The sequence below is a fragment of the Crocodylus siamensis genome, chromosome 4 (genome assembly GCF_052110815.1).
Source record: "Crocodylus siamensis isolate JL-2025a chromosome 4, ASM5211081v1, whole genome shotgun sequence".
Lineage (NCBI taxonomy): Eukaryota > Metazoa > Chordata > Crocodylia > Crocodylidae > Crocodylus > Crocodylus siamensis.
In genome coordinates, this window is record NC_143398.1 from 216,927,696 (window position 1) to 217,198,390 (window position 270,695).

A 270,695-nucleotide genomic window follows, 5' to 3' on the forward strand; every position below is an offset into this window, starting at 1 on the left:
CTGGCTGCAGTGATGCAGGCAAGGGCTGCTGGGAAATAGAGTCCAGCTGCCAGCCAGATCTGCCATTTTTCCCAACTCCGTTCTAAGCAGTCTTGAGAAGGTTGGGCCTATGGTGAGATTAATCTCTCCCTTTTCTCTGGCGCTGAAAAAAGTGCTTGAGGGGCTTCCACAGGAAAGAAATATCCCCTCTTCTCTGCAATGACAGGTTTAGGTAGGGGAGACCACAACAGGCTTCATTGCTACTGCATCAGGTTTGAAGATGTGGATACTGGCCATTGAAATGGAAGTATCCCAGTGCCTTGTGGGGACCTGCATGTATCATTGTTAGAGAGGAATAGCTACAGCTACTTCACCCTCCTCTTCTTTCTGTGTCTACTTAGACAGATCTAGAGAACTTAGGCAAGGGAAGTTGCTAAGCAACCAGATAACTCTGCTGCTTCTCCCTGTATCATACACCACAAAGAGCTGTCTAACCTTGAGGGAAGATTTTGAAACATTTTTTTTTGTATTCCTTGTCAGCAAATCTCTGTACAGCTCAGAATTTTACCACACGTAACATAAATCACATATCAAAATTTGAGGTGGGAGGTCCTGCATATGATTTTATAGCTGATTTCAGCTGACTGTTGAGTTGGATACAATGTAAAGCGACCCTGAGAACATTTTGACATAACACTTCACCTTTGGGCTGGGTGGGAAAGGGGACTAATTAGTTGGTCATGAATCAAAAAAGACCAGCCTTAGAGATTTTTTAAATATATCTAATATTGGCTACCTATACCAGCAAGCTTTTAGAGGCACTTAAGACCCACACTTTCCAATGGCACAGGCTGGGGCTATGAATACCTGAGCTTGGTTTACTTAGTCTGGAACAAATTTGTCTGAAATGAAACTATAAGACATGAGTTTTCATTGATTTAAAAATATGGAAATCATCTTTCAAGCTTATTGGTGGGGAAAAAAAATAGTCCTATGGTTTCTCCATACAGAAGGCTTTCTGGTGACTTCTGTCATGAGTATGTTCTCTTTCTTTCATTGAATTTTGCCTCTTTAATGTTGTATAGCAGGGATCTCCAACCTTTTTTAATGTGAGGCCAGATCATTAATATTTTATCACCCAGTGGGCCAGCAGCAGCGGGTGCTCATGCAGCCTGTCCAGTCCAGCTGTGGCCTGGGGGTGCAGGGGTCAAGGGACACTGCCTGACCCCACCATGTCCTCCCTGCCACCTGGGCAGCCTTGAGGATGCTCCCACACCTGTACGTCTGGGCTCAGCAGCCAGGGGGACATGCAGGGAACCTACAGGGGGGTGCGGGGATCCCCCTGCTCCCTCTCCCCAGGGCAACCCAAGCCAGAGCCTAACCGGCAGGGCTCCCTTCCTCCCCATTGGCCTGAGACTCACCACCCTCAGCGCAATGTCTGCGGATGCAGGGGGATGCAGGGAGGTGGGAGTAATGCCAGCTTTCTGCCCTGACAGCCCCAGCCACAGCAGCAGCAGCATCTCTGACGGGCCCAGCCACAGCATCCCTCTGAGCCGGCATCCGTGCCCCCTGCACCTGCCCATCCACTGCACCGTGACCTGCTCCAGCTCACACGGCTGGCAGGGACCGGCACGGGTGGGGCCAGCATGCAAATGGAGAATGGAGGGGCTGGGCTATGAAGGGACACCATGAAATGAGGGAGGAGGGGAGGAGCCATATTGTGTCGACAATGTCAAGCTGATGTGGTGCATGTGGGAACCTTGTCCCTTCCCCAGCACTTCAGTAGCCATTAGGAAGCTGCTGAGGGGCTGGGGGAGGGACAAGGGGTGGGGATGAAAGTAAACAGTGTTTACTTTCATTTCCCATCACAGCACCTGAGGCCTCAGAAAATGGCTTGGCGGGCTGCATGTTGGACAAGCCTGGTGTATAGCAATTCACTCAGACCTAGAAATAATTACACATGAAAATATTACACAGCAAAATAAACAAAAATGAAAATATGGTATATCCATTATGGCTCACATATTACTCCAAGTCTGAGCTGCAGAAAGACCCACGGAAGAGTATGAAGTTCTCTACAACAGGTCAGGATATAAAGGGAGCGTAATGGGATTTCTTTGTCTTGTCTTGTCTTGTTGCTGTTGACCCAAGTTATTTGGTGACTCCTTGCACCCAGATTGGGATTCGATTGGGCCACAGGAAGTGGAGTAAATTGAGGACTACATAGGTGTATCGGAAACATGAGCATTGTAGACCCAAGGTAGCAATAGTAACCATGGAGAAATTTCACTGCTACTCATTAATCAGAAGTTTATCTGGGCTATGTGCCGGAAGAATCCACCTTTATTTCTGTATTTTCAACCTGTTCCAAAATGTTTTATTAGAGAAAATCAAATCTCATTAAGCATTATAGATCTGGGAAATAGATTAAATGAGAAGCTTTAAATATTTAATCATTCTTGTATATAAGATAAATAACTAATGAATAGAAAATGCATGGTAAACATCCTCTTTTCATTCGTAATTTAGAAATGAAAAATAACCTCATTATCTAGTCTGACTTGATTACTTGCTGAGATTTCATATTTGAATTGAAAATAAAATAACCAACTTATAAAAGTGAAATTGTTCTATTTAAGCTATAGGAGATTCTATCTTTTAGCTAAGCATATTTTTAATCTCCATCTGACACACTAAATAGCTATCTGCAATGCAGATAGGGCTGTATTTGCATGCAAAACCTGAATGTTGTCATCTTCTTTCTGTAATGGTTTTGATACATTCCCCTTGTACAGACTCATTAACTGCAGAGCATATCTCAGAAAAGTCTAAGTGAAGTATCTCTGGGTGTGATGCTCCAGATCTTCCAAGGGCCTTTGATCATTTTGTTTTACACAGTGTTTTCCCACTTGGCACAGGGTATTGCCTTGGTCACATTGAGTTAATCCCTCAGTAAATGCAGTCAGTGCAACTTAATTTGAAAAAAAAGGATGATGATAATAAGCTTAACTTCCAGGCAGTGCAGCTTCATTTAAAGAAATACATTTGGGAATCTGAATTAGTTTCCAGGTTTCAAAACTTAGGTCTCTATGGAAAAGCATAAACATTTTGTGGGGTTCTTGGGATATTTATTTTTCTGAGTTTAAAAACCCATAAAATAAACATTCTGACAGTAGAAAGTTTGAATTATTAGTCAGCACAATGTTTTTGAATAATCATGCATTAGCAAAACAGATGTCTTGCATGGATGGAGTGTTTTTGAAATGTCAGTGTTCCTGTGCTCCGAAAAAAGATTTTGTGTGTGCTTAAATTAGGATTATTGAAACAATAGGAAATATTTAGTTGTTACTTAAATAAAGAGAGATGTTTCTCAATTTGTTATGATAGCTGTTATGGCCAGATCAGTCTAATGGCTGTCATGCACCTGTTCTTGATTTAGAGAATGAAAATGATTCATTTATAAACATTCATATGGTACTCATATTAAATACGTAATACAGTAAAAGCTGTGTTATCCAGCACCTCACAAGATGGCATGCTGTATTAACCAGCATGCTGGCTTGTAAGGTAAAGTGAAACCAGATGTGCTCACCGTGGCACTTACAGTTTCTCTGATCCCCCACGGTCCAGGGTAAAGCAGCCTGCGCTGCTGAGCCCCTATGGCCTGGTGGCGTAACAGGCTGTGCGGGGCCCACCTCCCTATCCTGTGGAGTCTGCAGGGCTCGCGGGAGGGTCGGCAATGCTGAGGGAGGGGCGGTGATACTATGGGAGGGGCATCCCGAACAGGCAAGGACACCTGTTCGGGCCACTCAATTAACCGGCATATTTTGTTATCCCGTATCCCCCATTCCCGGGGGATGCCAGATAACAGAGCTTTTACTGTATATATTTTTCACAACGATCATCATTTTCTGATTCATTTTATTTTTAGTTGATCATGCTTGAAGAGTTTGGAGCACACATGCTAATTAATTCTAGATTTAAATCTGTTTAACTTTTTTTAAATAGTTTGTGGGCCTTAACGATATAACTGCAGATGTAAAAGATGTAAATATTTGTTTATCATTCTTGTAAAATGGAGAGGATAATCATGTTTTATTTTTAAATACAGTACCATATTTAACTGATTGTAGCATTATATTCAAATAATTGTTAATTTATAATACGAGTATAGTAGGTTTTGTTTGCTTAATAAATAAACCTTAAGCTGCAGTCCTCCAAGATGTTTACACACCTAACTCCCAGTTCTGAGGATCTAGTCCTTAGCGCATTTTTTTTAAGTATAGTGAAGGAAAAATCATTATTCATTCTCAAAATGTCTAGATGACAAAATTCCAACATAGGAAACTAAAATAAATTGCCCTGGGATCAGTGATTTGGTTTAGATCTTGCTTTTATATACAATCCACTACATTGTGAAGCCTTTCTAAATATTTTTAAATAAGTAGGTTAACGTATGTACAGGGAAAACTTTTATTATTTAGAAGACCATCACCAAAGTCCTCATTAGAGGACTGTCACTTCTGACTGAGGAGGAACCAAACCCCATGTCTCTTCTCTTTCTGTTGATTTGACATATGCATTTTGTAGCCCATGTATGGACACTTAGTTTCTTCTGGGAGAGCTGCTGCTGTCCCAAGAAAACCATGACTGTACAGATTTTTCTCCTCAAGCAAAAATGGTCATTCCAGGAGAAAAATAACCCAGGAACAAACAGGCCTAAATCACTCCCAGGAGAGTTTCTCCTGGAAGAGTGTATGTCTGTACACATTGTCTTCTGAGAGAAGCTGCAGCACAGTCCTCCAGCATTCCCAGGGTGCTTTGCTTTTTCCCCCTTCTTTCATGGAGACAGTGTATTGCTCATTGGATTCTGCTGCTCCAGCTCAGCAGAGAGAAGAACACCTCTGCCTTCATAATCCCATATTGTGCTGCAGGGAGACAGTATTCCTGAACATTTTGGTTCAGCTAATTGGGACAGTGTGCCCTGCTGTCATCTGTCTCCAGGCTGAATGAGAGAATCTGAAGAGCATGATGTGATGATGTGATGTGTGCACAGGAGCCCGCTGCTTGTGCAGCATTAGCAATTCAAGATCTCTGTTCTTCAGAAGTTCAGTGTTTGAATGTCTCTTTAGGTATGTCTGAATGCATCTACACATACTATTAATACACCTTAGGGTTACTGTGCAGTACAATAAGGCACAGTAAGCTTTCCATACGACTACATCTACACATGGGCCTGTTGGGAGCAAATTTGCTACTGATGGGAGGAGTTTAGTGAAAGACTGCACCTGCCCTGCTTTGCCCCTCTACAGTAGCCAGAGGAAGCTCCTGGGTCCCAGCTCCAGGCTGGCAGGGTGCACTGGGGTCAGACCTGGGATCCCAGGTGTGGGGGATGCTGTCCAGGCAGCTGCCTGCCAGCCCTCTGCTATGATCTGCAGGGGGTGGGGGCAGTGAGCTGCCTGGACTGTTCAAGATATTGTCAACATCTTCATTAATGATGTGGACATCGGAGTCAGGAGTGGACTGCCCAAGTTCGCCAATGACACCAAACTTTGGGGCAAAGCATCCATGCCAGAAGACAGATGAGTGATCCAGGCTGACCTGGAAAGGCTCAGTAAATGGGTGGATGAGAACCTGATGGTGTTTAACAAATGCAAGGTTCTCCACCTTGGGAAGAAAAACCTGCACCATCCTTATAGGCTCAGCAGTGCTACGCTGGCTAGCGCTACGGAAGAAAGATACTTGGGGGTCATCATTGACCACAAAATGAATATGAGCCTACAGTGCGATGCTACGGCTACTAAAGCGACAAAAACGCTGGCTTGCATCCATAGATGCTTCTCAAGCAAATCCTGGGACATCATTCTCCCCTTGTACTCAGCCTTGGTGAGGCTGCAGCTGGACTACTGCATCCAGTTTTGGGCTCCACAATTCAAAAAGGATGTGGAGAAGCTTGAGAGAGTCCACATCCAGGAGGTAGTGCATGGAGAGCACGGTGTGCCCAATCATGTCATAAAGGGTGCTGTACACTTCCAGGATGGCCTCCCCAGCAGTGGCCTCGCCCATGTTGAAGAGTGTCCCATGGAGTGGAGGCTGGAGGACATGGCCAGCTTTAGCAGGGTGATGGCCAGCTGGGTGTCTGCAGAGAGGGGCTGCTGCATGGTGGTGTTCTATCACTCCAGGTGTGGGTAAAGCTGGACTGCCCCTGCTCCCCCGAAGCCCCCCAGACACCTCCTCAGCAGCCACAGAGCCCCCTGCCGACCCCCAGCACAGCCGGAGGTAGGTGGGCTCGTGGTGGGAAGGGGTTAACTCCTCGCTCCCTGGGAGGAGGCAGCTGTATGAAGCCGGCCCGGGTCAAGCCCCCGCCCAGGCCCCTACTTGGCCCAGCCCCCCAGGGAGCCACACAACCGACTGCGTGAACAGGCGCTTGAGTTAGCGCAGAGTTCGTGCAGGAGAGGGCGTGGGAGGGCACGAGACCCTGCCTGCGAACCCCCCAGAGTAGTCAGTCCCAGCCACAGCCAGCCTATCAGAGGCATGACATGGATGGCCATGCGCCACACCCTGAGGGTCCCCTTGGGCTCTGCGGCCCCCCCATTGGGCACCTCAGAGACAGCCACCCAGACGGAGCCCAGGGTTCCGGGCTTCAGGCAGACGGAGCCCCTGGCTCTTGGCTGCGGGGTCTGCCTGTCCCTTTTTCAGGCTCTGGGGCCCGAGAGCATAGCCACCTCCCCTTGCGGGGTCTGCTCCCTACTGGGGTCTCTGGCACGCCAACTGGAGGAGCTCCAGGCCACAGTCCAGAGACTGCGTGCCATCAGGGACTGCGAGCAGGAGATAGACTCCTACTGCCAGGCCCTTCTCCCCTGGGAGATGCAGGGTAGAGCACCGTCTCCATCCAGGACTAAAGAGGACTCTGGGACCTCCCACTCTGCCCAGTGAGGGACATGGACCAAGGTGGTCAAGGGCCCGAAGGCCCGCCGCACCAAGGCCCCTCCCTCGCCGGAGCTTAGCAACAGGTTCACACCTCTTGCAGCCCCAGCAGAGCCTGCTCAGTTGCCAGCTCCCGCAGGCAACCCAGGCTCAACCACAGCTACTGCCCCCGCTCTCCCCAAGACAAAACGAAAGGTGTTTGTTGTGGAAGACTCCATCCTGCGGGGGACTGAGGGGCAATCTGCCGCCACGACCCCTTAGCCCGGGCAGTCTGCTGCTTCCCGGGGGCCCGCATCCGAGACATTGCGGAGAGGATCCCAGAGCTCCTCCGGCTCACAGACTACTATCCCATGCCCCTTATTCACGTGGGCACCAATGACACGGCTTGGAGCACCCCCAGCCAGGTCATGAGGTGCTACAGGGATTTGGGAGTGGGGCTTAGGGGTCTGGGAGCTCAGGTGGTGTTTTCATCGATCCTCCCAGTCTCGGTCTATGGGCGGAGGAGGGAGAGGAGGATCCACGTAGTGAACCAAAGACTGCGGAGCTGCTGTCGTTGGGAAGGCTTTGGCTTCCATGACCACAGCCCGCTCTTTGGCAAGAGAGGCAGCGAGCTGCTGGGAAGAGATGGCCTCCACCTCTCCCCCCTGGGGAGGAGGCTCTTCTCAGCCAGGCTGGCTGACCTGCTCCACCGGGCTTTAAACTAAGCCTGCTGGGGGATGGGGGAACTACTGCCACTGCTGGCCTGCTGAGCAACCCTTGAAAGGCAGCAGACCAAGGCACTTAAGGGATCTGGGATAACGGAGACCTGGTGGGACTCCACCCATGACTGGACCATGGGTATAGAGGGCTATACCCTGTACAGGAGGGATCGTGTTGACAAAAGGGGAGGGGGTGTAGCTCTCTATGTGAAGGAAAGCTACATGTCCCTGCAAGCTGATGTTGGCAACCAGCATGGACAGCTAGAGACCCTCTGGGTAAAAATGCATGGGGAATATGGCACAGGGGACACAACGGTGGGAGTCTACTACAGACCTCCCACTCAAAGTCCTGAGCTTGACCAGGAGTTCGCCCGGGAACTGACTGAGGCTGCTTGCTCCAGGACCTTGGTTGTCATGGGTGACTTCAATTACCCGGACATCTCGTGGGAAGATCACTCAGCAAAATCCGAGTGGTCGCAAAGCTTTCTCTCGTGCGTGGATGACCTCTACCTGACTCAAGAAGTCTATGGGCCAACGAGAGGCAAAGCACTGCTCGACCTGGTACTGGCTATGGGGGACGACCTAATCGGCAACCTAGTGATCGATGGGAAGTTGGGTGACAGCGACCACGAGCTGATCACCTTCACCATCCGCCGTAAAGCTGGCAAGTCAGTCAGCAACACAGAAGTCCTTGACTTCAGAAAAGCCGACTTTGACAAGCTCAAGAGGCTTGTCAGTCAGGCCCTCAGGGACCATGACCCCAGGGAGATGGGAGTTCAAGAAGAGTGGTTGCTTCTCAAGGAAGTGATCCTCAATGCACAAGCTAAATCTATTCCAACATGGAGGAAAGGCAGCAAGAAGGCACAGCAGCCCCCTGGCTCTCCAGGGACCTAGCGGACCTCCTGCGGCTAAAAAGGAAAGCCTACAAAGGATGGAGGACGGGATTCACCTCCAAGGAGGATTATTCTGCGCTGGTCCGGTCCTGCAGGGAGCAAACCAGGAAAGCCAAGGCTGCAACTGAACTCCAACTAGCTTCAGGCATCAAGGACAACAAAAAGTCCTTTTTCAGATATGTGGGGAGCCAGAGGAAAAGCAAGGGCAACGTTGGACCCCTGCTAAACCAGATGGGGCAACTGACAACTGACGCCCAGGAAAAAGCCAACCTATTAAATAGGTACTTTGCGTCAGTCTTTCATCAGTCCCCTGGGACGCCCATGCCTGCTATGGGACAGGGAGATCCGGGTGATGGGGATCCCCTACCCTCCATAAATGCTGACCTCGTGAAGGAACACCTTGAGAAGCTGGATACCTTCAAGTCAGCCGGCCCTGACAATCTGCACCCCAGGGTACTCAAGGAGCTGGCGAGCGTCATAGCCCAGCCCCTGGCACGGATCTTTGAAAACTCCTGGCGCTCTGGTGTAGTGCCCGAAGACTGGAAGAAGGCCAATGTGGTGCCGATCTTCAAGAAAGGGAGGAGAGTGGATCCGGCTAACTACAGGCCCATTAGCCTGACTTCTATCCTGGGGAAGATCTTAGAAAAGTTTATTAAGGAGGCCATCCTTGAGGGACTGGCCCAGGCTAACATCCTAAGGGATAGCCAGCAGGGGTTTGTTGCGGGTAGGTCTTGTTTGACCAATCTCATTTCCTTCTATGACCAGGTGACCTATCACCTGGACAAGGGAGAAGAGATTGATGTCATATATCTTGACTTCAAAAAAGCTTTTGATCTGGTATCCCATGATCACCTCTTGGCCAAACTGGCCAGTTGTGGCCTTGGCTCCACCATGATCCGCTGGCTGGGAAATTGGCTCCGTGGTCGGACCCAGAGGGTTGTAATTGATGGCAGTCATTCATCGTGGTGCCCTGTGACCAGTGGGATCCCTCAAGGCTGTGTCCTTGGACCCATACTGTTCAACATCTTCATTAATGATGTGGACATTGGAGTCAGGAGTGGACTGGCCAAGTTCGCCAATGACACCAAACTTTGGGGCAAAGCATCCACGCCAGAAGATAGGCGGGTGATCCAGGCTGACCTGGACAAGCTCAGCAAATGGGCAGACGAGAACCTCATGGTGTTTAACACCGAAAAATGCAAGGTTCTCCACCTTGGGAGGAAAAACCTGCAGCATCCTTATAGGCTCGGCAGTGCTATGTTGGATAGCACTACAGAAGAAAGAGACTTGGGGGTCATCATTGACCACAAGATGAACATGAGCCTGCAATGTGATGCTGCGGCTAATAAAGCGACCAAAACGCTGGCTTGCATCCATAGATGCTTCTCGAGCAAATCCCGGGACGTCATTCTCCCCTTGTACTCGGCCTTGGTGAGGCCGCAGCTGGAGTACTGCGTCCAGTTTTGGGCTCCACAATTCAAAAAGGATGTGGAGAAGCTTGAGAGAGTCCAGAGGAGAGCCACGCGCATGATCAGAGGTCAGGAAAACAGATCTTACGATGAGAGGCTGAGAGACATGGGACTCTTTAGCCTGGAAAAGCGTAGGCTCAGGGGTGATCTGATGGCCACCTATAAGTTTATCAGGGGTGACCACCAGGATCTGGGGGAACGTTTGTTCACCAGAGCGCCCCAAGGGATGACGAGGTCGAACGGTCACAAACTCCTGCAAGACCGTTTCAGGCTGGACATAAGGAAGAATTTCTTTACTGTCCGAGCCCCCAAGGTCTGGAACAGTCTGCCAGCGGAGGTGGTTCAAGCACCTACATTGAACACCTTCAAGAGTAAATTGGATGCTTATCTTGCTGGGATCCTATGACCCCAGCTGACTTCCTGCCCTTTGGGCAGGGGGCTGGACTCTATGATCTCCCGAGGTCCCTTCCAGCCCTAATGTCTATGAAATCTATGAAATCACTCAATGTGCAGCCACTGGTCCTGGCTGGTCCGACGGGCCTAGAGGTGGCAGGGATGGAGGCCCAGGAGGTTGTGGATGGCCCCAGTGATGGGATTCAGGATCCCATCATTAGTGTCCCTGCTGGGGTCTGGCTAGCACGCTGGGGTCCAGGTGGCACTGCTCAGCAGCAGCAGCCCTGGGATAGTGTGGTGCAGCCGGGCAGGTGGTTGCTGCATGTGGGGAAGCTATAAGGACCCATATGGCTATGGACCAGCTGGTGGTTAGCGTGGTGAGCCAGTGTAGTGGCCATCAGGAGCCCAGGGAGCTGGGCATTGCTGCTAGGGGCAGGGGATAGAGCAACTATAGTGTGGGGAGGCAGAGACTGCAGTGAGACAGCTGCCATGTTCTGCTCCCATGTTCTGCACACTGCTCCTAGCCAGAAATGCAGCTGGGAGTAGGGAGTGGGTCTGCCTTTTCAAGATGGTCTCTGGCTGCAGGCACCTGCAGCTCCCTCGGGTGGCAGTAGGGTGCCCATTGCAGGGCCCCTGGAAGAAGGAGCAGTTTGCTGCCATGAGCAGCAAATCTGGTTCCGCTTCCCTGCATGTGTAGATGCCTGCTCAAGAGTGTTTACTGATGAGTAGTTTACTTGCAGTTAAATTGGTCCTACATCAAATGTATGTGTAGACACATCCTCTGGGTCCTTAACTTGGACTAATATATGAAACACTATGAAACAGTTTTTTTCCCTAAAATTATGAGGTTGATCATTTCATAGATAAGTCAAGAACTCCAGTACAAATCAACGCAACTCCATTTTAAACTACCAGAGGATCTGGACTGTTAACTTTTCCTAAAAGCCTGACACAATTTCATTGTAGAAGTGGAGAGAACAAAATGTAGGAATACAGAGGATCAAATTTTGTGAGCACTTGAGACAATTTGAATATGATGCTATCAGGAAGATAGGCTGACGGTTGAAAGGGAGGAAAGTAAAAGTAGCAGTGATAAGAACAAACTCTCCTTTTCAGAATTTTCAAAACAGACTTTGTTATTAATATCTTCAAGAAATTATATATATATATATATATATATATGATCTGTCTTATATTTATAAAAATATATATAATTTTGCACGGTATGTGTGTCCTTAAAGCATGCAGTGAAGACAAATCATAATCTTAAGAACTATGCACATCTCTCATGCACAATTAATATAAACAAAAGAGTGGCAGAGAAATGCTGATTTAGATTTGTTGTTTTAATTCAATACTAAACAGGAAAAACTGTGAATCATTTCATTAACCTGTTTGATTATTTGTGTGGTCTAGATCTTCCTGTTATATTATTTCAACTATAATGTTCTGCTCATTAATTTGGCCAATGTAAAGGTTTCCTAGCAACACACTCTGGATAAACTGTACTACTTCATCTCTTGGGGGCTTTAAAATAATCTGCAAAGCTGTATATATGTACACATACAAAGGTTTGACTTTTTAAAACTCTGTTATGTCTACAACTGTTAAAGTATTTTCAGTTTTTGTAATAATATTTTTAGATTAAAATATTCAGATGGCATGTGAATTACTTTGTAGGTCTTTACAATTTTATTTATTTTTCTCTAAACAACCAAGAGATGAACTTGACCTGATTATTTACCCTTAAAACTGCTTGGGTCTTAAAACTGAACGTTACCCATTTCTCTTGAGCATTAGAAAAAATAATATACAGTAGTCTCCCTGTTCGGTAGAATTCATATTTCTAAAAATTATTCTCTAGGTTTCTATGTAAATTGCAAACACTTTATATTTTATTACTTCTGAGGTAAAAGAATCAAAGTTTGCATCCAAATAAGCATGGATATATGTATTCCTGGGAAACACCCACGCTACATGCCCTCTGGCATACAGCAGTTTACCCTAGGTGGGACAATGGAGCCTGGGGCCAGCACCCGTGCCTGGGTGCCTCAGAGAGCTGCAGCCATGGCAGGAAGTCTGGGCAGAAGCTGGAGCATGGTTCTGGCCAGCCAGGCTCTGTTTTTGGGTGGCACGTACTGCTGCCATATGTGCTGTCCAGCTTTTTTTTTTTTTTTGGAATTTTTTTTTTACCCTGGGAGATTCTAGTTCTTATCTGCTGATCTCTGGTAGAAGCTGCAACCAGAAGACGGAAGGCCAGGGCTAACAGGGCTAAGTCCCCACCCCACAATTGTAGGGCAGCAGTGGCAGTGCAGAGGGCTTCAGGGCAGCCCAGGTGCAGGCTCCGGGCAGCTGCAGCAGGGGACATTCACAGACACTGACACACAACTGCAGTCTATATGCAGCCAGGATCGCAGCCTGTGACAACAGGCGAGTCTGTAAAGGGGAATCGGCATTGGGGATTGCAGATCGAGGCCCCACAGTGGGGAGGCAGTTAGGCAGGGGCTGGGATGAATGAGGCCCCAGAGTGGGGCATGGGATGGTCAGAGTTTGGGCAGTTTGTCCAGGGCTACAGGGAGGTTCCCGCCACTGCGCTTACCCCAGGAGAGGCATGTGCCCCCCAGATTTGTGCATGGGGCAGAGGTGGGCTGCCCGCTGCATGCTGAGCTCTATGCCCCACTTCTTCTGCCTCAGGAGCCATGCTACACCATGTGCCTGTCACTGCTGGGCAAACAGGAGAAGTGGTACAGCCTGGTGGTGGCTGGAACATGCATTACACAGCTCCCAAGAAAGCAGCAGTGGGGTGTAGAGCCCTAGCCCACAGCTGCAGCCCACCTTCACCCTGTGCACAAATCTGGGGAGCACGTGCCCCCCCGTGCCTCCCCCGGGGTGTGTGCAGGGGTGGGAGCCCCCCTATACTCCTGGATGAGCCACCTGGGCTCTGACCATCCCACAACATGCCTCAGGGCCCCTTTTACTGTAGGTCTTGCCCCTGCCCCACTCCCTTCCTCACTGTGGGGGCCTCAGTCTGTCCCCCTGCTTCCCCTCCATAGACTTACCTGCTGGGCAGTGTGTGTATGTGTGTATATACACTCAGCCCCCCGAAATAATATTTTCTTCCTCTGCCTATGGTTGCAACATTTGAGGCACTAAATATGTGGACTTGGTCTGGCCTTTGGATTCTGTCTCCGTGGTCTAACATGTGGATGGTAGGTCTTGGTCAGTTGACAGTTCCTCCATGCTCTCGTCTAGGTGTATGCTTCAAAGGTCTTGGTGTGATGGTCACAAAACTACACAAAATCCATCAGGCTCCTAATTAGACCTCTTTCACATATACCATGATCCAGAGGATCAATGGTTGCCTGCTGGTTCTGGATATATTTGTATGGCAATGAAGTATAACTCATTTACATTTTGTTGTAGATTTATGCTGTCCACACTGTGAACTCTCCAGTCTTCAGGGCCTCAGAACATGAGGCTCTGGATCAGTTTCTTTATCACGAGAATAAACCTGGGAGAATTCTCCCAGATTATTTGAATGTGTGTACATGGCCATAGGGTGTCTGTAGCTTAGCCTGGATAGCCATTTGCTCAAGGCAAAGAGATTTTTATGTGCTCTCTCCCCATCTAATTGTAAAATGTTGTCATATGTACCCTATGCAGTTACCACAGAATGGTTGGTCATCTGTTCACTTTAGAATCTGGTGCAGAAAACTGATGTAAATGTACTGTGTGTCCAGGCCCTAGGTCACATACATGCACCAATGCTGCAGTTTTCTATGGGAGTTGGACCCTAGAGAACCCCCATAGCAAACAGCACCCAACAGGCTCAGAGGTAGAAAGGTTACATCAAATAAATAAACAAGACTGTTCTCCTCTATTACTTGTGTTAAAGATGAACAATAGCTAGGAAGTAGGAAGCTGATCAGTTATTGGGTCACTCACTAGTGGAATCATGGTCATTTTTACAAGACCTGCATATTATAAAATGTGTTGGGTTCTGTTTGTGTTATTCTTAAAGCTCCAGGTAACTGTTGTAATGTCTGGCTCTTAATACATGGTTAAAATACAACTTCATTTAAACTCCCCTTTGCTTAGGAAAATAGTAGCTTTCAATTTGCTTGACTAGACTTGTTTCCTACATTTAGGTTACTGTTTTGTTGAAATGCTCCCAAATCCAGACTATTGGCTGAATTTTAATCTACTTGACCTTATAACTGATCCTTATTGTTAGTTGTACTTGTAACAAAGGACTCCAATAAACATTGTGCTCAGCAGAAGTCTTATCTGTACCATCAAGACATGAAAACAGTACTGAAGCCAGTGAAAAACTGTGGGGCTGAGGCAGCCACCAGCCAGTCCCAGAGTCTTTTGTACTGTAGATGAGGCAAAATGAGAGACATATGGAAACACCAATGAAAAAAGTAGATGGAGCCATAGCTAGAATAGTTGTATGCCTGTCTCCCACTCAGGCAGTGCTTGCTACAGTACATCAGAATGCTGCTTAGAAATGTGTATTTATACAGGAAGAGCAGACTGCTAGAGAACTCTAGACAGAGAAATGCTTATTGGAGTCAGAGCTTATTGGACCCTAGGTAAGTCTGCTGGGGCCATCCCAATGCTGGTCTACTGCTCCCAAGGTAATTTGTTGCACATCAAAGCATGTGTGTCATGGGTGTTATTTGGGGACAAGTAGCTGTGGTGCAAGGTGCACAACTGCTACTTGTCCCTGGGGAACCAAATGTCCACACTTATCTGGATGTGCCCGTAATGGGCATCCTGGAAATTCAAGGGTAGGAGGTACAGTCTGGCTGGGAATTGGAGAAGTGTGGAGCACCTTGCAGGAAGGCAGGCAGGCACTGATACCTGCCTGCCATGCAGCCTCTTCCCCACTCACTTTTGTTGGGGAGCAGTGTCAGATTTCCTGGATGGTGTCCTGTATGGTCAGCCTATATAGAGTGCAATGCAATACCAAGAAACCTGAAAATTAGGTGCTATGCATCTCAAACAGGACACTCAAAATCAGTGGGATTTTTTCCTTAATGCTTGTGCCTCTGTTTCTCAGTGATATAATGGGAATAATAGCACTCTCTAAAGTCACAAAGGTGTTTAATGTTTATGTAGCAATAAATTAATTTAATGTTTATGGAGCATTCAAATACTACAGTGATGAGTGTCAAAAAACAGCTAACAAAGTAATCAGTAATTTTTTTTTTCTAGACAGGGTCTGTGTAATACTTGGTAAACAAGACATAGGATTACCCATTGGTCAAAAGTGCATGAAAATATAGAATAGCTGTTTATTAAATGATCCTCATCCTTCCTGTGTGCAGAATGATTTGGAGGTCCTAAGAGTAAACAAGTAGTATATGATTATCAAGGATCTGAGTTTTCTGTTTGCTGTAGAAAAACATGGAAAAACATGCATTTTCTCTTTTAACAGAGAAAAACACAGATTTTCTCCTTTAAAGGAGAAAAACGTGGGAAACCATGGGTTTCCCTTTGCAGGGTGGCAGAGTTTCAGTCTACCAGGGGCTGTTTGGGGCAGGGGGGAGTTGGACATAGTTCACCCAAGTACGTATGTGGTAGCCAGGCAGCAGTGAAGAGCAGCTCCTACAGCTCCCTCCAGGTAAGTCTATGGGGATGGGGAGGGAAGGAGACACAGATGATGTGGGGTGAACAGGCCATATGTTGGGGGGTTGGAGTACAGGTGATGCAGTGGGGGGGGCACTTGCCCCCTAACAGTGAGGTGCGGGGTATGGGTCATAAGGATGCATTCAGACTGGACCAACTCTGAGCAGGAGCCACCTGCTCCCAGTGGCCGAGAAAGGTGAGGCACCTCCTGCCCACCTGGCAGCAGTGGGGCGGGGGGAGGCACAGCTCTGCACTGCCATTGCTGCTGCATCTAACCTTGGCAACCATGACAGTACAGCACTCCCTTTCACACTGGGTCCTGCCTGCTGGGCCACACCCACTCCCTTCCTCATACACTGGGGGCTAGGGGCTAGGGGCAGGGCAGGAGGAAGTGGTTCAGGAGGGGCACTGAGAGGGCCAGGGGACTGTGGGTTGGGAGTGAGGGGCACTAGCAGGGCTAGGTAGCTGTGGGTCAGGAGCGAGGGGCTGTGGGTTGGGAGTGAGAGGCATCAGTAGGGGTAGGGCACCAGCAGGGGTAGAGCACCAGCATATTAGTGCTGCTTAGTATCGCAAAAGGCAGGGGCACAGCGACAGCTGGACCCACATCTTGGTGAGCAAGGGAGGCAAGGGGAGCTCTGATTTTCCATGAAAAAACAAACAAAATCAAATGCCAAAATATATAGGTAGCTGGAATGTATTCTATTATAATGGTACTGGTAGGCTTCCAAATTGCTTTAAATTGTAAATATATCAATAAAAGATTGTGTTCAACCTATATAAATAGTGGTGTTTCATTTTAATCACAGCAAAAGGTGGGTTTTGTTTTTCTAAAATCGGAGAATTTGGGACCTTTAAACAGAGAAAACCAGGATCCCTGGCAATCATGCAATTAAAACTGGTATTATATGCACAGAGAGGCAGCCTTATTATAATCTTTCTTATCTTTTGAAAGTTTGGTTTTGTATGTTGAGGAAATGTTCTTGTAATTATATTTATGGGTAAGCTATATAAACATTAAATCTTTTGAATACCGCCTAAAACCTTAGACTTAATAGAATCTTCTGGTAACTTGTTCCTTTGTACACTGTGTGGAAAACGATTTTCTTTTATCACTTTTAATAATGACTAACTTTGAGTTCCACGGAATGTCCCTTTGTTGTAGTCTCAGAGGGCATGAAGTTATAAAATTACTTTTAGATTCTTGAAAACACTAAAAAAGAGAAAAAGAATATGCCTGCCTTTACCATAATTTTAGGGGGGGAAATTTCAAACAAAGTAATCAAAAGTGGTCAGTTCTTTCTTTGATGAGAACTCCTACCATTTGATGATATATATTTTACAAATGTTAGGGTGTTGGACTACCATATTTACCCAAGACAGCTTTGAATTTAAGATGCCCCCACCCAATAATTTGATTCTGTATATGAACAAATTATAATTTTGTTTTAATTTTCTGTGTTTGGAAACTAATTATTGGGGGTCATGTTCAATCTGTCACTCCACTGCTGCAGCCCCCTTTCTCATGAAATATACATCTATTTCTTTTTAGGGGTGGGGGCAAGATGCAACCTGCTCTGACTGAAATTAATTTTAAAACCCAGTTCCCATTGATCCTTCTATAATAAATATAATGAATTTGACTATTACAAAGATTAATTGTTCCTTTTCTTTTTCTGTCCAGGAGTATTTCTTGCTGTGTTTCATTTCTCTAATAGCCTTACAGTAATTTTTCCATCAGTTTATGCTAGAAATATTTTTTTGCTTCTCTTTAAAAGGTAACACTACTGTTATAATAGATTGTCCCTTATGAAGTGTGTTTTTAGTTGCTGCAGAAGGCAATTTGTCCTTTGAAAACAACAATCAAAATGCTTGACACCATTACTGACCTAATATATTGGTGAAGAAGGTAATTTAGACTCAAAATGAATGCAAGAATTAGCGTAATGAAAAAATGACTATTAAATATTGTTTTTTGAATAATCTGGAAACACAGGTCTTTTTAATAATTCTGGACTTAGCTGGAGCATATATTTCAAATTGTTCACAAAGGCATGATGTATGTGTACTGAAGCGTCTTCATATATCATTACTCAATTAGATTAGCTAAAAGGATATAGAAAGAGACAGTTTTCATTAGTATACAACTGAAGTCTAACTGTGTAGTGAAGGTCAGAGTTTGTTAGACTCTTTCCTTATCCTAAGAGTCAAGAGGTTTTGAAATACTAAAAATAGAAACAACGTGAGAGCAAACAAGAGATCTTAATAGTATAAAAAAGATTAAAACATGTTTTAGCAGTAGTGACACATAGGGGGTGCACAGGGGTGCATGTGCACCCCCTGACAGCCAGCATTCCTTCAGCGGGGGAGCAAGCGAGAGCACTGGTGCCCCCCCGAGAGCGCTGGCCAGAGAGTGGGGGCGCCAGGAGAAGTGATCCCCATGGTTCCCCTACGGCCAATTGCACTCACCTGGAAGTGTCAGCAGCATGCCCACAAGTGCCAGTGGTGTGCCGCTGCCACTTGTGGGTTAGTGGGATCGCCTGCATGGGGACACGCCTCCCCCCCAGTTGGTGGGATTGGCTGCGGGGCACCCTGTCCCTCCCCAGTTGGTGGGATCAGCCACGAGGGGACCTCCCTTGGTCATTGACTGGCCACTGGGGGGGCAAGTGCCCCCCCAACCCAGAAGGCACCGGTGAACCAGTCACCCATGTGTTTTAAGTTTGATTGCAGTGTAATTTTTAAAGTGCTCTTCTCTAACAAAATCCCAATGGACTCCACAGTAACTCAGTGAGATTTTGGATTTATTTTATAAGGGAGTTTGCTACTCCAGTTTAAAGCTGAAAAGAAAGACCTACTATAGGTATTTATAGATTACAAAGTCACCTTCTCTAATCTAGTCATTCATTCCTTTTTTCTCCCTCAGATACATACGTTACATCAAAATTCAGAATAATCACTGCTTTGTGATGGTTTGAGGCAAAGGCCAAGTGGGAATTGTATGACTACTTTTCCTTTGACCTAGTTATAGGTTTGAACCTAAGACATCATTTGTTGATACTCAAAGAATCCAAGGGTTAGAAGGGACCTCAAAGAGCATCCAGTTCAACCCTCTACACTGTGGGTGTGTCTACACAAGATGTTTATTGCAGAGTAGACTAACTTCGCAGTAAAAGTCTTGAGTCTACATGTGCAGCCCTATTAGGCTACAGAAAACTAATTCACTCTGCAGCACTGCACATATAGATGCTGATGCAGTGGGCTGGGGCCTGAGGGTGCTTTAAATGCAAGGACTGCCTGCAGGCTAGCCCCACACTGCAGCACACTTGTTCCCCAGGCAGCCCCTCCAAAACACGTTGAGCTGGGTTGGAACATCCCCAGGCTGGAAGGCTGACTCCCCATCCCCCCTGCCAGCTGGGGCTGCTTTGACCTGGCTCAACATGCTACAGTCCCAGGTATATGTAAATACAGTGCCTGGGAGCAATAAACTCCAGTGCTAATAGCACGTGTAGATGTGCCCAGTTGCAGCATGTTTTATGCTCAAACCATCCTAGACAGATGCTTATCTGGCCTCTTATTGAAAGTCTCCAGTGAAGGAGATTCCAGATCTCTTGTAGGTGTTTGGTCCAATGTTATATGGTACTTATCTTTAGAAAGGTTTTGTTTTTGGGGGGATTTTTCCTTTTGAGATATAATAGGAATTTGCTTTGCTACAGTGTAAACCTACTGCCTTGTAGCAAAAGAAAACCTCCCCACTTTGAACTCATAGAAACCATCACTGCATTTTCTCACCCCAATTTCTCTTCATGGCTGAGGATAAGGATAGGATTTGCAGCTCCTTTCTTCTTACTCAACTATCTAAATGTCCTAGGGCCACCCAAAAAAACTTAGCAAGTGACTAGCAAGCTGATCTCATATACAAACTTCAAAAGCTGGGTTTACCAGTTATGAAGGTGGCTGACATCTCCAAAACTGACCTGCACAACAAAGATGTACCCTAATTTCTCCACTGCTTGGGTGGGTTTCTCACAGTCATGAAGAAGAGAAAGAGTGAGTATAAAATTAGATAATTGTTGTGGAATATATAAGAGCAGGTGTAATCTTTCCAATTCCTTTTCACTCTTTTAGTAAAAGACTACATTTCCATTTGATATATATTGTTTAAAGACTTTGATATAATGACAGCTGCAGTCACTAAGAGTTGCCTAGGCCACCAAATTAAATATACAGATTATGAAAAAATGTTCCTACATGTGCACTTTTCAAATGTTGACATCACAATGAAGTCATGACACTGATTTTATGTCACGAAATGTATTTGGAAAGGACCCTAAAAAGGAGGAAGGGGATTTTCTCTTCCTCTTCACCTCATGGGGCTAAAATGCATGAGGGCCTTCCTCCTCCTGAGTCTAGCATGAGGGTGCGAAGTCTGGCTCATGAGCAGACTCCATTTCACAGCGGCCCCTGCACACATCACTGTGGCTAGTTTCCATGGAGACCCCAGGAGCAGCGGTGCTGTGATAGTGTGGGACCGGGGTTTTCATAGAGACCAGCCCAGGCACTGCTAGCTGAGTGCATGGCAGGGCAGGGATCTTGTGACAGTGACACCATGGTCTGGAGCTGGGGCAGAGCTGTGATCTGCTGCCCACACATGCCAGACAGGGGCATGCAAGCAGCGGATCGCAGCTCTGCCCCAGCTCTGGACCGTGCTGTTACCACTGCAAGATCTGTCTCAGCTGCAAAGCAGCTCCTTGCCCTGATGCTGCACACCCTGGCAGTGCTTCTGGGGCCAGTCTCCATGGAAACCCTGGCCCCAAGCTGTTGCAGTGCCACCGCTCCTGGGGTCTTCATGGAAATTGGCTACAGTAACGCAGGCAGGGGCTGCTGGGAAATGCAGTCCAGCCACCAGCTGGATCTACCATTTTGCCCACACCGGTCTAACAACTGCTAGAATTTTAGTTCAAAATTTCTGATGGAAGGAAAATAGAATGATCATAAGGAAAGCTGAAAGGAGAGAAGGTAAACAATCAAACAAGAATCTTACAGAGAAAATGGAGACATAAGAACACAAATTTTGTATATGGAAAAACAATGACCTACTTAATAACAACTTCCCCTCCCCCTAAATTAGACTCTTTTACTCACATATTTTAACTAGTGCCAAGGTATGTTTAGAAAAGAATCTTCAAAATAGATTATTTATAGATTTTTAAAAACATATTTGTATTTATCTATTCATTTTTCTGAGAGCACACAGCATTTGGAAGAGAAAATATCACAAATGCTAATCTCATCAACATAATTTCCAGATTTAAATGAATAATGTTTCAAGAAATAGACTATAGGTAACCTTGACTAGATTCAACTCATGCATAACTCCATGCATGTCCATATATGTGTACAAGGAATGAAACAAGCCCACTGATTTCTCTTGCCTTTCTAGATATTAAGAGGACTTTTTCATGACATTTCTCTTCTTCTCTCAGGAAAGCTCCACAGCAGTAGGATGTGGCCTCCAATTGCCAGAATATGCAGTACTAGAAATAAAGGGATAAACTCTGATACATGATTTGGTAACAATGGTCATATTAATGAGGGCCTGAGGGCACAAATTGATCCAATGCTTTCCTGTAGTTAAATAGTTACCAGTGCTCATGCACATTGGCTTGTTAATACATAATTAAATTCTACTGTCCTTTTTTCTCTCCTCTCCTTTTAGTGTAGTTAAAAGTGCTTCTTTATGCTTAAACATGATGACATAAAATGGTATTAAATGCATCAAATAGGCTTCCTATGTGTACAAGGCCCTGTCTACATGTTAGACTTAAGGCATGATTGACCAGGTAATCACACCTTAAATTGTCACCCAGCTACATGTTAAACCAATTAATGGTGTGTTAAAACAAGCAATAAGCTACAAAGTTATTCCACGCAATGTAATAAACTTTGTAGTTTGTTCTGATCATACTATTAATTGAATGCGTGGTCATCAACTGGAGGGCTCCGAACCACAGAGGTGCACCACTCACTGCCAGCGCCAGCAGAGGTGGCAGCACTGTCAGCTGTGGGGCTTGCAGCAGAGGCAGAGTGCTACCCCTGCCAACAAGCCTCCTTGGCTGTGGGGCTCACAACACAGGCAGTGCCCACGGAAAGCCTTCTAAGGTCTGGGGCTCACAGCAGTGGCAGCATTCCCCTGCGCTACCTCTGCTGCGAGCACCACAGCTGACATCACTGCAGGGCTTGCAGCGGGATCAGCAGGGAGAACATTGCCCCAGTTGTGAACCTCTTAATGTGTGGGGCTCACAGAAGCGGCATTGTTCCCCCACGCTGCCACTGCTGTGAGCCCCACACCTGATGAAGCTTGCAGCGGGGGCAATGTTTTCCTTGCTGCTGCCACTGCAAGTTTCGCAATGATACGTGGTGTGGGGCTCGCAGCAGGGGTAGCACTGGGAAACACTGCTATTGCTTTGAGCTCCATAACCCATAAGGGCATTCTTGCTGCTGAGGCTGTGAGCCCCAAGCAATGTGGGCTGCTGGGGGCTCTATGCAAGGGAATGAATGCTGCTACCGCTGTGAGTCTCCTGCTGAGAGCCTCGCAGCCAACAATACTCACAGTGGAGGCAGGGCAGCATTCCCAGCGCTTCCCTCACTGTGAATCCCATGGAACCCCTTCACCTGTGGGTCTCACAGCCATAGGAGCTGGTGCCAAGGGAGCTGGGGATCATGATCTCCAGCTTCCCCTGCACTTGTGGTAAAGTGCAATGAGATCTAAAGCAGAATCCATGCATACGCACCTCCTGCCGTGCACACATTATGGCAGGAGGCACAATTGTGTGAATCGTGCATTGTATCTGATTGTGCCTGTACATGAGCATGTAGAGGGGCTTCTAGGTAATAACCTCTAACCCCAGAATAAGTTTTTGGAACTTTTGCTATTTTTCTTTGGAATACAAAAGAGTAACAAGGACAGGAAACTGAACTGGGATTTATTTATTTGAAGAAGAAGGATTGCAAGGAAGCGGTGGGGTCTGCCTTATCAAGAGAGGGTAAAAGATCTTTGCAGACAGGCTCATTAACCAAGTGAGGAAGGCTTTAAATGAGGTTCATCAAAGGATGGAGACCAAAGCCCTGAGATAAGTGGAGAATCAGCTGACCTGGAGGAAGCACAAGCAGAAGGAGGCAACAGGGGAGGCCTTCTAATTCTTCCTGAGAAAGTAAGGCAATAGGCTAGTTACCTCAGGGCAATTGGCTAGTTACATGAATGCATGGAGCCTGGGAAAAAAGCAGAACGAATCAGAAGTCCTTGTAGTCACGGAACTGTGATATGATTAGAATAACAGAGACTTGGTGGGATAGCTCTCATGACTCACCAAGGGCAAGTCATGCCTGACCAACCTGATTGCCTTCTATGATGAGGTGACTGGCGTTGTGTATGTGGGGAGAGCAGTGGATGTGATATACTTGACTTCAGCAAGGTTTTTGATATGGCCTCCCACAGCATTCTTTCAAGCAAGCTAAAGAAGTATGGTTTGGATAAATGGACTGCAAATTGGATAGAAAACTGGCTGGATCATCAGGCTGAAAGGGTAGTAATCGATGGCATGATGTCTAGTTGGCAGCTGGTTTCAAGTAGAACACCCCAGGGGTTGGTCCTGATGTTGGGTTTATTCAATATCTTCATAAGTGACTTGGAAGATGAGATAGAGTGCGTCCTCAGCAAGTTTGCAGATAACACCAAGCTGGGAGAAGTATCAGATATGCTGGAGTGTAGGGCTAGGATTCAGATAGACCTCAAGACATTGGAGTATTGGACCAAAATAAATATCATGAGGTTCATTAAGGCCAAGCACAAAGTCCCACACTTAGGACAGAACAATTCTATGTGCTGGTACAGGCTGGGGACTGACTGGCTAAGCAGCAGCTCTGTAGAAAAGACTGATGGCTGACAGTGAACAATAAGCTGATTATGAGCCAATGGTGTTCTCTTGTTGCCAAGAAGGCTAATGACATACTGGCTAATGGCATACACTAATAGGAGTGTTATCAGCAGATTGAGGGAAGTGATTCTTCCCCTCTCTTTGGCACTAGTGAGGCCACATCTGAAGTACTACATCCAGTTTTGTGACCCCCACTACAGGAAGGATGTGGACAAATTGGAGAGAATGCAGCAGAGAACAAGGAAGATGGTTAGAGGGGTGAGGCACATGACTTCTGAGGAAAGGCTGAGGGAACAGGGCTTATGTAGTCTGGAGAAGAGAAGACTGAGAGGATATTTAATAACAGCCTTCAAGTACCTGAAGGATGGTCATAAAAAGAATGGATCTAGACCAGGGTTGGCAACATTTTTGGGCAGAGTGCCAAAAACACCCACAACCTTGACTTGTAAGATGTTGGAGTGCCAGGGGTGGACAGCGGGGGAGCTGTGGGGATTGTTCCTTGTTGTGGCAGTGCAGCCCCAGCCTAGTCCCCACATCCATCCTAAGGTGCACATGCCAAGCAAAATGCCTTTGCATGCCACACCCTGGCACTCATACTGGGGATTACCTACCTCAGATCTTGACTGTTCTCAGTGGTGGCAGATGACAGAACAAGGAGCAGTGGTCTCAAACTGCAGCAAGGGAAGTTTAAGGTTAGATATTAGGAAAAACTTTCTCATGAGGAGGGTAGTAAAGAACTGGGATAAGTTCCCCAGGGACGTGGTGGAATTTTTATCCTTGGAGGTTTATAAGACCTAGCTAGACAAAATTTTGGCTGGGATGATCTAGCTGAGGATGGTCCTGCTTTGAGCAGGGTGTTGGACTAGATGACCTGCTGAGGTCCATTCTAACCCTAATTTTCAAAGATATTAAGGTTATTTCTTCTTTATTGCCAAAACAGTTGTTTCATACAGGCCAGTATTTCAGAAGTGCTCAGCATCCATAACTGTATCCCAATTTGGAAACATGCAAAGCAGCCAGCAAAACACATTTTTATCACAAGAAACTGCTGATTGCTCAAAGCTTCTGAAATTCTGACCACTTATTTAGATTCATAAAAGGAACCACTCTGAGGTACTGTTATACCTATGCAATACTGAGGGTAACAAAGTAATTGCAGTGTCAGTGAGAACAAGTTTTGCAGATAATATCAGTAGTGTAACTAGGAAAGGGTGAGCAGGGCACCTGCCCCAGGTGCCATCTAGGATGGAAACCCCACACTGCCCATGCCCTGCCACTGGAGCTGTACAACACCATACCAAGGAGTGCATCTGGGGGCCTCGTGGACAAGCAAAATTGTTCTCCTCTTGCCCTGGAGAAACTGCTTGGTGCAGCACTCAACTGCACAACTCCAGTGGCCCAGTATGGGCTTCCCATGCCACAAGAAAGACCCCCTGATGATTTTCCCCTGCAAGCCTTTGCAGCACAAGGGAAGCCCTGTTCTGCTGCTTTCCAGCCACAGGAGCTGGGCAATGCAGCATCATGCCATATAGTATATCTTAGGGGAAGGGAGGCAAGGGGGCAAGTGGAATGTTGCTTCTCCTATTTCCAGGGTGCTCTTTCCCACCCTGGGTGCTGAATTTCCTTGCTATGCCTCTGGGCAATATGGTTGTGTAAGAATAAGTGAAGAGGTCATTTGGCATGCAGAATGCTTATTGATAGGGGACTTCAGAGTTCACATTGAATGTGCATTGCTAACAGTCAGGAAAAATCATTGGTCTGTAAGGTAAGCATGTATGTTATGAAAATTGGAGAAATACAAATCCTATGACAACATTTGCATGGTCACCTTTTTATAATGAAAACTCCCTTAATGTTATACTATTTGTAACCCACAGCATTTTCAGACTATAATCACTTACTCTTTATAGAAGAGATCTATAAGTACTATGTAGTTGTAATCATAGAGAATCATAGAGAAGTAGGGCTGTCAGGAACCTCCAGAGATCATCTAGTCCAACCCCCTGCCTGAGGAAGGATCATCCCTATCCAAACTATTTTATACAATCCATAGTCTAAATTCTACATAAGACTACCACACAGACATAACACCCTAACCCACTACAGTTAAAGCATGTGAACCAAGGCAGCCAGTATCTTGCTTCTATACAAGGTTGTTACTATATGCTCAAGAAATACCAGGTAGAAGGCCACTGCCCCATCTACAGAGGAAGGCTAATACCTCTACTGTCCATACCAATCTGACCATGGGGTAAAATTCTTTCCTGACCCCATATATGGTTATGAGTCCCCAGATATGTTGACCCTGAGAGGAGGGGCAAAACCCTGTAGCCAGGAACTCCCAGCTTTGGTCCCAGCAGGAGCATTGGCACACCCCAGCCAAAATACCTAGCCTTGGCTGTACCAAATACCCAATGCCTCTGAGGGAGACTTAAAAATATCTTGACATGTAGCAAAAAGAAGGGGCAAAAGCAACCATCAAGTCAAGGTTGTGAGTATTTTTGGCACTCTGCCCAAAAATGTTGCCAACCCCTGGTCCAGATCCATTCTTTTTATAACCTTTGGGAAATACTCATAGTAGAACACAGGCATAGCTACGCCTAGATCATTCCTAAACAATGTCTGTCCAGCTTCTTGAACACCTCCAGTGATGGGGGGTCCTCAGCTTCTCTACTCAGTCTCTTCCACTGTTTCACTCTTCTAACACTGAAGTTTTTCCAAATATCCAATCTAAACATACATTGCTGCAACTTCAAGCCATTGGTCCATGTCCTCCTCTTTGCAGCAAGAGAGAAAAGGTACTTCACCTCTTCACTGTGGCAACCCTTCAAGTATTTGAAGACTGCTATTGCATCCCCTCTTAAACAACTTTTCTGCAACCTAAACAAGACTAGGTCCTTCAGCCTCTCCTCATATGACTTGCTTTCCAAGCCTTTATCACCTTTGTTGCCAGCCTCCAGACCCTCTCTAACTCCTCTACTTGCTTTTTAAAATGTGAAGCCCAGAACTGCACACATTATTCCAGATGAGACTGAGCCAGTGTCGAGTAGAGTGGCATGATCACCTCCCATGTCTTGCACCTAAAGCTTCTATTGATGGGTCCCAAAACTGCATTTTTCTTTTGCATGGCTGCATCAGACTGCAGACTCATATTTAATCTGATCTGTCAAGACTCCCAGATCTTTTTCCATAGTGCTGCCATCCAGCTAGTTGCCATCCAGCTGGACAGTATTTCTTACCAGATGTGAAGGGCTATTATTATCTTTTAGATTTCACAAGCCCTTATACCTAAAGAATAATTTCCTTTTTTATAAAGTGAACTTTCAACAAGCCTTGTGTAGAATGTTTTGATTTTGCTAATCTTCAAATAAATGATTAATAATCACCATCATGAGTAAAATTATTTTAATAGACTAAAAATATGTGCCTATTACTTTGTATGAAGCAGCCTTTTAAATATAGAGCTATCCTAAGCTGGTGTAAATCAGTCTAGTTTTATTGGCTTAACTTCTCTGGCTCATATTTTATAGGTCTCTTAAAATACTGGCATATTTTCCCCAAACTTCCAGCACTTATAAGAAACTTGGCAAAAGTGACGTCCCTTCAGGAAATGCATCTGTACATTATATCATATCACACTTATCAATCTCAAGTGCTGTAAAGTCTTGAGAAACTCACAAAACAAAACACTATGAATCAGATAAAGTTTCCATTGAAGTGAAAAGGAATGGAGTTGTCTGTGGCAAAAGGCAAGGGGATTGGGGAAGAGATCTAGACAGTATTAGAGTAAACAAAATAAATTAAAATATTGAGTCTCACAGGTAACACTCTAGAAGGGAATTAAATTATGGAAAATCCATTGTGAACTGCAGCATGAATGATGTATCTAGGCATGATGCATTGTAAGTGACACCTCAGAAAAGGTGATCTGAAAAAAATGCTGTAAAAAAAAAATCTCTCAAGTTGAACTGGAGGGGAGGGGGGGATATAAATTGGCTTGTCTACGTTCAGAAAAAGACCTGACTACTGTCACCTTTTTAAACCTAATCAGCAGGCTGAGCATGCTTAGCAAAGCTACCTGCAATATTTTAGAGGCAGACAGAGGTAGGCAGACATGTTAAGAGGTTCTTAAATTTTGCCAACTTCAGGACAAAATATATTTTAAAGAGTCACAATAACAATCACAAAGATTAATTTCAGTTGTGCTGTTGTAAAATGGATGGGTTTTAAAGTTCTCTTCTCACAAATCATATAACTGTTCATGTATGGCTGTTGATTTTATCGATTCTCCGAGCAGTAATAGCAGCTTTTCTATAAAGATAGTTCTAAATCAGGCCAACCTTTACCATGGCAATTTGGTTGGGCTCATTCTAGATATACAAACTGAAAAAAAAAATTGCAAATCTGCAAGATTTGGGGAGTATTTAGATCCTGAGTCTTGGGTCATTTCTAGATGCAATGCTACTGCACTATGTGGGAAGAAAATAGCAGAATACTGCTTACAAAGTGACAAAACAGAGGGAGATATTTTTTTTAATGAGGGAAAATTATTTGTTTGAATTTACTGACTGAAAGATGCAGAAATACTGAAATTCTCCAGCCATTTATGGCCCACATAATAATGTCAGTGCTAGTTCCCAGGACCGTACCTAGACTCCTGGCAGCCCCAGGCAAACTTTTAGTATCAGGCTCCAGAGGTAATAATAATAATAATAATAATAATAATTAAAATACCATTTTCAGGCCCCCTTCGTGTCCAGATCCATGGCAGCTGCCCAGTTTGCTCATGCCTGTGTCCGGCCCTGCTAGTTCCTTTCACGTCCTAGTCAACATGAATTGACCTCAGAGGAGCAAGACTAGTTCAATCAAAAGCATTATAGCTTAGATAGCAAAACAAAGTTCACCCTTCCTATTTTGTATATATATCATTTGGCTGAAAGAAGCGTTATGCAACTATGATGACTTCAATGCAGTAATATTCAATTAATGCTGGTGCAACTGCAAAAAAAATGTCCTTTTAATTTTAATTTTATTTACAAGCAAGCATGAATGAAGCAGTTTTGCTTGTGAATCTTGAAGATGACTATCATGATATTTAAATGCTTTCATTCCATCTCTTTTAGACAAGATGCAATCAACCTTATTCACATGGAGTAGCACCTTACTTAGTGGGATGTGTAACAGGGAGCCTGTTACTGTAAGAGGAAAGTACAGCAAGTTAGTCTTGCTGTATAGGCAGGCAACTGAGAAAAAGCTATCTGTACTTCACCAACCTTACTGTGTGGGGCAGATTCCCAGGCAGTCTGGGAGTAAAGGCTGCAAGTAGCTGGGTCAAGCTGCAGGAGGATGGTGTAGGCATGAGGAGGAACCACTGTGCTTGATTCAGGAATCACCTGACCAAAAGGAACAGTAGTCTAGGGCATGTAAACCAAGCACCTGAAGCAAGGCAGGCAGTCTGGTCTTACATGTTGCAAGGAGTGGAGCTCTGGGGAGAGAGGGTCTGAAAGAGATGGCCTGGCAAGTACCCAAGCCACCCATGAGAGTTGGGAGGTGAGAGTTCAAGGGAGGTAGGGCTTATTGGATGACATATATCCAGAGTGGGGGAGGCTTTGTATAGAAGTGATGACTGTGAAAGCTTGGACAATGCCTCTTACACAAGAATGCAAGACCATCCTAAATTTAACACTAGAGGGCCATATGTGGTTAAAAGAGGTGGATAGGATGCCACAGAGGTGTCTGAGGGGCACCCAGTATAGAGTCCCTATAGGGTCTAGGACCTGGTGGGCTGTGTGAGACTGAAGCCCAAACTATTTAGAGACTCTGGGATAACAGCAGAGACTCATGGAGCGGAGCCTGGGTAAAAGGCCGGGAGCTCATGAAGTGTGAGCTATGGATGCCAGGGGGTTCCGTTAGCCTGGGAATAGTCTTGCCTGGGCCTGGGGCACTGGGGAGGGTGCTGGGTCAGGTGAGAAGCAACCTAGCCTGGGTCAGGGAAACCAGAGGTCTGGAACAGAAACTCAAGATAGGGGCAAGGGTCCTGGAGACTGAAACTAAGACAAGGGTTGGGGCCCAGAGACCAGGACTAAAAAAGAGACAGGGGGTCAGGGGCCTGGAGACCAAGGTACAGGGATGGCTAAAGCTGAGAATGCTAGATCAGAATAAATGAGCCAGGGCTGGGGGCCTGCAACCAGAATATCAGTGGGCTAAAGCAAAGAAGGCAGAACCCCCTACAGAAAAAGTCCAAAACATTGTCAGAATAATATCTGTGGGGCATGGATGTGGCTATAGAAAAGAATGGAGACCCCAAATACTGCCCATAAGGTGGCTGCTGCCTCAGGACACTGACAGGGCCAAGAGGGTCACAGTTTAGTGCCCTGGGGACAAGGCTAAGACTAGCTGGTTGAAGACTTGGGGTTCACTTTTGTAGGCTGGGTTAGCTTCCCTATACTTCAGAAGAAACATCAGGACATGGTACATGAGGTTAAAAATGAAGGGTACCCTAAAGAGCCAGAGTGAGGAATGGGCTGTGTAGCTTCCAGGGGATGTTGCAGCCAGGGGCAGGTCCTGTCACATATCACATTGATTTCACTGGGAATACTTGCCAACTAAGGCACTATAAAAAACACCTAAGCCATACTGAATCAGGTCTTCTATTTTTGCTTCCCTACAGCAGTAACGTCCCCCCCGCCCCAACCTCGCCATTGGAACAGAATTCTAATAGAGACTCAGCTGAGATGCCAATATGACCACTGTGCGAGCACACCCTCAGAGTGAATGCTTCACTTGAGAATTCAGAAAGCTCACGTTGATGGCAATGTAACAGTGACAAAAACATTGTCAGCTTATATAGGGCCAACTTCTAATAACTTTATGCATTTGCAGCAAGTGTTCATCTATTGTAAACTGCCACAGCTCATTTGAAATCAGTAGACTGACCCCACTGATGAATCATAAAATAAGGTACAGCTAAACTTCAAATCTGACTCATAATCAGGGATCTGGGTTTTCTGTTCACCATCATAAAATGCAGATTTTCTCATTTTAAAAAGAAAAAAAACCCCAATTTTCTCCTTTAAAGAAGAAAAATGCAGGAAATGGTGAGTTTCCCCTTGCAGGCAGGCAGAGTTCCAGCCTGCAAGGGGCTGGGGGGAGCAGGAGAAGGGCAGTCAGGTAGGGGGCACCATGTACTTGTGTGCATGTACATATGTATGTGGCTACCAGGCAGCAGGGAGAGCAGCTCCCACAGGTAAGTCTGCCATGGGGACGTGGAATTGAGGCCCTCATATTGATGGAGGGAGGAAAGGAGTTGGACAGGGCTCGGGCTGGGGCTGTTGCACAACCTGGGTGGTGTGTGGGGCCTGGGACTTGGGGCCTGGGGCTGGAATGTGTGGCCACAGGGCCCAGGTGGAGCCGCAAGTGGCTTATCCAGTGGGGGCCTGCTCCATGTCACTGTGCATATGCCTGGGAAGGCAGCATGGGGCTCAGTGGTGGGGGGTGGGCTGCCTGCTGCCGGCTCGGGCTCCCCGCCCTGCTGCCTTCCCCTGGTGCCTCTGTAGTCTAGAAGGTGGGACCTAGTATGGCAGGGAAGAGCAGGTTGGGGAAGCTCAATGCCTCCCCTGCTGGGAGCCCCATGCTGCCATGGCAAGACACCCCCTGCCTGCCCAGCAGCAGCAGGGGTGGCAGTGCAGAGGGCACCTTATCATAGTGGCATGGGGCTAGCAGTGGCAGTACCCATACCTGCTCTACCCTGCTGCATCAGGTCTTGCCTGCTGGGCTGCAGAGGCCCTAAGGGGAGGACAGCAGGGTGGGAAGCCCGAGCCTGCAGCAGGCAGCCCAAAAAATGCCTCCCTCCGACACAGGCTCCACTTTGGCCATACAGTATACAGGGGAGGGGGAGACCGGCTCCATGCTCTGCTCCACTGCAGTGGTCTCCACCTCTCACAGGTAGCAGCCAGGGCTTGGGCACTGATGCATAGGGCAGGGGGCTTTGGACCTGCATCCCTGGCCCCATAGCCCTGGCAGCTGGGGGCCCCCTGCAGCAGGGCTGCGGGGTAGGGGACTGTAGGTAAGGAGCGAGGGGCACCAACAGCGGTGGAGTCTGTGCGTGGGGAATGAGGGGCACCAGCAAGGCCAGGGGGCTGCATGTGGGGAGTGAATGGCACCAGCAGGGCTGGTTGGGGGGCTGTAGGTTGGGAGTGAAGGACAATGGCATGGCAAGGCACCACCATATCAGGGCTGCTCAGTCCCACAAAGCGGTGGGGGGAGGGAGGGAAGAACAGCCACAGTTGGACCCACATACTAGTGAGCAGAGGGGGCAGGGGGAGCGCTGATTTTCCGTGATAAAGTACCCAAAATAAAATCTCAATATGTATAGGTATTTAGAATTATTTTTATTATAATAATTCAGGCACTGGCAAGGTTCTAAATTGCTTTAAAATTGTAACTGTATCAATAAAGTGTTGTGTTTAACTGGTACCTATATTTATATAGTGACATTTCATTTAATCATGGAAAAACATGGATTTTGGGGGGGTTAATTCGAGAATTTTGGGGGGGGGTTAAATCAGAGAATTTGCATTTTTCAAACAGAAAACCAGATTCCCTGCTTATAATTAATAGCTATTTCTGTCAGCAAGGACATTTGTGTCCCTTTTAGTGTATCTTTATTAAGTGCTTTATAACCAGTCTCACTTTTAGTAAGGACTCTTTCATTTTCCCTCTCCTGTCAATGCTTTTTTCAGAGATCTTTTAAACTTCAAACTGTTCTCAGTTGGTTTTAAAATCCTCTCATGTCCAGAAGGTGCCAAAAATTTGCATCTCTTTATAAGCTGTAACTTTATCTAGTTTGGCCTAATTGGGTTTTTGTTTTATGTTAGGCAGCTGCTGGGTTTACACTTATTAAAATTTACATTTTTTTATAAATTAGTAATTAGTTTCTAATAATAACCACTTTCTCCATTAATTAAGGTCTCTTCATTTTAATGACTGCTGAGTGTTTCTATGTTTACTGGTTTGCACTTTCAATGCTTACCTTGTGTTTATGGTTTTAGAAATGAGGTATTAATCATAAGTGAATGAATGGATATCTGTGGGCTGCTGCTGAAGTTAAAGGAGAGCTGCTGAAGCAAAGGTAGCCAGGGGTATGGGCTGCAGAATCCAGTAGTATTAATATCACTGAGTGCGTCTACACAGATGCTTCATGGTGAATTAACATAGTTTACTGTGAAGTAAGCACGCGCGTCTACACATACACATGCTTACTTCACAGTAAATCTCCCTAATCTCAAGTAAATTTGCTACCTGCAAATGCAAATACTAAATTTACTTGGCATTAGTAATGACACTGTAGCGCTTGTGTAGATGCCTGATTGGGAGCCAAATCTGCTCCCAGCCAGCCCTCCACCAGGGGGCAGGAGATAGCTCTCTGCCCCTGGGAGATGCCTGATGCCAGCAGGCTCTGTCACAGGAGCCTGGGTGGGGACTTTGTCCCCCTGCCTCAGCAGCAGGGAGCTCCAAGCCCCCTACTGCCAGATCATGACTGGGGAGCAGGATTTATCTTAAATCAGATTTTTTGCAGGTATAAATTGCATCCTAAACAAGTAAACTGAATAACTAACTGATCCAAGCAGATTATGCAGATTGACTCACAGTGAAAGTGCTGAAGTAAAATGAACTTTTCCTTCCAGTTGTGAGGATTTCCCTTTTAAGGACACTAATGATATTTTCCCATGGAAATATAAAATTTATGTTGGGAATGTGACTTTTTAGCTTCAAAACCCTATACATTTCTATCAAGGCAGAAGACCATGGGGTTGATAATAGGGTGCTTTTACAGTTGTTTTTTAACAGAAGTCAATACAAAAATCTAATCTGGGCTAAACCAAATTTTGTACAACTTGACAGTGGCATATCAGGCTTTTAAATGGCTGTCAAGAATTGGTGGTTAAAGCTCTGCCTATTAGTCATGGCTGTGGTATGAATTCATAGAAATCCAGAGGGTTCTATATTGGTGTCATCCAATTTAGTTGAGAATTTTAGAGAATTAAGTTTTGTCAGCTGGAACTTAAGCAACAATTCTGTCACTGATATGAGATCCACAATACAGTTCACAATTGTGATAAGAAGGAATAGAAAAAAAACAGAAGTTAAGTTGACGGCCTCAATATTTGCCATAACCATGCCTCAGAGTTTCTTCTCTTTTGAAGCCAGACAGGAAAGATGACCTTTTTCATGCTTGCCAACTATACTTCTGTCCCACACTTCCTTCTCAGCTGGCAATTCTCAATATATTACTATACATGAGATCTTCTGCATCACAATTTCTAAGGAAGGAAGCTAGATTAAGGAAATATAAAAGAACTTGATAACAACTTGGACAAATGGTGTGAAATCCCTGAAGAAGCCATATTGAAGATTCTCATTTTGAGTTATTTCACTACATGATGCCTGGGATGCTTTAATCAGGGATGAAACTGCCTTGAGAAGAGGGCTGAATTAAATGACTACATAAGGCCCCTTCCAGCTTTACTATTAGTCATCTATTTAGAACGATTTTGGCTTAGACCTAAGAAAGGAATTGAGTATATAAAGGAAAATGTAAATAGAGTTGCCTAAATCTAAATTTGCAATCCAAAAGTTCCTGTCTTGTACTCCTAAATTTTAGGTGCTTGGCACCCAGGGTGGAATCCAGAGTTAAGTGTCTAGGTTCTGCTCAACTGATGGGAAATCTTCAGCACAGGGTTATGTCTTAACTTCCTTCTGTCCTTGGGACTTAGACTTCACTATTTACTTGGGATCCAGAGTCTTTCACTGAGAAAGGGCACCTACATCCATTCTCCAAAGGAAGGATTCTTCAAAATATTACTTCTGGGCTGCCAATTACTCTCTTCTAAAATATCAGATAGCTTTACCGGTTATGGCATTTGGCAAGAAAATGGAAGATCCCGGTTTAAATCTCTCATCAGTCTAAGGAATTCCAGCTACACTTCCAAAGAGTGCCCTATACACCATCCTTTCAGATATTCTGGGTCGGAGTATTCTCCACTCATTTTGTTTGAAGCTATGCCAGTGTGTAGAAAAGTATTCAAAGTACATGAAACTACAGAGAGGGAATGAGTGTGATCATGACTAAACCCAACATTAAACAGTTATTGGATAACACACAGCAACCATCCTGGCAAGAGAGATCTGAACCCAAGATTCCCCCTCCTCATTACTTGCTCTTGTTCCTTCTGTCTGGCCCTGTGAATCTTGAATTATTTTTGGGGGTGTTGGTTGTGGTCATACAGGTCTAGGGACATAGGCAGACAAGGTTCTTTGGGTAAATGTGATACATTTTATTAGGCCAACTAAATAGTTGAAAAAATTGTTCTTTTTTTCCACTGTGGTGCACAGCTTCAACAAGACAGCTGGAGAGTATCATCTTCATCCAGCCCAAACTATTGTTTGCTGGTTAGGGGCACTTCTGAGAAGTTGGAGATGCAAGTTTGAATGCCCTCAGGGTGGGGACGAAATTGAATATAAATCACCTGCTTCCCAGGTGTGTACACTAACCACTACTAGACTATTACTGCCATAAATGTGGGTGCTTATATAATCACCACCACTCCCATGGTGTTTAAGATTTTATCCTTCATCATCCTTTCAAAGAATGGATGTAAGTGTATACTCTTAGAGGATACTGGACTGTGAAACCTGAGGAGCAGCATGTGCAACCCTGACTCGGGTTGCTATGCTCTGAAGAGCCTTGGTGTGTCAGACATGTCTTTTGTTAGTGTTTCCTATTAGCTAGCTGTAGACAGCTTTCTGAATGCTGTGGGGGTCTACACTGAACTTGTGGGGCCATACTTTAAGTTACTCGAGAGTAACTTAAATTAAGTCAGTGGAGCTAGTTTGGATATACACTACTGAAAGTAAGAGGGCATGTTAGTTTGTGGGAGTGAGCAAGACTCACATCAGGTTTTTGGAGAGTAGAGTAAAAGAGTAAAAGGGGAACCTGAACTGACCTTTCCCAAACAAAGCAAAGAAATTAAAATGACCCTTTGATGTTAAGTTGGTAGAACTACAGATTACCAATTAAATGTATGGTTTTGATGCTTGAAACCTACTCTTCACTTTTCATCATGACCTCAATCTGCTAACATGCCTACATTTATTCAGCTAATTAGCTAATAGGATAGTGTTTAAGCATATGAACTCCCCATTGTGTTTAATAAACCCCTATAAATTTACTGTACCGTTAAGATAACTTACACAACCAGAATAATCACCATATAAAGATTAAAGCCAAAATGTATAATTAGTGATAAAACATAATGATCAAGTAAAACATAAAGATACAGTAAGTGCTACTGTAGTTGTAAAAAAGCAAACTAAAAGCATTTCAATTTAATGAATTTTCCAGGAGATGCAAGCTTAACAGGACTAATTCAGTGCAAGAAGTTTGATGACAAAACACAGAAACTCTTGCCAAAAAGACAAAAACTTTAATCAGAGTGAATCTTAAACCAGATGTCACAAATATTTCATCCTTTCCCTCTCTTTTACTATGCACATGTTGATAATTTTAAATTTTACAATTTATGCCGAATGTGAACATATCTTAAATGTGCCAGGACATGGGGTAAAGTTTGCAAGAGCTAAAAACTCCAGTTCTCATTTGATTACTTTGTCTAAGATCATCAAAGGTATTTAATGTATGTGATATCTTCATGGACCTGGATACAGAAGTAGAAGTACCACTGATATTTCTCCCCCTCCCTTTCCAATGAAACTTAAGCTCTGTCTAAACACTGAATTTACTTTGCAGAGGAAGCTTACTTTTCTCTATGCTGGTTTCCCCCACAGCTAAAGCAGGATAATTTAATCTGCATAGTGTGTTGGGCTAGCTATTAGCTATGCTAGGTAACAGAGACATTAGCCCAATCTCAAGTCTAATTAGCCGGCATACAGGCTGAGACATATGTGACTACATTGCTAGTACTTTAGGAGGCAGCCTTCTCAAGGCAGCAAAGCCTACTGGGTGGGAATACTGCTGGGCACTGCAAATTTACTACCTGGATGTGGCCTTCAGATTTTTGGGGGCAGATTTTTAAAGGTATTTAAGCCCCTTAAGATGAGAAGAGATATTTAGTGCTTTTAAAAATCCAATTAGAAAATAATTCTACTTAGGTATACATCAAATAAAGGTCTCAGACACTTGGCCCCTGGCATCCAAAACCCAGTACGTGGCACCTAGAGCTAGCCAATTAAAATTCTAAACTTAGGGTTGTCTTTGCATGCTTGTCCCTCTCCCAACTTTAGATACAGTCTCCTGAGTTGAGGATGCAGGTAGGTGCCTCCATCCATTCATAATCCGTAGTCCAAAGTCCCATTCTCAGGGTAGATGCCTGTATCTGTTCTTTCCATGAACTAGGTAGTGGGTCACTTTTTGGTGGTGTTACCTTTTCTTCCCATCTTATTATATACTATCATAGTTATTAAGGCATTGTCCATGAAGTAGAAGAAGGCTCCCTCCTTACCCTATCAAGATTCAAGCCCAAGTCCCCCACCTTGCATGAGTGCTCTACCACTAGGATACAGATTTTTCTGGGATGGAGGCAGTATCCAACTCTCCTGTAGATTCTGTGCCATAGAATAGAACAGCTGGTGAGATTCATGGAATAAGAACAAGGACATGCAAGAGTGAACATGCTTCTACAGCTTAGTGGTTATTACACTCACTTGTTCCAAGGGTTATTTTATCTAATATTTTAAAAGTAAAATATATGGCTGGGAGCAGTGAATGAAACCCAAGACCCCCAATCTCTCTTGCAAGTTTAATCCATGAACTTTTTATGTAATGTGAGACATCAAAGTCTGGTGTCTAGCATGTAGGAGACTTGGAGTCTGGGATGGTGGGCTCAGTTCCTGGTTTTGTCCTTTGTATCTGACTCACATAGCTGATTCTGAAATGGCATCCTCATTTTCCGGGGTCATTTTGTACACCCCTTTAATTTCAGGCATATAACAACATGATAACCTTTCAATTTTGAATTCCCTCATTCTTTTTGAACATCTGGTGGATAATGGTGATGTACATTAGGCCTAAATTTTTCACTTGCAACTACTTATCTGTGCAATTACACCCAAGCATGAAATTAGCCTTGCAGAAGTAGACTGTTTGGTTTTTTTTTTAAAAATTCTGACCCTCTTGTACTCATTGACAAGTCACTTATTTTTCTCATTCCACTTCATAGGGGAGTGTAGGCTGAAATAATTAAATGACTTTTGAAAATCTCAGAGCATTTTAAAATACAATGTGCAGTACTATTAATATATAAAGCAACTGTGATATAGGAACTATATAAATATTAAGTACTCTCCCTACAGTCAGATAAATACAATTTTGAGTGAATATTCACCTCGTTGTTAAGATTAGATACAACAGATGGGTAGAAAAGCCAAAGAACACAGGATTGGAAGGGACCTGTGGCTATTGAAGGCAAGTGTACCACATTTAGCTCCCTACCACATATACCTTATTGCCAAAATATTAACCATCCAAAATTTGGGGGGCAGGGCAGGGGGGGTTAAACAAGGAAGTTGATTTACACATTGAAATGGAGGTACCGGAGGGCTGGAATGGGCAGGTGTGGTGGGTGTGAAGGAAGTGGGGTTCCTTCCTGGGCCCAAACTGGAGAGGTGGAACTCGTTCTTCAGCATCATTCACCCTCTTCTTGAAGTTCCAGAGTAAAGGTTTAACCCTGTCAAAGTTGCTGCTGAGCTGCCAGCATCTTTGAGATAAAATTCTTTTCCTCAGTTCTACTTATCACCGGTGTTCATTAGGCTTCTCCATTGGATATGTGTTTTGTATCCTGCTTCTCTGTTACTGCTTTATTTGCCAGCTAGTGGACTTGTTATATATGTATTTCTCCAAATGTAATTAGAGCACTTGGAGAGAGATGGTACACAAGGATAAACAAACTCCCATTCTTTTCACAGTCAAAACTGACTTAGTATAAATAATTTCTTTGCTAGCAAATTGCCCATTATGCTTTAACGAAGTTTAAAGTAGCACAGAATAACCAATAAAAAAATTACCTCTAAGTATTCAGAGCATTCTTTAATCAGAATATAATCTTATATCTGATCAGTTATTAGGAAAGCTACAGAAAAAATATTACTACTCAATTATTAATATTCCTGAAAAGTCTCAAGATCCACTGCATCCAGATTTCAAAATATTAACTGTATGTTTATAATAGCCTCTTCAGGCTCTGTAAAAATGAATTCATTCTATATCATTGATGCATTTTCATTAAATAAGACATTAAGGGACATGCTTCTTCTGCTCCCTTGATTTCTTGATGTGTGTGAGAGGGGCAGTGAAAGCCTCTCTAGGGTGCCCTGGACCCCCACCCCATGTGTCCCGATACCCCAGAGATCCAAATGAGCGGCAGCTGGGAAGAATCACAGACGCAAGCTCCGCAATTCCAGAGCTGCCTGTAGCTGCGGATCAGTGAGGGACGGGGGCAGAGCCTCAAAGAGACACGGGATGCTCAAATAGCAGCTGGAAGAACAGCTGAGTGCCCGTCAGAGGGGGAACAGGACACCAGCCAGGAGACAGCTGCTGCAGGGAGGAGGATTGTCAGGCTGAAGAATGGAGAAGGGGAGCGGAGCAGCGACCGGAGAGCTCTGGCAGGGCAGGGAGGAAGCCCAAGCCTGAGGAGCCAAGGGACATCCAGGAGCAGCAGTGCAGCCCCACCAGGGAGCTCAGGTACACTGGTGGGAAGTGGCAGCAGGAAGCTGCCAGCCCACACAAGCAGCTTGGTGGGGACGCAAGAGCAGTCCGGCATGGGAACCTCATGCCTCACCAGGCCGGAAGCAGTGACTGGACAGCTGAGGTGGTTGAACTGGGGAGATGGATCAGGGTGGGGCATGGGGCGGCTGCCCACATCCACAATCACTAGGAGCGAAGGGACAAGTGAGTCCCCTTCTTTTTCTTTTATTTCCTTTATTGAAGCAACCAAGGGACAGTGGGAGATGGGATCCCAGGGGTCAGTCAATGGAGGCTGGATGTTTGTTTCTGTTGGGTTCATTGGAAGCTCTAGTTAGCCTTAAGTCAGGATGGATTTACATGTCCCAGCTAACCTGAAGCCAAGGAACCAGCTGTGGGGAAGGTTCAGCTGGGTTGGAAGGCCCGATCCATTCCAAGGCAGGTGACCTGGGCGAGAGGAGAGATTGTCCAGGAGAAGACCTGTGGAGTGCAGTGTTTGTCCAGGCCATGGATGTGGTAAGGGTGGGGTAAAGGAGAGGTTTGGAGCCCCACAAAGAAAGGACCAGGATCAAGACCTCTTCACTTGTGGGGGCCACCTGAAAGGGACTGCCTCCCTAACAAAGAACATCGAAGACAATGTGTTATAGAATTGTACTTATTCTATCTTCCCTTTTCCTAGATTAAAAAAATACACTGTTAGGTCAATTGGTCAAATCCTCCTCATTCTGATATAGGACCACCCACAAATGTAACAGAATTATTTAATAGCTTTAAGAAACTGCTTTCTTTTCACTATTGTTGTCATACAGCAATGTTGTTTACTGATAAGTAGAACACGTTTTCTTAAGCTGTATATACAGCAATTTTCCTTAGCACTGAAATTAACCCAAAAAGGTCTCTGCTAAGCATAGCAATGTGCAGCTCCAAATTATGCTGTTTCACTGACATAAATGTAGAATAACTCCCGAATACAGAGAATTTCCCATGAATACAGGAATGCCCATGTTTACAAAACATATGCCAATGGATCACATAAATGGGAATTAGCAACATAATGCAGTAACAAACAGATCTATTTCAGCCACCAGGGTGCCACTGAAGTCACCAGGAGCTAGGAGTGTCAATCACTTTTCAGTAGATGTTTGGGATGTCACAAAATGGTATCATATGGATTTCACTTAGGATGAGGAACAAGGCAAGACTAGCCAACTTTACCTTTTCCATTCACTATTTCAGTGGAAATGCTTGCACAGACCATTAGAAAATCAAGGATACAATAGATAACTACAAGCTGCAATATAGCTCCTTCTGTTATATAAGGTAGCTTCTTGTGCTGACAATATTACTGCACTTAAACTTGCAAGCAATTACCACTGAATTAGATAATAGTTATGCAAGAGGTAAGGATTTTTTTGGACCAACAGCATGGTTGAATAAAGTTATACGAGTTTCCAAATACAAAACACTCTTCATATGTTCTGAGAAGGAAAGTTAATAAAATTATGTAACAGTTTTGGGAAAATGCTCTGAACCCAGTCTAATTTTTGAGTAAGAAGAATTAAATCATATTTTTTTTCACTGATAGTTAAAATGACTTGCAAAAATGTTTTCTTTCAGTAGGCTAAACTGTCTATAAAATACCACATGTGCACACTATATGTCAGATTTTTTAAACTTCTGTTAACTAACTTTAGTTTCTTTTATTAGAAGAATATTTCAGAGGACATAGTCTTAGCCACCAGAAATGCTATTCCTTTGAAAGATTTCAGAGAAACTGGTCAGTATCACTTATTAGCCACTATGGGTGGAAGTCTAGTTCCCTTTTGGCGTCTATTTAGTTGTGTAAATGCCACTTATACTTAGGTAGTGGCTATTTTATTTTATTTTATCCTTTCCTTGTAGATGCATGGGTGGGTTTGTGGAGAGTGATCACACCCAGTAGATTATGCTCCAGCCATATGCATATGTGGCTATGTACATGCACCAGTTGTGGAAGTGTACTTGTCTATGAATCTTGAAAATGTGGGCAGCAAGAAACCCTTGACTAGTGGGTGTTAGTCTGCAGAGCTGCATACTTCCCTGGTTTACCTTAATAACCATAAGTTAGTTATGGCTATCTGTACGTATCCATAACTAGGCTTGGATACTTGGCCAGGAAATGGGAGACCTATGTTCCAGCTTCCCCCTTTGGAACATGTATCTCTGTCTTCCTACCACATTGCTCTAACCAATATGCTACAAGTCAGGCATTATTTAGGGCTCTCCCTCTCCTTATTCTTCCTCTTCCTCATTGCTCTAACCACTGCAGTCTCCTTCTCCCTCCTTCTGCAGTCTCCTTCTCCCCACTCTGTCTGTCTCTGTCTCTGTCTCTCTCTCCTCCCACCCCTTGAAGTTAGACTTTTGAGTAGCAGAAAGGGAGGTAAGTAGAACCATAACTCCTAATAGATGAAAATCTACAACTGATTGTGCCTCATTACTTCCAGTGAATTTAGGAAATAAACAATTCTGAAAATATATTTCTAGAATTGTGCATTTTTCTATACTTGATGTGTATATCTGCAATGTAGTTTGATTCGATATTTGTTCAAACCAATTTTATGTAATATTTAGAGCTGGTGGATTTTTTTTCTGACAGAGAGTTTTTGATAAAAGAGATTTTTGAAACCAAGAAAATATTCAGTTAACATTTATGTCTCAATCAATACATTTTTGTTTCAATCAAAGTCTAGTTTGTTGATAACTGGAAACTAGACTTTTTTGGGCTTGTCGTTGTCACTAAGTACAAGAAAAGAACACATTTTTCAGTGGGGAGAAGCAATTTTGGAAAGAACAAAAAATTTATTTAAAATAATGTTCATGACAAAATGAATTTTTTACCACTTTTTAAAGAAAGAAATACACAGCGCACACACAGCACATGGTGTCCTCTCTCACCACGCTTATTTAATTTTGTGGCAGGCTTGCCGGTAGCAGCTTAGCTCATCGGCTTGAGCCAGAAGGCTCAGAGTGATTGGTGGGGGCATTTCGCTTCCCCCTCAATTAGGAAAGGGAAGGAGGGAGACTTGCCCCACCCCAATCTAGGGGTAAGGTGAAGATAAGGACCTGAGAGGGAACTTACCCCTCAGGCTTTCCTATTGGTCTGCTCCCAAGCTGGAGGGTGGAGCCTTGTGAAGGAAGAAAAAGGCAGCATGCCCAGCACACAGGTACTTCGACAAGGGATGATGAAGAAGGGCTATGAGCAGCTGGTTGAGCTGAACTTCAGGGCACAGAAGATGCCCCAGAAGTACCTTGAAGATACCTTCATCAAACAGGGAGTGGGAAGCAGCTGCTTCCCTGCCCTGCCCTGCCCTGCCCTGCCCTGCCGTGGAGGGAGCCCCGGCAATGGTGCATGAGGTGGTTTATGGAAGGTGTGCGAGTGGATGGGACCTTAGCAGCTGCACGAGGCAGCATGGGTCTCCAAGCCTACATGAGGCAGGAGCCGAGCCCCATTTGGTGCAGGGACTGGTGTACAGGGGCTGGAGAGCCCGTTGCACAGGACAGTGCATGGGAGGTCTGGAAGCTGACAAAACCATGGCAGCTGCACAAGGCAGCATGGGTCTCCAACTCTTCACGAACAGGGCCATCAGTGCATGGAGCAGTGCACAAGGCCATAGAGCAAATGAGATACCAAGGGCTGCGCTAGGTAGCTCAGGTCCCTTTCTCCCTCCTGTCACCTGCACAAGATAGGTGCCCCTTCGGTGCACAGGGCAGTGCATGGGGCGGAGAGCAGGATGACAGGCCAAGGGAGTCACACAAGGCAGCGTGGGCCCTCCTGCAGCAGCAACATAGGTCGACCACCCTAGTGAGGTGGGGGACATCTTGCCCCTACAATACACCACTGGAGATGAGCCAACCCGTCAAGCACAGGATTTGTGAGTCACCTGGGGAAGGGGATTCCCACAGGGGAGGAGGGCCCCTTCACACTATGAGCAGCTGAAGGGAAGCCCCTGACAGGAGGGGACAATTCACCCTGTGGTGAATTTTAAGGGACCCATGTCTCCTGTTTCTTAAGGGGGTTCCCGGGTTAGAGCCCCCCCAGCTGATTATCCCCAGTGGGGATAAGGGTGTCCTGTTTGGTGTCGGGGTCCTCTGCCTGGGTTGTCATTTCTTCCTTGGGCATAGCTGCTGTGCCACTGTTGGGTTCTGTTTGTTTTCCTATGTTGCTGGGATTTTGTTGTAGCCCTGTGCCTTTATTATTGTATTAGAAGAGGGTTTTAAGCTGTCTTGGATATGTATTCATTGTACTGATTGTTCAATGAGCAAGCATCTTATATGAAGTAACATCATTGTATATATATTAGGCCTGTGCGAAGCCGCAAGTATTCACTTAGGATTTGGATCTGGACAATTTGGAGAGACAGTGATGCGATTCAGTGATTTAAATCACTGTCCTGTTTCAATTTGGCTGATTTGGATCCAAAGATTCAGTGTTGATTTAGAGATTCAGCCATAGAATAAACAGCCAGCAGTCCTCACCATGCTGGATACGGCTGCCTCCAGCTGGTAAGTCTGTTGTGGTGGGCCCACCACCCTAAAATTCCCCGTAGCCTCTAGCACTGGCCCCTCCTTGATCTGGGTGCACATGCCTGCTGCCATGCCCTGCCGCTGCTTGCCCAGCCAGGGTGAAACTGCGGTTTGCCCAGGAGGTGCAGGGAAGCTGGGTGAGTGGCAGAAGGGCATAGCCCCCTCTCCCAGCACCTTCCACCTGGAGCTAGCCATGCCTGAATCACTCCCCCCCTCCATCCCAGCTGGGCAAGTGGCAGCAGGGCATAGCCCCACTCCCCGTGCTTCTGCAGCTACACCCCATGCCAACCCCCCCAGCCCCAGCTGGACAAATGGCAGGGCATGGGGGTGGGTGTGTGCGCCCAGATTGGGGCTGAGTGGTGACAGAAGCAATGGTGAATTTTAGGGTGCTGGCAGCTCCCCCTAGCCCCCGCTCCACTGTGCCCTGTAGGGCAGGTGGAGCCAGGGCTGTGCTCCAAGCTGTGGCTGGAGCTAGCTGCCTGGAGCACAGCCCTGACTCCACCTGCCCAATGGAGCATGGCCCAGCAGTGAGCGGCTGGGGCTAGCCTCCCAGAGTACAGCTCAGCCCATCCTGCCCCATGCAGATCTGGGGGCACATGCCAGCTCCCATGCCCTCCCAAGCCAGTAGTGCAGGGTGGTGTGCAGTGGCAGGAGCCCCCCTCCCTGAGTTCCATACCCTCCTGCCCTAGCTAGGAAACTTGGCTCAGCCCCATCCCCAATCCCTCCCTCGCTGTGGGGGCGTTTATCTTCCCCCCCACACCCCTTCCCTCCCCCCTCCTCCCACCACAACTGACTTACCAGCTGGAGGCAGCTGTGTCCAGTGTGGTAAGGACTGCTGCCTATATAGTCTAGGACCGAATCTTTTCTGAATCAATTCAGCAGCTTCTGATTCAATTCAGACCTTTTAATTGGTTTCCCGATTTGATTCAGATTTGAAGATTCAGCCACCAAATCGAGCCGAATCTCCTCTGAATTGAATCGGTACCAAAGCTTTGCGCAGCCCTAATATATATACCTTGTCCTATCATTGTAAAGTATTTGTGTCATTCATTATATCGGTTATCATTGCCTATATATATATATTGTATTTGATGTAATCTTTTTGTAGATGTTTAATTACTGACCCATCACTGCCAGATATTTTTTGTTATTGGTCTGTCAGCTAACCTTTGTTCAATCATTGAGTGCCCTTCCCCCCATTTCCCCCCTCAGGCCCGGAGAGCTCTGAACGAGGGGCAGGGGCTGTAGCCTAACCCAAAGGCCACAGGGAGCTAGGCCTATGCTTGAGTTCAGGGTTAATTAGAGTTTTGTTTGGGAAAATTCATATCTGTAAATTATTTATATGTGTGTGTATATATATATGTAAGTTTGTGATTATAAGTTTTGTATTATTTTATAATATTAAACCTGTATATAGTTAAGATTCACTGGATGTCCTGCCTCTTTGCTCCTGTAGCAAAAGGAGGTGAGCTGCATACAGCTAGGCAGCCTCATCTCCTACAGCATACCTGCTCCTGCTGACATCCCTTTGATTGGAGAAGGGATACTTTTCTGTGTACTACCTGGGTTACAGTTTATACCTGGAACAAATCACACCAGATGCCTTAGAGAACTTCACTAGAACAATGTCAACTGGAGGATGAGAAATTAACAAAATTTGTTTTGCTGATATACTTGATTTAATAGCTGAAATTACAGAAGAGCTTGAGGAAATAACAAATAACAGAAAGGCTGCATATGGCTGCAAAGAGATATGGAATGGAAATTAGTCCAGAGAAGAGAAAAGTAATGATAACATCAGCCAGTAGCAATGATGATACATCAGTAAAAATTGGTAATGAGAAGCAGCTATATGCTGTTGTCATTTCAACAGTTCTCTATGGCTGCAAGACCTGGATACTCACAAGGGTGCTGGAAAAGATAATTGAAATGCAGTGCTTCAAAAGACTTCCATGCATACCCTGTGCTGCACACAGACCAAATGACTTTCTGAAAGATCAAATCAAATACAAACCCTTACTTGAAACTGTAAGAAGGATGCAGTGGTTTGGACACGTAACAAGAAGGTTCAGCATCCTTACCAATACCATCCTGCAGGGTGCTGTGGAAAGACAAAGAAGAAAAGGAAGACCTAGGACAAGCTGGGCCACCAACATCAAAGAATGAACAGGATTGAAACTGACTGAACGTACAAGGATTGCAAAAGACCAGGAAGAATGGAGGAAAATTATTGCTTCATCAGAGGTGCCCCAAAAGTTGGTGCAGCCTCGGAACTAACTTGACTTGACCCGACACAGCACACAATGTAGTTTAAGGAAGTAAAATGCTTAGTAAGATTGAAAAAGACTTGCCCTTTCTTTGGCCACATCTGTACAAGGCATTGACTGCATTCTAGTTACTGAGTTGTCATTTAGCACTTGCATACCTACGTACTAAATGACTGCTCCATAACTGGCATTCTGCAAAGTAGTGTCCCTGTATGCCTTCATAGTGATGCTGACTGCACAGTAGCTCATTACTACTGCACAGTAGCATTGCATCACAGTTCATGTCACACAACACTACTGCACAGTACTAACAAGCTACTGCGCAGTAAGCACAGATGCAGCCTCTGTGTAGCACTGTTATATCACATGTGATATAACATGAATACTGTGATATTCATTCATGGTAAAGCCGCACATTTCTGCAATTCATAATGTAGAATTATAGGCTGAGAAAATATTGTAAGGTGAGCGTAATGTGTGTAACAGCAGGAGGAACCAGAGGGTAGTCTGCAGAGCTTGCTGACTGTTCACTTGGACTACAACTGCCAGAAACTTCCAGGGGCTGGGGGGCAAGGGAAAAAGGAAGAGAAAGCTTAAAGCTGGAGTAAAAGGAAGAGAAAGCAGCACGCATTTGGAATCTGGCCAGCCCAGCACAGAGGAGTATGCAGTGAAGCTGGAGATCTCATTGGCTTGGCCAGCCAGGGCTGTGGACTGAAGGAGCTGGACTCAGGGTTGGGGAAAGCTGCAGGCTGCTGTTTCAATGCTCTAGGGACAAAACACTTTTTTGGGAGCACCTCTTGAGCTGTGTGTGTGTAAATTAAGGTGCTAGATGTATGTTACCAGTGCTGATGTTTCTTTACCTTTTACTTATTCCCTCCCTTTGGCCCATTGGCTTGTAGGGCTGTGCAAAATTTTGACTGACATTTCATTTCGGCAGTTTTTCAAGCATTTTGACATTCAAAACTCCGAATCGAAAATGAAATGGGAGACGTGTTGAAATGTTCAAAATGAAACAAAAGTCAAAAATTTTCTAAGATGTTTCGAAGGTGTTTTAAAGCTGAGCTTGCAGGGAAAGAGAAAGTAAGAAGAGGGAGGGGGAAAAGGGAGGAACAGACTGACATCTGTAGCTGTCTCCTTGAAACCTAGAACCTATCTCCTTGAAACTTGGCAGGCTTCATGGCCTCAGTAGGGGCTACCAGGCCTGCTGTTTTCACCCTGTTCTGCCTTAATACACACGACACGAGTTTTGGTCTCAGCACCTTGAGGTGCAGTTTCTCAGAAACCCCTGTACCTATCCCCTTTAACCTTGCCAAGCTTCATGCCCTCAGAAGGGGCTACCATCTCTGCAATTTGCATCAGAATCAGGCTAGAAATGACAAAGTTATAGTCATTTTAGTCATTACCCATTATAGCCTATGGCTCAAACACCAAAACAGCACTGAAACTCGAAACAGGTTTGGCCGAAATGAAACAGTGATTCGAAACACCAAAATGAATCACTGTCCCATTGAAATGCTGGATCTGAAACCAAACCAAAACACAAGTGTTTCACACAGCCCTATTGGTTTGTGACTCTAACCCACCCGGGCCCAGGCAAAATACAGCCCAGGGGCCAGGTCCAGCCCACCAAAGGATTTTATCTGGCCCATGGCAGGTCCTTAGCTCCACCTATCCCCGGCACAGGGGGCAGCCCAGGCTGTGGCACATGCAACCTGTCCCACTGCCCCAAGGCACACAGCAGCATTGGGACAGTGATGGCCAGTCTCAGTTTCTCAGCAGCCCTACTAGCATCAGCTCCTTTTAGCTGTCCAGGCACCCCAGCCTGTCCACCTCGCACCTACCACTGGGGGCGCTGGATAGAGCTGGAGGGTGGGCAGGGTCTCCATGGCGACTAGCCCAGGATCCCTGCAGGCAGGGTGCACTTGACCGAACAGATGGAATGGGGCAGTGCGTGGGCAGAGAGTAGTATCTGGAAGCAGGATGTGCAGTCAGGATTGGGGCCAGGGCCAGGATTGCAGGATGCTGACAGTGTGGGGCCATGTAGGGAGTGAATTGCAGCTCTGCCCCTAGGCCCTGGTCCTACCCACCTCTCCTGCTCCTGGACACTGTTCTGTGCTTGTCCACGGCTTCATCCCATCCACCTGGCTGAGGGCATCCTGCCTGTGGGGGTCCCAGTCTTCATGGAGATGCTGTCTGCCCGCTCGCCTGCCCTGTCCAATGACCCTGAACAGCACTCCCCCCCCCCACCTGCACTGGCCCCTGCAGTATACTGCCCTGGTGAGCAGCTAAGGGTCACTTGCCCTCAGGAGCTTCTGAAGTCCAGCCAGTTGGTATCTGAGGACACTAGCCTCTTCTGACAGCTGAACTGCTGAAAGAGCCCTAACCTAGAGTGTTCCCTGTACCCGTTACCCACTGCATGAGTCTGACATGAGATGGCCTCCACCTCTCTCCCCTGGGGAGGAGGCTCTTCTCAGCTAGACTGGCTGAACTGCTCCACTAGGCTCCGCTGGGGGATAGAGGGACTACCGCCACTGCTGGCCTGCTGAGCAACCCTTGCAAACCCAGCAGGCCAAGGCACTTAAGGGAGCCCACTCCTGACCCATCCCTGGTACAATCTGTGGGCAAGGCAAGAGCCCCCAATGGGACACTTGCCTGCCTGTACACAAATGCCAGGAGCTTGGGGAATAAGCAGGAGGAGCTCGTCCTCCTGCTTAATGCAAATGATTATAACGTCATAGGGATAACAGAGACCTGGTGGGACTCCATCCATGACTGGACCACAGGTATAGATGGCTATACCCTGTACAGGTGGGATCGTGTAGATAAAAGGGGCGGGGGTGTAGCTCTCTATGTTAAGGAAAGCTACACGTCCCTACAATCTGATGCTGGTGACCAGGGTGGATGACTGGAGACCCTCTGGCTTAAAATCCATGGGTAACATGGCACAGGGGACACAATGGTGGGAGTCTACTACAGACCTCCCACCCAAAGTCCTGAGCTTGACCAGGAGTTCGCCTAGGAACTAGCTGAGACTAAATGCTCCAGGACCCTGGTTGTCATGGGTGACTTCAATTACCTGGACATCTCGTTGGAGGATCACTCAGCAAAAACTGAGCAGTCACAAAGCTTCCTCTTGTGTGTGGATGACCTCTACCTGACTCAAGAAGTCTATGGGTCAGCAAAAGGTAAAGCAGTGACCTAGAGATCGATGGGAAGCTGCGTGACAGCAACCACAAGCTGATCACCTTCACCATCCACTGGAAAGCTGGAAAGTCAGTCAGCAAAATGGAAGTCCTTGACTTCAGGAAAACTGACTTTGACAAGCTCAGAAGGCTTGTCAGTGAGACCCTAAGGAACCATGACCCAGGCAGAGGGGAGTTAAAGAAAAGTGGTTGCTCGTCAAGGAAGCGATCCTCAATGCACAAGCTAAGTCTATTCCATCTCGGAGGAAAGGCAGCAAGAGGGCATAGCAGCCTCTCTGGCTCTCCAGGGTTCTAGCAGACCTCCTGAGGCTAAAAAGAAAGGCCTACAAAGGATGGAGAATGGGATTCACCTCCAAGGAGGATTATTCTGCACTGGTTTGGTCCTGCAGGGAAAAAACCAGGAAAGCCAAGGCTGCAACTGAACTCCAACTAGCTTCGAGCATCAAGGACAATAAAAAGTCCTTTTTCAGATATGTGGGAAGCTGGGGGAAAAGCAAGGGCAACATTGGACCCAGATGGGGCAACTGACAACTGATGTCCAGGAAAAAGCCAACCTATTGAATGCAAATACTTTGCATCAGTCTTTCATCAGTCTCATGGGACACCCATGCCCACTATGGGACAGGACAGTCCAGGTGAGGGAGAACCCCTGCCCTCCTTTAAAGCTGACCTCATAAAGGAACACCTTGAGAAGCTGGATACCTTAAAGTCAGCCATCCCTGACAATCTATAACCCAGGATACTCAAGAAGCTGGTAAGCATCATAGCCCAGCCTCTGGCATGGATCTTGGAAAACTCCTGGTGCTCTGGTATAGTGCCCGAAGACTGGAAGAAGACCAATGTGGTGCCTGTCTTCAAGGAAGGGAAGAAAGTGGATCCAGCTAACTCTAGGCCCATCAGCCTGACTTCTATCCCAGGGATGATCTTAGAAAAGTTTATTAAGAGGACATCCTTAATGGACTGGCCCACACCAACATCCTGAGGGACAGCCAGGGGTTGTTGCGGGTAGGTCTTGCTTGACCTCATTTCCTTCTACAACCAGGTGACCTATGACCTGCACAAGGGAGAAGAGATTAATGTCATATATCTTGACTTCAAAAAAGCTTTTGATCTGGTATCCCATGATCACCTCTTGGCAAAACTGGCCAACTGTGGCCTTGGGTCCACCATGATCCACTGGCTGGAAAATTGGCTCCATGGTGGGACCCAGAGGGTAGTAATTGATGGAATTCAATCATCTTGGTGTCCTGTGACCAGTGGGGTCCCCCAAGGCTCTGTTCTTGGACCCATATTGTTCAACATATTCATTAATGATGTGGACATTGGAGTCAGAAGTGGACTGGCCAAGTTCACCGATGACACCAAATTTTGGGACAAAGCATCCACACCAGAAGACAGGCGGGTGATCCAGGCTGACCTGGACAGGCTCAGCAAATGGACGGATGAGGACCTGATGGTGTTTAACACCGAAAAATGCAAGGTTCTCCACCTTGGGAGGAAAAATTTGCAGCATCCTTATAGGATCGGCAGTGCTACACTGGCTAGTACTATGGAAAAAAGAGACTTGGGGGTCACGATTGACCACAGGATGAACATGAGCCTGCAATGCGATGCTGTGGCTAGTAAAGTGAGCAAAACGCTGGCTTGCATCCATAGATGCTTCTCAAGCAAATTCCAGGACGTCTTTCTCCCCTTGTACTCGGCCTTGATGAGGCTGCAGCTTGAGTACTGCGTCCAATTTTGGGCTCCACAATTCAAAAAGGATGTGGAGAAGATTGAGAGAGTCCAGAGAAGAACCAGGTGCATGACCAGAGGTCAGGAAAACAAACCTTACAATGACTGGCTGAGAGCCACGGGACTCTTTAGCCTGGAAAAGCACAGGTTCGGGGTGATCTGATGGCCACCTATAAGTTTATCAGGGGTGACTACCAGTATCTGGGTGAGGGCCTGTTCACCAGAGCCCCGCAAGGGATGATGAGGTCGAACGGTCACAAACTCCTGCAAGACCGTTTCAGGCTGGACATAAGGAAGAATGTCTTTACTGTCCGAGCCCCCAAGGTCTGGAACAGCCTGCCATTGGAGCTGGTTCAAGCAGCTACATTGAACACCTTAAAGAGTAAATTGGATGCTTATCTTGCTGGGATCCTATGACCCCAGATGACTTCCCTCCCTTTGTGTGGGGGGCTGGACTCGAAGATCTCCCGAGGTCCCTTCCAGCACTAATGTCTATGAAATGTATGAAATCTATGACAGTGGGGATTGCTGCCTGGCTGTGTCCTGCTGCCACCTGCAACAGCATCCACCACCTTGGGCCTGCATCTCCATGGCTGCATGATTGTCAGACCCAAACAGGGACTGCACAGCCACCTGGGTTGTGGTATGAATAGTGCAGCAGAGCCTCCTGCACCTCTGGGCCAGCTTCCAGTGGGCTGTGGCTGCACAGTTGGCCTTCATGCAGCACTGCTGTCATGTCTTTTGATGTCCCTGCTTTATCATCTGGACAGCTATCTCCTGGAAGATGTGTTCATTGTGATGGCCTGCTTTGACCTGTCAAAGCACGTCCTCATGACCCCAAATGGTCAGGAGGTCAGCCACCTCATTTGCCCTCCAGCTGGATCCCCAGTGCTAGCCTGGGGCAGATTTTTCAGCCCAGGTCCCACCTCTTGCCTTGCCAGCAGGGATCCTGGTGTTTCATGTTTAAAAATTGCAAATTTTCTGATTTAAAAAAAAAGTTATCTCATTAAAATACCCCAAACCTTTGTTGTTCCATAATTAAACTGAAATAGCACTATAGAGAGAGAGATAAGTTGGGCAATGTTTTATCAACATATTTACAATTTTAAAGCAATTTGGAAGCCTACCAGTGCCTTTATTATCATAATACAATGAATTCTAAACATCTCTACACTTCGGCACTTGCTTTTGGATTTTTTAGTCATAGAAAAATTAGAACTGCCCCTGCCCCTTTGCTCATCAGGATGTGGGGTGTTCAGCAGCACTGCAATGCCAGTGCTCTGCCTCTGCCTGTGCCCCTCGCTCTCAACCCACAGCTCTACCAGTGCCCCTCACTCCTGATCTGCAGGCCCTGCCTGGCCCTCACTAGCTTCATCCCGACAGCAACTCCATCCCAGTGCCAGGACATGAGTCCACCTACAGCTGTCCCAATCACTGCTTTGTGGCTCTAAGCAATGCCACCCTTGCTTTTCTGCTCCCTGCACCTGTGCCCAGGCCCCAGTGATCCCCCACTGTTCCTGGAAAGCCCTCTACTGGGGCTCAGGGACTGAGCTGGGCAAGTCCCTCCCTTCCAGGCTGGTCTCCCCTGCACAGGCTGCTCAAGGGGGGCAAGGAGGCTCTAAGCCCAGGTCTGGTGACCTCTCCTACCCAGAGCACTTCCCCATCCCCCACCCCCATCTGTCTCTCTCACACACACCCTTGCTGCCATCTCCACCCCTCTCCTCAGCCCATCACACCCCTTGAGTGGTTCCTGGGGCCAGGAACTGCCCCCCGCCAGGCTGGGACTGCATGGGCCAGCACCAGGGTTGGCATGGGGCAGGGCTGCAGTGTGACAGTTGCCCCTGTAGCCATGGCTGCTGCCAGTAGATCCTGTCCTGTCTGGTGGCTGGGCACACAGGGTGTGAAATTTGGGGGGGTGGAATGTGGGGTTTGAGGGAGTGAAGTTTTTGGGGCAGTGTGGGGCTTGTAGGGGTTTGGGGATGGATTGTGGGTGTGGGGTTTGTGGGTGAATTGTGGGGGGTTTGTGGGTGTAAGGGGACTGTGTGGGAGGGGTGGACCCCTGCCTGCCCCCATGCCTCACAGCCTCCACCACCCTTGGTGGCAGCAGCCAGCAGTGGACCTTTTGGGAACTCATGGCCTGCTGCTAGCAGAGACATCCAACAGTGCATGGTACTGCCTGAGACCTGGGGGCTTTATGTGGCACATGAAGCTGGCCCAGCCTGCTGCCACATGCCTTCAGACAGGACTGGGCCTCCTCTTGCCACCACCCAGGGCTCCCAGCACTGCATACAGGAGCTGCACACCATCAGACTGGGCCGGTTCCTACCTCCATGTACCCTGCATGCCATCAGGCTGGGGTGGCTCCATAGAGGCAGGAACCAGCTTGGCCCGATAGTGTGCAACTCCTGCCTACAGTACTAGGAGCCCTGGGTGGTGGCAAGAGCTGGCCTAGTCTTGTTTGAAGGCTCACATCAGTGGGCTAGGCCAGCTGTGTGCACCACATAGAGCCCCTGGGTTTCAGGTGGTGGTACACACTGCCAGGGATCTCTGTCAGTGGTAGGCCACAAGTGCCCCAGTGGCCCATTACTGGCTGCTGCCACTGGGGGCAGTGAAGGACCCACCCCTTCCATACAGTCCCCCCACCCACAAACAGTCCCCTCATCCATACACAGTCACCCCCATCTCCATGTCCCTGCTTACTGGGGACAGAGCCTGGGTCTGAGCCACCTCTGCAGGCCTTGTCCCGCTTTATTTCGTCCAGCACACAGTGTGCTAGAGCAGCAGGGGTATGCAGTTGTCAGAGACGCTCTGGCCAGATGCTAGAACATCTCTCTGGAGAACCCAGGCTCCAGTTGCTTCAGGGCATGCTCCAGGAATGCACACTGCACCACTTTTTTCAGCGTGGGTCTTTTTTTTTTTATATTGGGATTTTCCGGTATTAAACTTGGAGTCCACACTGCAAATGTGCAATGTACAGAACATTTTTTTCATTCCTAGCGTGGCTCCTGTGGCATCTCAAACTGCTTTGAGATGCTGCCAGACATACGTGCTTGCTCCTCTGGACACAGCCAATGATTTTCTATATAAAAGTGGGCACTTCCCCTTGCTTCTTGTGCCAGGTTCTGGGGCAGCAGGTTTGGCACAATATTTTCCCTGAGGAGAGAGAAAATATTAGTAGATGTTTATCAATAACCTTTCTAAAAACAAATCTGCCTGTAGAAGGAAAAGAAAGAATATGTTCAAAAAGCATTGCTCTGTGCTTTTCAAATGCTGAGTTAATAAGTTAATAAAAATTCAAGCTAGAATAATCTGGATACAGAATTTACTGTGAAGGTTTTACACCCAGGGGCAGTTCATGCTGGTTCTTCTAAATTCTGAACATACTCAATAGTGACAGTATTTGTTAGATTTTGACCTAAACGTTCTTTCTGTTAAATTATCCTGTAATGTTTATGTAAAGTATAAGCGACATTCAGTCTTAAACCATTTTTCCTAGGCCACCTCCTATTCCCACTAAAGTCAATGTGATTTATTTCATTGACTTCGCTTGGAACAGATTAGGACCTTAAGTAGGAATGCATTTCTTTTTTAAGAAGAAAAGTCATTTTAAAACTCAGTACTTTTAAGTCAGATACTTTCATATATTTTGAGTAACTGTTTCCATCTTCTTAAAGCATCTGGTGAAACACACTACAAAAATACTGTGAAAGATAATAGAAAGGTAATGGAGATCAATGAAGCTCTGTGTGAGGCTATAAATGATTTTGGCTTCTGAAACAGATTTCGTGCATATAAATGATAAAATAAGATGCAAGCTGTGTACAAAATTGTTGTGTCTTTATCTATGAGTTATATGACTGAATAAAAATCTGACTCTTTCCAGGAGGTTCAAGGGTCATGCTCACCTTCTCTTTTCCAACAGCTGCTGACAGTTGTGGAAAAAAATCACATTCTTTTCTGTAGAGAAAATGCTAATCAGGGATTTATAACTGCAACATCAAAGCAACTGTGATTATGAAAATAGGTTGCTTTCCTGTTTGAAAATACTGAAAAGAAAGAAATCCACCACTAAAAAGTGATGATTTAGTAACGTGAGACTAGTTCTCAGCTATTTTTGTCATGATGTTTTCCATAGATGAACCTGACATTTAATTATTGTTTGCCTACATTGTTGTAATTAGTTCAAAATAAGAACGTTAGCAATTCCAAGGTTAACTGCTTCAGTAAATATAAATCTCTGAAAAGTACCAAAAAGGCGAAAACCTTGAAAAAGTTCCCTAGGCTTTGAATAGGGACAGCATGTTACCCATTTCTAACTCCATTCTTTTAGGATATTAAAACACCCCTACTTCATGCTACAATTAGCTACATACTAATTAACATAAATTACAATATTTGCCAAGTACTCTAGTTATTATCCTAAATGTAATATAGCTACTATCCTAAATACATTAGCAGAAGTGTTAGAATCGCCCTAGCCCCAGGCTGGATCTGGATTATGAGGGCTCCTCCCAGGTCAGATCCACGGGGCCATCAGCAACTGCCGTAGGGCCGCGTTCAGGCAGCAGCTCATTGCTTTGTTTGGGCAGTAGCACAAGTCTGGAGGCGGGCAGCAGTGTGGTTGTCGGGCCTGTTGTTGATGGTGATGTTCACTGGGGGCCAGGAACTGTGAATTCTGTGTTAGGCCATGCCCCCGAACTTCGGATAGCCCACTGGCCTAACAGTGGGCTGGGTGGAAAAGTCCATGGGCCGAATATGGCCTGTAGGCCTTATGTTTGATAACTTTACTACAGGGAGTAGTACTGTAAATAACGGGGGGAGGGGGGAGGGAGGGGAGCTATGACCAAGTTAAATGTAATTTAGCACTCTCATTTGCTCCATAGAGACTTGACAGGTATGAAAGAATTATGCAGCATTTGTTACATAAATAATGCATATAAACACACAGATTTAGTTTTCTATATCTGACCCAGGGAACTGCAACAAAATCTGGCAATCTTCCAAAATTTTCTCTCTCGGCCAAAAACGAGCATGCACAGCTGAGCATGCTCTTCCTGCTTTGTTTTTTAAAACTTTTATCTGTTTCACAGTGTGTAATTTTGCTAAAAAAAGCCCTTTAATTATACATTGCTGGAAGTGTCATATACTGTTAAGTGATTCCAGTGCTACAGACAAGACAGGGGGGACTACTGAGTTCTTAAGTTTCCATTACACTGACAGACCCTAAGAACAGATGTTAGCAAATCTGTTCCTGGTTAGCCAGACTGTTTTTCTTTCTGTATTTCTGGTCACAGGAAACAACCTACATGTTTTAAAGCTCATATTAATTGTTTGCAAGATGTGCAAGTAAAATGACACAAAGAAAAATGTAATGTAGGTGGTCCTTGTTAAATTCTTCTTTTTGTTGTTGCTACTCTTGTGAATTTTGGCTTCTCACCAACATCAGTGGAAATGTTGTTCTAGTCAGCCTTAGCACAAATTGAGGGCCTAACATTAGACATCAAAATGTGATGCTTTTTTCAACTGGTTTTATTTGAGTAAATTGTTAATTTTGCATCTTAATCTGTTTCTGCTTTTAGGATCCAAAGCCGATTACAATGGCAACGGTTTCCCTGGCCCAAGGCAGTTTCCTCAACAACTCTTCTGGGAGTTCCTAATGTGGGTAAGTTTATTAAGAAGAGCTAGGGGAAGCCGAGGCTTGCTTTGAGGCTGCTTTCTCTCTGCATTCGTAGTGGTAATGTCCATTGTCTTTGATGCACCCGCAACACAGCCCTTGCTGTTTAGAAAGTAGCAGTTCTGTCTGTGCTGCCTTGGTTCATTGTCAGTAAGCAAGTGAACAGTTTGGCCCTCAGCACTATGTCGTTCTCTCTGGCTTTCCCTACCAATGAAGTGTCACTGTCTATTTTAAAATTCCTTATTCTTTTATACTATTGTGGGAAAACATGGTATGGTGTTTAACCTGTTTGAAGATGTAGAGTAAGACCTGGCGTTTTTTAGCCTGATGTACAGAACCACAGTTATGAGGTCTGAGAATAGGGTATATACAATATCTGAATAAAAATATGAATAAAGAAAACAGCCCACAAGCTTAAACATACATGGTCATTGTAGAAAGATGTGATCTCTATCAGAAATGGATGTAAATTCAAGACAGAATAGACTGCTGCCTAGAACACTAATATATCTAGTAAACTGTTGACATGTGTGATTATAGGCTGCTTAAGGCAGATATTTGCTGGTTCACCTATGGCAACAGAACCCCTAGAGTGAGCCCTGATATTTTCAGACTGAAACAGTGTGGTAATAAGAGATGGTTTTTTTGTGGCTTATATATCCATTAAAACATTTGTGTGAGACACTTTTTAAAGTTTGTGAACATTGTGTGTGCAACAGTGTCAAAATAAAGCAAGTTGTCAAATAACACAACAAATCAGATGCTTGGGCAATAATGTGCCCTCCTGGACATTTGCGTACATTTACACATTCAGACATGCATTCATGTGTGGGTGATGGATCTAATATAAATGACTAGTAGTTTGCATAATAACTGTGTACATAAATTTAGCATAAAATTGTCTGTGGATGCTTTTCAGTTTTGAAAAATCAGGTCTTCAGCACATTTAATATTAATGTGCTGTAAAGCACTATTCTGCAATTATAGCAATGTTGTATGTTGGGAGATGGGAAGGATTCTGCCCTGAGATAATAAAGTAGTGTTCTCTTTTGTTTGGCATCACACCTGTGGCTCAATAAATTAAGAAAGTCACGATGGAAGAACGAAGGTTAAGTATGTTACTAGATTATCAGAAACTGCTATTCACTGCTTCAGTGCAAGTCTTTCTACCTATCGTTTCTCTTCATAATATCTTCTTGTAGAAAAGAATTAAACTCATTTAAATTAAACAAGGCATTCTGAAATGCCAAAAGAGATTCTAAACTCTCTGCAGAGCACATATGATAGATATGAAATGAGAAGTAAATAATAAGGCACCTGGATGGAAAACTATTTTTGTTACTGCACAGATCTGATTTATATTCTAATATTTACCCATTATTTATGAAATGTGTTCTTTGATACAATATATCTGGCTATTAAATATAAAATACAAGCTATCCATTCAGGGAGAAGACATAAAAGGAACCTGGAAGTTTTCTTCCCCATTACTTGATGGATATGCTGGAGCAGGAGTCTGTCCCAATATAGAAATTGTGTCCTCTCAAGCATTAGGTTCCATATGATGTTCAATGATGTTCTGCATTTGGACTGAAGACAGATCCAGGCTGCTGACATCCATAAATACCTGCTAGTATCTTGTAACACATGATGGTGTAGGCTACAGTGCTTCTTTAAAATAATGCGTAAGTAGCGCAAGATAGCAAGCTCTTGCCAAGTGTTCCAGGAGGCATTTTTTCCTGCAGCTGTCCAGCTCTGTCCCCCTGCACAAAAAGGAAAGCCAAAACTTCTGCTTACTTGAAGCTGCCTGTGCTGTATTGCCAGTGATGCAGTTAAACTGCTGTAATGGAGATTTCTGTCCCCCTTGTAACATTAAATATAGCACAGCAGGTCATTCAAACACCTTTCTTGGTAGGTGCGATGCTTTTGCAGGGTATGATTCTTTACTTGTAATTCAAGCAACTTTCTTATTCGCAATTTGCTTTTAAAAGTCCAAAATATTTAATTCTGAAAAACATGGTCATTAATACTGTTAGAAAATCGCAGATAAATGCATAATGTCACTCACCATAGTTTATATTAAAATGGAAAATTACACTTGCTTTATTTGAATCAGGAGCAGTATATTAAAAACAGTAAACCTTTCGCAGGTGTCACAAGTTTAAATGTCCCTAGTAAAAGTGGATACATGCTTTAATTTCTCAAGAAAGCTTCTTTGCTGATGATATTTAGGTGTAGCAGAGAGGGCAAGCAAAAAAAAAAGGTTCTTGCAATGGGTTCTAGGTGGATGCTGGTAGGAAGTATGATCCTTACCCTGGAGGCAGGGCAGGGAGCAGCAGTGCTGCTTAGTTGCTGCCATACCACACTTCTGCCTGAGCATTTGGGTTTCTATAAAAGACAGTTTGGATAAGCCTAAGTAGTAAAAACATTTGATTTCATTGTTTAATATTTTTTCATGTCTCTAAACTTCTAGGTAGTAGAGGTAGAAAAACTGAAATGATATAATCAACAAACAATCACAGCCCAGCAGGATTAATGTGGTTATTCAATTAGAAGCTAGACCTGCTACCTCAAAACTGAAATCAATAATAGATAATAGACATTATTCCAAAAGGAGACCAAGGTAGATTTGAGGTTTTATTTGACATTATTAGACATCTCCTAAAGGTAAATCCAGAAGACTGGACAGGTAAAATTATGCAGAGGAAATATACTACAACATGTAAAACATATTTTTCCTCGGAGAGTATAGGACTTTTTTAAAAAAAGATTAGACCCCTTGTCTATGGGGTGAGCAAATATATGCATGTTGCATTATCCCTGTGTTTTAAAAGACTTATAGTTTGATCCAAAGGACTTAGAAGTCAAAGGGAATCTCCCTGCTGACCCATATTGGGTCTGGATCATGCATTTGGTTATTGTCACAAAATGCCTTAAAAAATAACACTATTTCATTCCGTTAGTTTATGCTCTGAGTCCAATTCTGTTCTGATGTAGCCGCAATTGATATAATTGCTGTTGCTGCAGTGTAACTATGCAGAGTTTGACACTACTTATATTATTAGTTATATCTGCTTACAAATACCCAACGGCTGTAATCTGACATGGTGAGAACATACTGCTGCATCCATGATCTGCCAGTGGTTAGCAAAAAATGATGCCTATCATGGCTCATTACTATTAGCACTACAGAGCTAACACAGCTGAATAGAAGAATTTGGATTCCATTGTAGGTCATAGCATCAGATCATATAAAGATATGTGGTTTGAGCTGTTTGCAACAAAATGGAAAGACTTCTTGAATTTCTGATGCCAGGATTAGCTTGCAAAAGCTTACAAATTAAAGCTGCAGTATTTAACTAATAATATATGCTAACTTGAAATCAAAACAGGGATAAATCATCAATTTCTGAACCCATTTGTGTTAAACCATGCTTGATGTAAGTATCTTATAACTTCTATTAGTTACTTTACTAATTTCCCAGCAGTGCTGTAAACCAGAGTAAGTTTAATTAGTGAATATCTGCAAAGTGCTCTGAAAATGAAAAGCAGGAGGAGTACTAAGAGCATAATAAACACTTGATAACACTTACAGAATTGATTTTGACCTCATGCTAACTGCTTCTAAAAGGTACATTAATATCTATTGATTCCAGTTTAAAAAAAAAATCAAAAGCCAATACACAAGAACTGTCAAGTATTAAAGAAAAACTCTCTTTCTTTTTAATCCCTAATCTAGGATTGGGTAGAAAAATCGTCAGGTTAATTTGTCTAAAGCAACCCTCATATTATAATTCAAATGAACAAATCAATCAAGAGAAAACTACATTTTTCTTTTTAAATTTAATGAATAAGCTCTTCTGGTGGGCTAACAAAGCTAATAGTACATAACAGAGTCCTTGAAAACTGGGTTATGTAGCAGGTAACTAATTTAATAGTTTCATAGTTTCATAGTTAGTAGGGTCAGAAGGGACCTCAGCAAATCATCAAATCCGACCCCCTGCCATGGCAGGAAAGAGTACTGGGGTCAAACGACCCCAGCAAGGTGATTGTCTAGCCTTATCTGAAAGACCCCCAGGGTAGGAGCCAGCACCACTTTGCTTGGAAGTTGGTTCCAGATCCTAGCTGCCCTGACTGTGAAGTAGTGCCTACTGATGTCTAATCTGAATTTACCCTCTGCCAGCTTGTGACCGTTATTTCTAGTCACTCCTGGTAGTGCTCATGGGAACAGGGACTCCCCCAATGCCTGCTGGTCCCCTCTGACTAGTTTGTAACAGCCCACTAGATCCCCCTCAGCCTTCTCTTGTGGAGGCTGAACAGGTTCAGGTCCCGTAGCCTGTCCTCGTAGAATCTGCCCTGCTGCCCCCGATCATGCGAGTGGCCCTCCCCTGGACCCTCTCCATGTTGTCCACATCCCTCTTGAAGTGCGGCGCCCAGAACTCGACGCAGTACTCCAGCTGAGGCCTGACCAGTGCCGCATAGAGGGGGAGGATCACCTCCTTGGACCTGCTTGAGATGCATCTGTGGATGCATGACAAGGTGCGGTTGGCCTTCCTGACTGCATGTCCACACTACCAGACCATATTCATCTTGGCATCAATGATGACTCCAAGATCCTTTTCTGCCTCTGTACTGATGAGAAGGGAGTTCCCCAGCCTGTAGGTATGGTGCTGATTTGTCCTCCCCAGGTGCATCACTTTGCACTTGTCAGTATTGAATCCCATCCTATTCTCATCCACCCACCCCTGTAACCTGTCTAGGTCTGATTGTAGCCTATTCCTCCCTTCTAGCATGCCTACATTCCCCCACATCTTAGTGTCATCAGCAAATTTGAACAGGATGCTTTTTACCCCCTCGTCCAATTCACTGCTGAAGATATTAAACTGTGCGGGCCCGAGGACCAAGACCTGAGGAACCCCACTGCCCACATCCCTCCAGGTCAAAAATGACCCATCTACTACCACTCTCTGGGTGTGGCCCTCCAGCCAGCTGACAACTCATTTGACTGTGTAGGTGTTGACACCACAGTCCCCAATTTTTTTAATGAGAAAGGTCTGAGAGACAGTGTCGAAGGCCCTCTGAAAGTCCAGAAAGACTATGTCCACTGCTACCTCTGCATCTAAGGATTTGGTGAACTGGTCGTAGAAGGCCACCAGGGTGGTCTGACAGGACCTGCCTCTAATGAACCCGCGTTGGTTGCCCTTAAGCATAATCTGCACTGCTGGCCCCTCGTGGACATGTGCCAGAATAATTCTCACAAAAAGCTTACCCAGCTTAACTGGCCTATAGATTCATAGATTCATAGATGCTAGGGTCGGAAGGGACTTCAATAGATCATTGAGTCCGACTCCCTGCATAAGCAGGAAAGAGTGCTGGGCCTACATTACCCCAGCTAGATACACATCTAGCCTTCGCTTGAAGACCCCCAGGGTAGGGGAGAGCACCACCTCCCTTGGGAGCCTGTTCCAGACCCTGGCCACTCGAACTGTGAAGAAGTTCCTCCTAATATCCAATCTAAATCTGCTCTCTTCTAGCTTGTGGCCATTATTTCTTGTAACCCCCGGGGGGGCCTTGGTGAATAAATACTCACCAATTCCCTTCTGTGCCCCCCTGATGAACTTATAGGCAGCCACCAGGTCGCCTCTCAACCTTCTCTTGCGGAGGCTGAAAAGGTCCAGTTTCTCTAGTCTCTCCTCGTAGGGCTTGGCCTGCAGGCCCTTAACCATACGAGTGGCCCTTCTCTGGACCCTCTCCAGATTATCCGCATCCTTCGTGAAGTGTGGCACCCAGAATTGCATGCAGTACTCCAGCTGCGGTCTGACCAGCGCCCGATAGAGGGGAAGTATCACCTCCTTGGACCTATTTGTCATGCATCTGCTGATGCACGATAAAGTGCCATTGGCTTTTCTGATGGTTTCGTCACACTGCCGACTCATGTTCATCTTGGAGTCCACTAGGACTCCAAGATCCCTTTCCACTTCCGTGCCACCCAGCAGGTCATTTCCTAGGCTGTAGGTGTGCTGGACATTTTTCCTCCCTAGATGCAGCACTTTGCATTTCTCCTTGTTGAACTGCATTCTGTTGTTTTCTGCCCACTTGTCTAACCTGTCCAGGTCTGCTTGCAGCTGTTCCCTGCCCTCCGGCATGTCCACTTCGCCCCATAGCTTAGTGTCATTTGCAAACTTGGACAGAGTACATTTCACTCCCTCATCCAAGTCGCTGATGAAGACATTAAAGAGTATCGGTCCAAGGACCGAGCCCTGCGGGACCCCACTGCCCACACCCTTCCAGGTCAAAACCGACCCATCCACCACGACTCTCTGGGTGCGACCCTCCAGCCAATTCTCCACCCACCGGACTGTGCAGTCATCCAAGTCACAGCCCCTTAACTTGTTCACCAGTATGGGGTGGGATACCGTATCAAAGGCCTTCCTGAAGTCCAAGTATACGACATCCACCCCTCCTCCTGCGTCGAGGCGTTTTGTAACCTGGTCATAAAAAGAGACTAGATTGGTCAGGCACGATCTGCCTGCCATGAACCCATGCTGGTTTCCCCTCAGCATAACTTGCCCTGCCGGGCTCTCACAAATGTGAGCCTTGATAATTTTTTCAAAAACTTTGCCAAGGATGGAGGTGAGACTAACTGGCCTATAGTTGCCCGGGTCCTCCTTCCTCCCCTTCTTGAAAATGGGAACCACATTGGCCCTTTTCCAGTCCTCCGGGACTTGACCCGTGCGCCACGAGCGTTCAAATATTCCCGCCAGTGGCTCTGCAATGATGTCGGCCAGTGCCTTCAGTACCCTCGGATGGAGCTTATCCGGGCCTGCCGACTTAAAGGCATCCAGTTCTTCCAAGTGACCCTGCACCACCTCAGGGTCCACGCATGGAAGTCTGGTGCCTTGCTGCTGCCTCCCTACACTCCCAGTGAGAGACTTGTCATGCCTCTCGCTTAGGAACACTGAGGCGAAGAACTCGTTGAGGAGTTCAGCCTTGTCCCCTCTGTCCATCACCAATTGTTTCTGCCCATTTAGCAGAGGTCCTATTCCTCCCTGGGCCTTCCTTTTACTCCCTATATATCTAAAAAACAATTTCTTATTGTCTTTTACTTGGGTTGCCATTCTCAGCTCCATGGTAGCTTTGGCCTGTCTAACTGCCTCCCTACAAGCACGAGCAGAAGAGGTATATTCCTCTTTGGTGATCTCTCCCTGTTTCCACTTTTTATGTGCTCCCCTTTTGGCCCTTAGTCTGCCCTGGATTTCTCTGGTCAGCCAGGGAAGCCTCCTGGCCCCTTTCCCTCTTTTACCTCTTAAGGGGATCGTCTCGCTTTGTGCTCGAAGGATAGTTTCCTTAAGGCACAGCCACCCTTCTTGGGCTCCCATCATTTCAAAACTACTACTCTGTAGTGCGTCCTTCACTAATCACCTGAGTTCACTGAAATCAGCTTTCCTAAAGTCCAGCACGTTCACCCTACTAGTTACCTTACCCACTCGACGCCTTATGTTGAATTGTATTTTTAGGTGATCACTGTCCCCCAGATGGCTACCGATCTGTAGGTCCCCTACTATGTCATCCCCCGTTGCCAATACCAGATCCAGTAAGGCATTCCCCCTAGTGGGACCATGTACCTCCTGCGTCAGGTGGAGGTCCTGTACACAGGTTAGAAACCTGCGTGAGCGGTGGGACTTTGCTGTCTGTGTCTCCCAACAGATGTCCGGGTAGTTTAGGTCCCCCATGACCACCGCCTCTTTAGCTTTTATGGTCTCCGAGAGTTGCCTCAGGAGCCCCAAATCTATTTCTTCCCCTTGATGTGGGGGTCTGTAGCAGACCCCTACCACCAAATCCTTTTCTCCTTGCCCCCCATTTAGCCTAACCCACAGTCCTTCTACTTCCTCATCCTTTGATTCTGTCTTGATGAGGGTTGATGTATATTGCTCCTTAACATAGAGCGCAACCCCTCCCCCCTTTTTCCCCACCCTGTCCTTTCTGTACAATCTATAGCCCTCGATATGTACCGCCCAGTTCCCTGGGTCCTCCTTCCTCCCTTTTTTGAAGATGGGTACCACATTGGCCCTCTTCCAGTCCTCTGGCACCACACCAGAGCACCACGAGTGACATCCAAATTTCCTAGTGTATCTTGCAGGGGGCCCATGTTACCCGGTACCTACTTTTTGCCCCCTATGTATTTATAAAAGGATTTCTTGTTGTCCTTGATCTAGGTCACTAGTCCCAGTCCCATCTCCACCTTGGCCTTCCTGACTGGCCTCCTACATCCTCGAGCAACTGCAGTATAGTCCTCCCTGGTGATGGCCCCTCCCTTCCATTGGGTGTTCCCTTTTAGCTAGAATTGCCTTTGTAGTACCAGTGCAAAAGTTCAACTAAACATGTTTTACATCTATGTTGGGATTTTTTTTTAAAGTAAAATAAATAGGCCTTTCAAAATGCCTTTACATGGACCAATATTGTTCAACATCTTCATTAATGATGTGGACATTGGAGTCAGGAGATGACTGGCCAAGTTTGCCGATGACACCAACCATCCAAGCATCCATGCCAGAAGACAGGCGGGTGATCCAGGCTGACCTGGACAGGCTCAGCAAATGGGTGACAAGAACCTGGTGGTGTTTAACACTGAAAAATACAAGGTTCACCACTTTGGGAAAAAAAACCCTGCAGCATCCTTAGAGGCTCAGCAGTCCTATGCTAGCTAGTACTACAGAAGAAAGAGACGTGGGGGTCATCATTGACCACAAGATGAACATGAGGCTGCAATGTGATATTGGAGCTAGTAAAGAGACCAAAACGCTGGCTTGCATCCATAGATGCTTCTCAAGCAAATCCCAGGATGTCCTTCTCCCCTTGTACTTGGCCTTAGTGAGGCCGCAGCTGGAGTATTGCGTCCAGTTTTGGGCCCCACAATTCAAAAAGGATGTGGGGAAGCTTGAGAGAGTCCAGAGAAGAGTCACGTGCATGGTTAGAAGTCAGGAAAGCAGATTTTATGTTGTGAGGCTGAGAGCCATGGGGCTCTTTATCCAAAAAAGCGCAGGCTCCGGGGTGATCTGATGGCCACCTACAAGTTTATCAGGGGTGATCACCAGGTTCTGGGGGAACATTTGTTCACCAGAGTGCCCCAAGGGATGATGAGGTTGAACGGTTATAAAGTACTGCAAGACCATTTCAGGCTGGACATAAGGAAGAATTTCTTTACTGTCCGAGCCCCCAAGGTCTGGAACAGCCTGCCATCAGAGGTGGTTCAAGCACCTATATTGAACACCTTCAAGAGTAAATTGGATGCTTATCTTGCTGGAATCCTATGACCCCAGCTGACTTCCTGCCCATTGGGCGGGGGGGCTGGACTCGATGATCTCCCGAGGTCCCTTCCAGCCCTAATGTCTATGAAATCTATGAAATCTTGTTCTGTAAAGATTAGAGTTCTGAGGGTGAAGAAAAATATCTGGAAATGTTTCTGTTTAGCACAAATAATTTGTTTCCTCATGAGTGGAAGAAGTCACTAGGAGTGAAGATTTTGAACCAGAAGTTCAAAAGAAAGCTGAGAGTTTTTTTCAATGCTTAACATACTGACAATATTGTAATTCTTTGATCAAGTTCAGGCAATGGTGGTTTATGCTGCCAAAACTCTTGAATGAAAGCTTCCTCAATCACTGGGGAAATGGTGTGCATGTTGCATAGAAATGAGCACCATAGAATAGTAAGAAGGCAGTCTAATTGATTAAAAGGTGTGCGTTTTAAAGTCTGTACTATAAACCTCCTAATTGATGAATCCCAGCACATTTTTAAGATTATTGCTCATGTGGCTTATATAAATTCTAATCCACAGTACAAAAGTAGCAGTGCTCACCTTCAGAAACTAATGTTTTCTTTCATTCAACTGAATATGTACATGATTTAGCATATTATTCTTTCAGATCAGATTTACTTCATTTGGGAAGCATACTCCTATTCCTTCTTGGTACTCCAGTCCCCTTTAAGAATTTCCAAATATGAGTAGAAAATAATTTAACTCTATTATAATTTTCAGCTTCTGAAGCGCTGGCTCACAGAAAAGAGGAACACAAAGCTGACAAAGCTGGATGTCCTGTTCAGATAAAAAAGACAGGCAGAAGTTAACCTCCTTAATGTCACAGTATCACTGTTGCATACTAATTCTGTTTTTTTCCCATAAGTAGCAAGATTTTAGCTAAGGTTTGAACTAGTGTCATAACGATGCAGGAGGTTCCAGCCCTCCAGTAAATTTAGTTGTGCCTGGGGAAGGGGAGTGAACATCATTATGATTGGTTGCATGCCATCCCTGCCAGTGCCTGCTTCCTGAGTAGAGCAATGAGTCAAACCTGCTGCAAGAGACAAGCAGAGCTCTCTTCTTCTCCCATTCAGCAAGTCTTCACCATTTTTGCAAAAAGGGTTCAGAAAAACACAGACAGCAATAGCTTAAAGTAGCTCTTCCTGCTCATCCCTGCCCATCCTACCACCTCTCCTATAAGGAAGATGAACAACTCTTTCTACTGTCCCCCTCTATAGCCATCCCAGGAAGGCAGTGACAAGGTGAAAAACTCTTGGAGTCTGCTCTCCAAAGCATCTCTGCCAAGGCCTGGGAGGGGGACGTAAAGAATCTAAGGAGGTGCAGAGGTGAGGCAGGGAGACAAGATTGATGCAAGAATTGATGAGAACAGCGTTAAATGGGCATGAGGACAGAACTGAAGAGGCCAAATGGGAACTGGTGATAAGCTAGGGCACATAACTGTTAAGGGTCTGGGATGAGATTGAGAGGCAGAACTGGTAGGCATGAGCAGACAGAGGTCAGAGACAGAACTGCCTGGGTCATCATGAGGCGTATAAGATAGAGTCGGGGGTCGGAGGCAGAATGTTGGGTAAGGGACTGTCCGATGCAGAGGTGAACTGTCTGTAACAGGTTCTATAGTCACCTGATTCAGTAACATTGGGAGGATGGGCACTATTTCCCTTTCTCACTTATGTGAGATGCATACACATAGACTTGGCAGGTAGGCAAGAGCAGCTCAAAGTATTGGAAGAGGCCCCATACATTTTCTAAGTTTCTCCTGCATGGACTGCTCAGTTGCATGCTAATATGAAAGCTTAACTGTAATTACTTACATAAAAGCTAACACTGTTTTCTGTTTCACTGATGATTACTTCAGAAATGTGTCATTTAATAGAACTATTCTGTATGGCTTGAGGCTTACTTTTTGTTCTGAAAAATAGGGCAACTGGTTTTGAATATGCAAAAGTGGTAGAGTAGTCCCTTGATTATTGAGGACCTTGCTTGCATTGGATTAACAGTGTTTATATTTCTTAGGATACTGTTGTGTCCTGTGAGTTAGGTTCAAAGGCTTTGGTCCAAACAGTTCATTTTAATAAGACAAAACCAACATATTTTAATAATCTTCTGTTATAAAGTGATATCAGAGCTTTGTGTGAGAAAAAGAAACCAGTAGCAGAGATCACAAACAATAAAACTCACACAAGTTTCTGAAATCTTGAAGTAATCTTTTTTTAAATCCCTGCTGATTTCTGCTTCTCCATTCATCAGCTATAAATGACTAAACTTAATTTTACAGTTTAACTTACTGTAGTTGAAATGTGTGAACTTTCCAGTAACAGTTGAGATGTGTCTTCCTATTACTTGCTGCATAAATTAGCCCATCAAAAACTGAAGGGTTTTTTTGGCCACATCCTTTGCTGAACAAGTATCTTTTCATATCCCTCATTAAGCAACCTTGTATTGGCCCCCTCCAAGTATGGGTTTGGGAAAGAGGCGTTTTAGTTTGTTTTCAAATGGATATTTTTGAAACATAGATCTGATTTCCTATTCCTTATTCTTCAAAACATACCATAGTCTTTGGCATCTTTCTCAAGTGGTTCTCAGCTCATGTCACTTTGCTTGATGAGTGAGTTGTTGCTGGTGAAGGACTCCTAGATCTTCTGGCTTCCAACATGTCTTGTGACTATTGCTATATTTTCTTTGAAGGATTCTCCCTTTTCTGCACTCCTTTACAGATTACAGAGTTGAGATAGAGAAATGGCAAGGATGTGTCAGGGAAAGTATGAGATCAGTAATTTATCAAATGCTAGTGTGATCAAATGAAATCTGATACAAATAAATGCAAAGTTCTGCACCTGGAAGAGAGCAGTCAAATGCACAAATACAAACTGGGGAATGACTTAGTCACAGTACCACAGAAAAAGACCTGGGGGTTACTGTGGACTTCAGGTGGAACATGAGCTAACAGTGAATAACAGCTTGATTCTATTGGCTTTTTTTATATACTAGAGTCTATTTGGCACTGATGAAGCCTCGCCTGGAGTTCTGGGTCTCCAAACTTAAAAAAAATATGGAAATGTTGAAAGGCTCCAGCAGAGAGCAACAATAATTATTTAAGGTCTGGAAAACCTGACTTATGAGAAAAGAATGGACAAAAATGGGAATTATTTATTCTGAAAGACAAAAGGACAGGTGGGGGCAGGATTTAATAACAGTACTCAAAAACATGAATACTGGCTATAATTAAGTTGGAGATTGACTATTCTGTATGTTCAGAGGGAACAGGACAAGAAGTAACTCTTAAATTACAACAAAGGAAATTTAGGTTGGATATTAAGAAGAACTTTCTCATTAGCATTAGAACAGATTATCTAGAGAGGTTGTGGAATCTCCATCCTGAGAAGTTTTTAGGAGCAGGATAGCCTAACATGTAGATGAGATTTCTTAGACAGGGATGATCTTGTCTGGAGCAGGGGATTTGACTAGATAACTTATCATGTCTTTTCCAACCCTGTTTTTCTATGATTTTATGAAACGTGGCTGCCAATTTGTCAGACCCAATCCACCAAGACTTCATTGCCCTGCATAGCTTCTGTAGAAGCTTGAGTTTGGAGGATCTGGGACCATCACTTAGCCCTTCTGGTAGCCCTCAAGCAGCTGGTAAGAAATCCAGAGATAAGACATCTGGTTCTTCAAATTAGAGGAGCTCTTTGGTTTTTATCTGAACCCTAATTCCAGCATCTCTGGTGAGATGCATATTGCATATGCATAACCCAGGTCTCTACACAATTGTCACAAAATTATCTCTTCTGTAGCACGAACTGACTGCTAGTTTACCAGGACAAGTCTTTTTTGTCCCTCCTGAGCAAAATGGGTATTGTGGCAGGGCAGAGTTAGTGCCTGCCACTTTAAGACCTAGGCCAAACAGCTGGCAGGTGCCTGATTGCGGCAGCCATTTTAGATCTCTCACCACCCATATAAGTAGGGCAGGTCTCTGCTGGCAGAGCAGGTAGCAATATTACCTGGCTGTAAGGCTGCTGGAACATGATGGGGGGGGGGGGTAAGGGGTAAGGGGTAAGGGAGGAGCTGTAGAGGATGGTCTGGAGGCTCCTGGTCTTGGGCATGACCTAAAACTGCACTCTGCTGGGAGTGGGTGGCCTGGTGGGGCTCTCAGTGGTGGGGGAGCCCCCAGGAAATGCCAGGCCAGTTACCACCCTGGTGAAAGGTGGGTAGGGGTGCCTTAACCCTAGCCCTCACCTCTGGGTGGATCACATAACACTGGAAGCAGTTGGGGCCAGGCATGGCTGTGGGCACCTGAGCCCACTGGGGAGTGAAGCCCCATGGCCCTGAGGGGGGCAGAAATGAGAGCCCTGAGTGAGGGGGGAGGGTGGAAATGAGTAGCACAATGACATGATGCTCTGGGGGGAAGGGGAGTGAGAAGCCCCATGAGATCCTGGAACACCAGGCATGGTGTTGGAGAAGAACACCCTGGTGGGGGGTAACCCCAGAAAGGGGGCAGAGATGAGGATCCCCAGTGAAGAGGGGGAAAACATATAGGCTGAGAGCCCTATATGTTTATGTATATAGAGTTGCCCCTGGAAGGGGCCAGAGTAAGTTTAGACCTGGCTGGGTAATTGGCTGGCCACTATCCCAGTGAGGGTTGCAGGAAAGGGCCAAAACGCAGTACATCTGTCACCCAAGGGCCCACTCCAAGAGGGAGCAAGGCAGGATGAGTCATTGAGGTATAACAGACCCTGTAGGAGAGGGTGGAGTGTGTGAGGCCTGAGTGAGAGGCGGGCAGTATGAATAGGCATATGACTAAGGCCCGATGGTGCGGCCTAGGCTTGCTTCGGTGGTAGGCTGGGAGCACTATTGGCATCTGGATGCCATCTGAGAGGCATGGGCTGGGGTGTAGAGGCAGCAGATAGCAGGAGCCGCAGATAGCACGCCCTGGCATCAGGGCAGTAAATGGGCAGCCTTCTGCCTAATTAAGATTGTTAATCAATTAATAAAAAGGCATGGCAGGCAGGTGAGATGAACAGATGGGGAGCATGCCCAAAGGCAAGTGGGGAACCTAGCACTGTGGCTAGGCAGGGAACCCCACTTTGCCACAGGTATCTTTCTCAGATTAGACCCACTCCTGTCATCATGTTCTCCATTACCAGGTTCCAACAGTGCTGCTGACTGAGGTGAGCACCTTGGAGTGCTAGTTCTGCAGTGTCTCTGACCACAGCTCTGCCTTATCTGTGGTATCATCTCATTATTTTGAAAGCAGTTCTAAACATGGGGTGCTTTGGAATCACGCATAGTAAGAATATGCATGTGTACAACCACCGGAATAATAAAGATTTACTTAAGAGTAAAGGGATTCTAAATAGAAAGCAGTGATTAGAATACAAAATGCAGGAAAGGGGGAGAGAGGAAAAAAGGGTGGGGTACTGGCTGGGAGGGGCAAGGTGGGTAGTAGAGGAAAAAAACAAAACATTTAACCAATTGAGGGACCTAAGTGTTATAAAGGCTAATCCAGGTAATGGGATAAGAATTCATAGTCTTGGTTTAGACCATATTTGACATAATACAGTTTATGGATGATTTCTCATTCTACAATTTCCTGTTCAAGTTCATTGTTAAAGTTCAGTTTCATGTTTACCCTGCCTTCTGCCTGGCTTCAGGCTAACACAGTTAACTATCACTTTCATTTATTAACTTGGCATAGAAGCACAAAGAGGGATGGGGCTACAGTGCATCCTATAAGTCAGCTTAAAGCAAATAGTCCAAAATGATAGGCTGAAGGCATGTGTGCATTCCTAATGTGAATACACATACTGATGACACATCTTTTAACTCCAGTTGTTGACAAATTACTGACTTGCCCAAAATCAGAGCAAGGAATTGAGACACTCAGGAACACAACCCAGAGCCCTCTCTAACCACTAGTCCTTGATACCAGTCCTAAATACACTTCTGTATGCTTCCCATCTGAAAAATCATGGACCAGCTCCCCCACCTCTCCCTGTTCCCTTCTCTCTTCTGAAGGAAGTTCCATATCTACAGCCTCTCAATATATTCCCACACAAACACTATGCTAAACTGGAGTTACAGTTAAAATTACATATGGATTATTTCTCTTTTGCGTATGTAATGAGGCTTATTGTTTTATAAGGTTGATTCAGTCAGCTATTAGATAAAAGTGCCAAAACAGCCCTGCTGAAGCACCTGATCTATACAGATGCTGGGCTTGGTGCAGGGGCACGTGGAGTATAAAGCGCCATTTTTGAGGGGGCGGGGTTGGGGGGGGTTACATGTCAGCAGCCACAATGTTCAGTAGCAGTACAACTGCATATACAGAGTATAAAAGATTTTCAAAACTCTGTGTGAATAGCTATAAAAATGATTATCCATACAGAACAGCTTGTTGGGTTAGGCAATGAGATGACCAAGGATTGTGTAACTGCCTTGAATTGTAATTGGGTTAGAACTATCCATTTGTCTGATTTATTCTTTCTGCCAATGAGAGAGAAATTGTTGGTTCCTTGTAGTTGCTGAGGCAGTCCTGAGGTGCCCCAGACATCTTTAAATCTACATGCTGGTAGAAAAAAAGTCTTCAGGAACATAACTCGATAGTGTTCATAGACTACAACCCCCTGCAGAGAGTCTTCTGCTCATTGGAACCACATCAGCTCCACAACAGGATGCCTGCACAACTGCACAGGAATTTCTCTTGTACTGAAAGTGATATGTAAAATCTTCCTTTTAAATTGATATGGCGAACTCTGTGGTTTATGTTGCTTGTTGCATATTTCCCCATTGCAAGACACAAGTACTGTAAATCCCAAGGAACTGAAAAGGTAAAATACACTCTAAATAATTAATGAAAGCCATAATACAACACTGTCGTTACCTATGCATTACAAAATAGATAATGATATTTTAAGTAAGAAATGTTAGTATTGCTAAAAAGTTATGCCTATTACAATAAAGAAGAACCATAATTATACTTCACTGCTCTCCCTAAAACAAGATATCATGGTTGACCACATTTTAAAATCAAAGAATGATTAATTTTCTAAGCAAAAATTAATCTAGAGATGCTCTGTAATTGCACTGTGGGCCTGCAAGATACTAAAGAAGTTCATATGCAAACCTAGTGCTTTCTTTTTTTTAAAAATGCTAGCTTCCCTGTTAATAACTGTGCAGTTTGCTGAACTGAATATTTAATGACCTGAAGCCTTTCTCAGTTCAGGTAAACATGAGCTTGCTTCAACACCCACAGTTTTAGTCTGTCAATAAATACATTCTTTAGCATCAATTTCTTACTTATTTTTAGGAGCATATTATAGATGACAGTACAATATCAACCAGGGCTTCTGGCCCTCACAAAAGAATGGTTGGAGATTATTAAAAGAATCTAAATGGAGGAAATGTAGTTTATATAACTAGCTTATACAGTGTGATTTTTTTGCAAGAATTTAGAATGATCTGCTTGTGATCAAACTGTAGAATAAATTGTTCCTTGGAGAAGTGTGTATCTAATACAGTACAATGGATCCAAGTATATCACAATTTTGTTCATAAACAAATCATTAACATATAAAGAGAATTTGTTAAATTAAGTATTCATTGTGAATTATCCCCATAGCTGAGATTAGGATTCACTGTAGTGACTACATATTTCTTTCTTGTTAATTAAAACTAACTTTAAAGTATTTGGTTTCTTGCTGTACTTTGAATTCATTTATTTAAATAAGGCTTTCCTGCAAATATGAATTGCTTATACAAGGATAATAACTCTCATGTTATATTATTAGCCTTTTTAAAACACACCTATGAGGCCAGTAATGCTGCAGGCTCTTAAACAGCCTAGGATGTATCATTTTCATATACCTGCATTATAAGAATGTATCTTGTTTTTTACTAAATATTCTATAGTTTTCTTATTTCACTCTAAAATAGCACAACAAAGATGCTTTTGAATGTCAAATGTATAATGTCAGGAACTAATATAGCAATACAATATCATTTTTGCACATAACCCATTTGCAGAATTTTAAGTTCTGTTCGTTTTAGTGAGATTTTATGATTGAATCATTATACTAAGAAGTTTACCTTAATATCTAGTGTATCATAGAAGAAATATTTTATTACTGTATATTTGGTAAGCTATTTAACACATGTACAATGTATTTGGTGTGAAGGTATCTATTCTATGTAATATTCTCATAAAAACAAGGCTAGGAGGAGTAAAGGCAGGAAAATAAGACTCCGAATTTTTGAAATCACAGTGTTAAAGATTGCTTATGCCATATTAGATGTGTCCTCCTCCTTTGTACGTGCATTTGTAATCTATATTTTTACATGGTTGTATACTGGTACTCAAGTGGTGGAATTAAGAGTTGAATGATACTATTTTTAATCTACCAAAGCTACACATGTAGCACTTCATGCATAATGTAAAATATGTACCCTTCCTGAAATTTAGAGAAATCATCTCATGTTTAATATCTAGGATATAATTTCTTATATTCCACTACTTTAGAGAACTTTTTCTTTAGGAGGTTAGGGCCTGGTCCGGTAAAAGTGCATAACAAACAAATGAAGTTGAAAAATTACATATTAATGTCTGCATTCTGTAAGGTTTTACACAAAAGCAGAGATTCTCAAACTTTCAGAAGTGTATCTCCCTATACACAAAGTTGTAGAAAACCTCAAATATTTATATGATGTACTACTGTGATTCTCTTTTAGAAAGAAGACACACAAATGTATTTCATGGGTCTGTGATCCTGTTAGAATGCTGTTGCCGTGCAAGAGTTACTGTAAGCATAAAATACAAAGAAAGGCTCTCAACTTTGCAATATACTGTGCATGAATAACTCCTTGAAGTCCATTGGTCTTCAGGCCCGGGTGAAACTGTGCCCATGAAGGGCTCCTGGAAGAATCAGGATTACATGCTGGCAGAGGGATAGCTAGCAATTTCTGAGGCAAAGGGCACATCTACATGTGCATTAATGTGCCGTGGTTACTGCCTATTTAATTTAGTACAGACAGTCCTCGGACTTAGGACATGGTTTCTGAAAACTGTGTCTTAAGCCAAAACGTTGTAACTCAGAACCAATTTTCTCATAAGAAACAATGTTATAAATGGGGGATTGGTTCCTGAACCAAGGTCTGGTACCTATTTTCACCAAAAATACCCCAGAATTTTGTACTCTATCAATTATAGATGACTAATATAGCTATGTTAATATATTTGTATTGTAAATAGCAATCATATTGATTTGGAAGGACTTCTTTGAGGTGACTTTGCTGGACTTTTTGATGGGCTCTTGGTTGGACTTCTTGAAGGGTTCTTGGCTGGAGTCTTCTCAGGAGTCTTGGCTGCAGGTTTTTCTGGATTCTTGTCTGCTTTCTTAAAGAAAGTGTCCAAACTTGTTTGGACAAATGTTCTCCGTGGAGATGAGCAACACAGCGAACTTGTTCGCTGGTGTGGAGTCGCATCAGATCAAGTGTTGTAAGTCGAGACTGATGTCATAAAGTTGAAACAGGGTGTCAATTTATAAACATTGTAAGTGCGAAACATTGTAACATGAAACGTTGCAAGTGGAGGACTGCCTGTACCTGTAACAATAGGTACTAACTAAATGTTCAGTAACTGGGGCTACTGTGCAGTAGCACCGGTGCACACCTTTAAGTGATGCTAATGTTCAGTAGACTAATTCTACTACACATTAGCACAACTTTTGCCTTGATGCACTAATGTGCAGTAGAATTAGTCTACTGGTCATTTAGCATCTTGTGTAGCTGGGCCCAGAGTGAAGTAAAGGGTAGTAAAGAGGGGGAGGGGGTTGTCCTGAGCACAGGACAGGGGTGCAGAAGGGTGGCCTAGGATCATCCAGGAGCTGGAGGTTCCCTCCACAGTGAGTGGGGCAGCATCCTTTCATCAGCCTCACTTCTTCTGTCAGTGCTGCTGCTGCAGCAACTATTGTGTTAACCTTCCCACAGCTGCCAGTGATTTCAGTGTGGAATATGACTGTAAAAGTCTTAATTTGGTGATTGCTATGAGGGGATTAAGACCATAGCTGTTGGCCTCACAGCAGGAAGAGAAAGAGTGAGGCTGGTGAGGGGATTCCTGCCTCCAGGTCACACAACCACGAGATAAAAGCCCCTGGGTGACCCGTGGTAAGGACAGCCTCTTCTGCCACTCCAGCTATTCCCTACGTAATCAGTGTCTAGGTTTTATGTCCCATTTGCCCACCTTTAGTTAGGTTACTACATGGTACAGTGTCTAAATACTAGCAAAAATGTTTTTAAAGATCTTATTCTGTTTCAGTAAGTTTACCCTAACACTGGAAAAAGGAAAAAGGAAAAGTTTTTGGCCTAATAGAAATAATCATGTGATGCCATACATTTTGGGGGGAAAAAATCAATAAATGGTTAAACACGTACTTAAAATCACTATAAATACATTTCCCATGGCTTTTAATATTGAAATATGAGTGCGGTTTTTAAATTTAAAAACAGTTCTGTTAACATGCTTACTGATAATCCTGCAAAGATGTAGGTGTGTGCACCACCTAACACATACAATTTAACTTTCTACAGGGCACATCTACATGTTCATTCATTCACCTTTGCTACTGCACATTAAGTTTACTACCTCTAATATGAGGTACTAGATAAAGGTGCAGTAGCCATGCTAATGCATAGTAGCAAAGGCAACCATTTTTTTTTCTAATGCTTAATGTACAGTAGACTAATTCTAACTTATTAGCACAGTTTTTGCCGGGATGCATTAATGTGCAGTAGAACAATCCACTGCACATGAAGGCATCTCAGGTAGATGTGCCCACAGTGTAGGAACAAAAGGTTGAAAGGGACAAGTCCAGTTCCCTCCTAATGCTTGTAACTCTGTCAGATAATCCCCTTCATAAATATATTAAGCACCATCTTAAACCTAATTTAGCTTTTTTGCCCCTATCAGTAATCCAGGCTGTTCCACAATATGAGGAGTAAGTGGCCTGTTCAGAATGCATCTGAAGTTACTCATAAGCACAGTCGATTAGACTTCTTCATTCACTTCGTAGATGAAAAATAACCCATTCTCAGAGTGAGGTGAAAACTTTCTCTCCCTGTGCAATTATGTAGCAGGAGCCTGCAATGACTTCCTTTCCCTTCCCAGCAGCTGCCTTTTTTTTTCTCTCCCCAGCTTCTCTCTTCCTCTCCCCACTATCCCGAACTGTTTCTTTTCCCTGCTTACCCTGGGACTTTCCTGAGGTGTGGCACAGATACTTCTCTGTGCTTCTGAGGGTGCCTGATAGACCCTGGTGGAAGGGGGTATGTTTTATTTCCTCTGCTGCCCTAAAATGCTAAGCAGGTCTGATTCTGCTAAGAGAGGTCTTTTGGTCTTATGAAGGCAGAATAGAAAACTAAACATGAGTGCCAGCAAACAAGACCACAAAACTGCACATGCTGAAGAATTGGCTGGGTTAAACCTACAGAGCTCCAGGCAAACCATGAGTGTCTGCTTTACAATCATACTATTCCAACTTTTTCTTTTGCAGTGGCAGCACTGGTGACTCTCATAATGTCCTATCATCAAGTGGGTCCTAAAACCCACTTTTAGTCTCTGGCAGTAATCCAATATACATTAATGTTGCTCAGAAAATCATTGTCTTTTATAACCCGTTGGGGGGGGCGGGAAGGAGTTGGGAGTCTGGGGTCTTTCTCTACACAGCTGCCCCAGCTGGGCTGCAGCATGCTGCTGCTTGGCTGGGGGGCTGGGGGGGAAGGGCTTTGGAGTCTGTGTCCCTGCAGCAGCTCCGGCCAGGCAGCAGCGCACCACTGTCTGGCCAGGGCTGCTGCAAGGGAAGGGCTCTGGGTCTTTCTTCCTGCAGCAGCCCTGGCCAGGCATAGGATGACCACCTTCCAAAAAGTTAAGGCAAGATAAATGCCTGCCTTGCTCCTCTGTCTCCACCATCACCTCTGCCTCTGCTGCCAGAGCAGAGCTGAGCAGAGCGGAAGCGGATGCAGGCTGCCCACTGCAGGCTCAGTTTACCACCCTGCTGCCCTTCCTCCAGGAGCCCTGCCCCCAGCTGTATGCCTTCTGCCCACCTGACAGCACTAGGAGGCACAACTCCATGCTGCCACCACCCTCACTACCCCACACAAATCTGGGCGGGGGCATATGCAGACCATGGTTCCCCTGCAGGTTTGTGCACATCAGCAAGGAGCCACACCCCCATGCCCTGTTCTCCCCTCTATCAGCTGCCTGTAACTCGGTCACACTCCACAACCCTGCCCCATGCACCATCCTGGCTGAGCAGTGCCCCTAGCCCCTGCCCCACTCCCTCCCTCACTGTAGGGGCCTTGATCTGTGCCCTCGCCCCATGGATTTACCTGCAGGGAGATACTCTCTATGCTGTTTGACTGAATTCCTAGCCACATGCATGTTTGTGGGCATGCCCCTGTGTCCCCCTCTCAACAGCCCCTCACAGACTGGAACGCTGCCAGCCTGCAAAGGGAAACCCACCATTTCCTGGGGATCCCTGCATGATGCTGTCAATCTGGTACAAATGCTGTCCCCAGAGTCATACAGCCTGGGGCCAGGACTTGAGGTTCCCGTTCCGAGACTGTCCTGCCCAGTTAGGGATGGATGGTCATCCTAGTGTACCACTAGCTGGCCAGCGCTGCTGCAGGGCCAGGGCTCTATGGTCTGTGTCCCTGCAGCAGCCCTGCCACAGAAGCACCACGCTGCTAGCTGAAGTTGTCAAGAGGCTTGGTTGGGTGAGAAAGGACCCCGCCCCCGCCCCGTGCAAACTGGGTCCACTCCCACATGACCGCAGCAGCAAAGCCACCCAGCCCTATGGGGGTGTGGCTTGCAGCAGGGTGATTCTGTTCCCCCCTCTTCTCCCCTAGCCACTGCTGACAGTTGTCAACTGGCAGAGGCGGGTGGGACTGTACACAGGGTCTGCTTTGGCAGCCTCCCGAGAGGTGTGTAGGCACACACCTGGTGGCCAGTGTGGACAAGCTGTGAGCCCCCCCCGCTCCAAACAGAAAATGTCCATTTGGTTGGCTCATGCTCTGTCTTGTAGCATTCTGAGTGAAGTGCAACAAGTTGGAGTGCTTCCACCAAAGGTGTTTTGAATGTCTGTATTTACCCTTAAAGTAATTGTTTCCTGATTTTTCCTCTTTCACATCCCCTTGTTCAGCAGGCTCTGTACAGTTTCTAGCAGCCTTCAAATGGTCTAGGGAAGAGTAGCACATGCAGCTGGGTCCAGGGCAGAGAGGGGTGGGACTGCCTTTCCTGAATCACTTCTACCACTGTTTTCAGGTGCATGGAGGCATCTCAGCCTTAAATCAAACTCATTCTATTTTTCTGACACACTCCCTCCTTGTGCTGAGCACTCTATTAGAGCACATGCAAAGTTTTCTAGACCCCCATACTGCTGACCCTGAAAACCTGAGCTTCCCAGCAGCAGACCAGACTCCAGGAAGTGGGAGGGCAACCAGGGAAGACCTGGACCTGAACAGGGAACAAGGCCCAAACAGGGATCAAGGGAGGTAGTAAGGGAGGTGGAAGCAGGGAAGGCAGAAGTATGGAAGAGAACTCAAGTGTCAGGTAGTCACCTGACTTGAAGGCACCAGTATTATCTTCCCTTTTTTTGCGGCGGGGTGGGGGTTTGATTGGTACATTATTGGTGCCATTCTCCTTTACTGAAGTTAACAGTGCTTAGGTATTGCACAGTAATTATAGTAAGCAATCAAAATAGAATTGAAATTTCACCTTGTTCACAACAGGAATATGAGCAGAATCTGTATTTTTATGCAGACAATGGAATTCAATTAATATTTTTTAAATCTAACAATTTGTTTATATATGAATTATGAAAAGCAGTGCAGATAATGCAGTCAAAATATGCACAAATGTAAATGAGAATAATTCACTGTACTATATCATTTTAGAAGCAAATTAAGAAGTCTTTTTTATATGAGGTTGTTTCTATAGCAACTGGAAATGATTGTTTGGATCAGCCATATATCTTTTGCTTTATGTGCCAAAAGTTGCACAAATATGTTTAAATTGTCCATTTTCCTTTTTCATCAAGCATCCTTTTCTATTAATAGGTGATGGTAATCAAGGGACATGAAAAACTTTATTTTGTTGCCCACACCTCTGCCCTTGTTTACACGCATGCAAAATAGATCCATTATCTGGTAGGGAAAGTTCACTGTTAGCAAGTGTTTGTTCTTAGCCCTCTGCACCTCTCCTGCTCCCCAAAAGCCATGGTTTGAAGTCCTTTTGGAACTTTCTTGGGATTGAAATTTCCAGTGGCACAAAGCTCAAGTTTCTAGCTCTGGATGATCCCTAGATATCTTAAAACTCCCCCTGGTATAAGACTTAATATTGCCTGTTCAGCACCTCAAGCAAAGGTAACATTTTCTGATGGGGATGGGAGATTGGGCCCCATTTGAAGGAAGATATTTTTGGGGCATCTGCTTGAGTCTGCTCAGAGGTGTTGGCTGCTAGAATAGGCTCTGGAGAAACAGAATAGTAAACAGAGTGTGGGTAGGCAACAGTTAACATCCAGTGAGTGCCTGTTTGCAGGCCATAAATAGATATGCCAGAATATACGTTAGATTATATTAAAGGGTATATAAAGGTTTTAATGACAGAGATTTCTAGAAGTTTTCCAAGGATTATTCTTGTATAAATTTTTGGTAAGTTCTGTGTGTATGTGTGTGTGTTGGTGCATGCATGTGTCTCTGTTAAGCAATTATCTGACTGAAATATCAGCTTGGGAAAGGCCTCTTTCAATACTTTTCTTCACCATGTCATTTGCTTATCAGAAAATGTAAGAGAGGGTGAGCAAACTTGCTTTGATTTTCAAAATTAATAATAAAATATCCTCACTGATTTGTTTTTATTTTCTATCATCCATAAAGCAAATACTATTTATATATACATATGAATTGTAAATGTCTCTAGCTGTATATAATTAATTTTCTTTTTCCAAAGCATCATTGAGCCTGGGTATTTTATAACTTTAACTGATTTAGTTCAAAGTTGATGTATAACCTTCCATATGAAAAATACATTAAGCTTATAAAGGGATATGTTTGATCTTTGTCACTTCTGCCACTCCTAGCCAGTGTCCTTGTCACATTCTAAAATGGTTAGTGAAACGGTAATAACATCCCTGTGATTCTTTCCTTAGTTTAAATCAGTATTGATCTCCTATTGTTAACTTTTTCTCTGCTCTTCCACCACCAGCTTTCATGTCTTTTCCTCCTTTCTATGAAAAGAATGACTCCTCTAAGACAGATATCTCACTAGTCATCTGAAATATCTGACATTATGACAAAAACAACAGCATAGAAAAGGTGTGTGTGTGGGGGGGGGTGATAAAATGCACGTTATTTGGAAATTGTTTTCTACTTTTTTTGCCCATTAAGAGCCAAGGCATCCAACCACTTTGGTTCAAATAAGAGCTGTCCCAAACACCTGCACTTTCCTTCATCTGACTTCAGACTTGTTTACTTTGATCTCATTATACCACAAAAATGGTCCTGAAATCTGATCTCCACCGTTCCCCTTGTTCACAGCTCTGTTACTTCAGGATGCAAGGACAAGCAAGCCACCTCTTTGCTAAGTCATGTTTCTTCCTTTCAAACTTGTCTGCCTGAAGTTGCATCTCTTTGGCCAAAACACCTCTATGTTCTTCCAAAATTCATAGGCTGTTTCAAGAGTGAAGGCTCTCATGTTCTGGAGCATGTTTAAAGATGCATCATTGAAAACAAAGCAGCAGCCAACTAGATAAAGAGGCTGCTGCACTCTGCATCCTACATCTTTGCTTAGATATGCTTACCAAAAGGGCAGGTGAAAGTATAATCCCTATTCTGAGGACCTCACTGCCCACAGAAAAGCAGGGATCAAGTAGAAGGGCACGAAGTCTCCTCAAGGGAGTTTTGTTACCGTTCCAGTGGAAAGAAGGTCACGCGCTACCTGACTGTCCTGCTGCTTATTGAGTAATGGAGCATCAAGAGTGAAGACCTTCTGGTCTGCTGCGGGAACACAGATGGTAAAGAGGATTTCTCATGATTGAAACAAACAACTAGCCAACAAAAGGTAATTTATTTCTGTTATTGTTATTACTTGTGCTTAGAACAATTGTTAATTAAGAGACTCAGTAACATAACGCTCTGTTTCTAGTGACTTCACGGTATCTAGCACTTCAGACTCAGTGCGTAAGATTCAGTTTGTCTATAGCCTCTGGGCCATATTTTTCAAGGGACCTAAAGATTTACATAAACCCCTACTGGGATTTTCAAGATTGCTTAGGCAGGTTATTAAATACCTATCTGTCATTTAAGGTACCTAAAATTCAACTTGAAAATCCAACTTTAGGCCTTCACTACCACATTGGAGAGACCAGATTGTGTTCTCACTTTCTCAACACTGTCATCCCACATTTTATCAGTGCAAGTGTAAGCAGAATTTAACCCATAGTTGGGAAACTTTTTCATTCAAAATAAAATGAGTGTCACTTTCTTTTATTCTACCTGAAGGGAAATTCTGAATTATTGATACACATCAACTGGTATTATTCATTTTACTTATTAGGTGTGTTAAATTTAAATTTTCCACAACAATGTAATTTTTGGAAGCATCTAAGAAAGTGTATGCTCTGGATGCTGTCAACCAGTTTCAAGCTAAAGGTTCAGGTGTTCAATAAAAATCTTTTATGACTTTTTGAGACCCTGTATTAGCTTTGTAAAATGATGTTAAGAACTACATTTTGAATGGAGGTATTATGCTGATGGTTCAATGGAACCTATTCTTTATGTTTGAGGTGGTGCAAAGGGGACTTCAACAGAAAATCATTTTTTAATGTGTTTAATGATCTTTGGGATGTTTCCTGACAAAGGAAAGGAGCGTTCTCTAAAAGTGGGAAGAGAGAGAGAGAATTTATATTTCATTCTGCTTCTGAGTGAGCAAAGGTGGTAAGTTACTCAATTTGTCAATGCTTTGTTTTGCCAATACGTTAAATACCATGTTGTGAGGCACAATTAAAGCCTACAATTCTTGTCTGACTTTGCTGTGCTTACTGGGGCAAAGGCAGCTTTCTGACATCCTTTTTAACTGCCTAATTATGGTGCTTGCCAGGAGGTGGTTTGTCCAGTTTGTCTAACTTTTGTTAGAGTAGTATTACGGCTGAACTAGCCTGTACCTTGCTAGGTGTACTGCAGGGAGCCATTCAAAGTAGTTAGTAACAGCCAGAGTGGAGGGACCCTTCCTTCACCAGCTGTTGCTGACATGTTCGGGACTGTGATTTGAATAGAGTCACTTTGTTAGCTACATTTTGCTTGTTTTTAACTTCTACTCAGCTGGTTAAAACAGCTTCACAGTCCTGCTGTGACAATGAACGGGTGCAAAGGGAACATTTTGTATCAGAAATCATGTCTCATGTTCAAAATGATCTTTGATCTATGATCTGTTACTAGTACTAATAAATGGTTGCAGTGCCTAACATTTTCAAAAATGTCATGACTAAATCATTGGATAGACCAGGAAGCTTATTGCAAGGTATATTGGAGAGGTACAAAAATACCTCTGAATTCATCTCTGCCTTTACATTGTTGAATTATAACCTGAATTATCTGCTACAGTTAGTATGGATGGAGTACTTAACGGGCAAAGGTAGAGCTCTTTGTGAGAGATGTGTTTTAATTTTATTTGAAAAGTTCTTTGTAAAAATGTAATTTAATTAGTGATCACAGCCAGTGTATCTCTTTGAGTTAAAATTAGGCATATAAAATTGCTTGGATTTTAATTGAGAAGCCAAGATTTTGTCTAAGAGTTTAACTCACTGTTGCAGTGCATGACAAAAAGAAACAGCAGGATGCCACAATGATTAAGTACCCTGCTCTTTTCTGAAAAATGTAGTTTAACTTTTTCAGGTGGAAAAGCTCTTAGGTTATGTAATTTTAAAAAAAAACCACGCTCCTAATTAGGATGTGCTCAGTACAAAAACTTAGTGAAGTAAAAATGTCTAGCATTTCTAATACTGTTTTTTGTCCTGCTGAGTTGTCCTTTATTTTTTCTTGAATATAGGCTATGCTATCTGACAGCAGCCTGAAAACAGGCTTTTGCATCTGGCAGTCATGAAGGTGATATTTAATTTTCTGTCAAGTCATTTATTAAATTGGTCCATTACTAACAATTCTAAAATAAAGACTAGTTATTCTTTTAAAGCAGCCCTTGAGGAATCCATGTTTAAAGAAATGACTCTCAAAGTGATAAGTGGAAACTAGAGTTGGTCAAAATATTCTGAATTTTAGTATGTTTTTATAAAAATAGTTCATTAACACTTGGAATATATATAAGACAAGATCCTTTTTGTTAAACCCTCATTATGTTCAATAAATCTACATCTAATTAGCATATCTAAAAACTTGAATATGAATTGTTTTTAGTATTTCAGGGTTATGTTATCTGTAAAAAATATTTAGGTTTGTGAGCATTAACAAAAATGTGTGACAGTAAAACTAGTCTTTCAAGATATTTGTGTAACATCCATTTCAATTTTAGTCTGAGCTACATGTCAACATTTGTTTCAACAGATGGCTTAACAACAAAAATGATCTTATTTCCTATACGGTGTTAGTTCTGAAGTTTTGAGAGGCATGGGTGGAATCTGTTGCTTCTAGAGAAAGCCTAGTAAATATGCATCACCTTCCCTGCTCCTTTATGATACGAAAGGAATTTGAGCTCTTAACACTAAAATGGAAATAAAAACATATGAAGACAGTTGGCCAGAAACTCAGCTGTCCTTTATAAATAGCTGCATACAAACAACAATAGGTGGGAAACTCTTTGACTTGAAAGCTGCAGTTTTCTGCTATATCATTCCTTTTGCACCTCAAAATTTGGCAGTTCACTGGGCACATTTACATGAGATGCTTTACAGGGCAGTAGGTTAGTTTACTGCACAGTAATGGTCACCATCTACACATGTAGACATTTACTATGTCTACACGTGTGCATTTACTGCGCAGTAACCAAAATTACTGTGCAATACGGGCATAGGTCTACACATGCACACCCATACTGCACAGTAAATATGGCATTATGCAGGTATCAAATTTATGCCTGATTAGTTACTATGCAGTAATGGATGTGTAGATGCGTTACTGCACAGCAACCCAGGGGTCTCCCTGCTGGGTCTGCCAAGCCACAGGGCTTCTGGCTGGCTGCCTCTCCTGGCTTCAGTTTGGGACTAAAGTTAGTCCCAAGGGCTGGCAGCCTTGTGGCCAGAGGCTGGAGCTCCCCGGGTGGCCACAGGGACATATGACAGGCTGCTGTGACCTAGGACTAAATTTAGTTCCAGATCACCTGATTATGTAGATGCCAGCCTATTCCCACTTACTGAGCAGTAATTTACTGTGGAGTAAATTTAAGCCTGTGTAAATGCATGTGTAGACACACCAACTGTGCAGTGAATTGGTTTACTCTGCAGTTAATTTGCTATCTGCAAATTATAGAATCATAGAATCAAATGCAGGTAGCAAATTAAATGTGGAGCAGTTACTGCACAGTAAGGAACATATAGATGGATAACCAGGAGCAAATTTGCTCTCAGTCAGCCAGGCATTGGGGGCAAGAGATTTCTCCCTGCCCCTGGGAGCTGCCTGCTGCTGGGGCAGGCTCTGAGGGTTGAAGCAAAGAGCTCCTGGCCCTGGCTTCGTGATCAGAGTCGGGGTTGGGAAAAGGCTTCCTGATGCTGGAAGCTGCCTGCTTTTGGGGCAGGCTGTGATGGTGGAGCCCAGGTCAGGATAATGTCCCTCTGCCCCGGCAGCAGGGAGCTCCTGGCCCCAACTCTGTAATTGTAACTGCACAACCAAGGCCAGGAGCTCCCTGTTGCCAAGGCAGGGGAATATTGTCATGGCCTAGGCTCCACCATCAGAGCCTACCCCAGCAGAAGGCAGCTCTTGGGGGCAGGGAGTCATCTAGGGGTCCCATACTGCCTGCTAGCTCCTGGGCTATCACCCAGGGGAAGCCTGGATCTCCCCCTGGCTGCTGCTGGACAGACAGAGCAGTGTGGGAGCAACCCTCTCTGGACTGCTCCCGTTGGAAACAAAACTATTCCCAAATGCCTGCACATGTAGACAGCTGCCCAGGGTAGGTTTACTCCTCAATAAATTACTGTAGAGTAAACCCATCCAGTAGCATTTGCACTTGTAGACACACCCACTGAGGATGAGATATATGCCTCTTGAAAGGGCCAGACTAAAGTCATTTTACTCATCTGGTATTTTATGCCCATGGTACAGCTGATTGCCTGCAGCCTTTACTGCTCACTCCAGACTTACACTATATGTCCAGAAAGACAGTAGGCACAGCAAGAATGTAGGGTGTAATGGTATGATCAGGGCTGAGTTATTATGCCACTTTGAATTAATACTTCTTTCTTTAATAGACTTCTCATCAATTAGGTAGGGTTTTTGTTTATTCTTCCTTCTCCATGGCAAAATTGGACAGGCTGATCTGAACCATTGTTTCCATATAGCAACTGTAATTTCATGAAAGCCTTTTGCTAGCTTGACAGTAGCTGATAGTAATCTACTATGATATTTTTAAGAGCTTTATGATAAGATGACTTAAGAATATCTACTTTTTCTGTCTGAATCACTAGAAAATTATTTGAAAGACCAAATCAGCAAAATTTAGGGTTTTTTTTAATCATTTCAGTACATGCCTTTATACGTGCAAAAAATATACTATTTCTTATTAATACTTGTAGTGTATAACATTTTCAGAGTGGCATGACTAAATAATTTGATGCATCCCGCTAGTTATTAAAAATGGCAGCTGTTGTGTGGGCAGTTGGTTTAAAAAAGGAGGAGCAGTCACAGTAACAGCATGGTAAGAAGTAAAATTAAAAATAAGTCATTTTTATTACTGCAAATAGATAACTAACTTTAAATGATAAATGTATGTCTCTCTTCAATGTATTATAATCATTTCAGCAGAAAAAGTGATCTGAATTTTTCATCTATATTAAAAATTTGTCAATGATGACATAGAAAGAAAAGGAATAACATGGTAAATATTTGTTTGATATACACAGGTCATTTTACACCTTGGAATTATTTTTCATCTTTGAGTTGTTCTGTGTATATTCTGTTTTAATTGGAATAAATACAAGCTATTGGTGTTGCTTGCTACTATGTCAGAAACACAAAATAATAGGGCCAAGATTCAAGTCAGTGAAGACCTTTCAATTAAACTTCTGCTGCAAAGTCACTTTCTATATCATGTCTGAAAAAAAGACTTGACAGTTTTAGTAAAATGTAGAACACTTTTTTCATAGAATCATAGAAAATTAGGGTTGGAAGGGATCTCAGGAGGTCTAGTCCAACCCCCTGCTCAGAGCAGGACCATCCCCAACTAGATCATCCCAGCCAAGGCTTTGTGTAGCCAGATTTTGAAAACCTCCAAGGATGGAGCTTCCACTGCCTCTCTAGGTAGCCTGTTTCAGTGTTTTACCACCCTCCTAGTGAGGAAATTCTTCCTAATTTCTAACCTGAGCTTTCTGTGCTGCAACTTGAGAACTTTGCTCCTTGTTCTGTCATCTGTCACCACTGAGAACAGTCCAGCTCCATTCTCTTTCAAACCCCGCTTCAGGTAGTTGAAGGCTGCTATTAAGTCCTCTCTCAGTCTTCTCTTCTCTAGACTAAATAAGCCCAATTGCCTCAACCTTTCCTCATAAATCATGTCCCTCAGTCCTCTCATCATTTTTGTTGCCCTCCACTGGACTCTCTGCTATTTGTCCACATCCTTTCTGTAGTGGGAGACCCAAAACCAAACACAGTACTTCAGATGCAGCCTCACCAGTGCTGAATAGAAGGGAATAATTACTTCCCTTGACCTATATACTACATTTATTTATACCATTATATATTCAAGATATAGAAACAATATCTTTCTGTTATACAGTGAGTCAGATTTGAAAAGTAGCTATCTAAGATTTTCAAAGGTTACTGGTAATTCTGAGCACTATTAAGGTTCAAAATTAAGTACAAAATTGATGGACTTTTGAGGTGCCTATATTTCAGAAAGAACTCCTATCCCATTTCTAATAATTAAGCTACTTTAGGTTTATGAAATCAAATAAGTCTTCCATGGGTTTATTGCAAGTGTAGTTTCCTAGGTAGCATTACAGTTAATTATAATATTAATGTAGTTTGAAAAGTGCTATTACCAGGTATACCTTTAGGAGATGCTATAAGTTGCACATGGACCTGATCTCAGTTTACCAAGGAATTGTGGGAGCAGCTCCTAGAATGAATGTAGTTGGGTAGCAGTGCTGTGGGAAAAAGGTAAAGACATTAAAAGTACTTACTTTTTCTTCAGCAAATATAAAATTATAGAGGATTGTGGCATAACCATAGCAAGGGCAATGCCAGTGATGCACCAGTAGCAGGTGCCCTCACCAGTTCACACACATACAGCCTACCCACACATACACACAGGTAAGTTCCTACCTTACCTTGGATGGTACAGCATGTATGTGTGTGCTTGGGGTACCTGGGATACTTGGGGGAAGGTTCAGGTGAGAGAGAGTTAAAGTGTAGGGAGTGAAAGTTGCCAGAACCAGGATTAGAACCAGTGGACTACAGAGAAGCTGGCTGAGGAACTAAAGCTTGGGTTTACTTAAGGTAGACTAGGGCTAGAAACTAAGGCACACAGCTGAGATATGTGGGGGGGGGGCAGATATGTGGTGGCAAGGAGGAGACAGCCAGGAAAGAAGCTGAGGCAGAAACCTGGTTTATCAGGGGAAAAGGAAAAGGTAATGGGGATAAGACAGTGGCAAAGAAACAGGGTGTTGGGGGAAGAAAGGAGCTCAGCACAGGTGTTGGAGGTGGCAGTGAGCTAGAAGCAGGTGAGAGAGAAATGAGACAGAAGTTAGAGGGGTAAGGAGCAGAGATCGGAGCAGGGCCAAACCATAGTAAAGCAAAACCCAACTTAGAAGTCCAAATCACAGTTTTATTACACAGACAACACACTACACAGCCCCATGAAGTTATTGGTTCACACACACACACACACACACACACACACACAAGCCCTCACCATGGCAGCAGGAGAAAGAGACTCAGTGGAAGGAGAAGAAAGAGTCCAAGTCCTTGGTTGAAGAGGGGGTGGGAGGTGATAGCTATGTATCCAGGCTGGAAAGGAGTCCTTGTCCAGTAGGTGTTGTCCAGAGGGGGGTCGTCAGCAGGGCCTCTGGGTGGATAGGTGGTGCGGCATGGTGCTTGTCCAGATGGAGAGGGCATCCCACAGGGTCTGTCTTCACTGCCTCTTTTTATAGGGGCAGACCTTGTGTGACCCTAGTGACAGGAGGCATGCCCAGGCAAGGGTCAGCCCATGGCGTACTAAGCATGTGTGCTCCATGCAGGGATGTGCAGTTTCGGGTGCCTGTAATGGTGGGGTACAATGGTAGAGTTGCTGGTTCTGCAGGGTCTTTTGTCTTTCAAATGCTGGGTTCTTGTCTCTGTTCCTGGGTGAGGTCTGTGGTTCCTGGATGAATCAATGCGAGGTGATGGCCCAGTCATTGCAGGCCATTCAGTAGAGGCCTGCTACCATTGTATTTCAATCATTCCCAATCATTCTCATTCATCCAGGAACCAATTTACATGGGAGAGGTACATGACTCATACAGTTGCAACATGGGATGCCAAGGTAGAGGACACAAGGTGAAGGCTTGACACATAAAATGGAAACTTGACATGACTTTGCTTCACTTACAAACACAGGCCTAAACCATACAATATCCATATGAAACAATACAAATCAATACGAAAATGATAATAATACAATATACAACAGCAAGAATCAATACAAACCTAATAATAACACAATATAAAACAGCGGATATCCAAAACCAAAAACTTGTACCAAAATAAAAATGTTAAAGCTTGTCCTAAGTCTGAGCTCACTTACGCTTTTTTCATTCACTTACCATATAAAAGTACAAAGATGCACAATATATGATGTAAATTTATTGATGATAATGAATATATTTGAACTATAGATTCAGACTTAGAATTTTATTTAACAAGTCTGAAATTCCCAGTAAATCCTACATTTTGACAATTCTTCTTTAAAAGATACCATGTAGAGAAAGTTTTACAGTTTTATATTTAACTGCTTAAAGGGACTTAACAGTGGGGGTCAACTACAGACCATCCAACCAAGGGGAAGAGCTAGACTGGGAATTCTTAAGTCAGCTCATGGAGGTAATCAGGTCAAAGGACGTGGTCATCATGGGTGACCTGAACTTTCCAGACATCTGTTGGGAAGAGCAGTCAGACAGATCTGACCTCTCACATAGGTACCTAGCCGAAATACAGGACCTCCATCTAACCCAAGAGGTGCATAGCCCCACCAGGGACAATGCCTTGTTGGACCTGGTACTGGCCACGGGTGATGACCTGGCTGTGGGTGCTTGACCACCTGGGCAACAGTGATCATCACCTGCTGGAATTCACCATCCAGCGCAAGGTGCCAAAGGCCTGCAGCACGGCAGCAGCCCTGGACTTCAGGAGAGTGGACTTCAATGAGGTAAAGAGAATAGTCAAGGAGGCACTGAGGTCCTGGAGGGGAGGGGAGTCGGGTGTCCAAGAAGAGTGGTCACTCCTTAAGGAGATAATCCTCCAAGCCCAAAGGGAGGTAATCCCAACACGGATCGAAGGGGGCAAGAGGGCACAAAAGCCCGCATGGCTCACCAAAAGCATCTGGGAATATCTCCTAGCTAAAAGGAATACACCCAATGGAAGGGAGGGGCCATCACCAGGGCGGACTATACCTTGGGTGCTCAGGGCTGCAGGGGGCAGTCAGGAAGGCCAAGGTGGAGATGGAACTGGGACTAGGTGCCCAGATCAAGGACAACAAGAAATCCTTTTTTTAATACATAGGGGGCAAAAAGAAAGTACCGGGTAATGTCGGACCCCTGCGAGGCATGCTAGGAAATCTGGTCATCACACCAGATGACAAAGCTAACCTTTTTAACAATTTCTTTGCATCCATTTTCCTGAACAGGGACTGGATCAGCCCCCCCCACTGGGTCCCCCTCCAGCCCCAGGGTGAGGCACACCCAGGTCAAGGGTCAGGGAGGATCTAGTCAGGGAACTTCTGGAGGGACTGAACATATTTAAATCAGCTGGTCCTGATGATCTCCACCCCAGAGTGCTGAGGGAATTAGCTAAGGTCATTGCAGGACCCCTGGAATGGCTGTACAAGAACTCGTGGTGCTCTGGTGTGGTGCCAGAGGACTGGAAGAGGGGCAACTTCGTTCCCATTTTCAAAAAAGGGAGGAAGGAGGACCCAGGAAACTATAGGCCAGTTAGTGTTTGTCACAGTGCACTGAAGTGCCTGTTCCTATAGAAGGACAGGTGTTGGTTGCTAGGTCAACCACAGGGGTCAGCTGACCAGGAGGGGGCAGGGCCTGGCATATATAAACCAGCCAGGCTGAGACCAGAGTCAGTTCTCCTCTGGTAGCCGAGAGAGTAGGAGTTCTGTGGAAGCAAGTATTTCCCCAGTTAACATCGAAGGGTGAAGGAGCACTGTTGAAACCTTGCAGCCTATAGAAGCTGAGGGCCTGAATCAGCTCCCGTGTGAGGATACCGGGTGGAAGAAGCTATGGTAGGGATTCAGGAGGATGAACTACTTGATGGTTTAGGGTCGTGTTTTAGCTAGGAGGCTTCATTTTGAGTTATAGCCGGTTGGCTCGTGTTATTCTGTTTGTTTGTTGTTAGTTGTTACACCGGAGGACCAGGAGAGGCTATAAAGGGGTTGAAGGAGGCCTCAGAGGAGCACCCCAGTAGTGTTGTGGTTCCTGCTGCCAGAGAGGGCACAGTAGTCAAGGAGTGCACTGCCCCAACCCTGAGAAGGGAGCTCAGGGGATTGAGGGCCAGCTAAGGCCGAGGCCGCCTGAGCCGTACAGGAATTGTAACCCCAGCAGTGGGGAGATTCCTGGTGCCAGACAGGGCACAGTAGTCTGGTGCCAAAGAGGGCACAGTAGTTGGGATTAAGGGCCAGGTAAGGCCAAGGCCTCCTGAGCCCAATTGTGAGGAGTCCCAGCGCGGGCACCGGCACAAAGCCCAAAGTGTGTGGGTGTTAAGCCCCAGGGAGGGCGCGCAAGGATAGAAGCCCCAGGGAGGGCACACGAGGATAGAAGCCCCGGAGAGGACAAGAGCAGGCCAAGAGAAGCCCTGGAGACGGTGAGGGTGTGGAGAAAGGCCCCGGTGGGGGCTGCCAAGAGAAGACTAGCCCAGAGGACGTCCGCAAGGGTGTGGGCTATAGTAACTGACTCAAAAATGTCCGATACATCTGAGAGGCTTGGGGCGTGGTATAAGGGGTGGTAGGAGCCACGCATAGCCCATAAGGCTGGGTGCACCAAAATCTATCTATACAGAACAGGGGCCAGGATAAATAAGAGCACCGTGTCCAAGGGGACAAATAAAGGCAGCCTCCCTTATAATACTTTGATCATCAAAGACGTGGCAGGAGAGAATGAGGGTGCTTGATCACAGCCACTCCTGGGTCCCCGCCCTCTGACACTGTTACCTCAATCCTGGGTAAGCTTTTTGAAAGACTTATCCTGGTGCATGTCCATGAAGGGCGCGCGGGGGAGATTATGCTTAGGGACAACCAACATGGGTTCATTAGAGGCAGTTCATTGGTGGCCTTCTATGACCAGGTCACAAAATCCTTAGATGCAGGGATAGCAGTGAATGTAGTCTTTCTGGACTTTAGGAAGGCCTTCAACAATGTCTCTCACACCATTCTCATTAAAAAACTAGGGGACTGTGATGTCGACACCTACACAGTCAAATGGGTCACCAACTGGCTGGAGGGCCGCGCCCAGAGAGTGGTAATGGATGGGTCATTTTTGACCTGGAGGGATGTGGGCAGTGGGGTTCCACAGGGCTCGGTCCTCGGGCCCACACTGTTCAACATCTTCTTCAGTGACTTGGACGAGGGGGTAAAAAGCACCCTGTTCAAATTCGCAGGCGACATTAAGATGTGGGGGGATGTGGGGGTTAGAAGGGAGTAATAGGCTGCAATCAGACCCAGACAGGTTACAGGGGTGGGCGGATGAGAACAGGATTGGTTTTAACACTGACAAGTGCAAGGTGATGCACCTGCGGAGGAAGATACCTACAGGCTGGGGAACTCCCTTCTCCTCAGTGGAGAGGCAGAAAAGGATCTTGGAATCACTACTGATGGCAAGATGAACATGGGTCGGCAGTGTGGGGATGCAGTCAGGAAGGCCAACCGTACCTTGTCATGCATCCACAGATGCATCTCTAGCAGGTCCAAGGAGGTGATCCTCCCCTTCTATGCGACATTGGTCAGGTCACAGTTGGAGTACTGCATCCAGTTCTGGGCGCTGCACTTCAAGAGGGATGTGGACAACATGGAGAGGGTCCAGAGGAGGGCCACTCGTATGATCAAGGGGCAGCAGGACAGGCCCTACGAGGAGAGTCTAAGAGAACTGAACCTGTTCAGCCTCCATAAGAGGTGGCTGAGGGAGGATCTAGTGGCCATTTACAAACTAGCCAGGGGGGACCAGCAGGCATTGGGGGAGTCCCTGTTCCCATGAGCACTACTAGGAGTGCTCACACCTTCACACACCTAAGCTCCTCCATTCCAACTTACCTTACATTGGGTGGCCATTTTAAATTCAATCTAACATCCTCTAACCTTTATCTATGCCTGTATGTACTCACTGGGTACATCTACATGAGATGTTTACTGTGGAGTTGCCTAATTAGCTCTGCAGTAAAGTTTCAGCATGTACACATGCAGTGCTATTAGGCTGTAGTAAATTAATTAACTCTGCCATAGGGTAGTACCTGTAAACACAAGTACTGTTCTATGGCAGCATTATTTAGTGCACTGCAATGCACATGTAGATGCTGATGAAGTGGGCTGGTACCCAAGGCTGCTTCAGTGCAGAGGCTGCCTGCAGGCTGGCGCTGCATTGGAGCATCCTCTTGCCTGTCCCAGCCAGCCTCTCCACAGCACATTGAGCCAGGTTTGAGCAGCTCCAGGCTGGCAGGCTGCCTCCCCTCCCCCACCCCGTACTATGCTACGGTCCCAGGTGACTGTGTAAATGGGGCTCCCAGGAGAAATAAACTTCTGTGCGAACTGTGCTGGACTTTATTCATTTACATGAGTAGCACATGTCAATGTGCCCAGTAAGTATTTTCATAATTTCATAGTTGGTAGGGTCGGAAGAGACCTGAGCAGATCATCAAGTCTGACCCCCTGCCATGGAAGGAAAAAGTACTGGGGTCAAATGACCCCAGCAAGGAGTTCATCTAGCCTCCTCTTAAAGACTCTCAGGGTAGGAGCCAGCACCACTTCTCTTGGAAGTTGGTTCCAGATCCTAGCCACACTGACTGTGAAGTAGTGCCTCCTGATGCGTAGTCTGAATCTCCCCTGTGCCAGCTTGTGACTGTTATTTCTAGTCACTCCTAGTAGTGCTCATGGGAACAGGGACTCCCCCAATGCCTGCTGGTCCCCCCTGGCTAGTTTGTAAATGGCCACTAGATCCTCCCTCAGCCACCTCTTATGGAGGCTGAACAGGTTCAGTTCCCTTAGACTCTCCTCGTAGGGCCTGTCCTGCTGCCCCTTGATCATGCGAATGGCCCTCCTCTGGACCCTCTCCATGTTGTCCACATCCCTCTTGAAGTGCAGCACCCAGAACTGGATGCAGTACTCCAACTGTGACCTGACCAATGTCGCATAGAAGGGGAATGTAGAAGGTAAGTTGGAATGGAGGAGCTTAGGTGTGTGAAGTGCTGTTGGCAGTGTCTCTGGGGGCAACTGGGGGACAAGCAGGGTCTGTGGGGAGGATTGGGAAGCAAACAGTGTCCACGGGGGGGTCACAAGGTTTGGGTGGGCAAGCTGGTCCATGGGGCAGATTGGGAGGATCTGGGGGCAAGCATGGTCAGCAGGGGGAATTGGGAGAATTGGAGGGGCAGGTGGGGTCTGTGGAGGGATTTGTAGGATCCAGGAGAATTTGGCAGGATCATAGGGGCTGGTGGCTCTGCAGGGGATTTGGGACAGTGGGGGGCTCTCTTCCTCCCTGGACCAGGACCAGGACCAGGACCAGGACCAGGACCAGGACCAGGACCAGGGGCTATTTTTAGCCCCCTGACCCTGCCCACCCCCGAATAAGCACTCTCTTCCAAGTGAACCTACCCCTTCTGATCCTGTCCATTTCTTCCCCCACCCCAACTTACTTTCATCAGTTCCTGGCACTGGCAAATGCTGGCAAAACTGGCAGTGGGAAAGGCTTGCAGGATGAGGGACTGGGGAAGGGCTCATTGATCCCCTGGGGGGATGTCCATCTGGAGAAGGGGTGAAGGGCTTGGGGAGGCTTAAAATAGCCCAGTACCAGAGGGATGGGTAGGAAAATGGGCTGGGGTTGGGCTTTCCCAGCCCTGGGGCTGAGCTGGTACCTGTACAGAAGTTCTATTAGATCCATCTCACCTGACCCAATCTAAGTTGGGTTCCAAGGGAGTGTTAATTTAGATTGAATTCACTATATTTAGACTGATCTAAACTTCCTGAATTTCTGTACAGTTCTCACTTAGATCCCTGAGTAGTTCAATCTAAATATAAGGTCTATGCCTGAGCCAACTCAGGCTGTATACAGATATTCTGTGTATACAGAGATTCAGGGAGGTAAGATTATATTAAAATGGCCACCTGATCTAACCTAGTTCACTAGTTAGGTGTATCATAGAATCAATGAGTCGAAAGGGACCTAGGCAGATCATTGAGTCCAACCCCCTGCCATGGGCAGGAATGAGCACTGGGGGTGGGAGGAGTCATAAGACCCCAGCCAGGTGCCTATCCAGTCTCCTCTTGAAGATTTCCAGGGAACGTGAGAGCACCACCTCTCTGGGAAGCCCATTCCAGGCTCTGGCCACCCTTACAGTGAAGTAGTTCTTCCTAATATCTAACCTAAACCTATCCTCCCTCAGCTTGTGGCCATTGTTCCTGGTGACTCCAAGGCGGACCCTGGTGAACAGACTTTCCCCGAGTCCCTGATGCTGGCCCCTGATAAGGTTGTAGCAGCCACAAGATCCCCCCTCAGTCTCCTCTTGCGGAGACTGAAGAGATTCAGGTCCCTTAGCCTCTTCTCGTAGGGCTGGCCACGGAGGCCCCCAACAATATGAGTGGCCTCCTCTGGACCCTCTGCAGGTACTCCATGTCCTTCTTGAAGTGCAGCACCCAGAACTGGACATAGTACTCCAGCTGTGGCCTGACCAGTGCCACATAGAGGGGGAGCAAGACCTCTCTGGACCTGTTAGTGATGCCCCTGTTGATGCATGACAGGGTGCAGTTGGCTCTGCCTGTTGCTTCATCGCATTGGTGACTCATACTCATCCTGGAGTCAATCATGACTCCAAGATCTCTCTCTGTCTCTGTGCTGCCGAGAGGGTCAGCCCCTAACCTATAACCATAATGCTGGTTCCTGCTCCCCAGGTGCTGCACTCTGCACTTGTCCTTGTTGAACCGCATCCTGTTCAGAACTGCCCACTTCTCTAACCTATCCAGGTCTGCCTGGATGCGGTCTCTGCCTGCCGGTGTATTCACTTTACCCCACGGCTTGGTGTCATCAGTGAACTTGAACAGGGTGCTCTCTACACCCTCGTCCAGGCTGCTAATGAAGATGTTGAACAGCACTGGCCGAAGGACTGAGCCCTGGGGAACTCCACTGCCCACACCCTTCCAGGTCGACATCGACCCTTCCACCACCACCCTGTGGGTGCACCCCTGAAGCCAGTTTGCCACCCTTGTGTATGTACATGAAAACTGTACATTTCATAGATTTCATGGATTTCATAGACATTAGGGCTGGAAGGGACCTTGGAAGATCAAGTCCAGCCCCCTGCCCCCATGTTCATCTTGGAGTCAATAATGACTCCAAGTTCCCTTTCTGCCTCCGTGCTCTCAAGAAGGGAGTTTCCCATTCTATAAGTGTGCTGCTGGTTTTTACTGCCTAGATGCAGCACCCTGCACTTGTCAGTATTGAAACGCATTCTGTATGTCAGCCCACTCCTGTAACCTATCCAGGAGTCTTGTTGCAGTCTTTCCCTCTCTACTAGCGTGCTCACCTCACCCCAAATGTTGGTATCATCAGCGAATTTAAACAGGTTGCATTTCACCCTGTCGTCCAAATCACTGATGAAGAAATTGAACAGCTCAGGCCCCAGGACTGAGCCCTGGGGGACTCTGCTGCCCACTTCCCCCCAGGTTGAATATGGCCCGTCCACCACCACCCTCTGAGTATGACCCTTGAGCCAATCTGCAATCCATCTGACTGTGTAGGCATCAATGCCACAGTCACCTAGTTTTTTAATGAGGATGGGGTGGGAGATGGTGTCAAAGGCCTTGCTGAAGTCTAGAAAGACTATGTCCACCACAACACCTGCATCCATTGCCTTTGTGACCTGATCATAAAAGGCAATCAGGTTGGTCTGACATGACCTGCCCCAATGAAACTGTGCTGGTTGCCCTTGAGCATCATCCCTGAAGCCGGCCCATCACAGATGTGCTCCTTGAGGATCTTCTCAAAGAATTTCCCAAGGATAGAGGTAAGACTGATGGGCCTATAGTTGCCCGGGTCCCCTCTCTTCCCTTTTTTGAAGATGGGGAACACGTTAGCTATCTTCCAGTCATCCGGCACCTGGCCCAAGCACCATGAGCACTCGTAAAGCCGTGCCAAGGGCCCTGCAATAACCCCAGCTAGCTTCCTCAACACCCTGGGGTGGAGAGCACCTGGACCCACTGACCTGAACACGTCCAGCCCCTCCAGAAGCTCTCTAACCCGGTCCTTCCCAACCTGAAGTCTGGAGGTGTTCCCCTCAAGTCCATCTGACACCACAGCGGGGAAGTCCCAGTCCCTGCACAAGAAAACGGACATGAAGAATCGGTTAAAGAGTTCCGCTTTCTCCTCTGGTGCAACCACCAGATTGCCCAGCATACTTTGCAGGGACCCCACATTACCTGGTGCCTTCTTCATCCTCCCTATGTATTTGAAAAAGGACTTTTTATTATCCTTGATCTTGGACACTAGTCCTAGTTCTGTGTCCGCCTTAGCTTTCCTGACAGCCCCCCTACAGGCCTGAGCAGAGGAGGTATCTTTGGAGATAGCACCCCCCCCTTCCACCGGGTGTACGCCACCTTTTTGGCAAGCAGGCATTCCCGGACACCCTTGGTGAGCCAGGAGGGCTTTTGGGCACTCTTGCCCCCCTTGCATCTTGTTGGGATGGACTCCCCTTGGGCCCTGAGTATCATTTCCTTAAGGAATGACCACTCGTCCTGGACACTGAGTTCCCCTGCCCTCAAGGACCCCAGCGCCTCACCCACTAATCTCCTCAACTTGTTGAAGTTGGCCCTCCTAAAATCTAGGGCTACTGTCTTGCTGCAGGCCCTTGACACCCTGTGCTGGATGGTGAATTCCAGCAAGTGATGTTCCCTATCGCCCAGGTGGTCAAGAACCTGGAAGCTCCTTACCAGGTCATTACCTGTGGCCAGGACCGGGTCCAACAGGGCATTTCCTCTGGTGGGACTGTGCACCTCCTGGATTAAGTGGAGGTCCTGTGTCTCAGCTAGGAACCTCCTGGAATGGTCTGTCCTGGCTGACTGTTCCTCCCAGCAGATGTCTGGGTAATTAAAATCACCCGGCACAGTCAAGATATATATATTGACTTCAAGATATATGACATCAATCTCATCTCCCTTGTACAGAAGTTCAGGACAGATAGATCTGTCTAAAATGGCTGATCCAACTTAAATTATGTGTACCTCTGAGGTAGTTTAACTTAGCTCAGGTCCAGCAACATAAATCTAACTGAACTTGTGGACAGTTCCCAGCACAGCCATGGGCCTGTGAAAGCCCAGGTGCTGGCTTTGGCCCCAGGGTTGCACTTTTCCTGTGCCTTCCCTGGCACCAGGCTATTTTTAGCTCCCCAGCCCCAGATGAACAACCCCCCCTACAGAGCAGCTACCCCCCAGCCCATGGAACCCCCCTCCCATACCACAAGCTACCTTTATCAATGTTTGTTGATGCCAGGAGCTAAGGAAGTAAGTTGCAATGACAGGAGGAGTGAGAGGGATGGGGAGAAAGTTCACCAGGGTGGGGATGTTTTTTATCTGGGGATTTCATAGATTTCATAGACATTAGGGTTGGAAGGGACCTCATAAGATCATTGGTCCAGCCCCCTGTCTAGGGTAGACAGTGGCCCTAGGCTTTGAAGTATCATTTGAAGGAAGCCTAGGTCAGGAATCTTTCTTCTCTTAGACGGCTAGGCTTGGGACTGCTGCAGGATGAGGGAAGAAGCATTTAGAATTTGAGCTTCTCATAATGCTGACAGGATCCTGTGTGTAGAGTTACTAAAGATTTAGTTGGGTCAGTTTGAGCACACTTATGAAGTGATGAAGGTAGCACAAACCATAAAGAACTAGAGGAAATGTTAACAGATCAGAAGAATGGTACAATGATATGCCTCTCTTCTCTCTCCCTAGTCCATATTTCCCATCAGCTATACAGTTAATTGAGGAGCTGTATTGTCATGGCTCACTGCCTGCATTTCATTAACAATATGGATGTGGTGCAGAAAGGGAGTTAATTCTGCAATAGTCTTCCTGGGAAATTTACCAGTTCAGCAGCAGTAGTACCATGAATGTGGGCTGCCCATTTGTTATCTGGCATTGCAGACCTATAAGTACTCTGCTGAACCACAAAGATACGTACAATATTTATTTATAAGGGATTCAACAGAACTAGAAATGAGAGCACTGCATCTTCTCTGAGATTTTCTCTCCTCTCTCAGTCAACTCCTACTCTACAAAGGAGAAAGAATAATACGTGAGAACACCGAATAATATGTCAGGAGGAAATATTCCGTGTTCTGAGTGTTTTATTATAATGTCACTTCACTTAACATAGGATTTTTCAAAGCAAAAGAAAGCTGTCTAAAGTTCTCACTAGATTCTGTGGAAACTTGGATTTTTCCTGCCCTTACATTTTCTAGGGCAGTGGTTTTCAACCTGCAGATCCCTAAAAAAATTCAAATGGAGATGCAGCCCCTTTTGGATTGTAAGTGTGGGTGTTCACATACTTTTGATTCATTGTAATCATAGTTTGCATACTTCTTAGACATAGTCTGTGGACCACAAAGGATCCACAGACCACAGTATTTTCAAGCAATAATGTATCAGAGAAATATTTACATATAACTAGAAAGTTAAATCTTTATTTTTATGACAGTTATACCTTTCTGTATTTCAAACCATTGACATTCTTCCTTTTAGGTGGAATGAAAAAAAGACAATAATTTCTGTGCCCCTGAAGCACTCAGTGCTGCTAAAAAAAGTCTAATTCATCTGCTCAAAATGGGCAGTTCCCTTATTAAAGAAGGGTACTTTGCAGTAGCTTCATTTATATCTCTAAGGATATTTTCTAGGAAATAAGATTGACAAGAATTGGTGAAAAGATCAAAACACAAGAGACTTAGTGGGACACACAGAGGAGTCTATTGTCCAGAACTTCTCTTTAATAATGTAATGGTAAAATTGTGTATATATTAAAATTGTCTGTATGTGCCATATGTTAAGTGAAAGGTTCCTCTCTGTGCACAGAAGAGCAAAGGAACCAGGAAAAGATTCTCAACAGATGGTCACACAGTGTGTTTCTTTATAAATATGAGATACATTTGTGCCTGTTTTGTTTAAGGGGTGAGTGTGGGCAGGGCTACAAAGGTCAGGAGCAACCAACCTGTCATGGTTGTTTTGCAAAACACCAGATACCTACATCCAGAAATTCTTGCTGTTTCAGGCAACATTAACTCCTATTCTCTCTTGGAGAATAGAATAAAGTGTGCTTGCACTGCATGGAAACAATAATGTTACTTCCCTAGAATGAGCCAAAAATGGGAGTGTAGCTTGGAGAGGCAAGGACATTCTGCCAATGCCCTGGGATCAATACATTTTATTTCATGGCTTTCCTCATCTTTCCTAGGCACAAATCTCAGGAAAGCATAAATTGTATTTGTTGTGAGTAAACAACATAAAGATTTTAGAGAACTTCTCCCTATCTATACACAGTTTTCTACAAAGGGGAACAATTGTTTTATAACCCAGTTAAATAAAACTTACTTCCTAATAATTGATTATCCCGATATTGGGACCCAAACCAAACTTTCTGTTTTACCAGGCTGTTGTTATCCCTACCCTGTATAACACAGGACCCCTACTCCTATTACTAGGAAAAAGGAGAGCAGAGCAGGCTAGAGCCAGCAAAGCAAGTGCTGCTGGCAGGGAACCTAAGCTACAAGATATGAGCAGCACAGTTAAATGGGCTGCAGGAGCCAGACTGCAGGCAGCAGGGTGCTGGGCTGCTGATTAGAGATTTAGCAGCACATGGGCCCTGTTAACAGGGCAGAGTCAGATGACCAGAACAAAGAGGAGCGAAGGGCCCTGTAAGACTGAGCCTGAGACCAGAGACTTAGGCTAACCCAGATCCTCCAAAGCGGAAGTTGCTGCTGGGAGCTTGACAAAAATAATTCAAAATGTAAAGCATGTATGCATTCAAAATGTGCATACAGCAGAGAGAGGTGTTATGGGCAGAGTTAACTACCCAGAAAGGAAGTAAGGTACCCAGGAGGCTGGGGAACAAAGGAGAGAAGTCCTATAGTAGTTGGAGACCCAAGGAGTGGTTCATATTTGAGGTATAACCGAGTGGTTTGTGTTTTCTGCTCTGTTCCAACTGGAGGATTGAGTTGCAGCTCTGAGGGTGGTTTGGGGGCTATGGCACAGGGTACCAGTGGATGCTCTGTGTGTTGAGACCTGCTCTGGGCAGGGACAAAAGGGGCTGATCCCAGGGTGCTGAGGTCTGAGGCAATGGGCCTGGGCTGAGGGTCTCAGCTAGAGGAAAAGGGAAAAGGCTGGAAAGGCTGAGGCCTGAACAAGAGTTTGAGGCCCAAGGAGCCTAATTTTTTAGTTAGGCCAGGGGGCACCATGGAAATCATAACTGAGTGACACCTGCAAGACATAGATGTGGCTATAGGGACAGCTGAAGGCCATGATCACAGCCCCTAATGCACATTTAGGGCCAAATGAACACATTTAGGGTCTGTAAGACCACAACTGGGATTAGTAAGGCATAGATGCCTTGGGATCTGCCTTAAGGGAAAAGTGCCACTAGAGAACAACAGAGAGACAAGACTGAGTTTGTGGAAAAAGAAGTATCATGGACTGAATTTGGGGCAGGGAAACCCTGGAGATGGTCCCAAGTAGGAGGGTACTGAAAAGCTGCTATTGCCTCTAGAGGTAGCCTCCCTAGTGTATCATTGTTTATGCCAAAAGTATAACAAGTGAGAGATGAGAGGTGAGGGAGGCTGGAGAATGAAGCAGGTGACTCTGACCACCAGTGGGCATCAAATGCCAGGTTTTGACCTGAGCCTGCTACACTTGCTGTATGTGTACAAAACCTGGACAACTTACAGAAACATCTAAAAGGTTTAGAACATTACCATCAGCTACATCTTTGGGAAATCCCCTATATCAATTGGAAGGACAGAAAAATGAATGCCAGCATCCTGGCTCAAGCAAATACCATCAGCATTGAAGCCATATTTATGCAGCACTGGCTCCACTGGACAGCACATGCCATGAGGATGCCTGATAACTAGCTTCCAAAACAGGTCCTACATTTAACAGATCCTACATTCTCAATTCACTAATGGTCACAACACCAGAGATGAGCAAAAAAAAGAGATTCAAAGACACCTTTGGCACATCTACACATGCTATTAATTTGAAGTAGGCTTACTATGCAGTAAAAATACTGTGCAGTAAACCTACAGGGGAGCACATCTATACATGCCCCCTCTTGGGAACAGCTTTGCTTTTGCCCTGCTCTGCCCCCCTGTAGCAGCCAAAGGGAGCTCCAGGGCCCCCCTTACCCTATCTCAGGGGCTGGCATGGGGTGGTCCCAGTGGGCATGGGGCCAGGAGAGCTCTGCCAGCTGCAGGAGAAGCTGTCTGCTGGCTCCACGCACATTGGGAGGGGACCTGATATGCTCAGGGCCAGGAGAGAGCTACCCTTGCAGCAGGCAGAGCTCTCTTCACCCCATGCACATCCAGACACATAGCTGCCAGCAAGTTCCCTGCCGGGCAAGGGGTTTGCTGCGAGTGGACTGGGGTGTAGGGCAGCTGCAGGTGAGCCTCCTGCTAGGTGGAGGGGCATAGGGCTTGCTGGCAGCTGCTCTGCTTGGCACAGAGTCAGTTGCTCCGGGGAGGCAGTGGGGGTTAGGAATCCAGCCCTCACGTGTCCCCTAGAGCAGCCAGCTCCATGCTGCACAGAGCTGGCTGCTCTGGGGAGCGAGCAGGGGCTGGGAATCCAGCCCTCATTGTCCCCTAGAGCAGTCCACTCCATACTATACTTATACCTGCATTTATATGTAGTAGCTAACTGCACAGAGACTAATTTACTGCACAGCAATGTAAACACGTGTAGATGGTAATGCTTTACTCCACAGTAGACTAATCTACTGTGCAGTAAAGCATCTCATGTAGATATCCCTTTAAGGCCAATTTGAAGAAATGTGAAATTAACATCCGTACCTGAAGATGCTCAAGCACTGAGTCATCCCCAGGGATGCTGTGATGTATGACAAGGCATTGATCATTTCAAGGAAAACTCACCTCACTATAGAGGCAGGTAGATGAGAGAGACAAAGGGAAAACTGATCTGACATCACCAGGATATACTCCTTCCTCCCAGAACTATTTGCCATGTCTACAGTCGAACATGCAGATCTCACACTGGCCTCCTTAGTCGCCTACAGACTCATCAGTGACTTCCCTATTTACTAGAAGACTGTCATTCTCATATCAAGCGACCACAAAACAAAACTTACTTTCTGTAATTTCATATATTGCTGATTTCTATCACATCTTTTTAGTCAACAGTTGTGCTCTTGCAACCTGAGGGCTCTTCATTAACCATGTGAAGTTTATCAGATACAGAGTATTTATGGTACACGTAGCCAGACTGATATGCTAAGATTGTGACAAATGATTGCTAACCAAAAGGAAATTGGCAGACGGCTTGGTGACAACTTAAAATAAGAGGCATCCACAGAATTTAGTAAAGGAGTTGATATTAGTATCCCATCTGCACATTTATTATAGGTAAATGATGAAGCAAACAAAAACAACCTTCAATTTCACAGGTGGCTTTTCATGGAAAATGTCTTTTCATGAAAGCAGACTAAAAAGAGTATCTCAAACAACCAAATCATCTGGACACCCCTGAACAGCCAAAATAGGGCTTGTTCAGTACTGAGCTTTCACATCTACTTCTAAAATTGACAACAACTATTTCACAATTAAAAAACACAAACTGTGAATTCATACTTTAGAACCAAAATAATAATAAAGTTGAACATATCAGTCTGGGCACATCTACATGAGACGCTATGTCACTGTAGCATCAGCGGGCACAGGCTGTGATGCTGATGCTACTGCACAGTGAGGTCAAAAATGACCCATGCACTGCCGGAACTGCACAGTAACAGCAGTTATTTCACAGTCATTTGATACTTGCTAAAGCACTGTGGCTAAATGACTGTGTAGTAACAACTGTGCTGTTGGACCCACATGTAAATGTGCCCACTGTGTATACGATTAATTCTAGGTATAACCACATTAAATTCAGAGAGATTTTTGCAAGGATTACTTCATATCAAATTGGTCTAGTCTCAAAGACTGCTAGAATTTAACAGGTCAATAATAATGCAGTGAACCATTCCTACTCTAGCATGCCGGCATCCAGCTAATAACATAATTAATTTTACATCACTCATTTAGTATAGTAGTCATTGCATTGTCACACTTTTCTATAAATGCCTGAGCATTTATGTAGCAGCAGCAGGTCATGATCTTGTGCTACTGTTTTATACTTGTGACAATTTCAGTTCATATCAATTATATATAATAAGAGATGTTTAAAAAGATCATGGCCAAGATCACACCCTCTCCCAAAAATTCCTAAGAGGTTCCTCAGAGGAAGAAACTTAATAATGTTCCCTTCTGCAAGTTTACTCCAGCTTCTTCCATTTCCCTCCTGTCCTACCTTCCCCTTCCCCACACTCCTATGGAAGAATTGAGGGTCATGTAATATTGGCATGGATCTTAAGTTTCCGGTCAAAAAAGAGTGACATCATCATTATGCAGATGGTGCACCTCTCTCCTAGGAAGCTGCCCACATGATTCATAAAAGGTTGAGACTAACTGGTTCAGAGAGACATGACCTTTTGTAGGTAACAACGTTCTTCATCAGATGCTAGTAGTACAGAAACTGACACAATACAAGCATTCTCTCTTGGCTAGTACCTTTTGTGCAAATGTTTTCCATTGTGTTTTGGAGCAGTGACCTTACAGCCCTGTCCCTTGTTATGATTCCTGAAGTGTTGAAAGCCTCTTCCACAACACTGAGAAAAACTGCTTAGCCTGCCTCCTTCATTCTTCTGGTTATTTAGACACACCTATGGAGCTTTTGAGATATTGAGCAGCTGCAACAGAGATTGGAATTTGTGTCATGTATTAAGGGCCCAATCCTGCACCATTGAAATCAGTTGACGTTTCCAGTTCTCCATTTCAATAGATGTAGGGTTGAATCTTATAGGTTTAGATGTTAATTCAGATGCCTAAGGTTAGCTATCCTTCTCCTAAATCTTTTTCTAACTTGCATCCTGAATGATAGATAAGATATTGGCTCTGAAACAAAAAGAACTATAGATTTCGTGTCCTCCCAGGTCTCAGTGGGAGTGTCTACACGTGTGCTTTAATGCACATTAGCCTATTTAATATGCATTCAAGTGTCACTAAAAATCTTTGCTATTTAATTAATGCACATTAAAATTGTTGAACAAGCACCAGCACTGCCATTTTTAGGTGCAGGGATGCTGATACAGGAGATGCAATGGTGCTGTAATTAAAGCAGCTCTTGGAGCCAATCTGATTAAAGCACCACCCCACCCACCCCTGGAGCACATGTAAAAGTATCCAGAGGTACTAGATTTAATGTGCATTAACTAAAGCATGTTAATGCATGTGTAGACACTCCCAGTATGTTTTAGTAAGGTTGGAACTGGTAAAACATGATCTTTAAGGAAAAGTACTGAGTGCTTATTAGAAATATTGGGTTATTCAAGTAACTTATCTTTCACATTCATTTGGTTATGAATGGCTTTTTCGGGTGCTTTATTAGCTCTTTTATTAACACTATATTGCTCAATAGTGTTTTTTGTCTTTTTAACTGTCTTCTTCCTCTTCTTGATTCTTACAGGTTAATAGTCACCATAGTGATAAAAGGATACAATGTGAGGAAGGGGATAGTGGGCACATACACATGACACATCACCATAACAATATGCTATGGTGGTGCAGCATCCACGTGCAAAAACCATGACACCACAGCAATGCATTCCCGCAGTATAGCGTATTGCTATGGCAATGTAGCAGCTACAAATAACTATGCACTGCACACACAGCGCAGTATGAGCTGTTACTGCGCCATCACTTAGTACTTTCAAAAGGTCTGAGGTTGAAAAGGAAGTACTAAATGACAGCACAGTAACAACAGCACCATAGGGGCATTTGTACTACCCACTGAGTACTAAAGCACTTTGCCATACACTTGCCTATACAATGTATAAGCTAGATAATATTTTTAGACACTCTTCAAAAAGCCAAGTTATGGACATGTTATTCAGGTCTCCATATGTATGCAAACATAATACATGAAGAACCGAGCACAACTTTGTTTGGCTAAGACATGTTTTAAACAAAAGCATCAGGTCTTGATTTGAACACATCAAGAAATGGGGGAGCCATAAATCTGTAGCTTGCTCAAACAGTTAATCTTTCTAAATGTAAAATATTTGTGCCTTATTTCTTCTTTTAATTTGAACAAATTTTAAATTTTTAGCTATTGGATTTTGTTATGTCTTACTGTGCTAGAATAATAATAATACCTAGTATTTTTCTGTTTGTAAACATAATTACTAGACTGCAATCACATCATCTTTCAGTTTTCTCCATGAAAAATTAAATATAATGAACTCTTTAAATCTCTCACCATAAGGCATTTTCTTCATATTTTTTGGCTGTTTTATGGCCCTTCTCAAATTTTTCAGTATTCTTATTAGAATATGTTCAGCCTCCACAAGAGAAGGCTGAGATGGGATCTGGTGGCCATCTATAAACTTACCAGTGGGGACCAGTGGGGAATGGGAGAAGCCCTGTTCCCCTGAGCAGTACTTGGAGTGACTAGGAATAACAGCCACAAGTTGATTGAGAGTAGGTTCAGGCTAGACATCAGAAGGCACTACTTCACAGTCAGGGTGGCTAGGATCTGGAACCAACTTCCAAGGGAAGTGGTGCTCACTCCTACCTTGGAAGTCTTCAAAAGGAGGCTAGCTAATCACCTAGACAGGGTCATTTGACCCCAGCATTCTTTCCTGCCCAGAGCAGGGGGTTGGACTTGATGATCTGCTCAGGTCCCTTCCGACCCTATCAACTATAAAACTATGAAACTATTAAAATATGTACACCAGAATGGTACAGAGTATTCTAGTATCAATCTCTCCAATGTTATACAAAGAGGTAAAAATCACCTCCCTACTCCTACTCACTACTATTGCATTCTGCTTGCTTTCTGTTAATATTGGCATGATATTAGAACTCTTCCAGGTTCCTGGGATTTCCATAGGCCTTTAAGATTTTTTTTAAATGCATTTCAATTAATCAGATAATCCTTCAGTTACCTTTTTTAAGACTCTTGGGTGAAAATCATTTGAGTATGCTGATTTTTAAAAGGTTTGTCCTAATATATAGTGCTTAACATCCTCAGTAGCTATTTATTCCTTGGAAATACTTAATTATGTACATTTTATAAAAATATATACACAGACTATATAGACCATATAAGCTATCTTCTTAGTCATAAATGTGTTTCTTTGAAAGCATATTTCATGTTCATTAAAGTAAGGAGCTAGAAATATTGACTACAGCAGGCAAAGTGCAGTAAATGCTGTAAGTGCCCAAACTTTTGGCCCTGAAGACTGGGTGCTTGGTGCAGGGTGAGTATATGGGTGGAATATAATGTGGGCCTAAACCTAAGCACACAGATGTAGGGCCTAATCTAGAGTGCTCCAAATATGGCATACAGGACTGGGACCCAATCACAGTTGTGATCCTGCCCTAGATTGGGCCTCCTAGCCTAACCCCAGTCCTCTGTATGCCAGAGTGGGCTCACCACTCCACCCCAACCCATTAATTGTCACCACTCCCCCCACCCCTTCCCAATTCTTGGACCCTGAGAAGACACATTGCTCTGCAGATTGGATCTGGCCCATAAGCTGGGAGTTGAAACCTGTTACTATACAGGACACCCAAAAAAAGTGCTTGCATCTTAGGGACCTCTGCACATGCAGGTAAAGGCACAACGGGGTCTAATTTGTGATCTACACAATCAAGAATGTGTGGTTGTGGGATCCAGCATCATATCCTATCACGCCTCATTTCCAGTACAAGGGGAACCTGGGATGACAATCCTGAGCTCCCCCTGCACCAGAGCTCCAGAGCTCCCCCAGCACCCGAGCTCCCCCTTCACCAGCAAAAGAGAATTTCCCACATCTGGGAGAGCCACAACTGGTGGGATTCTCAGTTCTGGCAGCACCCCACAGCTGCCAGTGCTGAGAGTCCCACACCTGATGGGACTCTCTGTCCCCAGTCCCAGCACAGCTCAGCTCCCAACTCTCCCCAGACTTCCACAAGCTTAGGAGTTTGGTTGGCAAAGCCCTGAGGGATCATGGTCTGTTGTGGGGGGGGTTCAAGATGAGTGGTCATTCCTCAGGGATGCAATCCTTGGAGCAAAAAGGAAGTCTATTCTGGCTCGCAGGAAAGATAGCAAAAGAGATAGGAGACACCATTGGCTCAATAGGAAAGTCATGGACCTCCTGAAATTGAAAAGAGAAATTTACAAAGGATGGAAGTCAGGAAATACCACCAAGGAAGAGTATAAGCAATAGCCCACATCTGTAGGGAGAATATTAGAAAAGCAAAGGTGAAAACCAAATTCAAATTGGCAATAGAACTCAAGAACGTTGGACCCCTGCTGAACAAAATGGGAGAGTTGACAACTGACACCTAGGTGAAATCCAAACTCCTAAAATATTATTTTGCATCAGTATTCCACCAGTCCAAGTGTGCTACCCTGCTTGACAGAATACAGGACGATCATGGTGAGGGTGATCACCTACCAAAGGTTGGTGAAGATCTCATGAGGGAACATTTAGAAAGATTGGCTATCTACAAGTCAGCAGGACTGAATGAACTGCACCCAAGAATGCTGAAAAAATTGGCTGACATCATTGCACAACAAGTGGCAAAACTATTTGAGAACCCATGTTGCTCAGGAGAGGTTCCAGAAGACTGGAAGAGGGCCAGTTTGGTGCCTATCTACAAGAAAGGAAGGAAGGAGGATCCAGGGAATTACAGGCCAATCAGTTTGACCTCGATCCCTGGCAAAATCCTGGAAAAAATTATCAAAAATCCATTACCAATAGGTTAATGGAAGGCAACATTCTAATAGATAGACAACATGGTTTTGTTGCAGGGCAGGTCATGCCTGACCAACCTCATTTTCTTCTATGATCAGGTAACATGCCACCTGGATAAGGGAGATGAGGTTGACATCATATACTTGGATTTCAAAAAAACCTTTGACTTGGTGTCCCACGACGTGCTCATGGTAAAATTGGGGAACTGTGACTTTGATAACTCAACAGTCCAGTGGCTAGTAAACTGACTCCAAGGCAGAACCCAGAGAGTAATATTAGATGGAACTGAGTAAACATGGTGCTTGGTTACCTGTGGGCTAGCCTTAGGGCTCAGTACTCAGACCAGCACTTTTTAACATATTCATTAATTATTTGGATTCAGATGTTAAAAATGGACTGGCAAAGTTTGCAGATGTCACCGAATTATGGGGGACTGTGATCATACTGGAGGATAGGCTGGGGATACAGGCTGACCCGGACAGACTTGCAAGGTGGGTGGATCAAAACCTGATAATGTTCAACACTGAGAAGCATAAGGTGCTCCACCTGGGGAGAAACATCCCACAACATACTTATAGGCTTAGCAGTGCTACACTTACTAGTACAACTGAAAGAGATCTGAGGGTCTTGATAGAGCGTAGTACGAACATGAGCAAACAAAACACTGGCATGGATCTCAAACAAGACTAAAGATGTCATCCTCCTGCTTTACTGAACCTTAGTGAAGCCACATCTGGAGTACTGCATCCAGCTCTGGGCACCACACTTCAGGAAGGATGTGGAGAAGCTTGAGAGAGCCCAAAGGAGGGCTACATGCATGATTAAAGGTATAGAGAGCAGGCTATATGATGTGATGCTGAGAGACATGGTTCTGTTCAGCCTGGAGAAGAGAAGACTCAGAAGAGACCTGCTGGCAGCCTATAAGTATAGAAGGGGCACCTATCAGGGACAAGAAGAACATCTGTTTACCAAGCTCCTCAGGGGAAGACTAGGACTAGTGGTCATAAATTGCTAGAAGACTGCTTTAGCTTAGACATAAGGATATGTCATGGTAGACATAAAACGTCTTTACAACTGAAGTGTCCAGGGTCTGGAATAGACTTCCCCCACAGGTGGTACAATCACTTACTCTGAACATCTTCAAAAAAATGTTTTGATGCTCACCGTGCTGGGGTCATCTGATCCTAGCAGTCTGTCTCAGGGAAAGAAAAGCAGAGGCTCTGGAGCACCCTCCTGCAGTGGGACCTGAGGCAATGCCAACCAGCCCAGAAAAGAAAGAGAAAAGCCCTGAAGGCAGATGATACCTTTTTTAGGAAAAATGGAGCCAGATGAGCTGCACTGAGATGAACCGCCCATGGCTGATGACGTCAGAAAAAGTTGCCACCCAGGTGATTTAAAAGCCAGCAGCAGGGAAATGAAACAGGCAGCACCACCAGGACCAGGAGTGGAGGCTGCTTTCCGGGCTGCACACGGGTTGTGTCTGCAGCCCAAGAAGGAGACAAGGAGGGAGCTAACGGAGGGCAGCCAGGCAAGGAGGACAGCATCAAGTGGCTTTGGGAGCCACAGACACCGGACCTACGAGTGGGGTGGGCCAAGGCCCTGCACCCCAGCTGTTCCTTTTTTTTTTCTCTCTTAAATTGTTTTAAGTTTTGTAGAGCCCCAGAACAGGAAGAGCGCAGCTTTCTTACACCAGGAAGAGCCTGAGCATCACAACAGGCAGCAGCTTAGGGAAGGAAGACCTGGTGCTGTGACCAGGGTTGGTCTGATGTCCTGTGGACATCTTGCACAAGAAGAGGCCAGGCGATGAGAAAGGTGGAGAAGAGTCAAACAGAGACAGCTGAAGAATAAGCTGACAATCCAACATCAGGTTGTCTTGAGGGTTGGCGCATGGCTGGGGTGTAGGGGAGGTGGAGTCCCGAGAATGTCCTTTAAGGGCAGCGTCCAACCTGTGAGAAGTGATGAGAAGGAACCCCAACACTGAAGGAAAAAATCAAGTCATGGCATGTGAGTACCAGGGCTTCCTTTGGGGTAACCGGGATCCAGCACCAAGACCGCCAGAACACACCCTGCAGCCGGCACCAGGTGCATGTTCCAAAGTGGCAAGAGAGCACCTCCAAGAGGCCAGACAGGTGGCACAAGCTTTTCTGCCCAAGCACGGCGGGGGGGGGGGGGGGGCTGGACCCGATGTTCTTGAGAGACCCCTTCCAGCCCCTAACTTCTATGAATCTGTATAGGCAGTGGCAGGGCTGAGGGGACAGGAAAACTCTCTGATGTTGGCCTGGTGCTTCAGGGACAGAGAGCTCCTCCATCCTGGCACTGCTCAGCTGTCAGCCTAGACATCCATGAGACTCCCAGTCCCAGCTATGCATGATGCACCCTATGATTGGGAGCCCCATCAGCTGACAGGGCTCCCAACTGCAGGATACTCTGTTACCTGTGCAAAGTAAAGCTGGATAGAAACTAGCTATAAATTTATTACACATTTTCCAGCTCTAACTTATAGCTGGATGGACTGTTTTATGGTGTTATGGTTAATTTGCACAGGTAGTCAGTCTAAATTAATTGCTCAATTAACTAGGTAACTACATAATACACATAATGTTAAGAGTGAGCCTTAATGTTGTCCTTCAAAGCCCAGCTATTTAGTTCTCAGAGATTCCTGGGTAAAGACTGTCAACCTGATAGCAGCAGAGAGGAAACAAACAATGTATTTTATTTGATTTTGGTCAAGTTGCTCCTTGTTTATGCTTTTTTGCTTTGTAGAACATTGGTGATATCCTCATAAAATACATGAATGCCAATCATGGTCTGTTTTATATAAAAGGCAACTAAACACAGGCTTGAACATGTGAAAATAAATAAACTTTAATCTTGAAAATAGGCTCCCTAATATAATTTTTTCAAAGTAGATTCAAACTGTGCTTGCTCAAATATGATATGTTATTTAATTGTCAACTATCTATGTATTACTGAATTATTGTATTCCATATCTGATCTTCATAAATCTGTTTTATTTAACTGTATTTTTACTAGCATCTATTTAATTTATGGTGTTCCCTGCAGTTTTTCTCTACTGTTCCCCATTATATGGCGAGTACTTCAGCAGAGACTTCCATGACTGTAGTCAAGGTTATAAGAATACAAGGGGTGCATCTACATGAGATGCTAACTGTGCAGTAGCCTAATAATACTACACAGTAGCATGCTGGGCAAAAACTATGCTAATATACTACTTTTCAGTAGTATTAGGCTACTGCACAGCTAGTGTTTGTAAAATCCCATGCTCTGGCACTACTGTGTAGTACTGAACATTGATTTAGTACTTGGTTATGCAAGCACTAAACTTGATGTGCTGTAACTACAGTGCATTAATGAACATGTAGACCCACTAAAGAAGTACCATACTGGGTCATATTTTAGGTCCATCTTGCCCAGCATCCTTTGTCCACCAGGGAGTGACACCCCTTCCCACTGGTGCTGTTTGGAGAAGGAGCAGCAGCAGCTCTTCTGAGCTGCATCAGGCTCCTGCTCTCCCTCACCCACTTCCTCAGGGCCCCTTTCAGTGACCACCATCTAGTGTACTCTGGGGTATGCCTCTCCCACCCCCAAGCATCTGGGTTTGGCCTATTGGGACTTCAAAAACAGCCCACTGGAGGATGTGAGGTTTGTGTCCACCTTCCAGGAGTTCTAACTGGCCTGGCAAAGTAAAAGCAGTCTTCTCCTTTCACTTGGAAATAGTGGGATGTGGAGAAGATGCACATAAGGCAGTACTGTTGCCAGTACACTTGGGGGAACACCCAACAGTGGGAGACAACTAGAGAGTAGCTCAAGAGGGAAGTGTTGGTGTTGGAGAGGCACCAGGCCACCAACCCAGACAACTCATCCCTCTGTGTTGGGAGAGGTGCGCAGAGCTCCAAGCTCTGGTGCATTCATCTGCTCCTGCATCCTGCTTCTGCAGATGAACCATGGCTCCCACTTCTATTATGCCCTGGAGAAGACAAGGGGTGCCAAGAAGTACATCACTTGCTTCCTTGTAAAGGACAACACCCAACTTATGGAAGGTAGCAAGCTGTGAGAAAGGGTGAGGGCTTACTATGGAGTGCTCTTCTTACAGGATCCAGCCAATGCTGGTGCTTGCCAGGTGCCATGGGAGAGATTGCCACAGTACTGGCTGGAAGGTTGTCTCACACTCGCTGAACTCTTGGACTCCCTCCACCTGATGCCAACCAACAAAGCTCTGGGCATCAATGGGCTAACTGTGGAGTTCTGCTGTGCCTCCTGGGACATCCTTGGCCTGGACCTTACTGCCATCTAGGCCAAGTCTGTGCAGAAGGGCCATCCTAACCCTACCACCCAAGAAGGGGGATCCCTGCAACCTGAGGAACTGGTACCCTGTCATGCTCCTCTGTACAGCCTATAAGGTCCTAGTGAAAGCCATATAACTGTGCCTGTGGTCCATGCAGGCGAACATGATTTACCCCAACCAGATTTCATAGATTTATAGATTTCATAGACATTAGGGCTGGAAGGGACCTCGGGAGATCATCGAGTCCAGCCCCCTGCCCAAAGGGCAGGAAGTCAGCTGGGGTCATAGGATCCCAGCAAGATAAGCATCCGATTTACTCTTTAAGGTGTTCAATGTAGGCGCTTGAACCACCACCGCTGGCAGACTGTTCCAGACCTTGGGGGCTCGGACAGTAAAGAAATTCTTCCCTATGTCCAGCCTGAAATGGTCTTGCAGGAGTTTGTGACCGTTCGACCTCGTCATCCCTTGGGGCGCTCTGGTGAACAAACGTTCCCCCAGATCCTGGTGGTCACCCTTGAGAAACTTATAGGTGGCCATCAGATCACCCCTGAGCCTACACTTTTCCAGGCTAAAGAGTCCCATGTCTCTCAGCCTATCATCGTAAGATCTGTTTTCCTGACCTCTGATCATGCACGTGGCTCTCCTCTGGACTCTCTCAAGCTTCTCCACATGCTTTTTGAATTGTGGAGCCCAAGACTGGACGCAGTACTCCAGCTGCGGCCTCACCAAGGCCGAGTACAAGGGGAGAATGACGTCCCGGGATTTGCTCGAGAAGCATCTATGGATGCAAGCCAGCGTTTTGGTTGCTTTACTAGCCGCAGCATTGCATTGCAGGCTCATGTTCATCTTGTGGTCAATGATGACCCCCAAGTCTCTTTCTTCTGTAGTGCTATCCAATGTAGCACTGCCGAGCCTATAAGGATGCTGCAGGTTTTTCCTCCCAAGGTGGAGAACCTTGCATTTTTCGGTGTTAAACACCATCAGGTTCTCATCTGCCCATTTGCTGAGCTTGTCCAGGTCAGCCTGGATCACCCGCCTATCTTCTGGCGTGGATGCTTTGCCCCAAAGTTTGGTGTCATTGGCGAACTTGGCCAGTCCACTCCTGACTCCAATGTCCACAGCATTAATGAAGATGTTGAACAGGATAGGTCCCAGGACAGAGCCTTGAGGGACCCCACTGGTCACAGGGCACCACGATGAGTGACTGTCATCAATTACAACCCTCTGGGTCTGACCACGGAGCCAGTTTCCCAGCCAGTGGATCGTGGTGGAGCCAAGGCCGCAACTGGCCAGTTTGGCCAAGAGGTGATCATGGGATACCAGATCAAAAGCTTTTTTGAAGTCAAGATATATGACATCAATCTCTTCTCCCTCGTCCAGGTGATAGGTCGTCCGGTCATAGAAGGAAATGAGATTGGTCAAACAAGACCTACCCACAACAAACCCGTGCTGGCTGTCCCTTAGAATTTTAGCCTGGGCCAGTCCATCAAGGATGGCCTCCTTAATAAACTTTTCTAGGATCTTCCCCAGGATAGAAGTCAGGCTAATGGGCCTGTAGTTAGCCGGATCCACTCTCCTCCCTTTCTAGAAGATCGGCACCACATTGGCCTTCTTCCAGTCTTCGGGCACTACACCAGAGCGCCAGGAGTTTTCAAAGATCCGTGCCACGGGATGGGCTATGACGCTCGCCAGCTCCTTGAGTACCCTGGGGTGCAGATTGTGAGGGCCGGCTGACTTGAAGGTATCCAGCTTCTCAAGGTGTTCCTTCACGAGGTCAGCATTTATGGAGGGTAGGGGATCCCCATCACTCGGATCTCCCTGTCCTATAGCAGGCATGAGCGTCCCATGGGACTGATGAAAGACTGACGCAAAGTACCTATTTAATAGGTTGGCTTTTTCCTGGGTGTCAGTTGTCAGTTGCCCCATCTGGTTTAGCAGGGGTCCAACGTTGCCCTTGCTTTTCCTTCAGCTCCCTACATATCTGAAAAAGGACTTTTTGTTGTCCTTGATGCTTGAAGCTAGTTGGAGTTCAGTTGCAGCCTTGGCTTTCCTGGTTTGCTCCCTGCAGGACCGGACCAGCGCAGAATAATTCTCCTTGGAAGTGAATCCCATCCTCCATGGGCTTTCCTTTTTAGCTGCAGGAGGTCCATTAGATCCCTGGAGAGCCAGGAGGGCTGCTGTGCCTTCTTGCTGCCTTTCCTCTGTGTTGGAATAGATTTAGCTTATGAATTGAGAACCAACCACTCTTCTTGAACTCCCATCTCCCTGGAGTCATGGTCCCTAAGGGCCTGACCAACAAGCCTCTTCAGCTTCTCAAAGTTGGCTTTTCTGAAGTCAAGGACTTCTGTGTTGCTGACTGACTTGCCAGCTTTACAGCAGATGGTGAAGGTGATCAACTCGTGGTCACTGGCACCCAGCTTCCCATCGATCACTAGGTCGCTGATTAGGTCGTCTCCCCGTAGCCAGTACCAGGTTGAGCAGTGCTTTGCCTCTCGTTGGCCCATAGACTTCTTGAGTCAGGTAGAGGTCATCCACGCATGAGAGAAAGCTTTGCGAGTGCTCGGATTTTGCTGAGTGATCTTCCCATGAGATGTCCGGGTAATTGAAGTCACCCATGACAACCAAGGTCCTGGAGCAAGCGGCCTCAGTCAGTTCCCAGGTGAACTCCTGGTCAAGCTTAGGACTTTGAGTGGGAGGTCTGTAGTAGACTCCCACCATTGTGTCCCCGTGCCGTATTCCCCACGAATTTTTACCCAGAGGGTCTCTAGCTGTCCATGCTGGTCACCAACATCAGCTTGCAGGGACATGTAGCTTTCCTTCACATAGAGAGCTACACCCCCGCCCCTTTTGTCAACCCAATCCCTCCTGTACAGGGTATAGCCCTCTATACCCATGGTCCAGTCATGGGTGGAGTCCCACCAGGTCTCCGTTATCCCAATGACATCATAATTCTTTGCACTGAGCAGGAGGACGAGCTCCTCCTGCTTGTTGCCCAGGCTCCTGGCATTAGTGTACAGGCAGGCAAGTGTCCCCTTGGGGGCTCTTGCCTTGCCCACAGATTGTGCCAGGGCTGGGGCAGGGGTGGGGTCCCTTAAGTGTCTTGGTCTGCTGGCTTTGCAAGGGTTGCTCAGTGGGCCAGCAGTGGCAGTAGTCCCCCCATCCCCCAGTGGGCTTAGTTTAAAGCCCGGTGGAGCAGGTCAGCCAGCCTGGCTGAGAAGAGCCTCCTCCCCAGGGGGGAGAGGTGGAGGCCATCTCTTCCCAGCAGCTCGCTGCCTCTCTCGCCAAAGAGCGGGCTGTGGTCATGGAAGCCAATGCCTTCCCAATGACACCAGCTCCACAGTCTTTGGTTCACTGCGTGGATCCTCCTCTCCCTCCTCAGCCCATAGCCCAAGACTGGGAGGATCGACGAAAACACCACCTGAGCTCCCAGACCCCTAAGCTCCGCTCCCAAATCCCTGTAGCGCCTCATGACCTGGCTGGGGGTGCTCTGAGCCATGTCATTGGTGCCCACGTGAATAAGGAGCCTACAGTAGTGGTCTGTAGGCCGGAGGAGTTCTGGGATCCTCTCCACAATGTCTTGATGTGGGCCCCTGGGAAGCAGCAGACTTCCTGGGCTAAGGGGTCGGGGCAGCAGATTGCCCCCTCAGTTTGCAGCTGATATCAAGCTGGGGGAAGTAGTAGCTATGCTGGAGGGTAGAGCTAGGATCCAGAGAGACCTTCACTAATTGGAGGATTGAACCCAAAGAAATCTCGTGAGGTTCTAAAAAGATAACTACTAAGTCCTGGACCTAAGACAGAACAATCTCATGCACTGATACAGGCCAGGGACTGACTAGCTAAGGAGCAGCTCTGTAGAAAAGGACCTGGAATGTCACAACAGTGTGCCTTGTTGTGAAGAAGGCTAATGGCATACTAAGCTGTATTAGTAGGAACATTTCCAGCAGATTGAGGGAAGTGATTCTTCCCCTCTATTTGGCACTGGTGAGAACTTATCTGGAGTACTGTGTCCAGTTTTGGGTCCCCCACTACAGAAAGGATGTAAACAAATTGAAAGAGTCCAGCAAGGTGTGGGGCACATAACTTCTTAGGAGAGGCAGAAGAAGGAACTGGGGTAATTTATTCTGGACAAGAGAAGACTAAAGGGTGGGATTTAATAACAGCCTTCAACTACCTGAAGAGTGGTTCCAAAGAGAATGGAATTGGACTGTTCTCAGTGGTTGCAGATAACAGACCAAAAAGCAATGGTCTCACGTTGCAGTAAGGGAAGTTGAGGTTAGATAGTAGGAAAAACTCTCTCACTATGGGGGTAGTAAAACACTGGAAAAGGTTACCCTGAGAGGTTGTGTTCTCTCTATCCTTGCAGGTTCTTAAGTCCCAGGTAGACAAAGCCTTGGCTGGGGTGATCTAGTTTCAGTTTCATAGTTTCTACAGTTGGAAGGGACATGAGTAGATCATCTAGTCCGACCCCCTGCCATGGCAGGAAAGAGTACTGGGGTCAATCTAGTTGGGGATGGTCCTGATTTGTAGGGCAGGGGTTCTCAAACTCTATGCTATTGAAACCCTGAGTACTGGATGGTGAAAGCAGGGGATGGGGAGCTCACACACGGCAGCCGTCGTTGCCATCCACCATCCACACCACCACCTTGCGCCAATTCCCCACGCCAGTGTGGTACATCCTAGGAAGTTTGTGGCTCCCTTTTAAGTTGCTCACAACCCCTTGGGGGGTCATGACCCACAGTTTGAGGACCTCTGGAGTAGGGGGCTGGACTAAATGACCTCTTGAGATCCCTTCCAACTCCAATTTTCTATTATTCTATAACAAGAGAGGGTCATTAACACCTGTGAAATGAAGAGTTTAGAAGGGATCAGATAAATTACAGTGAGCCGTGAAGTCAGTTAACTTCTTCAGTACTTCCTGACTAGAAATGCTGTTGCCACTGCCAGGAAGTTGATTTAAAACTTCGGGTGAAACAGGAATGAAAGCATGGGGTACAGATGCACCAGTGTGGCTCCCTCCACCCCCCAATCCACCCCTGCCTAAATCAAAGTTTGGATGCAGAAATGAGTTGTGGGTTTTTCAGTGTGGATCATTGGAGACGTTGAATATTTTTTCCAAGAAGTTGAGTTCTTTTAAGCTACATTCACTCAAAATGTGAGCCTGCACTTCTAGGCTAGGGACAGAAGTTACATGCAAACTGGTTTAAGCCATCAGCAACTGGTTAAAGCCTGCAACAGAATAGAAGCTCAGGTCACATAAACCAGTTTCAAAATGGCTGAAATGAGTTTAAGATAAACCTGGTTGAATGGTGTATCAGACTTAACTGATTTGGGTCAAACCAGTTTATGAAACTTTTGTCCCAGACCTCTTCCTTGTTCAAGTTAAATCAGTTCCCCAGTGTGCCCACCTGGCTTCAAACAGTCAGTCACACACAGCCTAGTTCTGGATTGCCAGTAGTGGATGTCCTGAAGACTTCTGTAAGCCTTCTGGTAGGTGTTTATCACATGGGTGGCCTCCCCCAGGATCTCCTGCCATGACTTTGAATGCTATTCCAGTGGTGGGGCAAACCACCCAGGGGTCTTTTTCAGTGGGGAGTCTGCCACGTGGTCATCCATGGGGCTTCACCTCCCCTACACCCCAACCTTGGGCCAACCTTTTGTCGGGTCACCAGATCTTCTTGGCCACACCTGGTGATGTTGTGTTTCTTGACTTTAATGATCTTTGTAGCCTTATTATGCCTTAAGCACTTCCTCTTGAGATAAATCACTTAGCCATTTGGCTTCAGCAGGGCCCCGACCTGCCCCAAAGCAGTATCAGACCCGGGACTCTAAATTTAACCCTCAATTAAAGAACAGGAAAGGAGAGGCAATGTAGTACTGTCTTGCCTGCGCCGCTTCACCCTATCTCTCAGCCCCTCCAAAAAGGGGGAAAACAAAAAGGAGCCAAAGCAAACTAAAAGTCAGGAAGGACCCTTCTGGTTTCCTCCCCCAGCCCTATTGCTAGGACAACTAGGCATCATTTCACCCCTAGGATCTCACCAGGGCTGACCCGTCATCTGGCCAGGGTTGACTGCAGTCCCTCATCCCAGGTTGTTTCTCCCTTAACCCTGCTGAGCACAGCATGCGGTACTCCTCAGATGCTGTATGAGGCATTCCACTACCGCTGTCCTGTGGTACCTCCTCAAGTGGCTGGCTACCTTCTACTCTAGGTGCCTGTTCCCAGATTCCTGCCATTCTGCTCCTCAACCTCTTTTGCTGCTCATGGCTGTTCCAGCCAGGAGGGAGAGTCTCCTGTGGCTCTTTCCTCTCCCTGACATGCCAACCTTTGTTGGTGTAGAGAGCCTCCTCTGGTTCTCCCATTCCTCCAACATTCCCACCTCTGCCAGTGCAGAAAGCCTCCTCTTTCTCTTCTGCCTCCTTGATACTCCAGTCTCTGCTGACAGAGAGAGCCCCTGCCGGCTCCCTCTCTCCAGGAGTATCTCTCCCATCACCCAGCTTGAGAGTCCTCTCTGACTTTCCTCCTCTCCTTCTGCTGTCTTCCCTTGTGGTCCTTTTTATCTCTGGTGGCCTGTGATTGCTGATGATGTCACCGGCCACTTTCAGCTAGATAAAGGTGCAGGTTATGACCTGCATGGATTTTCTACCATGCTCCAGCTGCACCTCAGACCCTGCTGCAGGTAAGTGTTTCTCTTTGATTATTTTTGTTTTTTCTTATTTTGTAAATGATCCGTATCCTAGGGGATCCCCATTTGTTGCTTGGGGCTCTTCCAGCCACTCTCCCCTATGACACCCAGAATCCCAGCATGCTTTCCAGCCCTGGGCTAGGCTGTGCTGTCTGTTCCAGCAGAGAAGGGTGAAGGGTGAAGGGGAGGCAGGGACTGCCCCTATCCCCTCCAAAGGAAACCTTGGCTGGGGGCTAGGGCCAGGGAGTCAGTGGGGATTAAAACCTGAGTACAGAGCTGCCCTGCCTTGCTAAACTTACTGAAAGGTACTGATGGCTGCAACTGTGGACTACAAATCCTGGAGGCACCTGGAAGCAGGAAGAGGAAATGATGAGCAACCCTACAGAAGCCTCTTGCTGTGATTCTGGACTGCAAATCCCAGAGACCTCAGGGGAATCAGGAAGAGGAAGCAAGTACAGCCCATGTTGTACTCTGGCACCCCCTGGTTCTTGGCCTGAGTCACCGCAGGCATGTGGCTGTAAAAAGTAAATGTCTATTCACTTGTTAGTCAGTTTAATCTCTGCAGCTTAGCCTAACCTGCAAAGACTGAATCAATTCAGCCTTGGACTTTTTGACTGCCTGTACTTAGGCCTAAGGTCAGTAGAAGTATGGTTACTAATTTTGGTTCTTGTTCTTGCCCACAGTTAAGGATGCTCTTTTTCTGAATGAAGTTCTTAACTGAAAGGCCTTTACTGGAGTGTGCAGCTGATGGCACTCAGTACTGCATAGTTGTTTGCTTGGACTATGTAGAGTTGAGTCTGCCATATTTTAGCTGTTGAAGTTTTTGTTGGTATCAAGCAACTAAACGAGCAAAAATATTTTAAATAAGCACTCAATAGGCATGCCTACATGTACTATTAGCAATCAGCAATAAACTCTGGTGCATTTTGCACCGGAGTGTATTGCTCCCAGGTGTGCTATTTGAACGTCTGCCTGAGACCACAGCATGAAGCAGTCTTCGAACAGGTCTGACTGGCAGGGGATAGAGTGGGGGAGGGAGGTCAGCCTGCCAGACTGTGGCTACTCTGACCTGGCTGAGGTGGGGCTCACTAGGGCATGGGGGTGCTCCAGTACAGGGCTGGCCAGCAGGCAGCCTCTGTGCTGAAGCACCCACATGCCCCAGCCAGCTGTGTCAATGTCTACATCTGCACAGCTGCAGAGTAAACAAAATGCCACAGTAGGATATATTTTTTTTACAACTACTGCCTTGCTATAGAGTTAATTAGTTTTCTGTGGCCTATTAGGACCACACATGTAAATGCAAAACATTTAATGCATAGCTAATTAATCTACTGCACAATAAAAGCCTTGTGTATATATGCCCAGTCAGTACTTTTCACTTGTTAGTAAACTAGTCCTTTAAATTTCATTGCTCATAGTTTTTGTTATGCACTAGAGGTGATCATTTTGAACCATTATGAATTATGATAAGAAGCTTTGAGATGTCTGCATTACTTAGGGGTATATATCTTTACAGAGAGAACTGCCATAATATCAGCCCATACACTGTAGTGATGCAAGTATGATATCTCCTTACTAATGTGTATGTGTGTGTGTGTGTGTGTGTTACACTTTATATGAATCCTATATAAGTGGCATATGAGTCTTTTAAAAGCTTTTCTTCTGTGTGATACTGAAAGGTTGCAGGTTGAGAGCGCTGGAAATAGAATACCCACCACTGCCCACAGAAAGTTGCAGGGTCAGCTAGTGAGAATGCTAATATCTTAAACCATAAAAGAAAAGTAGGTAGAGGAATACCATTTTATTTATCTATTTAATTTGAATTTGAACCACAGTGATATACTCCATCTATGAAAGTAAACATTTCCAGAGTTTGAGGTATTCTGACAGGATTTTTGATTGGTTATCAATAAATAGATACCAGTGCTAATTTAGGATCTGGATCCATCTTGGAATCCAAAATTCCTCAGGCCCTAGGGTACTGTATTCAGGGTATTTATTTGCTGATTAACTATTATTTTCAGAGCTTCTCTTCAGCCTTATTTAAAAAAAAAAGTGTCAACAAGCTTAAGAAAAATCAGCTTATCAAGGTAGCCTTCCTTTATGCATTTGGAAATAAAAAAACTAGCATGGACATTAATGCTATTTCCATAACGTATGAATTTGTGATAAAGTGAAGCAGAGATACCTTAAAATATTACATAACTAACATCTGGCAGTATTGAAATAAAAGGCAAATCTGAACTATAGCTTTCTGGTTCCATTGACCATGTTCAGGTACCATGTTAATACCTTTGGAGCAGAAGTTGATATGGCTTGATATCCTCATGAAGTTTTAACTTGTCACCAGGGCCATCCCTGGGGGGAGGGAGAGAAAATCGGGGTGACCGCCCCAGGCCCTGCGCTTTGGGGGGGCCCATGGTCAGTGCTGTATAGGCCCCATCACAGCCACCATGTGCCACTGCTGCCAAGATCTGCCAGTTCTGCTGCTGCTGGCTCTGGCCACTCGCCACCCCCCCAGGGCTCCCTCACTGAGCCCCACACACCCATATGGATGGCTCTGTTTGTCACAGCTTCAAATAATAATTTTCTTTTTTGAGTTACACTTAAAAATTTTTATAGAGAAATATGGTGTTCTTATATGTTCTATTACATAAACTGATACTAATATTTTTTTTATCAATTAGATAGAAGTAAACTGTTACAGATCCTGTCCACAGAGGGAGCATACTATAGCCAGTCTCTGAGCCTATCTAATACATAAATAGTTGCAAAACTCAGACAAGTCTTAGTGTAATTAATTCATAAATTGTGTAAGATATATCGGGTCTCATCCTGCTCTCCTTGTAGACAATAGCCAAACTCTTGACTTCACTGGAAACAGATTTGGGGAGAGGGAGATATTTTTTTAATTGTGAGTTTGGCACAACATATAATCCAATTAAGGAGCACAATACTTTTATCAACCAGCTCAGATCAAAGACATGCAACTGCAAAGAATCCAATTAAACTTCAGTGCGTACTTCACCCATTGTTTGAGCTCAAAATTGTGATCTTGTTTAAAATTGAGTCCCATATTTCACCTTGGCTCTTGCTGTCCTTGAAGCATATGGTGTTTCTTGTGAAATCATTTTCTATTGTATCTTTCCCAGGCATATCTTCTTTCAGAATTAGGAGCCATGATGGAAGCAGATCATGAAAAGTAGTAAAAAAATGTAATTTGGGCTGAATCATAGTGTTTAGTGATGTTAGTTGTATTGTAGAAATAGCATTCTGGGATCCAGGCCTGCCTGTTGCTGAGAGCCATTAACTCTTTGTTAACAACTTGGATTCCCTATCTTCACACTGGTACAGAATATTCAGGTCTTGCTCTATGCTTGCCTACAACCCATTATGCTCTAGGGCAGGCTCTTAAATGGTGTGAATTTTTAACACCCACTTGAAATCTCTCACTCCCTGTGTACACAGCAAATGTCTGATTGGCAGAGGGCAGGGTAGAGATGTACCTTAAAGACTAACTGAATCAGAGATGCATAAGACAGATTGCAGTGGATAATCAAGCCCTTCAGCTTCCAGCCTGAAATGTTGAACTAATAAGATCAATAATGAGCAAGGCATACTGAAACCTGTAGTCTTCAAAAGTTAAATGTTCATGTTCATGAAGAAAGAAGATAATCTTATCCTATGGTAGACAAATTACTTGCATTTTTTGGATTTCTAGTGAATTGCCCATGCAACATTTTCTTCATCACTGTATGAGACCTTCTTGGTTGTAGGCTCCTGCCTCAACGAAAATTTTCTTAATTTTGTATGAGAAAAAGCTCATTCACAAACAAATGCCAATAACAAGATCTGGGATCTGATCTTGTGCATCCTTTCCCATGCAAGTAGGCCCTCTTCCTATAAGTTTTGCTGAATCAAATCCAATAAAAAATCATTTTCAATGATCATTAAAGTTTTAATATCTTGGAGGAGAAATAATTCAGTTAGGGATTTTTCAACTCTTTCTGTCACTTGCTTGTTGGGTGTGAAAACTGTGCATTTAAACATGGAAGGCAGTGATATGCATCACTAATACAAACAAAATGTATGCACACTGGACTAAATTTTGTTCCTGTTTGCATTGGCATAAAATTCCACTTTTGTTAGTAGAGTTACTGTAGCTTCACATTAATGTGAGATCAAGATTTGGTCTTTAGTTCCTCTCTGTTTGGTTAATATGTTTTTAAAATATTTTATTAGTTTCATTTCTTATGTGCTAGTACAAATTAAGTGTTTTATAAAACCAATTTTATCATGTTCATATTTATTCCAGTATCTCTTCAGACTGTGTAAAACTTCTCAAAGATCACATGACTAAATATAATGAGCAATTAGTAATTTTCTGTGGTTCCTGGTCTGTTGTTATATTTTTTTCAATGGTAACTGGCAGCTTAATGGTGATGTCATTTTTAATATTCTGTTCTGTTAATAGATTCCACTGAGAGGACAGCTTCATACTGTGTGTCAATCCATGTTCCTTTATTTGTGATTTTTTTTGTGCAGTCATTTTAACTGGTTTGAACAGGAAGCATTTTTTATACGAGAAAGAAATTACAAAAGAAAGAAAGATTTTTAAAAAATTTTATTGAAATTATATAGTCTAAAAGCTAGCTTAGTTCTGGCCAGCCTTCTATTTCAATAACTTTAAAAAGGAGCAAATTATGGACACATTGAATCCTTTATTCATTGTTTCAAAAAAGCCATGAATTTTATTGTATACCAAAACAATCTTAAAAATAGAACATTTAAAATCATATAACCCCAAAATGACAATAAGTTACATAGAAAGAGGTTCATGGAACCAGTGTAATCACAATAATATATTCTTCAAGTATAAGGACTGCAACTTATTCTAGGGACATTTTATGGCAAAACACTGAATGAGGCCTACAGTGACTGTGGTGGGCAGTAGGTTCTTCCTCAATGGCAAATGGCTCCCCCTGTGCCTGCCTGAGTCCCTGGCCAGCACCCCTCCCCCCATGGTGCCATGCCTGGCACCTCTGTGTTTTTGGCCACATGGCCTTGGGTTGAGTGGTGGGGCTGGTCCCAGGTAGGGGGTGGGGGACCCATGGTGGGTGGCAGGGGACCTGGTACAGGGGCCAGGCCACGGGCTACAGCATCAATGAGGCACTAGAGATTCTCCTCCCAGAGCCAGGTAGAGGACTGCTGTGGGTGGTAGGCAGGATCCAGGCACCCCAACTGTCAGCACCAGTAGTAGGGTTACCATATTTCCAGTACCAAGAAAGGAGACATCTGTTGCACACATGTGCACAACGTAGCAGATGATTGTGAGAGGCAATGATATGCCAGTGCCCTGGCCCTGCCCATTGTGTTGCCTCTCACTCAGAAGCCACAGCCCCCCCAGCCCTGCAGCTGCCCCTTACTCCTGACCCAGGGACCCCTGAACCTACCAATGCCCCTCACTCCCAACCCACAGCCCCCTGCCCCACATTCTGGACCTACAGTTCCCCTGCCCCTCACCTCCAAGCCACAGTCCCCTGCTTCCTCCCTCTCCTGGCTGTCCTGCCCCTGCAATCTTTTTCCTACAGTGGGCTGCTGCCTACAACCAAGCCCCTTCCACAAGTTGCAGTCCCACACTCCAGGGCAATCAGATGCTGCTGCAAGAGGGGTAAGAAAAGGCAGGTGCAAGGACCCTGAGGTTGCCTTGTCTGCTGTGACAGAGAAATTAAACTGAACTTAGTAGGTCCTAGGACCATGTGGACAACTCCTCTTTCACAGCCATACAGTTCCAAAGTCAAAAGCTTGACCAGGAGTTTGCCTGGGAACTGGCTGAGGCTGCATGCTCCAGGACCATGGTTGTCATGGGTGACTTCAATTACCCACACATCTCATGGGAGGATCACTCAGCAAAATCCGAGTGGTCACAAAGCTTCCTATCATGCATGGATGACCTCTACCTGACTCAAGAAGTCTATGGGCTAAAGCGCTGCTTGACCTGGTACTGGCTACTGGCAATGACCTAATCAGTGACCTAGTGATGCGATGGGAAGCTGGGTGACAGCGACCACGCGTTGATCACCTTCACCATCCACCGTAAAGCTGGCAAGTCAGTCAGCAACACTGAAGTTCTTCACTTCAGGAAAGCTGACTTTGACAAGCTCAGGAGGCTTGTCAGTCAGGCCCTAAGGGACCATGACCCCAGGGGGAGGGGAGCTCAGGAAGAGTGGTTGCTCCTCAAGGGAGCGATCTTCAATGCACAAACTAGATTTCATAGATTTCATAGACATTAGGGCTGGAAGGGACCTCGGGAGATCATCGAGTCCAGCCCCCTGCCCAAAGGGCAGGAAGTCAGCTGGGATCACAGGATCCCAGCAAGATAAGCATCCAATTTACTCTTTAAGGTGTTCAATGTAGGCGCTTGAACCACCTCCGCTGGCAGACTGTTCCAGACCTTGGGGGCTCGGACAGTAAAGACATTCTTCCTTATGTCCAGCCTGAAACGGTCTTGCAGGAGTTTGTGAACGTTCGACCTCGTCATCCCTTGGGGCGCTCTGGTGAACAAACGTTCCCCCAGATCCTGGTGGTCACCCTTGATAAATTTATAGGTGGCCATCAGCTCACCCCTGAGCCTACACTTTTCCAGGCTAAAGAGTCCCATGTCTCTCAGCCTGTCATCGTAAGATCTGTTTTCCTGACCTCTGATCATGCACGTGGCTCTCCTCTGGACTCTCTCAAGCTTCTCCACATGCTTTTTGAATTGTGGAGCCCAAGACTGGACACAGTACTCCAGCTGCGGCCTCACCAAGGCCGAGTACAAGGGGAGAATGACGTCCCGGGATTTGCTCGAGAAGCATCTATGGATGCAAGCCAGCATTTTGGTCGCTTTACTAGCCGCAGCATCGCATTGCAGGCTCATGTTCATCTTGTGGTCAATGATGACCCCCAAGTCTCTTTCTTCTGTAGTGCTAACCAACGTAGCACTGCCGAGCCTATAAGGGTGCTGCAGGTTTTTCCTCCCAAGGTGGAGAACCTTGCATTTTTCGGAGTTAAACACCATGAGGTTCTCGTGTGCCCATTTGCTGAGCTTGTCCAGGTCAGCCTGGATCACCCGCCTGTCCTCTGGCGTGGATGCTTTGCCCCAAAGTTTGGTGTCATCGGCGAACTTGGCCAGTCCACTCCTAACTCCAATGTCCACATCATTAATGAAGATGTTGAACAGGATAGGTCCCAGGACAGAGCCTTGAGGGACCCCACTGGTCACAGGGCACCACGATGAGTGACTGCCATCAATCACAACCCTCTGGGTCCGACCATGGAGCCAGTTTCCCAGCCAGCGGATCATCGTGGAGCCAAGACCAGAACTGGCCAGTTTGGCCAAGAGGTGATCATGGGATACCAGATCAAAAGCTTTTTTGAAGTCAAGATATATGACATCAACCTCTTCTCCCTTGTCCGGCTGATAGGTCACCTGGTCATAGAAGGAAATGAGATTGGTCAAGCAAGACCTACCCACAACAAACCCATGCTGGCTATCCCTTAGAATGTTAGCCTGGGCCAGTCCATCAAGGATGGCCTCCTTAATAAACTTTTCTAGGATCTTCCCCAGGATAGAAGTCAGGCTAATGGGCCTGTAGTTAGCCGGATCCACTCTCCTCCGTTTCTTGAAGATTGGCACCACATTGGCCTTCTTCCAGTCTTCGGGCACTACACCAGAGTGCCAGGAGTTTTCAAGGATCCGTGCCAGGGGCTGGGCTATGACACTTGCCAGCTCCTTGAGTACCCTGGGGTGCAGATCGTGAGGGCCGGCTGACTTGAAGGTATCCAGCTTCTCAAGGTGTTCCTTCACGAGGTCAGCATTTATGGAGGGTAGGGGATCCCCCTCACCCAGATTTCCCTGTTCCGTAGCAGGCATGGGCATCCCATGTGACTGATGAAAGACTGATGCAAAGTACCTATTAAATAGGTTGGCTTTTTCCTAGGCATCAGTTGTCAGTTGCCCCATCTGGTTTAGCACGGGTCCAACATTGCCCTTGCTTTTCCTCCAGCTCCCCACATATCTGAAAAAGGACTTTTTGTTGTCCTTGATGCCTGAAGCTAGTTGGAGTTCAGTTGCAGCCTTGCCTTTCCTGGTTTGCTCCCTGCAGGACCGGACCAGCGCGGAGTAATCCTCCTCGGAGGTTAATCCCGTCTTCCATCCTTTGTAGGCTTTCCTTTTTAGCCAAGGAGGTCCGCTAGGTCCCTGGAGAGCCAGGAGGGCTGCTGTGCCTTCTTGCTGCCTTTCCTCTGTGTTGGGATAGATTTAGCTTGTGCATTGAGGATCGCTTCCTTGAGAAGCAACCACTCTTCTTGAACTCCCATCTCCCTGTGGTCATGGTCCCTGAGGGCCTGACTGACTAGCCTCTTGAGCTTGTCAAAGTCGGCTTTTCTGAACTAATTCTATTCCTTCTCAGAGGAAAGGCAGCAAGAGGGCACAGCAGCCACTCTGGCTCTCCAGGCCTCCTGAGGCTAAAAAGAAAGGCCTACAAAGGATGGAGGATGGGATTCACCTCCAAGGAGGAATATTCTGCACTGGTCTGGTCCTGCAGGAGCAAACCAGGAAAGCCAAGGCTGCAACTGAACTCCAACTAGCCTCAACCATCAAGGACAATAAAAAGTCCTTTTTCAGATATGTGGGGAGATGGAGGAAAAGTAAGGGCAACATTGAACCCCTGCTGAACCAGATGGGGCAACTGACAACTGACGTCCAGGAAAACGCCAAGCTATTAAATGTTTTGGGCTCCACAATTCACAAAGGATGTGGAGAAGCTTGAGAGAGTCCAGAGGAGAGCCACGTGCATGATCAGAGGTCAGGAAAACAGACCTTACGACTACAGGCTGAGAGCCATGGGGCTCTTTAGCCTGGAAAAACGCAGGCTCAGGGGTGATCTAATGGCCACCTACAAGTTTATCAGGGGTGACCACCAGTTTCTGGGGGAACGTTTGTTCACCAGAGTGCCCCAAGGGATGACGCGGTCAAACAGTTATAAAATACTGCAAGACCATTTCATGCTGTATGTAAGGAAGAATTTCTTTACTGTCTGAGCCCTCAAGGTCTGGAACAGCCTACCATTGGAGGTGGTTCAAGCACCTACATTGAACACCTTCAAGAGTAAATTGGATACTTATCTTGCTGGGATCCTATGACCGCAGCTGACTTCCTGCCCTTTGGGCGGGGGGCTGGACTCAATGATCTTCTGAGTTTCCTTCCAGCCCTAATGTCTATGAAATCTATGAAATCTTCCCCGCTGCAGCCTAAGTGCCTGGACAGCCAGCATTGGCAAAATCCCGAACATTTGATCAGATTTAAAAAAAACACCAGGACAGAGGTCAGAGGATCAAAAAACAGCACATGTCCAGGAAAACCCTAACCAGGAGGGTGTCCAAGGCCTAGTGGTCAGCATCCATGGCCTCCACTGCCCAGGCCTGGAGCCCCACCAGCTTCTGGAACCACTGTATGCACTGCCATGTTGGGACCTCCAGCCATGCGCAGTGCTCCTGCTGGGTCTGGGCCCATGCCTCCTACTGGGCAATCTCCACAGGCAGTGTCCAGACACTCCTTGTCTCATGGTCAGTCACTTCTTGTGGAAGGGTCTGGGGTTCAGAGCTGGTGAGGGAGTCACTGGCCAGGCCTCCCTGAGCTTCTAGTGGGTGCAGCAGATGGGGAGGTGGGCAGGGCAGGATACTGAATACCTGAGGGCCCGTCCTTCAGGAAGTTGTCACCACCAGAGGGAACAAAGTGGGGCAGGAGCTTGGCAAGGCCACCCCTGCTGGTGAATACTGTAGGGTTGCTGCCTGGGTCCCGGGGTGCCAAAATCTGGGTCAGTTCCCACATAAAGGGCATGGTCTTTGAGTCACAACTAAAACAAAGATAATGGTTGGTCACCGTCACCCACAGTGCTCTCAAGGTCTTGATTTTCATGCAGCACTGCGATACTGACTAGCAGTGCCCTCAGTCATGCACTCCAATAGGGCCTCATAAATATGGGTGTTTGAGTGTCCACCCTGTGTGAACTGCCTCTGGACCTCTGCATCCCTCCAGAGGGTCACGAGGTTGCCAACCTCCTCCTGGCTCCAACTGGGGCCCTAGGTGGCTGGCCCTGCACAGTGGCCAGCAGTGTTAAACAGAGGAGCATGGCTAGGGACTGGGAGCCACATGGCAGAGGCAAATGTGCCACCTGCAAACACAGGAGAGAATGCTAGGGGTGAGCAGCAGTGAGCAGCAGCCTTGATGCCAGAGACAGCTAGACAGCAGCCTTGGGGAGATGTCAGAGCTGGGCAGAGGGAGCAGCAGGTTGCAGTCCTTTGCAAGATTCACCTGTGGCCAAGCAGGAGTTCTGGCTAGGGTACAGGACAGGCAAAGGCAGCCTGGGTCCTGTCCAGCGGGTACACAGCACCTGCAGTGATCCAAGGTCCTGGTGTGTGTGCCCCAAGGTACAAAATAGCTGGAGGCTTTTATACCTGCAGGTAAGGGCTGCCACAGTCCAGCCCAGGGCAGGAGAGGCGGCCAGCCAGGAGCCCTGGGGCTGGGTTCAGGGCAGTTCCCTAATGGCTAGGCAGACCCAGCACTAAAGTTAGTAATGGGTCATGTCTATACATGTGTTAATGTGCTTTAGCTAATCACACCTAAATTTGATACCTGCATTTGCATTTGCAGGTATCAAATTTAGGCATGGTTAGCCTAAGTTACTGCACAGTAAGGGCACGCATGAGTAGATGCATGCCTGTACTGGGCAGTAACTTAGGCCAAAGCCCATTACATGTAGACACACTCCATATTCCATGGTAAAAGAACCAGAATGAAGGAAAGGGTATATAAAAAGTTGCTGTATATATGCAGAGGAACATATATCACTTTTTTAGTGAATACAGACAAACAAAATACTGCTGAAATCTGATAGGTTACCTATAAATTATGTTATTCCAATTCTAGTGATATCATGGTAAAATGTTGATGTCAAGGTAGAATCATAATCATACACTGATATTCATTGCACCCAGCATTGCCATTGCTAAAATTTTGGAGTGGAAATATAATATCAGCAAAGAGGACCTACTCTGGACATTAGTTAAACCCCGACAAATGTCTCATTATGAGGCCTAGGAGGAACTTAATTAATACAAGCAGTGAACCCCATGTATTAAGTCCTGTATGACTGGACATGTCTACAAGAGATGCTTAACACACACAAGCCTAATTCTACTATGCATTAGCATGGTGGGCAAAGTCTCTTTTAATGCACTAATGTGCAGTAGATTTAGTCTAATACCCAGTAGCATCACAAAAAAAGTTCATTAGTACTAATGCACAGTAGCGCCGATTATGGCTCATTGTCAATTTTAAATTTAATGCACTGTATTTAAGGGGGAATTAATGAACGTGTAGATGTGCCCACTGTTTCACCGTTTGCAGCCAATGGAGGCAAAAGTATGTTCCTGCAGATCCACAGAAGCAGTGTACTTTTTCACCTTTGTAGTTACTGTGGCTACTTCTTACTCTGGCATAACAATCTTATGTAATTGCTCCTTGCTTTCTCTACCTTGAACCCAATCCCCACACTGGAGGCAGTTGTGTGTCATTCAGGCTAAGGTCCAAGTGATCATAAACCAGTTAAAACCTGTAACACAATAGAAGTTGAGTGCACAGAAACTGCTTTCAAAATGTTCAAAACCAGTTTAAGATAAATCTGAAAGGATGTAGTATCAGACTTAACTGATTTAGGTTAAATCAGTTTATTGAACTTCTGCCCCAGATCCTCTCCAGTTTCAAGTGAACTCACAGTCTCCCAAGATCCCAGGATGCTTTGCACTGCCCCCCCAAACCCCACTTCAGGATGGGCAGGCTAGCCTCGGCCTAAGCTGTCTGCTCCAGCCAAGCACGGAGGCATGCTTTAGCACCCCCTGGCTTCTGGCCTGAGTCAGTGCAGGCATGTGGCTGCATTCCTGAAATTAAAAGTTAATGTCTATTCCCTTGCTTATTGGTTCACTCTGTACAGCTTAGACTAACCTGCAAAGTTTGAATCAATTTATCCTTGGGCTGATTGACTGTCTGTATTTAGCCCGAACGTCTCCATGAAATGTTGGGTTCTCACTTTCTAGATAAAGTCACTCAGGGGAGAAATTAAAGGGTCACAGGGCCTGAGGTAGATTCCTAGAGACCTAAACCACTCCAAGACTGAGACCTTTTGCCAAAAAAATAATTACCTGGAGAAGTAGGAGAAAAAAAATATTACACAGCCCATATGGAAATCTTGATCTCAACCCTAACCCCAAACCATTCCTTCACTCAGCCATTCCAGACCCAAGAGTGATTCACAGATGTGTGATATATTCTCCTTGTGAATCAATAGAAGACATGTAGGTATGGTATGTAAAGGTGCACCCCCACATCAAGAAACTGATAGATAATCAGAAGGAATAAGTCCTTTCTGTAATCCTATGTAAAAGGATTTGATTTCTCTCTCATACTACACACTTTTTTAACAGCATTCATACAGTTGGCCAGACACCTTGCTACAAGTCCTCCAATAGTGCAACAACTTGCAGCTCCAATAAGCATAGAGAAACTGAATTGGTGGGCTCTTGAGGTGAAAGTCTCTAAAAATCAATTGCCAATCACTGAGCCACTTAGTGTCCTCAAAGAATGTCTAGGTATAGTAAAAAAAAAAAAGTAAAACTGTGTGCTTCTACTGACATATACACAAACCCTAGGTATTACTAAGATGAATTCCTATTTAAAATGTGCTTTATCCTTTTGATCAAGAGACAGTAATTTTTTCAAACTGTCAGTCACCCACGTCAAGAGAACATCACACAAAACAAGAACAGAAAACAGCAATTTGCTTTACTGATAGATCAATGTTACATTTGGTCTCCTGCTATGTCAGCAGTAAAGGAAACATTTCTGAACATTGTGAGCAGCTTAGATTTTCTGTGTGTTCAATAAAGCACAGATCCTGAGAGCTGCTGAGAGATGACAACTAGGAGCTGATGTGGCTCTGCAGTTCACGATCATTCCTTTAGAATTTAAGGTATGGGCATTATTTAATGGAGAGGATAACAGACAATTGATCCTAACAGGATATAAGCAAATGACATGGAATATGTTTCACCTTTAAAAGTAACCTTAAAAAATAACAGGATTCAGTAATATTGTTGTTAATTCTTGGTTTCTTCACCTCTTTGCTTGGTACAGAAATGAATTGGGGAATTAGTAAGATGCTGGTGTGTGTTATGAACAGCCTCAGGCTTGATATACTTTATGCTTTAGTAAATGTGGCACCAACTGGCCATCTACCAGCTGAGAATTCAGTGCAGTACCCAGAATAGGCAGTACTGGCTCACTCTCCCTGTAATGCCTCCTTTGCTAAGGATGGTAAGAGAGCCTAGTGGAAGGGTTCTCAAACTGTGGTGCACGGGAGAAATTGTGTAATGGTGGATTTAATTTTCAGTATAATAATAATCAGCATTTAAAGGGTTAAAATATTAAATGTGTGCCAGTAGAGGAAACGCGGGCAGTTGGTAAATCTGGAAGGGGATACATGATAAGAAAAAATTTGGGAACCTCTCATCTAGTGCATAGCTACAGCAGCATTTATATCCTGGCTGGGAAACTCCGTGCAACAGATCATTTCTCAGCTAGAACATTTATGCTGAGAAGCAGCATGAAGAAGCCATAAGGAAATCATATTAAAGGTAAAATTCTAAATATGCAGAACAGCAGAGCTAATCAATTTATCATGGCTCATGGCAAAATAGATCTAATTGTGCTGAGATTTCTTTTTGACTGACAGATTAGTTAGGTTGTAGATCTCCATCACTGGAAGCTTTTAAGAGTACTTTGACAGACACTTGACTGTGATGCTTTAGATAGGGCTGGCCCTTCCCTTAGCATGGGGTTGGACTAGATGACAGTCCATTCCAGTCCCACTTTACTATGATTCTATAAGTATGAAGCATTAATATGCACAGATAGTAGGGCTGTGCAAAATTTTGATGAGTGTTTTGTTTCAAAGCTGTTTTGATGCATTTTGAGATTGAAACAGTGAAATTGAAACAAAATGAAAGGCTTTGAAACAGCTTCAAAATGAAACAAGGGCACTTAAAATGTTTCAAAAGTTACAAAGCTGGGCTTACTTTCAGCTAACCAGAAAGTAAGGAGAGGGAGGGGGACGAGGGGGGAAGGACTGCTCTGATACTGACATCTGTAGCTGGCCAGTGACTGTGATCCTTCCCTGAGGTCCCTTTCAATCCCAGTGCTCTGGGGGAAGGATGGGAAAACAGCATAAAAAACACTGTTTGAACTGAGCTTTCTCTGTGCCTTGGGGTCAGCTTACTGAGCTGTGTCTTCCAGCAACTCAGCAGCATCAGAAAGGCAATCATTTAACACACACGACACAAGTTTTGCTTGTCAGCACCTTGAGATGCAGTTTCCCAGAAACCCCTGCATCTATCTCTTTGAAACTTGGTGAGCTTTGTGGACTCATCAGGGGCTACCTTCTCTGCTGTTTTAATTTGAATCAGGAAAGAAATGCCTATTGAATAGGCATTTCTGTGATTCTCCATTATAGCCTATGGGCAAAACGTCAAAACTTGTCAAAACAGCATTGAAACAGCAAAACAGTTTTGACTAAACAAAATGGGACAGTGCTTCAAAACAGCAAAATGAAACACGGTCCCTTCAAAATGGTGAAACAGAAGTTGAAATGAAATGGTGCTGTTTCGCACAGCCATAACAGATAGCTCCAGTGATGGGACTGGTGAACTATATGACAGGAAGGAAGGAAGGAAGTTATTCAGAACAAAAAAGATTTATAAAGAAAACAAAATTGTAGCTGTGGGTGATTTTAACTTCTCTGGTCCTCAGATGAAAGGGACAGAAGTAAACAGTATCCATCAAATGATTTAATAAATCCTGGAAATTAAGTCAAGCAGTGCTGGAATAGAGGCTTATCACTCAGGCCAAATTAAATTTAAAAGCACTAGAGAACAGGGATCACAGCTTGAAATTCCATATGTTAAAACTACTGATGAGAGATGGAAATCAACATCCCATAATATATAAGGGCATGTGCAAAAGTTATACTTAGATCAACCTAACTGCTGAACTGTATACAGGTTTGGGTTAGATCAGGCAAAAAATGGCCAGCCAATCTAACTTAGTTAGCTCATGAGGCGCCTTTACACTGAGACTGACCTAACTAGTATTAAAGCAATCCAAGTACTGATCTGTACGAATGTTCAGGGAGGTTTAATTGGTCAAAAAATGACAGTCCTGATCTAAATTTAGTTCACCTAGGGAGTGATCAATCAGACTAATTTTTGCTTGATCTCTATCTGAAATGTATGTACCAGCATGGCACCAGATGGACAACCATCCCATGGACCTGGTAGCACACCCCTTAGACTCACTATCCCCCTCTCTCCACCCAGCTTACTCAGATCATGTTGTGGGTGATGCTTCCAGGACCAGAAAGTGGTTGCACACACAGGACCTGATCTACAATCAGGGGTTGTGCTTCTCCTACCCCACCCTTATTGGTCTATCTTTAGATCCCCTCCCAACTCCCAGATGGATAATTCCCCCCACGAACCCACCAGCTCTCCCTCTACCACAGCCTGCTACCCCCACGATCACACCATCAACCACCTCCTCCCTGCTGCACACCTGTTAGCCTCCCCAATTCTGCCAACCCCCCAGTAGTCCCCCTGATCCTGCTCATCCCTCCCTCCAGCCCATATTACTTGGATGGGTCTGCTGGCACCAGTGAACACCTGCCCAGTCAGCACTCAATCTATGATCATGCCACTTAAAGTAAGTGGTGTGTATATAGACCAGATCCTGGGAATGTCTGCACATGGCTTAAGTATGTCTAGCTTTAATTATTTTTACTTCTGTTCTTCTTTTAATTCTACTTGAATGGAAGATAATTTATAAGAAGGAGCTATATCCTCATAGATTCACAGAGACCACAGGGTTCTATTAGACTGTCTAATCTGATCTCCTGTATATCACAGGCAATTAAGTTTCCCTGTATTGAGCCCCATAACTTATATTTTACTCAAACATATCTTTCAGAAAGGCATCCTGTCCAGAACTGAAGACAACAAAATATAGATCACCTACTCCTTCCCCTAATAGTTTGATCCAGTTTTAATTACTCACTTCATTAAAATTGTTACCTGATTTGTAATTTGAATTTGTCTGGCTTCAGTTTCTAGCTAATGGTTCATGTTGAGCTGTTCTCTGCTGGATTGAAATGTACAGTAGCATGCAGGATTTTCTCCCAATAAAGGAATGTATGTGCTCTTATCATGTCTTCTCTCAGTTCTGCTTTTGATAATCTAAAGACTGAGCTCTTTAAGTATCCAGCTGTAAGATATTTTTTCCAATGCTTAAGTCATCTTTGTTTCATTTCTCTGCACCTTCTCCAATTTTTAACACCCTCCTTAAAATGTGTATACCAGAACTGTGCATACTATTCTAGTACTACCTTGTAAATGCTATATACAAAGGTAAAATCATCAACCTTCTCCTATTGACCACTCCATTGGTTATGCAAGCCTGGTTCATATTAGCTCCCTTTGCCACATCATTGTACTGGGAGCTCATATTGAGCTGCCTGACTGAGACAGCAGGAGGTGCGAGTGACCCCAGCTGGGCTGACTCTCTGCCCTCCTCTCCCAATTGCAGTGCAGGGGGTGGAAGTGAGGGCAGTTGGTCTGACTCTCTGCCCCCCACCCAATTGCAGCATGGAAGCTGTGAGTGAGCCCAGCTGGGGTGACTCTCTGCCCCTGCACCCGATTGCAACATGGGTTTGGAAGTAAGCCCAGCTGGGCTGACTCTCCGCCGCCCAGCCTGATTCACCGCAGGGGGTGGAAGTGAGCCCAGCTGAGCTGACTGTCAGCTCCCGCACCTGATTGCAGTGCAGGGTCGGAGTGAGCCCAGCTGGGCTGACTTTCTATTTCCCCTCCCTATTGCAGTGTAGGGGGTGGGAGTGATCCCATCTGGACTTACTCTCTGCCCCCCCCACCCAATCTAGCACCAGGGATGGGGAATCAGCACCCCAATGAAAGTCAAAACAGCCTTTCCATTTTGATGGAACAGAATGGAACAGCTGTTTTGAATCAAAATGAAATTTGAAATGGAACATTGTTCCGTTGAACTGTTGAAACTGAAGGCAAGACAGAACGGTGCCATTTTGCACAGCCCTACTAGGCAGCACTATTTGGGGAGGAGGCCAGCAACCCTTAGTGGTGAAAGAACCAGTAAGGGAGCATTTAGAAAAGCTGGACGTGTACAAGTCCATGGGGCCAGATGCAATGCATCTGAGGGTTCTGAAGGAGTTGGCTGTTATCATTGCACAGCTGCTGGCCATTATCTTTGAAAAATCGTGGCAATTGGGTGAAGTCCTGAATGACTAGAAAAGAGCAAATATAGTACCCATATTTAAAAAAGGAAAGAAGGAGGATCCAGGGAACTATAAATCAATCAACCTCACCTCAGTCTCTGGAAAAATCATGGAGCAGGTCCTCAAAGAATCAATTTCTAAGCACTTGGAGGAGAAGAATGTGATTAGAAACAGTCAGCATGGATTCACCAAGGGCAAGTCATGCCTGAACAACCTGATTGCCTTCTATGATGAGATGACTGGCTCTGTGGATGCAAGGAAAGCAATGGACATAATATACTTTGACTTTAACAAGGCTTTTGATACCATCTCCCACAGCGTTCTTACAAGCAAGCTGTGGAAGTATGGGTTGAATGAACAGACTGTAAGGTGGACAAAAAGCTGGCTTGATTGTCAGGCCCAACAGGTAGTAATCAATGGCTCAGTGTCTAGCTAGCAGCCAGTATCAAGTGGAGTACTCCAGGGGTTAGTCCTGATTTTGTTCAATATCTTCCTTAAAAATCTGGAAGGTGGGATGAATCGCACCCTCAGCAAGTTTGCAGTTGACATACACCAAGCTGGTGGTATAGTAGATATACTGGAAGATAGGGCCAGGATTCAGAATGACCTAGACAAATTGGAGGATTGGGCCAAAAGAAATATCATGAGGTTCAACAAGGACAAGGGCAAGTGCAAAGTCCTGCACTTAAGATGGAACAATCCCATGCACTTCCATATCTCATATCTGCAGAGCCTGGAGATATGAATTTATTCTTCCTTGGTGGCTGAGCCCATCCTCCATTGCATATACACTTCTTTTTTCATTTTTCAATAGTTCCCTAATATCACTGGTGAGCCAAGCAGGTCTCCTGGCTCCCTTCCAGCTTTCTGCCTGTATGGGGATAGCCTGTTTTTGAGCCATGAGAACTGTCTCCTTAAGGAAGCACCATTGTTCCTGCACACCCAGATTATCCAAATGCCAGTTGCAGAGGATTTGCCATCTTGAAATTCAGGACTTCTGTTCTGGTGACTAACTTCCCAGTCTTGCAGTGGATGGTAAACATTTTCATGTCATGGTCATTGTCTCCCAGAGTACCACCAATCCTCAGGTCACCTATGATGTCCTCCCCTTTGGCCAACACTAAGTCCAGAATAGCCTTGCCCCTGGTAGGCCCTTCCACAACCTATGTCATAAACATATTGTCACCAGGGTATTGGGTGACCTACTGGAGGTGGCAGAATGGTCTTCCCAAAAGATGTCTGGGTAGTTTAAGTCATCCATGATGATCATAGTCACCTGACTTGGAGGGAGGAGAGGGGAAGCAGCGGGGGATAGGGGGTAGGTGAGGTGTTTACACTAATGTACAGCCTGGAGTGGTGACATGTTAGTGTAAAATGAGGAGGGTAACACAGATTGGAGATAAACCTAGCATAGAGTGGCATAACTTTGAGGCAGCTAAAGGGTGCTTAAAACTAGATTCATGTGTTAATGTGCAGCCAATCCAGAGGTTAAGAGCTCCAAGAGTTGCCTAAAGTTAACACGTAACAAGGCTCTACTTTTCAAGAGCCTTGTTTGTCATGTGATTCCAATGTCTGTAGTGCAACTTATGAAATGCCATAGGTAGTCCTGAAACTACATGAAATAGATACAAGCAATACTTTTACAATGTTGTTATATTTTAATGAGATTGGATTGGACTGTTCATGACATGCTGATGAACTTAAATACATTTTTGATTTTTAAGTATGAACTCACACACTAAGGTACTGAAAGTCATCTAAGTCAGTGGTTCTAAAGCTTTTTTTATATCAGAACCCATTTGTAAACATTGATGGCCAGTCCTGGCCCACTGCCTATCACTCCTGACACACTGCCCCATGTCCCCAGACCCCCAGCATGTGGGGCAGTGGGGGTGTGTGTGGAGTGGGGGGATGTGCAGAGCAAACAATACTCTAGCATGCATCAATCGATGCATCTCCAGCAAAACCAAGGAGGTGATTCTTCCACTGTACTCAGTACTGGTGAGACCACAGCTGGAGTACTGCATCCTGTTCTGGGCATCACACTTTAACAAGTACATGGACAAGCTTGAAAGGGTCCAAAGAAGAGCCATCCCAGTATGATCAGAGTCTTAAAAGGCAGGCCATATGAGGAAGGGCTGAGGGATCTGGGACTCTTCAGCCTGAGGAAAAGAAGGCTGATAAGGGACCTGGTAGCAGCTTACAGCTACACTAGGGGTGTACATCAAGGGCTCAGTGAGCAACTGTTCACCAGGGCACCCAAGGGAAAAACCAGGAGTAATGGCCACAAACTCCTGGAAGATCAATTCAGACTCAACATTAGGACAAACTTCACAGTCAGGGTGTCCAGACTGTGAAATAAGCTCCCTCCAGTGGTGGTGCAATACCCTAGAAATCATCAAGGGAAGACTAGACAGCCACCTTGCTGGGGTCACTTGACCCCCAGTTATCTTTCCTGCTTGGTGCAGGAGGCTGAACCCAATGATCTTCCAAGGTCCCTTCCAGCCTGACAATGTATGACTCTTATGTGGGGCATGGGAGACCCCAAGCCTCCCCAAGTACCCCTTGCAGGCTAGAATGCTGACAGCCTATGAGGGGAAAGCTGTGTTTTCCCACATTTTTCTCCATTAGAGAAGAATCCATTTTTATCATTTGTTCACGATCTTTTCATATATTCTTGTGAACCATTTTTGGGCTGCGACCCACTGGTTGAGAAACACAGATCTAAGTAACTGGATAGACAGACAGGGAAATCAGTCCAATCTGCACTCCAGTACCCTGTTTAACTTCCACAGTCCATTACTTAGGTTCAGTGTGGATGAGAGTGAAGGAGACATAATTACAGTAGGGTCAACACCCACAAAGCTAGGGGATCTATAAATTGTCCAGCTCTTTAAGCCAGCAAACCCATGCATGTGAACAGTAAGGACTCCTGACTAACCCCCAGAGTAATGCTGTGCTAGTTACAGTGAGCCTTCCATTCCCCAGCTCTGCTAGCACAATCCTTTTGCTTTGGATGTGCACTGATTTCCAAAACAGCTTTCCAAATTCTTCCTCCAGAGAATGGGACTAGCTCTAAAATTCAGGTCATGTGTTACCTGAATCACTCAGATAAAATGAACTAAATGATCCTAGTTTAACTAGGAGGGTCAGGTAAGGGGTCATTTGCCTACAGGCAGGAAATATTCTGCTTCCAGCAGTGCTTTCTAAGCATGTAGGAGACCTGCTTTCCTGTGAGCTGCCTGTGTAACATGTAAATCAGAAATATAGAGAAACTGCTGCTTTCTCCTGACTGTAGGAGAAGGACAGGTAATAGAAAGCAGCTGTGAAGTTTGCTTAACTACCCATTGTGTAAGGCTTAATCTTTTGACATGTGAAGTGCCTTCACCTCCCATTCTCCTCCCATCAACTTAAGAAGGAGCTGAGAGCACCCAGAACCTCACACAATCAGGACTTGTTGTACAGTAGCTTGAGATAATAGTGCTTTAACACCCACAGGCCTTTTATTTTGCTTGACCTGAGTGGTTTGTTTTTAAATGTAAATCTGTGTATTAAATGCCCTGAAAGGCTAACTCACAAGGGAAAGTCTTTGAGAGCAAGATGCAGGCACCAGTGGGAGATGTGGGGGATGCAAGCTCATCTTTCAGTGACTCCCCCCGTGAGACCAGGGTCAAAATGATTTGGAGAAAGGGGCTAAATGTAGAATTCCCTTCCACAGCAGGAGTGAACCTGGCCCTGTGACTAATGTCTACAATGTGTATCAGATGAGTAATAATGTACAGAAAGGACAATAGAAAACAATTTCTCTGTGTGTGTGGGATGTCAGACTTTATAGATGATTGTGTTGATTACAATCCATCTTGATGCACAGCATTATCCAGAAAACAGAGGTTGGCATTATGCTCTCCAACAGAATATTATATGTTCAACAAACCCAATAAAAGTTTATTTAAAATATCGCAATGCTGCTTCTGTCCAAGTGGATCCATTTAATGACTATTTAGTAGGAATAAATTCAATCTGGCAGTACTGAAACAGCAGCAGGAGAATCCAAATATAGCAACAGCAGTAGACCCTAGTGTATAATTTTTTTCTAAAAGCTATATTGTTTTTTAATGCTGTCAGGGAGGCAGAAAGTGATGGTAAAGATTTGAGGAGGTTATATTATTTTTTATTCTTAGAGGATTTTTGGTAACATCTCACCCAAGTACTTACTGTACTTGTTTGCACTAAGTAAATTAAAAAACAAAACAAGAAGCCTGATATCCTTTTAAAATGTGGTCTTTTATATTATATTATAACTTATATTTATGTTAGGGTGGCACCTGAGCGCTCTAGTCAAGGCCTAGGATGCCAGCGGGCTAGGCAGTGACACAACTAGGTTAGGGCAAATGGGGCAACTTCCACAGGGGCCAAAGAGGAGGGGGTGGGGAGGAATAAAAAAAAGTGGCTGCTTCTGGTGGCAACCAGGACTTGTCACTACCTCTGTGCCCAGGTGCCAGGCTGCATTTTTACACTACTGGTGCCAGCTCCAGATAAACATGTACATAAAATACTTTGTGCCCCAAGATGCAAACTTCTAGCCACAAAATTATTCATACAGTGTTCAAATTATGATTATGCTGGTGTTTTGGGATTGGATATTTTCAGTAAGTTATGATACATGATGTGTTCCTCAAAATTAGGACTTCTGCAGGAAATATAAGAGTAAAAGTAAGAGGTGGGAGGAAAAGTAATGCGAAATAAAGACTCCAAACCAAAAATAAACCTCCCCAAGCAACAATAACAATGATAAACAACAGGAACATAAAGAACAGTGAGTGATGAGACACCAGCCTCAGGCATCCACTTAGAGGGGACAAAAACAGAAACCATCGCTCCCAGCCCAACTCCTATAGCTGGCCTAGTCCCTGCCATCACCACTGCTGCCTAAGGTGCAGACCTTGACTGTTATGCCTCTCATAAATAATAATGGTAATCACTCTGCCTGCGTGTTTTGGGAGAAGTAGAGATGGAAATTAAGCTCTGGGCCATTTGTCAGTGAACCACTCAGTCAGATCCCCAGTAATTTCAAAGGGAATCTGCACTGGTACAGGGATTTGCAAATGTGGATCAGGATTTGAAAAGTTTCAGGATCAGGGTTTTAGCTTCTAAATCTTGGGAGGGCACTCATGTTCTTCTGTAAGAAGTGTCACAGCAACTGTGTAGATAGATTTTAACCTTTAGTCAGCACTGGGTGGAAGTAGGGCATGCCTCCCCACCCACCCCTGTTCATGTCACCCAAGCTTAGGCAAGCTATTAACCCCATTTTATTTGTATGAACCAACTCTCAAAATGTAAAATGTAGCAGGGAAGTTGTTCCAAGGTGTCTTCTGCAGCCAATCTTGAGATCTCTATGTCTGCCATGCTTCATAGTGGTTGTGGGGATGCCACAGTTTTAGGGGTCTTAGCATGTTAGTGGAATAGGAAGGTAAAAGTATGTTCAAGAATGGCTACCCCTTCTTGTACTGCAGTGACAGAGATATGGTAAAAACATACCAGTATTTAGCACTCCCTAGATTTAGCACGCCTAGACTGAAGCTTGTGGGCTTTTTTTTTTTGGGTTCACTGTTCAAACTTGGAAAAAACGGTGGAGGTGCACAAAATATTAAGCATCTACCCAGAAGAGCCTTTTTTCTCTTTTTTTTTTATTTTTTTTTATTTTTTCTCATCAAATTAAAAACCCATATATATTTTGTTTCATTTGGGGGTATATTTACCCTGGCTTAAATTTAAATCAAGATGAATCTCTAAATGACATATTTAAAATAAATAGTCAAAGTGAAATGCTTTAAAAAAACTCAGAATAGAATGTCAGACATGTCTAAAATACCCGACTCCCTTTTAGCCAAATTTATTCACTGAATTCAAAGCAAATTTGCAAATGGTTTTAGGACTCATGAAGATGCATTTTTTTTGGTGCATAAAGAATTAAAAAATTAGCCTACCTCTCGGCAGTGACATTTCTTTAATGTCAGGAATAATTTTTAGATATATTCTTCAATAACAACTGCTGAAGTCATAGGTGGCATTTCATATAAGAATCAATAAATAGAAAACAAAAAAAAAGGTCTTAAAACCTTGCAGCTCAAGAAAAATCTTCGGAGTATATATATCCAAAAAAAAAGGCACAATGAAGTAAGACAGACCTACATATGTGTTTTAATGTGCAGTAGCCTATTTTCCTGTAGGTTAGAGCATCACTGCAAAAACTGTGCTAATACACTAATGTACAGTAAAATTAGCCTACTGTGTATTAAGCATCACTAAAAAAGCATGCGCTTTCACCACTGCATTAGGGCAGCCCTAATGCACATTTAGTTTAGTACCTCACATTATGGCTAGGGACAGACATTACACATAAACCGGTTTAAGTGATCAGAAACTGGTTTAAAACTATAACAGCACAGATGTTCAGTGGACATAAACAAGTTTGAAAATGGATGAAACTTGTATGAGATAAACCTAGTTGAATGTAGTATCAGACAACTGATTTGGGTCAAACCAGTTTATGCAATGTCTGTCCCAGACCCCTTCCTGGTTTAACTTAAACCAGACTCCCCCAGCATCCAGGCATGTTCTCTGGGCTGGGTCAGAGTTGTGCTCAGCCAGAGCAGTGACAGACAGGAGTGGAGGTGTAGCCAGAGAGGGGTTTAATTCCCTCTTCCCTGTGCCACTGGCAGGGACCTAAGCCAGGTCTGCCGGGTGCTCCCCTCTCACTGCAGGAGCAGTAGGGCACCATGGCCCCTGAGGCAGAGGGGGGCAGGGAGCAGGGTTAGTCTCCCCTCTACCCCCAATTGCAGCTGCCTGCCAGTGCTACCACACTCACTCCCTGAGGTGAAATAAGCCCCCTGATGTCCCCTCCACTGGACACCAGAGGGGGGGGAATAACCATGTCTGGCCATGCCCCTAGCTTGCTGCTGCAGCAGAAGGGGGCAAGGACCACTATGGGGACAGCAGCCTGTGTCATAACATTGGGGGATGCAAGCCATTTCCTGGCAAGGCCACTGCACTGCAGGACTGGCAGAACTGCGGCAGGCTTTGCATGGCAGCACCAGGCCCCCCATGCCCTCCCAGCCCCCCCATGCCCCACAGCAGCTTCCTTCCATTGCCTTGCCGCTCCCTGCCAGGAAGGGGCTTAGGCTTGGAGAAACAATGATGGGGCTGCTGCCCATCACAGTCGCTCTGGCCTCTCTGCTCCAGTGGCCAGGTGGGGGTGAAGCCAGATGCTGCCTGCAGGGCCTCTTGTGGGGCAGGGAGCAGGGTTATATCCTGCTCTGTCCCCTGGGCAATGTAGCCAGATCTGGCCGGCCACAGCTGCCGCTTGGGGTAGCATCCGGCAGAATAAGCCCCCTCCTGGCAGGGGCCCCCTCCCGGCTGGCCCCAAGTGCAGACGAGTCTGCCCACCGCTCAGTCTGCAGCCACCTAGCAGGAGGGGGTTTATTCTGCCAGATACTGCCCTGAGTGCAGACCGAGTGGTAGCTGCAGCTGGGCGAGGCAGACCCAGCTGCAGTACCCTGGGGCAGAGTGGAAAATAAATCTGCTCCCTGCCCCCACCCCCTGAGTCCCTCCCAATTTACCTGCTGGAGGAGTGACTGTGACAGCAGTCCCCACCACAATTTCCCCAAGCTTGAGCCCCTTCCTGGCAGGGGCCATGCTTCAGTTGAGAGGTATGTAATTAGCACCCCCTAGGCACAGCAGTGGTCAGTTCGTGTAAACTTTTCTTGGTCTGTATAAAGTGCTTAAATGTTTGGGAGTACTAAAGCATTATACAAAAGGAGTGTTTTAAAGTCTGTCTATATGATGCAAGGCTATGCCATGTAAATACACCTTGCATGAGCCCTGAGACAGTAAACCCACAGCAGCGTGCCACTGTTTGTGCTATGTGGATCAAGATGCTTTACTTCTTAACACTGCCTATTTTCTCCTTCACAGTGCCATATCACATAAATGAGGCTAAACTGCTTCTAGTACAGGAGCTAGTGTTCACTTAGCTCTGTACAGTGCTGCCTGGGGCTCTACTGACAAAACAAGGCAATTTTTAAATGATCATTTATGTGGAATACTTTACTCTGTCTTTGGGAAGGACAGATCCTATTCTGCCAAAATATCTGCAACAGTGAATAGAATTGATCTATCGTTTGGCAGTTAATGTATCCTCAGGCTCTTTGGAAAGGGAAAAAAATTATTCAATTTAATCAGATGGCAATCATTTATTATATTCACTCAAATAAACAAGAAAGCCACACTTCTGCATCCAAATATCTAACACATTCCTTATATCAGTGTTGTCAAAGAGTTAGTGCCCAGCCAGGAGGTTTAACTTCCAGAAGCCTCCAGAACTGTGTATTGCTACTTTTGCCTATTGAAAATAGTAACCCAAATGTGATCAAATCTCAATATCTTCGCCCCTGTGCATGTCATGTACACATACAATTATTTGCTGGTGTTGTGTTCTTACTAAGCATCATTTAGCTCTGGTAATCAGAGCAGAAATTGGTGGTAGAGTATTTCCTCAATGTAATGTGTTTCTTATAAAATGTACAGATACCACTGCATCAAGCCTCCATCTCTTTGGTTAGATCTACACTACAAAGCTTTGCTGGTATAAATATATCAGGTAGGGCTATGAAAGCATCACACCTCCCCAGTGATTTAGTAATGCTGGAAAAGAATCCACATCTGGACACAACTATCTGAGTAGCATAGCAATGGGTGGGTGTGCAGGGCACAAGCCCCAGGTGCTGCCTAACTGAGTGGGGAGTAGGAGGTGGGGGGCTGAAATAGAGGCGTAACTACTGCTGGAGGGGTCCCTTACCCTCCTGTCCTTCTCTGTCCCTCCTGTACCTTACACCTTCCCTGTTTTGGGTCTGGCAGTGGGGAGGACTGAGAAGCAGGGACAGTGTGCAGTTGAGGAACTGCCTGAGGTTTGCTGCTATGGTTTGCTGAGATGTCACCCACTTTTTTGCTGCCAAATCATGTGTTTGTCTGGCCACCCAATATTCGTCAGTAGCTAAAAACGGGGTGGCATCTCTCCCCCACCCCACAGCAGCAAGCCTCCAACCTCCCTTCCATTGCCACTTCTTTGCCCTTCCTACTGCTGAAGCCAGACCTACAGCATGGAAGGTGCAGGGTGCTGGGGGCCATAGGACTGGTCTATCCTGGCAGAACAGGACTTCTTCTGACTTAACTTCTCTTGTTTAGGGTAGTGGTATAGCTAAGCTGGTAGAAAACCTATTCTGTTGCCATATTCCATGTCTCCTGTAGGGGTGCTCTGCCTCTATGATGATGCTGACACAGTTATAGCAGCCGGAATTTTATAGTATAAACTAGGGGTGGCCAACCTCTGGTTTGCATACTGCAAGCGGCATGGGCAACCTTTATGTGTGGCTGGTAGCTGAATGGGGAGGGGCCACAGAACACAGCAGCAGATAGGGCAAGGAGCATAAAACAGATGTAACATGGACAGGGAGCAGAAAGCAAAACAGCAGATAGGGTAGGGGAAAGGGATCAGGGAGGGTACAAAGCTTAATTGTGGCACACTTACCAAAAAGGTTGGCCTCCACTGGTATAAACAAGCCCTCTTTCTGTTTCATTTTAAGCCCCACTGCTTCACAAACTTTGTTTCTTCTCTTTCTTGTGTCTCTTTACATTTTACAAATGAAATACAATCCAAAGTTAGTAGGACTAGAGAGCCTAGCCAGATGGGGCAGTGTGTATACATTCGTATTCTACAGCAGCTATGTAACAAAAAAGAAGCCTCAGATCTTTGATAGCTAAACAAAGAAAAACCTTTAAGTCACATGATACCCTTTTAATGGTTCTCAAGCTGTAGTTTCTGCATGTCACCTTACGTTTTCCTATGTTGAATTATGCATTAATTATCCCTAACGGGATCAGTTGATCAACAGCTGCCCTGATTCAATATGCCTAGTTTTTCATTGATTTCATAGTGCTTAGGTCATAATAAGTATCTAAGATTCCATCATTATTTTTTATTCTAATATTACAAATCCATAACTCCACTCTTTTCAGATGTATGTGCAAAAGAAAACCTATGCATAAGTCTCTATCTTCTTCAAGAAAAGGGGAAAGGGAGCTCATTTATTGCTAAAAGACCTTCCTGATGTTTTCTAGAAGTCAGTGCACTCAAGTGCATAATCCAGAATACATGGGTGCTAGATGTTAGGCAGACTCAGGAACAGACTTAGGGGTACTGTCCTCTGGGTTCTCATGTGTTTGCAATGGAGCTTCCAATTCCAGAGGAAAAAGCTGATATTTTAAAGGTGACCATCTCATTAAATAACAACACTATTTTACTGAACATTAAAATGTCATGTAAAAACCCATGCAAATATGTTAATGCACAGTAAAATAAGCTATTGCACATTAAGTGTCACTTAAAAAGCATGAGCTTGCAGTACTGCATATTAGGGCCATCTAATGCACATTTCTTTAGTACACTTGGGTCTCTCTTTATGTGAGGGTTGCATTCCAAAAAAACCTTGCATAAAGTGAATTTCCCATAAAGCAGATCCATTATTACATGTAATTAATAGGGATACATACGAGCCTTGCTCTACTGTTCCCCAAAGCACAACAACTTCAAACCGTAATGACATAATATGATAACATAATAAAATAACAATTCACCTGACAGTAAAAATAAAAATTTTTTAAAAATTCCACTCCACTCCCAGCCCTGTGCTGCCATCTGCCCCAGGCCTGGCTTTTCTCAGTGCTTAGGTGGAGGTGGAGAATTCAGCTGGATCTATACTGGGCAGTGGTACAGGGCTGGGAGTGAAAGTGAGGTGAAATTTGAGTTGGCTGCAGCCTCCTCTCAGTGCCGCTGGAGCCTATTCTGAGCCCAGCCCCTGGAAAAAAAGCTCCGCGCAGCACAGGCTCTGGCTCCAACCCCTGCAGCAGTCTGCCCCATGCCACGCAGATCTAGGGACACCCCACCCCGCCATCTCTGTCCTCCTGGGATGCAAGCACTTGGAGAAGAATGTGATTAGAAACAGTCGGCATGGATTCACCAAAGGCAAGTCATGCCTGAACAACCTGATTGCCTTCTATGATGAGATGACTGGCTCTGTGGATGCAGGAAAACCAGTGGACATAATATACCTTAACTTTAACAAGGCCTTTGATACCACCTCCAACAGCATTCTTACCATTGGCCTGATATTCAATATACACAATTTTCTTTATATCCAATTTCTGTTATAAATAAGGTCATCACATATAAGCAAATTCTCACAAAACAAATTCACATAAAGAGAGACCAGAGTGCACCTCACATTGGAGGTACTAAATTTAATGCACTTTAGGAAAAGTGCATTAATGCACAAAAAGATGTGCCCAGTGAATGGCAATTGTAAACAAAACTCGTGTTCTCCCTCACATTGCTGCTGGGGCTGAGGTGTATAGCTTATAACTCTTAATACAAATCCACCTCCACATCAACTCATCTTTTATCCTCACCGTATTTTCAAAATATTTATAATCTGTTTCCTTCTACTACTATGTTCTTGAGTATAAAATCCATTGTGTCAGCACATTTGTCTAATACCACTTCTAAAACTTACCTCCCTGGAGTTCAGATTTGCTATCTAAGAGTTCCAGTCATTATCTATTTGATGTAGTTTAGGTTCCTGTGTAGCCTAATAGGATAGAAATGATAGGGCTATTAAAGATTTTCTGTACTTATTTTTTGTCTTCTGGGTTGATGTGCTTCTTCTATACTACACATATATGCTTTTTAATTACTACTAGGTAAATTGCTAGCAAAAATTTTGATCTGAATGTTTTTCTGGTATATTGCTACTCATTTTCACCAGAAATTCAAAGTTTTTAAAACTAACATCATGCTTAATAAAACTATTTAATTCCTACAGAAAGACTCTGAAAGTACTTGGAGTGTAAGGGCAAAATCCTACTTTGCCTGTTACACATCTAAGTTGAATTTAAATGTCTAAATCCAGGACAAATGCTGTTCTCTCTCTCAGATGTGTAAGTGGCACTATGGAGTGCTTGCCTTCCTTCTGGCCCCGTGTCTTTTCCCACTTTGTGCACCTTAACGCGTGGGAAACAGAATAGAATTTAGCCAGACCTAAGCCACTTAAGTGCAACTTAGAGTGTAGCAAGTAAATCAGACTTACCTCTTAAATTTTACCATGTAGGCAAAACAATTATTGACTCCATTTGGGGGTTTCTAAAGGGCCCATAGTGGTGTCAACAGTGCTTGTAATACTTTATTATTATTATTATATATAACATTTAAAGGTGACTAAAAGGTAGTAACCAAATGTGATAAAGAATATTGCACTAAACAATAGATAAATTTAAAAGCTTTTTTATTTGACAAGATTTGAAGAGTTCAAGTTCTGGCAAATGTTACATGGGCAATGTGGTTATTTTCATAATAACCTTATGTCATTATTGCTTTCTTCCCTGGTCTTACTTAGTTCTGTAATATCATCACACATTCTTAATAGGCCTTTAATCAGCTGAGCATTTACAGTTAAAGCCTGCTGGGGATCTCAGAATAATATTAAAAGCCCATGGGGAAGTGCTTACCCCAAGTGAGAGGTGTGCAGTATACATCAATTTCAAGAAAGAAGGGCTATTCATTTTATTCCACTTCTATTTCTTTTTTACTACCCACCCAGAAATCTTTATTTTTAATGTCACTATAAAATATTTAGGTTTAGTTTGGAAAATGGAAAAAGGTTAACAGGGATATTATTTTTTTCTGATCCCCCCCCATACTCTTGGAAAAGAGGAGCAATGTGGGAGCATCAGGCTAAATTGGCTTAGAGGTGCCACTGCCTCTTGTTGTGCTCACCCACCACAACTTGTTGAGCTGTAATTTATGTAATGGGAGGCAGTTCACCATTATGACATGTAAAATTGCAGCAGGCAGGATTTACCACTCACAGCAGTCACAATTCAAATTGAGGCCTGTTGCTTTAAGGGCTGGCCAGACTTGCCAGTTTGGTTGCCCTGTACATCTGAACAGAGCACCGCTGGCTGGGAGCTCCACCACCCCTACGATCCCTTCATAATCCACTGTAATCCAACAGGAATAGATGTAACAAAAGAACAGGAGCCTTCCACTTCTCTTACCCCATCTGAGAGTTTTGTAGCTGGGAAACTCTGCCTTTCTCCCTCCTTCCAGTCTCCACAGCTGCTTCTTGTTTCCCCGCTGGTGTTCCCAGCACCTAATCTGCTAGCTTCTCTGCCAGCTGATAGTCAGCTGCCCCTCAGGTAAGTGTTCCCCTTTGGGGCTTCTTCAACTTCCACTCCAGGCCACTTGGCAGCTGACAGACTCTCCATTTCCACAGTGCTATGGGGAGTGTATGGGGATGAGGGAGGGGTGCAGAGTCTTGATCTTCTCCATAACTCTGCTACAGGCAGGAAGAGAGAGGTGATGGATCAAGAGACCCAGAGAAATGGCTAAAGGATGTTGCAATGCCAAAACTGCTACTACTGCCAGCTCTTCCTCTGCTTGTACCTGTGAGGTATCTGTCCAGGCAGGACTGCTCACCATTAAGGCTTTCACCCAGGTCCTGGTCTGGTGCTGTGGAGACTGCAGCTTGCAGATTCCTTCCAGTGACAGCCAGGTGAGTGAGTGCCTGTAATGTGAGCAGTGACTGGCTCTGTGGATTTAGGGAGAGCAGTGGACATGCTATATTTTGACTTTAGCAAGGCTCTTGATACAGTCGCATATGGGTTGGATGAATGGGCTGCAAGGTGGATAGAAAACTGGCTGGATTGTTGAGCTCAAAGAGTAGCCATCAGTGGCTCACTGTCTAGTTGGCAGCCAGTCAAAACTGGAGTGCCCCAAGGATTGGTCCTAGGACTGTTTTTTTCAATATCTTCATCAGTGACCTGAAAGATGGGAAGAAGTGTGTAGCAGGCTGACTGGCAGAGGATTGCAGCAGACTGCATATCTCAGGCTGTAGTATTCTTTAGGTTAGCCCAGCTTCTGGCAGTAGACACTGATCACAGGCTGCCTAGGAGGCCTGGGTTGACTTCTTGGGGCACGATGAACTTCATTTTCAGCAAGAGGTAAAAGTCTTTTCTCCAACAGGTTGGCTGATTTCCTACATTGGGCTTTAAACTAGCTCAGATGGGGGACAGGGAGGCAGAAGAAGAAGAAGATCAGGAACCTGCAATCCATGGGACATCCAGCAGTATAGAACAGGTAAGCAATAAGCAGGTAAGCAATAAGGGGCCCATTGGGCATCAGAGCTGGAGGGCAACACAGGCACCAGTCACAGGGCTCAAGTGCCTATACACTAATGCTAGTAACATGGGGAACAAGCAGGATGAACTAGCACTCCTGCTTGCAGAAAACTTATGACTTAGTGGGGTTAACAAAAACCTGGTGGGACTCTACCCATGACTGGGCAGTACACATTGAGGGCTATAAGCTGTACAGAAAGGATAGAGTAGGGAAGAGAGGAGGAAGAGTTGCACTCTATGTCATGCGTTATACATTGACCCTTATCAAAATGGAATCAGAGGAGGAGAAAGTAGAAGGATTGTGGGTTAGGATGCATGGAGGTCTGCTACAGACCCCCACACCAAGAGGTAGAACTAGATTTAGGACTCTTGAGGCAGCTCTCAGAGGCCATAAATACTAAGGAAGTGGTAGTCATGGGGGACCTAAACTGCCCTGACATCTGCTGGGAGATGCAGGCAGCAAATTCCCACCATTCACACAGGTTCCTATTGGTGTACAGGACCTCCACCTGATGCAGGAGGTACATGGTCCCAATGGGGGAAAAGCTGCACTGCAGAGTAAGAGATTTGGTGAGATGGGAGTCCAGAAAGTGTGGCTGTGCCTTAAGGAAGTGATCCTTCGGGCACAGAGGGAGACAATCCTGATGTGGGAGGAAAGGGGAAAAGGGGCCAAGAGGCTTCCTTGGCTGACCAGAGAAATCCAGAGCAGCCTAAGGGCAAAAAGTGGGGCATATAAACCATGGAAACAGGGGGAGATTACTAAAGAGGAGTATACCTCCTCAGCTTGCAGTTGTAGGGAGGCAGTTAGAAAGGCCAAAGCTACCATGGAGCTAAGGATGGCATCCGAAGTTAAGGATAACAAAAAAATGGTTTTCAGCTATATAGGGAGTAAAAGGAAGGCCCAGGGCAGTACAGGTCTGATACTGAATGGGCAAAAGCAATTGGTGACGGGGGGGTGGGACAAGGCTGAACTCCTCAATGAGTTCTTTGCCTCAGTGTTCCTAAACAAGGGGCAAAACAAGTCTCACAATGGGTTCATAGAGAAACAACAACTGGGTGCCAGACTACCAAGCGTTGACCCTGAGATGGTGCAGAGTCACTTGGAAGGACTGGATGCGTTTAAGTCGGCAGACCCAGATGAGCTCCATCTGAGGGTACTGAAGGCACTGGCTGATGTCATTGCATTGGCAAGAATATTTGAGCACTCGTACTCCTCCCTGACTGGAAAAGGGCCAATGTGGTCCCTATTTTCAAGAAGGAGAGGAAGGAGGATCCAGGCAACTATAGGCCAGTCAGTCTCACCTCCATCCTTGGTAAAGTCTTTGAAAAGTTTATTAAAGCTCACATATGTGAGAGTCCAGCAGAAAAATTATGCTGAGGGGAAACCAGCACAGGTTCATAGCAGGTAGATCATGCCTGACTAATCTAGACTCCTTTTATGATCAGGTTACAAAACACCTAGACACAGGAGTTGGGGTGGATATTGTTTACTTAGACTTCAAGAAGGCCTTCGATATGGTATCCCACCCCATACTGGTGAACAAATTAAGAGGCTGTGACTTGGATGATTACACAGTCCAGTGGGTGGCAAATTGGCTAGAGAGTCATACCCAGAGAGTGGTGGTGGATGGGCCAGTATCAACCTGGAAGGACGTGGGCAGTGGAGTCCCACAGGGCTTGGTTCTTGGATGAATACTCTTCAATGTCTTCACCAGTGACTTGGACCAGGGAGTGAAGTATACTCTGTCCAAGTTTGTGGATGATACAAAACTGTGGGGAGAAGTGAACACACCGAAGGGCAGGGAACAACTTCAGGCAGACCTGAACAGGTTGGACAAATGGGCAGAAAACAACAGAATGTGATTTAACAAGGAGAAATGCAAAGTGCTGCACCTAGGGAGGAAAAATATCCAACATACCTACTGCCTAGGAAATGACCTGCTCAGCAGCATGGAAGTAGAAAGGGAACTAGGAGTCCTATTGGACTCCAAGATGAACATGAGTCATCAGTGTGACGAAGTCATCAGCAAAGCTAACGCCACTTTATCATGCATCAGCAAATGCATGACAAACAGAACCAAGGAGGTGATACTTCCCCTCTATCGGGCACTGGTCAAACTGCAGTTGGAATACTGCGTCCAGTTTTGGGCACCACAATTTAAGTGGGATGCGGATAACCTGGAGAGGGTCCAGAGAAGGGCCACTCGTATGGTTAAGGGCCTCAAGGCCAAGCCCTATGAGGAGAGACTAGGGCACCTGGACCTCTTCAGCCACTGCAAGAGAAGGTTGAGAGGCTACCTTGTGGCTGCCTAAAATTCATCTTGGGGGTGCAGAAAGGAATTGGTGATGCTCTACTCACCAAGGCGCCCCTGGGGGTCACAAGAAATAATGGCCATAAGATAGCAGAGAGCAGATTTAGACTGGACATTAGGAAGAACTTCTTCACAGTTAGAGTGGCCAAAATCTGGAATGGACTCCCAAGGGTGGTGGTGCTCTCCCCTACCCTGGGGATCTTCAAGAGGAGGTTAGATAGGCATCTGACTGGGGTCATTTGAACCCAGCACTCTTTCCTGCCTATGCAGGGGGTCGGACTCAATGATCTATTGAGGTCCCTTCTGATCCTAACATCTATGAATCTATGAACTGCAGAGGATAATTAGCTGATCCACAGGAAGCTAAGAGATTTCCAGGGAGAGACAGATCTGAGAGAGAGTCAGTCCAAGACACAGGGTCTGAAAGAAGACCCAGGGCTGCAAGACTTGCAAGACTAGAAGCTGCAGCACCATGCAGCACTGAGTCTAAGATAGCCTGAGGAGGAAGACTATGTGTGGAGGGAGCATCAGACAGCTGCAGGCACCTTCTCAGCAGCTAGAGAAGACTCATTACGTGAATGTGCCCTATGTGGATTACTCTAAGTTGTATTAATGAGAACTGAGTTATGTTTAGGAGTGTCCTGTAGGGCAAGTGTGCCCAGGAAATAAAGGACTGAGGTGAAGTTTGAAGATGGAATGGGATAAGTAATACTCTTAACCCACTACAGAGTGTACCCTCAGCAAGTTTACAGATGACATTGAGCTGAGCTGAGGCAACTGGGCTTATTTCATCTGGAGAAGAGAAGACTGAGGAGGGATTTAATAATAGCCTTCTACTACCTGAAGAGTGGTTCCAAAAGGATGGAGCTAGACTGTTCTTAGTGATGGCAGATGACAGAACAAGGAGCAATGGTCTCTAGTTGCAGGAAGGGAAGCTTAGGTTAGATATTAGGAAGAACTTTCTCACTGAGAGGGTAGTAAACACTGAAACAGGCTACCCAGAGAAGCTGTACACTTTTCATCCTTGTAGGATTTTAAGATGAAGCTAGACAAAGCCTTGGCTGGGATGACCTACTTGGGGCTGGTCCTACTTTGAGCAGGGGTTTGGGCTAGATGACCTCCTGAGGTTCCTTCCAAACCTAGTTTTCTATGATTCTATGAACAATTCCAGCAAGTATGTTTTAAGGATCATTCATTCACTGATCAAATAGCTTTTGAATAATATTTTTCAATTCTGATGCCCAAGACATAAAGTAAAAATTTCTGGAATGAGAAGTCATGTTAGAGAGTGAGTGCATTAAAAAAATGATGGTATGTCATAACTATACATATTCACAATGGGATTTTTAGACCCAGAAGTTTACACTGTCAGGTAGATTGCTGAGTTTGTGGTTAACTTTATCATTATTATTGACAAGGCTTTTGTATAACGTACGAAAAGCCACAGTGGGATTTTATTTTTAGCATATTGTTTTCCTTCTTCCTTTTCCTTTTTTAGTTTGAATCAGCTATCCCAGTATTAGGGGGATCTTTCATTTAAATGTTTTCCTGTGTAATCTGTTCCAGACACTACCTGTTCTTTGGTTGCTATTTTAGTAAAGAAAATTATATTAGACTGTATCCTCAGCTGCATTAAATCTACTTTGTACTGCTCTGCTAATGCTCAGCTTCCCTAGGACTGCCTCAGCTGGCTCCTGGAATCTCTTCCCTGCTTAGGAAGTGTTCTTCAAGCACTGAAGAATTACTGTAGCAGTTTCTCAGCTATCCACCTCTCCCAGTGGGGGTATATCATAGATGCGTGAAATGGAGCGTGAATGACATGGCCTTGGCTTTACCAGCAATCTGTAGAACAGCACTTTGGCATTGCAGGCAGCAAGTGTACTTTAGAGCTGCCCTTAGGCTGCTCCTGACCTGACCCATTGGCTGAAATCCTGGATCTGGCCCAGTGCACGAAGTCTGAGATGAAAAACGGTTGTATCAATGTTGTTAAAATTTAATTTTTGTGCATAGTACAAACATTGTACATGATTCGCTGCAGAAAAAAACAGACAGCCCTTGCCTCAAGTAGTTTGTATCTGAAAGTAACATTTCAGGAGATGTGAAGGCTACAGATAGTGTGTTTACAGTTTGCCTAATGTACTTTAGCAACTGTGTGAAATAAATGGGTTATTTAGGATTCTACAGTATAGGATTTTGTATGCCTCCCTCCCACTGCCCATGGCATATGGGGTGCTAAAAGCTTTCAGGAGGGAAGAAGCACATCTGGATCATGGCCACTGATTGCCACCCCTTCCCCCCACTGGTAAGTGGAATGGGTGGTAATCGGCAGCAGTGGGGCCTGATTCCCCTTGCTGACATTTTCTCCCCTTGCCACCTATTTTCCCCACCACTGTTGTGGTGTGCCTGTGTTTGTGTGTGTGTGTGTCTATGGTGTGGACAACTTAAAGCTTCATCTTGTCTACTGGTATTACCAGCTGAAGTGAGATCCTCCAATTTAAGAATAGGATATAGCTTTAAAAATAGGTGATACCTGTAATTGCAAACTTCCTAAATTTGCCTTGCATGTGTGTGTGTGTGTATCATATATCTCTTTATATGCATGTGTATAAGAGGTTAATTTACTTATTTATTGCATACATAGGGGTTGGCATGGAAAAAAGATACAGTTTTAAAGAAGTACCCAGATTTCAGTGGAGTTACTCTATTTTACATCACCTGTAAATTTGACCTATAGATTTTGGCATTCTTGTGTAGCTTCAGCCGTAGGAGGAAAAAAAATCACAAGGCCAGAATATCTATAAATCTTCTGCTTTCATTCTCAGGACGGTGGTTTCATTCAGTTATCTCTGTATGGTAATGTCACATTCAGTGACATCCATTTTTTGACACTAAAAACCTTAGCAATCCTATAGTCACATGCATGTATATGCTGGATGTGATCCGAATTGCAACAAAAACATAGACTGCCTGCTAGTATTCAGTAACAGTGTATTGCAACCTTACTGAAAAATGATTATATGTGAGAACTATATGACCACATTTTCTCACTATTAAACTCTGTAGTTAAAAGTTTTATGCAGTAATGAGTTATCATTATATTTTATTACATGCCTGGTCAGCAAAATAAAGTAATTTGGTAAATTGTCAAGGCAACAGCTGCTATGGTGATTCCACTTGGAGAGACGTAACAAATATAGATTGCCCCCACAGGCCATAAGTTGACTCTTAGCCAGGAGATCTGGGGCATCACATTTTGGACTCATATTAAATTAATGCATTTTCCATTGTACTCTACATCAATAGCACTCTTGCGTATAGCTTCTCATCATTAAGTGTGGCTTGTGGCTGTCAGAACTACTCAGGCACTAAATTATCAAGAACCTATTTAGCACACCTATGTGTTTCTTTACCTTTCTCATTTTGTTGGACTATTCCCTGGTTCAATCTTTTCCCAGTGAAAGAAAGCAGCTATGTGCAATACGAGCCATGAGCTTTTCAGAGAAAATTTACTGAGGGAGTTTAGGCAGCTCCTGTTGGTATTAATAGATTCCCCAGACAGAGAAATAGTTTACAAAGAATGAGAGTGGAAGGATTAAGTAAATTTTAGCAATTGTGGGATATTCTCCTATTTCCCAAAACACTTGTGTATCCTCATGATACCACTCTAAAATTTACTGTTTTTCAGTAACAGATTAACAAAATGCTTTGTCTTCTGCTACACACTGGGCACATCTACATGAGATGCTACTGTGCAGTGGTTACTGTACATTTTTTAGTACTTGTACAGTCAAGTACTAAACAAATGCTCAGTAATTAGAGTTACTGCACAGTAGTGGCAGCAATCACCTTGTAAGTGATGCTGCTGCTCAGTAGCCTAATAATATTGCACAGTAGCATATTAGCACCGTTAGGCCTGTGATGGGCTACTGCACACTAGTATTTAGCTACTGAGCCATTAACATCTTCTGTAGATGTGCCCACTAGTAGCCAAAATATACATTTCATGGGAAGAGATAAAAAATCAGCTACGTAGAACTTGAAATACAAAATATAAATGAAGGACATAGAGCCAATGGAACTCAGTTGGGAGAAGTTAAACTGACATCATTTTTAAGGTGGTAGGCAGCATGTGAAGAGAAAGTGATGGTATGGGAAGAAACAAGAAAGCTTAAAGACATCCTGAGGCAGGGATAAAACGTCTCCCCCCCCCACACCCCCTTGCCTTTTACTTCTTTACAATGTATATATTTTTTTCAAAAATAGCTTTAGTTTCTTTATTTCTTTATTAGAGTACTAGGTCTTGCCTTCCCTATTTTGTTAAACACTCTGAGGGCTCTTAGAGAAGTTGAGCATCATAACAAGAGGATGGCTGAGTAACGGAGAGCAGAACCAGTTCTTAGTTAGCCTATTTAAGACTCTAAGTGGCAGATTCTCCACCCTCCTCAAGGTCTGTGATCCTCAGCCAGACTTCTGTAAACCAGTGAAGAATTAGGGCTAGAGCAGGGGTCAGCAATCTTGTAGCAACAGTGGGCAGAATTAAAGCAGCTCAGTCCCAGGACAAGCTGTTGCTTTTCACCCGTCTGCCACTGCTAGGTCCCCAACTTCCGCACCTCCTCCTGCACTCCACCCCCACTGCCAGTTACCACCAATTCTCCTCACCTAATTGCTACCATCTTGGTGGACGCTATTCAACCTCTTTGTAGGCTAGACCAACCAGTGGGCCAACCCCTGGTTTAGAGGAGCTCAATATGCTGCCTTTGTTCCCTCACCAGTATTCAAAAGTTGCTAATGCTTGAGGCAGCTGAGCTGCTGCCTTTGGCTTTACAACTCTGGATTGCTCCTATTCGCTCCTAGTCTTCTCTCCACAGACTGTCTGAAGACAATTAAGACTACTTTGCTATGTGAGAATCTGACCTTTTGTTTTTTGCATATGTTAGCATCTATTTTAAATTAAACACTTAAGAAAAAAAGATCTTTTCATTTCAGCACCTGAGGAAGCTTTCATTCTAGTTCTCTGATCCTTTAAGTAGTCCTCGAGCAAAACAAGGGATGACAAGATGTAATATTAATAAGTGCTAATTAACTTAAATGGGCTTTGGAACTGTGTAGTCTTAATGACACATTAATTCAGTCTGTCACCAGAATTTCTTGTTGATATTTTAAAAAAAAGAAAGAAATAGAGTATTCACATTAGCATGTGCATACATGGAGTCAGAGTTCATGACTCTAACACCCTAGTTATGACCAACGCCTTCGTTATGGCAATGCTGCCACCTCACTGGAAATATTAGGGTGGGATTTTGATGGGGAAAAGAAGGCAGAAGGGAAGAAAAGGACAATTTGAAAATTATTAGTTTTTATGCATTTAAAATGTAGAGGAAAAGTAGAATTAAAAAGGGAGAAGACAGGAGAGTGACATGGTGCAAGCGCTGTCCTTGTAGGATAAATTACGATCTGGAATCTAGAACCATTTGCTTGTAGACTTATAAAAAAATATATATCCTAAGATGTATTATTGTGTAAGATAGTGAAAGTACTCTGTCTATGAGGAAGCACTTTAAAAGGTGGAAGGCGCTGTAATTCCAAAACAGTAAATCTTATCCTGAATATTTTCATGTATGTGGACTTCTTGTTTCTATGTATCATCATCAGAGATCTGAAATATTCCAAAATTACCCAGCAGTAGAAAAGGTTTCCTCTCCCAACATTTTTAATCATATAAAAAGGTGCAGAAAATTGTGCTCCTCAGCTTCTCAGGAAAAGCATCTCAGAGAGAGAAAAAGAGAGAGAGAGAGAGAAAGAGAGAGAACAAAACAGGTTATAGCTTCCTTTGTCACAGAATAATATAAATATACATTTTATGTAAAATCTGTAATATTTCCTTTCATATCCTCCATACAAATCTTTCTGTGAAATTACATGCTTAATAATAGGCCATAAGTTTTATGCTTAGTTCCTGAAAAATAAAACTCGAAAAATTATCTCTACATAAAATAATGTAATGTTTTGAGTTAAAATAGTTTACTTCATGTTATTTGTTTACTCATGTATTTCATCCATTTCTATAGTGTTTCCACCTCTACTACTGACGTTTTCTTGCAAATGAAAAAATAGAAAATCACATACGAATTAGAAACAATAGCCAAACTTTGCAAAATGTGTTTCAGTAATACTATATGTATAAACCAAACCTACTTTAAGGGTCCTACTTTTCTCAAATAAAAAAAGACCTTCAAAATTCTGTAGTGATTTTTAAACCACAAAAGAGGTGGAGGTTCAGTTCAACAAAGCTTCTTTTCTTGAATGCTCAAGTTCTCAGTTTTGAAAAAACATGCTGATAATGTCATGTTCTTATAGGCTTGGAGTGTTGTAGCTGTGATTGGTCCAGGGACCATGTGAGAAGCAAGGTTTGTTGGAATTAGCTTTTATTGCTTTTACTAGTTCTGTAGCTACTTCTAATAAGGTAAAATGGTGCCACAAGTTTACTGTCCCTCTTCCACCTCTTTAAGTGTGTTTTCATTTACAGAAAGCAGGGTAAAGATGCACTGTAGCTCTTATGAACTCAAGTTCAGTTTCTGCTCTCTATTGTTTAGTTAGTTTAAGGTTGTATGTAGACAAAATGGGGGGTATTTGTGCACAACACTTTAAAGCAGGCTAAATGCTTTTGCACTGCTTTAATGGTGTTGGTGTTTGCACTCCTCAGCTGCATATGGCACATTAATTCCTGCCGCTGTAGGAAATTCGGCGGCATAATGCACCTTAAATGACTTGGGGGTGCAGCAAACTAAAACTGCTCCAAGGAGTTTTGGTTTGCTGCCCCTACAGGCATGGAGCAGAGCATCAGGCTCTGTGCAGCTCAGGGGCTCTTCAGGAAGCCTTGCAGGCAGCCTGCAGCCAACTGGAAAGGCAGCCTCCGCCCAAGAGACGGGGGGGAAAAAAAGCAGCAAGCCTGATTTCCCACCCCCCCAACCCCTGAACCTGCCTGCCTGCCTGAGCTGTGTGGGGGCCTGGTTGCCACGGAGGGAAGTACCAGCCTCACCCCTGCAGCCTAGGGACCGCTCTGCCCACTGGCAGCTTGCCCTCCCCTCTTCCCTGGAGAGGCAGATAAGTCGGGTGTGTGCACGACACAGGGGTTTAATTGGCCCTAAATTGAAGTTGTGTTTTTAAAAACCCACCGCTTCAACTTAAGGCCCCTGTTTCATCTACACATGCCCAAAAGTATATATCTACCCTGACTTCAGACTAACACAGCTAACTACCTCTCTCTCATTCATTTCACAGGATGCGTTTCAACACTGATAAGTGCAGGGTGCTGTACCTGGGCAGGAGTAACCAGCAGCACACTTACAAGATGGGAAACTCCCTTCTTGAGAGCATGGAGGCAGAAAGGGATCTTGGAGTCTTTATTGACTCCAAGATGAACATGGGCCGACAATGCGAGGTCACGGTTGGCAGGGCTAACCGGACCTTGTCGTGCATCCACAGGTGCGTCTCTTGCAGAGACAAGGAGGTGATCCTCCCCCTCTATGCAGCACTGGTCAGGCCACAGCTGGAGTACAGTGTCCAGTTCTGTAAGCCCCACTTCAGGCGGGATGTGGACAGCATGGAGAGGGTCTAGAGGAGAGCCACCTGCATGATCCAGGGACACCAGGGCAGACCCTACAACAAGAGCCTGCAGGACCTGAACCTGTTCAGCCTTCACAAGAGAAGGCTGAGGGGGGACCTGGTCACTGTCTATAAATTCACTAGGGGGGACCAGAAGGGTTTGGGAGAGACCTTGTTTCCCCTAGCGCCCCCCAGCATAACAAGGAATAACAGCCACAAGTTGTTGGAGAGTAGGTTTAGATTAGACATCCATAAGAACTACTTCACAATCAGGGCAGCTAGGACCTGGAACCAACTTCCAAGGGAAATGGTGCTGGCTCCTACCCTGGGGGTCTTTAAGAAGAGCCTTGATGCATACCTGGCTGGACTCATTTGAGTCCAGATTTCCTCCCGCCCAGGCGGGGGGTCGGACTTGAAGATCTACAAGGTCCCTTCTGACCCTACTTCTGTGATTCTATGATTTACATAGTCGACCTAAGCAGAAGTCATTGTTATGCTTGTTTCTTTTTTTTCCCCTTAGCCTTCATTTTCTTCTCTCCTAGACCTGAAGAAAGCCATTTTGTGCAAAAAATCATGTCTAACATATCTCTTATATACATAGTTGGTCCAGAAAAGGTTATTACTAAACAAACCTTACTTATGGTAACTTCATGAGATTTTCCTTTTCCCTACTTTTTCCTTCTGATTAAAAGTTCCCATCTCAAAGTTTAGGAAATTAATCATTTATGTAAATTACATCAAATGGAGGAAAGTTTCAAAATGATAAATCTCCTAATACCATACACACCTGCATAGTCAGTGCCTTCAAAAATATAAAGCTCTTGCAGTGCATCCTCAATGTCATCAAATCGAAGCCAAACAGACATTGAGCCTCATTTAGATTTATTAGATTTATGTAAGATTTCCCAGAAAATCTCCTTAGTACTAAGAAGGGTGGCTGCAACTTGGAGGCATATGCAACTGTTGCCTTCATTTGGGGACCTGAGGCTTAACTGAGCAAAAAATGAATGGAATTACTAATTTATTTAAAGTGCTATGGATTTCTGAGCAGTCAGTGTGGTACAGGTGATATCTTTTATTAGACCAACTAGATAGTTGCAAAACAAATTCTTTATGTATTATTCTTGGATTTCTGAGGTGAGTTCATGAATGACTACTATTTATCTTGCACAGAACTTATATAAAATCAAATGTTAGTGATTGCATATAGATAATTCCTGAGGTTATGCAGGATTTTGCTGCTTCTCAGATTTGTGGTACTTATTTAAGAATAAACAGACTTCTTGCCTTCTGGAAGAAAGACTATTTGTTTAAGCAAGCCAGGAGCTCATGCCAACCCTATGGTTCAATTTCATGACCCACACAAGCACATATTTTCTTCTATTTAATCCTACTGATTTTACTGCAATAATTTATGTGAGAATGAGTTTGCAAAATAAAGTCTTTAGAGGTAGTGCTTTTCAATGTTTAATCCTTCATATGGGCTCTTATACTGAGATTCCATCTGCTTATGTTTGGAGAAGTGAATATTCAGGATACTAATAATTCTATGCTTTCTGCCTGATTTCAGTGCAGCATTCAAATACCCCAGTATCTTGGCCCACACTTTGTTTTTCAAAACACCATTGCAGATTAATTGGCAGTGATAGTACTCACTGCTGAATACAATATGTTATTGAGCACATTAGTGGGGAATGACTACATGTTATCACTTCACTTCTGATACATGCAGAAAATTAATTCCATAGCCTTTGGTCAGAACATAATGGAATATCAGACAAATAATTGTCTTAGACTTGCAACTTATTTTGTTTCTCTTCCCATCTTGTAGCTGCTCCTTAATTATAGAAGAATCTTTGATCTGATGTCCCTCCAAATTTGAAGAAGCGTTAATCAGAATATTCTGCCCTAAGTGGATCTCTTTAAGGTGTGTAGGCTACATATATTTTAATATCCATTACTATTTTTTTCTTCTTGTTTCAATATCTGTGAATTTAAATCCCAAAATATTCCCTCTTTTGGCAACATAGCAATCATGTGAGTTTACACATAACCAGCAGCTACTTTGCTGCAGTGGTGTGCTCCCCTATTTTAGCATGCTGCTATGGCAAAGTAGCAGCTAAAACTGTGTACTATGCAGGCTCTGCATAGGTGGTTACTGCACCGTGCTTACCGTCCCCGTACATCCTACTTTTGGAAGTACTGAAGCACGGTGCAGTAACCACGTTGCCATAGGGCGTCATGTAGACATGCCCTTAGAGGAATAAAGTAAAAATAAAGATAGGGAGGAAGCAAGGGGACACAAAACATAACAAATGGGAAGACACTTTGATTCCACAGAAGCTTTTGTAGGTCAGACTGGTCATCCAGCAAAGCACTTGAGCATATGTGTAAATTCAAACATGTGACTAGTCTCACCAAAGTTCCTGAGAAAAGTTACATGCTTCAAGTTATGCATATACATTGTTTGTGTCCAAAAGCTAAAACATCATCTGAGTTAAAAACATTGAGGAATCAATCAAAAACTAAATAATCACATGGTTAAAGTTGCACATTCTTGATGTCATTCCGCAGGGAGTGTTAGGTAGTGAAATAACCCCATGCTGACAAATATAATAATCTGTTCCTTCTTTTCACCCTGCTGTGACTCTCATTCTGTGCAAGTAACTATAATACAGCAGCACTTTGATTTGCCTAAGAAGGTGGATAGGAGCAGCTTTCTGTCTGTTAGTGAAATTAAGTTGAAGGGGGAAAAAAATCACCTACCCGAAGGTGGTCAGAGAGCAAGAATTTTAATATGGTTTGTATGTAAGGCAGAGGCCCAGTAGTTAATGTTTACTGGCTAATATTTACAAATGTGACTAGTAATTCTAAGATCTTTAACTTTGGTTGCAAACCCAAAGTGCTTTTTAAGTTGTCTCTAATTGAGGACCTAGGGAATGCAAAATCACTGCTCGCTTTTGAAAATGTTGGCTGCTGCCATTGAAGTGCTATACTAATTGCTTCTTTACTAGATGTTACATTAACTTGTTTGCAAAAAAGATTAGCAAGGAAACTAAGATATTATTTTAATCTACAGTTAGTCAAAGCAGGAGTGTGCTTGCTGTTGCTAGACTCCCTTAAGTCATATTTGTTTTTTGTAAAACCAAATTCTAAGATGATTTCAGTCCACTTTCCAGTTCACTAGAATTCCTTGTACAAAGGTTTACATAAAATATTTCTTGTTTTGTTGTAACTTGAACTTCAAAGTTTATGAAAATTCACCATAGGTCTAATCCCACATTACTAAAGTTAAAAAAAAAGGAATTTTGCCATTGACTTCAATGTAAAAGGGACTGGGCTTCAATCCAGTTCTCTAGAGTGTGAGATTTTTCCCTTGGTTTTGTTGCTTGCAAACACATAAAAGAAAATAAAGCATTAAGCTCCAGCAAGTGAATAAAGAATTTTTTTTTTAATCTTTGCTTCAACTGGCAAATATGCTAAATGAGTTCTGGTTTATTAAAGAATAGGCAGTGTTTCTTTTCTACTTTGCTGCTCAGTCTGAATGGACAAACACTATCCTATCTACAAGAGAAAGAAACCTCTGTCCTGACTTGGCTATGTGATTTCTGTTGCTGCCATTTTATTATATATTCACATTTATTTTGCTGTTTCTCAGAACTAGCACTGGTAGAAGAATTCAGCCATGAGTATAGGAACTAAAATTGCCATTATTACTTCAAACATATAGAAACATAGGAACGTAGGGCTGTACTAAAATTCAGAAGATCAGGTATTCCAACTAGGTGTCTTGGAAAAGATCAACTATCTTGACTATCCTCAGGATGACTTTGTCCAACCTGTTCTCCAGTGAAAGAGATTACACAACATCATCAGGCAGCCTGTTCCAGAGCTTCACTACCCTTACAGTTGGATTTTTTCCTGGTAATACCCAACCTAATTCATCTTTGTGCAAATTTAGCTGATTTCTTTTTTGTCCTCCTATAAGGTTAAGTATGTCCCATGTTTTGCTTGTGATACCCCTATTAATATATCAGAGAATTAAATTTGTCTGTTTGCCAACAATTATGCTGTTGCCAAATACCAGTTTATGACCCACTATAATCTTTAGATGCTTATCTGCAATATTGCTGCCTGGACAGTTATCTCTCAGTGGGTGCATCTACATGTTCATTACCGTGCAGTAATTATTGCACATTTAGTTTAGTACTTCCTTAATGAAGTACTAACCAAAAGTGCAGTAACTAAAGTTTCTGTGCAGTAGTGCCAGCTCATGGTTTTTCTGATGGTTACTGTGTAGTAACTGAATAACTCTGTGCAGTCACATATTAGCATGGTTTTGACTGGCATGTTATTAGGCAATCGCTCAGTAAGCATCTTGTGTAAGACATGCCCAGTTTGTATTAATTTCTTCTTCCTAAGTGTACTACTTTGCAGTTGTCTTGATTGTTTCATTTTACTAATTTCAAACCCTGCTCAGAACATGTGACAACTATATTCTCCATCGCATCACTTTAATCATTAATGAAGATATTGAATAGAGCCAAGCCTAGGACAGATCCCTGTAGGAATCCATTTAAAATGCCTTTCCAGCTTGACAGTGAACTATTGATAACTACACTCCGAGTGCAGTTTTTCAATGAGTTGTGCATCTGTGATCTGATGATGTTTTCAGACCGTATTTCCCTCAGTTGTTTATAAGAATGTTATATAGGACATTTAAAAGCCTTACTGAGGTCAAAATATCCTCTGTTTCCCCCTTATCCACTACGGCAGTCAAAGACGGAAATTAGATTTGTCTGATATAATTTGTTCTTGACAAATCCAGGGTGGCTGTTTTTTATCATCTTATTATCCTCCAGGTGTTTATAAATTGATTGTTAAATAATTTGTTCCAGAAGCTTTCTGGGGCTTGAAGTCAGGCTGTCTGATCTATAATTCCCTGCCTCTATCTATCTTTGTTTCTCATCTCAGGAAACTTGTCATTCATGCGCTCTTGTCTCTTACATATGAGTTTTGTGCTTTTGTGTGTACAAAATATATAGATATTGTCACTAAGAGGCATCATTCACTGAGGAACCTAATTGATCACAAGTAAGTTATGATCAAAGTTTTTCAAAAGAGTTTTCAGTCCTGGGGAAAAATGCAAATAATTAAAACTGAAGTTAAAAACAAGCCTCTGAAGAAGAAACTATAAGAGCCCAAATGTATTTCACTTTCCATTGACGTTAGTTTGCCTGTGGCCTCTTAACACCTACAGGATTGTCATTTGCTTAGAGACACTTTAAGTGTGGACATTGGAAATGAGTCAAAGACATGTTACTATCACTGTAAAGAAAGCAACAGGAGATCCCAGCTGCAAGCATGTTTTCTAATGAGACACTTGCTGTGTGCTGACATATGGATGAGTGTGGCAAACAGAGTTTCTCTTGACAGTTTTATTTTCCATTGAGCAATCACTAGTGACAGATCATCAGTAACCTTATATTTGGGCAAAGATTTTTAAAATCTGTTAGTGATTGATTCACCTCGATTTTATATCCCCAGCTTAAGACATTTTAAAGGCACCTGATTTTTCAGTGTTTTTAAATCCAAGTTTCAGGTATTAGTCTAAAGTTAGCTACTCAGAAATATAGACCCTCATAATCATTGGGCAGAGCGTCCAATGTAAGACACTTATATAGTCCTGGGAGCAAATAAGGGGGAGCCTAACTCTGTAGACAAGTGTTTGTGGAAGTTCTTTGGAAAGAGATAGCATAGGTATCAGTCCCTATGCTGGAGATTATTACTGATTTTTTTTTTTTAATTTTTGTTTTTAATCAATGGTATTCTTAGGCCTCTGCCACACATTACATATATTATATAGTTAACTGGTTAATTATGCAATAAATGTATACCGGCCACACATGCAAAATAACTGTCATGCCATAAAAATATTCATCTGGCTATAAAAAGAACTAATGGGCTACAAAATTAGTGCTTGAAAATGTGTAATAACTTTATAGCTGGTTTTTATTAGTTTATGTATGTGTGTCCGGGCCCTTATATAAAATGCATAAAGAGTTCTGGGAACAAGCAAAAAGAAGTCTGACTATAGCCTAGTAGGTAGGGTGTTCCACTGGGAGTGAAGGGACCTGGCTGTGAGTTCCTCCTGCCAAAACTATGCATTTTATGTTAGACAGTTATTGGCTGAAGATCAAAATCATCCTAGGAGCAAGGGAAGTGTCATAACCACTAGATATAGAGTCATCCTCCTTTTCTTGCCCTCCACAAGGTCCTATACTCTTGGCTGCCAGTGGTCCAGCTTCAGCAGCAGTAGTGTAGTGTGCCCCAACTAAGTCTATTCTATGGCCAGAGGAAAAGTGGCTTCAAATGCCCATAGCTTGCAAGGGGGTCTGGAACCCAGGTCTCCCAGTTCCCAAGCAGAACACATGTGGTATCATTTTCAACTCAATCAATGCTACCAATACCACCACATTTACCTGACTCCAAGACAACTTCATATTAAAATAATCCCCGATAACTAGATTCTGCACATGGACATTGTATAAATCTGTTATCATGTTCCATGTATAGCATCTAATCATTGGAAGGTCATCTTAAATTTGTCACCTCTGCCTCCCCAGCTGCAGCAGGGCAAGCAGCAGCAGGCAGCAATGCAGCAAGCAGTGGGAAGGCATGTGCAGTCAAGTGGGCTGACCCCTATACTTTGCCCACCCACCTTTCCCCTCTAACTACCTGACCCCCATTTGCCTGTGCACCAGTACCTTCACTCTCTGATACCTGCCCTTGGCTCCCTGCCTCCTGCTGTGCCCCAGGGTGCCTGCACCCCCTTTGCACTTGCCCCTTGCCATTTGCCCCTTCTTGTCTGCCCCCCTGTGCCTCGTCCCCTTGGCAGTGGCCCCTCATAATGCCTGCACCGCCTGCTACCCATGTTACCCATTCTACGTGCATCCACCCAGCACCCCTTACACTGTCATGGCTGTGACTCTAGCCACAAGCACAGAACACATGGTCTCTCTGGCCTCTGTGCAGCCAGACAACATTGGTTGCAATGGTGGTAGCTCTTGCCCTGGCCCCAGTCCTGGTCCCAGTCCCAGTCCCGGTCCTGGCCCCAGCCCCAGTCCCGGTCCTGGCCCCAGCCCCAGCCCCAGGTTGGAGCCAGAGACAGGGCTAAAGCTGCTGCTGCTGCAGCATGGCTGAGCAGGGGCTAGAGAAACCATGTGCCCTGTGCCTCAGGCTGGAACAGGGCCAGAGCCAGAGCTGAAATGGAGAATAAGCAGAGGCAGTTTTTGGGGGAGAGGGGGGAGATCACCAGTGAGGGTGGGGGAGCAGGAAGCAATGGGGAAGACAAGTGGGGGAAGTAAGGAAGCAAGGAAGGCAGAAGCTGCCTGGATTTCAACACACCTTAAGGGGCAGTTAGGCACCTGGCAGGTCAAGGTTCCCTGGGTGCTTATACTTGGCTTCATGCAAATATTCAGAAGCAATTCAGTATAATCACTTCTGAAAATGCATCAGCAGCCAAGCATAGACATCGACAACATTTTGCAATCCAAAATAAAGGCACTGCCTAAATGTGGGCACCTACTGAGTTTTTTGGATTTTGAAACAAACCTAATTTGGATCACTCCTTGGAAATTCTGCCTAAGTCCCATTTAGGTGTTTTTCACCAATCACTGGATTGGTCCCACTAGTCTTGGGTAAAAGACTTCAAAAGAGAGAAAATCTATTTACCTTAGTAGATCATTCCAATAGTCAATCATCATTCTCATTATTAAAAATTGTGCCTTATTTCCTGTTTGAATTTTTCTGGCTTTAGCTTCCAACCATTGGTTTTGTTATGATAGAAATTATTCCAACTACAAAACAAAAAGCAGATGAATGCCTTATAATGGAATTTTCATTTTAGCAGTTCAGCATTTCCAGTGAAGTACTTTGTTGTATATATTAAATTGAGAAATGAAAAACAGAAAAAAGACTAACAGCGAATATACATTGTTTGTTAGGCTGTACTGACTGATGTGAAATCACAGACGGAATTGCAGGAACTGTCCATGGTATGGAAGAAAAAATGGCCATGTGTTAGTAATGTTCAAGAGTGCCAGTGAATAGGTGCCAAATTACTGTCAACCTTCAGGTTTAAAATTCATATCCCACTGAGACAGAAATTCAGGGCTGGACCCAATGAAGCATGTAGATGCCTAATGTGGGGCTTGGGTAGACTTTAGGCATCTCAGGGTATGCTATCAATTGAATAGTGGGGAGAAGGCCTTGTAACTTTATCCCACAGTAAATGGAGGCCAAACCATGATAATTTAGCAGCTTCTTTATTCTTACATAAACTGTCCCAGTTTAGCTTCACTTTCTATGAGACAGTTTCAGGCAAGTTACAAAGATTTAGTTTGTGCTCACCGGTGGTAAATTCCCCCGACTTCCCCTTTATAATTGTTTCATCTGTCTATGACCTATCTACAAAACAGCAATCTTGAAAACCTCTGCTAAGTTCTTTCTTAATCCTGCTGGTGATTAAACCCTTTAGGCACTGCAGTAAACACTAAACACCTTAAATTTCGCTAGCAGCCTGAAAGTTCCACTTTGTGTATAGGGGCACAGGCTGCAGCCGTATTAGTCTACAGACAAATGGTGAAAATGAATATACATATTTCACTGGAGAGCTAAAGGTGTTGTAAGATCTCCCAGTTGGAAAAGTTCATTTTGTGCATCTGAGTCTAATTGGCACAAAATGAACTTTTTCAACTGGGAGATCTTACAACACCTTCAGCTCTCCGGTGAAATATAAATATTCATTTCCACCTAGGAGAAAGTTTACAATCTTTGCATTCTCCTATGCCTGAATAAGGGTGTGTGTGCTGAAAAGCCTGAAAATAAAGACTTTTTAATCTAGTTAGTTTAATAAAAGATATCACCTCCACCATGAGTTCTGACAACTTTGTGTATAGGCACAGAAGTGGTTAAGTTTTGACTAGCAAGTAGGTCAGTGCCCAGCATATATCAAGATCCCAAAACTACCCATCCCTTCATCTAAGTCCTCTGAGAAGTTCAATCAGTTCTCAAAACAGACCTAACACAAACTTAATAGAACGGACTTGACACATAATAGGACGATGGCTACAGATTACTTTTAGAATACAGCCAAGGAAGATGGCTTCCTTTTACACAGCAGGCTAATGGGTAGCAAACTCACCCCAAGTGTGGTAGATTCTGGGTCTATACCTCCCTTGGCGTGAGGGAATTCAGCCTTGAGTCTCCCATGTCCTTGGAAAGCGCTTACTCTGAAGAGTGCCCAGCGTAATACAGGACATTCTGAATGAGGTGAGCGCACTGTCTCTGAGGAAGCTTTGTCAGAAACACACAAAAGGATTAGGGGTCATGAGGCCAGGAGAGAACACCAAAGAAAACATTACTTTGTGTCCTCGTGGTTGGGCCATTGCACAGGAGTTCAGAGCCCCGAATTCTGGTCCCTGCTACAAAAACTGTCTGTTTTTTTCAGCAGGGGTTGGCAACCTATGGCCAAGGGGTTGGATTCAGTCCATAGAGCCATTGTATTTGGTCTGTGGAGCTGAGCAGCTTCTATGGCATTTTGGCAGCAGGGAGCTTCTGCAATATTTCAGCTGTGGGGGTGGTGGAGGCAGCCTTCCTCTGTGGCAGGGAGCTTCACTGGCACAGTGACTATGCAGGGAGTGGTGGCAGCATTGCATTGGTGAATAGTGACTGCTACTGCAGCAACACTATTGGGGTTAGAACAGAGATCAGCAGTGTTTTTGGGTAGAGTGCTGAAAACATCCCAACCTCGACTTGTAGGATGTTGGTGTACCAGGGGTGGGTGGCAGGGGAACTGTGAGGAGCCCGGTTCTTGTTGTGGTAGTGCAGCCCTGACCCCTTTCCTGCCACCTGCCTGGAGGCGTGAGTGCAGCAATGAGCTAGGCCAGGGTAGACCTCAGGGAAGCTGCTTGCAGCCTGCCTGCCACCTGCTGTGAGTAGCTTGGGCCTGGGGCCTTATGTGGCAGGCAGCCAGGAGGCTGCAAGCAGCTACACTGAAGTCTGTGAAGCCCTGGATGCATGCATACCTCCAGGCAGATGGCAGGGAGGGGGCTGGGGCTGCACTGCCACAATGAGAATCAGGCCCATCACAGCTCCCCTGCCAACCACCCTGAGGCACATGTGCACTTGCCACCAGCAGTAAGCTGGGCCAGAGCTCCACAGACCTTGGAGTAATGGCTTGCAGCTTCTCAGCTGCCTTCCACAGCCAGCCCAGGCTCCAGGTAGGTCCCTACTGCCTGCCATAGAGCCTGGGCTGCTCACACTAAGCAGCAGGAGGCTGCAAGAAGCTTCACCGAGTTCTGCAGGGTCCTGGACCTGCTTGTTGCTGGCAGCAAGTGCATGCACACCTCTAGGTGGACAGCAAAGGGGCCAGGGCTGCACTGCCACAACCAAGGGTGGGCCCCTCACAACTCTCCTGCCCTCCTCTGAGAGGTGCACGTGTACCTGCTACCAGCAACAAGCCGGACTGGGACTGCAGACTCCTGACTGCCTGCCACAGCTAGCCCACACTATGGGCAGAGCTCTGCCACCCACCACAGAGCCTGGGCTGCTCACAGCAGGCAACAGGGACTGGGAGGCTGCACAAAGCTACACCGAGGTCTGTGGAGCCCCAGCCTGGCTCATTGCTGGAGGCAGACGAGCACACATATCTGGGCAGGTGGTGGGGGAGCTTTGATGGACCTGATCCTTGTGGCAGCACAACTCTGGCCCCTTCCCTGCCATCTGCCCTGTGGTGAATGTGCCATGCTCTAGCACATGTGCCAGGGATTGCTGACCCCTGAGTTAGAAGCAGCTTGCAAGCAGAGCTAAGCTGTGTTGAAGCAGTCCCTCAGTCCAAAAAGTTGTCAATCCCTGTTTCATAGTAGCTGCATCCTTTGCAGAGGATTGAACTAAAGGCTTCCCTTTGCAAAAAAGGAAAGAGGGGGAAAAGATCCATTTTTTGTTATTAAATTTATTGCTCTGACAACACATCCCAAATTTCACTTCACTTTGAATAAAGATCTTGCCTTTTTTCAAGACTGGATCCTCAGCAAATATGTTTTAAAGCATACTAAGTATTTGGGAGAGAAGGGTTTGATGGGGGGAAGCAGGGGAATATAATAATCCCTTCACTAGGTTTGGAACAGAATTAGTTGCAAGGTGTTTAGGTTCCTCGGATCTCTGAAACAATTGGTTTAATACCATCCCCTGTAAAATAACCAGCAGAATCTGATCCATATAGGTCAAGTGATGTCAAAATGGCAACATTCTTCCCAGTAAAGACTGTATTTTTATTGCTTAAGTACCTATAGTGTTTTCATTTTTATGAAGAAGAGAAGGAAGGATGCAGGAGCTCTGTGTAAGCAAATATGCAAAGAAGAGACAAATACATTATGCAATTGGAGAATGGTGTAGCCTTCTGTACTATTTATACTAAATGAAGGTAGAATAATATTTCTTAATTTTGTGAGTTAAAGTTTTTTGGAATAATTATGGTCTCTGAAGGGTGTTGAAAGAGGGGTGCATGGTATTCAAAGTCCATTACTCAAGGGTTTTGACCTTACAAAGCACTCTCACCGGGCATGTTTCTTTTTCTGTAATTTTTATGTTGATTTTTAAACTTCATATCCCTTGGATGTGATTTAATGATGCATAAAAACAAATAACAGTTTCCAGGTGAGTGGCATCAAATGGGAAATTTGCCATATCGCAAACTGAGAATGCTGTTGTGCACAATGAATTGTTAGAGCTGAGGAGAATTAGTCATTTAGGATCCAGTCTTCTTGTGCAGCTAACAATTGAGCCAAATTCAGGCTCTTCAGAGCTATATCTTACTTTTATCTCTCCTTTAGAATCAGGATCCAAGATGAGATTTTAAAAAAGATTAAATCAAATTTTAGGAGAACCAGTCCCTTTGACTTTCTGTCAGACTTAGGCTGCTAAGTTCTTTAGATTCATTTGAAAAATCTCACCCCAAATTCCTCCGTGGACAACCTCTATATTTTTAGTTTTAAGGTTAGGGACACATTTTATTTTACAATGGGCTCTTTACTTTTTTCCTAACTACATGTATGTGCAGGTTAAGTATGGAAACTATTATTTAAGGAAAGTATATAGGGACATACAAAGGAAAAAATATAACTAGGGGCAGATCCTTGAGAGGACAGCTGCATAGACATAGACCATGCACAGACATCCCATTTTGTGTTTTCCTGGCACAAAAAGGAGAGCATACAGATTCAAGGATTGTTTTGCAGAAGAAAAACGGCTCTTCAGCAAGAAAGTCCTACCTAGCTGAACCACATACATGTGTCCCCTCCATCACTAAGTTGAATGGCCGAATGCCTCTCCTGGTGTTGAGGACACCCAGTATCTGACAGTCCTGTGCTCCCTGGCAGCTTGCCCAGGGGTGAGCTGTCAGGGATTCTTGTACAGACCATATACCCCATCCCACTAATCAGCTGATTGGCAAAGGACAGTGGCATTCTCCTTAGGTTGAAATCCTTTCAGGGTCCCAAGAGGTTCCTGCCCATAGAGAAAAGCCCCTCCATGGTGCACTCCTCCAGTTTAACCTGGAGGCAGGAGGCAGCTGAGAGGGTGGAACCTGGCAATGGAACAGCCCCACATGGCAATGGAAAACTATGGAGCCAGGACCCAGGGGTGGGGAAGCTGTCCTGGGCTCCACTTCCCTGTGCCTCTGGCTTTAAATCAGCCCATGCACAGTCCATCCGGGATGCGCTCAAGGCAATTTTAGAATCTGGGAGACTGCCTTCTTCCCAGGTAAGGGACAGGATAGGCTCACCTGAGAGGAAGGGTGGCTCAGGAAACAGCTCACCTATATAGCTCTCCAGCCAGGGGGCTGGAATACATGTATGGTCCCACTCCTACTGGTAAGCAAATCTTACTAGTAGAAAAGAACATATTTACCCAGCCATAGTAGATAGTCTAACTGTTTTGTTCTTAAGCAATTACAGGTTTAGGGACCACAAATATATTTTTCAACACGTATTAACCAATGTTGAGCTCATTAGGAAACGGTCATTGACACTGAAAGGCTCTTGGCCACCTGAATGCTTCTTGTTTTTGCAATAGCTCTTGTATAGTTACTGCATGAACTATGGGACTGTAAAAAGACAAAAAAAAAATGGTATCTCTTACCTATCTTTCTCAACAGCCTCAAGCACAGGAGACCACACAGGTGTGCTTGGCCTGAGTCAGCACTGACATGCCTTGGTAATGCCTGCTTGGCAGATGGTCCCTCGAGTGCCACAACCAATTAGCTGCTCTAATCTATATGTGGACTTAAAGTGAACCAGACCCTGAATCAGGAAACCATAAGTAACTTTATACTCCCATACAACAGCTGTGCCCAACAATTACTGGGTGCAAAGGTTTTTAGAGTTCTGTCAAAAAACAATCCAATGTCCCGAATCAGAACATCAAATCTAACACTGAGCAAATTCTGCAAAGTAGAGAATGTAGAACTGGAATGGGGACCCCCACCTGAATTGCATTTTGCAGTTTTTTGCTTGCTGACCAAAAAGACTTTGTTCCCCACCCCCTGCTTTACTGCAGGTAGAGCAGGAGGCTTTTACAAGGCCCCAAATTCTGGTGGGTGGGAACTATCTGAGAGAGTAGAATAGCTGTGCCTAAGGACAAGAAACACAATAATTTCACAACATGATTTTCAGGAATTGTTATCTGATACAGAAACCTGGGAGTCTGAGGGAATGAGACACCAACACGTAGTCACTACAGATCCTTAGCATGGTCCATTGTGAATGATTATACCTATGGACATTGTTCTCTATTGATGTCAAAGGTTTTGTCTGGAATTTTAGGTAAAAGGGAAATAATCCAATAATACTGTAAATTGCTTTGGATATGAGTTAGGCAAACCTAAGTAAAGCTAAGATTCATCAAGTTCCCATCAGGTTTGCTCCATCAATGTAAGTCCCTTATGTGAAAGAATTAGGTCTGACTGTTATAGCCAGTGTATATATTTAGGTGCTCACTGGTGAGTGGACATCTTTATTTTGTTTTCTTTTTAATTTGAGAGGTAGTGAGTTAGTGGATAGGGTCTAGATTAGCAGGTAGGAAACCTAAGTTCCATTTCCAGCTCTTCCATTGACATGATGTATGATGTTGGCTTTGTGTTGGTCTTGTCTAGACTGCAAGGTCTTTGTGACTCTCACTATTTGATTATAACATGCTGGATAGATACCATTTCATCATGGAGGGAGCAACGCCACTGGGGCTTCTAGGCACTACAGTAGTACTATTATTAAACATAATAACTGGAATTTAATACTAAATCTTAGGCCAAAACAAATATATAAATCATTACATTTATGTCATTGGTACTATACGTGATTCTGTGTCTTAAGAGACAATATGACCATTTTCTTCATCATTAATTTAATCCATCAACTTGGTGAGACAGAAGTTTCAAATGCCAGCTCTTTCAAATGGTGATATTCATTCTGACAATAACTAAAAGTATAGAGTAGTACAGTATTAGAAACCTATATTCAGGCACATACACAAGCACTTGTGTCACCATTGATGTATCATATAAACCATATAAAAATGATTTTTCTCTTTGCATACACAGAAAAGGGGTTTAAAGTATTTTGCTTTTTATTAAATCCTTTCTATGGTTTTATGATTTGATCTTAATAGATCAGAATTGACTTTGTACAAATCCAAAAATGTCTCTATAGTAGCTTAGCTATTTTGCTGTCTATATGAAATACTTCTGTATGGAAAAAACATATTCCTTTAAAGGTATTTTCTCCCTCTCTGAAAAGTATTTTTACTATAGTAATTGTTTCCTCTACTGCTGTTATTATTTTAAAAACATAGCTTTCAAAGATCTCAGACTAACACGGTTTAGGTAAAATTAGTTTGCAATGGTAGATCATTCTACAACCAGGTTAATATAATATAGTTTAATTCCCACAGGGAATTGTTTTTATAATTGATTACATATTTAAAAGTAGTTATCTAGCTTTCAACTGCCCAATAAACACTACCTAAATCACTAGTGGCCAGGTTTGCTATAAGTTAAATTTCACCCCTCCTTAATGCTGCTCTCACTCCACCTCCCAGAGGTAACAGAGTCTGCACCCTGGGACACTCAAAGCAAGTGAACTCAAACCTCTAGCCATGGCCACAAAGGGCAGGGCAAAAGCGGGAAGCTGCTTCAAGACATGTTACCAAATTAACAATTCCCTGGCCCTGCAACCACCACAGCTTTGTATGGTGTGGGAGGAGCGCAGGACAAATAGTTATAAAGATTATAAATTAGAGAACTTCCCTAGCAGGACACTGAAGGGAGTTGGGAAATGGGAAATAGTCCCTCAGAGGGCAACTAGTTAGTTAGCCATCAAGATGTAGGGTGGCCATCATAAAGGACATTCTGGTTTTCTGCTGCTCTTGTCCTCTATTGATTTTTCAAGAGAAAAATAGAGGACATAAAGGCATCGGGTTTCATATCAATAGAGGACAGAGGACAACCGGACTGCCCTCTATGTTGGCCACCCTATTGAGGTGCAGACAAAGGTCTAAAAGGGTTGCTTCCTACTTTGCAAATAACGTTTGTTGTTTAGTGTTTTTCATTCAGTGTAAGTCTATATTTCCTACAAATGGTTCAGAAGTGGTGAATGAGAACGAACTTGAAAGGATTTAAGTTCCAAACTAAAACCAAAGTTGGAAACTGAGAACAAGTGGAGCAACTCAGCAACATGGATGGACAAAGGTCTCTGCACATAATCTACCTGTAGAGTTATAGTCTTAAGTAAACGGTTAGTTATGGAAGTAACTAAAAGTTAGTTATGGAAGTTTGAAACCTTCACCTGCCCTTCTGATGTCAGGCAATATAGCCAAAAACCAGAAGACATTCAGACAAAGATATGAGTGATACCTAACAGCCACAGGGGCAAAAGAGAAAAAAAAGGCAAAGTCAAATACTCAATCTTCTTGTGTATTGTTGACAGGAAGTGCTGGCTCTTTATACCACCTTTATTTAAAAAATAACCATTACAATAAAACCCATAGTCTTTCACACCTGTTGCTAGCAAATGTCTTTATGGGCCTTGTTACACATTAATTTTAGGTGACTCCTGGAGATCTTAAGCCCTGGATTGTCCACACATGATGCTAGTTTTAAGCAGACTTTAGGTGGCTTAAAGTTATGCCACTCCAAGTCAGGCTTATCTCTGATCTATATTACTCTGCTTGGTTCCATTAATGTGTGGACAATCCCCACAGATGAGCCCCCCAAGTTTCAGTCCTCCAGTGCCTCAGGATGCACTGTCCCCTCTCCCACCTTCCCATTCTGGGTGGAAAAACTTTCCACCCCCTGAACTCTACTGCCCAGGGGGTGGTTCTGGTGCCAAGCTAACTCCCCGTCCGTACCCTGGGGATATGACCTTTCCACCCCCAGGGGGGACAACCCCATGCAAACATCTTGCAGAGAACATGCCGGGTAGCCAGATTACAAGGCATGGATGTTCCAGGAGTGGGGTCTGGGTGGGAAACAAGATAGGGGACTGAATCAGGTCTCCATGAACTTGAGCTTTCTTCCTGGGGGAGGGGCAGGAGCTCTCCCCTCCTTGCTCCCACCTCTCAGCTGTCCCAGAAAGCATGACCAGCACCACCCAAATCCCACTTTATTAAAATATGAGACCTTGTTTAATTTACTTCCTCCCTTCCTTTTTTAATTTACTTCCTCCCTTTACTTCCTCACCACCCTTCTAGCACACCAATCCCTTTCCAACTCACATTTCATTACCCATTTCCAGTCCATTAACTCTTCACTTCCCAGTTTCGTGTTCCCACCCCCCTCAACCTATCTCTTACACACCCCCAACTAGAGCAGGAATAGAAGCCTGTCTTGGCTCAACAGGCCTATAGTGGCAGCTAACAACTATAGCTCCTACTTAGGGACCTGCTCAGCAGGCCTTCTAGTGGAAAGTCACAGCTATGTAGGTAGGAGACAGAGAAGGTTTTTGGCTTTAGGGTGTGTCAAATGTCAGAAGCAGGTAGGGAGGTACAGAAATCTTTCTTCCTTGTTTAGCAATGAAATTTGTCTTTCCAAAAGTAGCTAAAATACAGTATCTTCTATATTTCACAGATTTCACAGACTTCATAGACATTAGGGCTTGAAGGGACCTCAGAAGATCATCGAGTCCAGCCCCCTGCCCCAGGGGCAGGAAGTCAGCTGGGGTCACAGGATCCCAGCAATATAAACATCCATTTTTTTCTTGAACGTATTCAGAGTAGGTGTTTGAACCACCTCCGATGGCAGGCTATTATTGACCTTAGGGGTTTGGACCATAAAGAAATACTTCTTTATGTCCAGCCTGAAACAATCTTGCAGGAGTTTATAACCGTTTGAACTTGTCATCCCTTGGGGGGCTCTGGTGAATACTCATTCCCCCAGATCTTGGTGAACACCTCGATAAATTTATAGGTGGCCATCAGATTGCCCCTGACCATGTGCTTTTGTAGGTTGAAGAGTCCCATAGTTTTCAGCCTGTCATGGTAAGGTCTGTTTTTCTGACCTCTGATCATGTACATGGCTCTTCTCTAGACTCTCTCAAGCTTCTCCACATCCTTTTTGAATTGTGGAGCCCAAAACTGGACTCAGTACTCCAGCTGTGGCCACACCAAGGCTGAGTACAATGGGGGAATGACATCCTGGGATTTCCTTGAGAAGCATCTATGGATGTAAGCCAGCGGTTTGCTTGCTTTACTAGCCACAGCATCACATGGAAGGCTTATATTCATCTTGTGGTCAGTCATGACCCCCAAGTCCCTTTCGTCTGTAGTGCTAGCCAGTGTAGCAATGCTGAGCCTATAAGGATGCTGAAGGTTTTTCTTCCCAAGGTGGAGAACCTTGCATTTTTCAGTGTTAAACACCATCAGGTTCTTGTCTGCCCGTTTCCTGAGTCTGTCAAGGTCAGCTTGGATCACCCTCCTGTCCTCAGGTGTGGATGCATTGGTGATCTTGGCCAGTCTACTTCTGACTCCAATGTCGATATCATTAATGAAGATGTTGAACAATATGGGTCAAAGGACAGAGCCTTGAGGGACCCCACTAGTCACAGGGCACCACGATGATTTACTTCTGTCATCCACCACCGTCTGGGTCTGACCACAGAGCCAATTCCCCAGCTGGAGGATCATGGTGGACCCGAGGCTGCATTTGGCCAGTTTTGCCAAGAGGTGATCATGGGATACCAGTTCAAAGATTTTTTTTAAGTCAAGTTATACAACAGAAATCTCCTCTCCCTTGTCCAGGTGATAGGTCAGCAAGATCTGTTTTAGGATCTGTTTTGTAGTTGCGTTGGTCTAAAACTAAAAGAAATATAAAACTCTAAAACTCTTGGTTCAGAGGTGATACCTTTTATTCGATCAAGTGAAAATTGAAAAAAAAGTTCCTTCTTTGCAAGCTTTTGGGCAGACATTCCCTTCTGACACCTAACATAGTTTCATAGTTTCATAGTTGGTAGGATAGGAAGAGACCTAAAGCAGATCATCTAGTCTGACCTCCTGCCATGGGCAGGAAAGGATACTGGGATCAAATGACCCCAACTATGTGGCTGCCTAGCCTCCTTTTGAAGACCCTCAGGGTAGGGGCAAGCACCACTTCCCTTGGAAGTTGGTTCCAGCTCCTAGCCACCCTGACAGTGAAGTAGTACCTCCTGATATCTAGCCTGAATCTACTCTCGGTCAACTTATGGCCATTGTTTCTTGTTACCCCCCCCCAGTGCTTAGAGGAACAGGGACTCTCCCATTGCCTGCTGGTACCCCTTGGCAACTTTATAGGAGGCCACCAGATCCCCTTTCAGCCTTCTTTTGTGGAGGCTGAACAGGTTCAGGTCCCGTAGCCTCTCCTCATGGGGCCTGCCCTGCTGCCCCCTAATCATGTGAGTGGCCCTCCTCTGGACCCTCTCCATGTTGTCCACAACCCTCTTGAAGTGCGGCGCCCAGAACTGGATGCAGTACTCCAACTGCAGCCTGACCAATGTTGCATAGAGGGGGAGGATCACCTCCTTGGACCTACTTACAATGCATTTATGGATGCATGACAAAGTGCAGTTAGCTTCCCTAACCGTGTCCCCACATTTGCACCCCATGTTCTTCTTGGAATCAGTAGTAATTCCAAGATCCTTCTCTGCTTCTGTGCTGACAAGAAGGGAGTTCCCCAGCCTGTAGGTATGCTGCTGGTTCTTCCTCCCCAGGTGCAACACCTTGCAGTTGTCCATATTGAAACCCATCCTATTCTCATCCTCCCACCTCTGTAACCTGTCAAGATCTAGTTGTAGCCTGTCCCTCTCTTCTAGAATGCTCACTTCTCTCTATATCTTAGTGTCATCTGCGAACTTGAACAAGGTGCTTTTCACACCCTCGTCCAAATCACCGATGAAGATATTGAACAGTGCAGGCCTGAGGACCAAGGCCTGGAGAACCCCACTGCCCACATCTCTCCAAGTCAAAAATGACCCATCTACCACCACTCTCTGGGTGTGGCTCTCCAGCAAATTTGTGACCCATCTGACTGTGTAGGCATAGACATCACAGACGCCTAATTTTTTAATGAGAATGGGGTGAGAGACAGTGTCGAAGGCCTTCCTAAAGTCCAGGAAAACTATGTCCGCCTCGACACCTGTGTCCAAATCTTCTGTGACCTGGTCATTGAAGGCCACCAGGTTGGTCTGACAGGACCTGCCTCTAATGAACCCATATTGATTGGGAAGATCAGCCTTATTTGCACATCAAGAGCAACTTACACAAAGAGACTCTCAGGGACCCATGGGAACATACAGGTACTCCTCACTTAATGTCATCACAGTTAACAATTTCTTTATTATTATGTTGCTGACCTATTAGAGAACATACTCATTTAAAGTCATGCAATATTCAGTTATAACATTGTTTGGCTACCACCTGCTAGTAGGTAGCTACTATAATGTAATTGGATTCACTTAACATCGTTTTGCTTAGAGTCACATTTTTCAAGAATGTAACTACAACATTAAGCAACGAGTAGCTGTATGTTCAGCCTCAGCTTCCCCTGTGCAAAATGAAGTTTATTTTCTACCTAAGAGGATTTTTACAGTCTTTGATTTCTCCTCCGCCAGTAAAAGGTCATGTGTGCCCAAAAGCTTGCAAAAAAAGAATTGCAAAGAAAGATGCTTTGACACAATAATCTTTCTCCAAACTTGCAACTTTTATTCAGAATATCAGATATTGCACTAACATAAGTGCTAGCTAGGAAAAAATTGATTATATACTAGCTGTGGATAAGGAAAAAGCTTTCAAAATAGGCCTTAAGAGTTGCATTGGTTTTGTGCTGTCCATCTGAACGGGGATAATTTTCACCTGATGTGAACTGAGACTGAATGTGTTTCAGGTATTTTTCCTAACAAACACATACAGATTTAACTAGTTCCTCAGAATGAGCTAAAAGTCTTGTTGACAACACTATGAGCATGTGGGTAGAGATAAGGAAAAGTTCAATAACGTACTGGAAAGGAAATTCTGATATTCAGATCAGAAGAGCGAAAATATAATAAGGCAAATATTCAGAACAAGATACTGTTGTACTGAAAAGAAAATGAGGCAATAACAGAGGTAAGAGGCATAGTGATACCATGAAGAATTACAGAAATCAAAAAGGACAGTGATATTAGGAAAGGGAAAGAGAAAAACATGGTATTGATCTGGAGGTCTCAGATAATAAGGTGCATAGAAAACAGGCAGCATGCTTTGGTGAACATGTTACTTGGAACTTTATTGGCTGAGACAGTGAGATAGAGGATAACAAGAGGTGAGATAAATACAAACTAGGTAAATGGGCAATGAAAAAGGGAGCTACAGTCTTAAAGGTCTTTAAAATTGCCTAAGATGACAGCTGTAATTAACAAGACTATGTATAGCTGGGGTAAATGCTGTTGGGTAGTGTCAGCTATTGGCAAGAAAGAGGAAGTAGGCTTGGAAAAATATTGTGTTCATTTGTTTATTGGAAGTTCAGACTTTAGATGTGGTTCTTCAGAATTCTAGATTGTGGTCTTGTCTCTGTGAATTAAAATCAATTTTCCTCCTTTAGTTATTGAATAAAACCATTTTTGAACCCTTCGGTTGTGTTGTTTTGAACTCTTTTTAAAAAATGTGTTTGCTTACTTGTCAGAGTCTCTCTTGATGAGTCCTCTTTAATATTATATATAAAAATAACTTATGTATAATAAATATAGTATATTATTAACATAAATAAAAAATTGTGATTGCCATCACCCAAAGGCAACACTGAGATTGTACAGTAATTCATTTCCAGTTCAGGAGTTCCAGTCAGAATAATTTTAGCATACTTATTGAGTTTGAAACCTAGAGGTGATCATACGAAAAGCACTATTTTAGTCTTTCATTTGTGCTGTCTGCTGTCAGTGATGAGTGTTCATTATGACTACATCCACATTAACATTAAAGGCTAACCAGATGAGTCTGGGAAAGATCAACACTTGATCCATTCATTCATCAAGTCCTAAATGAACACAAGCTTGTTTTGATTATATTCACTGCTGAAAGCTCATGTTCTTCTTCTGCCATTTCAGTGCTATAAACCAATAAGAATAATACTGACATTGAGCAATATATCTGCTAGAGTAGACCATTACAGAATTTTTATAGTCATTATTTTAATGTGTTTTCTATTGAGGTTTATTTATTAAATTTAATATTTCTGGGTTATCTATTATGTTGTGAACTTTCTTTTGACCTTCCTAAGAAAAATTATGAGATAACTGTCCAACAGGGTCTAATGCTGTTACATACAAACTTCTCCCTACTAGGCACTGACTGCAGTTGATCAGTGAAATCAGGTTACTTAACTGCTCCCACAAGGCATTCAGTGCCTCATACATTCAGATACTAATATGGCAACCAAGAGACAGAACCACTTGTAAACTGAAACCAGGAAAGGGTAGAACAGTATTTCTCTGACTTTTATTTTAAATACGTTTTTACTTTTTCTTACTTGTCACCTTTTCTTAAGTTGCTTTAACATCTCTGCCCTTTTGCATGGTTTTCTTTCTTCTTATGTTGAATAACTGCAACTGTTCACTATACTAAATTCCAGAAACAGTGTTAACTGGCTTTTGGTAGTTTTATTCTGGGGATTTTCATTCTAACAGCTGGTGAATTTCCTCAGCAGTCCTAGATCTTTGCTAATCCAGCATGGCTTGAAAGATACTAAATTCACTATCAATATTTCAGCAATTTGTGTCAATCAAAACTTATATGAAATCCAAGGTTATAGTTTTACCGGTTATAATGGTTGTTTCAACCTTGTAATAAAAGTTTATTCAGTTCCATTTAAGTATCATGTTTGCACCATGATATTCAGCAAGGAGTTTTAACTTCCATAAATCAAAATTGTGCTCCAATTTTCTGCAATGGATATAGCACTGTATTTTAATTAAAGATAATTGGTAGAAGAATAATTGATTTGTCCTTCAGTTGGCCTTTTTCAGGATTTAAAGTCAGACTGATTCTATAAATGCATGGCGCCTGAGTATTGAATTAGCATTTAAGGCCTCAGTCCAGTAAAACACTCATTGGGACTATTCATTTGTTTAAGTGCTTTGCAGGACACTGTCTTAGTTTTTTAATAAATACTAATCTCTAGGATTTGAAACTGGGCATAAAGTGAACTTTAAACAAAATATGAAACGTATAGAAAGTCTTATTTGTATTTTCTCAGAGGTCTAGATGGAATTAGAAAACAGCAACAAAAAGGAAGTACTAGTATCTGTAACATGTCCATGGAATTAAGTTTCTAAACAAATTCAAGAAATAGAGAAAATAAAAGAAAAAGAATGGGAAGTGATATGAAGGATGGCAAGTACTAATCACCACCTATGTAATCACTCTGCTTCAGTAGAACCATTTCCCCACTACCCTTCCTAAGTGAAGGCAAGGTAGTGTTTCACCTTATAGACTAACTGAATAAGCTGCACCTCTCTTCTGCCTTTTGCCTGACTTCAGACTAACACAAACACAGCTAACTACCTCTTCCTTCTCACTGAAAGAATATTAAGTTATCACAAATCTAGAATAAGGGATTTATGTAGGTGAAATGAGTCAAAGTTAGGTGTCAAACGTTTAATGTATCCTAGAACGTAGGATATGTATCCTAATATATCCTGACTAATGACCAGCTCAGATATGTTCTTACAATTTTCTTGCATCTCAAATAAACAGTATGATGTTCATTAGGGTTCTGGGGAGAACTGCATATTCAACAGATGGATGGACTGCACAGAAAAATTAGGCCTGTGATTTACCTTATCCCCTGAGTAGCCTTCTTCCTCTTGATCTCATGCTTAAAACATCTCCTGAAGGACAAATGTATGGTACAGGCTTTTAAAATGGCTTAACAAAACAAAAGTATAATATAGCCTAGAGTGTAAAATTATGCAAAATAGATTTAAGAAGATCATGAAATGCAGATGGGGAAAAAAAAGGTTTCAAGAATATCAGGTTAAAAAACCAAAAATGTGAGTAATGGCGGGGGTGCATGAATGTGTGGGTGTCTGAGTGCACACACACTCACAGAAACTATGTCTATTAATTATTTTTCATTGATTCATGGATTATATGCACCATATGTGACTGTTAGAACATCAGATTGATATTCTATACCAGTGGTGCTCAACCTCCAGCCTGAGGGCCAGGTATAGCCTGCACAATTGTCTTCTGACCTGTGGACCTCTCCATGGATATGGAAATTTGGCAGTGGCAGCATTAATTGCTTCTCCCCTACTGCCAAATTTCTGGACTTGGAGAAGCCCTGCAGGCCAGATAACAAGGCCCTGTGTTCCAGTTTATGCTGGCACATGGTCAGGCCAGTGAGTGGAATTGCTTTGTAACTAGATCCAGCATGCAGAATCAGGCTGGCACACAGCTGGATCCAGCACACAGGGTTGCAGCCATAGACTGACCCCACATGCTGACCCCATGCCAGATCTGATCATGGACCAATTCCTGTACAGCTCAACCAGCCCATGGGACCAGAAGTTTGTACTGTGCTATTCCACCCAATGCATACACAGACTTTCACTCAGCTTACTAGTTTTAAGACTATAACTGACATAGCTTTACTGTCCAGTCATTGAAAACATGAATCATTAATCAGTTACCTAACAAGTTACCTAGGAACCAGTCAAAATTTGGTTATACACTATAGGTACAAATGGAAGGTGTATCACAAGTATTCCAAAGGGATATATAATTAGAAGGTAGCTAATGGAAGCATTTAAATTCTGTACTTGTGTCTGATACTTCTCATTTTGCAATTGATGGTAGTTTTGTCTTTGTCTTTAATTTCATTGGGAGTAGGACATGGTCCCTTAGAGCTAAAGCCTGGGACACTTTGACCTGGATACTCAAAATTATACAAATGTCTTGGATTGATTGTACGCTCCACAGTTAAATACCTTTAAAGACCTAGGCCAGATCATTGGCAGCTGCTACAATGGGTAGATCCAGAAATAGAGGCATCGGGCGTGTTTATACCTTGTATCAAATGTATGGCCAGAGCCATCCTTTGGCGGGGGGTGAATTGGGGCAACTGGCCCAGTTCCTGCACTTTGGGGGGCCCTGCAGAGCCAGATGGGAGCTGGGCAGAGTGGCTACAACCTCGCCACTCACAGTGTTAAAGGGTCCTCACACAGGCTGATTTGCTCCAGGCCCTGCACCCCCTCATGGTCATCTCTGTGTATGGTGCATGCGCAGTCAGCTCTCTGAGCTGACCACCTTTCAGCACAGCTCCTCCCGGAGCTACTGCCTTGACATGGCTATAGAACACTGCTGATGCTTTCCCCCTTTATTACCTGTCCCCTTACCCCCACAACCAAAGGCATTTTTGCCAAAATTATGACAAAGCAGTGGTTCTACCAGGAGCAGCACCAACACAGGGCATGTCTACATGTGCATATTAAGGGATGCAATAAACACTGATGCTTTTTGTACCAGAGTTAATTGCTCCCAGACATCACATTTACATGTGTGCCCAGGACCGCAGCACACTGACCCAGGTCAAAGTAGTCCTGGTTGGCAGGGGACCCGGGGGGGGTCAGCCTGCCAGCCCAGGGCTGCTTTAACCTGGCTCAGTGTACTGTGAAGGGGCTGGCTGGGGCACGAGGATGTTCCAGTTTGGGTCTAGCTGGCAGGCAGCCCCTGCACTGAAGCACCCTCATGCCCCAGCCAGCCCTGTCAGCATCTGCATGTGCACTGCTTTGCACAAAAAACTCCACAGCAGGATAGTACTTGTATTTATAAGTACTAACGTACTGCAGAGTTATTAGCTTTCTGCAGCCTACTAGAGCTGCATGTGTAGACACAAGATGTTTACTGATAAGCTAATTAGTCAACTCCTCAGTAAGCGTCTCATGTAGATGAATCCATAGAGCTCACTGAATATGTACCAGGCAGGTGAAGGGAGATATAACCACTTCCCCCTGAGCTTCCTCTAGATCTACCTCTGTCTACCACTAAAGGTACTCAGATGCTTAAATGCTGGAGGCTGCAAGTAGGAGAGAACAGTGGAAAAAACAATGGTCATATACTTTTTGCTCTCACTTTTGGCATCCCCTCTCTGCCATTGATACAGGATACTGGGCAACATTGACTTAGGGTCTGGCCCAGTAAATGGCAGTTGTTAGGTTCTGTTCCTTTCAGAATTGAGCCCTTAACCAGTACCACAGATGCATCTGCAAACTGAGATATTTTGAAATTTGATTTTTCTTGATTCAGGCAAGAGCAATACATGCCTTAATCACCACCTAGCTGCTATTTCAGATGATTATGCTCAATGCTATTATATCTATTGACCTTAACTAGTACATTTTTTTCTCCATTAGGTCACTTGGGTTAATTGGAGTTCTGCTTATTGAGCTGTAAATAATGCCTACTGTTCAGAGAGTTCTTTCTGTGCAAAACAGATGAATGTTTCAGCCTACAGCCCCTGCTGATTATGATATAGTCATGTATTACTATGAAAGCAGAAAGAGTACCGGGCCAGTTTCATCCCTGAGGTATTTCCACAAAATGCAATAGAGTTGTAAAGTGGCTGAATCCAATTTATTTTTCCTGTGTCAAAAAAAGGTATCAAATAACTTGTTAATTTTAGTACACTATGGACAACAGAATGGCAATAACAGACAACACAGGTCATGCATAATTCTAACACTAAATGGAAAGTCCATTGAAAAAATTACTGACTTTCATAGGCAGTTTTGATAATACCAGAACTATAGAATAGAACCCAGAAAGTGCTGGATGATTTTTTAAGATAATAATATTAGAGATTTCTTGTCCTCACAGAATCTCACAGGAATTCTTATCATTCTGAAAAATGTTATATATATACAGTACATATATTATATATACACACATGAATACATACAGACACACACACACATATATTTGCACATACATAGATACATATAAGTATAAGTATGCATGTGTGCATATATATACACACACGTGTGTGTTTCTGGAAAATGGTAGATTCTGGTTATTTAAAGTTCTTAACAAAAAAAGGGGGATGGGGGGAAGTATTTATTTTGTTTATCCTCAACTGAGTTACCTTCAAAAGTAATTTCCCCTTTGTTTATTTCATCGTGTTGGTATCTGTGTATGAAATGAAACACCCTCTAAATACATGGTGTTTCTCTACCTTACCTCAGAGCTTATCTATCTTTTAAGATCCTAAACTTGAACAACTCCAGAGAGGGCCAATTCTTGAGATTTTGAGCTAGGGATAGAAGTTACACATTAACTGGTTTAAGTGATCATAAACTGGTTTAAACTTGTAATAGAACAGAAGTTCAGTGTACATAAACCAGCTTTAAAATGGCTGAAACTGGTTTAAGAAAAATCTGGTTGAATGTACTATCAGACTTAACTGATTTAGGTCAAACTAGTTTATTGAAATTCTGTCTCAGACCCCTTCCTGGTTCACGTTAAATCATAGTCCCCAACATCCCAGGATGGGCTGTGCTGTGCTTTCTGTTTCAGAGAACAGGGTTGGCCCTGCCCCTCTGCTCCCTGCCCAGAGCAGTGAGGGCTGGCTGACAAGGGGTGGGGTGGGAAACCCAGCTGAGGACCGTAGCTGGGTCTGCCAGGACTTTTCCCCATTTGAGCAGAAGGGGGTGGGGGACATGGGCAGGCAGGCTCAGGCAGAGGGGAGGGAGGGGGATTTAAACCACTGGCATGAGACCCCAGCCAGGGTCTGCTTTTCAGGGGGCTGGCAGGAGACCAGCAGACTCCACCCCCTCCTACCTCTGGCAGAGACTGAGGCAAGCTGTTGATAAAGGGAGGTGGTGGGGGCGTAATTCCCCTCAGCTCCCCCAGGCCATGGGGGAGGAGGAAAAGGATGGGGAACCAGGGCTGGAGGGACCGGTCCCCTACCATCTGGGAGCACAGGGCCAGGCCCTGCAGGACCAGAATGAGAGGTGCGAAGTATTGGCAAAGACCTGACACAATCATTACATTGTATATGCTAGAGACGGAAGTGAGAGAACAGAAGAGGGTTCCAAACTGCTTGGGCTAATGTGACCCAAAAAAGCAGAGAACTATATTTACATTATAAACCAGAACCTGTGAAAGGAGGGAGACTGGAATACATATGAAGTGACAAAAGACACTGAATGCATGAGAGTCCTGCCAAAGGTGCTATAGGTGACAAGCATACTAATGTCAAGGCACCCAAGGGGGTGAAGGGGGTACCAGTGCACCTGTAAAACCCCCAAAAGAGATGAGGCCTCTGGGATCTCCACTCCAGTATCTAAGACCCCCTGTTAATTCACCAAGAAGGACTTTCTGAATACCTGGCAGTAAGGAGACACTCTGCCCTCAGGTTTACACAAAACTAATGCAAGGCTTTCTCTTGTTCTTTTGGTTTCTGACATACCATTTTAAGTTAGACTAAGCTGTGTGTGCTTTTACTGTGTTTTACTGTGATTTATCTTAGCTTAGGCAAAGATTTTTGGTTGTTCTTTGTTGTATGCTTGAGGTTGCAAATTGCTGTGTTCCATACACACTCACTTCTGAGAAAGAGCTATTCTTGGTCAAGCTTTTATGTGCAATGGCATTTAAAAAATGGACCCACCTGAAAGAATGGAAAGCACTGCCCGGCAGAGAGACAGAGTTTGTCCCAGCGGGGACATTGTAGGCTCGGAGGGCAAGTGAAGCTGTTTTGGAGGCAGCCCTGTTGGAAGTTGAAGGGGTGACATAACCCCAGCAAAGTTTTGAAAGGGAACTGTTAGCAAAAGCCCGGGAAGGGCTCAGGGATGGGATTGGCTGAGAGGCTTGGATAAAAGGGGGAAGCAGTTTTCCCACAGGAGGGAACAAGATAAAGAGAGAGAGTGGGGTGGAGGGATAGGCTGGAGACTGAAGACAGAGTCTCAACACAGCAGTTCCTCGGAGAGCCCCTAGGAGTGCCCTGAGGAGCAGCAGAAAAGGTTGCCACAGGAGAGATACAGTATCCAGTTCCTCTCTCCAGCCCAGGAGCCTATGGAGGCAGGATCAGAGAGGGGCTGATTGTGTGGAGACTCCAAGTCAAGAAAGACCTGCCTGCAGCCTGGTGAATGGCTGCATGAGCACAGCAGAGCCGGGGGGATGGGGGGGAACTGCAGCAGTCTGCCCTGTTTTCCCTGAAGGGTGAGGGGCTCCAGGGGCAGGAAAAGCCCATGGAAGGGCTGCATTTGCCAGGCTGTGAGGCTGTGCAGGACAGGAGAATTGCTACAGCCTGCAGCTCAGACACTGCTCTCTGCTGAGCCAGGGAAGGGGGTCAAAAGCAGGGGAAGGCTGTCTTTGCAGGGACTGCAGAGGAGGAGCTGCTGCCTGATGCCCGGAGACCCCAAGAGCACGGAGACAGATATCAGCAGGGAGCGTCCACAGACCACTTGCAGGGACACAGACAGTTCTGCTCCCTGAGACACCCTGCTAGGGGCAGTGCACACAGGTTCCCCAGTACACCATGTGCAAGTGAGAGACTGTGTAAATAATTTCTTGAGGGTTTATTAGTTGGTATATCAGTGTGTTTATTTAATGGTTATTTGTTATGTTGTAAATAATTAAATCTTGTAAATATTTTGGGAATTGCTTGTGAGGGTGCTTGGTTGTAAGGGGAGGCTCTCCACTCAGAGGCACTGCAGCAGTTTCCCAGGGGAGCTCAGCAGGGCTACTGGCTACCCCAGGATCCCACTGTTCAGGTGAGGGCGCATGTTGTGTCACACCCAGGGTTACATATGAATTCAATACCATCACCTTTTTCCCCACGCACCCCCTCCTCAGCCTGACAGGGCCTGCTCCCCTGCATGCCTAGGCAGACCCAGGCTTGGGTCCCATGTGGGCCAGGAAGGGGATTTAAACCTACAACCTCTAGAGTGCTAGCCCTAGGCTGGGGCCTGGCCATGACCCTCCACTCCAGCAAGGAGGGAGGAAAAGTCTTGGAGCATCAGTCCCTTCCTTTGGTGGTTTCTGGGAGGCTGGGGGCTATGCTCTAGTGCCCCCTGGCTTATGACCTGAGCCACTGTAGGCATGTAGCTACATTCCCTGTATCAAAAATGAATGTCTGTTCACTTACTTCTCAGTTAAACCTCTGCAGTTTAGATTAAACTGCAAAGACTGAATCGATTTAGCCTTGGGCTTTTTGACTGTCTGTATGTAGCCCTAGAGTTCCTTTAGAACAAAATTTGATTTGCCAAAGAGTAGAGTTAACATTAAAGCATTTCAACATGTAAAGAAGATTTGAGACATTGTGTTGTTATTCAAAGTATCATTCCATTCAAATCAATAGACTATAGATGCAGAATAGGGGCACCAGGGACAAATCAGCCAATTAAATCCAATACTGTCCTTTATTAAATCAACATTTTCTAAAAGCTAGAAATTTTCCAAAACTAGAAAACTATCATTAAGTTTTAAAAGTATTGCATTTTTTGTATTTCCTCCCTCTAGCTCCTATTTTTTCAACCAAGGATAGAGCTAAGCAAATTCTGAAATTCTGAATATTAGCAATTTCTCCTTTTTACTAGTTCTATCCATAAATTTCCTACTTTACAGTAAGATTGAGTCAATACCAACGATGAATAATTTCTACATTCCTTTCACAACACACAAGACAAAAGAGTGAAGCAGTAGTGCATGTTATTTGATTTGTGATATTAAGCTTCTTTTTTTATACACTGACCCTTTAAAAACTCTGACTTGAGAGTAAGGCCTTCAGAACAGAATTTACCATGTAGAAGAATTACTTATTTTTGGCAGTCTGCCCTTATAATGTCAGCTGCAGCAGAAGTGCAAAGGTCATCTATCTAACTCACTTTATTAAACTGTATTTAGTCTGTACGGATGTGAATTTATCTTGTGCAGCTGAGGGCAGTAGTTCAGCAAATCTCATGCGTTATACTCTGATCAGTGCTGCTTCCACATGGCAAAAAGATTGATCTAGTGCTGGTTCATAATTAACAGTAAATGCTTCATAACATCCTATTGTCTGCTGGAAGAGAAATAGTCCATGCATACAAGGATAGCAATCAAATCTAAGAATCATGAGTAAAGTATGAAAAAAATCTACTGAAACATTACTTTATTTCAATATTTTGATTATTTTATGAAGTCTGGTTATGCAATTCAGCAGGTTAATTGATATTTGTAATTGATCATTGATAGTCTTGTAATTATAGCAATAATATCTGCCATATCTTTACTAACTCTGAGATATGGAAATCATTCTGATCAAACAAGATATCTGCAGAGAAGAAAATAAAATGAAATGCCATTTTGCAAGGGTTCTGGCATGCATACATTTATTATCTAAATTGTTCACACCAGCATTATTCACTCTCTCTGACTGAGATGCTTTGAGTACAAAACTGTACAGTACTCACTTATTGCAGAGTTCTTTCTCATTTTCTCTGAGCAAGAGGACAAAAAAGATTTCCAACATCGTGTACCCTTGAAATTTACATCAAGAAGAAAAGACTATTTAAGGAACAGTCTAGAGATTTGTTCTGCTGCAGAAACTGATTAACTCTTACTCTTCTGTTTTACTTTTTGTAATGGATGAAATTAATTAGAATGCAAGATTCAAGAGGAAAGATGAATGTAAAGAGTTTATCAAGCACAAGTCTAAATATAAGCTATTTATTTTTAAAAATTGCTATATTAGAAAATATTCACGTTTCCAGTGCACTTCTAAAGTGATAGATAGATAGATAGATAGATAGATAGATAGATAGATAGATAGAGCGAACATTAGAGGAGCACTAGAAAAGTGAGTATTTTCCAATGTTGCGAATTAAAAAAAAGATACACACACACATATTTATATACATTTATATATTTTTTTCTTAGTAGCTGCTTCTTTCAAATACATCTTATATCAAAGTTAATTCTCTTCTAAATAATGGGCTGGATAGTAATATGAAGCATAATTTTAAAGTAAGATAGGCTAAGAAAATCTGAGATGTATATAGATGTCTGCATTTCATTTAAAAAAAAAAAAACAACTTAAGTTAAAAATGAATATTATTGTTCTCAGATACCAAAGGTTTTCCAAACAGTGCAATATACATTCACATACAAGATTTGCACAAACCCTGTGTGTTTCTTGACATGTCTTGTATACAACTACTGGTACCATAAGAGTGCCTTCAAACAACAAAGCCCTGGATATTCACCATTGTAGTGTGGCACATAATGATAAAATTAGATTAATCTGCATTAAATCAAAGGCCAGTTTTCTGAAAGCATCTGTGTTCTGAAAAAGACTGCATTGAGTCACTATTGATTCTCTGTACTGCAGATGGAACTGGAATTGCTGAGACTTTTTGTTTAGCTTTCCTTCCCCTTACTCTATTAAGTAAGCTTGGACATAACTTCCACATGATCCAAATACCATCTAAACTTGTACTGCAGTGGAATCTATGTAGCTTTACAGTACGTTGGGGAAGATTCCAAGGCATACACACTCCCAGATGAACAAAGAACTCAAAATCAGGAAGGCCTGCTAGTGTGAACAATACATATTTGCACAATGTGGACAGGATGTGGGGTACAGCTAAGCTGAAGAAATTGTGGGGCTGGATCAGAACATTTATGCAACACAAGTGCTCTCAGCTCTACATGGGACTATGGTAGTGGCCTGAAACATGTCTTGAGGACATTATACTAGACAAGGCTGCTTAATGTGGACATAGTCTGGAGGGAGGAATTCTTTCTCTTCACTCTGTCAAATGTTTAACCAAGTTTTGGTACTAGACAAAGGATTTGCTTCTATGCATGCAGGACTCCCATGGATATAGGCAGTTTCAGCAAGTATCCTGTAATAATGCTGTATATCCTGCAAGTATTAGAAATGTCAGATAACTCAACAATATTAGTAATAAAGACCTAGCTCTCCACTGGCATTTAAGTTCCTAACTCAGACTAATTTTACTGGAAATTAGCTATCCAAATCCCTGAGGATCTGGACATTTTGCTTTAACAATATAAACATCAGAACCTTTTGGCTGAAAATAAAAACTATGGTCTCTTTTTTAAGAAGGAGATATGTTAGGGCTGTGCGAAGCTTTGGTCCCTGATTTGATTCGGTGGAGATTTGGCCCAATTCAGTGGCCAAATCTCTGAATCCAAATCAAATCAGGAGACCCTGTAATCTCTCCGAATTGAATCGGAACCCTCCAAATTGATTCAGAGACATTCGGAAAGATTTGGAGATTCAGACATAGACACAGTTTTAAATGTTTTTTCTACATACGTCAAGGTACCAGGCAGTACCAGGCAGCTGCAATAGTGGGGTGAATGGAATGTCCCACAGAAGCACAGGGAGCCTCCCCAGCATGCTCGGCAGCAGACCCAGAAGTCGACCAGAAGCATTTCTGGTCCACTTCCAGGCCCACCGGGGAGCACATAGGGGGAGGCGGGGGCCGCACCCCCCCAGCTCAGCAACTGGTGCCTCCTGGGTCTGGGGGGGCACCTGGGGTCCCCCCGCGGCTGATTGCTGAGCCAGGATGGGCATGGGGGGCCCCCTCATGCGTTCTGGCAGACCCAGAAGTGGACCAGAAGCACTTCTGGTCCACTTCTGGGTTCTCTGCCTAGCATGCAGGAGGACCCTCCCCTTGCTCCTATGGGATGCTCCATTCCCCCAAGCACCTCAGCATTAATGAGCCATGCCTGATACTCCGAGGTATGTAGAAAAAAACATTTGAAGCTGTGTCTATGGCCAAATCGCTGATTCTCCAAATCAGGATCGAATCTTTCAGCTTCAGATTCGTCTGAATCAAATCGGGGGCAGTGAGCTGAATCAACTAATCGAATCACTCTCCCAGATTCGGGCCAAATCTGAATAAAATATGGCCCATTTTGCACATCCCTAATATGTGTACAGTAGCTAATTTGTCTCAGTGTCTTCATCTAAATTACACATGGACATGAGAATAATAGGAAAAGCCTATTCTCAAACTCCATTCTCAAATGTTCTCTGTCTCCCTTGCTGTAGTGCATTTATCTTAACAGACGAGGCTTATGAAGAGTACTGGTGAGTCAAAATCCTTGATCGATCTGAAATAAGGACTTAGCCTAGTTAGTACTGGTAGGGGGCAAGAGGGCAGAGAAAGGTTGAATGAACCTGGGGCTATAGAAATGAAATGTGCTGCTCATTCTCAAAGTATGGTGGAACTGCTCCTATCTCATGCACTACTCCAGAACCTCTGGGGAACTTCTGGTTGAGCCAGAAGATTTCTGCAGGTTCTGTTACTGTGTCACTGCCATGGTCCCCTTCCTTGCCAACCGCCAGTAGGTGCTAGGGTTAAAGTGATAAATTGGCCTAAATATTGTAATGGTGATTACAGCACTGTCTAACTGCTTTGAAGATACTTCCCTACTCCCCTTTCCTTAGACTAATATTTCTTAGATTGATTAGTTTACTCCTCTTCTCCCCTTCCCTCCATGCTGCCAAGAACACCTTTTTCTAATGTCTATAACAGTAGAACATAATAAAGTGCACATCTACAGGAAGATATTTCTATGAAAGGGCATAGGATTACAAACTAGAAGTCTTTCCTACCCCAAAGAAAAGAAATGTGCATTCATTCTAATTTTCTGGGTTTCACCTGTTATGCCTCACATACCCAGAAAAGGGTGGTGTCAAGCTTCCCCTCTTCAAGGGAGTTTCAACATTAGATTAGTTCTAGTTTAAATAACACTGAACTTCCACAAAAATCTTAACATATGCGATGCTGTCTCTTTATGGAAAACCAGAAATTATACTAACATTTAAGAATATTCTTCCATTGCTATAAAGTACTTCTCCACCATTTCTCTGTCCCTATAGTATAAAACCCTATGTATTTAGCTTGGTACATGGATAAAATCAAACAAAGTAAAAAGTTCCTCCAATTCTGCATTAGTGACAAAATATTTGTAAGAGCTTGTTCCTCAGCAGGTCCATGGATGAAATGCTGACATGATTCTTTTTTCACTGAATGTTCCAGTTAATGTAAGCAATACTAGTTTCTTTGCCCCACACCACCATGAAAGTATAACTACTTTTTGCTTTCTTGAGATAGTTGCTGTAGTGTAAAAAAAAGAAAGAGTTGGCATATAGGATGGTAGTTTTATTAATGTTGAATTGAAGATTAATTTATTACGATTTCATACAAGTGACAAACAAGTAATTGTTTGTATAGAACCAGCAGGACAAGTACTACAGCCTTCCAGTGTAGGAGGGCAATACAGAAAGGTATAGGCTATCAGCTACATGCTTGCCCAAGTCATCAAAATTATTTAGGCATCTGGTTCTGATTGGTGCTTATGAGAGTTGTGTCTAAAGCAGTGGCCCTCAATCTTTTGGCCTCATGGGTCAGGACTGGCCCCATGCCACACCTACTTGTCCCTGCACCATCCTGTACCATGCTGATTTGTCCCCTTCAGCCATCCTATGCCACCCCTATTGGTCCCACTCAGCTCTGTACTACCCCACTCTGCGTCGATTGGCCAATCCTGGGATATGGGAAAAGATTATGGCAACAAAGGTTACATCAGTGATGAAATATATGTGGTTAGTTGGTAATAGTGGAAAGAATGAGTAAATGTCAGAGGGACATGGAAGAAGAAAAGAAGAATTGATTAGGATATATGCAAGTTGAAAGAGAAAGCAATGAGGGTTGGGGCTTTCTTAGGCTCCACAGAAACTCCCTTCAAAGGTTCTTTGCTTAAGGCTATTAAGAAGAATATGGGGGAAAGCACCTAGAGTTTAAAGCTGCAAAAACTGGGTTCTGGTTTGTAAGAAATGGGAGAGGCACTGGCAGTCAGGCCATTCAGTTCAGCTTCCTGGGGACTGCTGTGAAAGTGCCTGAAATTAGATTTTTGAAACAAGTAATGTACCAGTCAAATCAAATACATATTTCATTGAGAAACCCTCTCCTCAGACTGGCATGTTGCCTCTAGTGGAAGGATATGGAAAAAAATACTATTCCAGAGTAATTTATCTTACAAATGAGACCAGCTCTCAGTAGTAATTAATACATCTGTAATCTTAAGAAATACAAATTAAGACATATCTAACAACAATGGTATTTTGTCTTTGACTTCTTGGACAGCTACATCTAGCCTTTCATTTAAATTATAGAGGAAGAGTTTCTTCTTTTGAGTGTCTAACTGGCAGACAATTTGACTCCAAACTTTAAACAAGATAAGTTACGTGCTGTGCTCAGGTTGTTCAAAAAGCTGCAGATGTGTTTAGATGATAGCTTATGGATCTTTTCCATGCTGCACAAAATATTTCTCTTTTGTATTATATAAAATGTTTTCTAATTACATATGTATTGCAGTGTCTGAGATCTGATTTTCTATGAGTTAGAAAAAGTAAAATCACATCCATTGTGTTGCATATGTTTTTATAATGCAAGCTTTTTAACATTGAAAACTTATTGCATATATCTTGTGTTCTTGCTTCATTCTTCAAACTCTGTAAATTATTATCTACAAAAAAGGTTTTTTTTATTTTATCATCATTGGAGACTAATTTAAACAAGCTTAAATTGGCCATCTAGTTTTCAAGAATATATGAAAACATTGCAAAAATTAAATTTTAAAATGAGTTCTACATCAACCACAAAAGTGAAGAATTTTTAACAGCATTGGGATAAACTAATGCACTTAGTTATGGCTCTGAAAAACATCAGACATGTCAACAGAAATAATAAAAAGCTTCAGTCAATGGAGTTACACTGCATTTGCACCCTGGTAAACAAGATTCTGCTCCCACCCTCATGAGGGCACACTTCTATGCACACCTGGAAGCATCCAACTGCAAGTTTGAGGGTGAGAAAAATAATTGTTAATTTCTCTATTTATCCAAATAAATATTTTGAATTGCCTGCATATGTACTGATCCCAATATAAACCCTTGCCCACCACTGCTTTTAGGATTGCTTTTAGAATTACAGGATCATAGAAAATTAAGGCTGGAAGGGACCTCACTAGGTCATTTAGTCCAGTCCCCTGTACAAAGGTGGATCACCCCTAACTAAAACCATCCCAGCCAAATGTCTGTCCAACCTCCTCTTGAAATTATGGAGTTTCTATAACTTCTCTTGATAGCCTGTTTCGATACTTCACCACTGTCATAGTCAGAAAGGTCTTTCTAATCTCCAACCTAGATTTCCTCTTTTGTAGCGTGAAACCATTTCCTCTGCTCTTGTTCCCTATGACCACTGAGGAAAATCCATCTCCATCCTATATATATTCACCCTTTAGGTGTTATTCACTCCCCACTTCAGTCTTTTCTTCTCCAGACTAAATAACCCTAGCTCTTTTAGCCTTTCCTCAGTCATTTTTTCTAGCCCTCTACTTCACTCTTTCCAATCTGGCCGCATCCTTCCTGAAGTGTGGATCCCAAAACTGGATCCACGTGAGGCCTCAGCAGTACTAAATAGAGTAGGAGAGTCTTGCTTTGCTAGTGACACTGTTAATACAACCAACTATATGGTTAGCCCAGAGGCAGGCAAAATACAGCCCATGGGCTAGATCTGGCTCACTAGGCCATTCTATCTGGCCTGTGGGGCCCCTGAAAAATTTAGAAAATTACTTACTATATGCCTGTGGTTGCCTTTCAAAGATGATAAGACGCTGGCGGCAACAGGACCCAGGAAGAGCTGGTGGCAGGACCCAGCGGTGGCAGCAACTAGGCCCAACCAGCCCTGCCCCACACCAGCACCCAACCAGAAGCTTCTGGTTGTTCCCCTGCCCTCCCTCCATCTGAACGTGGAAACTCTGATAAAAACAGGTGGGGGGGGGTGGATCACTGGCACTGGCAGGAGCTAGCATGGAGCCACCCTGCTGGCACCATATGGTTAACAGCTGCATGGCTAGACCCACATGGTGCAGCAGAAGCCACCCAGGAACAGCAAGGGCTGGGATATCTCCTGCTGTGCCCTGTGGTCCCAGCCACACAGCTGGGAACTGTGCACTGCCAGAGTAGCAGGGAGGTTGAGGGCAGGGAGCGGCAGGGGCAGCCAGGTGGGGATAGAAGTAGTGGCGGTGGGCAGGGAAGAAAGGAAAAAGGGAGGAGAAAGGCAGTGATGGCAGGCAGGGGGGAGAAATGGCAGTAAGAGGGTGGGCAGGTGGGAGCATGGTTTCCCAGGGCCAGTGACAACAGGAGCCAGATGGGAACTGTAGGGGTCAGGCTGCATTCTGAAGTCCTAGCCATGCAGCCAGGAGCCATGTGCTGCAGAATCCATTGGCAGACATAGATGGGGAAGTGGTGGCAGTGGGTGGGAAAAAAGGGAAGCAGCAGAGGAAAGGCAGTGGCAGCAGGCAGTGGCAGGGCCAGGCCTGGCAGCAGCCAAAAGCACGGCAGCAGGAACATGGAGCTTGGGCTGGCAGGGGCTTTATGGAGTCAGACCAGCTTTGACTTTCTCCCTGCTGGTGGCCTGGGGCACAGCTGGGGGTCATGGGGCTCCCTGGGACTGTGCACAGCTGGGGGTCTCTGCCTGTTATGGGCCATGAGTACCCTGAGGCCTCAGGGCTGTGTACGATGAGGAAAGGGGTTATGTGGGGGGCATGTTTGTAGGGGGGTCCCATATACACACCCACTATACACACACATGCATACCACATCCCCACGGACACCACCATACACATGTACCCATACCCTCATGCACACCCCACACTTACACCCTCTCACACCCTCAGCCACCCTTCCCCTCCACACATGCCACAACCCTCCCCAGCCATCCTCCTCTACACACACATTCTCCCACAAAGCCCATACCCACTCACACCCCACATATCCACACACATACCCACATGATCCCCCACCCCACATACAAACACATCCAGACCCCCCACACCCCTCACTCCTATCCCTTCCCCCACAAACCCCACACACACATGTACACACACTGACATCCTCCCCCACACCCTACATACACATATACCCACACAAACATACCCACAGCACTCCACAAACCTATACCCACCCACATATACCCCCCACAATATACAAAAGTAAGACTCCATTTTAAGCTATTAAACAGTCACCTCTATGTATACTGCATAAACACATGTAAATCAGGATAAAATATTTCTTTAAATCATATTAATTTATCTTGTAGTAAAAGTTTGATTTTTAAAATATAATTTGGATTTTTTTCTTGTTCCAAGATGGCAAACCTCCTTGCCCAAAGAAGTACTTCCGGAGGCAGAGGTGGGGGGGATGACTTCTGGTGGCAAAAGTTAGAGGGGGAATGGGGGTGGGACTTCCAGTCCCAAATGGCAACCAGGGGGCGAGGCACTCGACAGCTCACCAAAATTCATTAAGTGGCCCTCCAGCCAAAATAATTGCCCACCCCTGGGTTAGCCCTTTATTGCACCAGAGCCCACTGTTGGCTCATAATCATCTTCTGATCTACTGTAATCCCCAGGTCCTTCTTTTCAGGACTGCATCCTAGCCAGTCAGTTCCCAGTCTGAATTCATGGAATTATTTTGTCCCAAGTGCAGACCTTTGTACTTGTCCTTGTTGAATTTCAACAGTTTGATTGTGGACCATTTCTCCAGCCTATCCAGGCCACTCTGGAGTTGAGTACTATCCTCCAGAATGTCTACAACTCCACCCAACTTGGTGTCATCCATTGATTTTCTAATCATGCACTCAATCCCATTTTCCAAATCAATAATGAGAAGATTATATGATTTGATCCAGCACAGACCTGTGTGGTATCCCACTAAGGGCATGTCTACATGTCGCCCTACAGTGATGCAGCAACATCACCATACATCACCATAGTGTGCCATGTCACCATAGTGGTATGCTTCCCAGGTACCATGCACCACTATGGCTATGTAGTGGCAAAATTTAAGCATGCACTGTGTGCATGGCACAATTACCACCTGAACTGGACTGTACCTTAGTACTTCTTTTTGGTTAGGTTGAAATTATCTTGAAATTCATTGCAGTTGAAATTGGAGTGTTAGGCTCCTGAATGGCCTGGATAGACTGGAGAAATGGTCCACAATCAACCAGTTGAAATGGGTTTGAAACATATTGAATATCTGTACCAAAAGGAAGTACTAAAGCATAGCACTGTAGCAATGTCACCATATGGCGACATGTAGACATGCCCTGAAAACCTCCACCCAACTAAAAGTTGAGCCACTGATGACTACTTGTTGAGCATGTTGGTCCACCTTACATTACTTTCATCTAGTCTGTATACCCTTAACTTGTTAATGAGAATGTCATGGGAAACAATGTCAAAAACCTTGCTAAAGTCAAGGTATGTTATGTCCACTGATCTATTCAACCAAAGACTGTAGTGCTGGTGTCATCAGGAAGGTTTTGGCTTCCATGACCACAGTCCACTCTTTGGTAAGAGAGGCAGTGAGCTGCTGGGAAGGGATGACCTCCACCTCTCTCCACTGGGGAGGAGGCTCTTCTCAGCCAGACTGGCTGAACTGCTCCACTGAGCTTTAAACTAAGCCCGCTGGGGGAATGTGGAGACCACTGCCACTGCTGGCCCACTGAGCAAAGCCAGCAGGCCAAGGCACATAAAGAATCCCACCCCTGCCCCAGCACTGGAGCAAACTGTAGGCAAGGCAAGGGCCCCCATAAGGACACTTGTGTTCCTGTACACAAATGCCAGGAGCTTGGGGAATAAACAGGAGGAACTTGTCCTCCTGCTTAACACAAATAATTATGATGTCATAAGGATAACAGAGACCTGATGGCACTCCCACCCATGACTGGGCCACAGGTATAGATGGCTATACCCTGTACAGGAGGGATCAAGTGAACAAGAGGGGTGGGGGTGTAGCTCTCTATGTCAAGGAAAGCTACACATCCCTGCAAGCAGACATTGGCATCCAGGGTAGATGACTGGAGACCCTCTGGGTTAAAATCCATGGGGAACACAGCACAGGGGACACAATGGTGGGAATCTACTACAGGCTCCTACCCAGGATCAAGAACTTAAACAGGAGTTCACCAGGAAATTGGCTGAGGCCTCACACTCCCGGTGCATGGTTGTCATAGGAGACTTCAACTACCCAGACATCTCATGGGAAGAGCGCTTGGCCAAATCCGAGCGGTCACAAAGCTTTCTCTTGTGCGTGGATGAGCTCTATCTGATGCAAGAAGTCTATGGGCCGATGAGAGGTAAAGTGCTGCTCGACCTGGTTCTGTCAATGCGGGACAACCTAATCAGAGACAATCGAAGGGAAGCTGGGTGACAGTGACCATGAGCCGATCAAGCTAGCAAGTCAGTCAGCAATACAGAAGTCCTCAACTTCAGGAAAGCTGACTTCAACAAGCTCAGAAGGCTAAAGGGCCTCAGTCCAAAGGGGAGGGGAGTTCAGCATGAGTGGTTTCTCCTCAAAGGAGCAATTCTGGATGTGCAGGCAAAGTCTATTCCATCTCAGAGGAAAGGCAGCAAAAGGGCACAGCAGCCTCCTTGGCTCTGCAGGGAACTAATGGACTTCCTGCACCTAAAAAGACAGACCTACAAAGCACGGAGGACTGGATTCACTTCCAAAGAGGAATATTCTGCACTGGTCCAGACCTGCTGGGAGAAAACCAAGAAAGCCAAGGCTGTGACCAAACTCCCACTAGCTACAAGTATCAAAGACAATAAAAAGTCCTTTTTTAGATATGCAAGGAGCCGGAGTAAAAGCCAGGGCAATATTGGACCCATGCTAAGCCAGATGGGATAACTTACAACTGACACCCAGGAAAAAGCCAACTTGCTAAATGGGTACTTTGCATTGGTTTTTCACCAGTCCCACGGGATGCCCTTGCCCATTATGGGACAGGGAGGCCCAGGTGAGGGAGATTCCTTACCCTCCATCAATGCTGACCTCGTGAAGGAACACCTTGAGAGGCTGGATACCTTCAAGTCAGTCGGCCTTGACACTTTACACCCTAGGGTACTCAAGGTGCTGGCTGATGGCAACATCCTGAGAGATAGCCAGCATGGGTTTGCTGTGGGTAGGCCTTGCTTGACCAGTGTTATTTCCTTTTATGACCAGGTAACCTGGACAAGGAAAATTGATGTCATATGTCTTGACTTTAAAATACCCTTCAGTCTGGTATCCCATGATCACGTCTTAGCAAAACTAACAGCGGCATTGGCCTACCATGACCCACTGGCTGAGGAATTGGCTCTGTGGTCAGACCCAGGAGGTGGTAGTTGATGGAAGTCAATCATCATGGTGTCCTGTGACCAGTGGGGTGCCTCAAGGCTCTGTCCTTGGGCCTGCACTATTCAACATCTTCATTAATGATGTGAACATTGGTATCAGAAGCAGACTGGCAAAGTTCGCCGACAACACCAAACTCTGGAGTAAAGTGTCCACACTTGAGGACAGGAGGGCGATCCAGGCTGACCTTGACAGGCTCAGGAAATGTGTGGATGAGAACCTGATGGTGTTTAACACTGAAAAATGCAAGGTTCTCCACCTTGGGAAGGAAAACTTGCAGCATGCTTATAGGCTCAGCAGTGCTACACTGGCTAGTACTATGGACGAAAAGGACTTGGGGGTCATGGTTTACCACAAGATGAACATAAGCCTTCAATGTGATGCTGTGGCTAGTAAAGCAAGCAAAATACTGGCTGTATCCATAGATGCTCTTCAAGCAAATCCCAGGACATCATTCTCCCATTGTACTTGGCCTTGGTGAGGTCACAGCTGGAGTACTGTGTCTAGTTTTGGCCTCCACAATTCAAAAAGGATGTGGAGAAGCTTGAGAGAGTGCAGAGGAGAGCTATGTGCATGATGAAGGGTCAAGAAAACAGACCTTATGATGAGAGGCTGAGAGCTATGGGACTGTTTAGCCTGGAAAAGCATAGGTTCAGAGGTGATCTGGTGGCCACCTATAAGTTTATCAGAGGCGCTCACTAGGTTCTGGGTGAACATCTGTTCACCAGAGTGCACCAAGGGATGACAAGGTCAAATGATCACTAACTCCTCCATGACCTTTCAAGCTGGACATAGGAAAGAACTTCTTTACTGTCCAAGCTCCCAAGGTTTGGAATAGACTGCTGCCAGAGGTGGTTCAAGCATCTACTTTGAATGCCTTCAAGAGACAATTGGATGCTTATCTTGCTGGGATCCTGTGACCCCAGCTGACTTCCTGCCCCTGAGGCAGGGGGCTGGACTCAATGATCTTCTGAGGTCCCTTCAAGCCCTAATGTCTATGAAATCTGTGAAATCCACAGAGCCAACCTTATCATAAGAAGGAAAGCAATTTTGTCACATCCTAAAAACCTTGGTTCTCTCTTTCTGACTAGATTTGTGAGGCAGGGGTGGGAAAAAGAGAGGGACAGCTTTCTTTTTTGTGCTGCTTCCCTGCTGAATAATTAATTTCAAATTGCAAAATCCAAAACACAGGGAAAAAGAAAGGATAGCTGTTACCATGGCACCCAAGTGCACTCTTGTTCTAGCTTTGCTTATGTTTGCCAGTAGTCATACTTCTAAGACTAGTCATACTTCTATGAAGGGGCTATTAAATCATCCAATCTGATCTCCTGTATATCAAACACAGGTCAGTAAATTACTGTTGCATACTCTATGGACACATCTACACATGAGAGTATGTCACTGTAGCAATTCGCTATGGTAATGTAGCATCAGCAGTCACAAACTGTGATGCCACAGCTACATTGCCATAGCAGCACGTTCCATCATTATAGCACATTGCTACAACAATGTAGCAACTAAAAATAACCATGTGTGGTGCACATAGCACAGTAGAGGTTGTTACTGCACCATAATTTAGTACTTCCAAAAAGAACTAGTAAATGACAGTGCAGTAAGAAAGGCACCATAGAGACACATGTAGACAGTCACTATAATGGGTTGAGTTACTATAGGTAGACCAAAGCCTTTTGGTCCTTAGAAGACTAAGTTTTTGTGTTTCACAGGCAGAGAAGGGTACAGAATGAGAGACTGAACAGAAAAAAAAACTTACACTAAGTTACAAAGGAAGAGGGCTTACTGCATGCAAGTGTATTGTAACTGTGGGCATTTGTACACATGATGAAGATTTAGTCCTTATAGTTGCATTCAATACCCCATAAATGGAAATGGTGAGTTTTTAATTGAAGCCTACCATTTCAATTTAGGGGTTTCCATCACTGTTATGGTGAAGGGCCCAATCCTTTTTGTTTTTAGGCAGATCCTGCCTGCAGCTGGGAGGTGAGCTGCCAGCAGGCTGAGTGGCCTTTGAGCTGCAGGGGGCCCTGGTCCTTCCCTCCATGTTAGCAGTACCCCCTGAGGGCCACCCGGTTGATCTGCAAGCAGGCCAGCTACTGCCCCAGCTCAGGGGCAGCATCTGGCCCAATCCAACTCTTCCCTGACCCTTGGGGCAGCACCTGACCCACTAGCAGCCCACCTGGGTAACCTTGGGGCGTGCAACCATCATGGAGGGAAGGACCAGGGCCCCCTACAGCTCAGGGGCTGCTTGGCCCACCAGCCACTCACACCCCAGCTGCAGGAGAGGCGGGTGGGCTCTGCTGGAAAAAAAATGGATTGGACCCCTCACTGCTTCTACTTTCAGCAGGCACCTGCTGAAGGCAGAAGCAGTGAAGGGCCCAATCCTTTTTTTTCTGTGGATCTTGCCCACCTGTCCCAAGGCTTGGGGGCGAGAAGCTAACTAATAGATTCAGTGCGTCATTGGAAACTAAACTACGTCAGGATGTAGTTTTGCTTGCAATGACACAAACTCATTTAAAAACCCCAAAACTCCTGCATGTGTACAGTATGACACCATTAAGCCGCGCAAAGTGACATTTTCATCATGTGTACACAGTAATGGTGTCACGTGTACAATCTCCTTGTTTAATGTATCTACTGCTATCCTATGGTCAGTGGAAGCTGAACTACAATGACACAGCCTTGTTTCAGCCATAGGTAAGCTGCTTCACTGTAGCTTCCACTAACACAGGACACCACCAGACACATGGCACAGCATAAAGCAGTAGACCAGGGGTTTTCAAAATTTTTTAGACTAAGTACACCCAATGACTGGATGCCAAGGGGGTGGGGAATGCATGTCCCCTAGGACCAGTTCAAGTACCCCCAGGGATACATGTACCCTCAGGTGACAACCCTTGCAGTAGACAATCAGGAAGTCCTCTCATCCATTTTAATATGAAATAATTTGTTCATCCCCTGAGGTGTCACTGATAGCTATATGGATATAGCTTGAATATTTTAGGCTAGATCTCCAGCCAGTTTCACCAGTGGACAATCTGGGCCTTTGGCTGTATTGTAGGTAGCTGCTGATTTTAGTTCCTTTTAATACAAGGACTTTACATGTGTTGCTTATCAGGCTGACCATGACTTGTCTGATCATGTTCCTTTAGCAGGCTGCATCTTCACATTGTCTGTTGTCTTATGCTCAGAGTGTAAGGGCTAGATCAAGGGTTTTACGGCAGCATCTAAATGTCTAAATAGTCCTAGAAGTGGAAGCTACAACTGTGTGGTCAGTTACTAGGTTTATTTTATAGTCCACAAGGGGAGTGAGATGTCTCAGAATAACCACCTGACTTTCAGTTGAACATTTCAGGGGCTGAGTTTGTGTCTAACCATTATTTTTTGGTGTATATTCTACCATTTCACATGTGTTTCAATACTAAGTCAAAACTGGACAAGTCAGGAGGAGGATTCCAATGTGTTAAGGGTGAGTTTGTCTCCCTAAAACTACACTCTAGCATTCTGTTCCATAAATAACATATGATACATTAATCCCTTAAATGCCCTACCTCATAAGCTATGCATGCATAGCTAACAAATGAATAGAACTCCTACTATTCTATAAGTACATGTACTTTACTTACTGCTGCTTCAGTATGCCTTTTACAATCCATCTGGCATACTAGCCTTTCTTCTAATTAGTGTCAGCTCCAATCACAACCACCTACATGAAAATACAATGCTATGCAAAATAATGGGAAAAGCTCACTTACAAATAGCAACAACATTTCAAAGTGAAATTTGAACAGCTTCATATAACAATGCATACTGTCAGGAAAGTTTATATTTAAATTGTATGGAACCTCATAGGATATGTCTTTTTCTATAAAATGTGAAATACTGGCTGCTCATTTGTGTTGCATATAATCTTGAAAGAAAAATACTAGGAAAACAAGAAAATGATTTTAAAGGGTTGAATGAAGGCTCAATTACATTTAGATGATTTATTATCTTTCCCTACCAATCATTTAGAGATGACATTTCCTATATTTCCATACTGAATGCATTATTTAAACACCATAATGCCAAGGTAATGAAACTTTATGAAAAATTTGCATACTATATATAACCAAATTAATATAAAACTGAACAATAAGAATGGATAGACTTTAAAGCCAGAAAGGGGCTATAATGATCATCTAATCTGATTTTTTGTAGGCTGCAAACCAAACAACCTCACCCAGAAGCTCTCCTGTTCAAACTAGAACATCTTTTTCAAAATAGGTTCTGTCTCTCTGTGAAGATATTAGCTGAAGAAAAATCTACCCCAGATAAGCTTTCTATAACCATGCAAGCAGCTCACCTCAGAACCCTCTCAAAGTTAACCACATCCCTCGTGAAGTGTGGTGCCTAGAACTAGGTGTAGTACTCCAGCTGCAGTCTTACCAATGTCACATATCATATCTTTAAACCTACTCGTAATGCACCTTCTAATGCATGGAAGACTCTGGTTGGCTTTGCTTACATCTGTCACATTGATGATTCATGTTCATTTTGGAGTCAACTATGACTCTGTGTTCCCTTTCTGCTGCTGTGCTGATTAAAAAGTCACCTCCCAGCCTGTAGGTGTACTGGTGATTCTTTCTCCCTAGATGCAGCACTTTGCACCTATTCTGTTCTGTGCACATTCCCAGCCTGCCCCGAATCAACTCCCTGCCTTCCAGTGTGTTTACTTTGCCCCATAATTTGGTGTTGTCCACAAATTTGGACACAGTGATTTCCATGCCCTCATCCAAGTCACTAATGAAGATATTGAACAGTGCTGGTCCAAAGACCAAACCCTGGGGGACTCATGATCATCGTTAAAACATTGTGTTTTATTTATTGTCTTAATTTTTCTAGATTTCAGTATTGGTTTCAGTAGTGATTTTTTCTGCTAGACTTAGGAGCCCTCTGCTCTCAGAAATCTCTTCTCTCTGACAGCACATTTGCACAGTGAGCATGTTACTGATACTTTAGCTTTTCTGTGGATGAGCTAAATAGTTTGTTTTTAGTCCCTCAACATAAAATATAGTTTCCAGTTTTTGAAAAAAAGCATCCCTGAGTTCCCTATCAAGTTACATTAAAGACATAAGGTTGTTTGCATGGGGTATAAATAAGGGTAAGATTTGGTCAAATATACATTTGTTTTCTCATGAGTCATCTGCATGGGAGAACAGATACATTTGATACATATTATTTATTGAAGAGCTGCCAAAGTAGTAGGCCAGGTACAATGGTCTGAGGTAATTTCATAGAACCTGTGTTTGGATATGAATGTGGCTCAGGAGACTTGCTTTATGATGGTATTAGAGTGGAAAGTCAAGTCCTAATGAGGCATGAGCACTTTTTACAGAAAAATCTTCTACAAAGAAGTAGCTTAAGTGAACAGTTGAAATGGGAATAGGAATAGCTTAAATTAATAGGAAGTCAGTGATAAAACGACTTCATTTCAAGCCTGCCCAGGATGCCGTTCCTAATGGTACCCCTTAGAATACCTTGAAAACCTGCATGCTTTACTACTGGTGCTAATGCACGCAAGGACAGTCTATACATTAGCATTACCCTCATTGCACTGTTAACACGTGAATCTTAAGAAAGCCAATGTGGTACACATCTTCAAGAAAGGGCAGAAAGTAGATCCTGGGAAATACAGGCCAATCAGCTTGACCTCAATGCCTGGTAAGATTCTGGAGAAAATGATCAAGGAGACCTTTCTGGATAAGCTGGCCAAAGGCAACATTCTGAGGGATAACTAGCACTGGTGTTGCGGGTAGGTCTTGCCTGACCAATCTCATCTCCTTCTATGACATATCACCTGGACAAGGGAGAAGAGATTGATGTCATATATCTGAACTTTAAAAAAGCTTTTGATATGGTGTCCCATGACCTCGTCATGGAAAAATTAGCCAACTGTGGCCTCAGCTTCACCACAGTCTGATGGCTGGGTAATTGGCTCCGAGGTTGGACCCAGAGAGTAGTGGTCAATGGTAGCAAATCATCATGGTACTCGTGACCAATGGCATTTCCCAAGGCTCTGTCCTTGGATCGGTTCTTTTTAATACCTTTATCAATAATGTGGACATTGGTGTCAGAAGTGCACTGGCTAAATTCGCCAATGACACTAAACTTTGAGGCATAGCATCTACACCTGAGGACAGGCTAGTGATCTAGGCTGACTTGGATAAACTTATTAAGTGGGTGGATACAAACCTGATGATGTTCAATATTGATAAATGTAAGGTACTCCACCTTGGGAGAAAAAAAACAGCAGTATGCTTATAGGCTTAGCAGTGCTATGCTTGCTAGCACGATGGCTGAAAGTCACTTGGGGGTCATGATTGGCCACAAGACGAACATGAGCCACCAATGTGATGTTGCAACTGGCAAAGCAAACAATACTCTTGCTTGCATCCGTAGATGCTTCTCAAGTAAATCTCAGGATGTCATCTTCTTGCTGTACTCAGCCTTGTTGAGGCCGCAGCTGGAGTATGCATCCAATTCTGGGATCTGCAATTCAAGAAGGATGTGGAGAAGCTTGAAAGAGTCCAGAGGAGAGCCACATGCATAAGAATAAGCCTTATGAAGAGAGGCTGAGAGTCATGGGACTCTTCAGCCTGGAAAAGCTCAGACTCAGGGGGGACCTAGTGGCTGTTTATAAGTATATAAGGGGTGTACATCAGGATCTGGGAGAATGTCTGTTCACCAGAATGCCCCAAGAAAAAACAAGGACCCATGGTCATAAACTTCTCTATGGCCATTTTAGGCTAAACATAAGGAAAAATTTGTTTACTGTCTGAGCCCCCAAGACCTGGAATAGACTCCCTCCAGAAGTGATGGAGTCCTACTTACCCTGAAATCATTCAAGAAGCATTTGGATGCTTATCTTGCTGGGATCCTGACTTCCTGCCCCTGGCGCAGGGGACTGAACTTGATGATCTTCAAGGTCCCTTCCAGCCCTAACATCTATGAAGTTAAGACAGAGTTATCCAATGTCTAAGCAACTGGATGCTACAGACCCTATGTGCTGCACCAGTGGAGGACCATATGCTCTACAGGCCACAGGTTCAGAGATCAAAAGCTGGAGGAGGGAGGGGGAGCCTGGGAGCCCCAGCTGATGTTGCAGCCAGAGTAATGGGGAGGGGAAATAGATGGGATCCCAGGAGCTGGAACTTAACCTCTCATGGGCTACTTCTAGCCTGTGGGCCACCAGTAGATAGCCCTGGGATAAGATAAGACAAAGTAGGTTATGATAAAGAAAGAAAGAAAAAACACAGAACAGATCACTACTAGACCAGGACAAACAATCCTGGTAGGTCTCAAAAATCTAGATCATATTATTATTTCAAGAGTTTTAAAACATTTCTGAACACAGCAGCTTATTTAGTATCTTTATAGATATTAAGAACAAGTTTAAAGCAACTCATATCATCAAAATCCTTGCAATGTTTTATAATTATGTATCTATAAAACATTTAATAATAATAATAATATGCTTAATATTGGCTCAGGAATCATATTTAAAGAGAACAAACACCCCCTGATCTTAATGAAAATATAACCAAGTATAAATGGCCTACCAGGTGTTCTGAAGGCTGCAGAAAATCTCAGAGGGGAGTTAATGTTACTGATAGAGGTCTCCAACTAAGAAAGATTCCATTTATAGAAGCAAGGCACATCTACACGTGCCCCTACATTGCCACTATTACTGTGCCATGCTGGTGGTGAATGGTTATTTTTAGCAACTGTGTCGCTATAGCAAAGCCCTATAGTGAGGGAGTACATTGCTACAGCGATGTACCTGAGGCAACATAGTTTGTGCCCACCAACACTATGTTGCTGTAGCCCTTGCTAGGATAGTTTAGCATCTCATGTAGACGTGGCAACCAAATCTGATTTCACTTTATACACCTAATAAGTGGCAGTTACAAAGCTTGGGAAAGTGCATTTTTTAACATTTACATGAGTTTTAGCTTCAGTTTTACCAGTGATAATATCAGATTGCCCATGTATTTTGTCTTTATGCCCAAATGTGGAGGGGGAAGGAGGGCCCTTCTATGTTTTGACCTCACTGTTAGGATACTTGCCCAGAGAATGTATTCCTCCCTCCTTCCAAAAGGGTCCCCTATCTCCTAGCAGAGTTCTCCAGCCACCAGGGATAAAACATTCTCCAGTCCTTCTCTTAAAGCAAATTCACTGAGCAGCCAGAATGAAAAAGTGTGACAGGCCAGAAAGAGGAAAACAATCCAGGGGGGCTATGTGTCTCAGTGAGAGAGACACCCCATGAAAGATAGAAGTACTGGGTTCTGGGTCCTGTCCCAATGAGGTTTTTTACATTTTATATTTAATATTCATTGGATAAAATATGTATACATAGTGGGACAGATTCTGCCACACTGGGGTTAAAGGTTATAGCCAGAATTCTGTACCCCTTTCCTTCCAGCATAGCGCCCCTCCCCACTCTGTTCTAAGACCTTTCGTTCATATTTGAAATATTAGCTTTGCTACCTTAAGAGCTAGAAAGTTACCTTTTTCAAATGAAAGTTGTGTTTACCATGTAAAATACACAAATACATCAAGAGGTCCTTGTGTTTGACACCTTTGCATTCAGGCTACAAATTGGTCTTGCAGTGTTTCACAAATGAAATACATTTGCAGGTTTCAGATGCAGCTGTGAATGGATGCATTTATATACATAACATCACCCAACATGTGCTGGAATTTGATTAACTGTGCCAATAATTCAGCTAAAATGTCTTTATTGAATTCAAAGAACAATAGCAGTTAAATGATAACTTTAAGCAAACATAAAAATATTATACCAAATACCAACTAGATTAAATGGCTACGTATTACAGCAGGGGTTTTCAACTTTTTTTAGTCAAAGTAAGCCCGGTGGCCAAACACCAAGCGGGGGGGCGTGGGGAGTGGCACACAGTCAGACACTGAGCTGGGGGGGAGGGTAGTGCCTGGCCAGATGCCGATAGAGGGGAGAGGGGATGGCACATGGGCGAGCATAGATGGAGCACCACTGCCTCCCAGGAGCAGGGCTGGGGTGGAAGGAGGGCAGCGTCGCACCTCTGCGGGACAGGGAAGCTCACCAGGCTGGTGGGTGGTGGTGGCTGCCGCCATGTGCAAGCTTCCCTACCCTGTAGAGGGGTACTGCTGCCCTCACCCCACCCCAGCTCTGCTCCTGGGAGGTGGTGGCGCTCCATTCCTGCCTGCCTATGCATACCCCCTAGACTGGTCCAAGTACCCCAAGGGTACATGTACCTCTGTTTGACAACCCCATGTTACATTTAAAACATATTGTAAGTCACTGTAACTATCACTAGTGATAGAGAGTCTAACTACTTTAAACTAGATTGTTCCAGCAGATTAATTTACACTATCAAAGAATCTTTTTCTCTTGCTCTGTTTGATCCCTCTTAGATTTCTCATTATATCATCTTCTTCTGTGTTCCAGAACTTGATTAAATGTAGCCCAAACTTCCATATAGACCTATTTTATTTTTGCAAAGCCACAAAACCTTCTCCATGTCTTGTTTTCCTTTAGTCCATGCTTAGATGTATAAAAACCAAGTAGCTGGCATAACCAGTTCTCTTGCTAGCATCTACTGCCTCTCCTTTGTCTATGGCTTAGTACCTTCCACCCTGACAACAGACACTCTTTCTCTCTTAAATCCTGGATTTCTGAAAGCTTGATCCATTTAGGAAAATCTATTCAAACATGCCATCATGTAGTACAATATTCCATTTCCTTAACATGCGGCAGAGTTCCTACAATATCTCACACAGACTTCAGAATAAAAGCAGTTTTGCAAATTAGAAGGACATTTCATTCAGAGGGCATTGCTCAGGGTACTTAATAGTTTAATTTTTCCTCAAGATTTTAGGAATGGACCTTCACAAGTACCTATAAAGAGAAAGCAGACTCATGAATGTCAGAAGTGTGTGCTTTAATATTTGTTTAGCTGTGAAAACATTGAAAGACAAAGCAGTAGTTTCAATTAAAAATATATTCACTACAAAAAAGAAAATTCACACCAAATATATGAATAGAAGAATTCAGAGTGATACACATATTACATCATACCATTGAGTATCCCATGTGAATGTTACAGAAACATTGCTGAAGAAATTATAAGAAAATTTCTAAACCAGTTTTGGTTTCCCTACAACTGTAACATTCAGTTCTGATTCTTCTGAGTTATACGGGTGTAACTCTATTTGAAATTCCTTTCAGTGCAAGTGACAGGAGAATCAAACCCCATGAGTACCACTGGGTAAGGCACAATGTGTATGAACGGCCCCAAACCACTTCCCTACACCTACCAATACAGTTTTAATGTTCATCATCTCCAGCACATTTAGGGCTAAAAAGAACATAATGTGCCCCATTGCAATGCCAGGAATTGCATCGTTTCTAGTGACATAATATTCCCACATGAAATGTGGCCTCAGTGAACTTACGAGGATTTTTTCCATTGATTTCCTATTTCTGGCTTAGTAATAACTAAGAGATAAAAGACTTTAGGTGAAATCCTGGCCCCATGGAAATCAACAGAAAAGCCCCCAGTAGCTTCAGTGGAAATAATTTTAGCCTTACAAAACTAAGTAGATTTTCTGTATAACATACTCTTTCAGAGCTGGTGCTGAATATTTTCTGCTTAGGGCTTCAGGCAGATGCAATTTTGAAGGAAAATTTGACAATTTGAAGGAAACGGGGGAAGTATTTCTCCAACGGGCTAAGGTTGTTTAAAGCCAGGCAGGGGATTTGGAATATAAGAATGAATCACAGAGCAGAGTGATTATAGAATCAGGAGAGGGTCAGACAGCAAAAGAAATAGAATAAATTCATGGACAACATCTCTGTACACACACAAACTTGCATTTGGGTATAATGTGTGTGCATATAAAATTGACCATATGGAGCTCATTCGAAAACAAATCTTACTGAAACTAAAACTGAGATTATGTTCCTCACGGAGAATAAAAATGAAAAATAAAAAGGTTGTAATGAAAGCTACAAGTGAGACTGGTGGCATCGAACATATGTAATTGACACACAAAGGCATTCTCATTGCCAGTTAACAACAGCAGGTAAAGGTCATAATGTCTCTACTTCAAACAGACCAAGCAAGCACTGCCTATCCGAGTGAGTCCCTACTATGCAGCTCACTCCCTTTTACTTTGTACTTAAGTGTATTTCAATGTTATTATTTATTATTATTTTGTAGTTCAGTTATATATTATTACTTACACTTAGATAGGTAGCATGTATTCTAGTGCTGACATATGGCACATTATTTCTTTGTGTATTCATAAAGCATATTGTAATCTGTAGGATTTTACTTTTTACTACCACAGGATTTCCCTCACTGTGGTTATATAATGTATAAGAAGGAATATGTGCATTTTTCATCTAGTATACACAAGGGACACAAATCAAGAGCCACACAGTTAAATCCTGAAGAAATATAAGAATGGATATGAAAATGGTAAGGAACATAAACTTAGGACTGAAGTCATTTTTTTGTTATTGGGGAAGGAGAGCCTTGCTAGGAAAAAAAGAAAAGTAAAGAAAAAAATTCCTATAGTTCCTTATTGAATTCCTTTTCCACAAATGAATGCCAACTCCATGGCTCCCTAAATGACAGTCATTGTACATTAGTATGTGACTGTTCATTTATGTGTGTGTGTATATATGTGTGTGTGTATATATACACACACACAGAGTATTATTCATGATATAAAACAGGTGTTTTTATAACAGCTTACCATTGCTTTTATTTCCCAGATGCCATAATATGGGTTGCATCACTTGAAATGAGACTCTAAATAAAACAACCGTTCTGACTAAAGCAGACAAAGGAAGTGGTTTCCCTAGTAACAGGAGTCACAGAACAGATCCGGTACTCCTACTCAGGTTTCCAAGTACATACATAAACTCACACAGCGAGAGCATTTCTGAGCACAAACCCCCAAAGTACACACACTCTCAACAAAGAGCCAAGGGAACCTTTAAACTGGTGCTTTATGGAACACTGATTTAAAGATTTTTTCCTAAGCTCTTTAAAGCATACAAGTCACTATAAAGTGTTAGCATGGCTGTTACTGAAAGTATATTCTGGCATTATTCATACAGTGTTTTTTTAATACACTTTAGGGTGGATGGTGGGAGAGTGGGTTGTCTCAGGTTTCAAAAACCTGGACAAAGCTGCCTGAAAGGCACAATTCTGCCCTCAAAAGTTTGCTAGTAAGGATGGCTTAAGGCAAGAGTCAATGAGAGAAAATGTGAGAGGATAATCGACATCTTCATTAATGATCTGGATTCGGGTATCAGATGTGAACTAGCAAAGTTTGTGGATGACACTAAACTGTGGGGGAGGGCAGTCACACTGGAAAACAGGCTAGGAATACAGGCTGACCTAGACACACTCACAAGGTGGGTGGACCAAAACCTGATGACCTTCAAAGTAGAGAAGTGCAGGGTGCTCCACCTTGGGAGGAAGAACCAGCAGCATACATATAGGCTTGGCAGTGCTACGATCACTAACACCATGACCAAAAGAGACTTGGGGGTCTTGACTGACCACAATCAAACATGTGGATGAACATGTGCCATGGCTGGCAAAGCAAACCAAACTCTGGCATGCATCCACCGATGCATCTCAAGCAAAACCAGGGATGTCATCCTCCCACTTTACTCAGCATTGGTGAGGCTGCAGCTGGAGTACTGTGTCCAGTTTTTATCCCCCGCTCCCCCACCCTTCAGGAGGGATATGGATAAGCTTGCAAAAGTCCATAGGAGAGCCACCCACATAACCAAGGGCCAAGAGGGCAATCCTTATGAATGGAGGCTGAGGGACATGGGACTCTTCAGCCTGGAGAAGAGAAAGCTCAGGGGAGATTTTGTGGCAGCCTGCAAGTATATAAGTTGGGTACATCAGGACCTCAGAGAACAGTTGTTCACCAGGGCTCCCTAAAGGATAACAAAATCTAACAGCCACAAACTTCTGGAAAGCCGATTTAGACTGGACATAAAAAAAAAACTTCTTTACAGCCCATGTGTCCAGGGTCTGGAACAGACTCCCCTCGGAGGTGATGCAAGCACCTACTCTCAGTTTATTCAAAAGGCATTTGGATGTTTATCTTACTAGGATCATTTGACCCCAGCAATTTTATTGCCTATGGCAGGGGGGATGGACTTGATCTTGCAAGGTCCCTTCCAGCCCCTAATGTCTATGAAAGCTATTAAATATCTGTTCATTCAAGTCTTACTCCTGGCACTAGTGGCCTAGGTTTAAAAAGAGGACTCAGAAGCCAAAATGTCACTTTAACCATGGAAAGCTACTGTTTAGAACAGTGATTCTCAGCAGGGGTCCTGTGGCACCCTGGGATGCTGTGGGATCCTTTGAAGGATGCCCTGATGTATAAGGATATAAGGGAATTGTGAGGAGACAAGTGCAGGCTCAGCCTACCCTCCTACCCACCCACCCCACCCTGGACGCTCCCCAGCCCCCACTGGTAAGCACTATAATAAATTAGTTTTTGAAGTAGGGTGGCACTAAACTGACAAAAGTTATGGATCAGTCTAACAAGGGGTGCCTTGAAGTCTGAGTTCACAGCCTTTGGCAGCATGGGCTCCTGGTCAAGTACTGCATGAGCAGTGAGCTCTGATCTCCAGTTGATCAGGGCAGGGTGTTGCAAGAGCCCCTGCTTTCACACATCTTGGAAGCTCATGGTATGAATGCTGCTGCTTTTCACCCTTCCCTTCCCCACTAAATTCAGCAGCAGCGGAGAAGTGGAGATGAGCAGCAGTGGCAGCATTCGCCCCCAGGCCTCTGGAGATACGCAAAAGCAGAAGCTCTGGGAAGATGTGTCAAGAGTTCACATGTGGCACAGCCAGAGTGGGGGATGTGATCATGTCACTGCACCCCCTCTGGATCCATCTGTGTCGTACCCCTGCCTACATTTTCTAGGTACCTCCATTTCTGCTACTAAAGGCCCCCTGATGCCTAAATTTCTGCCATTGGGCATTCACAAAAATGCATACAGCTTGACAATGCTGAGCATTTTGATGCTTATTTCATATCTGAGGCCCAGAAGGATTCACAAACCAGGCATGTTATCCCAACCATCTCACCTGCCCAACCTGATCTAATAGGCATGCTCAAATCATGCATAATGCCACACAAGGAAATGTGGCCCTTGATCCACTACCCCAGTGTTTAGAACATTTACTTACCTTCAAATCTCCAATCTGCCTGATTCAGCTTAGCTTCATTCTTGCTCCTTCGTATCACTGCACTTAGTGTGGATTTTTTTCCTTGTGCCTCAGCAGAACTTTTCCTATCACTGCCTTTGTGTTTGATTGTCTTTGGGTGATAACATGTTATCCAGAGTTGCTTGCATTCTAATTTTTTTCCTTTCATATTGTCACATTTGTCTCTGAGGTCTATGAGGGGGTGAAATATTTACTTAGATTAGTTAACAGTCCTCTTCATTATTTTAAATGTTCTTTAAAGTTAATAAGAGGGCATAGATAGAGATTCTGCAGGTTAAAGGGAAAATAACATCTTTTTCTTTTTCTAGGGCTGGAAGGGACCTTGGAAGATCATCGAGTCCAGCCCCCCACCCAAAGGGCAAGAAGTCAGCTGGGGTCATAGGATCCCAGCAAGATAAGCATCCAGTTTGCTCTTCAAGGTGTTCAATGTAGGTGCTTGAACCACCTCCGATGGCAGGCTGTTCCAGACTTTGGGGGCTCAAACATTAAAGAAATTCTTCCTTATGTCCAGCCTGAAATGGTCTCAGAGTAGCTTATGACCATTCGACCTCGTCATCCCTTGCGGTGTTCCGGTGAACAAACGTTCCCCCAGATCTTGGTGGTCACCCCTGATAAACTTATAGGTGGCCATCAGGTCACCCCTGAGCCTGCGCTTTTCCAGGCTAAAGAGCCCCATGGCTCTCAGCCTGTCATCATAAGGTCTGTTTTCCTGACCTCTGATGATGTGTGTGGCTCTTCTCTGGACTCTCTCAAGCTTCTCCACATTCTTTTTGAATTGTGGAGCCCAAAACTGGATGCAGTACTCCAACTGCAGCCTCACCAAGGCCGAGTACAAGGGAAGAATGACATCCCCGGATTTGCTTGAGAAGCATCTATGGATGCAAGCCAGCATTTTGGTCACTTTACTAGCCGCAGCATCACATTTCAGGCTCGTGTTCATCTTGTGGTCAATGATGACCCCCAAGTCTCTTTCTTCTGCAGTGCTAGCCAGTGTAACACTGCCAAGCCTAGAAGGATGCTGCAGGTTTTTCTTCCCAAGGTGGAAAACCTTCCATTTTTTAGAGTTAAACACCATCAGGTTCTCATCCACCCATTTGCTGAGCCTGTCCAGGTCAGCCTGGATCACCTGCCTATCTTCTGGTGTGGATGTTTTGCCCCAAAGTTTGGTGTCATCGGCAAACTTGGCCAGTCCACTCCTGACTCCAATGTCCACATCATTAATGAAGAAGTTGAACAATATGGGTCCAAGGACAAAGCCTTGAGGGACCCCACAGGACACCATGATGAGTGACTGCCATCAATTACAACCCTCTGGGTCTGACCACGGAGCCAATTTCCCAACCAGCGGATCGTGGTGGACCCCAGACCACAATTGACCAGTTTCACCAAGAGGTGATCATGGGATACCAGATTGAAGAGTTTTTTTAAGTCAAGATATATGACATCAATCTCATCTCCCTTGTCCAGGTGATAGGTCACCTGGTCGTAGAAGGAAATGAGATTGGTCAAGCAAAACCTGTCCGCAACAAACCTGTGCTGGCTATCCCTTAGGATGTTGGTGTCAGCCAGTCCATTAAGGAAGGCCTCTTTAATAAACTTTTCTAAGATCTTCCCCAGGATAGAAGTCAAGCTAATGGGCCTATAGTTAGCCGGATCCACTTTCCTCCCTTTCTTGAAAATAGGCACCACATTGACCTTCTTCCAGTCTTCGGGCACTACACCAGAGCACCAGAAGTTTTTAAAGATCCGTGCCAGGGGCTAGGCTATGACGCTCGCCAGCTCTTTGAGTACCCTGGGGTGTAGATTGTCAGAGCTGGCTGACTTGAAGGTATTCAGCTTCTCAAGAGGTTCCCTCATGAGGTCAGCATTTATGGAGGGCAGGGGATCTCCCTCACCTGGACCTCCCTGTCCCGTAGCGGGCATGGGCGTCCCATGGGACTGATGAAAGACCAACACAAAGTACCCATTTAATTTGCTTTTTCCTGGGCATCAGTTGTCAGTTGTCCCATCTGGTTCAGCAGGGGTCCAATGTTGCCCTTGCTTTTCCTCCGGCTCCCCACATATATGAAAAGGGACTTTTTGTTGTCCTTGATGCTCAAAGCTCGTTGGAGTTCAGTTGCAGCCTTGGCTTTCCTGGTTTACTCCCTGCAGGACTGGACCAGTGCAGACTAATCCTCCTAGGAGATGAATCCCGTCCTCCATCCTTTGTAGGCTTTTCTTTTTAGCCTTAGGAGGTCTGCTAGGTCCCTGGAGAGCCAGGGGGGCTGCTGTGCCTTCTTGCTGCCTTTCCTCCGTGTTGGAATAGATTTAGCTTGTGCATTGAGGATCGCTTCCTTGAGAAGCAACCACTCTTCTCGAACTCCCATCTCCCTGGAGTCATGGTCCCTGAGGGCCTGACCGACAAGCCTCCTGAGCTTGTCAAAGTCGGCTTTTCTGAAGTCAAGGACTTCTGTGTTGATGACTGCCTTGCCAGCTTTACGGTGGATGGTGAAGGTGATCAGCTCGTGGTCGCTGTCACCCAGCTTCCCATCGATCACTAGGATACTGACTAGGTTATCCCCTGTAGCCAGTACCAGGTCAAGCAGTGCTTTGCCTCTCATTGGCCCATAGACTTCTTGAGTCAGGTAGATGTCATCCATGCATGCGAGGAAGCATTGTTAGCACTAGGTTTTGCTGAGTGATCCTCCCACGAGATGTCCGGGTAATCGAAGTCACCCATGACAACCATGGTCCTGGAGCATGCAGCCTCAGCCAGTTCCCAGGCGAACTCCTGGTCAAACTCAGGACTTTGGGTGGGAGGTCTGTAGTAGACTCCCATCATTGTGTCCCCTGTGCCATGTTCCCCATGAATTTTAACCCAGAGCATCTCTAGCTGTCCACCCTGGTCGCCAACATCAGCTTGCAGGGACATGTAGCTTTCCTTAACATAGAGAGCTACACCCCTCCCCCTTTTATCTACACAATCCCTCCTGTACAGGGTATAGCCATTTATACCCATGGTCCGGTCATGGGTAAAGTCCCACCAGGTCTCCGTTATCCCAATGACATCATAATTCTTTGCACTGAGCAGGAGGATGAGCTTCTCCTGCTTGTTGCCCAGGCTCCTGGCATTAGTGTACAGGCAGGCAAGTGTCCCACTGGGGGCTCTTGCCTTGCCCACAGATTGTACCAGGGCTGGGGCAAGGGTGGGCTCCCTTAAGTGCCTTGGTCTGCTGGCTTTGCAAAGGTTGCTCAGCGGGCCAGCAGTGGCAGTAGTCCTCCCATCCCCCAGTGGGCTTAGTTTAAAGCCCAGTGGAGCAGGTCAGCCAGTCTGGCTGAGAAGAGCCTTCTCCTCAGGGGAAAGAGGTGGAGGCCATCTCTTCCCAGCAGCTCACTGCCTCTCTCGCCAAAGAGCTGGCTGTGGTCATGGAAGCCAAAGCCTTCCCGATGACACCAGCACCGCCATCTTTGGTTGACTATGTGGATCCTCCTCTCCCGCCTCAGCCCATACCCAAAGACTGGGAGGATCGATGAAAACCCCACCTGTGCTCCCAGACCCTTAAGCCCCACTCCCAAATCCCTGTAGCGCCTCATAACCCAGCTGGGAGCGCTCCGAGCCATGTCATTGGTGCCCACATGAATAAGAAGCATAGGATAGTGGTCTGTGGGCTGGAGGAGCTTTGGGATCTTCTCTGCAATGTCCCAGATGCGGGCCCGCGGGAAGCAGCAGACTTCCCGGGCTAAGGGGTCGGAGCAGCAGATTGCCCCCTCAGTCCTCTGCAGGATGGAGTCTCCTGCAAAAAACACCTTATGTTTTGTCTTGGGGAGAGCGGGGATGATAGCTGCAGCTGAGCCTGTGTTGCCTGTGGGAGGTGGCGACTCAGCAGGCTCTGCTGGAGCTGCAAGAGGTGCGTGCCTGTTGCTAAGCTCTGGCAGGGCAGGGGCCTTGGTGCAGCGGGCCTTAGGGCCCTTGACCACTTTGGTCCATGCCCCTGACTGGACAGACTGGATGGGGTGGGAGGTCCCGGAGTCCTCCTTTGTCTTGGAGGGAGACGGTGGTCTACCCTCCGGCTCCCGGGGAAGAAGGGCCTGGTAGTAGGAGTCAATCTCCTGCTCACAGTCCCTGATGGCACATAGTCTCTGGACTGTGGCCAGAACTGAACTACTAGATGTCTCTTTGGTGTTTATTTGTCAGTCAATTAGTGGAGAATCGTAATATAAGGATTATGAACATTATGAACTTGGACTCAGTTAAGTTTCAGAGCTGTAGTGAAAGACTGATTTGGACTCCCTAAAAGTATTGTGCTGAATATAGGCACAGTGACATCAGGAGCAGAAGGGCAGGGTGGTTGCTACATTAACCTTTCATGATAGTGTCACTATAGCCCTCTGTGAATGCAGCAGGACACTTGTGCTAGCCAGTGAAGAGAACAGAAGAACAACCCCATCTCTTTCAGGCTAACTCTGTTATGTTTCATTGCTTATTATACCCTGATATTCATAATTGCACCTCTTGCTAGAGGTCCACAGAATGGAATCATTTTTGTAGGAAACTAAACTGCGCCCTTAGGGCCTTGTTACAGGTTGCACTATGAGCCACACAGATGTTGATCAGTGTTGGTGCTAACTCGAATTTGGAGCAGTCACATTTCAAGCCACCAGGGGCCCAGAGGACAGAAAGGTAAGAATACCCCACTCCCATTCCAGGTTTCCTCTGCCCCCTAGGGCTCCCCCAGTTTTTCCCTTCCTCTTGCTTACTTGTGGCTGCCTGCGCTGTCTGTCCCAGGGGAGCAGGCAGGGATGGGTTAACCTGCCTGCCTGTCAGCTGCTCTTCTTTAAGCTGAGCCTACCTAGAAGGCAGCAGCTGTGGCCGTGGTTGAGCAGGCAGGTTAACCCTTCCCTGCCTGCTCCCCTGGGACAGAGTGTAGGCTGCCACAAGTAATAAAGAGGCAGGGGGGAACTGGGGCAGCCACAAGTATGCAGGGGAGCAAGGGTCGGGGGCTAGTGAGCAGGGATCAGGAGTGTTGGGGAGGGCAGAGGGACAGCGGGCCAATCCAGGCCAGTTGGGGAGAGGGAGCAGGTGGGGTGTTTACACTAAAGTGTAACCTAGAATAGCCACACCTTAGTGTAAAATGAGCTGGGTATCACAGATCAGAGATAATCCTGCCCCAGGGTAACTTTAAGACACCTAATGAGTGCTTAAAGTAGTTTCAGGTGTTAATGTGTAGAGAATCCAGGGGTAAGAGCTCCGGGAGCCACCCAAAATTACCGTGTGTAACAAGACCCTTACTTTCTTGCCTTACACTCTTATACTAGTTACTCATATTCAGGGATCCTAGTTTTCTCTGTTTATAAAATTGCAAATTCTCTGATAAAAAACCCCCAAATTCTATGATTAAAAAACCCAAAATCCATTATTAAAAGTAAAAACCACTATATATAGATAGATATCACTTGAACAGTTTTTTATTGATATATTTACAAGTTAAAAGCAATTTGGAAGCCTACCAGTGCCTCAATTATTATAATAAAATAAATTTTAAGTACCTATATTGACATTTGATTTGGGTTTTTTATTATAGAAAATCAGACCTCTCCCCCACCCCCTTAGCTCGCCAGGATGCAGGTACAGGCCCCTAACTCTAAATCCACAGCCCCCGCATACCTGCTGGTGGACCATCACACACCCTGACCTACCAGAGGGGCCCCACAGCTGCTAGGCCTATGGGGCCAGGGACCTGGGTCCACAGCCTTCTGCCCCTACAGCAGTATCTATGCCCCTGCTGCTGTATGTGGGAGTCAGCTCCCTCTCCCCCCTGGGTGACACAGCAAAGCTTTTGTGGGGAGATGGGCAGGGTACAGGCTGGCAGCTGCAGGCTTGGGCTTGCTGTGCTTCTGCCCCCAGGGCCTCTGGGGCCCAGAAGGCAGGGCCCTGGAGAGGAGGGCAGAATGGGGCTGGGAGGGGAAGCTCATTGCCACTGCTGGGAGCTCTGCACCACCATGGCAAAGCCCAATAGCAATGGGAGTGGTGGCATGGAGTTGTGCCCCTTGCTGCTGTCAGGTGGGCATGGCAGCACAGAGCTCCCAGCAGTGGCAATGAGCTTCCCCTCCCAGTCCCACTCAGCCCTGCTGTGCTGGGTCCCATGTGCTGATCTGTTGGAGGCGCTGGGGGGAAGGCAGCAGGGAAGAGAGCCCAAGCCTGCAGCAGAGAGCCTCCCTCTGCCCCATGCACAAATCTAGGGGGCATGAACTCCTCCTGCCCCCACCAGGAGTACACACAGCAGTAGAAAGCCAGCCCCACCCCCAAGATGAGCCACCATGGCTGCATCCCACTCCGCACCAGGGCCCTGTGCCTATGCATTCTGGCCCCGGGCCCCAAGCCCTGTGCATGGCCCCAGCTGGGCAGCAGCCCCAGCCATAGACCTGCCCAACTCCGTCCATATAGGGGCCTCAATCCCCCCACCAGACTTACCTTCAGAAGCTGCTCTCCAAGCTGCCTGGTGACCTTGTGGTTGTGTGAGCGCTCCATCTATTTTCATTGAAAAGAGAAGAGAATGCTGATGGTAAAGGCACTCTTTACCAGGAAAACCTGGGTTTGCTCATCCTTGGCAAGTGTTGTAGTCACTAAACAGTTATATATAAGAAGGTGTGTAGGGATGGCATCACAGCCACAGTTGTGTAGGGTTCACATCACAGACACTAGTAAACATGCAAAAGGGTATTTTCAGAGCATGCTTACCAGATTTAGGAATTCAAAGAGGTAGGAGGAAGAAAGCTTAGTGCCTAGATTTCAGTTGGGTTTAACCATGCGCTGAGGACCAAGCCATTCAGCCTTGCAAAGACTTATCGTAGGTGCTTCTATGAAAAACACACATACTCAAATACTAAGGATGCTTTAGTGTTGAAAACTATGTTTCTGACAGAGTTTAGGCACCACCAGTGAAGGCTTATGCATTCAAGGTGCAACCAAAAATGGCCATGTAGGTAGCAAGAAACCTGCCATGTAGAGAGGTGTTACTAAGTATAACTGGTCAGAAGCAGGGAAGAGTGCGAGTGTGGAGTAGTAGTGAATCTTACCGCATGGGCCACTACTGCTCCTGATGGATGTCCCCACCAAATCAGCCCCAAGGTCTGGTGCCCAACTCACCCACCCCTAGTTATGCTGTTGCTGATAAGGGTATACTTGCACATTACAATTAGCACATGCTAACTTTAAGGAATGTTAGTCAGTGTTAATTAGCATGTGCTGTGAGCAGTTGCATATTAAGGTGTAATGTGCACAGCTCTCTCGTGTGTACATCACACCTTTGACCCACCTTTAAAGGGCTAGCAAGCAGGGGCAGGGCTAAGTTGCTAAGTCTGCTTCATGCTGCTCTGCTCAGTGGCTTTTTAGCTGCAGTATAGCCCAGGGGGAGGGGGCAAGAAGATGGTGTTGGGGGTGGAGGGCAAGGACTGCCTGCCTTCCTGTGCTGTTTAGATTGTCCCCCAATTGATCCCTGCCACCCAAATCACACCCCCCAAACACACATTACTTGTATAACCCCTGCTGCCCTGCCCCCCCAAAGCTTGCCCCCCACTTGGATCCTACCCCCCCACAGTTGGATTATCCTACAGTAGCAGTGAGGGGGTCACCCTCCCTACCTGATCCCAGGCCCCCAGCAGCCTGTGCTGCCCCAGCTGCCCAGCAGCTTCCCAAGGGGCAAGAGGCTGGGTAGATGGGAGAGGACACAGGCACTGGTGGCTTTGGGCCATCTGGGTGTAATTTGTGCATGAGGGCTATTCCCTCAGCTTTTAAAAATAAGTTAGACAAACACTTTGTCTAGGAGAGTTTCAATGTGGATGACCCTGCCTTGAGTAGGGATAAATGACCTCTTGAGGACCCTTTTAGTGTTAATTTTCTACGATTCATTAACAATTTGGGAGCATGCACAGCAGTGTATCTACAGCAAACCTGAATTGCAATGGACGGTAAGTGGAGTTAGAAGCTTTCTGGGCACTACTGAGTCACTTCTGAGTATGCACAGTACTGACAACCTTAGTTGTGTAAGGCAAAAGAGGAGGCATAGAAGGGATTTAAGTATCTAAGCATGATTTTGACTATTATATGAGGTGAAGTAGTCATTTTATGCCATGTCTTAAAACTATCATCTTTTACATATCAAAGAATAAAGTAAAATTCTTTCCTATAGGCACTATGGTCACAGCCTTGTGATAATATTTATGCCATGTTGCCTTGTGCTTTTATCAAAATGAAGCATTTCTAGGTATCAGCCCATGAATGGCTTGGCTCTCCTCACTTGCCTTGAGGCCAGGAGTCTTTTCTGTTGTTGAGTACACCATTTAACTTATTGAGTTTACTTTTGAGCACTGCAGTCGCAGACCAGTTGCAAGAGCTTATTCTGGTTGCTTTTCAAATTCTTGCATTTCAGGAGACCAGTGCAGAGGGACATGGCAAGACCTTCTGGTACTTAATATTGAAATCAAGGTCTGTTCCAGAAGCAGAGTAACAACGTTCTGTTCCTTCCTTCAGCTTTGTGCACAATTTGGCCCTTAATAAGGTCAGTCATTTGACAAGTTGATTTACATATGTTATTTAATAGATTTTTCATTAACTATACATGAACTTCTTATTCACTATTAATTAACTGCTCTACAGAACATGACCCCTGGTAGCTGACCCCTCCTCATCAGCAATTGAATATGTTCCTCCTTCATCTTCATAACACAGAATACTTTCATTCAGTTTCCTCACAATGTTTTTCATACATTTATTCATATAAGTAAAAAAAATCCAAATGCTGTAATTTCTTTAATATTATATCCTTATTATGGAGAATCTATGAAAAATCACAAAACTAAGTCTAATCATACATTTTTAGTCAGTTTATTTCTACAATATTATTACTGTGTACTTGATGCTTTACATCTTGAACATTTTTTTTCCAAAGCAATATGTTGGATTTTTGGTCCCTCTCCGTGGTATTGGTGTCTAATGAACTAAAAAAGTTTTTAAACAGTAGAGCTGTATACGAACATTTTAATAATCATCATACCAACAACCTCTAGCTGGACATTTTATATCTGCAATACATTACACTGCTTTCTTTCTAGTGTTGCCTTTCTCTCAATTCTGGCAATGAGAAGTCATTCCTTTTTTAACCTCTTTTATGTTTCTTTTTATTTGGGGATCCTCAGTTTGGTGAACAACTCACCTTGTACAAGCACTTTCACTTCACTATCAAAATGTTACCATCTAAAAAACAGGAGCTATATTTATGAAGTTTAAAAGGGAAATTGAGGATTAATTTACTAATGTTTGCAAAGTGATTTAAAATTTAAAACACTTAGTTTTACTCTTTTTCTATAAAGATGACTTGCAATTTTATAATTAGACGCAGATTTCTTAGCTTATATTTGTCTTCTATCATTTTATTTGCTGGTCTCAGAACTATAATGCTTCATACAATTCCTTTTGTCTTTGCAACAAGCTTTTCTTCTCTCATAGTCAATAATCTGTGACACAAAACGTTGCCTTCCAATTAATTTTCCAGTTATTTCCTTAGAAAAGTATCCTTCCCATTTCTAGTTAAGAGAGCCTTGAAGGTCTGGTCTCTATTATTGTCAAAGGACTGAATTTGAAAGGTACTTCATAATATCTATAAAAGTATTTCACTAAAAGAAATAGCTGTTACAGTGTTATTTTTTCACAGGAACAAGTAGAAAGTGCCCTTTGTACCCTGATGGTTGTGTAATTTATCCTATTCAAGAATATTCTCTCATGGCACAGAACAAGGAAGGAACAACTCCAAATCATACAGCCTCATTGCAATATCAACAACTCAGTGCACTTACGTTTGACTTCCTAAGCACAGAGTACATATATCTTACAAGGGGGAAATGCTGTCTTCATTTTCAGACTTATGAAAGAAAACCAAAGGAATGGGCTTAAATGGTCAGCAGTAACTTTAACAATCTGGCAGAGTGCTATCAGTCCATCACCTTTCACATTCCAGGTATCTAACTGGATTCAGCACTGGGTGATAGGGCCCCTGTTCTTACCCTCTAAACCCATCACAGAGAGGAAGAAAGAGGATCAGTGGGAGTTAGTTTTGAAAGCTATATCCTAATTCACTTTGGACATGTCTACATGTGCACATTTACTGTGCAGTAACCTAAATTATTGTGCAGTAAAGGCACGCATCTACATGTGCATGCCCATACTACACATTAAATATGGTGATTTACACTGATTTGGGCATAAATTTGATGCCTGCATCATGTAGGTATCAAATTTATGCCCGATTAGTTACTGTGCAGTAATGCACGTATAGATGCCTTATTGTCCAGTAACCTAGGGGCCTCCCTGCTGAGTCTGCCCAGTGACTAGGAGCCAAGCCAGAGTCCAGCCCCATGGGACTGCAGGAGGACAGCCCACTGTTCCCCTCCTGAGCTGCTCTCTGGCCACAAGTAAGTCCTTTGCCCACCCCTTTGATGACCCATTTAGGCAGTCCATTACCAACTCCTGCTAGCCCTGCTGGCTGTGCCACCAGGGCCAGCACCTACTTCCCACTACTGCTCACATCCCACCACTGTCTCTTTGCAGGATCAGCATGGAGCACCTTGGCCACATAGCTGCCACTTCCTGGCCATGCCTCTGTCAGGGGTGGTGCTCCCAGCCCTCCAGGGCTGGTATCACAGGGCAAGTCATGCAGGAGCCCAGTCTGCTGGCACAGGGCATGGTGTCTTCTCCCCCATGTCCAGCTCTGACCCCATCCACATGCGTGCACCCATCTGAAGCCCCAGGGACACAAACTGGACCTCGGAGGAGGTGCATGCTCTTGTGGTGCTGTGAGGAGAAGAGGATGTCTTGAGGAAGTTCACCCTGGGTGGTTGCTCAAACATCCACATTTATGAGGCCCTAGTGACTGGGATGCGTGCACAGAGCCACTCCCAGTCAGTGCAGCAATGCTGCATGAAGGCCAAGGACCTGCGGGTCCAGTGGGTGGCCATGACTGGCCACAATCATTGGTCCAGTGGAGCCTCCAGAACCATGCCCTTAACATGGGAGTGGACTCCTGGCCCCAGCTATACTCACTAGCACCACATCTGAAAGGGATTTGGGTGTCTTTACTGACCACAAGATGAACGTGAGCCACCAAGTCCCCCCTGAGCCTTCTCTTTGCCAGGCTGAAGAGTCCCATGTCCCTGACCCTCTCCTCATAAGGCTTGCACTCTTGGCCTTTGATCATATAGGTGGCTGTCCTTTGGACTCTCTAAATCTTATCCACATCCCTCCTGAAGTGGGGGGCCCAAAACTGAATGCAGTACTGCAGCTGCAGCCTCACTAAGGCCGAGTAAAGTGGGAGGATGACATCCCTGTTTTTCGCTGTCTTCTGGACTCTCTCAAGCTTCTCCACATATCTTTCTTTCTTCACTGCCCAGAGACCAGCTTCAAGAGCTGGTCTGGTAAAGAGCCTGGATAGTGCTTAACCTGATGATTAGATAGGATTTCGCTAGAAAATACAAGTTCAATACCCATCTTATTTGATTAAAAGGTATGTATGTATGCAGGGGTTGATTTAGAACAGTGTTTCTCAACCTGTGGGCCACGACCCAAAAGTGGGTAACAAGAACGTATGAAAGGGTTGTAAACAAACTTTAAAAATGGATCAACAAACTTTAAAAATAGATTCTCCTTTAAAAGAGAAAAACTTGGGAAACTGTGGCTTTTTCCTTGCAGTCTGGCAGAGTTGAAGCCTGCAAGGGGCTGCTTGGGGCTCCCCATGCCACACACACATCCCACCTGCCCCGCAGACTGGGGACTGGGGCCTGGAGCCAGGAGGTCAGTGGGTCGGGACTGAGGGGCATGGGGTTAGGGCTAGTAATCGAAGATTACAAAAGGGTTCTGGTACACAAAAGATTGAGAACCGCTGATTTAGAACATAGGGCTTCTGTTCTCTGTGGAAGTACCCTAACTCCTGAGCTATTGAGCTAAAATAAGAAATGGTTTTCTGCTGCTATCTAGCAGCACTGACTGGTCATAGTTTCTTTGCAGCTAAAATTTCAGGACTTACCCTGAACAAGCTTATTTCTCTACATACCTGCCTGGCCAAAAAAAAAAAAAAATCAAATGTGCTTGAAAATAGTGATGGTATAGAAACCTTTTCCAAATATTTATGGACCTATTTTTAGGGTATTAAATTCTCTTCCTCAGTTAAACTCTGGCTTTCCAAACATGCTAAGGCTGCAGCAATGTGGAGATTGAATAATCTCTCTGTTTCTTTCTTCCTTCCTTTTTTATGAGCAAGACAGGTGGTAATTTATATCATTTGAAATTTTAGCAGATTCAAATATTTAAATTATACCTTGGTGAAAAGGGCAATTTTCTTGAGGTCTGTTGCTAAGGTTTCTTATATTAGGAAAGAGGTGAAAATTCTAATACTTAATGATGATTTATACGAAGCACCATATCTGCATCATGACATCTAGGTTCTGTGATGATCTCTTAGAAATGTTTATAATAATTATGGGCTAAATCCTGAAATCCAATAAACTGTTGTTCATTTCAGTGTAAAATCGAAATTAAAACAAAAACTCTTGTTTGCATAGTTTTTACAATTGTATACTGAGATAAATATTTTCATCTGAAGTCCTATGATATCACACACAATATGGCCAGCCTTCTCTTACACACGCTCACACCATTCCTGTTGACATCAGACCAGCTACCTCTGTGCATGGAAGCAAAGCTTGGAGGTTGTTATCTATTTAATGTTTAAAGAGTGATTCAGGAATTTGATTGGACTGAACTTAACTTCTCCATCATAAAAAATATCAAAGAACATCCTGTCCTTCTGATAGGAAGTTCCTCTAAACTCTGTCAAGAAGAGTCTCCCTTGTGTATGTTGCCTAGTTATATGTGTATAACTAGGCAACTCCTAGCCTTACCCTCCCCCTTCTCTTTCTGATTGCAAGTGTCATCTATCTATAGCTACACTAGCTACCTAGTGACATACCAGGCATAGATCAACAAACTATCTGAAAGCATCTTAAATCTTTAAAAATAAAAATAACAGCCTATCTGTCTGTTCTCAGGCTGGAGCAGTTAGCTTAATTATTTTTTTGAGCTTTTGCTTTTTATGTTGTTGGCCTTTGTCTCCTACACCTACACACACACACACACACACACACACACACACACACACACACTACTTAGGATAAATCTGCGTTACAGGTTACATCCTTTAGTCAAAATCCTTTTTCAAACCCCTGTATCAATTAAAAAGTGATTTGCATAAACTGAACTTGAATACATTCCTTACCAAATAAACTTAAATAAGCAATTTACAGTAATTTAAGTGGTTTGCATCAGTTTAATTGTGTTAAAAAACTGCTTTACTTAAACCCAGCAGCTTGTAGTATAGGCAAAGCTCAAGGCAAAGAACTGATTTTTACATTTAATTCTGAAAGTGATAAAGTCACCAGTATGAAAAGGTTCTATAGTCTAAGTCAAACTCTTGTGAAAAACCTGTCTTCAACACTTGGAAGCCTGTCCCACTGGTTCAGTTTTTCTCTTCCAGTGTACTGTAGGTGTCAGAATAAGTCTTGCTCTGAGAGACAGGGTGCATCTACACATGCATTAACCTGTTTTAGCTAATGTGGATTAACTATAACACCTCTGGGCATTTTTGCATGCTTTTCGAGAGGTGGGGCACGGTGCTTTAATTAGAGCCACTCTGACAGCCACTTTAATTAAAACATCAAATGAGCTTTATTTAAAGCACCCCTGTTGCCATTTTGAAGTGTGGAAACACTGATACACAAAAATGCAGTGGCTGGCTGGAAAAGACACCAGCAGACTTGATTACCACACTCCAACACACTTGATTAATTGAGTCTGCTCTGACATGCTGTAATTACAGCATGTTGGCTTGTGTATAGGCACCCTCCATTGTCAGGTACTAGGAAAAAGTGCGTTAACTAGGGCTGTCAGATAATCATGGTTAACGTGTGTGATTAAAGCAAGAGCCAATTAATGCATACTTTTTTTAACACACTAATCACGCACATGGTTTTGGAGCCTGAGCCCGGGCTGCTCTGCCCCACTACTGTCACCACTGACTCCAAACCACCCATTGGGGCAGCAGTGGCAGTGCAGAGGAGCCACAGGGCACCCTGGGCATAGGCTTTGGGTAGCTGCAGCAGGAAGGGTGGGGGGGAAGGGGGACACACCCACAACCACAAGCAGCTGGGCCAACAGTGCCAAGGGTTCAGGGAAGGCAGTGATGAGCCATAGTTGGGCTTCCCGGCACTCTCAGGCCTCATGGTTTGGGCTTGGAGCAGGTCAGAACTGCCTGGGAGCTCCTGCATGAGCCACCTCTGGGCCTCCGGGTTCCCACACATCTCCAGTCCAGGCCCCCAGGGAGTAGTGGTGATAGCGGCCCCATGCCCTACACCTCAGCAGAGGCAGTCACTGCTGGCAGACAGGGGCAGGATTCTCATGGAGCCACAGCCCCTGGCCTGTGCCACACTGAATACCCCGCCCCAGCCCAGCACTACCAAACACTGAGCCACACCCAGCACCACCACCAAGCTGAACAGAGCCACTGCTTTCTTCCCTGTGCCTCCCAGGCTTCCACTGGGACCTGCTGGATTCAGCGGCTCTGTTTGGATGCCAATAGGACCCAGGTGGTATGGGAAGGGGAGCTGCAGCTGGGGTCAGGCATGTGGTGGGGCACAGACTGGGGGCTGCAGGAGGTGGCTCCACAGGAATCCTGCCCCTGCCCCCCAGCAGCAGCTGCCTTTGCAGGGGCACAGAACATGGGGCCACTGTCACCACCAGTCCCCAGGGGCCAGTGATGTGCCCTTGCACCCACAGATGTGCTTCTGGGCACCCACAGCTCCAAAGGCAGGTCATGCCAGAGCTCCCAGGTAGTCCCAACCCTGAGCCTGAGCCGTGGGAACCAAGAATTGCAGGCAGCCCCACTATGGTGGTTCTGTACAGGTCTTGGTGGGATGTGGGCTCCAGGAGGCTGCAGCAGAAAGAGGGGGGCACCCCCCCCACAACCCCTATCTAGAGTCCTGCAAAACTGGACTGGCAGTATCAGGAATTCAAGGAAGGCGGCACTGGGCCACAATGAGGTTGCCTGGCATCCTTGGGCTCATGGTGGGTAGGACCACCTGGGAGTCGCTAAACAAATAAGTGGGGGAGTTCCAGCTGGGTCCAGAGCAGCTTCCCCCAAGACAAGGCTGCCCTTGGCCACCGCTGCTGGGGCAAGGGTGGGGTAAGCCCACCATTGCTGGGGCCGTGCTGAGGCAGGGGGCTCGCTACAGGCCTGGGGCAGCTCCACAGAGACCCCACTCAGATTGGGCATCCTGCCAGGGTGTGCTGGGGTCCTTCCTTCCTGGGCTTCAGACCCCCTGTGGGCAATCCCTGCTCCAAACCCCACAGCCCCCCACACCTTCACAAATACACCCACAGCCCCCCACACCTTCACAAATTCCCTGCCACACAACCTCCCCACCCCAATCATACAAAGTACCTGCATAATTTTGAGTTTTTCTATGCATAATTTTGAGCTTTTAATTGTGCAATTTAAATTGTGATTTATTGCCACTGATTTTTTTTAATTGTGCAATCATAATAATTCTTTTTAATCATTTAACAGCTCTAGTGTTAACCTATCTTAATGCCATTAACTAAAGAGCATGGTTTTTAGTGACACTTTAACATCATTAGCCTATTTTAATGCACTGTAACAGCGGACCTTCCCAGGGCTGGTTAGATGTCATCCCACCCACCTGTTTCTGGGCTAACCACCTGCCTCTCTTTCCTGCCATGCCTTGATGGAAAAATGATTATGATTTTACTTAGTCAGGAGGCTGCCCATTTAAGACCCCAATGACTAGGTGTGATATCCACAGCTCTGAACCTTCCCCTACTCTGTGGCCCATGCCTTGCAGATGGTATCCCAGGCAACTAAGCTCACCAGTAACCCTTCTCCTTCTCAAGCTGTGGTCCCCTCTCTGGGACCTATGGCTCCCCTTGAGGCCCTGGTCCCACCCTCAGGCCAGTCAGAATCCCGAGCCTCTTCCTTTGGGCATCCTTTGTGGTGGGCCCCTGGCCCTTTTGACCCCACTTTGGATCCTGTCCCCACCATGGACCAGTTGAGAGTCCATCCAGTCAGGTCTGAGCAACTTGCCTTCTCTCCCTCACAATTCCACTGGATCAAGTGAGCTTCAGTCCTCTCAAAGATCTCCCAGGTCTGGTCTTTCCCCAGCCAGGACTGTGTGGGGACTGAAGGTTATCAGGCACTCCTACCCAGCTTTCATCAGGGAGGTTTGCAGCCCTGGCATTTCCTGGGGCTGCCACACCACTGGCAGTCCCACCAGGCCTCCCAACCCTGGCAGGGCAAAGTTTTAGGTTATGCCCAGGAAATGGGGCCTCCTCCATCCCTACAGCCCCAACTCATGTCCCTCCATGTTTTTCCTGGCCCAAGGAGCTCAGCAGAAAGATGTTCTTCCCCTGCTGGCTGATCTCAAACTGCTCTTCTCAGCACAGAGAGCTGAGCATTAAATGGCTGCCCTCATCAGGCACCTGCCATCTCCCTGGCCTAACTCTTAAAGTGACAGGCACTAACAGTGCCCTGCCACATGTGCATTAGTGATAGTGCACTTTATTTTAGTGATTCTTTGACGTGCATTAAAATAAACTAACGCACATATGTAGATGCACCCAGACAGAATCTTTCTGGTAACTGAGAACTCTGGTTCCATGGAGGGCCTTGAGTATCATGGGCATATCCCACTTAATATGACTGCTGCTTCTATTCCTGTCTGAGTCTGGCTTCTTGTGCAGCCCAGGTAAAATGGTACAAGAGCAACTCTGGAGCTTCCCTACCCTGGAGCAAGTGGAGACAGTGGGGACAGTGGCAGTGGCAGTGGCAGAGGAGGAGGGGAGGGAAGTAGAGTGGAGGAGATATGCTGCTGAGCAAGGATGGGAAGAGAGAGTAATTCTTACTTGATTCAGGGACTTAAAAAATCCTCACTTGCTGCACCTGTGGCATGGTCCGAATCGGGGTGGAAGGGGTGCAACTGTGGCACTTCACCCCCTCTGGATCTGACCCTGTCTGGACTCTTAAAGATGTTTTATTTAGCTCCTAAATTTATAGCAGTGACATTGTAATTAAAGTTACCTATAATGAAAAAGGCTTGTTCCCATATGCAATTTCATTCTTCACATGTTAAGGCTTCTTCTGATCTTATTACTTACGCTCAGTTTCTGATCGTTGGGAAATACTATGCTATATTTTCAGCTAGGGTAATGGAAATCTTGCTGAAAACAAAAAGTTGAAGACAGTCAAGACCACACATCCTACTTGTTCTTATCTGTCACCATGGAAACAGATGAGATGGTACAGCTTTATAAAAATAGTCTTCCAGATTATTCAGTTATTGGACATTTTTTTAAGAGCCCTTTCCACTTCTTATGAGAGGGATGGAAATGAATTAGTCTACCCTATAGGACAATGGAACTTCCACATGTCACATCCATGTTGTGTTGTAGATTGGGCAAATGAACATTCATTTAGTAAAAAGAGCCATCATCCAGATTTTCATTTAAAATTGGTCACTGTTATTCATGCAGCTTCCAGTGAGAAGGGCATTCATCAGAATTTTTTTTTTTAGAGAATCTGTAGAAAATCTGGATCTCCTGCACCCCCTGCAACTAAAAACTGTAATGCACTTGGACCCTGTTTTGATAACATCATAGCCCATGAAATGTATTTCTGCCATAGGACACACTGAGAGGAAACAAGCAAGAAAGGAAACAATCTGATTTCAAAGTTGAGACTGTAAAGCAAACCAAAATTAAACTAAAAAGGATTATGTACTGTGACTTGCAAGAAAAGCTTCCTCCATCAGCTTGGATTCAGGAATGGAAGCATGCTATGGAATACAACAAACACCGTTTAAAATACATTTTTATGCCTGTGTGCCAGATGAAAAAATACAAGTTGATAAGAAACAGAAGAAACAGGTCTCAGCCAAATGCAAGAAGAGGGCAAGTAAGAACTTTATGTCATGTGTGGCATGGATGCAAATAAAATGATTTTGGAAAAGAACAGCCATGTGTTACTGATGAAACCATGTACCCAAAGGAGCTAGTATTTACATACTGAGTATATAACCTGCTATTCCACCAGTCTGACAGACCACAAGGTTTTGCCTGTAATTATTGATTATAGTAGGGAGAACTCTTACGATGTACAGCTGCAAAAAAAATGATAGATTTTTGTCCAAACAGCACACAGTATGTTATGAGAATAAAAACTTCTTACTAGCTGCCAATGGTAAGTATGTGGACAGATTATAATCCTAGATTCCTTCCTAATTTTATGTTTTAAAATGGATTCTAGCTGGCATTGTGCTCAAATGCCTGTAGAGTTTGCATTCAGAGTGGCTAAAATAGATAGTATTTTACTTCAGGCAGTACCAATCTTCTGTAGTTTTAATTTCCGTTCTCTCTCTGCTATCACATTTTCTATGGTGCCCATCCCTCTAGTATTTAGATCCTGCATATGTACATTAGATCTTCATAGTCCGAGTCAACTTCAAAGTATGTTCTGTTCCTCCCCAGAGTACAAAAAGTCTCCTCTTTGGAATATTTACCTTAGTGTACATCCAAGAATGGAATTTGCCATATTGCTTCCCTCAGCGGAAGAAAAATCTACTGGATTAGGAGGGAGAAAGGAAACTTCTGCATGAACGACTGGGGTCTCAACTTTTTTGAATGGTTAATGAGTTCAGGCTCCAAACATTCAGATCCTCACAAAGACCTGCAGAATTATGTTATTAGGGATTCATACAACATAAGGTTTTGTCCCTTAATTTCTTCCTGATACCTTTTGTGAAATTTACTCACCACAGACCAGGAGTATAGCACTGTTAAACTCCATTTTATGCCAATAAAATGGCAGAAAGAGAATGGGAAGTTTTTAAAAAGTCATCTGGGCATCATCTCTTCCCTGCCTACACCCAGCAGGCATAGACCATGGAAAGCTGATGGATCTAGGTCTTAAAGCCCACCCCTCTGCTGCCTCAGCATAGATGGGAGAGGACATGGCTGGACTATCCTGTTCCATTCATCATCACATGGGGAGATCTTAACCTGCAGCAAAGCTGGGATGGAGTTGGAAAGAGCTTTTCTTAATGGAGAGTCTGTTCCAAAAAACTAAAATAAAAAGGTGCAAAAGCTGGAGCTTTAGGTAAGAGAACTAGGACTCAGTGGGCATGTCTATGTGTGCACATTAATGTGATGCAATAAACTCCAGTGCTTATCAGCACCATATACATATGTGCCCAGGACTACAGCCTGTTGAGCTTGGTCAGAGCAGCCCTAGCTGGCTGGAGCCCAGGGAGTCAGTCTGCTAGCCCAGAGCTGTTCCCCCAAGCTCAATGTGCTACAGAGGAGCTGACTATGGCACAACGGTGCTTCTGTGTGTAGCTGGCCAGCAAGCAGCCCCTGCACTGAAGCACCCTTATGCCCTAGCCAGCCATGGCAGCATCTACAAAAACTCCACAGCAGGATAGTACTTGTATTTACACTGCTGCAGAGCAAATTAGTTTACTCCAGCCTAATAGGGGCGCACCTGAAGACATGCAACGTTTATTGTGGATCTAATTAGTTTACTCTGCAGTAAACATCTCAAGTAGATGCACCCAGTATGAGTACTCACGAATCCAATGAGAAATACAGTGAGATTTACTGCTAATAGAAGAGTCAAGGAAGGGACATGTAGACCAAATCACCCACACTTTCATAAATGTTGAAAATCAATATTCTTGGTGTTTGTCATAGGCTGAACTTTACAAATGCAAGAACGCATGGTAACATCATATCAGCCATGCATTTCCAGTGACAAACTAAATTTAGCCAGTGTGTCAGTAGGGAATAAAACCATCAAAATGAGACTTGTACTGGAACTTAACTAGGGAAAAATATATTAAACAGAATGAAGTTTACCTGAAAGTAATTCAGGTAGTCAGTGAACAGAATGAAACATTGTTTTTATTTTTATAAAATAAAAGATTTAATCCAGGTCATATTTGTATTTGACATGAAAAATAAACATGTTTGAAAGAGATTGTAATAGATTTTCTTCATGATATATTTCAATGACAAAATAGGTTTATTCTTCTTCACATTTATGTATGTCTAGAGTGAACCAAAAAGCAACATGTGTGCACTGAAGAGATAATAAAGCCTTGTGTTCAAAGCCAGATTAAACTCAGTTTTAAAATTTTCATCTGTCTTCAGAAAATAGGGTTGTTTGGAAAGCAGCAGGTAACTGAGGTAATTACAGGGCTGTGCACTACCTGCTAATATAAAATGACCGCAGAAAACTTCACACTAGATGAGACATTCTGCTAAGGTAAAAGACTCCAGTTATTGCAATGGGTATTCTATATGACTTCTGCATGGCATACCTGAAACTGTTAGTTTTATCTCTGACAGCAAGGCAAACAACAACAGAATATTAGTTTTTAAAAACAGCAACAGTTTAAAAATGAGAAAAAAATGTTGTGAAGGGCCATGTCTTTGTTAAAGTACAATTAATATTGCTGGTAGACATTGCAAAAAGAGCTCTCACACAATGTTCAAGGTAGAAGAGTTGGCTGCCAGGGCCTGTACAGAAGTTACACTTAGTGTACGTTAAGCGTGCAGAAAGAACTCTAAAGCAGTAACCGAACAGACATTCACAGCACATAGATCACATTAAAAATGGCAGAGCCACTCTAAGTTAACCCTGGATGAATGTGATATCAGACTAAAAGGTTTTAGATTACAGCAGGTTATCAGATGTCTGCACCACATCCAACCCTGAGTCAAGGTAGGTCACATTCCACTGGTATCCCAACAGCCCCTCACTGGGTGGCTTGGTAGCCTTGGCCAGTACTTGTTTGTTCTGGGCCAAGCACTGGCCCAGTCCTGTCCCCAAGCTGTCTCAGAAAGAAGACAGAAAAGGTTCTGTCTCCTCCCTGTGTGGCCGGGCGGGGAGAGATTGGGGAATGGACCATCTCTGTTGTACGGATTCTTACCCCTACCCCCTAGTTTGTGGGCATGAGTCTTGAGACCACATGGCAGAGAGGCTCCACCCCCCCACCCCACCCCCAACAGCTGTAGCCAGCAGCTATAGCTTGGGGCTATGCCACCTTTTGCCATGCCAGGAACTGTGGGGAGAGGGCTGGAGAGGAGCCCCTCTGCCACACAGACCTGGTCCAGCCCCCACCGAGACCCAAGCCCATGAGCTCAGGGGGGTCTGTGCAGTCAAACAGATTTGTTCACCCCCACACACACTGTCTCCCAGCCACCAGTGCTGACAGCAGCCAGGTGGTGGGAGTTGGGGGGGGACTGGGGAGAGGACCGTGTTGGCCAGTCAGGATTGGCTAGCTGCTTGGTTGCTCAACTGGGCTTAGCATATTAAAAGGCTTCTATTATTTTTGTGTATATTGGATATGTTGACTGCTTTCCAGTCACCTGTGAAGTAACAATTGATGTTAACAGGGCTTCCTGTTTCACAGCTCCTGCCACTCTGCCTTCTCATCCCACACCTGGCACCCAAGATGATTCTTTTAATTTTCACCAGCTAGCAAGCACCAGCCTCCAAAGTCTGGGACTGTCCCAGTAAGTCTGAGATATACTTGTTAGGGTGACAAGAATTTGGATTATTGGGGAGCACTGGATTTGCAGCTGAATAAAGGCATGACCTGTGGCCTAGCAAAGCTGCTGACCACAAGGCAGAATGATATCTAAACCAGCCATTTGCTTATGCTAAGTGCCATGGCATGGGGTCCTGCAGGATGGCCATGATCTCCCCAAGGCCCCCTTACCGTGCCAAGTTGGCCCAATGGGCACCCTCGATTCTCACCCGCCACATCTTTGATGGTAAATACATAATAGGGAGGCTGCCTTTACATTGTCTTGGACAGAGTTTTGCTGTACTTTCTGACACTGTGGGCTCCTGGAACCTTTGTGGGTCCCATTCTGCAATGGGTGTTTCGAGGCACCCTAGCCTTATGGGCTATGCATGGCTCCAACCGCCCCTTTACCATGCCCCAAGCCTCACAGATGGAACTGCTGTTGTTCAGTCTGGACCTCATTACAATTTGGCTCCCTGGTCCTCCTCAGGCTCTCCACAGCCCTATCTTGCACTGTACCTTCACTGGCGCTTAGGTTCTCTGCAACCCTGTCTCGCTCTGTGCCTCACTGGTGCTTGGGTTCTCCACAGCCCTGTCTCTCTCTGTGCCTCACTTGTGCTCAGGCTTTTCATGTCTCTGTCTCACTCTGCACCTCACTGGTACTTGGGATCTCCACAGCCCCGCAAAGTGCTGCTCCCTCTCTGGCACTACAGTCAGGGCACCCCCAATGCTGGGCCCTCTCTGGCGCTGGGGTACCCACGCTGCCATGGGTCCCCTATGTGCCTCACCCAAGCCACCAGTCTTAAACAGCAAACAAAACACAAGCCCCCTGGGTTATAACATAAATTCAAGCTCCCTGGCTATAACATCATTCAAGCCACACCAGGGGTGCTCCATCCCTCACCAATATCAAAGGCTGGACCAGCAGTCAGGCCTCTCCCCTTTGGTTGCTCTGGGAGAACTCCTTCCCCCTTGGCTGTTGGCAGTGAACTGCCCTCCTGGCCTCAGCCAGGACCTATCATAGAATCATAGGAGTAGGGTCGGAAGGGACCTTGTAGATCTTCAAGTCCAACCCCCAGCCTGGGCGGGAGAAAAACTGGACTCAAATGAGTCCAGCCAGTTAGGCATCAAGCCTCTTCTTAAGGTTCCCCAGGGTAGGAGCCAGCACCACTTCCCTTGGAAGTTGGTTCCAGCTCCTAGCCGCCCTAACTGTGAAGTAGTTCTTGTGGATGTCTAATCTAAACCTACTCTCCAATAATTTGTGTCCATTATTCCTTGTCACGCCAGGGGGCGCTAGGGGAAACAGTGTCCCCCCTAGTGAGTTTATAGACAGTCACCAGGTCCCCCCTCAGCCTTCTCTTGTGAAGGCGGAACAGCTTTAGGTCCTGCAGTCTTTCATTGTAGGGTCTGCCCTGTTGTCCCTGGATCATGCGTGTGGCCCTCCTCTGGACCCTTTCAATATTGTCCACATCCCTCCTGAAATGGGGCACACAGTACTGGATGCAGTACTCCAGCTGTGGCCTGACCAGCGTCAAATAGAGGGGGAGGATCACCTCCCTGGCTCTACTTGAGATGCACCTTTCGGTCACCTGACTGCTGGCAGGTGTGGGCCACTAGCTCACTCTGGTTGCCCTGGTGACCAGCAGCTGGGGATCCCCACTCACTGCTAGGGCTCTTTGCCTAGCAGTTTCCACTCTTCAAAGGAGCAGGGCACCTAAGTGCTCTGCGACACTAAGTAACCATTTTCATTCACTGTGTTAACTATTTTTCTGAGAAAAAGCAACAAGTAAATCTGTGTGAGTCTGTGTGCTGTGAACCAGCTACAGTGAGGAAGGGTCTCAAATAAGGTGGAAGATGGTACAACCTGAGACAGAAAAACAGACTGGAATGTAAAAAACAACACGTTATTGGTAACAGAATCTGAGATGAACATATGCAAAAAGGTGAATGTAATTGGTGAAGAAGCCTCCAGACAGTTCCAGGTTTTGATCAGAGTCTGCCCATTGACCGAAGAGCAGAAGTCAAGATCTTAGACATGCACTCATAGCAAAAAGACATGTAAATGAATGAAATGCATAGGCAATTTCATGATAATGAAGTAAACAGTAAACAGAGGCAGAGCTTGAGATGGGAGGAGAAATGAGTGGAACAGGAGGAGGGACAGAGGTGGAATAAATGTTAATGAGTATAAACTAAAGTGTATAAATGTAGGATGAACCTATTGTTCAGTGCAGGACCCCAGCGCTTATGGTGTGAGGCCCCTTGTCCGAAGCTGTCTCCATTCTGAATAAAGCTCTTGCAAGCAATGTGTGCTGGTGTTTGCTCCCTGCTCTATTCTGGCTAATGAGTAACAGGATCCATGGGTAATTGGACTGCCATCTCCTTAGTCGTTGGACGCCTCATGGAGTCGGGATCTAACAATATGGTCACCCTAATTATAATGGAACAAAATCTAGGAAACCCCACAGAGATTATGCAAATAGCAGGACTCATAAAGCATCTGATGATGGCTGGGTTACATTGTGTTTATATCTGTAAATCAGCCACAACAAGAACAAGTTAAGATTTGAAAAACAAAACAGTTTGTGTGAGTTTTATTGCCACCATTTGCTGAAAGATTTATAAAAATGTAATTAGAATTATACATCTAAAGCAGAAACATTTGTAACTTGTATTTCAAATTACTGAAATCTTTCCCTTGATTTATGAAAGTGTTAAATATTTCACTTAGATCTAATACTATAAAATAATGATTTCAGAAACCCTGAAAATGAAGCGTTCTTTTGGAGCTTTTTGCCTCTGTCTTGCATACTAGAATTGTGGTAACTCAAATCATTATTTATTGATAGCTGTACATTAGGCATTGTGAAATTAGTCAGTGCTCTTCCTTCAGGTTGTAATGGACAGATAGTCTTGTTATTGGCACCTTTTAGACTCAGCAGAGGAGACTAAGGGCTAAATGGGTTGGAAGCTGATCCCTCACCCTTAACTGTAATTCCTTTCTGCTAAAGCTGAGCCATACTGAGCTATCAAGCTTTGCAGTGGATCAGTTCCCCACTAAAATTAAAATGGGGGACATAGATTATGGGCAGGTTGACATGTTCATTAATGTGCCGTAATTACAGTGCATTGAATTTAGTACCTGTAATAACCAGGGATCATGGTTTTCACTGATTTTAAAATATCCCCAATTTTCAATTTAAAAAAAGTAACCCCAAATCCACATTTTTCCATGATTAACATGAAAAGCCACTATATAGATCTATATATTAGTGGCATTCCCTACAGAACTGAACTTCCAAAAAGATGAACAAGACTAGTTGGTTCATTCACCAACCACTGTTAGCCCCATTCTCACGCAGAACAGCTGTCAATCTATGAGCAATTCCAATGCAGTATAAACCTTTCACAGTGATCTAAATTTTAAGCAAAAAATCAAGTTATAAATAATCAAAGTGTCTAATGTAGTGTACTAGAGGGAGACATGTATTAAACAAAAAGACAAATGGAGAAAAGGTAATGTTTTTCCATGATTAAAATGAAGTGCCACTGTGTGTGTGTGTGTGTGTGTGTGTGTGTGTGTGTGATTTCATTTTAATCACAGAAAAATGTGGATTTGGGGGTATTTTTTTTAAACTGAAAATTGGGGATTTTTAAAAATCAGAGAAAACCAGGATCCCTAGTAAGAATAGGTACTAACTTAATGCACCGTAATTGGTACTACTGCACAGTAGCGCCAGTGCATACTTCTTTGTGATGCTAATGAGCAGTAGACTAATTCTACTGCTCATTAGCACAGTTTCTGCCTGCCACACTAATGTGCAGTAGAATTAGTCTACTACACATTTAGCATCTTGTGTAAACACGCCCTCAGAGTACTTTCCACAGTCATTTGTTTACCAAAACTACACTTATGGTAGCCAAAATTGCACACAATAATATTTGCAGAAATCCAAGCTGAGAAAAAATGAGTAAACCTCTGTTGTCAAGAAACTTTTTTTTTTCCTTTTAACCTTACTCTCTTCCTCTCTTTTTGCTGGTTTTCTGGAAAGCCTTTTAGCAAAGAGGCTGTACACTGTAGTAGAGGCATGTCCGTCCCTGAAACCTCTTTTTGTTAGGTGCTCTACCTCACAAAAGGACCTCAAACAAGTTTGGTTATAGGCAATGTCTAGCAGAAAAGATTAGTCTGCTAGATCCCATCTTGCAGTTGTTTTAGCCAGTCTGTCAGATGTTTACAAAACCTGTCTTTAGATATCCACTGAGAAACTTACCAGAAGGGATAAAATCAAATTTCTAAAAATATGACTGTTACAAGTTCTCTTCATGACAATACTCCAGAGGCAAGGGGCAGTTTCTAGATGGTATCCATACTTGGCTCTTTGCAAAGCTCATTACAGCAATCTTGGAGATTACCGCCGAGGACGATAGTAGCAAGAGCTACATAGGGGAGAAAGATTTATCCTCTGTTAATTAGATGCAGCCAAAAAAAGAAAGGAAAGCAAATAATTACCTTTATGACTGCACTTGCTGTCTGAGTTTCCAACAGCACCCAGAAATGTCACAGAAGCCCAGGATTATGAATTGGTGTCTCAACTGGTGGAGGCATTTCTTCATCCATGGATGCAGATATCACCTCTGCCAATTCTTTCTTTACCACTTCCTCACCACTACAGCCTTTTGTGTGCTAAGCAGCAGCCAGCTTCACCCTTCTCTGTTTTCTGATTTCATACAGATAGCAGTTAGCAGCAATTATGTACAAAAAAAATTTCCTTGCATTAAAAAGAGTAACTTGAAGATCTTATTGAAAAGGCACTGTCAATAATCACATTATTATTTATGCTCACTCAGTGCAGCTCTTTGTTGGATTATACACAAAGAGAATATTGCCGTCTCAGTAATTTCACAGACATTGTGAGTTAGCAGATATGGGATAGCCTACATTTTTGCACAAATATTGGAAAATTCATCAAGTAAGACATGTTTTGTGTATATAAAACTCGCCAAATTATTACATCTTTATGCAATGTGGGAAGAGAGTTGAGATGAATTTTAAAGGCACTTTTGATTATCAAGTAACATTCTCGCCCTGTTGACATACATCATGGACATTTTGCAATTGACTTTAACACTGCCAAGTGTTCCCCTCTTTTTCTGATGTTTAATGAAAACATGCAATAAGATGTAATTTTGATTCATATTTCTGGATACAAAGTTCCTCAGTCATATTCAAGTGGGAACAATTTTTTCCAATGGCTTCTAGAGTAATTGTTCTAATTCCTATGTGATGGCATCTTTAACAGATGAATACAAGGCATCTTAAATGGTATATGTTCAACCAAAAAGCAAGTCATTTGGCCTCCCTTCTATAAGCTATAAGCTGAACACTTCACTAAAGCAGGTGCGGTGAACTTGAAGCGGGCCTGACAAGGCGCTTCAAAGCTTACTTCTGTGGAATGCTCCAAATCATTTTTTTCAACTGTGGTAAAACTGTTGCTCTAGTGTCCCCTAGAGACACTGGGTCAAACCAGTTCCTTTTTTACAAACAGATTTACGCACTGCTCAAACTGGTTGAGAAAATTGATAATATTATTCCTAAAATAATGGTCAATTAAAATTTTGCTCGACAGTTTTCCTTGTTTCCTTCCCCATTTCCCTACCTGGTAAGAACAAGGAGTAGAGACATGCTATATCTAAATGCAGCACATAGCCACTGTATAATAGCTGAGTAAAGCATTCACGACTGGGCCCAGACAGTGGTGCTAGCTTCAGGATCTTTCTCAATGAAAGCTTGCACTTGGTAAACACTACAGATTTGAGGATCAGGCCTTATTCTGAAGGAGTGCTAGCTCCACTATAGTTAAAGTAGAAATGAGGTTAATGTTAATACTTTTTCTGAGTTACAACTAATGAAATAGGTATTGGTGGCTGACATTTTCAATGTTCTCTTTCTAAAATGTAGCTAATTTTAATGTGATAGAGTTAAACATAAACTTGAAATTTAAAAAAAAAATAGCAAGCTCATTAAATGCAAGTATGACGTGTTAACACCAAATTGCACTTACTGATGCATAGCAGAACTAGAGTAGAAGGCACCAGAAAAGTTCCATTGTTGATTGTAGCCCACATCTGCAAATACATGCAAAGCTTGAAAAATAGAGTTCAAAACAAAGGTAAAATCTGTAGGTGGAACAAGACAGGAGAAGACAGAGATCAAGGCCTATCATCACAGAGGATGATTTCAAGCATGGAAAAACTAGAAAGCTAATGGGGGATGCTTTGACTGTGTAATAAATACAGAAATTGCTTACTGGCATCAGTTGGTAGAACTGAAGAACTACTATTTTTTCACATTAAAGCTATCAAGTTAGCTATTTCTACTGCTTTGAAGATAAGTATTACAAAATATTCTTGCTATTTTCAAAATAGAAATGAAGAAAAATATAGAAATTATTAGAAAATAGGCTTATATAACCTAAATATATGCTTTTATGTGGCATTGGATAAATAATATGCTGTTTTAGTGAGAAAGGATAACTTTAACAGTGCTTTGAAACAGAAGAGATTTCACTGTGAAGTAAGTTTAATTAAGCCTTAATGGGAGATTTCTTTCTGTTTTCATTATTTTAGCTCTCTTGACAGTCATTAAAAAGTTTGTAATATAAGCACTGGATGCATTTGTTCAGCACAAAACAGAGTTTTTCTTTAGAAACCCTAGAAAAAGGTTTTCTTTTTCTTCTGGTAAAAGTGTTTGCCTGTTTTGTGGTGACGGTCTTACATAAGAGAAAAGTGATTTTGGAAGAATCAAGGGCTAGGGACAGAAGTTACACATAAACCAGTATAAGTGATTGGAAGCTGGTTCAAATCTGTAACATGACAGCAGTTCAGTGCACATAAACTGCTTTCAAAATGCCTGAAACCAATTTAAAATAGATCTGGATGAGTATAGTATCAGTCTTAACTGCTTTAGGTTAAATTGGCTTATTGAACTTCTGTCCCAGATCCTCTCCAGATTCAAGCTAACTCTCAGGGCACAGACAGAAGTGCCAATTTTTGCCTGATCTGGCCCCTGAAAGCACTCTACAACCAAACAGAAGTGCATGGCTGCAAAGCACTTTAAAAAGGCCCGATCCCACAAAAATCTGAACCCTCATTGCTTTCAAAACAAAGCATTTTCTGTAACGTGTGTCTGCCTGCCTGCCAGCCCCTGAGCTATTTTCAAAATGGGAGGGGGAAAGAGAGCAGAGGGAGTTTGATCTGGGTTTTTTCAGCCCCCGGTGGTGAATGGGGTGGGTGTATTGTAACCCCCCTGAAGTGGCAGGGTGGAGCTCAGCACTGGCTAGGGAACCCCTAGAATGAACTCCCTCCTCTGCCTTTCCCTGCTCCCAATCTGAAAACGGAAACAGGCTAGAAGGGAAAAGCGACTGTTTCTAGGGGAAATTGACTGCAGGCTCTCAGCCAACAGCTAGACTCAGTTTCCCCCTGAAACCAACAGAGAACTTCTGTATGGTCCAGGGGATCCTTGTAACTCAGAATGCTTCTCATAAAGCTTCCTCAATTACAGTAATGAGGTGTGCTTCTGTCTGTGCCCATACTCCCCCAGCATCCAAGGATGCTTTGTACCTCCTCTGCAAACCCCTCCTTGCAGGGTGGATGGGCTAGCCTTGGGCCAAGCTGTCCACTTCTGCTGAGCAGGGAGGCATGCTCTAGTGCCCAGAGACATCTGGCCTGGGCCACTGCAGGCATGTGGCTGCATTTCCAGAATCAAAAGTGAATTTCTGTTTGCTCGCTTATTGGTTCCCTCTACACAATTTACACTAACCTGCAAAGATTAAATGGATTGAGCCTCGGGCTTTTTTACTTTCTGCATGTAGCCAAAGAGTCTAGTGGGTCCTGAGACTGGTTTGAAGGACAAAGAGTTTCTTTTCATGCACAGTGAAGGCAAGTGAAGTTGTGAAAAACTTCTGATATTTGAAATAAAGGGTAAGATATGGTTTGTGGAGTTTTCAAAGCAGAATTTTGCCATTTGACACTGGTTAATTCTTAGGCCTAGTCTTGGGATTTCAGTGGTTAATAAGCAGCAAATCCATGTGAGTAAAAAGATACAATGAGAAAGAAAGTTAAGATAGTAAAGAAATAAAGTGAAGGTGTCTTGTAATTCAGTCCTGTAGGAAAAAACATATATATATGAAACTTGCCTCACTTACATTGACCATTCACAATGACTTCAGCTGAAACTATGCTTGGACTTCATGCATGAATAGGATGAGTAGGATTTAGACCAAGAATTGTGGAAAATGCTGTTTGAGTTCAGACGGATTTTGCGAGTTTTGAAGTATTAGACTAGGAATGTAAAATGCCAAAACCTTGGTGAAAGTCTTTGATAGTCTTTGTAAGAAAAAGAAAATGCCAATTAATTATTTTGTATCTAAGTCCCTGACACACATACTAATTGGAACAGAACCAATTTAATTTTGCTTTTGATTTGATGTGATGACAGAAATCTAGTTTTTTTTTGTAGTAAGTACTGAAGGAATATTAAAATGAAACATTTTTGTACCAGTCTCCACTAAAAATGATGTAGATTTAACATTATTTTAAGCCACATTTTAGAAGAAAATGTGTTCAGAACATGGTGGCATAAATGGCATGCTTATCACTGAGTTTTTACTGCTGAATGCTAGAATAGAATTTGCAGCTCACTCTTCACAGAGTTGTAAATAATGAGAGCAATAATTAGAACAGAGAAAGCTCATCTGGCAAACAGGTTCTCTCTTTTTAAATGCGAGTAGAGTTTAAGGCCCATTATTATCAACCCAATCTGAGTTGTATTCAAGTACAAAGTTTATAAAAGAAAAAGGATATATACTGCATGGCATGAAATCATTATCCTGCTGAAGTTAGTGGAAAGATTTAACGATGATATTTGCCAGTTAAATTCTTCATCCAAGGTCTCTTGGTGTTCTGATAAATACATAGCGGGTGTGTCTAAAAGAGACTTTTACTGCAGTTGCCTAATTAGCTTCGTAGGAAACATCTCAAGTGTCTACATGTGCAGTGCTGTTAGGAGACAGTAAACTATTTAATTCTGCCACAGGTTATTACTTGTAAATACAAGTACTATCCTGCAGTGGATTTTTTAACTCCACAGCACCACATGTCTTGATGCTGACAGGGCTGGCTGGGGCATGAGGGCACTTCAGGTCAGAGCCTGCCTGCCAGCTAACCCTACACTGGAGCACCCTCATGCCCCAGTCAACCCCTCTGCATCAAGTAAGCTGGGTTGCAACAACCCCGGGCTGGCAGGCTGACCACCCAGGTACCCTGCCAGCTGGGGCTGCTCCAACCTAGCTCAACATGCTGCTGTCCGGGGTGCACATTCAAACACAGTTCCCAGAAGCACTAGAGTCTATTGCTATGCATTAATAGCATGTGTAGATGTGCCCTGCCAGGTTTTAATTCACGTCTCTTTTCTGTGGAAGATGTGGTTTGGTGGGATATCCAAAGGGCTCAATATTATCCTAACTCTGGTCTGTCTCTAATTCACAGTAGAGATAGACCAGAACTGATCACTTTGAAAAGTTGCCCCCATGACTTTGGAAGGCAGGGGGAACTATGTTCTATTGATACATATATTGAAAATATTAATGACTAATAAAAAGCACCTACCTGAAGACACCCGACCACCTTCCAGGCTCCAAATGCCTCCCTATGGGTGCCTTACGTCCAGCTGACCCCCTTCCTGGAGCACACTCGCTAGCCTGGGGGTAACATAGCTGCCACCACCCCGAGAAGGGACTCACTCTCGGCTCTGTGTCCTCGGGGAAACACAGGCCTAAAGTCCTACAGGTACTCAACCTGGTACAGGCACTTGGGGCACTTCCCCAAGTCAGGGGGCAAAAAGTACAGTCTCCCTTAGTCTGCAGACCTAGGGGGTCTCTTAGGCATAATTTAGACCCACCCCTCAATAAGTCTCCCACACCAGTCACAAAGGAGGGCTTTATTGGTTACAGGGGTAGGGTGAAAATAGGATACAAGATTAAGCAATATCCTAGAAAACCTAAAGAGGAAACAGTCTAGCTGAGGTAGCGTTTTGATCATGCATCTGAGTTACTGCCAGCTAGATATCTAATCAGATCTCGAGTAGCTTACTCACAAGCATCTTCCAAAGGCTGGTGAAGTTTCCCCTCTGGAGGCAGGCAGTTCCTTGCTCATGAGTTATAGGGGAGACAGCCAGTTTCAGATGGTAATGCTCCTCTGAGTCCCCCGCATGGCTGCTGCCCCTTCCTCCTGGGCAGTCTTAACTTATATAGCCCCTGTGACCTCATTCACCTGGTCCAGTGGAGGCCAGCTCCGGTTGGCTGTCAGCCAACCAATTTGAAATACATCACTAGTTGCTGGGCAGACTCCAGCCCACCAGGTAGATGCCCCTCACCCAAGTAGCCGATACCAGTCACGTAGGCAGAGGGAGCAGGTTTCCCCCCTCCTCAGGAATGTAGCCAGCTCAGGTTACCTAAAGAGATAGGCTGAGATGTGTCTCCTCTGCTGGGCTCATCCTCATCAAATGGTCACAGCACAGAGATTTACTCACATTGTCACCAGGCAGAGATTTTGGGAAGAAACCAAGGTGGCTTTCTGCCACAGCATCTACGTGAGGGAACAGTAGCATAGTTTACTGCACAGTAAGCATATGCATCTATACATGGACATGCTTACTGGGCAATAAGCCTCACTAATTGCAAGTAAATTTGCTACCTGTAAATGCAAGTAGCAAATTTACTTTTGATTAGTAATAGTGCAGTAGTGCTCATGCAGACACCTGACTAAGAGCAAATCTGCTTCTGGTCACCTGGCCAGCCAAGGGCAGGTGATTGCTTCCTGCTCCTAGGAGCTGCCTGCTGCCAAGGTAGGCTCCACCACCGGAGCCTGGGTGGGGATTATGCCCCCATACCCCAGCAGCAGGGAGCTCCAAGCCCTCCTGCTCTGAGATCATGATTGGGAGGACCCTTACCTCCCAGCACCAGCTCCCCAGTCACAGGGCTGACACTGGGAGATCCTTATAAGATAAGGGTCTCATAGTCCAAGCCCCATGACTGCAGAGGGACTCCAGGACTGAGAAGGGAGAACCACTTTGTCCTGTCTCCTGTCTCCTTCATACCCTGCTTCCAGATGTCTCTGAAATGCAGTTTTGGGGGCCATACTCTTCCCTACTCAGGTAGCTATGTCCTGGTTGTTGCTCCTACAGCAGCACAATGCCCATGCACCCAGTTGCGTCTATAACAGAAATACGTTTCTGCTGCCACAGCTCAGATTTTATGGGATGGGGACCATTCTCACACCTACTAAGTTGGTGCCCAGGTCTGATGCCCCATTCCTCCTCCCCTTCCCCAACATACTCTACTGTACATAGCCCTGATTTAAACAGCTGTGAAGGGTCTGGCCTGGGATGCCTTGTTCTGAATGATGCTGACTTTCACTCTGCATGGACACATCCACAAGGACATTATAGTCACTTTCTATAATGAAAAAACTACGAAAACATGGAGGGGATTTTTTTGCTATGCTGCCGATAGATCAAAACCATGTGGGATGCTCACCAGAATAGGACTATTAGAAACACACAGGGCCACATTCATCTTTTGGGAATGTCCAATCAGTTTTGTGAACAAGGAGTAACATTGAAAATATAACTATTAGCAAGGGAATGCCTCAACATCTGCAAAAATGCGACCCACCTAGTAGGGCCCTTCCTTGTAGGATATTGTCATAAATTTCAAAATGAGACTTCAAGGTCCAGTTTCATTCAATAACAAAAAATCTTGGACAACAAAGAGGTTGAGTTCCTGCTGGTCTCTAGGGTACTTTCAGAAAGTGAAGTTGAGAAAAATTCAAACGTTCAAAAGCTAGAAACGAATGGTTGGGGTATTCCAGATCTGAAAGCCAGGGGACAAGGGGAGTGCTTCACAGCTGCTTGACAGACAAGGACCCACCAGATCAAGGCATACAAATAGGAGATGAAAAAGGTGTCCCCCAACCATAAATCCTTCCCACTCACATTATATGGCTCCACATCACCCCTCCCAGTGTTCCTTATTTATCCCCCTACCTATACATACCTCCAGTCAACAACAATCACAAACCTCCTTGTGTTCTATCTCTTAATCTTTCTTTTTCCCCCTGAAAGCATTTGCACAATTTATTTTCTTTTTGAAAATAGCCTGTGCATCTTTTGAATTACATGTTACATTACCCCAAAATGAAACCCCTTGATAGAGACAGACAAGGCATCTGCCTTTTTCCAGGTTCCAGCTGACACTAGGGAGAGGGAGCCAGTGGTAGATTAAGATTTATTGGAGTGCTGGGCTCTAGCAGGGGGAGAGGCTCATTCCCCTCCTGGTGTTGCTACTAAGGACAGGGCAGAGTGGGCCTCCATGCCTTGTAGAAAGGGGCAGCACTAGAAGAGATGTTGCAGGGGGCTATAGTCACCCCAGAATTTACCTTAGCCCCCTCTATAGCCACCCCTCCCAGCACCACCACCCACACACCCTGCACAGCTGACCTTGCAAAGGTGCAGCACTCCCAGCAGGGGTGGCTCCAGCCTCTTCCCAATAGGGAGGCGGGACCAGGGCTGGACTCAGTGGGCAGGAGTGGGGCAGGGTTGGTTTTCTGAATGGGTGGGCAGGCAGTAACGAGTGGCAATGCCTGGGAGGTGGCTATGGGGGGGGCTAAGGAAAATTTTGGGGTGGCTATAGCCCCCCCCAGCCCCTAGCCTGGATGAGCGCAGGGCTGGCCCAGCCCCCCACCAGTGGGAAGAAGCTGGTGCCACCCCTGCCTTCAGGGGAGGCTGGGTGAGCCTGGCCAGGCTAGGGGCGAGGTAGCACCTTCTCCCTGCTTCCCATCCCTTTGCCACTGTTGGAGCAGAGCCAAGCAGGGTGAGGGTAGATGTGGGCTTCTCACTGTGGGCTTGGGGCTCTCCAGGGCAGAAGCAGCAAAGTGGAGAGCCCTGAGCCCACAGTGGGTACCCTGCATCTGTCCCATGCACAAATCTGGGTGGGCACATAGCTCCTCTTGTGGGTGCATGCAGCAGCAGGGAGCCACACCTCCCCACACCCCCTGGCCAAGCCACCCAGGGCTTGAATTTTGACATTGGACCTGGCCCCAGGTCCAATCCACTGCCCTGACTGGGCAGTGCCCCAAGCCCCTGCCCCTGCCCCACTCCTTCCCTGGCCATGTGAACCTTGATCTGCACCCCCTACACCTCTTCCCCCACACACTCATCTGCAGGGAGCTGCTGCCTGACTATGTTCTGAGCCATGTGCATGCAAATGGAGCTCCCTATGTCTCACTCCTGGCAGCCCAAAGCATCCCCTTTCAGGCTGAAGCACTGTCCACCTGCAAAAGGAAACCCACCATGTCTCACAGGAACCCAGGCATTTGGGGGCCCCTGATTGGTGGGGACCCATGAGTCTGGGCCCCACCAGCCCATGCATTACTCCACCTATGGAGGGAGCAGGTGAAATTCAATCATCATTGTATCTCTTCTTGAGCTATACAGCCCATATGAAGACTAATAAACTCAAAAGTTTCTCAGCAACCTAGTTCATACATTGAAAATGTAATATATGCATTTTGTGAGTTATGGGTACAGGTCTGACCAGAGAGAGAGTCCTATTACTGCTTTAAATTTTCCTCCTGCCCCCGCCCAAGTTCTGTTTGTGGGTACCCATGTACTCATTTGGATTATGTACTTTACTTAATTACTGAGATTATTTAGAACATGAGCAGAGTCATGGTTTAATCTCTGATAAACAGAAAAAGTTGGCAGATTCTGTAGTTATTGAAGACCTCTTTACCCAGGTACCCCCAAACTTGGAATACTAACCTTACCTTGCACTCAAGTGAGGTGCCCCAGGGCATGTGGATTGCAGATCATTTAGCATGCCTTAAACACAGAGATGTTCTCAAGAAGCTCTCAAGATATTGCTACTGCCACTTGACTTCCAGGCTGTATATAGGAGGTTTATAGCAAACTATTTGCCAGAATTGGCAACTCTAGTGAAGCAGCTTCTCATATTCTTTGTGCTGTCTGCCGTTTACCCAGTATTTTCATTTTGTATCATGAATCCGAATGTGTCTATTAGGCCTCTGGGAAAGAACACACTTAACAAACCCAGCTGACAGTTGCTGTTCTTATCCAGTCAAAATCCAAGCCTTGTATGAGGGATTCAGTGGTGCTCAGGAAGCTAAAGTTCATCTGCAAAACAAAAGAACTGCCTCCTATTCTTATTCTCATTCTGCTTCTTTTATGCCCAAGGGCAGAATTATGCATACTGCTTGGAGAGAGAGAGAGTACTTCTAAGTCACTTGCTATTGAAAAGAAAAAGGCAGAGAGGAAAAAGAACAGAAACTGACAGCTAAATCAGCACATTCTTGTATATCTAGGAAGCAAATTGCAAGGTTTAGATATTTCGGCATGGACTGAATGTGGCAAGAAATGAAGCACTTTTCACAAAAGCTCAATCTACCAACACCTGTTAACAGAGGCATAACAAGGATGTTTGGTGCCCTGGGCAGTAGAGACAGCGGCAGTACCCAGGCTTGTAACGGCAGGGCAGGCAGCGTTGGGGGTGGCTAGAGTGTTTGTGCCCCCTCTAAGTCATTGCCTGGGTCTGGTGCCCCATCAACACCAGTTACGCTACTGTCTCTTAAACATATTTAATCTATTTTGATTTATTTTGGCAAGTGATTCCCAAACTGCCTTTAAACCCTTATTTTTACTTTCTGCTTGATTAACCTCAATGCTAAACATCATAACAACACCTGACATTTTTATATTGTGTGCCATTTCCTTCATATGGGTTTCCTAAATCCTATAAACTAACTAGAGACACACTGTGGTATAACATTAAATACAAAATGTATTGGTGTCAATTTGGGGCAAACTGTGAGGTCTGGAATTAGTTATACAAGTAATTCAAGCTGAGTACTTATAAAAAAAGGTTTTATCAGAATGAACTATGCTGTAACCTGCCTATATTACAGCAAATTATTCTAAGAATGCAAAGCCAATTTTAGTCCATATTTTCTTTGCTGAAATCTGAAACTCTTATGAAAATGGTACCAACATCTTGAAAACATGTGACTTGCTGGATTTTTATCCAATTTATTAGGTCTGTTTGTTGTACCTGTCTTACCTCCCTGTCCCTTGTTCAATATTCCCTATTTACCATGAATCTGTCTAAGTAAGGCTTAGAGACTAAGAACATAACTTTAAATGGACCTGCAACAAAGCATTTCTATGCATAAGAATGTTTCCAAACCATTAATAAGCGTTAGATCCAACTGGAATTAGGGCATGCTGCCATTTCCTTAAAGAATGTAGTTCACATTAGTATCCCTGAAGGTTCTTGAGTTGTTGGACTTAAAGACAATAAAAAGCAGTGTCAGAGGAAGCTCTTACTGACCCAGGAGTGAAAGTTGTCCAATCCATGTGTTTAGCATCGGTTGTTTGGAAGATTGAATATTCTATATTTTTTGGAAGGATTTTCATGCAATGCAATGCTGATTATTTTTTAGTGATGATTTTTTGATGTTGCTGGTGGATTTGAAATATTAAAGTAAGTCTTTCAGAGGTGGATTAATGGGCAAGTGATGTGATCACATATTTTTTGTATATGCTTTTCCAGTTTATCACAGGCACTGAATAGTGTCTCCTTGCTTTATTATTGCTTTCTGAGAAGAAATTGAATTAACTGAAGAGCCAACCACTGTCCTACAACACAATGAGTTCTACCACAGAGGTCTTATGTGTTCTTACTAATGAGACTTAATGGTATAAGTCTGCAGCTGGCTACCTTTAAGGCTGTGAGCCTAACTGGCTTTGTTGAAGCCAGAGTTAGGCAGGCAGGTGGATAGCCAGGCACTAGTACCCAGTAGTGCTGTGCGAAATTTCGCTGGCTGTTTCAATTCAACACTGTTTTGACTCATTTCAAGCTCAAAACAGCAAAACTGAATTAAAATGAAGGGCTTCAAAACAGCCTCAAAACAAAACAAGGCTAGTCGAAACACTTCAAAACTTTCAAAATGTTTCAAGTTTTGAAGCAACCAGCAGCTAGGTGGTGGGAGACAGGGGAGAACCAGAGCTGTGCTCCCAGTGGCTCTGCAGCCTCATGCGGCTCATCCAGGAGCTCAGCCTTGGCTCTCCCCACACCCCGTAGCCAGGCTGTGGAAAGCCAATCATAGTACAGGGGAAGGGAACTGAGCCCAAGCTCAGCTCCCCTCCCCAGCACTGTGATCGGGCTGGGGAAGGTAACTCAGCCCAGCTGAGCTGAGGTCCCCTCCCCAGTGTTAGGATTGGGCTGGGGAAAGAAACTCAGCTCAGCTGGGCTGAGTTTCTTTCCCCATCCCGATCGTAGTGCTGAGGAGGGGAACTGAACGATCAGGCTCAGGTCCCTTTCCCAGCTGCCCAGTCTCAGGCAGCGGCATCTGGCTTCCCTCCCTCATCTGGCAGGCAGATCGGGGGCCTGCAGCCACAGGAGAACTGGCACAGCTTCCAGAGCCTACCTGGGGTTGTGGGCCCCCCACTGCCTACCGGATGAGAGAGACTGTTTTAAGCTTTCCCATTATAGCTATTGGGCAAAATGTCAAAACAGCAACACTGTTTTGATGAAACAAAATGGAACAGCAGTTATGAATCAAAATGAAATTTGAAATGAAACACTGGTCTGTCGAAACCTCAAAACTCAAGTTGAAATGAAATAGTGCCATTTCACACATCCCTAGTACCCAGCTACCACCACTGCTTTACCCAGGGGGGCATGGAGAGAGTGTCTGTAGTTGTGTTGGTGCCACTGGGCATAACCCTAGGTAACTCAGAGGGATGGAAGACCACGATTGTCGATGAAGCCCCTCTGGCCTAGGCTCAGGCAAGCCACGGCCCCCCCTTCCCAACCTTTGTAACCCTTTCTCTGGCGCCTGTAATCTCCTGTCCTTCTGGAAAACAGGCGAGCTAAAACTGTTATCTGTGGAATGCAAGGGCACCGCTCGGAGAGAGAAGGGAGGAGGGAAAGGGGAGGAAGAGGGGGGCCAGCTGGTGGGAAACCACTGCAGAAAATTGACCAGGGTATAAAAAGTACACTGTTGCAGGGCTAAGTGCGCAGGAATTGAGACTATACAGTCTCCCTGTGCCTTTTACTTGAGCTCAAATAAACTCTGTCTACTTTTCCCCCCAGTGTGTTTATTTGGCGCGACGCACACCGGGCAACGAACCCAATTGTTGCCTCCCTCGGGCACCTTGTGCCGGCAACAGTTGGAACTTTTCCCCACTGTGGCTTGGGAAAGTGAGGGATACTGAAAACCCCAGCCAGTAGATGCCAGCAAAGCCTCCTGTCCATGGCTCTGCTGGCCCAATCTGGCCCATGGACTGTAGGTTGCTGACCTTTGGTATAGGACAGAGGTTCTGAAGCTTTTTCTTATTGTATACCCCCTTCCAGATTGACCAGCTGTGCACATACCCCTGCCAGCATATTTTTATATTTTAGTTTAGCCCAGGGGCAGACAATTATTTCGAGCGGAGGGCCGCTTATTGAGTTTTGGCAAGCCATCAAGGGCCACATGACAGGCAACCAGGGGCAGATCAACATTAATTTTCTAAATTGTTTAGGGGCCCCATGGGCCAGATAGATTGGCCTGGTGGGCCACATCTGGCCTGTGGGCCACATTTTGCCCACCCCTGGTTTAGCCCCTTCAGTGGCAATATTATAATAATGAAAATTAAATCTTCCATTAGACAATTTCTCCTGCATAATCCCCAGAGATGTCTTGTGTACACCCAGGGGTGCATGTACCACAGTTTAGGGACCCCGGTATAGGAGATTTGGCAATATCACAAGCTCCTGCCTCACTCCTACAAATAGAATTGCAATCATGTAATTGTGCTAAATAAGATGCCTTTCCAGGATGAAAGACTATAGTTTTCTAGCTGCAGACCACACAAACTCATTCAGGCTCATAAGCTTGGACCATTTACCTTCCATTCGCTTCATTAAACAGGCAGATTTTCTGGAAGCTTATGTCAGATCCTACCCTAGATCCATCAGACGTAACCTTCCACGTTTGTTTTCAATGCTTCAAAGTCAAAAGTACCATTTTTAGTTCTGCAGGTACAATAGCTAATAAGTTTTTCACTTACAGCACACAGTGTTAAGCCTATGACATGGCCTTTAGCTACAGTGCAAGGTATAAAAATCTGCTGCTAGTTTTTGACCTTGGTAGGAAAAAAACATGGCCTTTTCCCACTTATCACTTCCAGTACAATAGCCCAATAGTTGCTGTCACATCCTGCAGGTAGCTGTTGCTGGTTAATTACTAGAAAAATTACATGCATGTGGCCTGCCTGATTCTCCTTTGTCCTGCACCATATGATAGTCACTTACAAGATGAATCATAAATTGTCAAATGAGAACTCTACTTATTTATACCAGTAGGAGTGTTTTTAAAACCTTTGCTCAGGAGCAGATGACTAAATGACAAGCAGTGGAGAATCAGGGCCAGTGCTTTTTGTAAATGTACTTATATTGTAAAATTGTATGGCTGATCTGACTGATGATCTCTCATATTTTAGACTGTAAGATTTTTGAGGAGAGAAAAAAAGCTGCTTTCAGAAAGCACTTTCAAAAACAGTCCCTTGTACTTTATTTAGCATATGTTCTTCTGGCCTTCTATTTTTGTGGTATCCCTCCTTTTTTACCCCCAGATATTTCATTAAGGTATTGAGGTGTTTGCCTAGTCCTATAAGAGATGAAACATCAACTCTGTAATAGTTAATGTATATGGTTTAAATATGTGGTTTCTTCCCAGAATGAGATATGATGACATGCTAAATAGCTGGAGATGTTGATTTTAAGGCTCATAACTAAAAATGTAGCTAATGATTAGTCAAGTTTAATGACTTTTCTTTTTTTTTCTTTTTTGGTTGTTTTTTTTTTAACTTTTAGGGTTCAAATGCTACTTGCTATGGTAGAGTCCGCTATTTCTGGATATGGTAGCCAACTTGACTAAATAGTCACAGAACCAGCAAGAGGTGATACCCCTTACCAAAAACAAGTCTAAAGTAGAAAATTTATAAAAAAAACCTTGGATCGAGTCATCACAGTTTAAATTAAGTGGAAGGATGAAGAAAAGTAGGTTTGCAAGTAATATTCTTGGTTTCAAAAGTGCAGACTTTGAGAAACTGTGGAAATGAGTTAGTGAATTTAACTAGCTTGAAGAGGTCAAGGAGATAGAGATGAAAAATCTATTTAGAATTTGTATTAATATGCATTATTCTGTGGTAGTTCCTTCTTTCATTCTGTTTTTATCATATCAAAATTATATTGGTGGCAAAGGAGCTGAAGATTACAAATAAGCTGTTGGAACCCATGACAAGTCCACTTCTTCCATTGGACCCTAAAGCTGGAGGATAGTTCTGTGACCTCTCTTGGAAGGGACAATGAATAGGCATTTATTTTCTCAGAAGGATTGCTCCTGGATGACCTTCTCCTGGGTTGGAGATGAATTATCTTTCTCCTAGAACTATCATGCTTATTTCGGGAGAAACAGCATAAATGTTTGTACAGTTGTAGTTTCTACCAAGGTAGCATAAACATGTTGAATTGATCTGGAAGAAAGTTCCAGGGGTACTTTTCTGGTAGAAAAACTTACCCAGACACCTGAACAGATATTTGAATGCTGAGACCCTGGAAAGGAAAGAGATTGCAATTCTGATGCTATACAGCCAGGGTGGTCCTGCATACACATTTCAGCCTGCTCTGCAGTCTCTCTCCATCTTCCTGGAGACAAATGGCACCAGTGCACAGGACAGACTTGATTGGCTGACGTAGACTGCTTAGGGTCAGCCAGTGTCTCTTTGTAGCACATTGTGGAATTGTGAAGGGCCTGACAGTCTTCCTGGTGATATTAACCATGCAACTAATTAAAATATTGAGGTAAAAGGAGTAGTCAGGGAAGCTCCTCCAACATGTTATAATTATAATGCATCAGAGCAGTATCAGTTAATCAAGTCTGCTGGAGCGTGGTAATTACCATGCTCCAGCAGACTCCAGCATCACATGTATCAGTATCCCTGCACTGAAAAATGGTGGCAGGGGTGCTTTAACTAAAGCTCATTCAACAAACTTTAGTTAAAGCACCCCCACTGCCATTTTTCAGTGCAATGATACTGGTACACATGACACTGGACACTTTAATTAAAGCATACCCCCACCCCTCCCAGAGCATGTCTATAAATTTCCATAAAGTTCAGCAAGGTAACCTAGAAGTTAAGGCTTACGCTGGATATCTGCTGTACTTTATGTGAGAGTTGGCCAAAAAAAACACATGCATGGGAATATCTTAAACCAAATGTAAGTATATTGTTAGATATCATAGAATATAAGTTAGAAAACAGGACAGAACAGTAAAAAAAAAGTTATCTTAACATATACCAAAGCCTCACGGTAACCTTCAGACTGGAAACAAAGAAATAATAAGTTGGCATTGCTCTCCAACTCTGGCCACTGGCCCACACATTCACAAATTCATACTTTCTCTCTCATGCAAAACAGTCTCTTCTTTCTCAAATGGTCAGCTGTTACAGAGCTTATATTCACTGAACCTTTCTATAGTCAGACATCAAACCACTCAGGTAAATAATTCACTCAGACTACCAGGTAAATAGATACCTTGCCTGCCTTCCAGATTCTTAGCTTCACTTTGTCTGGACTCCTCCAACAGAAATCAGAGACTAAGTCCTCCATCCCTGTATCAGGGTCAGGGTGATACTTTACCACAAGCTCTATGATTCCTGTGGCTCCAAGAGTATCATGCACTGCAGTTACTGAGGACTCAATGAGAGAAGAACAAAGTCCAAGTTCAATTCTTCAAGAGCCTACCCCATTGCCACCCAGGACAGCAACAGAACCAGTACACCTCATGGATCAGAACCTCTCCCTCTGGAGCAAACACCCTTCCTTCTTTAAGACACAAGCTACATTTAGACTCTTTTACCCCCAAACCTCCCACTCTTACTCATCCAATCACTTTACACTCCAGCCTGTTTATCATCAAGTTTGGTATCAAGCACATGCTCGGACAATATACTGTCCAATCAAATTCTCACTTACCTCATGCAGTCTGCAACAATTCCCATCATCAAACTTTGTATCAAACACTTGCTTCGATTATGTTCTGTCCAATAAAATGCCTATGAACACGCTACCACACTATCGCACACAGCACCATAACTTTCACTCAGCACTCAGCAGGTGGATACTAGCCACTAGGCATGCTCCACAGCAAAACTGGGTCACTTACATCAGGAAAGGGCAAGAATTTGCTCTTGCTAGAATAATCTTAAATGAACTGACTACTATGCATGCACAGTAGAAGATCTTATGCACTCAAAGAGCAACTATAACTACTTAGGCAGGGGTGTTGTCTAGTGGACTAAAAATTCCTCTCATTAGCTGGGAAGGGGGAAAGGGGAGGTTGGAAGCAAAGCACCCTGGGATGATAGAAAACTGTGTTGGGTCCTTTCTCAAAATGGAACGTATACAGATATTCACTTGCCCGGGTTGTTTCCAGTTTATTTTTCTCCAAGAGTAGCCACTTTTTGCTGTGGGAGAAAAACCCTGACTATTTGTGCTCTCGTGGTTTCTCCTGAATGTCTGTACATGGCCCAAGAGAGCAGCAGTTCTCCCAGGAGAAGCATAATACCTGTATGTGGCCTAAGTAATACACTTAATGTCAAATGGATGTCAGTAGCAGATTAAGAAATTGACCTGGGCTGTCCTTCCTCCTACACTCTATTATCAACAATATGATGTTTTATAAATGATTTAATAATAACAGTACTCGATGGTCAATCTGGGTAGCTATAAAATTCTAGCTATGTAATTATTCTGTCTATATTCCATAGCCAGATAATATAGTAATCTAGGGTGCCAAATCCAAGCCAATCTGACAACATTAGTCATGAAAATACTTCTTTAGATCCAGACAGATTTTGCTCCAGAATGTTGCTAAACTGTACAGAGTTAGGATTGTCTCCAAAATCTCGCAGTATCTGCCTTACTCCTCCTTGGGAATTTGAGTAGGCAGATATATGAACTTGCCACAAACAGGGTGCATTTATTGCTCAAAGTTAATTGTGCACAATATCACAATAATAGACTCAAATCCCTACTGTCCTTTACTGAAGTTTCACTGCATAACAAAATGTCTTCTCTTTACCAAGCTGCATGGTTTAAAATGTGAAATAAATAAAATAAATAAATAGAAGCACTTTACTATAACAACTTTTAGCCGAGATACTGTTAAATGATGTTTATCCCAGGATGAGAGCAGGATAACATTGATTGGGATTTTTGTCCTTTAACCTCCTTGGATTCAAGCAGTTATAGGAATTACAGTCTGTGTTATGGATGAACAAAGCAGAGAGGATGTAGGTGACTGATCAATAAAACAAATGTACTGTAAGTGAGTCACAGAGAAAAACAAATGTCAGCAAATCACTAGGTCCAGAGTAAAATTCTTCTCATGAGCTCTTTTCATAGATACCAGACTGTAAATCAACAAGAGAATCAAACAGTGATGAATACCCTGATTTCCCCATCTGGGGTGGTTGCTAAACACAGTGCAAATTGACAGAGTGCCAGGCACTTTCACAATGGTATTTAATAGAGAAAATAAATAGTTGAGAAAAAATATTTTGTGTAAAAGCAGCATGCATAATTAATATTAGCTAGGGCAAATTAAAGGCATATAGCAGAAACAATATGGATGAATGCATATGATTTCAGTTCAAGCCATATTATCCTACCCAGTGGCAGACATTACAATCTGTTAATAAGAGACTCCACTAAGATTCCTTTTTTTAAAGCCATTACAACAACTTAATGTGATATCATAAAACACTATTCAGGCAATGGTTTAGGTTTCAGAATACTTTTTCACTTATGCAGAATTCAGAATAATCTTAACTAACATTCCTCCATTGGACAGGTCTGTTGCAATGGGAGTTGAAATGAAGAAGAAGACAAAGCTCTTGGGAACTCTTGTCAGCCAGCCATTAATATAGATGACTGCCAAGAGGAGGCCACCATGACCACAGATCTCACTGTCCTCAGACACAGGCAGGTACAAGATAGACCATTTTTAAGTCTACTTTGGACAGATAAAATAGAACTGTAAATCTGTTTGCTTCGTTTTTTGTTAATAGCATAGTTCTGTGATAGTTAAAAAGCATCGAGCGTTAAAGAAGGTTACCTGGCCTGTGCTATTAAGGTCATTGTACTTCTCTGAGGGGAACACTGACACGTTGTTTTCTACAAATGGGTGTGACTAGCAAGAGTCAAAGGATCCTGTGCACCAGAAATGTGAACTCACCTAAGCACTATCAAACCTGACACTTGTAAGAACCACTACATGACACTACTAAAGCAAAATAAGGCATATTCAGGAAAATGGACTAGGATGGTATAAATTACTAAAGGACCCTCATCATACCAGTTGGTGTGAATATGTATAGGCATAAGGAGGGTGCTGTAAGCAGCCTAAGTTCTATTCCCTGGGCAGTGTTATTTAGCAATGCAAAAAGGAGATTTAACACTTTCCAAGTAGAAACAAAGGAATTTCCTTAAGAGCCTTAGGAACTGTGACCACCACAGTAACTAAAGAGGGTCTGCCCTGGCAAAACTGAGAAGACTTTTAGACTTCAACACACTTAATAACCTCTTACCAGAAACATTCCCCTTGGAACATTTTCCATACCATGTATTCAGGTGACATGTGGTAAAACAGCAGCAGCCACAGGCAGTTCTAGGATTTTAAAAAGGGGGAGGAGGTGTGCAGGTGCGACCCACACCACAATTCAACAATGGGGTGGAGGGCTGGGGGAAGTGCAGCTGGAGTCCCAGGTCATGTGGGGGACACCTGATGGGCCAGGCAGGAAGCAGGAATAGGAAGGAAAGCAGCTACCTGCCACCACCACTGTCCCTAATCAAGTCCAGAACCCCATGCAGCTGCTCTTCAGTCTCCAGCTGAAGCAGGCTCTAGGGGTTCCCATGGTCAGGTCAGCCAGGGACCGCAGCTCCTGGGGGCTCCAGCTGCAGAGGCAGCTGCATGGGGCGTTCGTCTCAGCCAGCAATGTCAGTGGTGAGCAGGTCCCTGCTCCCTACCTGCCATCCCTGCCAACACAAGGACTCCAGCTGTTCAACCAAAGATGGTGGCAGTAAATGAACCCCTCCTTCCTGCATCTCTTCCCTGCCCACCTGAGAGTGGGAAGACTCAGTGCACTAGATAGAGGAAGGGGAGTGCAACTGCACCCCTCCCCTACCACCCCAGATCCACCCCTGGCAGCAGCCATAGAAAGGCGACATAGTACGAGATATGTTCTATTAAAAGGCAATGACTGAACCTCTGAATTGCTCACCTTGACAGCATTTGATGTTAGACTTGTAACACAGTAAATCTTTGCTGGAGTAAAAAATAAAGAAGCTCCTAAGGGGTAAATCTTAACCTCCTTACCTAGGAAACATTTATCCATCAGGAAGCTATGTTTAAGCCACCTCTGCATCATTCGTAGAAAAAAAATATTGTACCTAGCCTGTCAGTTTCCATTCACTGCATCATTTCCAATAACATTGTGAAGTAATGCACCATTTCCTCTGCTTACCTTGTTGCTTTAGCTGGGACACAATATTTCAAGATCAACATATATTTGTTTGTTTCATCTGACTGGCACAAGATAAAATTATCAAAATGTTCATGCTGTATTTAGAAAAAAAATAATTTTATCATGTCTCCGAACAAGAAAATTGAATATTTTAAACTTATTTAGTCAAATACCTAAAACTGTATAGCATACAAACTCAGTAAAACTTAAAAGAGCACTTTATGGAAGAACTATTTCCCTTCCAATATAAAATTTGCATTACATTAAATAAATATTTTTCCTTTTAAAGTTTCCCAGAGTGGCAGTTTAAAGTTGCCATTTCATAACCAGGTATCTCAGTCTTACTGAATCAGGACATAAAATCTAATAAATCTAAGCCCTGGGAACTTTTGACTCGGTTAATGAAAACAACATTCCTAAGGGAGATAAATGCTTGTATAATAATAAAAGATGGGTACTGTAGCAGACAAGAAAACAACCATCTTTGAAACAGAGGTAGTTACATGCAAACCTGTTTTACTATCTGGTAAATTATTTCACTGTTTATTTTGGTCATTAGTTCTTCAATTTGTTTTTTCTTCTCTTGGAATTAATTGTCTTCACATTAAGTCTGTTCATAACTAAAATGAAAAGAGAAAGTAAAGTACAAGTTATTCAATAAATATGAATATCCTTAAAATTGGGGGCTGGGGTGGTACAGGTGCTAAGGCACACAGTTGAAAGTCCAGAATTCTCAAATTTGAGGCCAAATTCTGCTAAATGCCATGTCCCAAAGACATGAAAAAAGAACAAAACCTTAAAATTAACAAAGCCAGTCCAGATTGTTGAAAAACTTGATTTTTGTGTAGCAGTAGAGCTCCAGAGTGGCAAAGCATTAAGTTATCCCAGTGAATTCTATCAAAAAATATGAATTCATTTTGTGTGGTAAGGCCAAAGTTAATGAGGCATAAAACAGCAAGAAATGAAAGAACAGCAAGCCCTTACAAGAAGAACCTATTTATAATCAAAGGCTAGTTATAGGAAATGTGAAACAGCTAGGAGTGCTACTTATGTGTCTAATTTTTAAGAAATTGACATGGATTATTCATGAACGCGAAGAAAATGTTCATTGACGTGCCACTGAAAGCATTTCAGGGTGAAAAATGAGTGTGAGTTTGATCAAGTATTGCTGATCATGTGTTTTTAAAGTGAAGGCAGAGTGCAATTCCTTTGATAGTTTTCCTTATCATTGTGACCAGCAGAGACGAACATCGTTCTCAGAAGGCAGAACCTAAATGGCTAGTTTAATATAGTTAATGTAAATTGTAAAAGTCTACTTTCATTCATCATTAGGCACCTCCTGAAGGCATATTAATTTACTAACACTCCTACATGTGAAAATACATATTTTTTATGAATGGGTGTCCCACATACAAATCAAACTAAATGCTAACAGATCTGGAATCACAAGGTTACTTCCACAGCACAAATGTCACTTTTACTATTATGTATTAATTAAATAGTACATTACATGTGTAAAGGAACAAAGGCCCATGTTTTATTATTTGGAAAGTTGAACACCTTTTAGGGCCTTCTATTTGGTAGATATTGGTAGTTTCTGAGGAGCAGTCTCAATGGAGAAGATGATGCCACTGTCTAGAAGTGGCAGGCTTGGGGTTTCCATCAACCACAGCAACAACCATAGCAAGAACACTGAGAACAGTGACTCTTCAGATAGCTAGGTAGTGATTCATTTAGTCTTTTAAGAGACAAAAGATAAGGTTCTTGACAGGGGCACAACTCTGGAAAATACGTGAAACTACTGGGTGGCTTATTGGACTGTCCCACTTGTTAGTAAGTTCAATACACATTTGATTAAATTCGATTTGCAGGTGGCCTTCTGGCTCATCCTAAATTATATCATGTTACAGCAATTCCGTCTTGGCACAAATTAAGCACAGAGTACCATAATTGGGATCAGTAGTTAATTGGAACTACATCCGAGGTCCAGCCGGCTTTGATAGACCTTTTCTGGCTGCTGTTCTCTCAGCGTCCATGATCAGTGAAGACTCCTAAAGGCCCTCAAACTTACACACTATAATAATTAGAAGAAAGAGGCCTGTAAGTGAAGATGACATCTTGCTTTCTACAAGGTAAAAACATAACTGGTCCTTTTTTCACTAATACTTGCAAGATTCATTTCTTTCCTTTTTCAAAACAGATTTCTGGTGTTTTATTTTCTAGTAATTTTCAATTTCAGTTCTACCAATGTTGAAATAACCATGAATATGAATGTCCTGACTCCATTCTGGTCTTGTAACTGACACGGGTTCGTGGCAGGTAGATCGTGCCTGACCAATCTAGTCTCTTTTTATGACCAGGTCACAAAACGCCTCGACGCAGGAGGAGGGGTGGATGTCGTATACTTGGACTTCAGGAAGGCCTTTGACACGGTATCCCACCCCATACTGGTGAACAAGTTAAGGGGCTGTGACTTGGATGACTGCACAGTCTGGTGGGTGGAGAATTGGCTGGAGGGTCGCACCCAGAGAGTTGTGGTGGATGGGTCGGTTTCGACCTGGAAGAGTGTGGGCAGTGGGGTCCCGCAGGGCTCGGTCCTTGGACCGATACTCTTTAATGTCTTCATCAGCGACTTGGACGAGGGGGTGAAATGTACTCTGTCCAAGTTTGCAGATGACACTAAGCTATGGGGCGAAGTGGACACGCCGGAGGGCAGGGAACAGCTGCAAGCAGACCTGGACAGGTTAGACAAGTGGGCAGAAAACAACAGAATGCAGTTCAACAAGGAGAAATGCAAAGTGCTGCATCTAGGGAGGAAAAATGTCCAGCACACCTACAGCCTAGGAAATGACCTGCTGGGTGGCACGGAAGTGGAAAGGGATCTTGGAGTCCTAGTAGACTCCAAGATGAACATGAGTCGGCAGTGTGACGAAACCATCAGAAAAGCCAATGGCACTTTATCGTGCATCAGCAGATGCATGACAAATAGGTCCAAGGAGGTGATACTTCCCCTCTATCGGGCGCTGGTCAGACCGCAGCTGGAGTACTGCGTGCAATTCTGGGCGCCACACTTCAAGAAAGATGCGGATAACCTGGAGAGGGTCCAGAGAAGGGCCACTCGTATGGTTAAGGGCCTGCAGGCCAAGCCCTATGAGGAGAGATTAGAGAAACTGGACTTTTTCAGCCTCCGCAAGAGAAGGTTGAGAGGCGACCTGGTGGCTGCCTATAAGTTCGTCAGGGGGGCACAGAAGGGAATTGGTGAGTATTTATTCACCAAGGCGCCCCCAGGGGTTACAAGAAATAATGGCCACAAGCTGGAGGAGAGCAGATTTAGATTAGATATTAGGAGGAACTTCTTCACAGTTCGAGTGGCCAAGGTCTGGAACGGGCTCCCAAGGGAGGTGGTGCTCTCCCCTACCCTGGGGGTATTCAAGAGAAGGTTGGATGTGTATCTAGCTGGGGTAATGTAGGCCCAGCACTCTTTCCTGCTTATGCAGGGGGTCGGACTCGATGATCTATTGAGGTCCCTTCCGACCCTAGCATCTATGAATCTATGAATCTACTTGGCAGTCTTTTAGAGGAACTGTCGGGGAAAGATTAGGGCTGACAAATAATTAAGAAAATTAATCACAATTACTTGTGATATTAAAAAAGAAAGTTGCAATTAATTGCAATTTTGATTGCATTGTTAAACAAAATAAGATACAAATTTATTATAAAAGGCCAGAGGGCAGCAGCTTCAATTCATGTGAGTGGCAGCCAAGTAAGTGCAGCCCAGGCATGGGTGAATGAGAACAGGAGAGTATGCTTGTGACACCCCCCACCCTGGGCTGAGGCTCCAGCACCTCTCCAGGCAGTCTGGCCATGTCCCTGCCCTCCCCCGGCAGCAACTCCTGGGGCCACCCATCCCTGTGAGCACTGGCACTGGCCCCGGTGCTGCTGGCCCACCCACAGAGCTCCTTGCTGCCCTCCCACCCCTTTCCCCCACTGGAGGGGCAGGCGCCTTCCCCTGCCCTGGTGCAGCCCCAGTGCCTGGACAGTTTTCCCCAGCACCCTGGCCCTCCAACCCCAGCCTCCCATAAACTTACCTGCATCCAGCTGTTGGGGCTGTTCCCAGAACCCTGCCTGGCTGCATGCTGGGAAACATGTCCACACACACACACACACACACACACACACACACACACACACACACACACACACGAGGTTTTCCCTGCCCCCAGTGACCCTCCCCCTGCTTGCTGCCATCACTGCTGCCTCCTGGCTGTCCAGTGGGGCAACAACAGCAGTGCAGAGGAGCCACAGGGCAGCCTGGATGTGGGTCTGGGTGGCTGCAGCAAGAAGGGCCCAGCAACGGCGAAGGGGAAGAGGAACTTTTCCCCAAGGCTGAGCAGCAGCATCTGCCTGACTGCTGCTGCTCAGCATGGGTGGGTGAGTCTGGAGCAGGCACAGGGCTGGCCAGGGTAGGGACTGTGGGTGCGGGTTCTGACTGGTTGGGAGTGCAATTAACTCTTGTTAAAAAAATGAATGTGTGAATTTGTTTTTGTGTTAATTTTGTATGTTAACTGTGATTAACTGATAGCCCTAGGAAAGGTACATGTATAGTCACTTCACCTGATTAGAGATCCCGTTTCACACTTTCTACATCTTAAGTACAGACAGGGTAAGAAAGGGTTGTGGGAGAATAGGCTCCTACACCTCTTGTTCTCAGAGAAGTCAGAGATAAGTGCCTGATCAGCACACACAGTGTTCAACAATGTGGACATGGGGTTAAGAACATAACAATGGAAGCCAGCTCCTACGTCATCATCAAGTCCACTCCCCATCATCAAGTCCAGGCACCAAATCAAAAATTTCCCTTCATAAATGATACTGTTGTTCACCTGATTGCCTTCCTCCTGTGTACTGAAATCAGGCATGGAGGTTACATGAACCTCCCAACTTTGTCCCCTCGTTCCTCTGCTCAAGGCTCTTATTATTTGTTACGCTAGCTATAAATAGCAGCCTCAAATGGCTAAATATCAATTATCTGATAAAAATTTTCTAGCAAGCAATCCTTGGTTCACAAGGACTGAAGCACTATAGAAGGCAAATTGGTATCAGGGGACATTTATGTAGTTATAAAAAGAATTTAAAACTGCATACTTTCTCTAGGGTATTTCTGAGTGATAAATATGAAGCACTCCATTCAGTGTGGCCATACGAAGACCATTTCTTTCTTGCAGAAGTGTAGACGTGTCTAGGGAAAAGGTTGATGTAATTTATTTTTATCCATGCAGAGTTGAAAGGGAGAACGGACTAAAAATTTACAAAGCTGGAAATAATTCTTGATATTAACAAATCAGATACTTCCTTTTCTCTCCCCTCTTCACACATTCCCCTGT

General features: G+C 44.5%; 1 long non-coding RNA gene across 1 annotated transcript; it reads left to right on the top strand.

Moving 5' to 3' along the window:
* The first annotated feature begins 39,543 nt into the window (after positions 1-39,543).
* On the top strand, positions 39,544-238,579 carry LOC149867575 (uncharacterized). Its single transcript, XR_016441638.1, has 5 exons — positions 39,544-39,681; positions 57,028-57,110; positions 152,706-152,819; positions 227,330-227,458; positions 236,589-238,579. It is a non-coding gene; the product is annotated as an uncharacterized LOC149867575 (long non-coding RNA).
* The last annotated feature ends 32,116 nt before the right edge of the window (positions 238,580-270,695 follow it).